General features: G+C 42.4%; 1 protein-coding gene and 1 long non-coding RNA gene across 6 annotated transcripts; both read right to left on the bottom strand.

The window, feature by feature from the left end:
• Positions 1-75,661: 75,661 nt before the first annotated feature.
• On the bottom strand, positions 75,662-123,133 carry LOC309537516. 2 transcript variants are annotated; one of them, XR_014221943.1, is made up of 4 exons: positions 123,013-123,133; positions 111,672-111,742; positions 101,724-101,830; positions 75,662-75,825 (listed from the first exon to the last, which is right to left on the bottom strand). It is a non-coding gene; the product is annotated as an uncharacterized lncRNA (long non-coding RNA). The 2 variants fall into 2 exon arrangements; XR_014221944.1 differs by lacking the exon at positions 75,662-75,825 and adding an exon at positions 99,452-99,633.
• Positions 123,134-124,089: 956 nt separating this feature from the next.
• Positions 124,090-229,979, bottom strand: ADAMTS18 (ADAM metallopeptidase with thrombospondin type 1 motif 18). Of its 4 annotated transcripts, none has more exons than XM_082232276.1 (23): positions 229,789-229,979; positions 229,609-229,693; positions 225,333-225,649; positions 191,129-191,405; positions 179,270-179,469; positions 175,481-175,564; positions 174,798-174,957; positions 173,703-173,808; positions 169,820-169,957; positions 168,597-168,750; positions 165,313-165,408; positions 163,886-164,034; positions 157,455-157,627; positions 155,608-155,738; positions 154,183-154,306; positions 153,006-153,250; positions 143,031-143,172; positions 141,222-141,348; positions 137,229-137,433; positions 134,462-134,653; positions 132,538-132,750; positions 130,474-130,621; positions 124,090-126,385 (listed from the first exon to the last, which is right to left on the bottom strand). In XM_082232276.1, exons 1-23 carry the CDS (start codon positions 229,888-229,890, stop codon positions 126,270-126,272), a joined length of 3,684 nt encoding a protein of 1,227 aa, XP_082088402.1. In that variant the 5' UTR covers positions 229,891-229,979; the 3' UTR covers positions 124,090-126,269. The 4 variants fall into 4 exon arrangements, with proteins under 4 accessions (XP_082088402.1, XP_082088403.1, XP_082088404.1 ...); XM_082232277.1 differs by having other exon boundaries at positions 153,006-153,223; XM_082232278.1 differs by having other exon boundaries at positions 153,006-153,220.
• Between the last annotated feature and the right edge of the window lie 58,379 nt (positions 229,980-288,358).

Genomic DNA, 288,358 nt, shown 5'->3' with positions numbered 1-288,358 from the left:
AATGAAAAGAATTATAATAAAAAAAGAAAAACATTGTAAACATTCTGAGTGAAATACCAATAAATACAAGGAGAAGTGCCATCAATTTGATTTTAATTAATTTTTATAATGAAATGTTTTTAGAATGTTGGATTATTTGGTTGTTGTTAGCCGCCCTGAGCCCAACTTCGGCTGGGGAGGGCAGGATATAAATAAAATTTGTTATTATTATTAGGTTTGTGACATTCAAGGAAAGTGCAAAGCAGGCCTGGTGAGGGATGTGACTTGGGGCCATGTGTGGCATGAGGAGAGTCTACCTGAGGGCCAGGTAGAGAGGCCTGGATGACATCATTTGGCCTGCAAGCCTGAGGTTCCATGTACCTGATGTATGGTATAAGGAATGTTGGCCTTAAAGAGATTCACTATCAGAAAGTTTGAGAAGTCTCCGACCGTGACATACTTCCACTTTTAATTGAGTGCCAGACACATATGCTGGAACTAATCAGCTACAAGTGAATGAGTTGGGACTTGAGACATTTCCCACATGGCAACTCTCCTTTAATGAACTTCCAGTTATATTGAATTGCACCTTTCTTTTCTTCCTGGTGCTACTTTATGTTCTCCCTGCCCTTCATTTTGTTTCTTTGTATTTCTTGGAATCACATTGCATTCAGCTTCCATAATATATTCTCTCCCTTTCCACTTCACTCCCCGTACAGCACATTGGGCTTCTTCGTATGATAGATGCTCTATGAAAATAAATTGCATTGGTTTGGGAGTTCTGAAATCTTCAGGGCACAATTCTTTTTCAATGACTCAGAAATCCGGCCTTGAAATTATGAATCATCATAGATACATTTTTTCCCAAGGCAATACGCATCCCTTTAATTACTTCCATAACACTTTATCTGAGCCATTCGAAAATATAAAGCTAAGATGTGCTCTCCTACTACCTCTCGCCTCTTTTCTCTTTGGTCTGGTGCAATTCTAGACTAGCTCTGCAAGGCTGATTCCGGATTCCATTAGTGGCTTTGATTCAGGGTAAATCATATCTTTTTAAGTCACAGAGCTTCACATCTCAGAACTGTACAACATGTTGTAAAATTCTTTGCAAACTTTATTCTGTGGAATATATATTTTCCACTTTAGTCCCCCTGTGCATTAACTTCTTGTTGCAAGCACATTGCAAGAGAGGTGGCTGCAGCAAATGAATTTAAAATGATTTTTTTATTTATTTAACATATTCAGACAAGAAAGCATGGTGTGCGTAGCCCAGATGCTATTTTTGTTAACCTATAGATCACAGTATCACATGGACCAATAAAATGGGAGATGAGAAAGTTGCTCATTCTTTTTCTGCAGGAACCCTACCCCCCAAAAGAAGGAAAAACCTTACCCTTTACTTCATGGGTGGCCAATAGAATCTGGTCAGTGGGACAAATAATTATCTCCTCCATCTTCTGTAGACCAAGTTTGACAGTGGAATGGAGCTGCTAACCTGTTAATCATCTATGTCATGATGATGTCAGGACTGGTAATCCTTGCTGTAAGTGCTTCAGAGTTGTAAAGCTTTATCTACATCATGTTTGGTATAGTATCTGGTTGGGAGGTTTTTAACAGCTGTATAGCCTGCAAGTCTATTATCACTGAACATGCTCATTAAATGTCACTATTTGAACAATTAATTTTTAATTTGCTGTAGGCTATTTTGATAAATGTTAATTAAATATCTACAATTTTTTTACAAAGAATATACTAATATGAAAAAGGCATTTCTTGATTCTTCTGATTTCTGAGCTAATTACATGACTATTTGATCTAACTTCCAAATACCCAATAGGTTCTTCCTGAACAATCATTTTTATTTTTATTTAACAGTATCTTAGGTTGGTAGATTGGAAATAAAGTATGTCACTGGAAGAAATTAAAAAATGGTAGAAATATTTCAATGGTGATTAAAGAGATGACTGATTGAGTTGATTAATTCCAGTACCGTTTGAGCAATTCAAGACACAGGGGTGTGAATTCTGTTTTTCAAGCACCTATAGTACATATCCATTGCAAGTACTCAATTGCAGCAGCATGTATTCCAGATGGGGAGAACTCCCAATGAGAATCTCAAAATGGGGCTAAAAAGATCCCTGAACCATTTCCCCCATACTCAAGTTATTCATAACCTAATTCTAGGCCAGTTCGGATCCTGTTGAGCCTCCGGGCTGTTTTCTAGAAAAGTCATTTCCCTCCAAAAAGTTCCTGTACCTCCAATAGTTCAATGCAAGGCAGAAATTCAGGGCCACTGGCAGACATGTTTTTGCTGCCTGTAGGATAAGGTGGCATTCTACTCCATTCCACATATATAAACCAACTGGAGTGGTGGCTGAATCTACTTCGGCAAGATGACAGTTTCCTATGCCTCTTCTGAAGCACTAAACTAGTTCAGCGGATGGAGGGAAAACAAGCGACAGCAGGGGGAAATGACTGGAGGAGAAACCTGAGGGCTTCCTCCATTGCACCCCAAGCATTAGTCAGTAGAGCATGAGACTCTTAATCTCAGGATTGTGGGTTCAAGCCCCATGTGGAGCAAATGATTCCTGCATTGCAGGGTGCTGGACTAGAGGACCCTTGTGGTTCCTTCCATCTATACAATTATATGATTCTATCTGCCACCTGCACTGTGGGTTAAACCACAGAGCCTAGGACTTGTTGATCAGAAGGTTGGCAGTTCAAATCCCCGTGATGGGGTGAGCTCCCGTTGCTCGGTCCCTGCTCCTGCCAACCTAGCAGTTCAAAAGCATGTCAAAGTGCAAGTAGATAAATAGGTACCACTCTGACGGGAAAGTAAATGGTGTTTCCATGCGCTGCTCTGGTTCTCCAGAAGTGGCTTAGTCCTGCTGGCCACGTGACCCGGAAGCTGTACGCCGGCTCCCTCGGCCAATAAAGCAAGATGAGCGCTGCAACCCCAGAGTCGGCCACGACTGGACCTAATGGTCAGGGGTCCCTTTACCTTTTTATCTGCCACCTGAGGCAGTTGCTTCACTTTGCCTAATGGCAGGGCCAACCATGTCTGCTTTGGAGTTCACTCTTGCAGGAGGTAGTGCTGACCATGAACTTCAATGGCTTTTAAAGAGGATTGACAAATTCATGGAGGATAAGGCTATCTGCCTCCACTGCCAGAGGCAGTTCCTGGAAAATGTTTGACAAGAGAGTGCTGTTGCCCTCCAACTCTGCTTTCTAGCCTTCCCACAGGGATCTGTTCGGCGGTTGCCGAACAACTCCAGGCACGCCTGGAAGAAGCGGACCATTTGGATCCCTTCCAGTCGGGATTCAGGCCTCATCATGGGACTGAAACTGCCTTGGTCGCACTGGTTGATGATCTCCGGCGGGCTAGGGACAAAGGTGAGAGCTGTTTCCTAGTTCTGCTGGATCTCTCAGCGGCGTTCGATACCATCGACCATAGCATCCTTCTGGACCGTCTTGGGGGGCTGGGAGCTGGGGGCACTGTTATACAGTGGTTCCGCTCCTTCCTCCTGGGCCGTGTTCAGAAAGTGGTGGTGGGGGATGAGTGTTCAGACCCCTGGGCTCTCACTTGTGGGGTGCCTCAGGGTTCTGTCCTCTCCCCCATGCTTTTCAACATCTACATGCGGCCGCTGGGAGAGATCATCAGGAGGTTTGGGCTGGGTGTTCATCAGTATGCAGATGATACCCAGCTCTACCTCTCTTTTAAATCAGAACCAGTGAAGGCGGTGAAGGTCCTGTGTGAGTGTCTGAAGGCGGTTGGAGGATGGATGGCGGCTAACAGATTGAGGTTGAATCCTGACAAGACAGAAGTACTGTTTTTGGGGGACAGGAGGCGGGCAGGTGTGGAGGATTCCCTGGTCCTGAATGGGGTAACTGTGCCCCTGAAGGACCAGGTGCGCAGCCTGGGAGTCATTTTGGACTCACAGCTGTCCATGGAGGCACAGGTCAAATCTGTGTCCAGGGCAGCTGTTTACCAGCTCCATCTGGTACGTAGGCTGAGACCCTATCTGCCTGCGGACTGTCTCGCCAGAGTGGTGCATGCTCTGGTTATCTCCCGCTTGGACTACTGCAATGCACTCTACGTGGGGCTACCCTTGAAGGTGACTCGGAAACTACAACTAATCCAGAATGTGGCAGCTAGACTGGTGACTGGGAGCGGCCGCCGAGACCATATAACACCGGTCTTGAAAGACCTGCATTGGCTCCCAGTACGTTTCCGAGCACAATTCAAAGTGTTGGTGCTGACCTTTAAAGCCCTAAACGGCCTCGGTCCAGTATACCTGAAGGAGCGTCTCCACCCCCATCATTCTGCCCGGACGCTGAGGTCCAGCGCCGAGGGCCTTCTGGCGGTTCCCTCATTGCGAGAAGCAAAGCTACAGGGAACCAGGCAGAGGGCCTTTTCGGTAGTGGCGCCCGCCCTGTGGAACACCCTTCCAGCAGATGTCAAGGCGATAAACAACTACCTGACATTCAGGAGACATCTTAAGGCAGCCCTGTTCAGGGAAGTTTTTAACGTGTGATATTTTATTGTATTTTTGGTTTTTATGGAAGCCGCCCAGAGTGGCTGGGGAGGCCCAGCCAGATGGGCGGGGTATAAATAATAAATTATTATTATTATTATTATTATTACTGTGAGTACAGGAAGCTGGACTAGATGGGCCACTGGCCTGATCCTGCAGGATTTTCTTCTGTTTTTAACAATGGCATTGGAAACCATCTTTCTCCCCACTATAGCCCCAAAGGCTTCTCCAGCCCCACCTCCCCTGGTGCACGCTCATCAATATCCTACAAGTCTGTGACACCATGTCTTCACACCTTTGCCCTTGACCTCACTTCCTTCTGTAATTGTTCCAGATGTGTCTTCCTCTTTCCACCATCGCTGGTGCATGAACAAAGTGGAGGCGGGGCATCGAGATAGTGGAGGGACAGGGGACATGGAGGTATGTGAGGGACAGCTTCATTTAATACCTGTTTTAAATTTTAATACAAGTTGGGAAATCCTTCTTTGGGGTGCAATTCTTCTTTCTTGTGGGAACAAACATAATAAATTCACCAAGATTTGTCTTTTCCAACCCAGGCAGTAGCATTTGGGTAAATGGGGTAGCTGCTTACCTTTCCATCACCACGTGGTGTCCCAGGAGGTGAAGGGATGGGGTTGTGGCAAGTTCAGCGTGGTGCGAATGCACTGGTAGGAGCTTGACATCCCATTTGCACCACATCAACCTTGCTATTGTCTCACCCTCTTGGTATGCCACAGTGTTGACAGTCATGGGAGGTCATGCAAGCAATACCACCATTCCAACTGCTACTGAAACCTGGAAACAAAAATGTTGGCAGAATCACTACATGTAAGTACATATACTTCCTTGGCAATCTATCCAGAAGACATTTGCATTTCAAGGAGTTAGTGAAGAGAAACAGATAAGGTTTCCTCATCTCAGGTTCACTTCAGAATGCTTGTGTGAATCAAAACATTAACACTTTGCTCCAGCTACCAGCTCCTTCTGTTCATTTGTATTCAATTCACCTCCACATATTGCCAACATGCACATTGTACATGCACATTGATAAACGAAACAAAAGAACAATGACAATGGAAAACAACAGCCATTCTTAATACTGATCTGCACATGACTACAACACAATTCTTTTTGTGTGGTGTTTCACTGTTGTGCCCATAGCTCCTGCACATCAGTAAAATAGTACACATACCACATTGGATTGTACCCAATGCTGCCTCTTTCATTCACAGAAAAATAATTGATGTATTATCAAGTGTGGGGAAATTCTGGCCATCCAGCTATTGCCAATCTACAACTCCTATCATCTCTGGCCTTTAGTTATGCTTGCTGATGGGAGTTCTAGTTCAACAACACTAAGAGGGCCAAAGGTACCCCACACTGCTAACAGAAGAGGAGGGGAGTCATTTTGCAGCCCCATATGCCACCTTCCACACCATTCTGCAAGGTCTTCTAACATTCTGAAGCAAAGACTTTGGCATGCAGGGAGAGGGAGGAATTGTCCCAGAAAATTGTCTCCCTCCCTCTGCTGTGAAAGTGGAGGCATCTGCTAGATCAAAATCTATTGCACAGCCGGCTTCAACCCTCTTGTTACTGTTGCACATATGGTCACACTGAGGTTGCTTTGTTCCAGAGTCATATCAATGAATAGTGGCAATACAGAGGAAATAAACAAATGAACTGAAAGCTAGCCACACAATGTGTGCAATACTTTGTGCCAAATTGGGAAATATAAAAGAGATTAATAGAGGATTCCTAATGTCTTGGTTCTGCTTTGGAAACATGACCAGGTTATTCAAAACTCCATGATCTACAGAGAAATTAAGATAAGGAAAATTTGGGGAGCATCCTGAAGTATGAACTGATTTGAAACTGTTCATTGCTGTAGATAGGCCCCAGATATGGATTCTGATGAACAGAGCTTTTGGTAGGTGACTACAGTTGATCCCCACTGCCTTATAAGAGGCATCCTTTGGCATATGGAAGGGGAACAGTCACCTCATATAAAGGTTCCTTGTGTTTCAAATGATTATATCTTTCAAGGATAATAGGGAGAATATAAAAGAAAACAATAAAAAAGCAGGGATGGAATGTGAAAAGATAAAGATAAATCCAACCAAACCATGCAAGATAGCTGTTATCAGTGGCTGTGAACTCAAAGAGAGTGCCTGTTAATGACTGGAGATAACATTTTAATACAAAGAAGGAAATCGAATTTTGAGAATACAGCAAGATAGTTGGGAGTGCTCTTATTTTGAGAATACAGAGAGAGACAAAAGGGGGAAATGACAAGTCCTTTGATGTGTTTCACACATTGCTGAGATTTACAACCAAATCAGCAGTATAGCATTCCTAGTTTTAAAAATGTAAATAGCAGCCATGGGAGGGGTGAGGGTACCATGACAAGAAGGTGGAGAGGGTCATTTTACACCCTTTCCACTCTCCATAGCGTTCATAAAATCCTTCCACCTGAAGCTGCTATTGGTATAGGGAAAGAAACTTCCACTGAAACAAATTGCGTCATCACTCCCAATGTAAACAGCATTATGAGAAGGTTGCAGTGGGTCTATTTACCAGAACTGAGCCGATTTCTGGGAATCTGGGTTTTGGCCAAGGCAGACCAGATTGACCCTGGTTGGGGTACCTAGAGCAATCCAAAGCTCTTATGGAGTGAGAAATTGAGCAAGAAGGTTGCAGACGTCTGCTTCACCAGTGTGTTCCATGCAGGGAATGTACTAGGGAAACAGACTTCACCAGGAGTGACTCCTCCACTGACCATCTGGAAAGCTCCACAAAGGGAAGACACTTGCAAAACAGCACCCTGCAGGACTGACTCCCCCACTCAGTAGCTGGTCAGTGGAGGATTCAATTCTACTATAGGCTGAATGGATTTGCTTCTCCTGCTTCTCCTTCCCAGTCCCAACCATATGTTCAATTAGATTTTTTTAAAAAAAAACACAACACCCTGTTTTAACATTAGCCATCTCCTCATATTGTTTCAAGGCCAGATCTTGGTCTGATGTTCCCTGGATCAACTGGGGAGTAGGGCTGTGCAGAGCCCTATGGCTCTGTGAATCCCTCTGAGTCTCCCATGGCTGCTATGTGAGGATAGGTGAGAAATGTGATTTGGATTCCTTTTAAAGACAAAGGTACCTAATTCACACTTTCCAAAACAATCTGCAAACTGAACCATAGCCGTCCTTCAAAGCTCACACTTCTCAAAATTTTGCTGTGCAGTTCTCCAACCAAGTTCTCCAACCAAGATGCATACAATTGGCTAAATTATGCAAAAAATAATAATTAGTAAAAGTATATTAGAAAAATAACATACAAAATGTTAGGGGAATCTGGTTCCCTACAGCAATGTGAATGGTTGCTTAGGCATTGGTAGCACTAATTGACCCCGCATGGGGATAGCTCTGACATTCGCACCCCCCGCGAAGTCAGCAAGGGAAAGTCACATGGGGAGAGAGATGGGACTGGAAACCATGCCTCACTTCTCCCCAGAATGCTCCCAGGGGCTCTTGCGTGGCCCTAGCCCCTTGCCAGGGGGTTTTGGACAAAAGCATGGTGAGCCCCTGGGTTCCTTTAATGGAAAACCCTTGAAGCAGCAGCAGCATTTTGGAGGGGCAGACACAGCCAAATCCATACCCCTCCACCAACCAATTCCCAAACCAATGCCTAACCGCAACCTTACAAGTTGTGACGATTTGCTACGCAGTAGGCAAAAACCAAATGGCACCAGCCAATCAGCCAAATTGACAAAATTCCTACCGGGCCCCTGCCCCAAAGCAGACGACCCAATGACAGGCATAGCAAGGTCAAGCAAACAGCCTAACATTAGGGAAGGGAGGGAGGGTGATCCGAAGCACGCAGCGAAAAGAGGAAGTTCGTCGCTGCGTGCAATGTATTTAACAAATAGGTCTGTCAATCAATAAATGGCAACATATAAATTTCCCCAGTAATAGCCCGCCCCTGCTTAAAAGAATGGCCAAACTTTTTGCCTAGCAACAGTGAGGTGTCTCGTCATCCCCCACTGCAACACGTGCTCTCCATGAGAACACGCTTTATAGTTTTACTTCCCCAAAGTTTCCCTACAAGGCAACAATGACTCCTCACTCCCTGCCTCAGTTTACCGTCTGAACCACATCTTCTTCCTGTCTCAGTTTTCCTCCCCCAGAGTTTCACCCTCTGACCACAGATCTCCCTTCTCCATGCCTCGGTTTTCTTCCTCAATACTTCCCTGTGTGTTCTTTGTTTTTTACCTCCCCAAACCTCCTTCTCTCCCATACCCACAGAAAGGCAACAATAAATCTCCTTTTCCTCTTTCTCAGCCTGTTCCCCTTTCTCTCACACAGAAAAAAACTTCCTATGGTGTAAAGAGAGAAAGATCTGCTCCTCATGGCAGATCATGGTGGTGCCTCCCCATCCCATGTTCCCCCTCCTGAGGTCTTCCTTCAGGCCATGTGCTGGATTTCTGCAAGGGCCAGATTCCAAATATCTGCTTGGTCTATGTTCTTCTTATGCTGTCTAGTGGCTCAGAGTACCACGGCAGTGTGTTGACAGACCAGTGCAAATATTACAGAAAGAGATAGGGGGGGATGTGTATATTAGAAACTGCACTAAAATACTGATGAATTTCCATGAGGAATAACAATAATAATAAAAGCAGCAGCAAACTGATGTGGAGATATGGGGATCAGAACATAAGACTGAAAAAATGAGAACCAGTTCACTGGAACCTTTAGCTTTTAATTATGATATCTTTTCCTGCCCAAGCTTGGTGTAGTGTGGTGTAGTGGTTAAGAGCGGTAGTCACGTAATCTGGGAAACCGGGTTCGTGTCTCCGCTCCTCCACATGCAGCTGCTGGGTGACCTTGGGCCAGTCACACTTCTGTGAAGTCTCTCAGCCCCACTCACCTCACAGAGTGTTTTTTGTGGGGGAGGAAGGGAAAGGAGAATGTTAGCCGCTTTGAGACTCCTGAAGGGGAGTGAAAGGCGGGATATCAAATCCAAACTCTTCTTCTTCTTCTTCTTCTTGGTATGTAATGGCTATGGGGAAATGATGGCATGGACCACATGCTACAAGACCACAGAGTTGAACGGGGCTTCTTCCAATGTACACATGCGTCACAGAATCGTAGAGTTGGAAGGGACCAATAGGATCATCTAGTCCAACTTCCTGCAATGCAGGAATCTTATTGCCAATGTAGTGCTCAAACCCACGATCCTGAAATTGAAGGTCTAATGCTCTATCAGATTGCAGCCTTTGTATTCTTCTTGTGCTTCCATAAAACGGCATTCAACAAATAGTAAACAATTATCAATTTGAGCAGGCAAGTGTTTAAAAGTATTTGCTTTATAGATCACAGCTATAATACTCCTTGAAATTTTTTATTGAAGAGTTCCAGAGAGAAAGGAAAGATGCTATTAGCTGTTTTAAATGGTGTGTATAATATGTTGGTGCAATATTATATGCTGATTTAATAAGGCACTGTTTCGTCATTTGGCTTCTAGCATGCAGAACACTAGATTATGTTTTCCATTTGTTTGTGATCAACAGCACTGTTCCTAACCTAATCACAAAAATCTAGCCGGCTACAATTACTGTTTAATTTGCCACAAACCCCAGAGTTGTTTTATTTGCATAAGTAAAACAGTTCTCTGAAGCATAATAAATTTTTCAGATAGATGAAAGAGTCGACAGAAAGAGAAATGAAGGCAAATGCTGCTTGTGCACTGTTAGATGAAGAGCTCAATGGAACCAGCCAAGTGTTAAATGATGGCACAAATATTTGCATCCATTATCGTTTGGGATAAAACTTAACAGCACATCACGAGGAATGAAGGAGCTGGGAATCATCGGAGGCATGATGGCTGAAATGGCTTGTTGGGAAATTGATATACTGAGCAATGAACAATTCCCTGCCCTACTTTTGTTCACTTAAGTTTTTAAAGCTCCCTCACATATCTTAAGGCCTAAGAAATATGAAGGTTGCTCAAGCTGTTAGAAGGGTGATTGTGGCCTGCTCAAACTCTACCACTTGTAGCTCTGGAGGGGTAGGAGAGATATTATTGAAGGTGAGTGTCATGTTTTAGTCACCCATTCAAAGATGAGTCTGACTGAAAAGGAGCGCTTAGGCCTAAATACTTTATTTGAGTGACTTCCATCCCAGTGTGGATGGTCATTGCCATTAGCATCCATCTGTCTTGGGAGACAATGGAGGATTGCGCTTTGGGGGGTGACGTCAAACTATACAGTCACCTGCTGTGGCTGTACAGACCAATGTGGGAGAGACATGTTTTGTTGCAGCTGGGGCAGATGAAGATGTCTGCTTGTGCTGATGCAGATGCACCATGGCATTTCTTCTTTCTGAACTCTTCCCAGTGGTCATTCCTCCTCTGGTCACTGCTATGGACATACAACCTGACTGTCTTTCTCCAGGCACTGTGGTCCTCTGCAAGGGATTCCCACATGGCAGGGTTGATATTGAAAGCCTTCATGTCACATTTGCAGACATCTTTGTAACACAGAGTTGGCCTGCCAACAGGCCAGGTGACTGAAGTCAGCTCTCCATAGAGCACATTCTTGGGGATCCTGCCAACTTACATTCTGTGGACATGGCCAAATCAGCATATAACTTGATGAAACAGAACATGCTGAGAAATGTGGGTTTGGGATAGCCCATCTTTATTTGAAACTCTGTCCTTCCATGTGATACCCAAACATTCCTGATACAGTACATGTGGAAGGCATTGATGCATCGCTCCTGATGGTTGTAAGTTGCCCATGACTCATTTCCATAAAGCAGCATGGTAGACCTTCATTTTGGTATTGGTCATTAGAATCACATTCTCCTATACCCTTTTGGAGAAGCAAGCCATTGCCATAGCTGCCTTGCCAATATACTTGTTCAGCTTAGCATTGATGGAGAGTTTGCTGGTGGAACCCAGGTAGACAAAATTATTTGCTACCTCCAGTGTGTGGTCCCCAATTATGATATGTGGAAAGCTGGTGACGTCCTGACCCAGGACACCAGTCTTCGTCGGGCTGATGGGTTTGGGCAAAGCAGCTGATGAGTCTCTATAGAGCTTCCTCAGAGTGCACTGTCAACCCACTACACTTTGTCTTGGCATGGAGGTTGTGTCCTTCTATGATAACATGTCCAATTTGACAACTTATCCTCAGACTCCTTCCCTATAAAGAGCCGTGTAAAAGAAGCCTGTGTTCTCGCCCCAACTCCATGTAGCATATTCTTCGCCTTGTTACTCTCATATGCCTTCAGCTGGACTGAAGATGTTGTGTAATCCTTCCTCCCAAGGTGACGGGGTGCGAGCTAGCTAAGCCTGGCAGGGCAGCTTACTCTATGGTCTTATAGAGTCATGCATGCATAATTAGAGTCAAGCATGTTGGTTATATAGGGTTGATTTCTCTCACAGCTTTTATGTCTGTTTTTAATATTTCTAAGTCACATTGATAAATTTTGGAGGGGGGGAATAACTAACAACAATAGCAGTTCCCAACATCATGGCCAATAAGATGATGGGAACTGCTATCCCAAACATATGTAGTGCATCAGTTTAAGAAAGATTGCTTTAGGATACCACCACAAGGAGCTTATCTGTTGTTTTAACTGATACGCAGTGCAATCCTGTGAATCAACAGAAATAAGTGAAATTGTTTTTGACATGGCTTGCTCCCTTGTGTTTAGGATCACAGCTAGTTTTCTTTCAGGGTCCATGGCTGTTCTTTCAGTCATAGGGCTATCAAGCACCCAGTGTCTATTGTGTGGCTTTATGTCCAGTCCATGCAAAGAAGCCCTGGAGAACAGGAAGCAGAGCTCATGAGATTCCTATTCCAACTTAGTTATATGATGTCTGAAGCCAACTTCACTCAACACTAATTCTGAACAGGCCAGTTTAACTCTGGCTTTGCAGTTAGGAAGGATTTGGACCAAGATCACTATCTAACTCTAAATCTCTGTTACAATAAATGGTCTCACACAAAAGATAAATGGGAGTGCTGTCCTTTTTTGTTCAGACCATGGCATTGACTTCCTTATGTATTTACAGCTTTCCCCTGCAATAGTAGAATCTGGTGTTCCTGAGTGATAACAGCAGGCTTAACTCCAGGACCATCTCATATTCTCTTTGCAAAAGGATGAGGCCTTCCCAGTCTCCGCAGCTGCCCATCTATAGACTAAAACGGATGGTTTCTTTCTTTTCTTTTTCTGTGCAATGCTAAGGAGCTAATCAAGATCCCCACATGCCTTAGAAATTGTGGCAGTTATACCTACCAGATGTTTGTTTCTTCTGTGAATCCCCTGGTCGGCAAAGATGATTGTTGTTCCGGGAAAGCAAGGTCAAAGCAAGCTAGCTTTACATTTCATTCTGAAAGCGATGAGATTTGTGGTCATTCTAATCCCTTCTGGGAGTGAAGCTCTGCAGTGTTCCTTTTCAATGTGCTAAACAGTTGGCAAGAAGAAAAGTAATACGTTTGGATGAATAAAAAGCATCACAGAGAGAAAAAGCAAGGAAACCCCCGTAGTAGCTACTGATACAGCCTCTTCTCCTACAGGATTGAGATTATACAGTCTGCTGCCCTGCCCCGACACTTCTTCAACACAAACCTTAGGGGGAAGTGTGATTTTCAGGCCCATTAAACACTACACAGTAAATATTCTCTGTGCATTACAGGTGCAAAATGAAACACCTGAGTTAAATTACTTTTTTTGCTGGTCTGCTGGGAAAAGTCCTACTTTGGTAACCCCAAAATATCTCATTTCTAGCACACATATGCTGCTGAAAAATACACTTAAAAAGAAAGACTCGGATGTGCTTGTCAGACCCACTGAAGGTCTTGTTTTCACTTTATTTTTGGAAACTGTGCTGGGTCTTTTGTCCTGCCTAGAGACACAATGTCTCTTTAACCCTGATGTAGCATTAATGGCTTTTAGGGCCCATTGGGCATTAGACCTCAAGAGGTTGGGTTTTCAGGTCCTCAGAGGGAGCTGGCTGCCAGATCAATGGACCAGAGATAGGCAACGTGATCCAGATTCAAGTACCACTAAGCAGCATTTCAAGATATGGGAAGAAAGAACTGTGCATATAGGCATATACATACATGACAACTCAAGGCCAGATGTTGCTGAACTACTACTCAATACAGCCTCAGCCAGCATGGTCAGTGGTCTGGGATGATGGGAGTTGTAGTCCAACAACATGGAGAACACACCACATTGACTACACCTGCTTCAGAGCATTTGTGTATACATTAAAAGGAAATTTTAAGGGTATCCCCCACCACACACATTTTTTGCCCTCCCCCCAAAAGGCAAACAATAGACAAGGATTTCCCAGAGACAAGTTTGAATAAACAAAGGCTATTCCTGAGGTTAATGAACATTATGAGCAAATGCTTAGTGTTTCTAGGCTCACAATACAGTGGTACCTCTGGATGCGAACAGGATCCATTCTGGAGCCCCGTTCACATCCTGAAGCGAATGTAACCTGTGTCTGTGTGTCTGTGTGTGCACAGGTTGCGATTCGCCGCTTCCGCACATGTGCGTGATGTCATTTTGAGCATCTGCACATGCGCGAGCAGCAAACCCAGAAGTAACACATTCTGTTACTTCCGGGTCGCTGCGGAGCGTAACCTGAAAACGCTAAGCCCGAAGCTACTTCAACCTGAGGTATGACTGTACAGAGATTTATAGTAGTACCTCTGGTTATGTACTTAATTTGTTCTGGAGGTCTGTTCTTAACCTGAAACCGTTCTTAACCTGAGGACCACTTTAGCCAATGGGGCCTCCTGCTGCCGCCATGCTGCCACTACGTGATTTCTGTTTTCATCCTGAGGTAAAGTTCTTAACCCAAGGTACTGCTTCCTAGTTAGCAGAGTCTGTAACCCGAGGTGTTTGTAACCCAAGGTACACTGTATATCATTACAGCACTTTGGGATCTTTAAAAACAGTAGTCTGGGGCAGCTTCAAGTGCACACAAGACAATGCAAACAGATGGCTCTCTACACATTCATCACATTTCATTGCCAAGTACTGCTGTGCTGATAATGGCACGGTCATTGTGCACCTTGTGTGACTGAAGATGCTGAAGAGACATATCCAAGTCTCAAAAAACCTTTCCCCTGGGTGTGCCTGTGCCTGAGGGCCAACCAGCAAGATTTGAGAGCCCCTTCCATACTAATGCCACCCCATCATTATGAGCTCAAATCTATTTGAAGCCGGGTCTTCGATTCAGCTCTCCCTGCAAATGAAAAGGCATTAATAAATGTGAGGAATGAACTCGAGGGGGAAAACCTCAGTCAGTTTAAGCATCCAAGACTAAGGAAGCCAACCACTCATTTACTGGAAAGTAAAAAGATAAGGGTGGAGATGTACAAATCAGATGTAACATCTGACAGCAAAGCCAGAGTTAGCAGCAGACTGTTAATGGCAAAGATATTTCTGTCCTTTAAGGAGGTGTCAGGGGTTCAGAAGCAGAGACGCAGAGAAGGGTGGAAACAGAGAGCGAGGGGGAGGAAGCCGAAGGGAGAATGAGTGATGATGACGACCCGAGATCTCCAAGCCTAAGCAGTGAGTCAGAGGACTCCCAAAAGGGAGCCCCAGTGAGCAGAGCAAGGGGGGGATCCGGGGGGACACCCCAGGAGGAAGGGAACAGAGGAGATTCAGAGAGCAGCAGCTGGAAGTCGGGACCCACGCTCAAGACTGAGAGCAGCAGGGAGGAAGGCAGCCAGGCATCGGGTTCCGGAGGCCGTCAGCAGGAGGGAGGGCACGAGTCAGGGGTGGTCACGCCCTCCTCAGAGAGCGAGGCAACGGTCAAGAGGAAAGTAGAGAGTTGGGCGCGCGCGCCAAGTTCAAATGCAGCGGAAGCTGGAGCAGTAAGCAGCCCGGAGAGTGAGCCAGGTCCCAAAGCCCGCCGAAAGGAAGCGGAAGGATCAGGGGGGTCAGCGTCAGAGGAGAGTAGAAGGGAGGAGTCCCAGGGGGGCAGAAGGACCCAGAGACGTAGGGAGAGGCGAAGGAGGTGGAGCAAGGCTAGGGTATTAAGCTGGTGTGCAAGAGGCGGGGACTCAGATGGGTCTTCGCCGACCTAGGGCAGAAGGTGTAGAGCTGCACGCTGCAGTTCGGAAATGAAACCTGTAACTCAATAAAGACTCTTTTAAAGTGGACGCTGTGTGGCGTGGTCCTATGTGAGCTGGGACCTGGTAGCAGCTCTGACAGTAAGACCCATCTCCTCAAAGCTTCAGAAACCTGAAACCTCGCAGCGGGAGCAGAAGCCGCTAGGGGAGGAAGAGGGGTGTCTGTAAGCAAGCTCACAAAGGTTAGCAAGATGACGGAAGAACAGAGGATCTCCGCGCTGCAAGAGGCAGTGACCCAGTTGTCCTCAGAGGTATTGGCTTCCAAGAAACGGGAGGAGGAGACTACAGCCGCCTACAGAGACCTACACGCCAGGTTTGAAATGCTTGTTAAGCAAGGGCAACCGGGACCCAGACCGGAGGGCGTGGGATTGGCACGGAGAGCAGGAGGGCTTGTGGCTCACTTCGATGGGACTTTGCAACAGTACCCTAATTTTAGAGCAGACGTAATGTGCGCACTGCAACTGCTGGCAAAAGACTTTAGAGATGAGGAAGAGAAGGTGGGGTTCATATTGTCCCATTTGCATGGGGATGCCAAAGCCTGGCTGCGCAATTTGTGGAGGGATAAAGATCCGGCGCTTCAGAATGCAGATGCCTTTATCAAAGCGATGGATGCGTGTTTTTTGTCTACTATTGATGTGGATCTTGCCAGACGGGAGATTCATGGACTAAAACAAGGGAGGGCGAGCGTCCGGCAGTATCACGCCCGATTTTTTGCGCTGGTCAGTGCTTTAGAATGGGATCGGGATTCGCCCCCTGTCCGAGACCTCTTCTGGGAGGGTCTAAGTTCTGCGGTTAAGGATGAAATTGCAAGGGGGGAGAGGCCCCGAAGCACGCAGGAGGTGGTCCAAAGGGCGCTGACTGTGGGGGTGAGGCTGGAAGAACGTCCATGGTGCAGAGATGAAGGACGTGGAGGGCGCGAAGCAGCGAGAAGTTTCTCTTTCGTTCCGAGGGAAGCAGCGCGTGCGCAATCCACACCTCCGCCAGGAGGGGGAGGGGAACCGATGGAGGTTGGAGGTGCAAGGGCTCAGTCAGCAGCCAGAGCCCTAGCACCGGCAGCAGTGAAAGCGAAGCCTCCTAGAGGGAACAGGAAGTGTTACATCTGCGAGGATCCAGGCCATTTGGCGAAGGAGTGTCCCCGGAGGCTCCACAAGCACACTGCAGCCTCAGCAATGGTGACTGCAGCAACGCAGCAAGGAGAACCACAGCAGGGAAACGACGATGTCTGGCTGGAGACGGAGGCACTGGGGCCCAGCCAGACGCATCTGTGAAGCAGCCCCCAGCGATATTGCAACCCACGGATCCCCTCCCACCCAAACCAGTGGTGCAGCTCACAGCGTCTCTCCAGCTACCCAACGGCGTCACTATCGAAGTGCCGCTTTCTGTGGATTCTGGAAGCAACGCAGACTTTATAGCGCAGAGCTTTGTGGAGCAGCACGCTATACAGCTATTGCCTGCCACTCTGCCCCTGCAAGTCGTCACAGTGGATGGCAGAGAGTTGCTAGGGGGGCAGGTGGTGAAGCAGACGCCACCAATGGTGATGCGCCTTGGCAACCACAGGGAAGTCATCAGTTTTAATGTCACCCAACTGTCGGACACGCCCATTGTGTTGGGTATGAGTTGGCTGGACAGGCACAGTCCGACACTGGCTTGGTACCAGAGACAACTGATCTTCGGCTCCTCTTATTGCGCAGAACACTGCATCCTGCCCCGACGGGAGGGAGAGGAGGAGGAATCACAACTGCAGTTGGGAACGTTGCAAGCGGTCCCCCACAAATACGCGAACTTTTTGGAGGTCTTCTGCGAGAAGGAGGCGGACAAGCTACCCCCTCACCGGCCATATGACTGCAAGATTGACCTCCTACCGGGGGCGACGCTGCCGAAGGGGCGGCTATACTCCATGTCTGAAGATGAAATGCAGGAACTCAAACAGTTCATCAAGCATAACCTGGAGCGTGGCTTCATCAGAGAGTCCAAGGCAGTGGGGGGCAGTCCCGTTTTCTTCGTGAAAAAGAAAGACACGCCCCAAAAAAGACTCGTTGTGGACTACCGCCTTTTGAACCAGATGACCAAACCGTCTGATTACCCCATGCCCAGGATTGACGACCTCCTCGCGACGGTGCGCAAGGGACGCGTGTTCACCAAGTTGGACCTACGAGGGGCGTACAATCTCATCCGCATGCGGGAGGGCGATGAGTGGAAGACGGCCATGTTCACACCGCTGGGCACCTACGAGTACAGGGTTATGCCCTTTGGATTACAAAATGGCTCTCACTGTTTTCAAGCTTTTATGCATCACGTGTTGGAGGGACTCCTCTACAAGACATGCGTCTGCTTCCTGGATGACATCCTGATTTTCTCGGACTCGCAGCAAGCTCACGACCGAGACGTGAGGGAGGTGCTCAGCAGGTTGCAACAACATAGACTGTACGCCAAGCTGGAGAAGTGCCAGTTCGACACGAAGGAGGTGGATTTCCTGGGATACAAGTTGTCGGACAAGGGGATAGCCATGGACAGCACCAAGGTTCGTGCGGTATTGGATTGGAAGAGCCCGCGCAACCGGAAGGAGGTCCAGCGGTTTGTCGGCTTCGCCAACTTCTATCGCAAGTTTATCAAGGGGTTCGCGATGCAGACGGCAGCAATTACGGACACGCTCAGCTCCAAAAAAAAAGAAATTCATCTGGACGGAGCAGGCGGAGCAGTCCTTTCAAGCGCTCAAGCGTCTCTTCGCATCGGAGAAGCAACTGCTGCATATCGACCCCAGTAAACCGTTGAGGGTAGAGACAGACGCGTCAGACAGAGCCGTGGGAGCTGTTCTGCTGCAGCGAGACCCGCAGGGGGTGTGGCGGCCGGGAGCGTTCTACTCCAGAAAGCTCAGCAAGTCGGAGCAGAACTACACCATCTGGGACAGGGAGTTGCTAGCCATTCATGCAGCTTTCAAGGCGTGGAGGCACTTCCTAATCGGCGCCAAGCACACGGTGCAGGTCTGCACGGACCACAAGAATCTGGAGCACTGGCGCACGGCTCAGTTCCTGAACCAGAGGCAGATACGTTGGGCGGAGTTCTTTGCTGACTTCAATTTCCGAATAGAGTACGTCCCAGGCGACACCAACATCATGGCGGATGCACTGTCCCGAAAACCGCAATACCTAGAAGAGGTGACGCCAGCGGCGGCCATGCACATCTTCGCACCGACGGCGTGGGCGTGTGCCTCAGCTACAGTAGACCTGGATGCGGTGCGACGTGCATTGCGGGACGACTCATTCGCACAAGACAAGATGGCGGAACTGCTCAGAGGCACGGCTACCACGGACGAGTTCCAGGTGCGGGACGGCTTGCTCCTACGCAAAGGGGCTGTCTATGTGCCAGGAGACGACCTTCGCGCCAAGGTACTGCAACAGTTGCACGACGCACCCACGGCCGGTCACTTTGGCACAGAGAAAACGATGGAATTAGTCGCGAGAGACTTCTGGTGGCCCAGGCTGAGAGGGGAGGTCGCGGACTACGTCGCGAGGTGCGACACCTGCCAGAGGGCCAAGCCGGTACACAGACCACCGGCGGGACTGTTAGAACCGCTGCAAACGCCGTTTGAACCGTGGGAGAGGGTGGCCCTGGACTTTGTGACGGATTTACCCAGCTCGAGAGGCAAGACAGCTGTGCTAGTGGTGGTGGACTTGTTCACCAAGATGGCACATTTCATTCCGTGTGCGAAGGTGGCCACGGCGGAACAAACCGCCAAACTGTTCATAGATCACGTGTTCAAAGTGCATGGCCTGCCACGGTCTATCCTGTCCGACCGCGGACGCCAGTTCATCTCGTCTTTCTGGCAGAAGCTGATGGGTTTTCTAAATGTCAAGGTCAATCTGGCATCAGCAAGACACCCGCAGACCAACGGGCAAGCAGAGAGGGTCAATGCCATCATGCAGCAGTACCTGAGATGCTATGCCAATCAACAGCCTGCGACGTGGGTGGATTACCTGCCGCTAGCCGAGTTCGCTTACAACAACACGAAGCACGTGTCCACAGGAGTGACGCCGTTCTTTGCCAACAATGGGAGGCATCCCAGAACCTTCCCGGGACTGGAGAGAGTGGGGGAAGGAGAACCACAGACGGCGGACGCGTTCGCGTCAGAGCTGCAGGCGGTCCACGATCAACTCAGACGGCAGCTGGAGCTAGCTAAGCACGCCTACAAGGTGCAAGCTGACAAGCACAGGCGGGTTGGCGAAGTGATCCAAGTGGGAGACTGGGTCTGGTTGGCAGCCCACGCAGTGCCGACCAGGTCACTTGCCAAGAAGAAGTTGGGGCACAAGCAGATCGGTCCGTACCAAGTCGAAGCGCAGATCAACCCGGTAGCCTTCCGACTGGCGCTGCCGGAGGGTTCCAGAATGCATCCGGTGTTCCACAGGTCGGTGCTCACTCCCTACAAGGCACCTCACAGGTTCCAGGAGCCAGGGACGGCGCCAAGTCCGCTCCGGGAACGGACGGAGACGCGGGGGGTGAAGCACCAGGACCACATCAACGAGGTCACGGAGATTTTGGACTCCAGATGGGGGGAGGAGGGAGTCGAATACCTCTTAGCCAGAGAGGGCACCCGGGCCAGCGCCAATAGCTGGGTACCAGACTACGCTTTGGAGGAACCCCTGCTCAAGGACGAGTTTCATGCCCTCTTCCCACACAAACCCATGCCAGCGAGCTTCTTCGACGACTGGTTGTTCACACCCACACTTTCTTCCAGCACGTTCCATGGATTCGACTCAGAAGGGGAACCCGCACGGAGCACCCGTTCCCCAGAAGGTTCACCGGCAGGTTCGGCATCAGGCAACTCGTATTGGTGGGACGATCGACCAGAGGAGCAATGGCGCAGGAAGTGGCTGGAGATGCCAGGTCGAGCAACCGACGCAGAGACTGACATGGACGTGTTCGGGGAGGACCTCGGGTTCGAGCACGGCGGTACAGAGATGGAAGAGCAACAAGTCAACGTCGACGACCGCGAGGGGGAAGACTCGGAGGTTTTCAGTTGGCGGCCACCCACGGGGAGCGACCTGTATCCAGCATTCCCTCCCATGATGATGGAGCACCCAGCACCCACACCTGACAGCGGGGAGGGGGGAAGGGGGGGCTTCGAGGGGGGGATGGATGTCAGGGGTTCAGAAGCAGAGACGCAGAGAAGGGTGGAAACAGAGAGCGAGGGGGAGGAAGCCGAAGGGAGAATGAGTGATGATGACGACCCGAGATCTCCAAGCCTAAGCAGTGAGTCAGAGGACTCCCAAAAGGGAGCCCCAGTGAGCAGAGCAAGGGGGGGATCCGGGGGGACACCCCAGGAGGAAGGGAACAGAGGAGATTCAGAGAGCAGCAGCTGGAAGTCGGGACCCACGCTCAAGACTGAGAGCAGCAGGGAGGAAGGCAGCCAGGCATCGGGTTCCGGAGGCTGTCAGCAGGAGGGAGGGCACGAGTCAGGGGTGGTCACGCCCTCCTCAGAGAGCGAGGCAACGGTCAAGAGGAAAGTAGAGAGTTGGGCGCGCGCGCCAAGTTCAAATGCAGCGGAAGCTGGAGCAGTAAGCAGCCCGGAGAGTGAGCCAGGTCCCAAAGCCCGCCGAAAGGAAGCGGAAGGATCAGGGGGGTCAGCGTCAGAGGAGAGTAGAAGGGAGGAGTCCCAGGGGGGCAGAAGGACCCAGAGACGTAGGGAGAGGCGAAGGAGGTGGAGCAAGGCTAGGGTATTAAGCTGGTGTGCAAGAGGCGGGGACTCAGATGGGTCTTCGCCGACCTAGGGCAGAAGGTGTAGAGCTGCACGCTGCAGTTCGGAAATGAAACCTGTAACTCAATAAAGACTCTTTTAAAGTGGACGCTGTGTGGCGTGGTCCTATGTGAGCTGGGACCTGGTAGCAGCTCTGACAGGAGGCTTCTCAGGAAAGTGTCACTTGAAGCATGGGCCTCACATTTACTTAGGAGTGTATCCCTTTCACTTCAGCAGGACTTACTTGTGATCAAGCATGCCTAAGATTGTAGCCTTACCTTTTAATGTAAAATGACTAGATTAGATTTTACATGTAGAATGTCAATGACAATCACTTGTATTTCCTTCTTTCTTCAGTTTTTATAAAGAAAATGATCGTGAATTATGAATTGCTGCTGATTAAAGAATCTCATTTGCTTAATTGTGTGAGTTGTACTTATTTAATCATCTTTTGGCAATGGACAACCACCAGAAATATATAAAGAAATATAATTTACTGCCCATTATTGGCAGTGGTGAAATGAGTGGTGATTGGGACATATACAAGTGTTTGAATTTTATACAAGTCTCCTTAGATTAGCTATTTCAACTTTATGTTCTCTCTGGAGCACACTTTTTTTTGCACATTTTTACTCTTGTGTTTCTTGACTCTCCTCCACCCCATTTCCCCCCTAAAAAATAGAAGCAAAACACAACCCTACTAGTGCATCCTTGCTTATGAATTGCTCTGTCAGAGAGCCACCTTGCCTGCTTGTAATTCCAATACTGATGTAAAGTACAAAACAGATTGAAATCCTGTGTTGTGCATCACAAAGAAGGCTGGCCAAACTCCTCTGTTTTTTTCTGAAACCCACAAAGAGGCATTGTAAGATTAATGATTAGGCACAATACAAATAGGACTCCTTATAACAGAGACTGAATATATGGATATTTTGGGAGTACAGTGGAGATGCAGAGCAATGGGTCACCCAGCTGGCTCCATCAACACCTTCTTTCAGTGCATGCATTATGAAACTAGGTATTCATCAACAGAACCCATACAAGTAACGCTGACATAACCCTTCACACACATTAAGTAGAATAATAGAAGCATAACCACCTGACCCCACCACACCCACCACACGCCACTCCCCTTCTTCCCCCCTCTTTTTCTGCTTCTTCCTAATTGTTTAAACCAACTCATAAACCAAGAACTCATACCTTGATCACTAATAATGAAACATATGTTGTAGATATTTTTCACATTTATTATGCTATTTTTGTGATATACATATGACATGAGAAAACTTGGTATACTTATTTGTATAACATTATTCTTGTTTATAAAACCCAATTAACCCACCCCCAAAGAAAACCACCCCAGTAATCTTTATTGCACTAAAAAGGGGGTATTTTAAGACCCTGGTGTATTACACACCAAACAACCTGAGAAAGACAAGCACAGAATACCTTTGCAGATGCTTTATTCACACTTTTTCAACCATATATGTTGTTTTATTTGACTTCAAACATGCATATTCCTACTCTAATAACCCAACACCTTTACAAGTATTTGGTTTAATATTCAAGTCAGCTAGCAGGTAAAGTCTTGCTTAGCGCCAAAGTTGTCATCTCTGTCTTCTTCTGTTCATAGATGTGCAGTGCTCCTCTTCCTTATTTCTTTTTTCTTTTCTTACTGTTGGTGAATACATAGTTGGCTAACACATGCAAGGAATCATTTGAACCCCTTATGCTCATTGCAGCATCAATAAACTTCTAATGGCTTCTACTATATCATAGAATCATAGAATCATAGAATCATAGAGTTGGAAGAGACCACAAGGGCCATCGAGTCCAACCCCCTGCCAAGCAGGAAACACCATCAGAGCACTCCTGACATATGGTTGTCAAGCCTCTGCTTAAAGACCTCCAAAGTAGGAGACTCCACCACACTCCTTGGCAGCAAATTCCACTGTCGAACAGCTCTCACTGTCAGGAAGTTCTTCCTAATGTTTAGGTGGAATCTTCTTTCTTGTAGTTTGGATCCATTGCTCCGTGTCCGCTTCTCCGGAGCAGCAGAAAACAACCTTTCTCCCTCCTCCATGTGACATCCTTTTATATATTTGAACATGGCTATCATATCACCCCTTAACCTCCTCTTCTCCAGGCTAAACATGCCCAGCTCCCTTAGCCGTTCCTCATAAGGCATCGTTTCCAGGCCTTTGACCATTTTGGTTGCCCTCCTCTGGACACGTTCCAGTTTGTCAGTGTCCTTCTTGAATTGTGGTGCCCAGAACTGGACACAGTACTCCAGGTGTGGTCTGACCAGAGCAGAATACAGTGGCACTATTACTTCCCTTGATCTAGATGCTATACTCCTATTGATGCAGCCCAGAATTGCATTGGCTTTTTTAGCTGCCGCGTCACACTGTTGGCTCATGTCAAGTTTGTGGTCAACCAAGACTCCTAGATCCTTTTCACATGTACTGCTCTCAAGCCAGGTGTCACCCATCTTGTATTTGTGCCTCTCATTTTTTTTGCCCAAGTGCAATACTTTACATTTCTCCCTGTTAAAATTCATCTTGTTTATTTTTGCCCAGTTCTCTAATATGGCAAAAGGAAGTCAACTACCCTGCGCAAGCAAGCTCCCTCTCAGGTGTTCTGTCAGGGAACTGCCATCGGATCAGAGGCGAGAGGGGGAAAGGCAGATGGATTACAGAGAGCCTCCAAAAATCGTGGGAAGCAGCACTTCCTCAGCGGAGGAAAGAAGCCACGCCTCTAGTGGGGAAGAGGTGCAGGGCTTGGAGGATGTAAGGCAGTGCCAGGACATCTTGCCTGAGCAAAGCAGGGAGGAGGGAGGGAGGTCCCCCTTTACCCAAGTCTTCCTTGCGCAGTAGGTTTTCGCACAGAGATGGGAGGCGTAGGCTGGGGGTCAAGAAACTACTCTGCTGGGGAAATTTTAAGGACCACCCACTCTCAGATTCTGCTAGTGAGTGAGCAAGACATGGAACAGAGGCGTTCTGCATTGTAAAGGTTTTAGCACCAATAATAAAGCTTTTGAAAAGACCAGTGAGGCATCTTGCCTGATCGCTCTCGAGCAACCACCCGATAGCCATAACATGTTCCATTGCTGGACTGGGGGGAGGGGGAAGTGTGCCAAGGAGGATTCTGGATAGGTGCAAAGATAGGGGTCTAAACTTCTCCTGACTCAGTCTGGAATTCATCCTATCTTATCCCCCCACCCACCCACAATATAAGTAAAAAGTGTGAATGATAATAAAATCCAGGTTCCCTAAATTACTTCTGGAGCACAGCAGAAGTGAGAAGGAGCTTCATACATCTCTAGGTCTTAGGTTAAAAAAAGAAAGAAAGAAATGTTTGTTCTTTTGTAACCTTTAATAGCTGACTCCTGTTTTACCTTTTATGCCGTTTTATTGAATGGTTGTTGTAAACAATTTACATATTTTAAAATGAAACACTGGTATACAAATATCACATGTTCCTGCTGCTGCATTTGCACTACGCTGACCTCTCTGCTGCCTCACTACTCTCCCTCTCCCTCCTGGTAAGCAACAATGCCCCTCCAGCTGTAAAAGTATCACAATGCCTCTGTCCCGCCCAGCAAACCACTTCTAGCAGCCTCATCACCACTGTGGAACTGCCAGTCCAATCAACTTGAGCATGTGGAATGAGACTTGGGCTTTGCGAAATGCACTAAGAATGAGAGACAGATCACATACGATCCTTCATTTTTCCAAATATCCAAGCATTAGATTGTGATCTAAACCCCACTTACCTGGAATTATGGCTACATATTCACCACATATTTGAAGCCCATAAAAGCATTCTCCCCCATAAAAAGAAGAAAAATCACAAAAGAATCATGGAAACTGTAGGAATAAAGTACAGCTCCTGGGAATATTTTTCCCCTGGTGGGTGTTTTAAATTTATGGTGTGTAAGCAGCTTAAGACCATGAATTACGCATGTTAAATTACACACTTTGAGAACAATAAAATTTATATAAAATTCACAAAGACTGACACATTGATTCCATTCTTTATAAACAAAGCAGGAGCAAACTTCTTCTTTTTAATTATTACACCTGATTTAAAATAGGTCAGGTCACCAAGTATGTGTCAGATGTCAGAGTCATATGTCAGAGTCAGAGTGGCACACTTCCCCCTCCCCCCAGTCTAGCAATGGAACATGTTATGGCTATCGGGTGGTTGCTCGAGAGCGATCAGGCAAGATGCCTCACTGGTGTTTTCAAAAGCTTTATTATTGGTGCTAAAACCTGTTAGCATCCCTTCCTCCATCCCTTTAAGGAATCTTACTGTGAATTGAGACTTATTGAGTTGTCATTGTTTGGGGCACAGAAAATGGAGGGATGTGTGTGTGTGTTGCGGGGTTATTGTCATTGTCACGTTTCCTAGAAAACAAATTAAAGCAGAAAACCATTTAAATTATTTCTTTTCCCATCAGCAGCTGAATTTATATACCTCAGAAACTAATATAACTCTTTGATGGGAATTGCTTATTTTCTGTTGACAGCTTTTTAGTGAAAAAGATAGAAATCAGATTGAATTTGAACAGTGAGAAATGGAGAGCAGCTTCTACCAGCAGGAAGCTCAAAGCTTCTAATTTTGCCTCAGCGAGCAAAAGATAGAGCAACATGACCAGCCTCAAATATCTATCCATAAAAAGGGAAGAAACACCAGAGGAGGTGTTGTTGTTTTTAAGAAAGCAAAGCAAAGATGCCTCTGATCCTCAACTTTCATAGGATTCTCCCATCCCAAGTCAATAACATTTTATTGTTTCATGCCTTTACATAAAAAAAACTAAAAATAAAAAAGGGAAGTGAAATATAATCTAAATCTCAGCAGCAAGTGAAAATATTGTCAAAGAAATTGTTCGCTCATTGACTTCATTTGTACTGTACCTTTCTCAGGGCTATACATAGGATTTCAAGGCATTCTCCCCTCCAAAAGTAGACCAAACCAACACCTGCCTAGTTTTTTCAATAAGGTTGCTGCATTATGTACATTCTTCAAACCCCCTCCTCTGGCAATCTGCACAAAATTTTGCTTGATGGTTGCCATTAATTTGATTTTAATTTGTTTTAATTAATTTTATAATGAATGTTTTAGAATGTTGAATTATTTTGATTGTTGTTAGCCGCCTTGAGCCCAGCTTCGGCTGGGGAGGGTGGGATATAAATAAAATTTATTATTATTATTATTATTATTATTATTATTATTATTATTATTATTTAGTTCTTTTGCAACTGCAGACCTTTGGGCATTCCTGGGCCCCAAAACTATCACTTTCCATATCACCTATGGACAATGGACCATATCACCTATGGATGCAATGGACAGGTGGGTTGTCCCACCCATCACTCAAAGCTGGACCGTGGGAATCTAAAAGTGTTCCCTACCTCTGGATTAAAATATGTGCAAAGTTACCTATGAGCAAGCTGCATTGAAAATTATTCTACTTTTGCACGGGTAATCATCTTTTTAATTGTGCTTTTGTTGAGTTACAGTTTATTAAAGCTTGTAATGAGGAATATTTGAATATATGCCATTATCTACCTAGCCTCATACGAGCTCAATCTTCAAACCAACACCTCAACTTGAAATGTATTTTTCATCTAGTCATTTTATGCAGCCTTGTATTTTGTCCAGATAATATACGATCCTCCAGTTTAGGGTCTGGGGTAATATTTTTACTACCCTTACCGCTCCATCATATTATCCTAATGCTTTCTCCTATAAAGCATAATCATAAACCATATTACAATAATTCCTCGCTGGCCCATCACTTTTCCCCACTGTGTTTCCCGTTATTACTTCTCTGGCTTTTTCTCTCATTGCCTTTAGACTTTATCATCTTCCATCTTTATCATATTGTTTTACTTCTTTTCATTGCGTCGTTCTTCCTGTTGAATCATTCTATCACCTTGGTTTTCACACTCTAGACTGCCATGGTTGCTTCGCAACACATCTCCAATGAAAGAAGCATCTCTCTAATCCAATCTAACCTTCACTTTATAATCATATATCTTTTCCTCTCTTGATACATTGTTAATATTGTCTTGGTCTTGGTCATGAAAATACAGTTTCTGTTCTCATAAAATCTTTGTTAGCTGAGAAAATAGAAATAAAATAAAATATCAGAACGAAAATAGAGCTGCAAAGTACATTGTAGGCCAGGATGTGGTTTGCTGCTTAGCCTCACTAGAGGTCTACTATTAAGAAAGCTTCCTTTGTCTTCAGCTATTTTGTCTGACTTCTAGCTAAGCTGCTTTCGTTTTTCATGGGGTAGGGTGAATATGTCCCTCTAAAGATCAAATCAATGAGCAAAATTCAAAGACCATTCTATGGGGGTGCTAGGTATTTTCACTAGTACATTCATTTCTATGTGCACTGTCCCTTAATGTGTACCTTTGTGTATGCCTTTCTTTGGCTGGAGAATGGCATCATAAGATTTGGAGAAATGCAAATTCTGAAAGAGAGCTGCATTTCAGTTCACCTTTGTGTTGAACTGTCTTTCTTCCTCATTCCTAGATCATGGAAATAATATATTGTTTTTGCAGCTGATAACACATGGAAGCTCTATCCCAACCGTCAGATGAATGCATGGAGGACAACAGATATGAGTCTTATTAACCCACCCAGATAGATACATTCACATAATATTTGTGTCAGAGACTGACTGGAGGCAGAGGAATGGTGGGTTGAATAAGCTGTGACACCCCCAAAGGAAGAAGGCTCAGAGCCTGGGGCTTGTGGTGGGATGATAATGAGTGGTCAGAGGGAGAAGAGGATGAGGTGTCAGAAGCTGAAGCTTAGTGAATTGGGCTTAGTGAGACGTTAGAGTCTGTGGCAAAGAGAAGTCCAGAAACAGAAGCAGAAGCATGAGAGTAGGATGAGGGAGGTCAAGAGGCAAAGGTGAGACAGACTGCTGAGGAAGCACTAGTGTCTTCCTCTCCTTATGTGAAAAGCTCCCCTCTCCCCTGATCTCCCAGGACCAGAAGAGCATGAAGCTAGAGGAGCACAAGTGCAGTCTCAGATTGCTTGGGGAAAACCTGGAAGAGGAGGGAATGAAGGAACCTTCCATCTCCACAACTACCACAAGACCTACCAAAGAAGAGTTGCTGTGCTCACTAGGCCTGGCACTACAGTGTGGATCCTGTTTTTCTAATAAAGAGTTATTCACCTATTCAGTGTTATTTACTGCTGACTCACACCTGACAATTTGCTAGGGCTACAATCAGTGCATTTGTTTGTGATGCTGCTGCCATCACTCTCTTTTTTCTGCCCATGGCCTTTTTGTGCTGGTACCCATAGCACCTCACTTTTTCTAGCAAAAGAAAAAGAAAAAAAGCACTAGCTATAGTTAGATGATTGGTCTGTAGATACCTCACACCAATAGACACTCTCCAAGATTTGAGACAGTGGCTTTTCCAAGACTTGCTGGATGAAATCCCTTAATTGGGGATCCTTGTGCATGGAAGAGAAAAACAGTGAGATGTTTAGGAGAAAGGAAGGAAACTAGCTCTTCTTGTAGCCATCCATGAAACAACAAATGTGAATTTTGCCTTTGTATCATGGGCTACCTTCTTCACACTCATGCATCCCTCTCTATCTTCCAACCAGGCAAGCAAGAAGCATTTAAAGACACATTCCATCCAGGCCAAAACACTCAAGAAGGATGTGAATCAGGACTGGGGTGGGTGGGTGGCCTGGGAACAGCGCCTGGAGGGAGGTATTTAAACCCTGGACCTGAGACTCCCCATCTCTGCTTCACACAGGCAGGGAAGCAAAGGGAAGAGGTAACATAATATAAATAGCTTTGGCAGCTGACAGTTCATTGAGCATGCTTCCCCATTACTAAATGTGATTGCTGGGGAAAGCAGTGCCTGTTGAATTGCATCCTAACTTGTAGATGTTAAAAAGCACAGTGCCTTTGCCAGGAAAACACACACATAAAACGGAGGAGCCCACCCTACAAATGAAACCCATTTGTCTAGCAGCTGGAAATAGAGCATACCAGCTGCCTCATATGTCTTACTTAGGTATCATCCAATAATTTGTATTTCTTTATGCCTTGAATTAATATCACATTGACTGCAGTGGAAGAGAAAGCACAGAAAGGCTGAATAATGAAACAAAGGCAGTTGATTCAGGTGATAACTTTTTTCAAATGCAGCCAGGCTGGCTTCAACTAGAAGTCTAACGTCTCCCCCATTCTGCAATCACCACCACCCTTCCCCCACCCTGCAACAAACAGTCACATTTCCCAGGTTCTCCCACCTCTACTTTTAATTAAAATGCTGACAATCAGGGATAAGGGGAACAAAATACAAAGGTAATTATGTACTGAAAAACATATTTCACCAGAGCCTAAGCTATTACCAGTTTCTCAGCTATCTGATCATCTGACAGCCTTACGGGGTAAGTGATGTGAATTTCAAATCCCTTGCCATTCCCTGAGGAAGCTCTGTCTCATGCAGTTTGTTACCTAGCGAGATGCTGGGATGCAAAAGCAAATGCAGAGGAAAGAAGTGAAAGAATTAGGAGAGCACAGATATACTGGCCTTAGTTTGGGGGTCTGTTTGGTTTGTGTTTTTTTTTTTAAAAAAAGACTGGGAGCTAGTTCACATTCATCAGGTTTATAGAACTAGACAGAACCTCGTTGGCTATCATTCTTCTACAATGAATGCTGCAGTACCTCAATAAGACTGCAACAAAGTGTTGCAGAATGGTAGGCTCCAGTTCAGGATTCCGAGTAGCCATGGCCTTTTCCAGGACTTCATTCCATTCCATAGTGTGTAGGAATGGACAAACCTGACAGTTTTGATTTCCTAATTTTAACCATGTTAAAATCAACTCTTCATGCTTCTGCAGCATTTTTATGTAATCATTTTAGCATGTTATTTTCACTAAGGTATGAATCAGAAGAGGTCAAATATTGAAGGATAATTATGTTTCAGTTCACATATTGGTTTCAGAACTTCAAATTAGGTAGTTTCTCATTAAAATGCAAACAAAATAAATTTTCTTTGCCATCCCAAATTCCAAATTCCACTCCTAGGGTTGCCATAGTAAGCACTTGCACACTACAAAATCTATCTGAACCATTTTTTTTTTTAATAAAAATTTTATTGATTTTACAAAAGTTTTTATAACAAACAAACATAAAGAAAACAAACAAACAAACAAATATAATTTCATAATATCCTTTCATAAACTTCTTTCCTCGGACTTCCCCATACCTCCCCTTTCTGCATCCTCATGTCCAAATTTTATAGCAACTTATAAATGTTTTTTCCCATCCTAATTCAACATAGTCCTTTCTTAATCTAATCTTGTATTACTGCAACCCTTTCTCTCTATAAAATCTCGACATTCTAAACTTCATCAAGTTTATAATAGTCCTTAAGATAAATCTTAAATTTCTTCCAGTCTTCTTCCGCAGTCTCCTTTCCCTGGTCACGAATTCTGCTCGTCATTTCCGCCAATGTCATATAGTCAATCACTTTCATCTGCCATTCTTCCAAGGTGGGTAGATCTTGTGTCTTCCAATACTTTGCGATCAATATTCTTGCTGCTGTTGTTGCATACATAAAGAAGGTTCTATCCTTTTTTGGCACCAATTGGCCGACAATGCCCAAGAGAAAGGCCTCTGGTTTCTTAAGGAAGGTATATTTAAATACCCTTTTCATTTCATTATATATCATCTCCCAGAAAACCTTAATCTTCGGGCATGTCCACCAAAGATGATAAAAAGTACCTTCAGTTTCCTTACATTTCCAACATTTGTTATCAGGCAAATGGTAAATTTTTGCTAGCTTAACTGGGGTCATGTACCACCTAAGAGTATTTAAAAAGCTAGCTTAACTGGGGTCATGTACCAGGCAAAGAGTATTTAAAAAGCAAATTTATCGGGAGGCTTCTATATGTATATTGCAACACTTTCCCAATAGATAGAGTCCCAGCCTTCCCTGATATATTGTGTCCACAGAGTCCCAAAACTTTGTAACAAATAAGCAATGAGACTTCCACTTTGTTACTTTCACAGGAGTCTAAAGTCAGTTCAGTGTTCCTTTGTTTTAATAGCAGTTTGTGCCAGGTTGAAGGCTGCAGAGAGTTCCTTTTCCTTTAAGTTGGTCATGCAGCTTATAAAATCACTTATTCCTCCCCTCTGCCCTGCAAGCTAGAGGGGATAGTCAAAGTCCAAATGTCGGATTCAAGCAGTTAAAGACAATATCCCATACGGATGCAGCTTAGTAACTTTCGTTGCTTTAATTGTCATGCAGTCGGGGGAAGGCAGACTTCCTTAATTTTCGCCTTTCCCGTTTTCAGCCTAATTTCAAGTAGTTTTGACACGAATAGAGGTTCAATCTTACTCACGGGTCTTTTTTGTCCAAATTATTCAGGAAGGGAATCGGCGCTCTCCACTAATGGCGACGCGGCTTCACCCTGCGGGCTGGGTAGCGATTCTCAGCACCGCGCTCCCCGTTGTCGTTCCGGAGCCTTTAAAAAGGCTCTTTCTGCGGTAAAGGGGGGCGCTTCAGGTGCCCACCGAATCTCCTTGTTCACAGGCTCCGTTCCTGTGATTTTAGGGGTCCCCCGCTTGCCGTAGCGGGTCAGACCCGAACTCGCAGAGCCGTCCTCTCTCCGGAGCTCGGAGAGGGAGCAGCCATTAGCGCTGGCGCCGAACCGGAAGTGTACATGCCGTAAATTTGATACCGGTGTTCCACAACCTTTCCCAGTCAGCAGACATAATATTATGACCAATATCCTGTGCCCACTTAATCATAACTGATTTAACTGTTTCGTCTTGTGTATTCCATTTCAACAGCAAGTTATACATTCTTGACAAATTCTTAATATTGGGTTCTAACAATTCTATCTCAAGTTTTGATTTTTCCACCTGGAAGCCAATTTTCCTGTCTTGTTTAAAAACCTCCATTATTTGATAATAGTGGAGCCAATCTTGTACTTTGGGTTTTAGTTTTTCATGGCTCTTTAATTTCAGTTTCTCTCCATCCTGTTCTAGAATCTCACAATACTTTGGCCATCCGACCTCCATATTGACTTTCTTGTGGGCCTTAGCCTCTAAGGGTGACAACCATCTAGGGGTTTTGTTTTCCAACAGATCTTTATATCTCATCCAAACATTAAACAACGCTTTCCTTACAATGTGATTTTTAAAGGCACTATGCACTTTGATTTTGTCATACCATAGATATGCATGCCAGCCAAATGCATTATTGAAACCTTCTAAATCCAAGATATCTGTATTCTCGAGGAGCATCCACTCTTTCAGCCAGCAGAATGCTGCTGCCTCATAGTACAATTTTAAGTCCGGCAGGGCAAATCCCCCTCTTTCTTTTGCATCTGTTAATATTTTATATTTTATTCTGGGCTTTTTGCCCTGCCAGACAAATTTCGCAATGTCTTTCTGCCACCTCTTGAAACAGTCCATCTTGTCAATAATCTGCAAAGTTTGAAATAAAAATAACATTCTAGGCAATACATTCATCTTAATCACTGCAATTCGGCCTAACATTGACAATCTCAAATTTGACCATATTTCTAGATCTTTTTTAATTTCTAACCAACATTTTTCATAATTGTCCTTATACAAATTCAAGTTTTTAGATGTTAAATTAACCCCTAGATATTTCACCTTCTTAACCACCATCAGACCTGTCTCTTCTTGAAACTTATTCTTCTCTATATCTGTTAGGTTTTTCCCTAAGACTTTAGTTTTTTGTTTATTCAATTTAAATCCAGCTACCTGTCCAAATTGTTGGATTATTTCCAACACTCTTTTTGTACTAGTGTTTGGCTCTTGCAAGGTCAATACAAGGTCATCTGCAAACGCTCTTAACTTATAATAATCTATCTGAACCATTTTATCCCCTCACAATGAATTCATTCTTCCCAAGCATAATGAGTTGGCAATAACTGAAGTGGGGAGGGAGGTGAGTGCCAGCAAACAAACAGAAAAATTGAGAAGTGATGACACTCAGAAATGAAGATGGAAGTGACTTGCTTCCTATTTCTTTCACTGGCTTCTTTGTAACACCCCCAAAGGATGCACTGGTCAAATGTATGTGCTCCAAGTGCTCTGAAAGCATTTCCATCCCAGAAAATGTGGCTTATATCTGTTGAAAGAAAGCAACACTGCTTGCAGTAAACAACCTGAACCAGTGGGGGAGAGACAGGCAGAAAGGAAACCTGTTCTTCCTCCTGACTGCTTTCTTCCCTTTTCATAACTCCTTCTTGGTAATGGAGATCACTTGCTTTCAGACTTCCTTCCTGCTGCTTCTCCAAGTTTAGTCAGTATCAGAAAGAGATAGCATGTGCTAGTGTTAATTTGCATTGCAATATATAGTTACTGACTCACAGTTGTGTGCCTAAAAGAGTTGACTTGAGCTCAGGTTGCCACTTGGGTGGAGCTTAGTAGGCTCCCTGCAGCCTTTTGTTTCGTTCCTCCCATTATTATTTTTCTTTTTTGTGCCTTCCTGGAACAAGTAAAGAAGGAGCCCCGTGCTAGCTCCCAACTCAGCAAATACTGCAAATGAACTGAATTGCTCCAAAAGGGAAATTTTGCAGGCCGTATCTTTGTTAACCCAAAGATTGCACATACATTTTTGTAAGGAAACCAAACACTTTTCTTTTTAAGTCTTTTTCTTCTTTGTTTTACTGCCAACGGGGGACTTGTTTGCTAACTCCTGGAAACTCTGTGGGTGAAACATTCACTGATTTGCAAAACAAAGTGTCTGAGATTTGTTCTAGCCTAAGTAGCCATCTAAAGGTAGATGAGGGCAGATGCAAATCTTACCAAGTTTTAATGTGCTTGGAGCAATCACCAAAGTGCTAACTCTGCTATGAGAGAGTAAGAATCTCTGTACTAAACCTCTCTCCAACAATTCTGTGGCTCCGGCTTGGCCACATGTAAAACCTATACTTAGAATGGCTTTGTTTGGCATAAGTAATAAACCTTAAGTTTTATTTATCCTTTCAACCAGCAGCCTCACCATACTTTTTCTTTCTGCACACCACTGTGATAGATTAACCAAACTGCAACAGTAACCAACTAAATTCTTCCCAGAGTAGACCCATTAAAATTAATAACAATTCATAATGTCCATTATTTTTAATGGGTTTATTCTGCATATAATTAACACTGAATATAATCCTATGTGCTCTATTTTACTCTCTTGCATTTGACTATTAGACCTTGTGGACTTGAGGAACAAGAATAATAACAGCTTTAGTTTGTATCTCCTTCCAGTACTCTACCACCATGACGAATGTTTGTTTGTGTTCAGCCTATATTACTAGTTGCTTACCAAATACCTGGTCTTATTATTATCATCTTATGCAAAGATTGCCATCTTATCCCTAGCCTTTATGCTGCACATGAAAGTGCATTAGTCCTTCTCCAATAGGGCTTTGAGGTTCCATTTTCACTATATAGTCATTTCTCCCTTCCAGCCGATCTCTCTTATGTTTTGATCCACAAAAGATACATGCAATTGAAATAGAAACAAAGGATATCTTCATACAGTTATATTTCTATGATGGAATATGGAACTGCATCATCAAGAGGTCTTCAAACATCAAAGCAACCCCCGGTTTTCTCTTCCCCATCCTACAGATGTATTTACCATTCTTCAAGCAATCGAGATTGATGGCAATACTTTAAGCTTCATTGTTTAAAGGGGAGGGAATTGTAAATCAAGTTATTTATCACAAACCTTTTTGGAGATGGAAGCTTTATAACTACATTTTGATGATTTTTAAAAAGAAATTCTGCCCCCTGTATATATGAGGGCTTGGCTGAGTTTCTTTCAGGAATCAAAATGAAACTTCTGATCCTGTGCATATATGTTCACTAATGGCCTTGAATCTTAGATCAACTTTGTAACCCCCTAAGGCGTAATGATGATGAAGGGGAAAAGCAAGTTGGTTTTGTCACATTTTTATCAAATATCAAGCTATATTAAAGGAAGCATTTTTCCTCAATACAGGTGTGCATCAGAAGAGTGACTGACAACTTGATGTCTCTGCTTTGATAAGGCTTCTCCCTTGCCATTTTTGAGATGTATTTTCATAAATGAGCAGCAGTTTCTTGTGAGCTGAGTGTAGATCAGAAAAGCTGTGTTTGAAAGCTCTGCTTACAAGTTCCTAATTCACAAAGGACAACACAAAGTAAAAACAACTTTTCTTAATGTACCTTCTGGGAACTCAGGTAGGTGATGCTTTCATTAATGCCTGCAGGAGGAAGATAATCATGAAGTCTGCATATGTTTACATGCCACCACTCAGGAGCTTTCACTGGTCAGACTCTAATGTCCTAACTACAAAGACAAGCATGTTGGGAACTGTGGGAGTGGGAGCTGAGAGGTAGCAGGTGAGGAAAGGATTAAATGTCCCTTCTACCCACTGCTTCTTTGCTGCAAAAATATATTCTAAAGCAACGTTTTCATCAGAAAATCAGTCATTAGTGACATAGGCATATATGTGTAACATGCAATGTTGCCTTCCATTTGTGTCTTAAAATCATGGATCTGGAGCCATAAAACAATACATTTTATTTTAATTTGTTTGTATAGGTGGTTTACAATTTCAGGGTACTAGAAAGATGAGGATTTGTGACTTTATGAGCACCTGAGGTTCAGATACCTATGTGTTTGCTTCTATACCCCTATTCAACATGAACTTTTGTAAATAAACAGAATATTACAATGACACAAAACCATTTCCAGCATCTCTAGACTGGGCTGGAAAGGACTCCTAACAACAATGAGAGCATATCAGTACAGGTTCTGCAACCTCCCCACTGCCACGCCCCTCTCTGTCCTAGTAAGCAGCAGTGACCCACCTGCTAGAAAGTTAGCATTGTAGCTTCACCTCACTCGCTGAACCACTTCTGGTTATAAGGCTACCAATCTATTTTTAGTACAGTGGTACCTTGAGTTACAAAAGACCTCAGGTTACAAACGCTTCAGGTTGCAAACTCTGCTAACCTGGAAGAGTTACCTTTAGTTGAGAACTTTGCCCCAGGATGAGAATGGAAATCGTGTGCTATGGCAGCAAGAGGCCCCATTAGTGAAAGTACGCCTCTAGTTAAGAACAGTTTCAGGTTAAGAACAGACCTCCGGAATGAATTAAGTTCGTAACTAGAGGTACCGCTGTATTTAGAATGTAGAGGCTTCTTTCTTTCCTGCAATATTATGTTCCAATGTATATTCAAAGTAGCAGATTAAACTGAAACTAAAATGTATCACTTGTTTGAGAACAGCAGCTCCTCAAATTCATAAACATTTGAAAGATCTGATGTGGATTTACATATTTTGTTTGGGCTGTTTCACAAATTATTCAGGGACCAACTTTGAGTAGCTACCAAGGAAACACTCAAGAAATTGCACACAATTAAGGCTCCTTAAGAAATGTGCCTGTTTGATACACACATATGGAAACATCTTTGACACGTTCGTACTTTGATGTTTATGTGCATGTAGTCTACTAAGGAATTCTCCTTTAAGAATTTTGGTAGAAGGATATTCCTGAAGATGTTCTGTAAAAGAGTTGAAGCAGGGAGCTGCCACCATTATGGGCAGTTTGCCTACTGTAAGAAAGGGGGATTACAGAGAGGGGTTAGCCAGGCATCTTCCTAACTGCACTCAGGTTGAGTAAAGCTCTGAACCCTTAAGAACAGGATAGTAGGGAGGTTTCCTTTAAAAATGTAAAATTAGTTACAAAGTTCCCTCATTCATTGTCTGTTTATGTTCCTTTATGTTATAAAGTCCTGTTAATTTCACTTCTATGAGTTATTGACACACGCAACGTTTTTGAGGAGAGCAGAGGCAAATTAACAAAGACAATTTTCCCTCTGTGGCCAGCAACCAAGACCAAACTTCAGGAAGATCAAACCCATTTCTGCACTACATGTTTAGAGCAGTAGGATACCCCTTTAAACAGTCATGGCTTCCCTCAAAGAATTCTAGGAACGGTAGTTGGTTTAGTGTGTTTATCATTGCTAGGAGACCCCTCTTTCCTTCACACAGCTACAGTTCTCAGAGTTCCGTGGGAATAGGGCTTGATTTTTAAACCACTCTGAAAATTGTAGTTATGTGAGGGGAATAAGGCTTTCTTAACTACTCTCATCACAGGCTGTATAAAGTGGTATGATAAAGCTTTAAACATATAATGCAGATGGGACCCAGCTAATGTAGATAGTGACCAAATGGAGAGGTTCTATGGTGACCAGACTTTGGGAGGATTGTGTACTGTTTCATCATATTCTGTTAATTATGTAAAATCAATTTATATTTATGTACATATCAATAGGATAGAATAAAGTCATGTTGTTTGAAGTTTGAGAGTTTTATGTTATTTACCTCTGCATAAGTCCTTTGCTGTGAGTCCCCCCAGAGACCCCGAGTCAAGGACTTTGACATGCAAAAACATAGTAGTAAAATCTTATAAGAGAGTTACAGATATATTTAAGTCCTAGTTGTAATGTGTGAACTGGTTCTTTTAGGAGTGCAAAATTCATGCAAAGGCAGACTTGTTTTGAGAGATCTAGAAAGTATATGTATTGATATACTCCTTTCTAGGTGGACCTCACAAAGTGGTTTACATAAGATAATTGCAGCAATAAGATTTGCTTTTTGAAAGTAACAATAAAAAGGGGGGGATTTGTCTTCTTTGCTTTCCTCAGGGCATGATGGCTATGCAAAAGCCCCTGTGAGGACAGATGGAGGAGAGAGACGCCACCATTGGGATATTCAAGAGATATATTCAGTATAAAGAACAGCATGCCATTGATCCTTTTGGTTCAATGCCTTTCCACACCAGATCATTCAGTTTGGATATATTTGAATGACGTAAATCATGTGTTGGTTCCTTTGCTCCATTAAGCTTCTAATCTGAGGCGGAGAATTGTTAGCTATATATTGCCTCATTTGCCCTTAGCCCTCTCTCATTACCTCTGAATAACTTTTCACTCTGCTGCAGGTTGTTTTCATGAAAATTGCCACTCAACAGAGAGAGTCAGAGCGAAGCCTTACTGAGAAAGGTGGAAAATTCACAATCATGTGTGATTCACATTACACCAAAGTATGTCTGAGATGCAAAAAGCCTTCCCTCAATTCACTGCTCTATTTGCCGGGGGTGAATTTGGGGAGAAGGGCATTTTGCCAGTTTGCAGTGGTGGGAAATAAAAACATTGACTTGATTGTAGGGTGGAGGGAAGAAAGTGTTGCCATCCATAAGTTTTGTAAGTTATGGACTGGTTTAGGAACTTTAGGCTGAGTACTGACAAATCAGAACTTCAAAGTGTAATGTCACTTGACATCATAGTGATGGCAGGTGAATGACAAATGAGCAGCTCCATCTACCTGTCAATTTGGCCTGAGATAAGGCCTGTTGTCCAGAAAAAGTTCCTCCAACCCTGGCAGAGAACATCTTTGGGGCAAGGAAATGATGACTGCCAGCCAGTTGGCTGAATAAGTATTATATAACCTCCCCCATCTGACAGAAAGAAAAGAAAGATGAAAGAAACCACCACTTAGCATGTTACATTAAAAAGGTTCAGAAAGATGTATAAAAATCAATTCAATGATTTTTACCAACCCCATCTCTTTCAAGCAGTCAGATTTGTCACTTGATTCAATGAAGCAACTCAGTTCATAGAACCAGCTTGCAGCCCCATACTAAACAGACCAGAATAAACTCAGTGGCTGTGCTGATGGTAATGGCTCAAATGATGGGACTGTTTGCTAATAAAATTATCCTGTTTTCACCAGATCTCTCTACTCTGAATGACTTTTTTATAAAAAAATGTAATTGATTCTTGGGTACTGTCAGATGAGTAATCCTGACACCATGAAATGTGTAAAATCTACTTTTTCCACGTTTGTTGCTTAGATCGATTGCATTGCTGAAATAATGTATGTGAACATTTTAAGCAACATTATTATTGACTTTTATTGTACTGTGTTTCAAGTTTGGTACTCATGTTGGGATTTTATGGTGCCCCTAACAATTCTATCCCTTTTTATATGTGTGAAAGATGCAGCCATTCTTTACAAACATCAGTGGTTCTTAACACCAGCATTTTGTAAAGGCATCACATTGAATAGGGCTAGCAAAATGTAGTAGGTTGCTTATTGATTACATCTTTGCCTTGTCTTTCCCCTACAAAACTAAGAGCAGCATTCCTAAAGCTATGAAAGGTGAATTCAAAATGTCTCTATTTCTGTAAGTGTGTACCCAATTTGGCAGGATGATCTCCTGCTGAAATGGATCAAATAGAACTGCCAATGAACTTGAAATCAGAAATGAGCAGTTGCAGTGAACCTAAGAAAAGCCTGCTGTATCAGGCCAGTGGTCCATCTAGTCCAGCGTCCTGTTCTCACAGTGACCAACCAGACATTTGGGGGAAACCCTAACAGCAGGATTTGAGCACAAGAGCACTTTCCCCTCCTGAAGTTTCCAGCAACTGTTATTCAGAAGCATTGATGTTGAGTTTTGATAAGACAAGTCTAAATTAAGGAGAAGGGAGAGGCTGAAGCAGGCGTGAGGAACCCAAGGCCCTCCAAATGTTGCTGGATTTCAACTTGCATCCTTCACCACTGGCTATGCTGGTTGATGGAGTTGGACTCCCACAATATCCGGAAAGCTTAGGTTTCCCACTCATGGGGCAGTGTAACCAAGGTTGATTATGAACAAGTTCAACTAAAAAAGGACAAAACACTTCTATTCTAGGTCTCACCAATAGCCTATACATTCCAGCATCCTGTTTCCTAGGACTTCCCCCACAGCTGTCAGGGGCATAAGGCAAGAAGGAGCGGTGGGCAGTGGGTGGGAAAAACCCAGAAAAAGACTGAGACCTCCTGTCATTGTCTTCCCAGGCAAATGCAGGAGCCTGATGCTGCTTGATTCTCATTCCTGTCTTATGTGCAATCCCTGCAGGATAGATGCCTCTGTGCAATAACTGTTGCAAGAAATGAGATTTTGATTAAGCAATAGGAAGAACTTTCTGATAGTAAGAACTATTTGACAAACGGACTCCCTTGGGAGATCGTGGAATCCCATTGGTTGGAGGTTTTTAAGCAGAGGTTGGATGGCCACCTGTCATGGATGCTTTAGTTGAGACTCCTGCATTCCAATGTCTTGGACTAGATGACCCTCAGGGTTCCTTCTAATTCTACAATTATATGAAGCATCAGTCCTGTGGGGTGCAGGGCACTCATCCACAGGGTGCAGATAAGCCACTTTTGAAGGAGTACCTCAGTCGGGTGCCATTGATTTTTTTAAAAAACCTACCTCAAGTTGTACCAACTCAGACTAATTCAGGACCAGATCTGGGCCCAGTAGTCCCTATGATGGCCCAGGGCAGGTTGATTTGCGCATGTACGCACACACACACACACACACACACACACGCAGGGCCAGGGTGTGGATCAGACAGCACTGTGCACAGCTCTAATAAACTGACCTATTCTTTTCCCTGAATTGAATAGCGTCTAAGCTAGTGGCCACATATTGTGGCAGCAAATTCCATCCATTAAATACATGCTGTGTATCATGAAACTTTATTACAGTGGTACCTCTAGTTACTAACTTAATTTGTTCCAGAGGTCCGTTCTTAACCTGAAACTGTTCTTACACTGTGGTACGACTTTAGCTAATGGAGCCAGCCGCTGCCGCCATGCCGCCACCATGCAATTTCTGTTCTCATCCTGAGGTAAAGTTCTTAACCTGAGGTACTACTTCCGGGTTAGAGGAGTCTGTAACCCAAAGTGTTTGTAACCTGAGGTGTTTGTAACCCGAGGTATCACTGTATATCTGTTTTTGTCCTTGAGCATTCATTTCGTTTGAGTTGGAACAGACTAGGAGATTAAACCAGAGATTTCATGCAGGACATGAGGCCTGAAGAGAAAGATGTGGCTCTCACGTAGCAGATGGAAAGAAATGCACAACAATTAATGGACATTCACCAGAAGCAAAGAGGAAGAAATTATGAATTCACAACTCAGCAACAAATTATAACGCAAAAGATTCCTGGTGGGAGCTTTTTAATGTGAAGCCTCTATCCCCCCAGTGCAATGACCTTGTTCCATCTCTCCTCTTTTCCTTTTCTGATGCTCAGGGCTATATGCCCAAAGGCAGTCTCCAGCCTTTCATTAGGAGATTGTCAAACACAATTTCATTGCCCGAATGGAATGCTTTCGGCATGGCCTGTGTCTGTCATGTTAGGCTTTTAAGGGGGGGGGACATTTCCACTTTGTGCACTGTAGATTTGAGTGGTCCACTGTGCCAAGTCTAAACAATTCTGTTTATTCTCGGTAATGGCTGTCTTTAATGTGATTGTCCTGGGGTGATACAGCAAGTAGTTTTTCTTCTGTCAGAGATACAGAAGAAGTTACGAAGGGTGCACTAACATGTTCCCTCCCCTGCTTTGATCAGAAAGAGTACCGTTGCTTATTTCAGCCTCTGGAATGTTTCAGATGCCAGGTTACATTACTGTTCTCATTATAGTGGTATTCTGCCTTTGGTCTGTCCAATTGTCCTCTCTTCTTACCTGATATAACCTTTCTAGCAAAGGTGAAGAAACCATTTTTCAGATCGAGGGCCACATTTCCATTGGGGCAACGTTCAAGGGGCTACATACCACTGATGGGTGGGGCCAGAGGCAAAATTAGCTGCAGAAATTAATGTGAATTTTACCTTTGCACATGCGGCTGATTTCTACACACACACACACACACACACACACACACACACTGTGCAGGGATGTGCATGTAATGTCACATGCCTGTATTGTGGTGGCAGGCACCCACAATCCTGAGGGCAGGATGGTGCCCCTGCTTCACAAGATGACTAGTCCCTCTGCCCTCCATTTCTACCCTTAACAAAAAAGCAATGGTTGCCCATTACAATCATGAGGGTTTCTGCCGTCTCCTGCCCTCATTGCATTCCTCCCCTTCTTGTGTATCTTAAAAAAGAACCTCATGACTCTCAGTATTGTTTCTCCCTACTGGTTATATTATTCACATGGGTTATCACAACCAATAATGGGCTATGCACTGAGCAGGCCAATCCAAGTCACAATACTAAGTCACTAAAACTGAGGGAGAATGACGGAAATATCTATGGATTGCTGCACATTTTTGCAGAGAGTGAGAAATCTTTAATTCTCTCTCTCTCTTATTGCACCTCTGAAAATGTTTCCAAAACCTGATTAGCTTCAGCCTAACCCTAGCTGGAATATCTTCCTCCACTTTCCCTTCCTTCATTGTGCTAGACCACATTTCAAACCACATTGAGCAAACCACATTTCAAAATTCCTCATCAATCATCTGATGATACTAACCCACATATGGCACATGACAGGGCAGGTAGAGAGCACTTACACTATAATTTATTAATGCAAGGCATTCTTTAATAGAGGTCAGAATATAGCTGTTTTATTAGTTGCTTTGATAGTATTTCTTGAAATTAACCTACACTGTAGTTTCTAAATTTTTTTTACTCATTGAACCATCCCTGTGATTGGAAGTAATGTGCAAATATTGCATTTTTGCTGCTTACAATCTACTGCAATCTATCCTTTTCTTTTGTTTATGCTTTCTTTCTTTCTTTTCTTTTCTTTAAAAAAATTGTGTGTACGTTTAATTTAGTACTTGCGCAACAATTGGTGCTATAGAGAGAGACACATATATAACAATAAATAGGATAAAATATTTAATATTTAATAATTAAATATTAATAATTTGGTTTTTTAAGTGCACTGAGCATTTTTTTTTTTTAGTATTTGGAGAATAATGTTAGCTATTAGTTGCATCAACATTGCAATTTGTATAGTGAACAATCTTTAATAAAAATGAGTGCTGTACATTCTCTTATCTGCGTATCATTTTGTAAATAACATTTACATCTCTGGTCAATTTTGCATGTGTTAATTGGCAAGTCTATTCCATTCCATTTAGCCCTTAATTTACTTTCCTTAAACCCACATGAGACTTTATCTATTTCTCTCTCTCAAAATGCCAATTTCCAAATGCACTTTCACTGTGCATTTTGACATGGTTTTAAAAGCCAGATTTTGGAACGTTTGGGCAGTGCAATTGGTCACATCCACACTTCCCCCAAAGAATTCTGGGAAGTGTAGTTTGTTGTTGGATGCTAACCTGACAGCTACAATTCCCTGTGCCCTTAACATATTACAGTGCCCATGATTTCCATGACTGTTAAAGTAGTGTAACAGTGTTTAAAATTTATTATGCAGAGGTGACTTAAGTTCCAATCCAAATATTAGTGCAAAAGGAGAGGATCAACCAGTTCTTATTGGAAATCAGAAATCCATCAAACACCCCTAATTATAAGTAGTGTAAGGGCTAAAATGAGCGGTATTTTATCTTTTGAAATCATGGCTGCAGAACCAAATAATTGTTAACAAATAGATGATGTTGACGGTGATGATTATAAAACTCTTGCATTTCTCAGCTATGTAAGGGTATAGGCTTCCATTAATGGCAAAGCATATGGTTGAGGAAAATGGAAGAAAAATGAAACTTCTTTCAAACATTAAAATGAATAATGAGTTTAGACTTAATCCAAAAGCAATTTAACGTTAAACATTCATATGAAATTAAATGAGCCATTGAATTTGCTATATAAGCAAGCATTAATCTTATCAAGCTATGAAGACTGGAATGCTATACAGTGAGTGACCCATTAATTTCAAAGTCTAATACAAGGTCTGTTTAATGCCTGCAGTCCATTAAAAGGTCTGATTCCACAATATAACAGCTTTTTCATAAAAGTTTAACCCCCTATTCATTTGTTTTAATTACTCTAATTGCTTGATACTCTTTCCCAACACAGTGACAGATCTAAACCTGAGGTATGTTTTCTTCGTGGGAAATGATCTTTGAGTATGAACCTTTTGCAGTTTTAAGTTAAAACTTCTGGAAAGTTTTAAACAAGAATTAAGAATGGCCAAACTCTTGGAGGCGAATCTTACCGGCAGCACTGGGCGTAATGATCTGTTAAGCCAAGAATGGATAATTTGTTTCAAATGGCTGCAGTGAATTGCATACTTGGATAGGTATGATAATTTGCTTTTCATTGGCATAAATATGTTGGATGCCAAGCCACAAGGACAAGAAACATATCATATTTATGATGCTGAGGGGCTTCTTTTTCTTCTTCTTTTTTGGAACTTCTAACTCCAAATCTGTAAAAACATCGAAACAAACCAATTAAAAATCCCAACCACCAGCACATCCTAAGGTCCTGCTATTTTATACAACTGAATCCCAGGGCTGGGAGAAGTTGTGTGGTGTCTTGGATCACATCTGAGCCTCAGTTGCATGGTCTGGCGCTTCCATGTGGAGATTAGTGAAAATTAAAGCAATTATGGTGGCTTTTTTCCAAGTTGATCAATCATACAAAGAATAGCAGGTGTATGTTCACAAAGGTGAGCCTACCAAATTTGCACTTTCCAAAACAATATGAAAACCATAACACTGCCAGTCTTTGGAATTTTGCAATGCATTCTCTAACCAAGCAATATGTACAAGGGTATACTAGGATGTACTAGGGTACATTGCGCATAAAGATGCATATATTACTTTTAAATAAAAAATGTAAAAGATCATTATACAGTCGTACCTTGGATCTCAAATGCCTTGGCTTCCAAATGATCAAAACCCAGAAGTGAGTGTTACAGTTTTTGAATGTTCCTTTGGAAGCCAAACATCCGATGGGGCTTCTGCAGCTTCTGATTGGCTGCAAGAGGTTCCTGCAGCCAACCAGAAGCCGTGCTTTGGTTTCTAAACATTTGGGAAGTCGAACAGACTTCCAGAATGGATTCCATTCGACTTCCAAGGTATGACTGTAGTAGGATAATTTGCTTTGCAAAAATGTGCACACAAGGCCAGAAAAAACATACAAAATGTGTATATTAGGATAAACTTGCACTGAAATGCGGATGAATTTTAATGCTGATATTTTCTCTGTATTTAATAAAAATATAATAATGTCATTATGGCCACCCCTATCGGGGAGTGTCACACCACAGCCCCTGATTTGAATGAAGTCAGGGCAGGGTAGAGGAACAAAAGTGAACAACAGCAGTGGCCATGGCATGGGAGCTAAAGGAAGGAATACTGAGAGGTGGAAAGTGGTGTTTTAAATCAAAGGCATATGTTTGAATAATGCCTGGATGGAGGAAACTGAGAGGGACATGGTGATTTTAAACAATGGCAGGTATTTCATTGTTTGAAGGTACTATGGGGCTAACCTGTGGCACAGTTGTGGCGCTCCCCAAGAAGGGATGGGTCATGAAGGACTTTCTGCCCATGCTTAGGTGAGGACTGATGAAAAGTGGGTGATATTAAGCACCTCCTTAATGTGGTAGAGCAGACCTTGCCTGAGTGGTTAACAGCTAGGTTCCTGCACTGTCAAATTGCAGGTAATTTGTATAAATTTAAATGTGACCACATGTTTTACCCGAACATTTCTTGTGCCACACCTCTTTATTTCATGGCTGCAGTCAAGATCTTTTGTCACATTTTAGAGAGAAGGAAGCATGCATAGAAAAATAAATAGAAAAAGACTCTTCAAACTGTCCTTTTAACTAAATGCGTTGGGGAGGAAGTAGCAAATGTACTAGAATGTTAACCACACTGTAGCTGCCATTTTGGAAGGTCATGGACCTAAATGTCGGTTTCTAATCAGTAGTTCTTTTCTTCAAAAACCAATCAAGTGGGAAAGGTTGATATTTAAATATGTTTATCTGTAAAACAGGTGTTCCATTTGACATACTAATCCTAATTTTAACTCATTTTCACAAATTTAAGGTCAACATAAAATTGATGCTTTTGAAAATAAGAGGGAGAAACAGTGGTGTGATGTGTTTATTGAATGAAAGGGATAATAATTTTCCTTCCAAAGTTTTATTTAACTTTATACCTTAATTGGCAACACCTGAGAAAAAGGTTATCATGTTATGATTCCCTTATCCAGGAAAATATTCAGATGCAGGGGAATGTGGATGGGTAACTAAGATTGAAATGAAGTTCCATTTCCCCACAAATGTTTTCCCCTGCAATATACATTTTTTGATGTGACAGATTATTCAGCAAAACATGGATATCTGTCCTGCAGTCAATGAACTAAGCAGGGTTTTTAGGGAGTTTTTTTAAGGCAGGGAACCCAGTTATATCAGAAGTAACATTCCTACTTATGCTTTCAGCAGTAGGGTTAAGTAAATATACAATGGTGGCATATGGGAAGGGTGACTGGAGCAGCTATGAGGGTGGACCTAACAGGCTCATTCCTGCTACCACATTGCATGCCAACTTAAGCCCAATGCAGAATACCTGAAGAAGGCTGTTTGTGTCAACTTCAACATTTACTGAGTAAGGACATCTAGAACAGATATGCCCTAGAGCAGGGATTGAAAACCTGTGGTCCTTAAGATGTTATTGGACTATAGCTCCCATCATTGCTGACCTTTGCCTGGGGCTGATGGGAGCTCAACTCCAACAGCATGTGGAGGGCCACAAGTTCCTTATCTATGCCCTGGAACACCCATTTACTAAAGCCTCTATCATTTTGGATGTCTGTTTTCCTGTCATCCAGTTAGTCACATGGCCCACACTGGCAACACCCATAGAATCAGTGGCGTAGCGTGGGTTGTCAGCACCCGGGGCAAGGCAAGTAATTTGCGCCCCCTAACCCATGGATTTGCGCCCCCTAACCCGTGGATTTGCGCCCCCTAACCCTAACCCCCAGATGTTGCGCCCGGTGCGGCTGGCCCCCCCTGCACCCCCCACGCTACGCCACTGCATAGAATGGACTATACTTCAATGCTTCAGAACTATCTGAGAGGTGTGTTTATAACCCTGAGGTCTCTCAATACCCCTCAATACCCCTGTGAATGTTTAGATTCTGGATGATAGCGTTGCTCCCGTTTTAAACTTAATGTACAATAAAATAAGATATGCAGGTACTGACATTGTATTGTGTTCATGTGTTTCTTGACACTAATTCAGCATTGATGAAATAGTGGTGCTTGCTTCCGATACTAAAATTTTCAAATACAAATGATCAAGGAGCAAACAGCATCAACAAAAAACTCTCCCAGGTTCAGGGAAGAGACAACTTCTAAACTGTCTGCAATTCTCCACTACTTTCATTGTTATTTTAAACCTTGGCATTTCTGCCATTCTTCAAATCATCTGTGATATTTGCCAGATTAAGTTGTTCCATAATCACCGCAGGCTCAGAACATTCAGCATATGACAATTCGCTCTCAATATAATGGTGTTCACCTAGAGAAGAGTAATATCTCCCCGCACCCCACACACAGACACACTAACTTATTAGTATTCCAGACCCTTACAGAGAGTCTGTGACCTGTTTGTGTAACTGGTATAGCCAAGCATTCGGGTTATGTTAATTTCCTTTTGATCTGAAAGGATAAAATATAATGGAAGAGAAAATTAAACAAAGGCTATATACAAAAATATCCCTCTTTGCCACTTGAGGAAATGTTCCATGTGTCAATTTTATGAATACCATTGAACTGACTATTTTTACTGGCTCTGAATGATAGGCATAAGTGACTTTATGGAGTCTCTGCCTTAGCTGTGAGAAATTATGTTTGCACTCTGGGGTTGCTGTGCTGATGGAATATGCTCGTTTTCAAATGTGAAGAAAAAGATAAGTAATTCCAAAGTGAGACCAAGAAAAAAAATCTTCCGACTTCCAGTGTGGCACATGTTTGTTTTTCTTCTGTGCAGAGGATCTATCAGGTTAGAAATGGCATATTTGTAAGGGTGACTAGGAAAATGTGGATCAGCTCATATGTTAATGTGTATCTGCCTAATTCACACTTCTCAAAACAACACGTGAACCGAAATGACCTTCAGAATCAAAGCTGATTACAGGCAGTTCAAGTCACCAAGGCCACTTGAGTCTCTACTGGCAATAAGTACTACAGAATAAAAATACAATCTATTAGGACAGGGATAAGGTACTTATGGTTTATTCTGGGACTCCCATCAGACCTAGCCAATTATTAGGGAATATTGGAGTTGTAGTCCAGCAACCCCCTTCATGGATCACTGCCTTGCCGTGGCGAAGGGGCTTGAAGAACTCAGAGAAGCTATGAACTACGCCGAGCAGGGCACACAAGATGAACAGGTCATAGTGGAGAGTTTTGACCAAACGTGATCCACCTGGAGTAGGAATCGGCAAGCCACTCCAGTATCCCTGCCAAGAAAACTCCATGGACAAAGACAACAGGCATATAAAAGTTATGACACTGGAAGATGAGCCCCTCAGGTCGGAAGGTGTCCAACATGCTACTAGGGAAGAGCGGAGGACAAGTACAAGTAGATCCAGAGCTGATGAAGTGGCTGGGCCAAAGCCGAAAGGACGCTCAGTTGTGGATATGCATGGAAGCGAAAGGAAAGTCCAATGCTGTAAAGAAAAATATTGCATAGGAACCTGGAATGTAAGAACCATGAACCTGGGTAAGTTGGATGTGGTCAAAAATGAGATGGCAAGAATAAATATTGACATCCTGGGCATCAGTGAGCTAAAATGGACGGGAATGGGCGAATTCAGTTCGGATGACTACCATATCTACTACTGTGGGCAAGAAACCCGTAAGAGAAATGGAGTGGCCCTCATAGTCAACAAAAGAGTGGCGAAAGCTGTACTGGGATGCAGTCTCAAAAATGATAGAATGATCTCGATACGAATCCAAGGCAGACCTTTTAACATCACAGTAATCCAAGTTTATGCACCAACTACTGGTGCTGAAGAAACTGAAATTGACCAGTTCTATGAAGACTTACAAAACCTTATCGAAGTGACACCAAAGAAGGATGTTCTGCTCATTATAGGGGATTGGAATGCTAAAGTAGGGAATCAAGAGATAAAAGGAACAACTGGCAAGTTTGGCCTTGGAGATCAAAACGAAGCAGGGCAAAGGCTAATAGAGTTCTGTCAAGAGAACAAGCTGGTCATCACAAACACGCTTTTCCAACAACACAAGAGACGACTCTACACATGGACATCCCCAGATGGGCAACATCGAAATCAGATTGATTATATTCTCTGCAGCCAAAGATGGAGAAGCTCTATACAGTCAGCAAAAACAAGACCTGGAGCTGACTGTGGCTCAGATCATCAGCTCCTTATAGCAAAATTCAAGCTTAGACTGAAGAAAGTAGGAAAAACCACTGGACAGGTAAGATACAATCTAAACCAAATCCCTTATGAATACACAGTGGAAGTGAGGAACAGGTTTAAGGATTTAGATTTGCTGGACAGAGTGCCTGAAGAACTATGGATGGAGGCTCGCAACATTATACAGGAGGCAGCAACTAAAACCATCCCAATGAAAAAGAAATGCAAGAAAGCAAAGTGGCTGTCCAACGAGGCCTTACAAATAGCGGAGGAGAGAAGGCAAGCAAAATGCGAGGGAGATAGTGAAAGATACAGGAAATTGAATGCAGATTTCCAAAGAACAGCAAGGAGAGACAAGAAGGCCTTCTTAAACGAGCAATGCAAAGAAATAGAGGAAAGCAACAGAATGGGAAGAACCAGAGATCTGTTCAAGAAAATCGGAAATATGAAAGGAACATTTCGTACAAAGATTACCATAATAAAGGACAAAAGTGGTAAAGATCTAACTGAAGCAGAAGACATCAAGAAGAGGTGGCAAGAATACACAGAGGAATTATACCAGAAAGATATGGATGTCTCGTACACCCCAGGTAGTGTGGTTGCTGACCTTGAGCCAGACATCCTGGAGAGTGAAGTCAAATGGGCCTTAGAAAGCACTGCAAATAACAAGGCCAGTGGAAGTGATGGTATTCCAGCTGAACTGTTTAAAATTTTAAAAGATGATGCTGTTAAGGTGCTACACTCAATATGCCAGCAAGTTTGGAAAACTCAGCAGTGGCCAGAGGATTGGAGAAGATCAGTCTACATTCCAATCCCAAAGAAAGGCAGTGCCAAAGAATGCTCCAACTACCGCACAATTTCACTCATTTCACATGCTAGCAAGGTTATGCTTAAAATTCTACAAGGAAGGCTCAAGCAGTATGTGGACCGAGAACTCCCAGAAGTGCAAGCTGGATTTAGAAGAGGCAGAGGAACCAGAGACCAAATTGCAAACATGCGCTGGATTATGGAGAAAGCCAGAGAGTTCCAGAAAGACATCTACTTCTGCTTCATTGACTATGCAAAAGCCTTTGACTGTGTTGACCACAGCAAACTATGGCAAGTTCTTAAAGAAATGGGAGTGCCTGATCACCTCATCTGTCTCCTGCGAAATCTCTATGTGGGACAAGAAGCTACAGTTAGAACTGGATATGGAACAACTGATTGGTTCCAAATTGGGAAAGGAGTACGGCAAGGCTGTATATTTATATAAGGCTTATTTAACTTATATGCAGAATTCATCATGCGAAAGGCTGGGCTGGATGAATCCCAAGCCGGAATTAAGATTGCCGGAAGAAATATCAACAACCTCAGATATGCAGATGACACAACCTTGATGGCAGAAAGTGAAGAGGAATTAAAGAACCTTTTAATGAGGGTGAAAGAGGAGAGCGCAAAATATGGTCTGAAGCTCAACATCAAAAAAACGAAGATCATGGCCACTGGGCCCATCAACTCCTGGCAAATAGATGGGGAAGAAATGGAGGCAGTGAGAGATTTTACTTTCTTGGGCTCCATGATCAGTGCAGATGGTGACAGCAGTCACGAAATTAAAAGATGCCTGCTCCTTGGGAGAAAGGCGATGGCAAACCTAGACAACATCTTAAAAAGCAGAGACATCACCTTGCCAACAAAGGTCCGTATAGTAAAAGCCATGGTTTTCCCAGTAGTGATGTATGGAAGTGAGAGCTGGACCATAAAGAAGGCTGATCGCCGAAGAATTGATGCTTTTGAATTATGGTGCTGGAGGAGACTCTTGAGAGTCCCATGGACTGCAAGAAGATCAAACCTCTCCATTCTGAAGGAAATCAGCCCTGAGTGCTCACTGGAAGGACAGATCGTGAAGCTGAGGCTCCAATACTTTGGCCACCTCATGAGAAGAGAGGACTCCCTGGAAAAGACCCTGATGTTGGGAAAGATGGAGGGCACAAAGAGAAGGGGACGACAGAGAATGAGATGGTTGGATGGTGTTCTTGAAGCTACTAGCATGAGTTTGATCAAACTGCGGGAGGCAGTGGAGGACAGAAGTGCCTGGTGTGCTCTGGTCCATGGGGTCACGAAGAGTCGGACACGACTAAACGACTAAACAACAACAAAGTCCAGCAACATCTGGAGGGCCACAGGTTCCCCACCCGTTTGGTGAGGAATGCCACCCCTCCCAGAATAGGTTGAACACCACTCTCCCGAGAGGATGAACCACCCGCTCACAGTACTTTCATTTGTCTGGACTGAATCTCAGTTTATTCACCACCACCCCAACCAGTCACTTACTGTACCCAACCACTGATTTGGGACACCCACAGATTCACCTGTCTGTTTCCTTTTTTGTTTCTCTTGTAGCACCATCTGTTAAGCTAGTAACTAGGGAAGGCAAATCATTCACTTTTTGGTATGTGTCACTTTTGCATTTGTTCACCCCTTAATCTTTTCTATTCTGCTTTCCTATTCTCACACACACACACACACACACACACACACACACACAGTGGTACCTTGGGTTAAGAACTTAATTCATTCTGGAGGTCTGTTCTTAACCTGAAACTGTTCTTAACCTGAAGCACCACTTTAGCTAATGGTGCCTCCCGCTGCCGCTGCTGCACGATTTCTGTTCTCATCCTGAAGCAAAGTTCTTAACCTGAGGTACTATTTCTGGATTAGCGGAGTCTGTAACCTGAAGCGTATGTAACCTGAAGTGTATGTAACCCAAGGTACCACTGTATATATATACCATGCAAACATCTTCATCTCCTAAACACAGGATCATAGAATTGTAAGGTTGGGAGGGACCCCTGCAATGAAGGAATCATAGCCAACTTGTATTTAAATCGATATTTAAAAACTTATTTTCTCTCTTATGTATTTCTAAACATCTTTTCTCTCAAGCTATATATTTTTAAAATGCATTTGGATCCTTTTGGGAGGGTGGAACCATGCCCCAGTATTTGGCAAATGTGAAAGTCAGCAGATAACTAAATTGTAATAGTCAAGGACGTGCACATCAGGTCAGTGTATTCCAAATATCAATTATGTGTTTTGTGAAGAAGGACTTGCCTTTCCTTGTCCTAAATCTATAAGTTAGTTTCATATGATAACCACAAGAGAAAAACTTTTCTCTATCTACTTTTTGCACACTGTACATAATTTTATAGGCTTCTATCAGGCCTCCTGTAATGTAATAGCCTCTTTTCTCATTTTTTCTAAAGCAGCTCCCCCAAAATTATAACCTTTGCTCATAAAGAAGGTCCTCAAAGCCCCTGAATGCATTTTTGTTGCCCATTTTGGCATGTTATTCAGCTCAGCAATATCCTTCTGTTGAGTTATGAACAGAACTGTACTCAGTATTTCAGGAAAGGAAGACGGCAACCCTCTTGTTGAAAAATGGAGCATTTTCTTTATGTACTGGTGCAACAAAGTACAAGAATATGCAGATCCAATATGACTGTGAAATTCATAATCAAATTAATGTGTCTATGTTATCCAAAAGTGTATAAGAAGATATTTCACTTTTAAAAATTTAAATTATTGGTTTTGTATTATTATTATTATGCTATAGTAAATGTAGTAGTAATATCAGCAGTAATAATAATAATAGCAATAATGATGGTGAACCCAGTATTTCAGATGTAGTCGCACCAAACAATAATTTCATTAGGACTAGATAAACTTTATACTGCAGTAATAAAGTTTTAGTTGTACGGAACATAGGAGCATAGGAAATGGCCTTATACTGAATCAAATCACTGACATTCCAGCTCAATATTGTCTATATTAATTGGCAGTGGCTCCCCATAGTTCAAAGCTTGGATAACTTTAGAAGAGGGTTAGACCAATTCATATGGCTATCAATGGCTACTTGCCGTGATGGCTGTGTTCTGCCTCCACTATCAGAGGAAGTATGTTTCTGAATGCTAGTTACTGGGAATCACAAGTAGGGAGAGTGCTGTTGTGCTCAGGTCCTGCATGCCAGCATCTGGTTGGCCACTGAAAGAATTGGATGCTAGAGTAGATGGGCCATTGACCTGACCCAGAAGGCTTCCTATCTCATTATGAGGCAGTAAATGCCTGTAGGGTGGGCAGCAGATAGTTGACCTCCCAAGCAATGCCACTTACTGGAAGGGCCAGGGGACAGGCAGCAGATATATCAACACCGTGGGGATGTACCAACACTGACATTGCTCTATTTTCCTCTATGAATTTATATTAGGGAGACTGGGGTTGAAATCTGTAGTCAGTCATGATGCTTCCTGACTGGTCTTTAGCAAGTTTCTCTCTTTGTTTCACCAGATCCATAGAGCTGTTGTGAGGATAAAATGCTTTAACACTGTTCTGAGGTGCTTTGTGAAAGAGTAGAGAAGAAAAATCAATACAGATGTGTTTGACGGATCTTTAAAAATAAATGCACAGATCAGTTCAGTACTTAGAACAGAACAGTGATGGAAGGAAGACCCACTGCACAGAGCCATAGGCTCCCCTCCCAGGTAAGTGTGTATAGAATTGTAGGCTTAATCAGCTAAAAACCAGTAATTTTCCAACATCCAAGCCGTATTTGTATCATCTTCAATTGTCTCGCTTTGACTTTTTTTGGCTTCTGCATTCTTCAGAATTTACAACCTTTGACAAACAACTTTCCTTTTAAAATCAATAGTCCTTATCTTGAAATCTCAGACACACTTTGGATAATTACTGGATGTTGGGTGGAGGGAGGCATGAAACCTCTGCTGGCTTTGAGGGGAGGGGGAGCACTTTGTGTTCGGAAGCAACATAAGGCCATCAACGAAAATACAAATTATGACTGTCAGCTACATTTTTCAGGTTATAATGACATTTGGGCACCATATAGTGCAACGAAGGCTTAGCTTTTCAACATGCTTAAAGCCATAAAAAACAAGATTATTGTTGTTTTGTGCCATTATATTGCATGCAAAGCTTGAATTAGTGCTCCTTTAGTGGTAATAAAAACAAATTGTAAATCCAATTGGTTTTGGTAATATGAATTTTGCCAGTAAAGCACTTTTTATTCCATTAAAGCATGTACTAAAACAAACAAAAAGAGGCTGCTCTTTTAGAATGACAATATGGGGCTGGACAGATTTTTCTTCCATGTGCTCTTACACCCATATTCCAAGAAGACACCTTGAAAAGATTCCTCAAGGATAGCTTCACCCAGATGCTCTTGTATTTTGGGAGGGTGCTTTCCACACCTCAGTGATCGCAAAGGCATTTTAAACCTACACTCTGAAGGTGCAGCAGTACACTCAACTAATTATTTCAGCGGGTCCTTTGCCATCATTTGCAGAGCCCATTTAGTATGGAAGGAACTATTCATGATGTATCCACACCTACTGAGAGAGAATTTCACTGTTCAATGTACTGCTGTACAAGATGTTAAGTGCATAAATACTCGGATGTGTATTGGATTGAGAAAATTCTCAAATGCTAAGGCTAAGAAGTGTGCCCTGAATGGATTTTGGGGCTTTGTGGAAGTGAAGCTGGATCTCCATAGTGCAGCACAAATCAAAACAGGAAGCCCTGAAGGTCCCAGGCTGTAACGGCATCTTCCAACCTGCCCAGCATGACAGCAAAGCAATAATCAAATGCATGGCAGAACCGCCCAACCCCATGCACCCAGAACCTTTCATATTTTCCCATCTCACACCCATTGAGTTCAGAAGATTAATGATGAATGTGTACTACTCCACTACATCCTCAGAATAACCCGCTGAGTGAATTAGCTTGAGACAAAGTGAATGGCCCATGGTCACCTGCTGAACAAGGAATTGAATTCTCCAGCCAAAGTCCAACAAAGCCTGTAGCCCTCTAGATTCTGTTGGACTCCATTTCCCATCTGCTCTGATCCAGCATGGCTTGTTGGGATGATGGGAGTTGTAGTCCAGCAATATCTAGAGGACGAAAACTTAAAAACCCCTGGTACTGTAAATTAATTGTGGAGAGCCAGTGTGGTGTAGTGGTTAAGAGCGGTAGTCACGTAATCTGGGGAACTGGGTTCGCGTCTCCGCTCCTCCACATGCAGTTGCTGGGTGACCTTGGGCCAGTCACACTATTGTGAAGTCTCTCAGCCCCACTCACCTCACAGAGTGTTTGTTGTGGGGGAGGAAGGGAAAGGAGAATGTTAGCCGCTTTGAGACTCCTGAAGGGGAGTGAAAGGCGGGATATCAAATCCAAACTCTTCTTCTTCTTCTTCTTCATCTGCATAAAGTTTGCATGATATATTGTACTTCTGAATAGACAATGTTATCTGTGATTGTTATACAATTGGCTTTGGCTCTGTATACCTGAAGGAGTGTCTCCACCCCCATCATTCAGCCCAGATACTGAGATTCAGCTCAGAAGACCTTCTTGCAGTTCCCTCACTGCGAGAAATGAGGTTACATAGAACCAGGCAGAGGACATTCTCAGTAGTCATGCCTGCCCTGTGGAACTCCCTCCCATCAGATGTCAAGGAAATAAACAACTATATGACTTTTAGAAGACATCTGAAGACATTGCTGTATAGGAAAGTTTTTAATGTTTGATGTTTGATTATGCTTTATATTTGTTGGAAGCTGCTCAGAGTGGCTGGGGTAAACCTGTCAGATGGGCATCATATAATTTATTATTATTATTATTGATACCTTTTCAGTATAAAGGAGGGAACATAAGTTTAAAGACACAGTATTAAGTCCATGTGGTTTTTCCTCTCTTGGATTCATAGCAAGAGAAATACTCCCAGTACAGATCTACTAGCTCAGGACTTCCGGAATATCATCTGGTGAAGTTGATACAAAGCTTACTGATTACTCTATTGTCATTGATATGGAAAAGGACAGCACAACCACTTGAGCAGTAATTCTAGCACATTGCATTCAAATTAGAACTGCAGACTTTAATTCATTAGTCACTCTGATTAATCAATTACAGTTTTAATTGCTGCTTAAAATTGAATCAAGAAAAGATGCTGGGCCATTGGATTCTGGAAGAATCTGCCACTATGCAGGCTACACAGATATGCTCACTCATGCCTTTGTACACTAAAAAAAAATCCCTATGGGAATTGTGGTTTGGGGCAGTTGCTTTGTCGCAGGCCCTAGTCCCTAAACATTTCACCCTGAAATGTTGTTCTGCTCAGCTGCCTTTGCCTCGTGGGGCTGCAAATCTATGTTTACACATTACCAAGGGGCTAAAATACTGATGGGCAAGTTTCTATAGATAAACAGCTAGCAGAGGAAGGGTTAAGCATTTCATTCTCTCACATCATCCCCTCCAGAGGGTACTTTGCAAGGGAAAAAGTGCCACTGGGACATCATAACCCAGAGCTGCAATATAACATACAATAAAACATGCACCAATGCCATGATAGTGCCCTGTTAAATCTGTTTTTAACTATGTTCATATGATTTTATTGTTTTATTTTTTTTTACTTTGGTTGTAAATTACTTCAGAACGTGTTTAGTGGGAAGCAATGTATACATTTAATAAACCAAGCCAACCAACCATTTGGCTCTTAGTCTCAGCTGGCAGTGATGCAGAATGCAACAGGAACAAGAGGATTAAAGGAAGAGAGAAGGAATTTATATTAATGTCAGTGTATGGATGACAAATGGACACTGCATAAAATATTTTCAACAACAAATAAAAGACAATCTCTCAGTTCTTCCATTCAATAGGAAATTCCAGGAGTATCCACTCATTGTTAAACCCTGCATAAATAATACTGGCTGGCTATAACTCTAAAAACATTACAGATAGCTGACATGATCAAACTTTTGTTGCTTTATATCTTAATAAATCTATATTGAAATCACTCCTATCCATCTTAGTTAAGCAACAGAGTGCAGGTAGAAATTGGGTGGCAAAAAAAATCAACAACAACAATGAACATACTACAGTTTATTAATGTAAACAATAATGAAATCAGTCTTCAGTTCATGCTTTTGGCAGTGTGGTCACTTGTCCATTTTTATGTTCAGACAATTTATCAGGAGTAATAAAGGATGTACTTGCATATAAACAGAATATGCTACTCATACACTGGCTAACTGAAAAGAGGTCTAACTTTGTTGTATCAAAGTTTCTTTTTACTTTTGTGTTTCTTTTATTCTAATAGGCAACAATATCTTTTTGACTCACAAAAGTACATATAAGGGAAAACAACATTTAAAAATACATTATATTAGGAAAATTTCTCTTCAAAAATGCATGAATTAGACAAAATTGCAAATGAAAATATGTATATAAGCAATTATTCTCACTAAAACGCTAATGAATTTCAAGGAGAAATTTGTGTTGTTGTTGTTTTTTAATGCAAGCTAATGTGGAAATGTGGAGAACTAAACTGAACATTGGAAGAATCAGAAACTGAGAGAAACCAAAATCGACAGCTTCACCTATCCCTACCATAGAGGCATTCTGGGAAGTACAGATGGGAGCAGCCGCAACTTCATCCATTGCTTCTCCTTGCAGGGCTGATCTGTGAACTGTTGTCTGCTACCACTAAGTCCCTAGTCATATATACTGCCTAGTCCTCCAATCTCTGGCAAGCTTTTGGAAGCCCCATCATGGTGATAATTGAGTGGAGGACACCTTGCCTCAGCCCCCCCCCAAAAAAAACCCTTCCTACAAACAACCTATCAGCATGGAGGGCCACATGGACATTTTAATATAGCAACACTTACCTGTAGGCCAAGATTCTATTCCAGGCACCTTCTTCCCATAGTTTGCTGCCTGATCCTGTCCACATGAGAGATGCTTCACCTCTCTTTCATTTTTCAACCTCTATCTCTAGTATGTATCTCTACATTGTGTGAGATTCCTCCACCACATTCTCAGTCCCTCCTCTCACAACTCCCCATACTTCCCAACTCTCTTATATTCCAAGGCTTGCTACAACATACAGGATTTCTTCCCTTTAGACATTTGTTATTTCCACCCACACCCCCAACTATATCCACCTTCAGCTTTCAGCATTGCATGAATGACTCTTCCCACTCAGAAGACAGAATGTTTATAACATTCCATGACATCATAGCAACGGCAGATGCCTCCTATAGCCTATTCATTTCAGTAGCTGTCACTCACAACAGTCATTGTCATCAGTGATATCATCATGCAACCAAATTCCAGAAAGAAAAGTCAAAGGGGAGAAATTGTGTCAAATTAAGTGTAATCAGGAAAAACAATGCACCACACAGGATACAAAACTGATGCAAAATCACAGAATGTGAGCATTTTATGGGAGATTTTCAGTCCTTCTAAATCACTAGCTTGAGCCCAGTAGCAAAAGCAGAAATTGAAGCACATTTTACTTTAGGCTTGTCTTGTTTCCTTTTCATTGAAAAAAGTTGTGTAATACATTTCTAACTACAGTTTCCAAAGCACCGTGGCAACAATGTGACATGCGTACCTCCATGTAATAACATCATCTTTTTCTTCCTTGCTCTGTAGTAGCTTTATTCTCTTGTTTTGTGGTGGCCAAACTTGAAATCAGAAGATGAAAGTTTCTTTGTTGATGTCCAATAATGCAATAATTTTACTCAGGTCACTATCTCTGACTACAGCAGCTGTTATCCCAAAGTTATTATTTTAAGGGCATTACATCCGCAACCCTGGAAAAAAGCTGAGACATTTGAGGTGGCAATAGCAATTTTCTAGGTAACTAGCACCTTGTGATCGAAAGAGGCTGCACAAGATGACAAAGGGAATGGGGAGAAAAAATCACACTGAGCTGTAGACTTTGAGAGATTAGCAACTTTTTAAAGGCCTGACGGTCCCTGGAGATTGATCTATCTTTCCAGGAAACCTTGGTGACTCATTTTCAACAGAAGAAAGCACATAGAAAGGCCAGACAAAGGCCAAGTCACGTTCATTTCAGACCAAGGAGTGAAACCCTTTCAGAACCTTTCTGGCTGAGTGAATAGATTGGTTGGTTTGAAGGCTTCCCGTAGGCACCTGCTTGGCTACTGTAAGAGCACAATACTGGAGCAGATGGGCTATTGGCCTTCCCAGCAAGCTCTTCTTAAGCCTAGGGAACTTTTGCTCCTTATTAATCATTTTACTACCTTTGATACTAAAAAAAGAACACTAAGCAAAGCAAGATGAATAAGCATTTGGTAACAGCCCCCCACCTGTCTGATAGCAAAAATAAGAATCCTGTTTCTGGCAAATGTCAAATTCACTTGCAATCTAGTTCAGCCTTTTGCAAGCAGGTGCCCACCAGGTGTCGTTGGAGTACAACTCCCATTATCCATAACCACTGCCATGCTGGCTGGAGCTAATAGGAGACATAGTCCAAAATATGGGGAGGGCACCAGGCTAGGGAAAGTTGGTCTAGGTTAGTCATCATCACACCATCCCCCTCACCCAGCTCTACTGGTTGCCAATTTGTTTCTCAGATCACAGCAAGGTGCTGCTTTTGATACTGAGTTCTAAGGATATATGTGTAAGACTGCAGTGTTAGTCCCATTGAGCAACCTCCTATGAGACTGGAGGTAATACAGCCATCAGGACTAGTAACCACTGATAGACTTATCCTCTATGTATTTGTCTAATCACCTTTTAAAGCTCTACAAGTTGGTGGACCAGCATCTTATGGTAGCAAATGTCATGGCAAAGTGTTACTTGCTTTGGTCTACTTGGAATATCCCAACATTCAGCTTTATTATTATTATTATTATTATTATTATTATTATTATTATTATTTATTATCCCACCTTTATCTTCCAAGGATCTCAAGGTGGTGTACATGGTTCTTCTCCCCATTTCATCCTCACAACAACCCTGTGAGTTAGCTTAGGCTAAGAGATGGTGCCTGGCCCAAGCCCAGTGAGCTTCATGGCTGTTCCCAGGTCCTAATCCAACACTCTAAACCATTACACTGCACTGTGATGACCCTTGGTTCTAGTATGATGAGTATCATATCACTTTAAAAATCATTTGACCTCCATAGCACCTGTGTGCTGGAAGCACACAGTTAGCCCTTTAAAATTTTGCACAGCTTTTGTATGCTGAACAATAGCATCTGTATATAGTACAAGTGCTCTTAAGAGACACCTCCGTGAGTTCAATGCATGTGTGGAGGAGAAGTGGGGCTGCATATTCTTGGCCCAGTCCAAATGTAAATACCCTGGATAGTTCTGCCCCAGACCTACAGGCATTTGGTGGAAGAGCTGAGAGATGAACTACACATAGATAGTGGTGTGAGTGTGCACTTCTTCACATGATCAAAAGCTCTGTGCAATCTGTTGGACCTTAGGTCTGATTTAGCAGTATTCTTGTATTCTTGGAAAAGGCTGTTTGTTTTCCTTTTAGAGAAACACACTGAAAAAACAGAGAATGCCCAGTACATATGGCAAACATAATATTGCTATATCCTAGCAATACTGTGTTTGGCCAAAGAAGTTTTTGAACTATTTTTAAGGAAATTCACCAAAAGCTACACATGGGTTGCTGTACGTATAGATTTTCCTGGATATTTAAGTGATTTCTGCCCAAACACTGTTTCTGACAGCCGAATCCCAGCAACGTCCCGGAAATTCCAGATGTATGGCAACCCTACTATTTACTGTTTGATGGTGCATTTTTGCACATCCCTGTCTTCCCAATATAAAGATAATGAGCTGCGGGCAGGTGGTCAACTGCACTCCCAATCAAGTAAATAAACAGAAATACTTAACTGACTGACCAGTTGCATGGCAGATAACTTGGTTCTGCTCCCCCCAACGTAAAGCCTGCCCCCCTCAATAAATCCTGGCTATGCCCATGCTTTCATGTCCATGTTTGTCTCCAGGTTATCTTGTCATCTTGTGTAATCAAGGCAATACAACGCCCAGTTCCAAAAAGGGATATTTTTTTTAATTGGACATTTTATATTCATTAGCCTATACAATTGTGGTACTATTTTGACACCAACTCCTGGATGTGGTTGTCTAATGGGACATAGTAGAATGGCAATAAAGACAAATCCATGTATAAATCAAGCCGGAGGGGGAAAAGAACCAAAACATTAATTTTCCATTTCTAATTAAAAATGACATTGAAACCTCAGGATGTGGAACATACAGAAAGGAGTGCATTTCTGCAAAGAGTAAAGCAGAATTACACGAAGGGGAAAATATGCAAAGCTTTCCTTAAAAGGGAGGAGGGAGTAACTGTTTCTGCTTTTGTTATGCCAGTAGAGGGAATCTTAAATGATTTTAATAGAAGACTGAGGGGTGTAGCAGCATCTTTCAGCAACAACTGAGTAAGATGTGAGACAACTCAAGCTGTTCAGAACAACTGGGGATTTATTGGAAGTCACCCATGACTCAATTGTTTTTACCTTTGGAGATAGTAAGACAGATGGCATGAATATATTTAAGCACAGGGACAGCACTGATGTGACACTCCAGTTACTTTACTCAAACTAACAGCTTCTTCCCAAAAAGGACTAGATTAAATTAGTTTGACAATAGACCATGTGTCAGTGTGAGGGAAACATAGGAATTTCCCATTAGGAAATTTTGCCAAATGGGCATGTCCAGTGAGATACTTTTTTGGTCTGAAGCTGTCGTTTTTATCAATTTTGTACTAGCAAAATCCTTGATATTTGCAGATGTCAATGTAGATTTTAATTATTTTCCTGCAGTTTGGCGATTAATTCAGGACAACAATAGTAGGTTTTGTGAGCCCTTCCAGCCACCCGAAACCTACATTGAATCTGGGAGGACAGACACCCAACACAGTGGTTTGAGAACCTCACTGCCTTTAGGAGACAGGACTAACATTGGTTAAGAAAGTGAAATATTTAGGGGTTAACATGACTGCCAAAAATGTGAATTTATTTAAGGATAATTACGAAAAATGTTGGATTGAAGTGAAAAAGTACTTAGAAATATGGACAAATTTGAAGTTATCATTGTTAGGCCGAATTGCTGTGATAAAAATGAATGAGTTGCCAAGGATGTTGTTTTTGTTTCAAACATTGCAAATTTTGGATAAGATGGATTGTTTCAAGAAGTGGCAGAAAGATATTTCTAGATTTGTTTGGCAGGGCAAGAAGCCCCGAATAAAATTTAAGATAGTAACTGATGCCAAAGAAAGAGGTGGATTTGCCCTGCCAGACCTTAAACTTTATTATGAATCAGCTGCTTTTTGCTGGCTGAGAGAATGGCTGCTTCTTGAAAACACTGACGTGTTGAATTTAGAAGGCTTCAACAATGCATTTGGCTGGCATGCATATTTGTGGTACGATAAGGTAAAAGCACATAAAGCGTTTAAAAATCATATTGTTAGAAAAACATTGTTTAATGTTTGGATAAGATATAAGGATTTGTTAGAAAAGAAAACCCCAAGATGGTTGTCACCAATGGAAGCGAAGGCACAGAAAAAACTCAATATGGAGGCCAAATGGCCGAAATATTGGGAAATCCTGGAACAAGATGGAGACAGAATAAAATTGCAGAGCTTTGAAAAATTGAAAAACAAAGTGTGAGATTGGCTCCATTATTACCAAATAATGGAGGCATACAATTTGGACAAAAAAGTTGGTTTCCAGGTGGAAAAATCAAAATTGGAAACAGAATTGTTAGATCCAAAAATTAAGAATTTGTCAAGAATGTACAACTTGCTGTTGAAATGGAACACTCAGGATGAAATGGTGAAATCAGCTATGATTAAATGGGCACAAGATGTTGGACATAACATAATGATGGCTGACGGGGAATAGTTATGGACCACAGGTATGAAATTCACGGCATGTAATGCCCTAAGAGAAAATTTAATGAAAATGATTTATAGGTGGTACATGACACCAGTCAAGCTTGCAAAAATTTACCATTTGCCCGACAATAAATGTTGAAAATGTAATGAGACTGAAGGTACATTCTTTCACCTTTGGTGGACATGCCCAAGGATTAAGACATTCTGGGAGATGATTTATAACGAAATGAAAAAGATATTCAAATATACCTTCCTGAAGAAACCAGAGGCCTTTCTCCTGGGCATGGTCGGCCAAATGTTGCCAAAGAAGGATAGAACTTTTTTTATGAATGCAACAACAGCAGCAAGAATACTTATCGCGAAGTATTGGAAGACACAAGATTTACCCACCCAGGAAGAATGGCAGATGAAGTTGATGGACTATATGGAACTGGCGGAAATGACTGGCAGAATCCGAGACCAGGGAGAAGAGTCGGTGGAAGAAGACTGGAAAAAGTTTAAAGACTATTTACAGAAATACTGTAAAATTAATGAATGTTAGAAAAATGTTGGAATGAAGTTATATGGCTTTAGTAGAAATGTTATAAGGAATTAAGTATAAATAGATTAATAGTGTATTAAAGGGAAAAATAAGGTTAGAATGTGTTAAGATAATTATAGGATAGAAAACAGAGGAAGATGGAAAGGAATTGCTGAAACAATTAACAGAAGTGGAATACAAAAGGGAGGTGTGAGGAGGTCGTTGAAATAAGTGAATGAAAGATAAGATATTGAAATTGTTTGATGTGTTTTAAACGGTTTTTGTTTTGTTTTGTTAGTTTAATGAGTTAGTGTTATGTAGTGTTTTTGTATTGTATTGTTCTTTTTTGTAGTGTTTAAATTGTTGGAAAAGTAATAAATATTATTTTTTTTAAAAAAAGAGAACCTCACTGCCCTTGCTGCATTTGAACACATTTCTTTTAAATGTCAATCTCATGCGGGTACCTATCTGGACATTTGGCTCACACCACACACAGAGAGATGGATATACTGATGGTGATTGTATTCTCAACATGAGTTAATTTCCCCCTCACTTTTTCACTTATTTTTTCACTTTTTTCCATTCACCCCCCCCCCCCTCATTCTGAGACATATGCACATCCTTACTTGGCAGTTTTCCAGAGGCATCTAGTTCAACAGGATGTACAAATTCTTGTAGATGCTAGATGAGAACCCACATCAGATGGACACACAAGACCAAAACTATGTAGAGAAATGGAAGTACAGTATATGTTGGCCAAATCCTGAGTATTACCAAGTGTCCCTGTCTGAATGGCTGAAGACAACTAGGGTTTAAGAATGGGGATGAACACCTAAGTACATCTCAATGCTTATCCAATTGAAAGAGAAACAAAAAAATTGCAAAAACCAATGTGCATCCAAAATGAACTCAAAACCAAAGAAAATGTGTTGTTTTGAAAATAAAATAAATTTTTGCAGCATCTTCAGGCATGTGCTGTTTGGTTTGCGGCATCCCACTGAAAGCATGGAATAACAGCTATGCTTGAGCTTCCTCTTTTCTAACTTGCCCTCAGACCTTCAAAGTTCTAGTATTCAACAGAGTTCTCCTAAGCCTTACTGACAAGATGTTAGGGAGTTTTGGAGAACCTATAGTTTTTAGGGACTGAATAGTGCTAATCCAGATCCACCCAACCTGTCCTTCTGATTTAAATATACCATTTAGACCTGAGCTGCTTTCAAGTGATCTCACAAATATGTTCTCCTGACTTGGTACAGCTGTCTCTATCAATGTGGTCTGCTCCAGGTACTCTGGACCATTACATCCATCAGATCAGTCCCAGACAGTGATGGCTGGGGCTGATGGGTTATAGTCCAAAACATCTGCAGCATTCCACATTGGTAGGACTGTGGTACAGTCACCCATTGGACTAGATAAGCACCTAAAAAGTATGACTCCATACTGAATCATCTTTAAAGCAAACAATTTCTTCTTAGTTTATACACATAATGACATAGCAGTCTTCAAGGGATCCATTCTGCTATGCCCTTCTGAAAGGGTCTTAATGATCTGGCATTCCACATAAACCCATCAGCAGTTCTCTTGTCACTTTTCTTCTTGTGGATAAAGTTTTTAGCAATCCCAGGGTCATCTTTATGTAGCCTAATGGGTGAATAAGCATCTGCAAACGAGTTTGATATGTGTCATTTTCAGCCCGACTGAAATCAATCTTGGTGAAATCCCCTTGGCCAGTTTGAGTGAAATTATTCTCTAAATCCAACTGCTGCTTTTCCCTAACAGGCTTAAAGGAAAGTAAGATTTTTAAAAAAATCTTCAAATTAAGCAGGGTGGTGAGAGAGATGTGGTGAAAAGAGGCAGTGATTGCCCTGGAATTGATAATAGCAATAGTCTGATGGTGTCAGGTGTTATTGTAAGCTGACAGGTCTCTCAAAGTATTCAAGTTAAAGCTTTGAAGATTTCAGAAGGAGGGGGGAGTAACTGATTGTGTGTGTGTGAAAACTTACCAGATGGAATCCAGAGGAAGTCTCTTGGTGCACATCAGCATGTTAATGTAATTACAGATATATAGGCATTTGCAGAGAAAGTGTCAGATGTATTCGAAATCACAGGGAAGAAGAGAGAAGAGGAAAAGACATTAACATTTCACTCCACACTTTGACATCACAAAACAACAAGGATGGGACAAGAGCGACATGGCTCCATGCACGAAGAAAAACATGCTGACATAATTTGTTCACAGCGAGTCCGGTGTTAAGACAGACACCACTGAATAAACACATGGGGGTGGCACAAAGAGAGAATATGCAAACATCCTTCTAGAACAGGCTTCCTCAACCTCAGCCCTCCAGATGTTTTGAGACTACAATTCCCATCATCCCTGACCACTGGTCCTGCTAGCTAGGGATCATGGGAGTTGTAGGCTAAAAACATCTGGAGGGCCAAGGTTGAGGAAGCCTGTTCTAGAACTTGCCTGGAAGGAAACATTTGACATTTGACATGGAACAAATATAGAAAAAATACTGCCCAAATTCCACATGTCTACCACTTACTACAAAGCTAGATCTTGCATTTATTTACAATGCCCTGAACAATATAGGTCCAGGGTACCTCAGGGATTTCCCAGGCTCCTACAAATTTTCAGTGAAGGGGCTGGACCCCCAAACAGTTCTACTTGGCAGCATGCGCATGCCATGGGGCATGCATGTGTCTTGTCAGCACACCCCACAATGTACGCAAGTGACATCAGAATGCTGCGGGTACCGTCTGTCACAGGAGCAAGGCAGTGCGCCTGGCCTGAACCCTTATGTCCCAGCTCAATCACTGAGATTATCCCCAGGAACAAATCTGGTCAATCCCTTATTTGGTGAGACTCACATGACAACAAGAAACTGAGCCTTTAGTGTCATCAGCCCAGTCCAGTGGAATATTCTGCCAAGAGAGATTTGTTAAAGGATTGTTGAGAGTAATTGCACTGTATGTGAAGGACTAAGCAAGACAGCAAGAGGAATGCATAGAATTTAATTTGCCCAGGCACTCCAGTCACAGTAGGTCTTCACAATGGTTGCAGGCATTCCTGGCTGGGACATTTTTTAACCAACCAGCCACCCTGGCGACAGGAGTAGATGAGATGCTGTGCCATGCTGAAGTTTGAAGACACTGGCAAAGGGCTTGGCTAACTGCGTGTGAGCCTACATTTAAAGATGGGAAAGCTCTTGGAAGCACCTGACAATGTCAGGACCTTGTTGGGAAACAAAAGGGGGTGGAGCCTCCAGTTCTTACATAAACTCTCAGGCAGAACTGAATTGTTGCTGAAGCAACATCTACCTTCACATTCCAGAGCATAGCATTTACTGAATTGTTAATGGACAACTCTGAGGCAAAAAGACCCAGAGGACCTTGGAAATGGTATCCCCCCCCCCCCCCCGAAGAACTACATCCAAGAATTTCAAAGACAGATTAGATTGGAAAATAAGCTAAGCTTTTTCTGACTTTGAGTAACATAACTTATTTCTGAGCCAATCTGATTTGGGCTATGGGAAGCTTGCCTGTCAGTACCCAAAAGCCATAGTAAGCCCTTCAGCTTGCTGAGAAGTACATCAGAGCTCAGGCCAGCAGGTCTTTCTGCTTGCAAACACAAGTATTTAGGCAATCAGTCCCTGCTGCCAGAGACCTTGATTTGAGACAGCTGACTTCTTACAGAGTTGAAAGCATGGATTGGTCTGCCTGCAAAGGAACTTGTGCTATGAAGTAGAGCTTAACCTTTTCCTGGTTTTTCACAGCTTGTCATCTATAGTATTGATTTTTATTTATGAATATCAACAAGAAATCTTCAGTATGTATTAAGAGGACAAATGGCACTCAAAACTGTTGGAGAAGTAGTGCTAAAAACTTCAGTCATAAAGCACAAACCTGATCTGTGTGAAATAATATGCTAGGCTTTTGCAAAAAAAATAGCTTTTGCAGGGAAATAAGAAAGCATCAAAGATGACTCACAGACTAGTCCCATGACAACTGCTGTGCTGAGCCAAGGAAGGGCTACAGCTCAATGGCAGACCATCTTTTTTTCAGGCAAATGGTTACAGTTTCAATCCCCAGCATCTTCACATAGAGCTGGGAATGTCCCTGTTTCAAACCCTGGAGAGTCTCTGCTGGTCAATGTAGACAATATGGAACTAGGTGGACTAAGTCTGACACAGTATAAGACAGCTTCCTATATTTCTAAGGATGTGGCATTCAGTGCATGACGGACCACCTTCCCATGCCAGTATTGGGACCCAGCATTTGCACCGGTAGAGCTACAGTCCTTTGTTCTGCTTGACCTTGCTTGCTCCACAGCAAAGTCCTGCCATGCATAATCCCTTGTACCACTCTGTTGGGAACAGTGAGATGGGCAGGGCAAAAGTCCCTTCATGACAGTGTAGAAATGCAAATATGCTGTTTTCGTCTATCAGAAAATTGGGAAGTCATAGAGCAGGCACGTCCAACAGTTAGATCGTGATCTACCGGTAGATCACTGGATGTCTGTGGTAGATCACTGGCTCCCCCAAAGAAACTCAACAACTTTGGCTCCCCTAAAAAGAAGCTCATCGTTTTTGCCCTGCACCCCCCAAAAACAGGGCTTTCTTTCTCCCTAAAAATAGTTCAACAACTATGACCTGAACCCCAGAAAACGGGGTAGATCACTGCCAGTTTTTAACTCTGTGAGTAGATTGCAGTCTCTTGGGAGTTGGCCACCCCGTCATAGAGGGATGCACCAAACAAATATAAGACTAATGGACAGGGCTGGGTCACCCACAAGGCAAGGTGAGACAACTGCCTTGGGTGCCAGCATCCACAGGGGAACCAGATCCCAATGTAGATCTTTATTCCCCCTTGTTCCTGATGTAAAGGAATGCTTGGTAACCTCAAGCCTGGGAACCAAATGTGCCCTGCCAAGTATCTCTCTATGACCAAGCTGCAGACCCTCCTCAGCCATTCTTCTCTAGCCAGCTGACCTTGTTTTGCACTCTACTGGAGAGCTTTCATCTGACTGAAACATGTTTTTGAACACAGATAATGCCTCTTGCAGTATGTGTGAAAGCCTGACTCCCTCCCTCGGCAATCTTCGCGGAGCTCTGGCACAATGGTTGCCAGTGGCCTGAATTAAATAATTTTATAATGAATGATTTTAGAGTGTTGTTTATGCTATACTTTTATACTGTTTTATTGTTGTTAGCCGCCCTGAGCCCGGCTTCGGCTGGGGAGGGCGGGATATAAATAAAATTTATTATTATATTATTATTAGCCTACTGTGAAAATTAAATTTGCTTCATTGCTTGACTCACTTTTGCCTCATGTCTCCACCTATCCCTGGCATGTGCCAGGGAATGCAGTCCTGGGCTGAAAAAGGTTCCCCCTTACCTACCCTAAAGATATCACAGCTTTCAATTTTCCAACTAGACCTCTCTTGCCTGTGCCAGCAAACCAGTTTAGGAGGAGAAGATAAGACAGACAGAATTAAAAATTTGTTGATCACAAAATGAAATCAGTGCCCCAGTAGGGGTAGGAGATGGTAATAGCAATATAAAATTTCACTTAAAAAGGGAAAGGAACCCCTGACCATTAGGTCCAGTCGTGACCGACTCTGGGGTTGCGGCGCTCATCTCGCTTTACTGGCAGAGGGAGCTGGCATACAGCTTCCAGATCATGTGGCCAGCATGACTAATCCGCTTCTGGCGAACCAGAGCAGATCACGGAAACGCCGTTTACCTTCCCGCCGGAGCGGTATCTATTTATCTACTTGCACTTTGACATGCTTTCGAACTGCTAGGTTGGCAGAAGCTGGGACCGAGCATTGGGAGCTCACCCCGTTGTGGGGATTCGAACCGTCAACCTTCTGATTGGCAAGTCCTAGACTCTGTGGTTTAACCCACAGCGCCACCCGTTTCCCAAAATTTCACTTATGGAAGGGCAAAGTTTCATAAATGAAAGGAGTAATACAGCAAGATTCATTCAATAAGTTTATTGTGCTAACCAATGGCCATATAGCAAATTGAGATTATTTCTTTTGGGATGTGGACAGACTGATGGGTAGATATTTCAGAACACTGTCTTCTCATTTTTATTTTTACACCAAAGCTAGACTATGGAAACGTTGAGGCTACATATTATTTTCTTTATTATTCAGCATCCTGGTCTTTCATTGTTTTCTATCCAACCAGCTGTTACTTGCACGTTTCAGAAAGAGTGACATATTGTCGATAGCAGCAATGTAAAGTTTTCCTATCTGCAGACCACTTAGTAATCAGTATTGACAAATGAAGCCCACGGGCTCTCACTGTGATTTCACCAAGTGCTGGGAAAGATCGGTCTTTTTTTTGTTTAAAAAAAGGAGTTGCAACTGAGTTTTGCCTAAAACAGAATTTCACAGTGAAAGCAGAGGATCCTCCATACAAGAAAAAGAAGAGGAATTTGGAAGAATAAGAGAAAAAAAAAAGATTTTTATATAGCATTTAGCAATCTGTATTTATAGTGGGTCTGAATTAGAAACGGGTAAAATCCTGCCCATTTTTTTTACAGTACTGTGTAGTGGTAATTGGTTAAGCCCCCCCCTAAACTAGGATACAAACATCAGAACACAAAAAAGGAATGTCTACAGGGAGAGTCACTGTGAGGCAACCACCTAAGATGGCAGGTGCTGAAGGGTATCCTTTGATGTTTGTTTGTTTGTTTGTTTGTTTGCTGCATTTATATTGCATTTATATCTCCTCTTCATTTAATCCCCACAACCACCCTATGAGATAGGTTAGGCTGAGAGGCAATGACTGGCTCAAGATCACCCAGTGAATTCCTGGCCAAGTGGGGATTTGAACCCTGGTCTCCAGGCCCTCTTCCAAAACTGACCACTACACCACACTGGCTCTGCTCCTTCAGTCTAAAAGTGGTCATTGATGCATTAGTGACACCTCACTCCAGATCCTCTGATGACCTCCCAATGGTTCCATATTCTAGTTTCTGGAAATAGACCTGCAGGTAGGAACGGAAGCATCATATCACCATGCCTTCCAACTCCCATCCCTTACAGCCATATCATGGCTGAGGTTATAAAAATCAACAAGAATCAACAAAGTCAAAGTCCCCCTATCTGTCTCCTAATAGAAGCCATCATTTAGGAGCTGACTTGTGGGCAGGACTCTATTTTTTGCTGTTGCACATAGCTATGGAATGTGGTAATGTTTCACTGCCTATAAATATTGCAGTCTGGTAAAGATAGCACACTATTTTGCCATAAACCAAAGACTACGTGTCTATGGAATGTTATTTCTGGATCTCAAGGCTTTTGAACCTAAATATCAGCTCAGCCTGCTACATACTATTCCACTTCCAGCTTATTAATCTTCAGGAGACCTCCATACTGCATCCACATTTTCTGGTTACTCTTAGGTTGAAATAAAGGAAGGGAAGGAGGAAGGGAAAGAGGAAGGGAAAGAAGGAAGGAATTCAATTATCTTTTAATTTGATTTTGTAATGTAATGGGATGTAGCAATTATAATCTGCAGGATGTACACCCCTAAACAGAAGAGGATGTGACCATTACTTAATTATTCCATTTGGCGAAGTCAGTCCTTGCTTTAATTCACACATGAATAGCATCAATTTGCATGTAAATAGAAACTCTACATGCTTCCATGGAGCTAAAAAGCTGTGTTTCAAGGTGGAATTAGGCAGTGGGCATGTCACAATTTGATAGCTCAACCTTGTAGAGAGACATCTTGGCTAAAACCACTTTAAGTACTCACTTCTTTGCTTTCTCATAGGACTGCATATTGGCCTAGCTCAAAAGTTGCCTCCATATTAGGCTGCTTTTTAAAAAAAAGAAGTCACTCAATAGGGATGGGCAAATTTGTTAGTTTCGGGTTCTCTCAGGGCTTAGCCACACTGACCTTTTGCCCCACTCTCTCCAGGCCACACCTTAGCTGTTGTTGTTTCTCCTTGAGTTTTCCCTGAGAAAATGCACCCTTTAAAGCTGAATCAGAGCAAACATCAATTCAGGTTTTTTGCAGATTGATGTTTGCTCTGATTGAGCTTTAAAGAGTGGTTTTTTGTAGGGAAAGCTCTGGAGGGGGAAAAGGGGGCTCTCAGACATGGAGACCTGCACCTGGAAAGAGCAAAGGAAAGTGTGGATAAGGCCTCCATTCCCCCCCTCTTTTTCTTACTCTACTCTGGTCTTCCAATGCTCACATGAGTACAATATCTAGGAAAGCAACTGGCTACATAAAACTAATATAGGAAATAGAACATATGTGCATTAGCAAGACCTAACAGGCTTTGAAGAATGACTAATATTGCTGCATTTTAATCCTGCTGTTCTTTACTGATGCTGCTGGTTTCATTTCAACATTATTGATGACTATTCTATTTATGTGACTTTATTTGATTTTATGATTTATGATTTTGTCTGCAAAGCATGGAGTTGCGCTTTTTGTTCTTTGGATGTTGCATCAAGATAAGAGATGGCCTTCTCTCTAGATCCTTGTAAAGCTTATTAGCTAAAGTGATCACTTTAATGGGCACTGATGGTCAACTGATATTCCCAGAACAATATGTGCACACTATGCCAATCTGTCAGTGCAAGAGCTGGTTTAAACAGTTTTTAAAGTCTGGAGCGTGGCCAGTAGAAGCAAAAGCTTCAGCTAGTAACCCAGCTGTGACCCTATCTGGATAGGGACAGCCTGACTTCTGATAACCCCTAGGTTAGACTACTGCAACACCTTATACCTGGGGCTGCTTTTGAATACAGATGGGAAACCTCAGCTGGTGCAGAATTCAGCAGCCAGGTTGTTCACTAGGGAAAGATGGTTAGAGCATATAATGCCAGTTCTGACTCAACGGCACTGGCAGCCCAATTCAAAGTGCTGGTTTTGATCTGTAAAGGTCTTGAACACCTCAGGACCACAGTACCTCAAGGACCGGCTCTTCCAATGTTTATGTTCTTATACTCTTGTCAATGACATAGAAGATCCTGAATTGCTTAGGATCTACCATAGTTACCTAAAGGAGAACCTCTCCACATAGCCTTGCCCAAGAACTGAGATTGGCCTTTAGGGCCCTTCATAGAATCCTTTCTGTGAGTTCAATGCATCATGCAAGGAACATACGGAAGGCCTTCTCCATGGTGGTGTCGTGGAGGTGTACTTGTCTATTGCTGTCATCCATTTTTGACCATGGTGGCTGCTCTGATGTTTAATGAAGTTGATGGTTTCTTGCTTAGCAGGGCCCGAACTAACACCAGGAAATCATGTTGGGTATAACGTGTGTTTGAACCAGATCATTGTTGCTTTCCAACATGATCTGGAGCAAAAGGAACTATAAAAGTTAAGAGTTACAGGTAAATGATCCAGGGCAAGGTTTGAACCAATACATCCCTGTTTCCCCTTCATCAATAGAAATTAAAAAACAGAAGGAGAAAACAATGGCAGGCAATGTGATCCTGTGTTGGCTGCACAGGATTAAGCAGGCCATTTCAAGATATTTTCCTTGAAGAGTATTTCATTGGCCTCAAAAGACAGATTTAAAAAGAGCACCTTATTGTTCCCTGTTTTTATCTCCTGTTCTTTTTCAAAGCCACAAATTTCCATCTGCTGCATTTAGAACTTAAACTGTCCCCAAAATCAAGTAAATTAAAAGTGTTTCTCCTAGATTTGTCACAGTGCCTATAAAATTCTGACTTTATAGGCTTCCTGGACTTTTGTGCTCATTTGTTTTCAGTTCAGCTGTAAGCCACCAAGCACTTCATCTGCTACCACAATTGCAAACATTAAAACAAATTGAACACAAAATTATGCAGGACTGTGTTAATGAAGGACTCTTGCTCTACAACACTGATTTCTGGGCACCAAGACTAAAAGTGGACTACTTTCAAGCAAGAGTCACCCGCGGGTGTTCAGTTGAGTCCCCTCATGCCCCAAGAACAAAGGAAGCTGCCTTATATAGAATCAGAGCATTGGTCTATCTAGCTCAAAATTTCCTACACTGACAAATAGCAGGACTTCAAGGATTCAGCTCTCCTTGGAGATGCTAGGAATTGAACCTGGGACCTTTTGCAGGCAGATGTTCTACCACTGAGCTACAGTCTTCGCCCAAGAAGAAAACAATTACACGGAAGAAAGACATACCATTCCCTATGATCTCATAGCCCTTTTCACATTTTCTTCCAATTTTATTGTACTTTTACTTTTTTGAGCCTCCCTGAGATCTATGGGTTTAGGTGATATGAAAATTTAATAGCTACAACAACATGTGGAAAGAGCAGAATTGCACCTTGGTTCAGACAATCATCATGCCTATGTGCACAGAGCCTATTATGTACTTGATGTACCTTAATGTATATGCTCAGACTTTGTGCGTACAGTGGCAATAAAATGATGGAGCCATGAAAAAGGACAGTGGTGTGGTATAGCTCACCACTTCCATACATTAAGTCTACAGGTGTAGATGAAGTCTATGTGTAGCTACTAACCATGCTGGCTGAGTGAAAGAACTTCCATGTTCAGAGGGAGCATTGCATTGAGTGCCAAGTGATGTGGAAAGGAGGAAAAAGAAAGTAAAGGCAATTCCCATGATATCTTCCTAGTGTGTGACAAACAGCATGCTGGATCAAATGAACCCATGGTCTGCTTCAACAAGATTATCTAATGCAACCTTTCTCAACCTGTGGGTTCCCAGATATTGTTGGACTACAACTCCCATTACCCTTAGCTACCAAGGCCAGAGCTCAAGGATGATGGGAGCTGTAGTCCACCAACATCTGGGGACCCACAGGTTGACAACTGCTGAAAATTGTAATAGTCCTGGGAAACCTCTTTTTTGAAGGGGGGAGTATTGTACTAGCTTCTGGAATGTGGGGGTGGAGAAATCTTGGCACCCTCATCAGTCTACAGTTCATTGGCTTTTGGAGGGGAGGTGGGCTATGGCAATGAGCTAAGAGAGAGAGAGTATGATTGTGCAGTGCAAACTTAGACTCATTCTCTTTAATCACCTCCTCTTTTCTACTTTTGCTTTAAGAAACCTCACACACATGTAGGGAAGCAGGAGAAATTAGATTCAGTTTGTGTTTAAAGTCAAACATACTTTTTTCACATGTTCTGAAGCAACAAATAACCAAAACACAGCCATCCTTTGAAATCCTTTGAAGGAGGATTACCAACCAGCTCCCATAGTGGCCCCTTACTGTCAACACAGGGGCATCTAAAGGACCATCTTGCCCCGAGGGAAGTGGAGAAGCAGCAGCAGCTTTTTCTACACAAAAAATTTGTCTTTCCCATTCTATTGTCACTTTAAAAATAATAATAGTAAAAGACCCAGTGCTTATTCTTGTAATTATCTTATGAAAATCACTTTGGGAAGTCTGCTTGAAAAGTGGTATATATTTTCTGTAACACTTTCCCCTTAATTCTGAGATGTCATCCTCCAGCCAAGTAATGTGTACAAAAATGTATTTACTAGAGGAAATTGTGCATACGTTAGTGAAAACATACAAAAATGCGCCATAGCAAGAGAAATAGCTTTGCAAAAATATGTACATAGTAAAATTGTATACAAATGTGTGTGTATTAGGAGAAATTTGCACTAAGATGTCAATTAATTTTCATTTTTAAAATTGCAATTAAAAAAAATGTCATGTAAAAAAAATCAGAGAACTGAATTTCAGTTTGAAAAATGAGAAACCAAAATTCACAGATTCACTCATTCCTACATAATTTAGTACCATAGACACAACGCATCTTAGATCCATTTTTGGGTTCTATTGAAAACCAGGGGTCTAGAACACACCTACCATCTCCTGTGAGCTGAGTGTTGTACAGAGCATATTGGTACGGATGTCCAAGCTGCTGAGTTGTTCAGCCAAGAAAAACAAGGTCACATTCATCACAGCATTTTGCCTTGCCCATTGTTAATTTTGTTACAGCTACACTGAACAAAAGGAAAGCAACATAGCAGGATCATTGTGATGGAAAAACTAATGCTAAAGAACTGGTTGACAATTTGAAGCTAAAGCAATGGATTCTTATAATGTACTCCAATGAAAGCCAGAAAATGGTTCCAGTTTAATTAGAGTTTGCTCTTGGTCTTTTTTTTCCATGTGGCAACAAAAATAAAAAATTGGCTGCTCACAAGAAAAAGAAAAAATTGTATCAGTTGGTAGTTGTTGTTGTTTTTTTTTTGGGGGGGGGGTTGGTTGGTTGTTCTAGTTTGAGAAATCAGTAACATTGCCGCAACTATTTTATTTATTTATTTCAACTGTGTTGGAATCAACACACCATGATTAACTTATCCAATATTAGTTATATTCATAGCAGACTCATTGGAATAAGAAATGGGTCTACTCATTATATACCGTATTTTTTGCTCTATAACACGCATCTGACCATAACACGCACATAGTTTTTAGAGGAGGAAAACGAGGAAAAAATATTCTAAATGAAACAGTGGATGTATGATTTTTATGGTTCATTCTGTGGCCACAGACATGTGATCTGACAGTGAGTTTGGGGTAGCCCAATGCAAAAATCCTGAGGATCCATGTGGATCCGTGCTTTGTAACCACGTTTTAAGTGGGGAGGGAAGGAAAAGAACTCAAGGGACAAGGAGCTTTTCTGCGGGGAGGAGGGAGGGAAAGAGCACTGTTGCTTTAAAGGTATACTTAAGGTATTTGCCCTATGCCTGGGTTTTTTTTTCCATTTAACAGTTTGCAGCCTTTTCCTTCCGCTCCTTGTTTTGAGGCAGAATAGATTTGAGCAAGTGAGGAGGACTTGGATTACAGGGGATTCGCCATTAGCTGTGTAAAAGCGCTCCTCCTTGCAGCCTGAATGATAAGCAGCCACCAGCAGCAATAGAATGGAGCACAAAAAAGCGGTAGGGGCGCTAGGACCCAGACATTGCTCAAATCTATCCTGCCTGAAAACAAGCTGCTCCATCCCAGCCGATCAGCTGAGACGCGGGGGATTTGCGAAGTTTTCCACTCTCCCTCATGCCCTCCCCAGCCTTTTTTTTTACTTCCTGGTTTTCACTGCGCTGGCTCAGAGCTCAAGGTTGGTTTTATTTTGCTGCTGGTTGCTTAAATTTTATCTTTCCTGCCGTCTCTCTGCAGCCTCATTGCTCTGTTTAGAGAGCGCGCAGACCTTTGCTAGCGTCTCTCCCTCCCGTGTAAGCGGCTGCTGCCGGCTTTGCTGCTATGGCTCTCCTTCCCTCCCTCCTTCCTGGCTCCAGGTCGCTTTAAAGAAAGCAAAGTGAGAGCCTCGTAGAGCGTGTAAGTGGCTCCCGCTTTGCCTGACTGACGGCAGCCATGGCTCTGATCCGTGCATTCGCTCCTTAACACGCACAGGCATTTTCCCTTACTTTCTCGGAGCAAAAAAGTGTGTGTTTTGGAGCGAAATTTACGGTATATAATATCTAAACATACGACCAAATAAAGCTGGGCTATTTTGGGCTGGGGATGTTCCACTTCAGTAAAGATGTATAAAACCCATTGGACTTGGGGATAAAAGAAATTGATTCTGCTCCCTTCATCATTTTTGCAAATACAGCCAGTGAGGGAGAGAAAATTATGTATATGAGCAATGCATTGGCTTTGTGGAGACTCATATAACTTCAGACAATGAGATTCTCCTGCCTGCCTGCCAGCACCCAAAAACACACAAGCAGTATATAGCAAAGGAAAGCTCTCACAGAAGATTAGACTTCTACATTTAAACGAGGTTGATCTTGTGATTTAGTCAAGTATACAAGAGGGGATCATGATCTTCCATCAGCCACTTTCTCCAACTTTATACTGTTCGCACATATAGATTATTCATACGAGCCTCAATTTCTATACATGAGCCCTGCAAAACAAGTTCTGGGCCAGCTCCTTTATCTCCAGGTTCAAATACAAGATCCTTCTGTATATACATAGAGAGTTGTATGGACTAAAGCAGGGACACCCTAAAACATTTCTGTTATCAGCAGGTTGTGGAACTCTTGGAGACAGAGCTTAACTCACTGTAATTATGCCGATACCCTTTTTTTTGCTGAAATGCAGAAAGCTGACATATTTGAGAGCAGCCTGTGGGAAGCGAGGAGGGGAGGGATACACCAGACCTGCAAAGCTAGTTCTGTTTCATTCTGCTGTCATCCTGACATTTCCTTGTAAAAATGGGGGTGGGGGAGGCAACCCTTATTGACTCGTCTGTTGGCAAAGAGGTTAGTGGGCATCAACATTTCTTGCAAATTTTGGTGCAGTTATTCCAAACCTCTCTAGCAGCTAAGCTTAGCAGCCTGGATTTGTTTCCTTAAAAGAAAAGAAAAGGGGGGAAAACCCACCACACTATTGGAGAACTTGACTCTTTTCATAAAGCAATGTGTTGTGCCTTCGTAGCAAGTGCTGTTAAAGAGGATTATAGATATCCAGACTGTGGCTGTTACTTTAGTTTCTTTAAAACACATGCACTAACATGAAAAGACCATCAATCACCCTGCAAGGTATAAATCCTAATTCCTACCCTTCCTAACAGGTTTTAAAGGTCATGGATGTATAGAAATGTGTAGCTTAATTTTAAATGCATTCATTACTCTTGCAGGGGAGTTTTACAATTTATCCTTCCTCTGTTTTGCCCCCATTTTAAAACAGCTATTTAAAATGTGAAGCAAGCATCACCAAAGATTATAAAGTGTAGGACATAATAAAGGAGGCAGCACAGTATGCTGCCTATTTTTTGAAGTGGAGTGAGAGTTCAGGGAGGGAATCACACTTGGGGTCTGCTTTTCAATCACCCTCATTTGTAATGTTTGCATATTTACAGTAGCTCAGCTCCTTCAGCCATGTTTTCAGCAATCAGAGTCCACACTGGGGACAGAGAACAGCCGCAAATGAGCGCTTGATCTATAAATGGCCATTTTTACATATAAGGAGGGGGAGCATGAACTGAGATGGAGGCAGGATGGCAGCTGGAGGAATTATGTATCTTGTGTTCATCTGATACAAGAAATAGATAAAACATTTGTGTTTGGGAGAATGGAGAGAGATAGGAAAATAGAATAAAAGCATGCTTATGTCATCAGACTTGCATTTTATTGGAGCGGGGGCACACTACAACTATAAAAGTTGATTGTGGCAGGTCACAGACCATCTTCTTACCAGACCTTGCTAGGCCACAGACCACCACAGGGTTAAACCTGCTAAAGTCCTTTAAAATCAATGTGTGTTATTAAATGTGTTTAACAATTGGATTGTGGCCCTAGGTCACACCCACACGAAACACTTTATGCGTATTTATTACACTTTAAAAGTCATGACTTCCTCCAAAGTATCCTGGGACTGTAGCTTGCCCATCGCATGTCCATAATTCCCAGCACCCTTAAACTACAGTCCGTAAGATTATTTGAGAGTATCCACAATTGGTTGGATCCAGATAAAGCCAGTGGAACTTGGTTCCTATTGAACTTAAGGGAGCTTCAAGGAAAAATAATTATTAACTAGTCCCATTGATTCCAATGGATCTGGACCAAACCCTATATTTAGGGGCTAGATTTGTGTAACATGCTCAGCTATGTGTATATTTATGGCATCTAAGGGTGTTTGTATAGGCAGAAACTTCCAGCCAATCTTGTTGAGTAATTTGGCACACACCAATGCAAGAGACCCTTTCTCTCAGGAAATCTCCATTCTTACCACAGGAAGGCAAGCAATGGAAAAGATTCTGTTGTAGACTCTCTGGCCACCGTGGTCAGGAGGGGTAAAGAAGCAAGCTAGGAATCTCCAAGTCTGTGTGGTGGTACAGTTTTGGGCTTTGCTGTTTCATAAACAGTTATGATGAGCCACCTCAAGGAAGGGTAGAAGGAGATGGAACAGTATAGCTTCACCTTCAGTGCAGGCAGGGCAGAGGCAAAAAAGCACATTTTACTTTTGTACAGTAAGCTACACACACACCTCTCTATCTGCCATCCAGGCAAGTAAGGGGCATTATCAGAGTTCAAGGATACATCCCAGCCAGGCAAAAACATGCAAGCAGAACCAGTGAAGGGGGCACTTAGGGATTGTCCTGAAATGTCAGAGTGAGAAGCCTGGGGGAGCACAACTGGGCCCAGACCAGATGTTTCTCACTTTTCTATTAAGAGGTTCCAAATAGGTCAAGTTTCAACCATTAAAAACTCCCCTACAATCAGTTGATAACACCTCTCCGCAACCACAACCCTTGTTCTTTCTATTTGTCTTGCTATTTCTTGTTTGCAAAATATTAAGTGTCAAACTGTTGAGTGAGACTGGTCTTCTTAATGTGTCTAGTGAGCGAAAAACAGCCTTGACAAAAACTTATTAGCCCAGCCAGCTATAAATAAGAAAATAAATACAATAAGGAACAAGGTGGCTGATAATACCTTGTAAATGAAGTCATCAAGGAAAGCATGGAATGCAAATGTCTGTGTCATTAATTGTATATGAAACAGAATGCCAAAAACATGAATTAAGCAATGAGAGAGAGAGAGAGAGAGAGAGAGAGAGAGAGAGAGAGAGAAATACATATATTTGCTAGCTAATATGAACTAAGTGGAAAAGCAGCATAAAATGGCAAGAAGTGATTTACTTACTCCAAGACCTGAAGATGTACGTGTTACTGTTTAGGTAATCTCGGGATTATTTGGTTAAAATAAAATGTTGCTCAGACGAAAAAGAGTATTCACGAAGTCTAACTGCTATTTGCTTTGCATGACGATCTTATGCAGAAGAGAAAAATAAGCTCAGATATATTCTGAGAGGGAGCAATATTTGGAGTTAATTGGCCCATTAAGCGATTAATTTAATAGGTGGGTGTTAGTCACTAACATTAGGTTATCCTAGGCAAATTGTCAAAAAGGTAAACTGAAATGAGAATCCAAAATGAATACTGAAATGACAGCAAACATTAGGAAGAGAGAAATGGCATTCAAATAGTAACAGTGTATACAGGATTGGAGAGACCTCTAGTGTCCCTAAAAACCTGAAACACAAAAGCAGCTCATTATTGTGCTAACAGGATATATAGATGGCTAGTTTTCATCTTATCAAAAGGGGGAAACTGCAAGTTTAATATTATGGCTTGCAAAATACCAAACATGTATCATACATTACAATCTCCTACATGTATACAGATCCACGTGTGTCAGCCAATCTGTACAATATAGCCACAGTTATATCCAAAAGCGGTCACAATGTATTGAATTTCATTAGCTCTTAGTTCTTGCAGTCTCCCAAACCACAAGCTGCCAAGTCCTTTTAGTCCATTCCAAAAAGAAGCTCCCCTTCTTCATGGATATGAATAATCAATATCCATATATATATATATATATATGCAGGTTTTGGTGTCTTCGGGTGTCTTCCCGTGTAAGAGTCGGGGTGTCTGTGCACAGACACCCCGACTCTTACACGGGAAGACACCCGAAGACACCAAAACCTGCATTCCTGTACCCGTGAAAATCTACGAAAGCATATATATATATATATATATATATATATATATATATGCAGGTTTTGGTGTCTTCGGGTGTCTTCCCGTGTAAGAGTCGGGGTGTCTGTGCGACGTTTCGACGAGGTCTCACTCGTCATCTTCAGGCTGGTGCTTTCGGCTTCTTGTTACTGGAACAGTAACAAGAAGCCGAAAGCACCAGCCTGAAGATGACGAGTGAGACCTCGTCGAAACGTCGCACAGACACCCCGACTCTTACACGGGAAGACACCCGAAGACACCAAAACCTGCATTCCTGTACCCGTGAAAATCTACGAAAGCAAATATATATATATATATATATATATATATATATATATATATATATATGCTAATATTAATCATGCAATCTAAAGGTATGAGAGGAAACCCTTTTCAGCTCTCTGGGGGCAAGGCCAGAGACAAAACTGGGTTGGGGCAATGAATGTCCACTTAACCTTCATAAAGTAGGGTAGTTTCTACACACACGCCCTCTATGCTCCTCTAGGCAACCAAGAAGCACAGTGGTACAAGTGCATTAGGCTGCTCCAGAGACAAGAGTCAGGGAACAATATGACCAAATATGTGTGAATTAGAACAGGCCACAATTTAGTAAAGTTAGTGGGGTTGGCATGGCATTTAGGCATGGATCTGTTCTGCTTCAATTGTCTGGTGTGATGATGGGATTTTACTTGATGTTTTGGTTTGTATATATACTGTAAGTTATTTTGGTTACCTCTTTACAGAAAATGACCAATACATTTAATAAATCATCATCACCTACCACTGCCTGTTCACCTATCACCTCTGAGCCAGTGAGAGGGAGCCATGGCTCAGTGGTAGAGCTTCTGTTTTGCATGCAGACGTTATCCAGCTGAATCTCTGGCATCTCCAGGTAGCTCTAGATAATTATTCCCTGCCCCAAACCACAGAGGGAAGTTGTTGTCGGTTCAAACAATACTAAGCTAGATGAACCAGTGGTGTGACTCAGAATAAATCACACCATTTCCTTGAAGGAGGAGCCTCCCCTCACCCCAAAGAGAAGGAAGCAGGAAGCAGAGAGAGCACTGAAGAGGAAGTGGGCCTGCTGAAAGAGAAGCCCACTGTTGGTTTTGTGCTCATGGGCCTCCAAAACCTGAAGTTTGAACATTTCAGAAATGTTCCCCACCTCCTTCAGGGTGTGACTAGATAATATAACAGACATGGCACTACTGCCAATAATGGCTGTCTCACATCTGGTTGTCCCTTTGATACCCTTTGATATTCTCAATGTGACACATTGATATCATCCCGTTCTGAGATTAGACAGCCACGACACCAACACATTGGCTCCTGACGATGGGGATGGGGTTTTCACATGACGTGATGGCATCACAAAATGCACTGAGTTTCACTTGAAATTTTAGGTAAGAGAGAGCTGCGGTTCTCAGCTAGTTCCTCAATCTATCAGAAAACCCCTGATTAACCAACAATTAGATCTGCTGTCTACTGCATTGTTACAGTAAGCTTCTGCAACATAAAATTTTATTAGAATGCCTCCCAGGTAGTTTATGTCTATGCCACATCTGTCATAGATGCTTATGCATATGAGTCACAATCAGAGCCTGCCCACCCATGAGGCAAGGTGAAGCAACTGCCTCAGAGCTTTGGAACATTCGATGGGGCAGTAGATCCGGGCCCATAAGGAGCAAATTACTTCCCATTTACATTCTCAGCCACCACCTTCTCCTCCATGCTGCTGCTGTTTGCTGTCGCGTCTGGAAGCAATGACTCCCCCCCCCATCAGCCTCCTTTTGGATCTCCTTTTTCTCCCCGTTTTCTCATTGGTGGTGGTGGCACTGGTAAGGGGCCAGGGGAGGAGTGGGGGGGGGCTGGATCCTGCTTCTGAGGGCTCATATGTCTCCTCTCCATGACTGATACACACAATCATGCTCACATCCCATCTTTCTCTCTTCTATAGATCATTATCTACAGTACTGATACAAGGTTCAGTATCAGTAAGGATTTCGGCTTAGAACCTTCCCTGCATCCTGGTGTTAGACAGGAGGAACTGCTAAATACAGCTGTCCCATTGTCAGGGAGTGGCAGGACACTGATGAGTGTGCACCGGCGGAAGAGGGGCTGCAGTGTGACTTGGGAGAGATGAGCAGTGGTCCGTGGGGAATCTGTAACAGCCAGGAGGCAAGAATAGGAGGCAGGGGGATCTTCAGAGCTGGAAGGAAGGAAGAGAAGGCAGAGGCAGGTGAGGGAAGTGAAGGAAGGTCCAGGTACTTCCCCACCCTCTCTTGCATCACTTTCTCCTGGAACCAGGAAAAAATGGAAGCTGCTAAAGCAGGAGCAGCATTATGTGAAGAAGGATTTGCTTTGGTCTGATCCAAATCAATTACTGATTTTCATGAACAGGACAGCCCTTGGCAGGTGACCCTCAACAAGGGATATAATATTAAGAAAGGATATAGTATAAGTCTGGGGAACCTTTGGCTCTCCAAAGGTTGCTAAACTACCTGGCCTTCCCATCATACCTGGCCTTTGCCCATACTTTTTAGGGCTGGAGTAAAGTTTCCCATGCTTCTTCTAGGAATACTGGAGACAAGTTGCTACTCCCCATCACAAGTCAAGCATTTGCAAATGTCTTCTCTGTTTATTTTATAGAAAATATTATCTTCTTCTCTGACAGCTTATCCATAACCCAGAGGGAAATGATATCTATGTTGCTGTCAGCATTGTTCAATTCAGGAGAAAGAGATCTGGCAGAGGAATCCTATACTACAGTGTAGTTGAGTTCCAGGACTTTGTCAACATATTTCAGGTAACTGGATTCAGCTGAAATACAGTCAAACTTAATCCACAAGATGTCTGGCCAGTTTTCTCTCTAGCGTATGTTTTCTGATCTTTACGTCTATTGCAGTTAGTTCTTTGACCAAGGAGGGGTTGGTTCATTTTATTTATTTTTGCAAACGTTACAGTGAACATTTTCCTTTATATTCTCCCGTAGGCACTCTGGTGAGTTAAGAATGCCACCTATAGTTCATCATTGAAATAGCTCCAAGAGGAGAAAGAAAGAAAGAAAGAAAGAAAGAAAGAAAGAAAGAAAGAAAGAAAGAAAGAAAGAAAGAAAGAAAAGGGGGGCACACCTTCCATGAATACCAACCAGGAATGTTGAATGACATGGATCTTTGAGATTTCTGATACATATGACAAAGTTTTTTTCAGTTAAGATGGGGATGGAAACTTAGCAATCAACTGGCTTCTGTATTTCCTGAACATAGCAACATAATTCTTTGTTCAAAACTGTATCAAAATAAGTCTGAAATGTGTGAAAGAAAGGTGCTTTAAAATACATTTAAAATAATATGTAGATGCTAATTTTCCTATAATTTTAAAAATTGCTAATTAATCTGGAAATCAGGTGAGATAGATTTATGAATGAACACATTCAAACAGGATGAGCAGTTACAATAGACAGATTCATCCATACCATCAAGTCATTACATTTCCATCAAGTTGCATTCCAATCCATTGTAACAATTTTCAGAACAATTTCTGTGTGTCTGTTTCAGCAAAAACAACAAAGCATCTTGTGCTGCCTTAAATTTTAATAGATTTTATTACAGTGTCAGCTTTTGTCAACTAGCAGTCAGTTCATCAGATGAATGAAGAGTTATTCTGAGTCACAGCTGCATTTCTTAGGGCTGGGCGGGCAGTAAGGTCAAAGGGAAATGAAATGTGGCCGTCCAGGCCTCTCTATGTACCCCTTGGGATTCTCCCATGGCCGTAGCTTTCACAGGTCCTGATCAACACCCTCTCTAGTACTTTTGCATGGTTGGAATGTGTCCTTGAACTGTAATGATGCCTCTTGCTGGTCATGCTGGAGAAATATATGCACAGAGAACCATATGACTTTTCTGTATTTGGAATGTAGACTACTGTGCAATAATGAGTCACATCCATTACCCCACCACCACTGGAATCTGATTCCTAGTGCCTTGCAGACCATTTTCTACAACTTCCATGAGACATATGCACCTGGTGATTTGCCCTGCCCTAATTCTTTCCTGTTCAACCCCTCAAACCAGCAACAATATTGTAGGGGTGTGTGTGAAGGGACCTTGTTCCCTAGGAGTTGGCTCCTATGGGTCAGATAGAGAGGCCTGGATGGTCTCATTTGGTCCCCGGGTCTGCAGTACTCCATCCCTATACTAATTAGAGAGAAGATGTGCATGGGAACCTCCTACGGGAAACTTGCCCAAGAATTCCTACACACACAATTAAACAAAAAACTAAAAACTGGAGCTATGCCTGGAGGTGGTGATGCAGTGCCGCAACATTTAATAAACCAGCTCTAAGTGAGTTAGAAGAAGCCTTGAAAGACAGGTATGCATGCCAAGTTTGCTTTCAAATTCTTGACAAACTCCTGCTTAATAAATAGCAATTTGCCGTGTCGGAACGCTGAACTCTCTGCTTTGGCTCACTCATAACAAAGACGCATATTCAGAGTCGTGCTGTTTCATGACCCTCCTGAGTTTCTGTTTGAGAACTCCTTGGAAACAGCTGCCACTTCCTCACAAAGCACGTGAGGCGTAACCCAACCAATTTATTGAATTATTCATTAGACTGAGAGAATAAATAAAAAAGGTGGGTATAAGAGGGTGGGTGGGGGAGAGAGAAGAGTGTGGCTGTTATATTGGGGAGAGAGGAAGTTGTCAGAAAGTGCTTTTTATTTATAGGTTTATTACAGCTTGCATTTGTCTCTGTGAGAAGCATACAATTTTATCTATTGGCCACCATAACTCAGGATAGAAAGAAGAGCTGTAAATACTAGAAATTTGGGTTTTTCTGGGACTATGGTCTCCTATTTTTAACTTGCATTTTAACATGGAGGTAAAACATTCCTTTGACAATGTACAGATATTAAATAAAGATCAGGGGGATACAGCAAGCAGAAATTATTCAAGTACTAGAGGAAAAAAATTGCTCCAGGCTACTCTTTCACACATTGTTGCTCAAGTCAGGATTATGATATGACAGTTCTAACTCTGCTGCTGACATTCGAATAGACTATTACATTATTTACTTTTTGTAAAATAACATTCTATTACAGCTCCCTCAAGGCCCACTGCTGTTCTTAGTTTAAGGGGGAAAGATTCTCTTTGCCCATGATTCTGAGCTTCCAATTTGCTAATGCAGCTCTGGTGGAGACCACTAATCGGGTCCTCCCTTAAAGAGGGCACATATTGTGGTGAGACCTGGACAACCGACACCCTGTGTTGTGGGTGGGAACATCTGGTAAGCCACAACACCCGATTGGTAGGTCCCTCAAAGCTGGGTACAATCTGGTCAATGGGACGCAGACCTTATTGAGATGCCTGTTAAAAGGAATCTTAGCCCTGCCCTCCCTTCAAAAGGGGTAATTAGAGGTCCATCTCAGTCGCTGCATTCAGTACAAGCTCCAGCAGTTCCTCAGCAAACCTTGGATTGTCTGGGGTCTATCATGCATTGGGTGGGATGGCTGGCCCATTTGCACACCCTCCCTACCCAGATTTGCACCTTTCTCCTTTGGGCATGGTGCCTAAAAAGGCCCCAGGTGAATTTTGATTAATTCACAATTTATCTTAGCCGCTGAATTAATCAGTAAATGACGCTATCCCTCCTGAGTTGTGTTCTGTTAAATATGCCACCTTTGACCAAGCAATTAAGTTAATCAGGAGTTTTGGGAAGGGTGCACTTTTGCCAAAGTGCAATGTAGAGCTGCCTTTTCTTTACTTCCTGTTCATCCATTCGATTTTAAGCTGCTGGGGTTCCAGTTGGATGGAGCTTATTATGTGGATAAGGCAATGCCTATGGGCTGCTGTATATCCTGTGCAGCTTTCGAGGCCTTCAGTACATTTTTGGACTGGGCTTTGCGTACCAAGACAGGTTTTAGGGGTGTGACCCATTACCTCGATGATTTTTTATTAAGTTCTGCAGCAGATTCGGAGAAATGCCTACTGCTTTTGCAGGCTTTTAATGACCTAACTCAGGAGTTAGGGGTTCCTTTAAAAGGTAAAGGTAAAGGTACCCCTGCCCGAACGGGCCAGTCTTGACAGACTCTGGGGTTTGTGCGCCCATCTCACATCTATAGGCTGGGGGCCAGCGCTGTCCGGAGACACTTCCGGGTCACGTGGCCAGCGTGACAAAGCTGCATCTGGCGAGCCAGCGCAGCACACGGAACGCCATTTACCTTCCCGCTGGTAAGCGGTCCCTATTTATCTACTTGCACCCGGGGGTGCTTTCGAACTGCTAGGTTGGCAGGCGCTGGGACCGAGCAGCGGGAGCGCACCCCGCCGCGGGGATTCGAACCGCCGACCTTTCGATCGGCAAGCCCTAGGCGCTGAGGCTTTTACCCACAGCGCCACCCGCGTCCCTTTAGCGTTCCTTTAGCGGCTGATAAAACAGAAGGCCCAGTCACGAGGTTGTCTTACCTCAGGATTCAGTTGGATACGGTGGCATTAACTTCTGCTCTGCCTGAAGTAAAGTTGATGGCTTTGTGTGACATCATTATGGAATTCTTGCCACGGGTGAAAGTTACCTTGAGGCAGATTCAGTCCCTGTTGGGCCATTTGAACTTCACATGCAGGGTGGTGGCACCTGGTCACCCCTTTTGTGCACGCTTAGCAAGACTCTCAGCTGTCCTGCACTCACCCCATCACCAGGTCCAATTGCCCAGCAAGGTCAGGGCAGACCTGCAGATGTGGCTTGAATTCCTTAGGGAGTTCAATGGCATATCCTTGTGGCAGGATACCTTGAACCTGCAATTCGATTTCCAGGTCCATTCAGACACCACTGGTTCCTTGGGCTTTGGGCTCTATTTCCGTGGCCTGAGTGCTGGCAGGGTACAGCCATTACCCGTGAATTAACCTTTCTTGAGTTTTTCCCCATCGTAGTGACAGTGCACATCTGGACCATGCAGTTCAAGGACCAGCGGGTCTGCTTCTGGTCCAATAACCAGGCCGTGGTGAGCGTTTTGGCAAGACAGTCATCCCGCTCCAACACAGTCTCTGCCCTCTTGCGCACATGGTCAGGTTACATAATAGCTCATAGCATTTCCATACATTTAAATGCTAGCTGTATCTATGCCTTGAATAGAATAGGCAACCTGAATTCACGGTTAGGCTTTAAACAGCATGCTGAATAGTTTTAATGTACTATAACCTGCAGATAACTTTCATGTAATTTGGTTTGTAAATGCTAACAACTGGAATCCCCTTTTTTATTTATTGCAAAGGCTAGCATATTCATCATCTTGCCTAATTAAAATTTAGCAATTAACGAGCAGGGGCAAAATGGCACAATGAGGTCAGAAGCAACCTAAGCAAACTTATCATAAATGCAGAGCATTTTAGAGTTTCTAAAAAGTTCATTCTTTGCTTAATTAACAGATCTAATTACAGTCCTGACATAACAGAATGCAAAGCGTTCTCTTTCAAAGACAAGAAGTCAAAGGTTTAATAGAGCAGATAACCTTCTTTTTCAGAATGCTGTGACAGAGCTGAGCACAACGGGAGGGAGCTATTTTACCAAGCAGTCAACAGGGTTGATGCAATGGCTTTGACAGAAATTAAAGCTAAGCAATACACAGGAATCCCAATGCAACAAAGGAATTGAAAGCGAATAAAAACTCTCATGTATCTTGGGATCTGAACTAACACCAAGTCAAGGCATTTGATAATCTCCTTTCTTAGCACGATGCCAGTTCTTATTCTGTGACCTCCACTGGCTACTTGTGAAAAACAGTTTCATGTTTCAGAGATAGCAAGTTTTGTAATTATCACCTTATTGATCTAAAATGCAAAAGGCACACACACACACACACATTCCCACTCCCTCTTCCTGTATTAAACAAGGATGTGTAAGGTAAAAGCAAAACAAAACCCGTGTATTGATGCTTGTTGACCACAAGGTTTCAGAAACTCATTCCAAAAGAGATTATAGTGTATTCAGCTTTGTCCAGATTTAACTGTGTGGTCTGGGAAAGAGAACAGAACACTGATTGGAAACTTATAGAGTCTCAGCCTTGCTGAGCTGACTTTGTACAGACAAACAAACAAAAGCTTTGAAACTCCATATGGACAAAGTTCCTAAGCATGAGGACAATGAAAGCCAGTTGGCTGTTGGCTTAGGCTTCAAGCTTAACCCCACTTACGTGGGAGTAAGATCTGATAGAACTTACTTCTAAGTAGACATGGTTAGGATTGTGCTAATAGGCACAAATCCTATGAGTAATCTCACTAATCAGAATGAGACATCTGAGGAAATTAGCAATCCCTATGGTAGAGAATCCTTAAATTACCCCGGACTGAATCATGAAAGGCTTCAAAGGCCCATACTGCTACTTTGAACTGTGTGTAGTACGACCAAGAACCAAAACTTTGTCCTAGGAGTAAACACCATAACTAGCAGTCACAAGTCTTAATGTGTTAACAGCACTCTATAGAAGTAGGTATCAAGACAGGTGTTTCAACCCTTGACGTGTGGGTTTCACTGACAATTATCAGGTTTAACAGGCACACAGTGTTTCTCTGAGCAGCAATGAAAACAAATTCACAGCAAACTGAAGGCTGTGATGAATGTGATTCGAAGTAAGCCCTCTACAAGCATTATGTCTACACATTTAATTAAAGCATGAACAGGTCCACACCCAATAGCTTTGCCTACTAGCATGTGCCTGTACACCATGAACATCTGTAGGATGGAAGTCTTCATGCATATATGAAAAGGCTTCATATATGCTGCACACTGAATATGTACATGGCAGGAAATGTGGCTAGGAAGCACAGCACCACACATACATTGACTGAATATTTGAGCATAATGACCACTCCCCACATCAAGTGGGGGGAGCCTTTTGCATGGTTGCGTGCAGCCCCCTGGATCCCAGTGCGGCTCCTGGTAGTTTGGGCTGGCTTCATCTTCCCCAGGCTGGATACCTGGAGGTCTCTGCCTAACTCAGTCAATCACCCAATCCCGCCTGGGGAGGCATTCCCAGGTAAGGGGAGGGACCACCCTGCCCACACAACAGAAGGTGAATCTTACCTGCGAAGCGTCAGTCGGCTCCAGAGCTTCTCCCACCCTGCCCTCCCTCAGGTAAGTCTTCTTTTGCAGGTTAATTTCTTTTCCACAGGTACGCAGGCACTGCTACATCAGGGTCGCTGTTGAAGGGCCAGAAAGGAATTTTCCTGCATTGGCAGGTTTTGCCTTTCCCTTAGCAAAATGAAACAACTTTGGTGGTTTCAGGCCTTGGGCATCTTCCTAAAGTGGGGTGTTGAAGCGGTGACCCATGCCCCCCTTGTGGTGGTGATCTCAGGGTTCCCTGTTAAAGGGGTCTTGAGGGGAGGCATTGGCCATATGCCGAGAGGTAATCATTGCTCTCCCCTCCAACGGTGGCGAAACGGGGGGAAGGCTCTCTGCTTAAACATATGTTCTCCAGAGCAGCCCAATCCCCACACATTCTGGATAACCCTGATGTCTCCCAGATCCCCGGCTGGGGACTGGGAAGGATAAATACCCAATGCCTGAGCCAAGGTTCCCCTACATCTGAAATTTAATAAAGTTGTGGCCAATTTTAATCCCATAGCACATTGTCTTGAGTCATTATTTTGCTCAGGGGTCGCCTGGAGTTGGGGGGACTCCGCCTGTCCACGCAATTTATGAAGATCTAGCAATCTCAACCCAGTTAATCTCATCTACCTTCCACCCTCTTCCAGTTGTCAACTGACAAAGAGTGGTATTCAGCTGAGTTTCCCTCACAGTAAAGGTAAAGGTACCCCTGACCATTAGGTCCAGTCGCGGACGACTCTGGGGTTGCGGCGCTCATCTCACTCCACAGGCCGAGGGAGCTGGCATTTGTCCGCAGACAGCTTCCAGGTCATGTGGCCAGCATGACTAAGCCACTTCTGGCGAACCAGAGCAGTGCACAGAAACGCTGTTTACCTTCCCACCGGAGCGGTACCTATTTATCTACTTGCACTTGACGTGCTTTCGAACTGCTAGGTGGGCAGGAGCTGGGACCGAACAACGGGAGCTCACCCCATCGCGGGGATTCAAACCGCTGACCTTCTGATCTGCAAGCCCTAGGTTCTGTGGTTTAGACCACAGCACCACCTAAGTCCCTTTCACAGTAGACCCATTGAAATTAATTGACTTAATTTAGGCTTGCTCATTCATTTCAATGGGTCTACTCTTAATCAAACTTGTATGGTGGGTGGAATTCACCCCATCCCCACCCTATCTATTACTTGATGTGTCCTTCAGTTTTTTTTTTTATCATGACATTCCATACGTCAAGCGATTGCCTCCATCACCCTTCCAAACAGAAGCCCCATACACAGTTCCTTCAATGACTACTTGGCTTATTTCCCCCCCTAATAAATGGAATTCTAAGCCACATATTTTTGCTGTTGACACTTCCAAAGGCAATTTTTATAAACGGGTTTCTAAAATAACAAAAGTAACAACTAAAAAAACCCACACTTCTTAATGTCTGAATGCCCCATGAAGATGTTAATCACAGGCAATATAAACTCAAGCCAAAAAGAGCCATTTGGTTTCCTGAATTTATTGGAAAGCAGAAAGCAGCAGGATCAACTCTCTCTTTTTGCTTTATTTTCTGGCATTGAAGAGCTTTCAACCTTCAGACAGTATCATTTATTAATAGTAATCCGAGCAAGCAAAGTTGTTAGCAATAATGTATAGCCCAAAAACGCTATATGAAAGGGCAATAAATCGGACTCGGGTAGAAAAGAAAAACCCAAACAAAACAAAATATCCCCACATTCCATGATCAATCAGCTTTCACACTTTAAATTTATGCACTGAGTTCAGGCCATAAAGCAAAGGTAAAATATTTGGCCTCTTCAGTAAGAATTCCCCCCCCCTCAAAGATGCAAGGAGGGGGTTTCGTATAAAAATACCTTTGAACATTCTATGTAATCTCTCTTTAGTTTCATTTTCCCTTTGTTTTCCCCTACCCCCTCATCTTTGATTGTAGAGAAACAATAATAATAGGATGCCATCTCAAAAAATAGCCTTGATTTTGTCCTTTTTTAAAGGACTCATTCTCCTTGTATGAGCAAAAGGAGAAAAAAAGAAAAAAAACCTCCAAGACATGAAAGGTACAAAGTATAGTATGAAACAAAAGGGACTTTTAAGGTCACTTTGGGGGGACTTTTTCAGTCACATCCACACAAATGCATTTAAAGATGTCTTATACCACATGATCAGTCATGGTGCCCCCCCCCCAAGAATCCTGGGAACTGTAGTTTATGAAGAGTGCTGGGAATTATAGCTCTGTGATGGGTGTCCTAACTCTAATGACCATTAACAAGCTGTATGTAAGTGCTGTCCTGGAAAAGGACGCACAGAATCCAAAGGCCTCTCGTTTCCTGAGACTGATGGAATGGACTAAGATAAAGGTAAAGGTACCCCTGCCCGTACAGGCCAGTCGTGTCCGACTCTAGGGTTGTGCGCCCATCTCACTTAAGAGGCTGGGGGCCAGCGCTGTCCGAAGACACTTCCGGGTCACGTGGCCAGCGTGACGAAGCTGCTCTGGCGAGCCGGCACGAGCGCAGCACACAGAAACGCCATTTACCTTCCCGCTAGAAAGCGGTACCTATTTATCTACTTGCACTTAGGGGTGCTTTCGAACTGCTAGGTGGGCAGGAGCTGGGACCGAACAATGGGAGCTCACCCCGCCGCAGGGATTCGAACCGCCGACCATGCGATTGGCAAGCCCTAGGCACTGAGGTTTTACCCACAGCGCCACCCGCGTCCCTATGATGGAATGGACTACAGAGGTTTAAAAATATATATTCATGTCTGGAGAATGTGGCTAGAGAGGAGTTCTTTCAGTCTCAAGAACAACAGTCACCCACTAAAATCCACTGGAAAAAGATTCAGGATAAGGGACTTCATTGCACAATACATACTTGATTTATGGAACTCTTTGCCAAAAGGTGTCGCAATGGGCATGGGTTTAGTATGCATCCACAGGGGATTGGGGAATGCGGGTGACGCTGTGGGTTAAACCACAGAGCCTAGGACCTGCTGCTCAGAAGGTCAGCGGTTCGAATCCCCGTGATGGGGTGAGCTCCCGTTGCTCGGTCCCTGCTCCTGCCAACCTAGCAGTTCGAAAGCACGTCAAAGTGCAAGTAGATTAATAGGTACTGCTCTGGTGGGAAGGTAAACAGCGTTTCCGTGTGCTGCTCTGGTTTGCCAGAAGCGGCTTAGTCATGCTGGCCACGTGACCCAGAAGCTGTACACCCGCTCCCTCGGCCAGTAAAGTGAGATGAGCGCCGCAACCCCAGAGTCGGCCACGACTGGACCTAATTGTCAGGGGTCCCTTTACCTTTACAGGGGATTGGACCAATTCCCAGAGGCTAGTTCCTTCAATGGCTATTAGCCATGAGGTCTAAATGGAACCTAAGTGTTCAGTATCAGTGGATGTCAGTTGCAGAGAAGAAACAGTGAAGGATGGTGATTTCATATCCTGCTGCTGTTGCCAGAAGAATGTAGTTACCACATGTGGGGAAACAATGTTGAATTAGATGGAACTGTGGGCTGATCTAGCAGGACTTACCTCCCCCCCTAAATTGAAACACACACAGACCCCACTTTACAGTGGTACCTCGGTTTAAGAACAGCCCTGTTTATGAACGATTCGGTTTACAAACTCTGCAAAACCGGAAGTAGTGTCCTGGTTTGCGAACTTTACCTCAGAACGGGAGCCGAACAATGGAAGAGTACTGGAGGCGGGGGACCTCATTAGGGAAAGAGGGCCTCGGTTTAAGAACGGTTTTGGTTTAAGAACGGACTTCTGGAACGGATTAAGTTCGTAAACCGAGGTACCACTGTATTTTATTTTGCCCCTCTGGAAAATAAAACAAGCAAGTTATTCTTTGTTACTCTGTAACTCTTGCTTATAAGCTGAAACTATGTTGTATGAGTCTCACAAAAAGCTTAGTAGATCTTATCCCTTATTGTCCTCTACTGTGCTCTGAGAATGTGTGAGATGGATGGTCTGTAATAAGCTATTCAACAAAAGAGGGCAGTGAAGTAACTGCCATTGCAATTGGCTGATGTCAAGTGGATTAAAGAGACCTAATCCATATCATCAACTGTTTGCCAGATCCCTTTTATTGTAGGGCATGTGCAGTTTGGTTTGAAATGAGAGCTGGCAGGAGTTCAGAGAAGCGCAAGAGACTTATCACAAAGCATATGCAGAACTGAGCCCCAGGCTTCTAACCTGGAGAGACCTTCTTAGGCCAAACTCATATCAGAGGTTTATAAAAATTTATGACAACAGAAAGGACCTTTCCTCCCCCCCCCCCATACTCCTAGAACTTGGAGTATTCATTTGAGGCTGCAACACTAATCACACCTTCTTGGCACAAGCACCACTTATATAACCGCAAGTCAAGAGGCAGTAGAATCAGGAAAGCTTTTTAAAAAATCACCTTCAAAGCATAACCAACTTATGGAATTTGCTGTCTGAAATGGTGATGTCTGCAAGCTTTGATGAGTTTAAAAAATTAAAAGTTTCAGAGAGAGTAGCTAACAACAAGGCACCTAGCAACTAATTCTATTGAGCCTTCATCTCGCCATATATGGGAGGAATAGATATACCTCAGCTCTGAATATGAGATTACTGGGAACAAATATGTGTGGTGGATTGGGATTATCAACAATCAAATAAAAATACTTGATCTTCAGCTGGGCAAATCTGATAGCTCATCATGTCAGATCTGTTTGTCTTGCAAATGGGAGGACTGACATGTAAGCAAGAGACTCAAACTAAGCACAATAAGCTATTGATCCCTATCTTTAATATTAGCACTGATTTTCTCCCAAAATGTCCATCTCAGCAATAAAGGACAATAGGAAGATGGCTGGGTCACAAATGTCTTCATCTGTGGTTTTAGTGTTCAAGTTCATAACTACACAGAGAGTCTCCAAGGAAATTTGATATTGAACGTGAAATCAACTTTGTCTTGGACATTTTATTACACTTCTCTCTCTTTTTCAAACTTTTTTTTAAAATAGGGAAATCATGTGCCAACAGTGGCAGCCCAAGACATCTGGTTGTGGTAAGGGGAGTCCAAATAGGCTGCTAGGTGCAGCACTTGTTCCTCCTGTTGCTGCAGTTTTAAAAAGTCTTGTTTGAGACTCCAGCTCCTCTCGCCTTCATCTACCTGCCTCACATTACATCAGTGGTGGGGAATCTTTTTCAGCTAAAGGGCCTCATTTCCTTCTGGGTACCTTTCTAGGAGCTACATGACAGTAATGGATGGAGCCAGAGGCAACAGTGAGCAGAGCAATGACTGTAAATTTTACTTGTGTATAGTAGGCTATACACACTCACACACCTCTATCCAGGCAAACCAGATTCATTATTACACTCCAAGTAGGTAAAAGCACCCAAGGAGGATTTGATATTAAAATAATATTTATTAAGATTTTAAGAATTACAAACAAGGTAAAAAAGAAAAAGAAAAAGTAAATAATACAAATCAAAACATTACAGTACGTATAAAAAGAAAGAAAAGAAAAAAAGGACCAAAAAGAAAACACAATACATCCGAACAAAAACAAAAGCAAAAACAATTAAAAAACACCTCCAATATTTCCATATCTTTATCTTTCATTAACTTGTTTCATCGACCTCCTCACACCTCCCTCCTTTGTATTCTAGTTATTAATTATTTCAGCAAATCCTTTCCATCTTTCACTATTTTCTGTCATTTAATTGTCTTAATTTATTTTAACCTTATCTTACCATTAAAACCCTAAAACTTATATATACTTAACTCCTTATAACATTTCTACTAAAGCCGTATAATTTCATTCCAACAATTTTTCTAACACTCATTAATTTAACAACATTTCTCTAAATAAATTTTTAAAACTTTTTTTCCAATCTTCTTCCACCATCTCTTCTCCCTGGACTCGGATTCTGTCAGTCCTTTCTATCAATTCCATATGGTCCATCAACCTGGTAATCTTCTATCCGAGGCTCTTAACTCTTTTCCATGTCCCTTCTGCAGGTCTTCTTCATATCTATACATGTGCTTCACTTTGTCTTCTGCTGATCTTGTTCTTAGTTTCCTTCCTTTGGCAGTGAGGAGTAGATCTCGGGGAGACTCCAACCTAACAATGTCATTATTCCTTCTCAACAGGTCAGCCCATTCTGTTGGGATACTGCCAGGGAGATAAAGTCCATCATGGCCCCAAGCCGTGTGCTGGATGATCCATCGATCTCCCGTAGCGATTAGCGACATGAGTTTCCTGAAAATACCTTGGCACATTCCAGGGCTCGTGCACACTCTTATCAGCAGATAAGAGCACAGCCAGAAGTTGCACTCAGGTGAGCATTATCTACAGACTTTATTCAGCGTTGATCAGAACAAAGAAAGACATGACTGTTCTGCATCAGTGTCTCCGACAGAGAGAGAAACGAAAGCAACAGCAAACTTAAACATCCTGTGAACAGGAAATACGCAGGCTGTGACACAAACACCCTGCTCCCTTTTAAGGTGGAACAGAAATATCCCAACACATTCTCCATAGTCAGAACTAAAGTCCAAACAATATTTCAGAGCGTGTTTCAAAGTCCCTCCAAAGCTAAAGGCCCCCACAACTCCAATCTCCCCCTGACCCAAATCCAGGTCCCAAACGTGCATAAGGGGATCTATCCAACTTTCCTTCTCCAATCCAAGGAGGACTCCATCCCTCCAAATCTGGCTTTCTCTGGATTTAATCATAAAGGGCAATAGCTTATGTTCATCAAATTGCCTCTGTAAGGCCGAGGCTCTATCCACTTGAATTACTTGAGGTTCAACAACAACTTTCTCCTTCTTCTTCTCCACAGCTTGCAATGTCAAAACAGGTTCCTGAATCAAATCTTGGGTTATTTCTGTATAGGTATTCACTTTTAGTCCCAACTCAGTCATTTTTTGTCCCATATTGTCAATTTTAGTAATCATCACATCCGTCTTCTTATGAAGCTGTTCCAATAAAGCACTTGTCTTGCAAAATGCAATCACTAGGGCTTCTTCTGTCAACATTCTTGTCCAAGGTCAATCTCTGTTTCTCACGGTCTTAATCTCTACAGCTGGAAATTTCCCAGCTCCACTCCTGCAACAGTTTCAAAAACTCCCTCTAGAGGAAACAATTTCTATATGTAGTCATCCTTTTAAACACAGATCCAGCAAAAGGTTAGATCAATTTTCAGTTACATTTGCTCCTTTTCAAGTGCAAAAGGAAACAATGGAAACAATATATTTCTCTTATTTAGCTATCTGTCAACATACGTTATTCACAGTCAATGAACTTTCCCAAAAAGTCGATCTTACTGACAGCCCGTTCCCAGGTTCAAGACGGTGGTAATTTATCTTCCTTCACTCTCTCACTTGCAGGCTTAGACAGTCTAACATTTCCCCCCTCTTCTCCTGCTTCCAAGGGGGGTTTAGTAGTTTTAACCGATGGAGATTTAATCCTTTACAGAAGACTTTCCAGACTTCAGTTTGCAACGTCTTTGCTTCAATCTATTTACAAAAGGGGAAGGCAGACTTCCTGTTTGAAACCTTCCCGTTTTGATGCCAAATTGCGATGTTTAAAGATCCAATTTTCCGTTCTACTCACGGGTAGTTGTTTAAAATCCAATTGTCCACAGGAAACAGTCAGCGCTCTCCGGCAACAGCAATGCGGCTTCACTCCGTGAAAGAAGCAGTCGATTCAAAGCACCACGCCACTCACCCCACGTCACTCCGGAACCCCGAAACCGGGTTTCCCCACGAGTAGGGGAGGCGCAAAAGTTGCAAGCCAAATCCCATGTCCACAGGCTTCTCCCGCCTGTGGTTTTTAATGAGTTTCCGCCTCGCCGTGGCGGTGCAGACCCTGATTTCCACGGAGCGGATTCCTCCCGATCAGAGGAAATCCGCCATTGCCGGTGGCACTAACCCGGAAGTCTGCACTCAAGGAGGATTTGAAGGAGTCCACTTGGGTGTGGTTTAACAGTCAGTCCCTCCTCCTAGAAAACTCTGGGAAATGTAGCTCTGTGAGATGAATAGGGGTTTCCTAAGAGCTCTTAGCAGCCTTAACAAACTACAGTTCCTACATTTCTTTGAGGGAATCTGTGATTGTTTAAAGTGGCCCGATACTGCTTTAATTATATAGTACAGATGGGGCTATCTAAAAGTTACAAAGCAATATTGTCATATACTCAAAATTCAGAACACAAGAAAAATTCAGAACACAGGCATTTGGCAGATCAGTAATTTGCACCATTCAACAGTGCCAAGTTATGGCAGGAAGACTTCAAGACAGCATCATGCTTCAACTTCACCATAGGTACTGCACTGGGGTGATCCTTATAAAACAAAGTAGCACATTGTACAACAACTTACAGCCCATGTTGTATTGTTGTTGCCAATGTGCTTATGCATGTTACTTCATGCAAGCATAATTATACAGTGGTACCTTGGTTATCAAACTTAACCTGTTCCAGAAGTCTGTTCCAAAACCAAGGCTCACTTTCTCATGGAAAGTAATGCAAAACGGATTACAGTGGTACCTCGCAAGACGAAAAACATACAAGACGAAAGAGTTTTCTGTTTTTTGAGTCGTTCCGCAAGACGAATTTCCCTATGGGCTTGCTTCGCAAGACGAAACGTCTTGCAAGTTCTTGCGAGTTTGTTTCCTTTTTCTTAAAGCCGCTAAGCCATTAATAGCTTCTAAGCTGCTAAGCCATTAATAGCCGCTAAGCTGCTAAGCCGCTAATAGCCGCTAAGCCGCTAATAGCTGTGCTTCGCAAGACAAAAAAACCGCAAGACGAAGAGACTCGCGGAACGGATTAATTTCGTCTTGCGAGGCACCACTGTAATCCATTCCAGACTTTTAAAACAACGCCCAAAACAGCAATTTAACATGAATTTTACTGTCTAATGAGACCATTGATCCATAAAATGAAAGCAATAAATAATGTACTGTACTATGAAATAAATAAAACAGTATTGTAGATGATAAAAATAATTTTTTTAAAAAAATTCCTACCTGCACTGATGATAGTCATTGTTTGGATGGGGGGCTTTTATCCATTTCCACAGTCATATAATCAATCAATCAATAGCTGAACTGGGATCCACACAGTCACAAAAACAAATTAACTGAAAAAGCCTCAAAACAAAAAGGCTAAATAAATAGCAAAAACAAAAGCACCCAATATAAGCTCCAAATATCACCTCAGAACACTGCAATTAGAAACGGAAGGCTTGAATTCCAATGGGGGAGGGGTGCAAATTAGCAGTGCAACAGGAAACACAGGAGGACTCAAAACAGAGCAAGTTCGGCTTCCTACTGAAAGTTCAAAACCAGGAACACCTACTTCTGGTTTTGCAGCATTCAGGTTCCAAGTTGTTTGTGAACTAAACTGTTCAAAAACCGAGGTACCACTGTACATTATGTTATTTCCAATGAGTCAGAAATCTCAGCGTCAATGATTTTAATGCACCTTTGGTATTAAGAGTCTTTCTTTGCTTTCTGAGGATGTCACAGACTACCAATGTGCTCTACACTTTGCAAAAATAAAATCCGATTCACTTCCCACTTCCCTAATGTGTGAGAAAAGGTTTATTGTTGCTGTTAACACAGGCTGTTAAAGAAGGACTAGTGGTATGAAAAGGCAGCACATTATCACATGGTTTATAAGCAGCAGCTTCTTATGGCTATATGAGGTATGTTTGGGGATTTGCCAGATCACAGCATTTGCTACTGTTGTTGTAAATCATCACATGAAGCTTCTACTAAGTCAGGATCAAGTAAGGACAAGAATTAAGTCAGAAGAAAATGATTTCAGGGAGTTGTTGGAAAAGGAGGGGGGGTCAACAGTGGTTTTCCAAAATATGTCAGCTTTACTAAACTGAAGTACTAGGATTTTGTTATTGCTATTTAAAACAGGATCCACTTCCTCAGCTACAAGCAACATTGTGTTAAAATGGCAACATAATGCAGTTTGACCCTATGGAAGAGTAAAGTAAACAACAGCACAGGTCAGTGGAGGGACTGGGGGACAAGTTGGATTGTGTGGAGGTGTCCTTCCACTCAGATCTGCCAGTTGCCCAATGTGTGGGCAGCACACTGCTGTGTTTCCCGCCAGTGGTAGCCAATGAAAAACCCCAAAATGGGCATTCTGAGGTTGGGGTGGAGTCTGAACCATCCTGGAATCCCTGAGATGCTGAGTGGTGCCACTGACATCATACGATGACATTGGGTTCAATTCAGCCCTTATTGCCTCCATACCCACCTCCACTATGACTGTGATTAGCAGCTGGGCTGCTGATGCTGCAATGGCTCCAACATTCTGCACAGCTCTACTGATAGGGTTTGGAGAGTTGGATTGCACCCTAAATCTTGGTTCTGTAAGATTTTTTCCCCATTTGGTAGAATGGTTGGGAGACTAGAAAATACTGGGCATGAAATATTTCATATAGATATAAATAATGAGCTATTCCTGTGCCTTTTAAATTATGTCAAAAATAATATAGTGCTCTCAAAAATACAAGTCCAAGTGTTATAGATCCTTACTCTAGATAGAATTGTCTTTGTTAAAATATGGAAGATAACCCGCACGCCAAATATCAATATATTTGGCATTAGCAAGGAAACTATGAGAACAGCTAGATATTGTTAAATTGACAATAACATTAAAGGGACATTAGGCATTTGAAGAAACTTCAAAAATATGGCCTCAGTAGTTCAATACGGATTAAAAAAACACCTGGGAATAAATGAGATAGTGATCAATTATATACTGCCAGGGCTTTTTTCAGCCGGAACTCACTGGAACTCAGTTCCAGCTCCTCTCGGGTGGGAGGCATTCATGGTGAGTTCTGGCACCTCTTCTTCTAGAATAATAGCACTGTATACTGCTGTAATTAAAAATGGGAGAAAAATGAAACCAAATGGGACCCATGTCTATGGATTGCTTTCTTTTTTCTTTTTTGTTATTTAAGGCATGTCCTTAAATAGGGACTGATGGGGTTTACATTGTCCTGTAGCAGCTTTTTGCTTTTTCCTTTAAAAATGTTTTGAATTGATGTCACACCAAGGGCATTCAGAGAAAATAGAAGAGTGGTCACCACAAGGCAGCCACTGATAAGATTTCCACTGTTCCTACCATCATAAGCTATGACAGAAACAAAAGTTAAAAGAACCTGCAAGAGGGAGAGAGAGGAAAAAAAATAAGTAAAACAAATGTGAATGGAGGAAAAGAATTATGGAATGAATATGGTTTTGATACAGTAATAGAAGAGAATTAGCCCTCCATGTGTCTGTGTCTCACCCTCAGGATTCTCTTTTTTTAAAGGTCCTTCTGCTCTCTATTCATCTTCATATGATTTGTTGAGCTGTTGTTGTTCCTGGCTCCCTACCGGCACAGACTTAAAGGAGCTGATGAACAAGAGGAGGGAAATAATTGCAAAAATGTCGATAAAATAAAAGACATGGCTGCTTTTGAAAACAGATCCAAAAGTTCTGACATTTAAGCTGGAAGAAAAGCAACCACTATACTTCATCCTGCCTCCTCCATCCGAGGACTTGAGCTCCTTGTGCAAAAAGTACCATGATGAGATAAAATGCAGGGCAAGATTTTTTTTTTCTCTGCCTAGCCAGCCAGCCATTCATTTTATTGCTCCGATCCATCTGTCTTTTTAGTGGCTTCATGATTGTATCGGGTGTCGCTGGAAGTGCTGCTGCTAAATGTCAAAAGGATCTACATAGCACTGTGCTTGTCTTACATTATTCTGCTCTGACATTTTTAAAAGGGGAGTGTTTTGATTTGGAAGAGTATTTCAGGCAGCAGTTCTAAATACACTTACCAGAGATTAAGCCCCACACAGGACTTACTTCCAAGTAAACAAGCACTTAACTCCCTATGTCTAAAATACACACATTCACAGAAGATACAAATTTCAGGTCTACAGTAGGATGGTTAAAATATTCAGATATTTCTCTTTTCCTCTTCATTTGTCCTTCTAGGTAGATTTAGAATGTTTAAAAAGCAAATAAGAGCTAATACCCCAATGTCCTGGGAATTGTATTGTGGAATATAAATGGTACTGCTAAATCACCTGCATTATCATAATCTGTGAAATGTTTTTGTTCCAAACTGTCATCTTCTGAAATTCAGGCACCAAGGGTCAGCTGCTGATACTCCTGATAATACTCCCTTTTCATACTTATCATGTAATGGCAGATTCTTCTCCTTGCTTATGGGACATGGAGGTAGGTGAAAATAGTGTCTGCTGTGCAAAAATGGTAGTGAATATTCAGAGAAAATTCTGCAAAGGGGCCTTCTTGGGAGCAGGGGTTGCTTGTGGAAAGAAAGATCTCAGAACTATCTCAGAGTAAAACATCTTCTGAGAAATTCCAGTTCGTGTCTAGACTAGACCCAGGCCTGCAAGCCTTCAGCACAGTTTCTCCATCATCATATACCTTGCTGAATAAGGAGCTTTGGCTTCTAATTAGGCCAGTGGTCCTCCAAGCTTCTCAGTGGCAACTAACCCTGATGGCCGGAGGCAGTATGCTGCTGAATACCAGTTGCTGGGAATCACTTAAAGAAAGGGTAGGTGCTATTGTGCTCTTGTGCTGCTTGTGGGCATCCCAGGGGCATCTGGTTGGCCCCTTTAAGAACATAATACCGGACTGGATGGACCACAGGCCTGATCCTATGGGTCTCTTCTAATGTTCCTTATCTGGCTCTTGGGATTCTCCCAAGAATCCATTCCCCAACACCCATTCCCCAACCATAACCCTCCCTGGCCCTTCCTTGCACCCTCCTTGAGGGTTTCTGCCTAGCTGAAATGTGTTCTTGAACTCTGATAATGCCCCTTGCTTGTCTGGATGGAGATGAGAGAGGGATGTAGAGTTTGAAGGTACCCTCCCCCAAGGGTCACCTAATCCAACCCCCTGGAGCACAAGAATCTCAGCTAAAGCATCCATGACAGATGGCCATCCAACCTCTGCTTAAATACCTCCAAGAAATGAGAGTGCACCACCTCCCATGGAAGTCTGTCCCACTTTGGAACAGCTCTTACTGTCGAAAAGTTCCTCCTGGTGTTAAGTCGGAATCTCCTTTCTTGTAACTTGAAGCTATTGGTTCATCTCTTACCCTCCAGAGCAGGAGAAAACAAGCTTGCTCCATCTTCGATGTGACAACCCTTCAGATATTTGTGTGAGTGGGTGTGTAGAGACTAGCCTACTGTTCAAAGGCAAGTATCTCCATGTATTGCTCCACCCACTTTCCCCTCTATTCCCACCCACCATGGACATGTGACACTCAGAAGGTATTGAAGAAGGAAATGTGACCCTTGGGATAAAAGAGGATTCACTACGCTAACATAAGCAAAAGAGAGAGTATGTGTGTCCCTAACACTTCAATCAAGGGAACAGAATCCACAATGCAGGTAAACTTATGTAGTGAGCCACTGACTGGGTTATTGTTATGCAGGGTGTTGTTCGCCTAACCTAGTGCTTTGCCTGGAAACTGAGCATTAAGGACAGGGCTGATTAAGTTACAAGTTGGCACTGAAGCATTGTAACAGATGGACACAGGTAGCCAGCAGGGGAGGATCAGGAATATGTATGAATGCCGCATCAGGTTTTGAGGGCATGTTTCCCATATGGGAACAGCCAGAGCAGCTGTCTGGATCTTACAGACCCTAAGAGGAAATGCCACCTCTAATCCAGATCCGCTTCACATTCACTTGTCTCAAAAATATATAAAATAGCATCTGCCACAGCTTAAGACAGGTTATTTGCCCCCAGTGAGCCAAGGAGAGTGAATGGAATAAATAAAGAGAATAGACATTCCGGTGGAGTTGAGCAGTTGGGGTTTTGATGGATTGCATGTGAAAAGGGAAGCTGAGGAAGTCAAACAGCACTCTACAGCTTTTTGGCAAGCCAACAGCAAATATTTATTAAAAATGAAGGCGCAGGGCAGTGATAATCTTTTTTTTTACAGCCTGATTGTGACAAGACGTCTCTCTTTTCCTCTGCAAGAGCCGATTATTAATGCCTCAAACACTTTTGGCTAAACTTGGACGTGTGTGCTAAGCCGTGATAGCACATCTGAATTCTCCCTTTTCAGTTGACCCCAAATCAACCTTAGGTATATGACAAGGTCAGGGCCAGGGCCAGGATGGGGCCTTCTCTGTCCAGGCAAGTCAGAGAGGAGAAATCTATCAATGGCTACTAGCCATGATGGCAATGTTATGCCTCCACAGTCAATTGATAGATAGATTGTTTGATTATTCTATACCACTTAATATATTAAAAATATCTCTAAGGAGTTTACAGAAAACTGAAGCAAGAATAGACAATTTAAACAAATACACAGCCACATATAAAAATGTTACATATGTACAAAATTACTAATATATATAAATCAATACAAATCCATTTTCTTTCTCGTGCACCCTCCCTCACAGCTTCTGGGTTCTCACCCAGAGTACAAATAAACTCTCAGCTCACCCACAGAAGCCTCACAATGAGAAGAGTTCCTGGAAACAGCAGACATCACCCTAGTCTCTCATGCTATACTTTTTATGGGCAGGCCAAAGAAGGATTCTCACTTGAGAGATAGCCAAAATGGCCCCCCCACTTCACTCCTGCCATCCTCAAATGGGGTAGTGAAATGGGAAGGCCACATTTCAGATCAGCACTAATGCAGCTCCTGGGAAATCAGGCTGCCTGTAACTATCTCTTAACGAAAATTTTATCAGCTATTAACATTTAAGGACACAGCATTGCACATTCCCCGCCTGGTCCTTCAAGCCCAGCAGGTTGCCTCTGTAATAGGGCACTCTCCTTCCAAAATAAAGGCCACTCTACAAGATCAATGGAGAGAGTTGTTTCACATGAAGGATATAAAATATGAAAGCCAAATGAGCAAAGACTCCTTTTATGTTCTAGAAGAGCTGTGGGGTGATTTTGCCATTATAAATTTTCAAAAGGTGCATGATTTAACTCTCCTAAATTAATAAGATGGTCATGGTTCTCTGTTTTACCACCAAGCTGTGTGTATGAATTAAGCCTGCCCAGTTAGGATAATTCCTTCAATCTATTTCCTGTTCCCCATTTTCAGGGCTACTTTTCAATAACAAGAGAACACCCTTGCTATAACATTTAGTTAGCAAACAAGTTTATCTTGGTATTCTTGCATTCTTCTTTTGCAAAGATTCCCCAGCTGTGTGTCTCAGGCCTGGTCAACTTTGGCATACACAGCAAGGCTGTTGTTTAAAGTTCACAATCCAGTTCTACCCCAGACAGGATCTGTAACAATTCCCCAGATTACCCGACTTGAACCTCCTGTTTTAAATCTTTTAACTGCTGTTATAACTATTTTAATTATTGCACATTTCAATACTGCTTGTTTATTTTAAAGAGTTGATGAATTTGTTTTAGTGTGTATATTAATTAGGTGTGCTTTGGTAATTGGTTTCAGACTTGGACTGGATCTAGACACATCAAAGAAGCATTTCAGTTAAATGCCATGTAAACTCATATAGAGAAATCCAGTTGGGAAAGACGGGAGTCCACAGTGCCTTCTGGTGGCCAAGTTTAACAGTTGCACAAGAAAAGAATCCAATGCAACAACTTGTTGCAGAGCACCTACTGTAATTCTTGTTGTGCAACAGCTGGTGCTTGTTGTGTAACAGTCGGTCATTGCTGCAAAACCGGTGGCACAATGATCTATATTCTTATGTTTTCCCTTGTGCAGCGACATTTAATCACCACAACAAGTCTACCGCTAAGTGACTATAACAGTTCTACACTGGCTGCAACCCCTATCAAACAATTTATCATATACAAACATGCCTGAAACAATTTCATATATAAAAACAATTTTATCTCCGGAGGGCATGCCTAATGATACAATTGTCCCAGAAAGAATATAGGGTAGTTACATCACACAGCCACTTCTGGCAATTCGTCCTGTGTCAGCTCTCACTCACCAATGCTGTACATGTCCAGTGGTGGTTGGTGTCTATTGAGGCTAGTAGGGTGGAAGGCAGAGAGCCCAACCAGAGGTGTTGGTGAGTAAGAAAAAGCAGGCAGATAGAGATTGGCTGAGAGCAGACTCAGGTTGGTATGACCCTGCTCCACTTGCCCTTATGGACAAGCCTCAAATGCATGTGCCACCCATCAACTATGCCACCAGGCTACGGGTGGCGCTGTGATCTAAACCACTGAGCCTCTTGGGTTTGTTGATCAGAAGATTGATGGTTTGAATCCCTGTGACGGAGTGAGCTCCCATTGCTCTGTCCCAGCTCCTGCCAACCTAGCAGTTCGAAAGCACGCCAGTGGAAATAAATAAATAGGTACTACTGTGGCGGGAAGGTAAACAGTATTTCCGTGCACTCTGGTTTCCTTCATGGTGTTCTGTTGTGCCAGAAGCGGTTTAGTCATGCTGGCCACATGACCCGGAAAGCTGTCTGTGGACAAACCCTGGCTCCCTCGGCCTGAAAGCAAAATGAGTGCTACAACCCCATAGTCACCTTTGACTGGACTTAACTGTCCAGGGGTCCTGCACCTTTTTTACCTTACCTATGCATATGGCACGAATGAGAAGGAGACTTATAAGTGCACTGCATTATATTTGTACAGCTTCTCCACAAAGGGAAGAATCCTATTTGGCCCAGGATCTTCTCCCATGTAGAGGAGGATTCTATGGTGGATAAGAGTATCAGTGGCCACTAACTCTGATAGATGTGGTTTGCCTCCATAGTCAGAGGCAATATACTTCTGAATACAAGTTGCTAGAAACTGCAGGAGAGGAAAGTGCTGTTGTGCTCAAATGCTGCTTTTGAGCAGGATGGTGGCTATACAGTGGTACCTCGGGTATGCCTTCCTCTTAGCAGGTTTCTCCCTTGCATCCTGAGTTTGAGTGTCTTCAAAGCCCATGACACCTTTGGTAAAGGCTGTTCTCCAATTGGTGTGCTCAAAGACAAGTGTTTCCCAATTGTTAGTGTTTATACTACATTTTTTTAGATTTGCCTCGAGACAGTCTATAACCTCTTTTGTTGACCACCAGCATTACGCTTTCCATTTTTAAGTTCGGAATAGAGTAGTTGCTTTGGAAGACAATAATCAGGCACCCACACAACATAACCAATCCAATGATGTTGATGTTAAAGAATCATTTCTGGTGATCTTTGCTTCTTCCAGTACACTGGTATTAGTTCACCTGGCTTCCCAAGTGATGTGTAAGATTTTTCGGAGACACCATTAATGGAATCTTTCAAGGAGTTGGAGATGGCGTTTGTAAGTGGTCCATGTTTCACAAGCATACAGTAAGGTTGGTAGTACAATAGCTTTGTAAACAAGCATTTTGGTTTCCCTGCAAATGTCCCGGTCCTCAAACACTCTGCACTTCAATTGGGCGAAAGCTGCACTTGTAAAGCTCAGGCGATGCTGGATTTCGGCATCAGTGTTGGCCATTGTGGAAAGATAACTGCCTAGGTAGGAGAAGTGATAGACATTTTCCAGCATTACACCATTGAGTTGGATGTGTGGCACTGCGGAGGGATTATTTTGTACTTGTTGGTGCAGCACTTCAGTTTTCTGGATGTCAAGTGATAGGCCAAGTTTTTTGTAAGCTTCTGCAAAGATATTTAGGATGGTTTGGAGGTCAACCTCTGAGCATGCACACACTACATCGTCATCAGTATACTGAAGCTCTATGATGGAAGTTACAGTAACCTTACTCTTTGCTTTCAGCCTGCTCAGATTGAAGAACTTTTCATCTGTTCGATATATGATTTCTACTCCGGTGGGAAGTTTCCCTTCAACAAAGTGCAGGATCATGGCAATGAAAATAATGAATAGAGTTGGGGCAATAACACAACCCTGTTTAACACCTGATCCCACTGTGAAGGGTTCACTTTGAGAGCCATTGTTATCTGCAATTGTTGCTGTCATATTATCATGGAGGAGCCAAATGATGTTCACAAATTTATCTGGGCAGTCAATTTTCAGAAGGACAGTCCACAGGGCATTACGATTTACAGTGTTGAAAGCCTTAAGTCAATAAACACAAAATACAGGGGTTGGTTTTGCTCTCTGCATTTTTCTTGAAGCTGTCAAGGGGTGAAAATCATGTCCACTGTCCCCCTAAAAGGCCGGAAACCATTTTGGGATTCAGGAAGGGTCACCACAGATATTGTTAAGAGAAGGTTGCTAAGATCCTTGCAAGAATTTTGCTGCCCGCAGCTAATAGAGAGACGCCTCAATAGTTTCTGCAATCAGTTCTGTTACCTTTTTTTTAAAGAGATTGATAATTTTGGCACCCCTAAAGTCTGCTGAGATCTCTTCTCTCTCCCGGATTTTTTCGATGACCTTGTGAAGTTGTTGTGTAAGTTCAATTCCACCCACTTTGAAGACTTTGGCAGGTATCTCATCAGGTCCGCTGGCTTTGTTGTTTTTCATTTGGTTAATAGCTGTACACAACTCTCCCAGATTTGGAGATACTGCAAGCTCATCTCTAACTTGTTTTCACAGAATTTGTGAGAGGACCTCAACAGCTACGGGGGAAATTCTGAAAGCAGATGGTCCTTAAGAGTCATTTGAAAGCAATCCCACTTAAAGGGATCTTGAAGGGCTTGAGTGTTCATTTTGCTCCTTGGTTTCCTTCCTTGAAGCCTGCGTTGAGGTATAATCTTGAAAGCCATCATGGTGTGATGGCCTGGGAATCCGATTCAGAGGCTGAACCGGAGGAATCCCAGCCTGCACAGGAGTCCCCGCCTCCAGGGCCGGCTGAACTGGGGCAGGGCCTTGATTCTGAAGCGCCTGCACCTGTGCCGGATCCTCAGGAGCAGGCACCAGGTGAATCCACTCTGGCTCCGGAGGTGGTTGAGGACACAGTGCCTGCAGGTGCACCTCTCCCAGCCCTGTCAGGGGAAGGTGAGTCTCCCCCTGGGTCCAGTAACCCTCCAGCCTCTCCTGAGCTGCAGAGGCTCAGGGCAGAGAGGCAGAGGGAACTGGTTTCTCCCAGGAGGAGTGCTCGCCTTAAGGCCAGGAGAGGCGGGTCTCCTGGGGGCCGGGGCCACCCCTGGCCTCAGAGAAGATAAAGGCCAGTCAGCCCGGTCCCAGGTTGCGGGAGCAACGTCATTGAAGAGCTGTTTCGGCCAGCACCCAGTCCTGTTCCTCCAGAGTTCCTGTCCTTGCCCAGCTCCTCGCTTTGGACCCCGCTTCGCCCGTGGAGGACTGTCTGCCAACCCTCGACTCAGGTCCTGGACCTTGCCCCACGGTAACCTCCCCCCGGGACCAGCACATGTGGAGTGTATTGGTTGGTGATCTGTCCAGCAGCCGTCGGCACTCATCATAGCTCTGGTAAGGAGCACATCATGGCGATCTTTAGCATGGACAATCACATAGTCTAAGAGATGCCAGTGGTTTGACCGAGGATGCCTCCATAAAGTTTTAAATTTATTTTTCTGTCAAAAGACTGTGTTGGTAATAACAAGGTTGTGCGCTGCACATATTGTCAAAAGTAAGATTCCGTTCTGGTTGCTGTTGCCAATTCCTTCTTTCCCAATAGTCCCAGGCCACAGATCGAAATCTAGCCCAACTCTTGCATTAAAATCACCCAGGAGGATAATTTTATCTTCCTTAGGCATCTCTGATAGGATGGCATCCAGCTGAGAGTAAATTTTTTTCTTTAATGTCTTCATTGGCATCGAGTGTTGGTGCATAAGCACTTATAATAGTAGCCTGTTGGGTTTTGGTGAGTTTTATTCAAAAGGTTGAGAGTCGCTCATTAATGCTGGTAGGGACTTCTGACAGGAGCTTCACAAGATCATTTTTGATAGCGAAGCCTACCCCATGTATTTGATGTTCTTGTTCAGATAGACCTTTCCAAAAGAATGTGTAGCCTCCTTTTTCTTCCTTCAGTTGTCCCTCACCTGCTCTTCGAGTCTCTTGAAGCACTGCAATATCGATGTTAAAATGTTGCAGCTCTCTTGCAATGATGGCAGTTCTGCGTTCAGGATGCTTGTTATCTGTATTATCCAACAAAGTCCATGTTCCAAAGTTCAATTGTCTTTTACGATCGCTAGGTGGTGACCCCACTGGGTGTGGTAATCCAGTCAAGGAGAAAGGGAGGCAGACTATGTTTAGGGCACCTTTTCTAGCCCCTCTCCCTTTTCAGGGTGAGCAGAGTGGATCCTAAAAAGGGCTGCTCAGTGAGTGAGGCTGACAGGAGTGATACCCTGTTAGCATATTAAACTTCCTCTCAGAGATTTGTGCTGGCTGCTTATTTGGTACCCAGGGCCAAAATCAAGATCTTACTGTTGGTATATAGTCTATGGATCACCTTCCCCCATATGTGTCCACTTGATCACTCCAGTCTCTGGAACTGGCACTTTTACAAGTTCCACATAATGTTTGTTCTTCACTTGCATGGAATCAATCCTCCATTGTGGCAACACTTACTGTTTGAAATTCCTTGCCCATTGATTAGGCATGTATGTTCACTGCCCTGCTTTTGGTGCCTGCTTAAAACTTTTTTGGGATAGGTAAGCCTACCCTGGCAAGCCATTTTAACATGTGATTTTACTTTATTATGCACATTTGTGTTAAAACTGCTGGGTTTATTTATATTTGGATGAAGTTTAGGTCAACTTCTTTTTAACATTTGATGTTATTTGTATGATTTATATAAGCCACTTTTAGGTGACTAAACATCATATAAATCCTGTTAAATAAATAACTAGGAGAACTTGTAATTAAAAGCTAGTGTCTGGTTTTGCCCTTTTCCTTCTCCCTCTCAATCCATTTTCCTTTAGGCTCATATAGATTGGGTTGTAAGACTCAATACAGGAACTGCCTTGTTTTTACTGATCTGTGAATGGTTCTTGAAGCTAATAACATGAGTTTGACCAAACTGCAGGAGGCTGTGGAAGACAGGAGTGTGTGGCGTGCTCTGGTCCATGGGGTCACGAAGAGTCGGACACGACTAAACAACTAAACAACAACAACAACAAAACCACTGCAGGAACCTTTTGAGGGTTAAGAGTTTGATTAACCAACAAGGAAAGAAATGCTTTAAATAAATAAATAAAAGAAGCATCATGTTTTTTCGGCATTGCTAAATCCTCAGTGCAGTTTATATTCCAACACATATTACTCCTTAAAGATGCTTGCTATTTTTATGCAACATGGCCACTTGGTGGCGGAGTAGGAACACTTATGTTTTTTCTGCTTGGCGTAGAATAAGCACTCAAAAACTAACATTTATTTTGTTCTTCAGTCATGCACTAGAGGACAGCAGAACCATGGAATGGGAGCACCATCAGTTCATACCTGTAGCAATACAAATAAATAACAACTGTAAGATTGAATGCATTTGGGAATGCAAGTGGCATGTTTTCATCTGTAAATGTAAGCAGAGTTTAAAATTAGTTAGCTCCTAGGAATTTGCTCCTAGAAATTGTCTTCAAAAACCTTCACCGTGGACCATCTTGGCTGTGAGTTCTTGCAAGCTTTTTGCCACCTGGCCTGGGAGGGTGGGGCCCTGACTGACTCCAGCTACAAAAGCTGAGGCTTCTGAACAGACTCTTGGGTTGGGGGAGTTGCTTAGGAGTTTGTTTGTTTGTATCTTTTGTTTAAATCTTTCTATCATTTATGTGGAAATGTGGTTCAGTTTGGTTTATGATGTTTTATTTATTGTTTATGACTACTTTTGTGCCCCTAAGCCCTTATTGGCCAAAGGAAAACCTATCCTTCTGTATCCAGGCTTTTTTGAATAAAAATGGTTTTTGATCTAATGACTCCCCCATCAGAATGAATGACTGTGTGATGCAACAACCACATGTGCCTGGATGCAGTGGGATCTGGTGAGACAAGCTATTACGGTCTGTTTTCAAACCCCGAAAAGTGTCTTTACACCGTTAGGTAAAGGTAAAGGTACCCCTGCCCGAACGGGCCAGTCTTGACAGACTCTGGGGTTTGTGCGCCCATCTCACATCTATTGGCCGGGGGCCAGCGCTGTCCGGAGACACTTCCGGGTCACGTGGTCAGCGTGACAAAGCTGCATCTGGCGAGCCAGCGCAGCACACGGAACGCCGCTTACCTTCCCGCTGGTAAGCGGTACCTATTTATCTACTTGCACCTGAGGGTGCTTTCGAACTGCTAGGTTGGCAGGCGCTGGGACCGAGCAGCGGGAGCGCACCCCGCCGCGGGGATTCGAACCGCCGACCTTTCGATCGGCAAGCCCTAGGCGCTGAGGCTTTAACCCACAGCGCCACCCGCGCCCTTAGCCTTTCTTAAATATACCTTATTTGTAAATGATTCTTATTCTGTCATTCATAACCTATGGTATGGTATTTATCCTTTGTGTGGCTTCTTGGAGTAAGCATTGGCTCTGAATCTGGTACCTAGCTACTTGGTCATATGCTACTGACTAACTTGTGGGTTTAGTGCTCAAAAGACCATGAGTGGACTGTTTGGTTCATGTTTTTGAATTCCAAGGACATCCAGAAATAACCTAGGTTTCTCTTGGTCCAGGATTCGTGGGGCTACAGATTCTATCAGGAAGGGTTGGTTTTCCCTAGATTATTTTGGGGTTAGAGGTTCTTAGCTTCTTTACATGTTGGCAGCTATGGGATGTCAAACCTGAACACAGTTGCTGTCTAGAGGGCAAACACCCCTCAGGTCACAGACACCATGACACCATGCAATTACACATTTAATATATTTCAAAAACTGCTTTAAATTTAGGATTTACTGCTTTAAATTTAGAAATCACTAGAAAATAACAATTAAAACACCCAGAAAATCATAATTAAGGATGTCAGAGTATTCAAAACAAAAATAGAAATGGGAGCAGAAATTGCCAGTGGGCAAATTTGTTTCCTGCCTTTAAGCCAGAGGCTGGGGAGAGAACTTTCAATTTTGAATGTCACAAAAATGTGGTCCAGTGCTTATGAAAACCACTGTTCTTGGCTTGAAAGTCTCTTGGAAGATCAAGGAAAATTAGGTTATTCTGTTGACAAAGTCTCCCATGATATTCTTGTGAAGAAGCTGGTAAAATGTGGGCTGGACGAGATAACAGTTAGGTGGATTTGTAGCTGGTTGACTGACCGAACCCCAAGAATGCTCACTAATGGTTCCTTGTCATCCTGGAAAAAAGTGACAGATGGGGTGCTTCAGGGTGTGGGCCAAGGCCTGTTCTTAAACATCTTTATAAATTTCCTGGATGAAGGAACTGAGGGGATTCTCATTCAATTTGCAGAAGATACCAAACTGGGGTGGGGTGGGGGTAGCTAATGTAGCTAATGTTGTAAAACTCAGAATCGTGATTCAATATGACCTTCACATATTGGAGAACTGGGCCCAAACTAACAAAATGAACTTCAATAGGAACAAATGTAAGGTTCCACACATTGGCAAGAATAACAAGCTGCACAAATATAAGATGTGGGACACCTAGGTTGCTAGTAGTACATGTGAAAATGATATAGGGGTCTTAGAAGATCACAAGCTTAACATGAGTCAACGATGAGATGTAGCCGCAAAAAAACCCACAAATGCTATTATAGACTACATCAACAGAATATAGTGTCCAGATTAAGGGAAGTAAGAGTGCCACTCTATTCTGCCTTGGTTGGACTACACCTGGAATACTGTGTGCCACAATTTAAGAAGGATATTGACAAGCTGGAACATGTGCAGAGGAAGGTAACCAAGATTATCAAGGGTCTGGAAACCAAGCCTTATGAGAGATGGTTGAGGGAGCCGTCTTCCAATATTTAAAAGGCTGTCACAAGCCTATGACAGGAGATTCCGACTAAACATCAGGAAGATCTGTCTGGCAGTAAGAGCTGTTCAACAGCTCTTGGAATGGACTCCTTCAGGAGATTGTGGACTATCATTCCTTGGAGAGTCTGCCATGGATGCTTTAGTCAATGGGATCTCATATTTCCATGGTGCCCTGTGTGATGCCAACATTTGGTGCCCCCCCATCTCTTGCCTTTCATTCTACATCATACTTGTACAGAGCCGTCTTTAGCATATGCACCTCCGGGGTGCAAAGATCCGCCCAGCGCCCCCAAATGTAGTTTAGCCCCCAAATTAACTTTTATTATGCCTTATGTCACTATTATATTTTGTTAAATAGTGCTCACACCTGCACGGCTCCAAAAGGAGTTTGTGTGTGTGTGTGTTTTGTTTAAAACCAGCTTTTCTAAAGTAGACAAAGAACACACTGGGAATCGGTGTAAAGACTCCACTCATGCGCTTACAGTCGTAGGGAGGTGACTGAAAGATGAGACAGGTGGGCATTGTGCGCATGCGTGGGAGAGCCATCACGGGCAGCCTTTCATTGTGGGAGCAACCTTATTTCTATAGGAGCTGGGAGGGCCCTTGCAAGTGCGCATATACGAGTTCTTCTTGGGAAGTTTCCGGAGCCTGTCCCTTCTTGGGAAGGTCCCGTCGCTAGATAGGTGCATTCTCTTTCTGTCTGTCTCTCCCTTTTTCCTGTCACCCCCCCCCTCCTCCTGGCTTTGGTGAGCGAGACTTTCCAGAGAGCTCTCCCTGCAGCAGCATTAGCAGGCAGGCGGCGCAAGATCAGTCGTGTCAAAGGTGCCACTGACCCCGCTGCCACATAGCAGCTCAATACAATACACTTAGGCGGCTTCAGCAGTGGGCACCTGACGCCCCCCCAGAATTTGGTGCCCAGGTGCCCTGCACCCCTTGCACCCCAGGTAAAGACGGCCCTGTACTTGCAGCACCCCAAGGCTCCATGCCCAATGCAACTAGTCACACTTGCCTAAATCTGCCTCTCTTGCCTAAATCTGCAACTTCTGCATTACAGGGGGTTGGACTAGATAACCCTCGGGGGACCCAAGGGGAATTTGTTTCCCCCCAAATAATCATAACATGCATTCTCAGTTTCCCTTCTCCCTTACTTCTTCATTACAGATGACTTCTAAGTTTTAAAAAGGTAAAGGACCCCTGGACAGTTAAGTCCAGTCAAAGGCAACTATGGGGTGCGACACTCATCTCACTTCGGGCCAAGGGAGCTGGCGTTTGTCCACAGACAGCTAAGTTGTAAACAGAGAGGAACTTCTTTTATGTAGACTGTGGTTCAAAAGCCAGTGGCAGAATCGTTCCCGAGCCCAACATTTTCATCAGTGGAGTTTTTCTGTCAGAATGAATTATTGCAGGATTGCTTGGTGATCAATGCTATTTAAAGAAGAACATTCTGATGAGGGGATAAAGGTAAAGGTAAAGGTACCCCTGCCCGAACGGGCCAGTCTTGACAGACTCTGGGGTTTGTGCGCCCATCTCACATCTATTGGCCGGGGGCCAGCGCTGTCCGGAGACACTTCCGGGTCACGTGGCCAGCGTGACAACGCTGCTCTGGCGAGCCAGAGCCGCACACGGAACGCCGTTTACCTTCCCGCTGGTAAGCGGTACCTATTTATCTACTTGCACCCGGGGGTGCTTTCGAACTGCTAGGTTGGCAGGCGCTGGGACCGAGCAGCGGGAGCGCACCCCGCCGCGGGGATTCGAACCGCCGACCTTTCGATCAGCAAGCCCTAGGCGCTGAGGCTTTAACCCACAGCGCCACCCGCGTCCCGATGAGGGGATAAACTGGGGGCTAAATGAGGAATTAAAAGACTGTGACAAAGTTCCTTCCCTTATCATTTTGATGTACAAAGAAATGCAAAATTTATCAATGGTTAAAGCTTGTTTAAAGCACTGAGTAACAACTGAAATAGCTATGATCAGCTAGGTTTGTATGTATGTTATCATGAAAAGCATTAATTTCAGAGAAGGGAGTTTTTTTTAAAAGATTTTTTTGTCAGGAAAAAAACTGGCCTGGTTCCAATCAACAATTGGTTCAGAAAATGTCATGACAAAAATCAAGAAGAGACATGTATAAAAGCCAGCCCCCAAGAATAACAAACTTCCTTAGCTGTTCTCTCACTTCAGCTCAGGGAAAGAGAACTTATGCCATATCAAAATCAGGGGAAGCTGCCTTAAGCAGACAGTTTTGGGAGGAAAGCACATTATATTATCAGCCATAGACAGAGCATGAAATCTACTGTTCTGCAGATAATCCCCCCCCCCTTTTCACTGTTCTCTCTCCTTTGATAATTTTCAAATGTATTTTATTTCCTTATTAAAGTAGAGACAACATTTTGGAGAAATTCTCATGGGCAAGTTTGAGAGTTTCTGGAGTGCTTATCTTGCTTTTGTTGTGGCCAAAGGGTATTTGTGAGTAGAGATGGAGGGAAACTTCAATTCAATTCACATCTAAAGGCAAACCTACCTAATTCACAAGTTATGAAACTGTATGCTAACCAAAACGGGGCCATTCCTCAAAATGTGCACTGTTCCAAATTTAGGAATGCAGTAATGTGTTCAAAAATACATACATTGGGTTAAGTGTGCATAAAAAAGCACATATTGCTATGGAAGATAGGACTTGAACCAATGGTTTCAAGTGGCAAAAGAGAAGATTCTGACAAGACATACGGGAAAACTTTCTGACAATAAGAGCTGCTCCACAGTGGAACAGTCTCCCTCAGGAGGTTGTGGACTCTTCTTCCTTGGAAGTTTTTAAGCAGAGGTTGGATGGCCATCTGTCATGGATGCTTTAGCTGAGATGCCTGCATTGCAGGGGGTTGGACTAGATGACCATTGGGTCCCTTCCAACTCTAAGATTCTATGATTCTTTGGTGAAAATAGCATTTTAAAAAGCACGATTATTAGGGGAAGCTGCTTTACAAAAATGTTTTTAAAATGAAAATTGCATAGAAGCATGCGTACATTATGAGAAATTTGCACTAAAAGGCTGGTGAATTTTTCATGGAGACATTTAAAAAAAAGATAAGTCTAATTCTGGAAGATTGTTTGCAGGAAACTATATCTCATTAATGCATTTCACTGTTTTTTAAAATGTTTATATGCAAAGCAAACAACATAGGTTTCAATTAAAAACATGCAAGAAAACAGAAAGTTATCAATTAGTTCTAGCTTTCTCCTTTTAGCTGCCCTGAACTGAGTGAAATCATTATTCCATCTTACAAAGCATTTTCAGCACTGACCAGCAATGGCTCTCTAGGGTTTCAGATGGAGACATTCACAACCCTTCTTGTGACTAACCACTTGCCCATATCCAAGCTTTTTTTAAAAAATAATAATTGTTGGCTAGCTAGTATTGGGGGAGCCCGGCAGTCTGGTTAGTTTGCTGCCACCCCCTTTGTGGATGGCAGGAACTGAAGCCCTTTGAGCTTTTTCAGTCCTGCAGTTCCAGGGTTCAGAGTTGGAGACAGAGCTCAGTGTGATGTTAACATCTCTCAAGAAGAAAAAGTGATCTACTTGAGGAAGTAGATCCTTGGAAACTTTAAAAATAACTTGCCACATTGATAGATATGTAATTTTGGTGTGTGTCTGTGTGTGTTTTAAAAGTACTTTAGGAATGGAGAGAAGAAGCCAACTCCAACAAAGTGGTGAGAGGAACTCTTTGAGCACAACTATATTTAAGAAATCTGAGACTCTGGGCGTGGTTTTGTGTGTAGCAGTGGCACTTCCACTAAACACTGGTGGGTTTCAATAATGATACCAGTGATGCTTGGGCAAAAGCAACATGACAATTTGTTTTTAAAAATACCAGTCACTGTCCGCTCCACACGTGTGCAGTGTCAGCTGCTAAGAACACAGCTTGCTGGTTCGTATCTTGAGATGAGATGCTCCTTGGAGCTGCAGTTGTGCTCTTAGAATGATTGCTTTGAATGCTAAATGCACAAATAATCATGGAGAGGGCAGTCTGGGGAACTCTGCATATTAGGGTTAATTCACGTGATGTGATTCCATGCATGATCACATCAAGGGTCTTTATCCAGTGTTTGCACATTGATAAGATACCACACACAAGCATGTTCAGAATTGGAGGCAGTATGTCTCTGCATACCAGTTGCTGGGAACCCCAAGTGGGGAGAAAATTGTTGCACTCAGATCTTGTTTACTGGCTTTCTATAGGTTGGTTGACCACTGTGAGAACAGGATGCTCAGCTTGATGGGGTTGTTTGTGATAACAGCCAAACTAAACTTTATTGCCCTGGCAGATCTTCATAACCATTTCAGGACCACTCAATCCACAACAACTCCACAACAGCTTTGTGGAGGCCATGATGCCCATAGGATTGTCCCAACATATCATTGGCCCAACTCATATAGCAAAGCACACTCTAGAATTGGTCTTCTCTATCTAGACATGGGACGTGGGTGGTGCTGTGGGTTAAACCACAGAGCCTAGGACTTGCCGATCAGAAGGTCGGCGGTTCAAATCCCTGTGATGGGGTGAGCTCCCATTGCTCAGTCCCTGTTCCTGTCATCCTAGCAGTTTGAAAGCATGACAAAGTGCAAGTAGACAAATAGGTACCGCTCCGGCAGGAAGGTAAACGGCGTTTCCGTGCACTGCTCTGGTTCACCAGAAGCAGCTTAGTCATGCTGGCCACATGACCTGGAAGCTGTACGCCGGCTCCCTTGGCCAATAAAGCGAGATGAGCGCTGCAACCCCAGAGTCGGCCACGACTGGACCTAATGGTCAGGGGTCTCCTTTACCTTTACCTTATCTAGACATGATAGTTTTCTGAAAGCACAGGATTTTACAACCTGTCCTTTGCCATGGTCAGGTCACTTCTTGTTGAGCTTTGGAGTCACAGTGATCAATACCTTCTGCTAGGGTAGAAGAGCACTTAGGATCATCTGGCCCTAGAGGTTACTGAATGGCCTAGTGGGGAAGCATCTGCCTTAAATGGAGAGATCCTTGGTTCACTCCCTAGCATTTCCAGGTAAGGCTGCACGTTTCCTATCTCAGACTTTGAACAGTAACTGCTAGTCAGTGTACATAAAGCTGAACTAGATAGGCCAATGATCTGATTCAATATAAGACAGCTTCCTGCATTTCTTAAATGCCCCTTAAAGATGATGAGAGTTGGCAGTGTGATCATGCCTGAACAAAACTGATAAGAATTTAGTAACTGATGCTAAATTTATAGGGTGATTTATGAATTCTCTGAATCCAGGGAATGTATCCCCTCCTCACAACTTATGACCAGCAGGCACCTTCCAGCCCATGATGCTATTTCCTAGAGTCCTCTGACCCATTTATAATCAGATTCCTTTCCCAAAATATTACTCTGTTTCCCAGCTGGCAGTGATATTCATGAAATATTCCTATTGACTTATCAGTGTGAATCCCTGAAGCATTACATTTTGGATGACCAACCTCACAAGAGGTGGCAAGTAATCACAGCACACAGCCACAGATAATGGAACAAACTGTCTAATAACCCAGCGGTCTTGCCTTAAAGGCCACTTGCCAGCCAGATAATTTTACCATGCGATACAAGCATCAGTCTATGTTCCTTTCATGGAGAGTCATCAGTTCACCAGATGTGCCCTTTTCATCGTCTTCGAGCCAAACCACTCACCTCCTTTGTGGGGCTTCATTTCATTTCATTGTGGTTGTCTCATTTCTTTTATGGGATGTGGTTCTCCCTGACTATGACTTGTTTTTCTTTGGGCTTATGAGGAACTCCAGTTTCCATGTAAGAAACGTAATATACATTTCCCTCCTTGAAACATCCTTTTAATGAAAATGTTAGCCTTCAAAAGGACATGTTGTAAGCAAGAAGCAGTATGCATGCAGGGAAAAATTTGATGGAAATTAATGTGACAAGGCTTCACTCATGTCAAGGGATGGAGTACCTGGTCTGTGACTCCTATGTCCACCCCCACCCCCTCTTTTTTAAAAAAAATGCATCTCAAAATCCTACAGGCTCGTAGATCAGGTGCCACAGTACTAGTCACCTCACCTGAAGAAGGATATTGTAGAGCTGGAAAAGGTCCAGCAAAGGGCAACAAAATGATTAACTGGATAGAGCAACTCCTTTATGAAGAACTCCTTTATATAGGAAAGGTAAGGAGGGGACACGATAGAGGTGTACAAAATTATTCATGGTGTGGACTGAGAAGGTATTTTTCCGTCTCTCAAACAAAATACTAGAACTCAGGAACAGCCGATGAAGCTGTATGCTGGAAGATTCAGGACACATTTCCTTAAAAAGTACTTCTTCATGCAGCACGTAGTTGTGGACCCCCCCCCCCCCGGAAGTTGAAGTGGCCACCAATTTGGCTAGCTTTAAAAGGAGATGAGACAAATTCATAGAGGGTATTAGAGGTTTCTAGTCATGATAGTCATGTTTGACCTTTGCTGACGGAGGCAGTATCCCTCTGAATCCCAGTTGTTAGGGACTGTAAATGGGGAGAGTGCTGTTGCGCTCAGGTTCTGCTTGTGAACTTCCCATAAGCATCTGGTTGACCACTGTGAGAACAGAGTGGGTCTTTGGCCTCATCCAGCAGGGCTCTTCTTACTATCTTATTACAGCCATTTGGCAATAATTAAGATGAGGAAAAAACTATCCAATTTCTTCCTACTCCATCCATATCTATCTGTCCATAACAACACACCCTCAGAGACAATATGCTTCTGAATACCAGTTGCTGGGAATCACAAGTGAGAAGGCGGCTATTGAATTCATGTCCTGCTTGAGGTTTTCCCACTGGCATCTGGCTGGCCACTGTGAGAAGAGAATGGTGGACTAGATGGGCCTTCATATGTTCTTATCCACGCAATTAGTATTACCTTTACTTTGGCTGTAATGGTAACCAAATCTGAAGTTTTTTTGTGATTACTGTTTTACAATCAACTTAGACTGCACAATATGATATGGGAAAGCTAAACAGTTCATTTCTACTATTTTAGCCTAATTGCACATAGTGGGATGGAACATTGGGAGAAAAAAAACCCTTTGAAAAGTTAGATAAGCAACCCTGATTAGTGAAATTGTTTGAATTTGTTTAGCTCACATTGCCATTTTTCTTTAGTCCAAATTATAACCTTTCAATTGAATGCAATAGAACAAAGTCCTCTGCGTATATACCAACGTGGTGGGAGGCTAAACAAGGAAGGGAAAATAAGGGCAGGACTTTCCAGAACTGTGGCTTCCTGAGAATGTTCTTGGGTCAAGAAACAAAATGTTCAACCAGAAGCAAAGCTTGGGAAGGGTTTCTGTGGCTGGAGAGAAGCAGTGGTGCCGCTAGGTAATTTTAGACTCTGGACTTCATGGTCTTAGGGTGGGGAGCTCTTTAGATGGTAATGTGCATTACTTCACCTACTTTAAAATATGGTGAGTCAGCTCTGCTGTGCCTAGGGAAACCTTCTGCTCAGTCTGCTGAGTGGAGCACTAGAAATTTACCCTACAGTCCTGCCCTGTCAGTACCACTGGTGAGAAGACAGGAACAGGCCGCTCCTGTAATGATGCAAAACTACAAAATATGGGCTGGAATACTTAAACAGTGTTGATATGCAAAGCACAGTTGGAGAACCTCAAGCACAGGGGTCAAATGTGGCCCCCAAGTTCTCTCTATCTGGCCCTTGAAACACTCTGCTTGGTGGCATGCCCTTCTAAGCCACACCCCTCATCAGCCCTGCTTTGCGCCTTCCTCAGCTGTTTTTTGCCTGGCTGGTCTGTGTCCTTGAACTCTGATAATGTCTTTTTTATTTTTTGGATGGAGACTAAAGAAGGGTATGTGAGTATAAATGAGTCTGCTGTACAAAGATAAACATTTTTTTTTTGCTCTGCTGACCTTTTCCTCATACCTCATCCACCACCAGCAGGTGGCCCCCAGAAGGTTGGCCAGAAGGAAATGTGGCTCTTAGGCTGAAAATGTTCTCCACTTGTAAAAAGTAAGGCTACTATGTGTCCAGCTTTATTAGGACAGCCCTATGTTTGAAGGGCGGTCTATTCCAAGACCAGTTTAAATATAAAGAACCACCAGAAGGGAGAACAGGGTCCTTGTAGTTGCTAGTCCACAGTCAACACCTGGTCAGGGACACAGGTCATCTGGTCGCAGCCTTCCCTGCTATGGTGAGACTGTGTTTCTACTTAGATTATAGTAATTATTCTACATTTGCCTCTAGACATATAAATTAGCAGATGCCAATTATATGCAAATCCTCTATTTTCAGGGATGGGTTTTCTCTTGTCTTGTGATGCATTAAAGAGATAGCCAACAATGTACAAAGAGAAGTCTTTGGTCTTCGACAGCTCCAATAGACCCAACAAATTGCAAACTTCAAAGCTTTGACTCATGTCCCAAATAAGAGCGTTTCTCTAATATATCAACTATTATTATACCTCCTAGTCCTGAAATTTGGGTTATGTGGCGCTTGTATGACAGGGGTTGAAGGTATGGGGGCAGCAATGCTTCATGAACCCTGGATTCTCAATGGAGAGTACTACAAATCCATTATCAACAGCAAATGAGGGAAAATGTAATCAATTATGTATTTTCTGAGGCCTGAAAGCACCAGCAGTAAATACCAATCATATTCACTGGATTAATGTCCACTCTGGACATGGGATGAATAAATGAACATTGTAAATTTCTTCCCCCATTTGTGTATTCATTGGAATACTCTGACATTCCCACTCATACACTGTCCCTTCTCATTGTCGCCTAGCCTCCCTCCTTCTCATCTGGCTATTTAATACCTTTTGTTGTCCGACATCCAGAATAAATTTCCAGTTCCTTCAATGGGTGTCCCAAACCTGAAACTAGAACAGCATGGATGAACTGAGAGCCTGACATCTGAGATTGTGGGCTGTTTTATTGTAGCATTAAGGAATCTGAAAAAGCTTGGCTTGAGTTGCTTCTAAGAATTTGGAGCTTTTCAAGATTCTAAATGCAATCCCCATTCTAATCTCCATTTCACCTACAGCCCTTGCAGTGCAAAAGAATGTGGATCCACACGGTATTATGTTGGAAATAATCTGCTTTTCGTTATCCAGAAACAGTGCATCTATAATACCAATACACAATTATCCTGCATGACCAGGCTAGAACAGAGGCTGGGGAGCAGGTAGGACAATTGGCATGCACCTATCTTTTTGAAAGGGCCTACTCCAAGTCCCCCTGGTAGAGGCAAAGACAGATCTTTGGTAAAGATGATTGAAATAGAGCCTACATTTCCCTTCTGGCCTAGGCCTGTTACCAGCTTTGCATGCCTGGGTTCATGACCTCTTTAAAGAATTATATATTTTCCAGAGAGTCCCAGGTTTACAGAAGCCATCCCAATTTCTGATTTGATCCCAGAATGTCCCACTTTTCCTGAAGATTTCCCTATTTTCATCAGAGAGATGTTGGAGGGTATGGAGTTAAGCAACCCCCAAGCCAAGGAGATAAGTAACTACACAACCTTTAGAAGACATCAGAAGGCAGCTCTGTATAGGGAAGTTTTTTTAGTGCTTAATGTTTTATTATGTTTTTTATATATGTTGGAAGCTACCCAGATGCAACCTAGTCAGATGGGTGGGGTATAATAATGTTGTTGTTGAATAGGACATCCCTATTTTCATCAGAGATATGTTGGAGGGTATGAGGCAGCTATCAGGCCTAAAATGAAGCTTTCTATATATCAACATAGCCTTTAAATGTTGGTGCATATTGCTACAGTAAACCAGGATATCAAAATTATATGCCAGGCATGAGAATGTTCAAGGCAGCAGTTGTAAAAGCATGCAGAAACAGAAATGTCATTCACATTGCTCTGAATGTACATCAAGCTTCCATGTTTTATTCAAAACGTGTATGTGTACCAAACATAATGAAACAGTTAGAGTATTTTTCTTATAAAACTTATAAAATAATTAAATAGTACACTTTATACTTTGCGCTTCTTCTTTTTTACACCATAATCCATACTTCTATGTAACACTATTTTGCTGTTGCTGCCACTTACTTGGGAAGCAAGTGAGAAAATAAAAAGAGGGGGGAGCTATGCATTAATAAATTAATATTTTTACATCAAATAATAAAAAATGACACATTTTTAGAACAAAAGTTTGCCGGGGGAGGAAAATGTCCCCTAGAAAGTATAAGTTTACAACGTTCAATATTCAAGACATGGAGAATTTAGAAGCCAAGATATGGTTCCAATAATCATTTCTTAAGCATATCACAGAGAAGACATGTATTTTGTTTTGTTTCATTTAAGCATTTGCAAAAGCAACTCCTATTTTTAACTGACCACTGTCTGCATTGGTGCTGATGGGGCTACTTTTAGTTTGGATCAGTGAAGCTGAACTACATTCATCAAATGAAACTGTGGAATTGGGTAGAAACAGAGGGAAATGTCATTTTTAGCCATTCCTCAGAAAAATTCATTAGGTTACAATCTTTCTTTAGTTGTCTCAGTTTTGGTAAAGAGAGAGAGGTGATAGCTTGGTCCTCCAAATGTTTGCAGTTTGGGCATCCAAGATATTGTGTGCCCTGGTTCCATTGGATTCTGAGCGTACAAATATCAGCACCACTGCAAAAAATAAATAGTGTTGGTGTTTGATTATTCTGGGCTAGCTACCCAGAACAAATAACACAGATCATAGGCTTGGGTCCCACATGAACAAAGGCACATGTTCATGCAGAAGGCATCAATAGCTTTCCCCTGTTTACAAACTGTGCATTGGCTCCAGGAGGCCAGAAAACCCTCCAGAGTGGCATTTTACATGAGGGAATAATGGTGGGGTGGCAAAGAGAAAATAAATGACTCAATTTGCAAAAAGCATTGTATTGTACTGACACATCAATCAGTGAATTGAATCATGCAATTTGTTCTTATCTATTGACTTTACAATCTAAAAACAACCATATTAATTTAGAACCCTGTTTGAATTCACCAAGATTAATTTTGGAACTTCAGAGTTTCCAGAAACTGGTTTATGAATTTCATGCAGACCACTTATACTTTTCTGGCAACAGCTGAGTTTTCTTTCTAGGTGTAGCGCCTGGAAACTCAAGTTTTGCAGGTGAAAGACCTAGTTTCTGCAAGTTCTCCAAAAGTTGTGAGTGTTCAAAACTGAACTCTAAATTAGCATATTCTGGATGCCGATGGGATTCTGGGATTCTGGTGATCATTTGTTTCAGCACTGATGATAATGATGCCTATCAGCAAATGTGCAGCTTTCATGAGTTACTTGAAGAATAAAATGCTAGTCTGCTCATACTACATAGCAATGCCCTAAATGAAGATGCTCTAAAGAAAAGTCCTGTTTTGTTCTCTTGGATGGGCATCTCAAGGAGTGCCTGCCTCTCAAGTGGTTAGTAAACCATGACTGAGTTACTAATCAAAGTGAAATGGGGAACAAAATAAAACTAAAATTCTACCATGATATAAGCCTTGCTTTCCCAGCAGCAAGTGAAATAGAAAAGCACCTTTTATCTTGATAGTGCAGTAATTGTGCTTACTGTGAATAACATAATGCCTATGTTATATACAGCAACACATTATCTCAGCAGCCACCAACGTAATTTCTCTGGAGTTGTTTTCTGCTTGTTTTGAAGGGCTATGCTAACTAACATTGAAATAGCCAGCATATCTCTTCGTATTACAATGATATTGCCTCATTGCAGGTTCTGTGTGCATACCACTGAGCAGAATATGAGCACCATACTAACTGTGCTACTCCACTTTGGAGATCTGATATGACCATTAACAGAGTAGGGTTAATGACAAATAGAAAGAAGGCTAAAAGTTGCCTCCATCTGCTAGCATTCAAAAATACCCTGTTTGGAAAAAGTCCAGTCCTTGTGTACTAATCCTTGGTTAAAAGCTGTACCATAGAACATCTTGTTCTACAGTACCCAAGTCTCTCCCATTGGTCATTTGTGGTTCTCGAAGACCTTCTAGAAAAGTTTGCCATCATCTTGCAAGGGAGGCTCTTGCCATTGAAGTGTTGGACTGACTCCATTCACATCAGTTCTTCCGTGTGCACGATTTGCAGCATTGCTTGCCGTAAAATTTGTGATTGCAGACACCATGCTGGGGGACCAGATGGCACCAAGTGAAGAAGTCCACACAAGAAGGATCATCTGCAATGGTGAAATTCCAGACAAGAATATTTAGTATTTTGCAGTATGTCTCAGGAACACTGAAGCTCAGGGACACTTCATGCACCTGGACTGGTTGATGACATGGACATCTAATCGCTCCCATGAGTGCTCTGTTCATGTGATCTGCATTAACACTGAAGACTCGGGATTGCAGAAAAGCTTCAGTCAGCATACAAGACTCATGGCATGCCTGGATCGTGGATACTTACCTGTAAATTTCTGCTAGCTTTCTTTTCAGAAGGAATACAACTCATGCAAATATGAAATGAATGCTCCTATTAGCTGGTTCGTTTCATACATGTAAGCTGCCTCCAAGGACATGCATTTTCTGTCTGAGAATGTCAAGAGCTGTGGGGAAGGGGATGGGTTTCTTACCAAAAAAAAAACAAAAAAAAAAAACCAAACACAAACCACCAAAATGCAGATACCTGAAAACACCTATAAGGAGAATCTCTTGTTCAGCACATCTCATGCCCAAGAAAGTCAGCCAAAGAAATCTCTTTCACATGTATGCAAATTAAGTTTTGGTAATAGTATTGAGTTTGATCCAGAATGAGACTGTTGCACTTAGTTCCCATGGGACTTAAGTCATGACTGACTTTACAGATTCAGTTCAATGGGCCCTAACCCCTAAGGTTAAAAAGGAATGTGGCTCTCAGTGTGAAAAATAGTCCCCACTCCAGCCACAGAACATCTGCTTAGAGACATGCTTCTTAATGTGCTGGACACATTGTGCTATGCTTGTTACATGAAGTTCTCCTGTACACCAATCTATTCAATGGCTTTCTCCTCTCTCAAAATGGAATATGCAGCCACAGCATACTATCTGTTAGAGTAGTCCATATGTCATGGAGCACACTGGGAGGGAAGCAAACTGACAAATATCTATGAGGTGCAGGAGGATTTCAGATTATATATTTATTTTTACTCCATTCTTGAACCAAAAGTCCCCTAGAGCAACTTACAGATAAAAAGAAAAACAAGCCAATGCCTGCCCCTCAGGCTCCCAGCTAAAGGACATGACACAAAAGGAAATGAGGAGGAGGAAAATATGCAAACTGAGACATCAGTAAGTGCATTGCAGAGTGCCTGGTTGAAAGAGAGAGTGGAGAAAGAGAAGGAGAAAAGAGTCCTTCCATGCACTGGAAGTACGGCCCAAATTCTCCAAAAAAGAAACACCACCCCCATTTTTTTAGACTATCATTTTGAAAAAGCAAAGATCAGTTGGTTTAAAATATTGCATAGCTGAAGCATTCTGTAGTTTGGCTGCAACTGATTAATGCTTTACCTAAAAGTGAATAGCAATGAATCATGTTGCTACTCTAGAAATACATTCCTTAACAATTTAAATTGCAGCATTAAAGCAACATAAGTGAAACTTGGGAAAGATTTACTGCTGAGTTCAGCTATTATTGGAACATGGGAAAGCCTTCCAGTTTGCCCTCAAAACTAGTAGTTCATAGTACAGGAAATTGACATGGCTTTTAATCCGCATCCTTTTTATTTCAGATGAAAGGCTTAAAACTGATGGCACAGAAGAGACTCTTTTCATTTGTATAAAATCACTCACATCTTGACATAATACACAGGTTGTCAGCTATTGGCCCAAAGATCTCCTGTGACATGAATAGGTCAGTGGCAGAAAGAGGCTTGACTATTACAGATTTCCCTTGTCATGGCTTTGGTCTCAGGATAATCCATAAATTATTGGTCAAAGTCATGGTTCCAGTAAGGACCACATGAGCCTGCCCTATAAGGCTAGGTGTTGGAGACAAAAACAAACAATTGTCTTGCCCACAGGGATGTAAGAATACATCCTTTTCAGTTTTCCCCTGCATTCATTGCACACAACACCACATCCATTCCACTGAAGTTCTTCTTCCAAAACCTACGTTATTCATCTCACCATCTGATGTGGCAAAATTACTTAATTTATGTAATTTTTATAATTAATCATATTGGTGTTACATTATTCCACCCCATTCATTTCATTACAAAGTAAACACATTGCAAATGATTGGGAGGGGGGAGAGGTAACCAGTTATGTATCATTTGCAGTCTAAAAGCAACAGCGAAGTCAAATACTGTTTGTATTCACTGGACTGATTTCCATTCCAGACATGGAACAAATAAGTGAAAATAGGTAGTTTCCTATTTCTATGTCTGTTGGAATTATCCAACATCTCTACTTATCCAAAACTGTTTTCATTAAGGGCTCATCCAGACTTCCTTTTGTACCATGTTTCTAGGCATAGATCCGTAGTTTAAAACTCCATGTCTGAGCCCCTTTGTCCCCCCCCCCAAATCCCTGCTGGCACTTTCCTCAAGAGAACCCATTATTTACCACTGAATCAGCACAAACAGCAATCCACCGAAAATCTGCATTGCCATTTGTTCTGATTCAGCAGTAAAGAACAGGTTTTCCTGCTATCTACCAGCCCTCTTACTCATGTAAGTCTGCCTTCTTACATACATCAGACCCAAGAGGTGCCACTGGCTGTCAGCTTCCGCCTCTTTCATTTCTGTGTTACCATTAAGTAGGAAGAGGGATTGGAGCAAAACAAGAATTAGTTAGCTCTACCTGTTTCTGGCTCCACCTACTGTTGGCCTCTCTGGCTTTCAGCCCCACCAGCCACCACTGAGCTTTGAGTTACAGTACCCTGCTGAGTGATGGAAATGAGGAGAGGGGGAAATGAACAGAGGAGCAGACCTAGCTTGTCTAGGGAAGCATGTTAACTCTCCCTGAAAGGCTCATTTCTTTCTCATGATCTCTCCCCAATGACTCACAGGGCTGGAACTATGTGGTGGGTAATTGAGAGTGATTGGCTTCAATACAGTTCCAGCACAGCTGGCTGTGTTCGCTGGTGGAGACAGAGACTTACAGCACGGTGAAGAAATAATTGATCTCCAGAGCCTGAAGACCTAGTTACAATAAAGTCAGAAGGACTTCTACAGCTGCAGGGAGGGGGAAGGGAAGAGACTGGAGTGAAATGAGTAACAGACACTGGACAAGAAATCCAGTTAGGGGAAGAGAAATGGAAAAAATACCGTCTCAGGACAGAAAGTGGATATTATTATTGGTATTAATTGGGCAAAAATAAAGGTGGATGAAACTAGACCCAGGAACTTCTTGGAATGATCCATTCCTGGAAGTTCAAGGAGGGGAGGAGATCTACACACACACCAAAAAACCTCTGGAACTCAGCAAAAATAAGTTGTTATGTTTGTGGGTTTTTATATAAAAATGGTAGGAAAAAATAAGGAAGCAGTAAATTCAGGCGAGGACTTATTCGTTCATCCCTTTTGACTATCCAAGATTCAGTTGATTCTAATGATTTAGGTCTACCTCACAGGTGAAAACGACTCACTATATGACTTGTGGAGGGACTCCAACTCTGTAACAGGACACAGGCTTTTTGTGCAGATGGTCGCAGGTTCAATCCTTTGCATCTCCATTTAAAATAACAAGGTAGCAGGTCTTGGGAGAGACCTCTGTCTGCATCCTTGGAGAGCTGCTGTGAGTGGCAGTTGGTCCCATTGGGAGTGGCGGGGTGGAAGGCAGAGAGACCAACAGCATGTAGAGCCAGAGTCAATGACAGAGATAGCCAAATAATTCTAGGTTTGCCCCCACCCTCCTAGCTACTTAATGGCAATACAGAGACTAGGAAGGGGAAAGATGACAGCCAGTGCCATCTCCTGGGCTGGATGTAAGTAAGCAGGCAGATGCCAGGGCAGGGTGGCTGATGTCAGGTGGAGCAGTATCCCATCCCTTGGTCGTTGCTGCTCAGAGTAGATGACACTGGGTTAGGTGGACAGTCTTATCAGGAATAAGGAAACTTCCCATGAGGCCTGCATGGAATAGACCACCATAGACAGGTGATGCCTAGTTCTGCAGGTCTTCCATATGTTTTACCCATATTTTGCCAACTACTCAGGCAGAATTGTCTTGTCAAACAATTCAACCATTCAGTTCTCACTGGCCTTTATGTATCAGCTCTCAGAAAGGGGCAAAGCTTGGGAGATCTAGTCTGCTACACATTTACTTTAAACAGTGGAACAGTCTTTACCTTTCTTCTCAGGGGCAAGGCAGAAATTAGTATTGCAGGCTCTTGACATTGCGGGCTTCTGTTGAGGCAGGCAGCCCACAGCTGGTTGACCCTGACGAAGGCACTGGACAGTCCGTGTCTGCACTCCTCCACCGCATGTCACTGTGCACTGTAAGTGACAGAAAGGATAAGAGATTTTACTTCCATGAGGGCCCCCAGAGCTCCAAGCATTGAATTCCTTTCCATTTACACTTCTTCCACATGAATCTTTTTGATGGTGTTTCCTGCTTGGCAGGGGGTTGGACTCGATGGCCCTTGTGGTCTCTTCCAACTCTATGATTCTATGATCTTTCTATACAAAGCCATCAAAGGAGTATATGCATTTGACGCTTGATCCCTGAAAGGTTGAGGGAAAAACCCAAGGGTGGTAGCAAGGAGTAGGGTCATTTCAGTGTTACAACCTGCATTGTAGAACTTTCTCCCTGGATAGGTCTACACATCTGAGTCTGTATTTCTAGTCAGGCTGTGCACCGGATCCACCTAAATCCCAGATCTCAAAATAAACCAGGCCAACTGGGGTTGACCAGGGGTTTGACTGGGTTGGGCTGAGGCTGCTTCAGATCATACTGGGTCAACCCCCCCCCCAGCAACCTAAGGCTGTCAAAGGTGGGGAAGAATCTGGCAGTGAGGAAAATGGGAGAAGAAGGACATATGTAGGCAGTCTGCAAGCTTCTCCTTCCCCAACTCCTGACTGCTTGTTTAACCAGGGTTTAAAACATTAATTAAATGCTGTGCAAGACCCCTTGCCACTTGGCTTTGAATAATCCCTCAGGATGGCTAAGAGGAATTTGCCTGCTATCCTTCTCAAGGGGATGGACCCGGTGTGGTTGAAATACCCTGATTTTATTTTCAAGAAACCCCACTATCCATGAAGATCATGTCCCCGTGACACTTTCATCTGATTATGAAACTTAAGGTTCAAAAGCTGCATGTATATGCTATCAAATAAATGCTTGTCTTAGGGATATGGCACTGACAAAGTAAGCAAGTTCCAAAATACAGAAGCTTGTTTGAGAGACTGTGGAAACAAACACAGACTGATCCAGTAATCAATCACACTATTTAAGGAATTCCAGACAATCTCTGTAGATCCCCAAGGACATTGTGCATAAAGATTTGTAATGGTTCAACCACAGTGCAGCCCTCTGAAGATTGGTATGGAAAAGACGGTGGAATGCAACATAGCTGCAGCAGCAGAAACATTGTTATATAAAGCACTTATCGGTTTCCAGACAAATGAATCACTTATACCAAAATGGTGCTGTTGATTCTCCTCTTCTTCCTTAAGTGATGTACAAATCACAGTGACACTGTCAATGGACAGGAAAACAAAGAAGAAGAACAGATCTAGGTGCCAAATGCAGCCTCTAGACCAGGGGTCAGCAACCTTTTTCAGCCGTGGGCCAGTCTACTGTCCCTCAGACCATGTGGTGGGCTGGAATATATTTTGGAGGGGAAATATGAACAAATTCCTTTGCCCCACAAATAACCCAGAGATGCATTTTAAATAAAAGGACACTTTCTACTCATGTAAAAACACGCTGATTCCCTGACCGCCCGCAGACCGGATCTGGAAGGCGATTGGGCTGCATCCGTCCCCTGGCCTTAGGTTGCCTACCCCTGCTCTAGACCTTTATCTGTGGCCCTTGGGACTCTCCTGAGGCACATTCCACACCAGCCCTGCTTTGCTTTAGTGTTTTTGCCTGACAGGAATGTGCTATTCTACTCTGAGAATGCTTCCTTGCTTGCCTGGATGGAGGATAGAAAGAGATGTGCAAGACTGAAGAAACTAGTCTACTGTGCAAAGGCAAAATATGCAATTTTTTTGTTTGCCTAATTTGCCTCTGCCACACCCACCATTGTCATTTGGCACCCAGAAGGTTGCCCAGAGGGAGATGTGGCCCTCAGGCTTAAAAAGTTTCCTTTCCCTAAACTAGAGAAAGGGAAGCACTTGGTGATAACAAACATTATGAAACATGGTAGAAATGACTGGTATAGATCTCCATATGAAACCTCTTCTCTCACCTGTTGCCAAGGTGAAGAATACCACCCTGGCACCCTGTGGTATAAATGGTGCAGAGGACATGCTCCTCTGTTGCAGCCTTCCTCCAGTTCGATGTTTGGCTTCATAAGGTTTCGGCAACGGCGCTGTGGGAAAGTGATCAGTTTGCCACTGATACTTTTCTCGCTGCACTGCATTTCTCGCCGCTTCACACCTGGGCCACAGGTGGCAGAGCACTATGGGTAGGAAAGGGAGAATATATCACTTTCAGGTCCTCTCCTTTTCTCATTTTTCCAGACTAATTTTCTCCACATCAATTTGCATTTTAGAAAATAAAAACGACCTCATAAAACTCATCAGTGTTTTATTATGAAATTCTTCTAATATACACTTTGCTGTAGGCACTTTTGCCTAATATTTTGCAAGCAATTTCCCCTAATAGAATGCATTTTTATATGTTATTTTTCAGTAATATATGCATTTATAAGAACACTTTACACTAGTATATGCATTTTTATATACAGGCATGCCTCACTTTATTGCACTTTGCAGATATTGCATTTTTTACAAATTGAAGGACTGGAGGAGCAACAACTGCTGCTGCTGCTGCTGGGTTGCTGGTGAGGCTGCAGGACCCTATCCCCCACATGCTCCTGCTGCTCCTTATGAGAATGTGGGTGCAGCAACAAGCAGCCCAACCATTTCCAGGGGAAGGAAGTTCCCCACCCTGCTTCCCCTCTTCTGGCCATCGCACTGGAACTGGCTAGGGCTAAAGCCCACCCACTTCTGTAGCCAGAGAGGCCTGGGGGAAGGCTAAGCATGTTTTCTCAGGGTAGCCATCAAGCTACTTATTTTAAGAAACTGTCACAGCCACCCCAACCTTCAGCAACCACCACCTGATCCATCAGCAGCCATCAACGCTGAGGCATGACCTTCCGTGAGCAAAAAGATTACATCTAGCTGAAGGCTCAGGTGATGGTTAGGATTTTTTAGCCATAAAGTATGTGTTAATCAAGGTATGTACATTTTTTAAAACAACAACAACATAATGGTATTTCACACAGCATAATCTAAACATAATTTTAATGCCCACTGGGAAACAAACAATTTCTGTGTGTGTGACTCACTTTATTGCAGTACTTACTTTATTGTTGTGGTCGGAAACTGAACCTACAATATCTCTGAGATAAGCATGTGCATTCCTTGGATGCATAAATGCACTGCAAAATGTGGAGAAGTGTGAATTTTGAAGGATGTCTTGTTTAGGTCTGCATGTTGTTTTGGAAAATGTGGACTTGGAAACTTTGCCTTTAAATACAAACTGAATCAAATGCCCCACCACCACCACTATTCCTAACAGGGGACAACAAAGTACACACAGAATATTTATTTAAAAGATACTGGTTGGATAATGGAGTTTAATTTGGAGAGTTAAGCTAGGGGCCATCAAAATAGTGCCTATTGGCACAATGGCAACCTTCAGGTCTTCCTCTGATGCCCACAAAGCCACTAAGCCACCTATTCTCTTGGCCATGAGGTGGTGAGTGTGGCTAGCTTTTTCTCCCTTGAAATATACAAAGAGAGCTGAAGGAAAACGTTGGAAGAGTGACTCTTTCCCACTTCCTCTTTTAGCATTTTGTGCATTTTGAATGTCAGAAGGTGGCCCTTGGGCTGAAAAAAATTAATGGTTATACATCCCTGCTATAGGTCCACATGCCCCACAGTGGGTGGGCCTGCATCAACTATCTCCCCTCACAGGTCCAAGCAAGGAGACAAACTTCTCTTCATAAAGTCCAGCGACAAAGGGGCATTATTAACTTTTGCATTATTAACAACAGATATTGTCTGACCAACGAAGCCTGACAGTCCTTTGAATATAACATCATTTGATTTTCAAATATCACCCTCTGGCTATCTAAGTCCTGTAGAGCATGTTGGTTGTCGTACCTCACTCCAAGCAGAAATCACCCATTGTAGACGGTCATTTTTGGGGCACCGTTCCAACACACACGTCTGCTGCATTTCTGGCTTTGTTTGACTGCTGCACATATTCTCTGGCAGGATTTTCAGTGTGGAAGTCCCTACACTTTTGCAGACGACATCACGTTTTGCAAGTCCTCTTCCACAAGTTTTGGAACACTTTATGGGAATTTGAGAAAGTTGGATGTTAAAGACTTTAAATAGACACTACTATGCCCCATGGGGTCACGAAGAGTCGGACACGACTAAACAACTAAACAACAACAAATGCCAAAGTAGGACAACAAACAAAATGGTTCTCAATCCCATCCTGGAATTCACGGCAGTATTCATGTGGTTCCAGGCTAGTGGCGGCCCATCCCACAGTATGTTGGCTGCATAGAGTGCCTTTAGACAATGCTCACGTAATTCATTTAATTGTCACCTTCTGGGGCATGTCAGCAGCCAACATGTTTGGGTAATGGCTAGGGCCCCAGTGCCATGTGACATCTCACCACTGACACATGCCCTTGACTCTCTTCTTAAAACAAACAAATAAAAACACCACCAAACTCTCTTACCAGTCATGGTTTGGATTGGTTGTTACCTGCCCGCCCCCCGAAATGTCTCAGAAGTTGGTCATTGTCTTCTGTTTGGGGGAAAAGTGGTTGCCGAATAGAATCACCAGCACCACTGTGGCAAGCCCCCAAGAGGTCCTAACATACTCTTAGGAGACTCATATTTGGATGACACTGTGCCAAGGATCACTGGCCTCACCCTTCAGGAAACTAAACCCAATCCAAAGTAGGAAAGGAAAGGAAAGGAAAGGAAACAGCTGTTGCTAGCCATTTCTCAATGGGTGAAACTGCAACACACCATTCTAGATTGCTCTCTCTAATTAGGCAGGAGTAAAACTAATTAGTGTAAATTGCATAAATTTTGACTAAATGTTATGAGATAAAATAATGATAAAAGCTGTTTGGCTCTCCTTCACTGGAGATGTTTAATCAAAGGCTGGACAGCCATGTGCCAGGGAAGAATGTAATTGAATCCTGCATTGAGTAAGGTGGGGATACATTAGATGGCCTCCACAATTATACTACTACTAGTAGTATTACCACTACAACCCAGTACTACTATTAGGTAGGCAACATGATCAGGAAAAAATAAATGCATCCCTTTTCCATAATGTTTGTTGAACAAAGAAAAGTCTTTTTTTCTCGCGATCTCACAGCTACAGTGTAATCCCTAGATTAGAATGCTTTTGCACCAGCACATTCACTTAAATAAAAAATTGTGATACGTCTCCCTTGGCAACATTACAAGTATATGTGTTCCACTTCAGAATAAAAGCTCTCAGACACCCCACATCTTTCTGAAGCAGGGGTGTGTGCATATATTGGAATTTGCCTGAGGCCCTAGGCTACCAACTCTACTTCTAAGTGCAGGGCTTTTTAAACAACAACAAAAAACTGTACCAGGATTTTCAGCTGCTTGGAATGACACCTTAGCAAAAAGAAGAAGACACCAGTCATCCTGGATTTATCAATAATCATGTTACACTAGACGCCTGATTAGTGGGGGGTGGGGGGTTAATGTATGCAAACTGATGAGATAAGAAATATCTTCCCTAAATGCCTCTTCGCTCTACTCCAACTGAACATCTTAAGCCAGAGGTGGGCAACTTGAGGATCAGGAGCTGAATGGAAACCTCCATCCTCAGTATTCTCACAAGACCACATGTCTCAATGGTCTTGCTTTGCACCCTGAGTGTTGTCCCCCCCCCCCCGGTTGGAATATGTCATTGAACTCTGACAATGCCTCCTGCTTGTCTGGCTGGAGCATAGAGAGGCTGTGACAGAGTGTGTAGAAAGAAGCCTACAGTATAAAAGCATATTTGCACTTGTTGCTCCTCTCCCTTTTGCCTCTGGCCCCACCCACCACTGGCATGTGCACTGACCTCATCCACATCACCAGTGGCAAACTCTGAATGCTCACATTTCAGGGGTGCCCTGTGCGATGCTAAAATTCGGCACCCTACCACCTCTCATGCTCTGTTCTACATCATTGTTGTGGAGCCACTTACGGAGCGGCACCCAGTGCAGCCAAACCAGTTGGGCTATCCTAAAACCACCTCTGACAACATGAAAGCAGGTCACATATGTAGGAGTACTTCTTCATAGCTTCTCTAGACATACTTACATGCTTGCTGGTCCAAGAATTAAGATCACTTTTTAGAGACCTTGCTTTTGGTGCTGTCTTGGGAGATTTGGTGAGAAAGCAAACAAGCCCACCAGAAGGTCAAAGAACAGAGCCCTTTTGCAAGCAGCACCCTGCTGTTCTTTGAAGATCCAGGTTTCGGATATTTAAAAAGCACCATGCTGTTTGCAAAAGGGATTTTGAACATCCCAGCACTGTCCCAACAATCAGGATACTGAAATGCACAGACTTCACCCATCTGTCAAATTTGGCCTGGCAGGAGTCAAGAAATAAAGGTCTGGCCTCCAGCCGTAAAAGGTTCCCCACTAACTAATGTTAGTTCTTCCCTTATGGTGAACGAATACCAATTACTATGGGACAGCAGCGGGGAGGGCTACTGCCTTCATTGCTCTTCTGGTGAGCTTCATGGAAGCATCTTCCTGGCCACTGTTAGAAACAGGATGCTATAGAAGAATGAGATCCAGCAGGGCTCTTCTTATGTTCTTACCTATAATAAATACAGTGCAAAATAATGCTAGCCTTTTCTTTTCATTACCTGAGACCATGGGCCAGGACTCCATTCCGGAGGACAGTCTTGATGGTTACATGCCTGGATTTGTGCTGGTGTGGTTACTGGGCAGAGAGCATGGGCCACAATGTCCTCCTTCTGAAAAGCCTTTTTCTGGACACACTGGATTGGACGACTTTGTTGCCCTCCACCACAAGACTGGCTGCAAACACTCCATTCACCTGCTGACCAACTTCAAGAAAGAATGCATGTGTTGACTAGATAGCCAAGAATCAGATAATGAGCTCAAAACAAAGGAGACATTTCTATATGAGCTATGATTATAGCTACTAGGAGGTTCACATGTTATATTAAATGAGTGTACAATCTGTCTACTTGTGTACACAAACAGTTGAGCTGGATATTCATACAATTATTCACTTGTAATGTTCAATGAATGTAAAATCTGCACACCTGTGAACACAAGAGTGGAGCTGTACTCAAGTACACTTGTACTCAAATCAACAAGTGTACACTCTTCCACATAAACACATGTGTAGAGACAGATTGTACCTTTCTTCAGTGAACACACCTACTAAAATGTTCCATCAAGGAACCAGAAAGTAGCAGCAATCCCCTATACATTCATTGTTTGGTGTGGGATGCTACAGCCTCAAAGGATGTTGATATACAACATTATGAGAAAAACTATAATGGCAGGAAAGATAGAAATACATATATTTAGTCTGATCCTCAGTTGGAGTATTATAAGTAGTCATATTTCTCCCCCAGTAGGAGGATTATCAAAAACATGTTGGGCAGTTAACATTTCTGATTAAACTTGAGGTAATTCCCAATAGATTGGGGTTGATCTCTCTCTCTCTCTCTCTCTCTCTCTCTCTCTCTCTCTCTCCATATATTACTGCTTTTCACACACCTCCTGCCACACACACTTTCTCCTCCTTCCTCTTTTGCTTTGAATTTTGCTCCATTTGTATAATTCCTTATTCACAGGCTATATCTACTCTAATTTGAACAAATCTGAAAGTAACATTGGCCATTGTTCATTCTCCTAGCAACGGCAGGTCCTCCCCAGACCAAACAGCAAAATCTTAAATTTGGTTCAGTAGCCAACTGGTAGCCGTTGCAATTCATTTGGAAATGATATTATATGCTCATGGTAGGCGGCTGCACTTAGCAGCCTGACTACTACATCCTGCATTAGCTGCAGCTTTCGAACCACCCTTGTGTGGAGCACTTTGCATTAACTGAATCTTGAGGTTACCAATGCATGAGTCACTGTGGCTAGTCTATTGCTGACCTGTGTTTGAGTATCATCCAGTGAACATGAGTCTCCCTGGGTCTAAATCCAGCATAACAGCCACTATACCACAAAGGCTCTCAACAATCTCAACTCATCTTTCAAATAAAGGAAGAAAGAAATATCTTGCTAAATTAAACCATCCTGTAATTAGAGTATGGAAGATTTAGAAGATTTAGAAGCTACTAACTAGCAGATGAATTTCCTCACAATGGGAGGAAAGCTCCCATTGGCAGCCGTGGGAGCTTTGTTTTCTTTGCGACTAGCAGGTACATGGTCTGAGACATTGAAACTGGTAGCGTGGAAGGCAGAGTGATCAAGAATTGGTGGAGCCAGAGCTAAAGGCAAACTCAACATTTAGGATCCACACACCCATCTTCAAAGTGCACACAGAGTTTCCCGTCAGAGTTGAGGCATGCAATGATGATAGCTACTTGTGTGGCTTTTTCTGGTGATTAAAATAAATGCTACGTTTTAGAAGTTGCCAGCCACAATTAAAAGGCAAATACAAACAAACTGGAGAAAGCTGAAGGAAACGTAATGGAAGACTTTTCTGTCTGCAAGAAGTAGAGCCCATGGGTACAGAAATAACACTTGGCAGAAGATTAGTCACATGCAAAACAGATTGTTTGGTGAGGGGAGGTTACTTCAAATTAGTTTTCAGACAATGTTGGGGCTCAGGGCTAGGCAATGAAATTGCAGTAGCTGTCACACGATATGTTACTCCAATTAAACTTTATCTCTGCCTTCTTGTGGTTCTGCTATAATTTCCTTTCCGATGTTATGCAGTATATTTGTGTGGTGATATATCATCATCATTATCATCACAGAGGGAAACACCCACACACTTCTTCATAAGATTTTACTCCGTGGGTGAAAAATTATGGTTTATGTAAAACTTATTAAATTGTGCACTGGACAAATTGAATTGCACAGCAAATAGGTGCATATTTGCATACCCAGATGCAGCACTCCTGCCCCCCCCCCCGGGGGGGCAGGCCTTCATAGAAGGAAAAGACACGATAATGTCAACTTTATTCAATTCAGGTGTAGGTAAACCTTGGCATAGGCACTGGGTGTGTATCCCTCTCAGCTCCCAGCTGGGGGTCTGAGACATGTCAGGGTCAGTTAGGGGAAGGTGGAACCAACAGAAAACACTTGTTTACGCAGCTGGTCCCACCCCAAATTGCTGAGGGGAGCTGTATGGCACTTCTGCCATGTGTTTTGGACAGAGACTCCCCTCATGACCCCTCTAATGGGCTACCCTGTTATCGCTGCCTCAAGAAGCGAGTGAGTCATCACTTCACCTCAACTTCAGATGTTAGACTAAAGGATTCCACCCAAAGCCTAAACTGCCAAAGTTGTGACAATTGCTATGGGGAAAGCAAAACATGCAGAGCAGAGAAAATTCCTTCCCAGCTCTGAAAACACAACCATCATACAACCATAGCAATGCCCATATTTCTAATAGCACAGAAGAAGAAGTGCCTAGAAACCAATGAGTTTTTATTGACATTTTAATGTTTTAATGGATGCTGTTATGGATACCAACACAGTATATATTCATTTGCTCCTCTGAATTGTACAGATTTGGTTAACAGATGAGCTTCCCCATCTGTGGTTCCCTTTCTTTCTTATATCCCTTTCACTAAGAAGGTAAGTCTATAAATGGCTTAAATATTGGGAAGATATAATCTTTACTAACAGAAGCAGTATCTCTCTAAATACCAGATGCTGAGAAAAAATAAAGAAAGAAGATGCTTATCACATTCATGCACAAATATGAGCTACCACGGGCATCTGGCTGGCTGCTGTTGGAAACAGGATGAAGAATTGGTAGAACTTTTTTTATTAACACAAATTTTTATGTGATTCATATTTGAGAACAGACAGCATACCTGCCTTTCATCTTCCTTGTTCTTTAACCTTGGGTCTCCAGATGTTATTGGACTACAACTCCCATCATCCATCTATATTGGCTAAGCTGACTGGGGATAATGGGAGTTATAGTCCAACAACACCTGGAGATCCAAGGCTAAAGAGCACTGCTCTAGGCTAAACACACCTACTTCCATTCACATTGCCTTTTGGCTCCATTATTCTGGCTGTTCTTCCCCACTTATTGTCCCACAATTGTAGTTGTCCCCCTAGCAACTCTTAGAGGATCATATACTCAATCCCATACTCAAACTATACTCATCCCCAAGGCACTGGGATGTTCATAGCAGTGTTCACATGTTACATTCAATGAGTACGTACAGTCTACGTACCTGTGTGCACAAATATTTGAGATGTACACTCAACACAGTTATTTACATGTAACAGTCACCAAGTGCATAGTATGTGTACCAATTAACAAACATAAACACTCCCACACAATGTACATGTGTAGAGACACCTTGTATCTGTGTTCAGTGTAACATGTGAACAAGCCTATTTCTCCTGCTATTTGCACTCATAGGCTTTGTCCAGGTTAGGCGTGGAAGCAGAATTGAGCTGGAATGGGTCTGCTTTGATCCTGTTGCACTAATTTGAGGAAGGGTTCAAATTATTGCCCCATCCCTAGTCCCAATTCAAACTCTTCCAAGTTTTATAGAGGAGGGTTTGGAATCATCTCTCTAGGAAGCAAAATACGTTTATTCCACAGATTTGTGAATTTAGACTCAAACACAAAGACCCATAAAAGAAATAGGAAGGGATGATAAATTCATAATACATACTAGGCTGGGCAAGGATTTGCATTGCATATCTTTGTCTCCGTCAAGGGCTTTGTGCTTGGGCCACAGAAAGAGGCATTGACACGGACACGATGATCTTGTAAACATACAGCTTTCGCTATCAAGTGCCCTATGGAGAAAACCAAGAGAAATAAAAAAAGATGTACGAGAGAAAGAAGTTATTGTAGAAATGAAAAAGTAACTGAACATAGCACTGTAGTTCATCAGGCAATTTGCCTCTCAGCCTTTCCCCACCCCCATCACTGGCATGTGGCCCCCAGAAGGTTCTCTATGAGGGAATGTGACCCTCAGATGAAAATGCCACCACCTTGAGCTCTAATATATAAATGGGCATGACTAGCTTAGGTCTTAATTTCAAAAGATCTACTCTGAGTAGTACTAATGTTGGATACAAGCCTTAGTGTTATTAATGTTACAAAGCATTCTTACTGCTTTTAAAACATGAGTCAGAGGAATTCTCACAATGTGTGTTGATATTTTTCAGTATAATTTTAAATGTTGCATAGTTACAATTAATTTGAAGGTTTTGAAGGAATCGAACCATTGAATAAGGTTTTTGAGGTTTTGTTAAAAAAGAAGGGGAGCCTGTATTGGATTATTTAATGCATTGAAGTTGGGGGTGGGGGGAAATGGCTAAGCAATAATGTACTGTAGCTTTCTTGAAGATGGCAGGAAAAAGAAGGGGAACAGGGTCACAGGGAGGAGACACTATCTCAAGCAAGTTTATCTTTGGAAACAATTAAGGCATGAATTCAGATCTTTTTGAAGAAAAGATATGATCAGAAATGTAAGAGGACGGATAAGAAACGTGAGATGGCAAGAAAGAAGGAAATTCAGACACAAAAGGAAAGAATGGGGTTTTAAAATCTAGATAGCACAAGGCCTGAAATAATGGAGAATATAAAAGGAAAATATTGGGAAAATTGATCCATGAAATGGCAGACAAAATATGGAAAAGTCATGGAAAACAAAGACAATGCAGAAAATTGGGGGTAGATAATAGAGAATAAGTAACAGAAACCTTTGCAATACTGCTTAGAGCACTGCTGTATTAACAATGGCTATCGTATACCATTGCTTTTATGTGCCAGGCAAAAATATTTGTTTTTAACCAAGCTTTTGGTTTTTAACTATCTATGGCCGTTTTGCATGATTGGGATGTTTTAATGTAGTTTTTGTTTGTTAGTTTGTTAAGTTGGTATGACAAAAATGTGACTGATAAATGAAAGAAGAAGAAGAAGTAGTTAAGAATTGATGAAATGTGACCTAATAATACAGTGGAATTGCACTAATACAAACTTATCTCCCCTCTGTCCAGGGTTTTTTTCTCACCCTCAGAGCTGATGGAGGTCATGGAGGCACAGATATGGGGGAGAGAAGGAGGAAAGCCCCACTGAGCTAGAAGGATTTGTTATACTGACACTTGTAAGCACAATTATTTAATTGAATCCAGCCCCTTATGCTCTCTTTATTTCAAATTGCAAGATATTTTGTGTTTAGTAGGTATGGAAAGTCTAATATATATGTAAATATAAATAAAAGCAACAAATTAATAACACAAAGACCTATAAACAACAACAGACTAAAGAAAGGGAAATCAGAAGCAATAATGTATTGTGCACATTCAATCAACTGAAATTCAGTTTATCAACCAGGATTCCTGAAATCAGAAGCCCCTACTCAAATGTATTATTCAATATTAAAAAATAATAATAATGCTGGAAACTATATTTCATGAATTTTTGGCATATTCATTGAATTCAGACTTTTGGAGTAAGTTACCGTACTCACCCCCGCCACACGTAGCTGAGCAATCTGACTGCACTGTTACCCATGAGTAGCTATGTCTCTTTGTGAATATCTTGTTCTCATTTATAATCTTAGAGAAGGTATATTGCCAAGCAATGCCAGGATTGTTGCCTTGTAAAAGGATCTAGACAGCATGGAGAGAGAAATACGTTATGAAGAATGAAGGGAAAAGAAAGGTTAAGGCTGCAGTCTCAGGCAAGCTTACCTGGGTGAAAGCCCAGCTGAATACCACAAGATTTACCAGGAAGCAGATGCCTTTAAGACTGTGCCTAAAATATGCAGTTAAAGATATAATAGAATCACCCTGATCTGCTGTGGTTCTGGGCACTGATGTGTATCTGAAGATCCTTACCTGCAAAGGGTACCCAGGTAAGTCCCATATATTAATCATTTTCATAGGAGATTCCTTTCACACTAAAGAGAAAAGTACACACACCCCAGGGCTTCTTCCATTTGCTAGAGTGGGAATGAGCACCAACTTTCAGTTGGAGAAGGAACAGCCCAGTTTACCACCTCAGTGACAACTCGACCTTTATGTAACCCTCATCACAAGGATTTAGCACGAATAAAAGGAGATAATGCAATGTATTGCTCTGGACTCCTGGGAGGAAGGGTGGAAGACATGCATAAGAAAGAAAGAAACTCAGGTCCCCTAGCTCATAAGTCCTCAATACTGTACAGTCAAAATGAGTGTGTGTGTGTGTGTGTGTGTGTGTGTGTGTGTGTGTAGAAAAGTCTGTCTTTTCCATCATGGGCCATTTAATTTTACACTGTTGCTGATTCTGAACAGGCCAATGGCCAATTACTAAAAACCATCTGCTTCAGTTCAGATAACTACAAACTCAAGGAAGGTTTGCTGTTGGAGGTAAATTCTATTGTACCCTGCAGAAGCAGTTTCTGAGACTTTGGCTGCATTAATTGAAAAGATGGAATAAATAAAACAAGGTTCATAAAGGCTTACAAGGAATTCTATTTTTCATTCAAACTAGGAATGTGCAGATCCCTATGCCAGCATGGCATAATGGTTAGAGTGTTTGACTAGGACCTGGGAGAGCAGTGTTCAAATTCCCACTTAGCCAGGAAGCTCACTGGGTGACCTTGGGCCAGTCACCATCTCTTAGCCTAACCTACCTCACTTACCCAGGAGTAAATCCCACTGAACTCAATAGGGGGTTTACTTCTGACTACTATAGGACTGCAATGTCTCTACAAGTATGCAGGGTGGCCCAGATTCAATCTCCAGCATCTTCAGGTATGGCAGGAAAGGATTCCTGTCTGAAACCCTGGTGAGCTGCTGCTAGACAATGTAGCCCAAGGATAGCCGATGTGGTGTCCTCCATACACTGAACTCCCAATTCTCATCAGCCCCAGACGGAATTTCCAATGGAGAGAGACATTGGCAGTTTAAGAGACAATACTGATCTATGTGGACCAATAGTCTGATTCAGTATAAGTCAGTGCCCTATGTTAGGAACATAGAAAGATGCATTATATGCCAAGTTAGACCATTGGTCCATCTACAGTGTCCACCTATTGTCTACATTGACTGACAATGGGTCTCCAGTATTTCAGGCAGGGTTCTCAACCATCCTTACCTGGAGATGCTGGGGATTGAATTGAACCTGAGGCCTTCTGCATGCAAAGCACATGCCCCACCACTGAGCTACAGCCCTTCCCTGTGTATTCCCTATGTGTTATTATATATCTGTGGAGGCTCCACATGCATTTTGGAATCTTGGGTAACTTCTCCATTTTAACAAAGCCTGAAGGGTATTGCGGTGGCTTGCCAATATCAAACCAGTCCTGCTTGGATTAAATCTATGAATGGATACGGAATCTAAATTGGAGCAGGTGTGGAGAAAGGCTTATGAAAAATCAGCAGTAAAAGTTACATTTAAAAAAATCCCAAGAACATACAATTAACGTTTTTCAAGGCAGAGAAGTGAATATTAGTTCTTCAGAAAATGTACACCTAGGGGAATAGGTAAAGGAGAGAAGCAATGAGCTATGATAGTGAAAAACAGTAAAATAAATTTGCATATTCAGTCCATTAACAACAAACATGTAGCTCACTATTATTTACTGTTATTATAGAAAAGTGTGCCTGTTGTGAGGAGGGAGAGGAGACAGAGAAAAGGATGATATATTTTCCAGTCCCATTAGCCAGATTCTATTTCAGTCCACAAATTCTGGTAGAGATCCAAACCGGAAATATATGGCTTAGTCCAGATATATATATATATCCAGCAAAACTAATAGCTTGGCTCTCTGCTTTATTGCAAGACCCAGGGTTGAGGAAACACCTAATATCAGGCAAATGTAAAATAATGTATGAGATTTTATGGAGACCAGGGGTGTAATCAGCCTCCCTTTTGCACCACCCAGACAGACAGCAAGCACATGCGCATTGTGCACATGTGCAAGAGAGAGAGAAGAAATTGTAAAAAGTTGCAATGATACACAGATACTACCATCATGGAATTCGAAGGGACCTTAGACCTAATGCAATCCCCTGATCTGCAATGCAGGATGCAATTACAGCATCCCTGACAGATGGCTGTCCAGATCCTGCTTAAATATCTCCAGTAAAGGAGAGCTCACCACCTCCTGAGGCAGACAGTTGTTCAACAGTTCTTATTATTAGAAAGTTTCTCCTAATGTTTAGCTGAGATATGCTACTGGTTCTAGTCCTGCTCTTTAAAACAAGCAGAACATGCCTACTCCATTATCTGTGTGAGAGTCCTTCTGATATTTGAATATCATTATCACGCCCCTCCTTATTCTTCTCTTCTCCAGGCTAAATGTACCCAATTATTTCAACCATTTCTCAATGGACTTAGTTACAGACCACTAACCATCCCAGTCACCCTCTTCTGGACACCACTCCATTTTGTCAATGTCTTCCTGAGTCCATTACCAACTGTGCATCCTTCCTTCATCCTCTTAGAATCATAGAATCATAGAGTTGGAAGAGACCACAAGGGCCATCGAGTCCAACCCCCTGCCAAGCAGGAAACACCATCAGAGCACTCCTGACATATGATTGTCAAGCCTCTGCTTAAAGACCTCCAAAAAAGGAGACTCCACCACACTCCTTGGCAGCAAATTCCACTGTCAAACAGCTCTTACTGTCAGCAAGTTCTTCCTAATGTTTAGGTGGAATCTTCTTTCTTGTAGTTTGGATCCATTGCTCCGTGTCCGCTTCTCTGGAGCAGCAGAAAACAACCTTTCTCCCTCCTCTATGTGACATCCTTTTATATATTTGAACATGGCTATCATATCACCCCTTAACCTCCTCTTCTCCAGGCTAAACATGCCCAGCTCCCTTAGTCGTTCCTCATAAGGCATCGTTTCCAGGCCTTTGACCATTTTGGTTGCCCTCCTCTGGACACGTTCCAGTTTGTCAGTGTCCTTCTTGAATTGTGGTGCCCAGAACTGGACACAGTACTCCAGGTGAGGTCTGACCAGAGCAGAATACAGTGGCACTATTACTTCCCTTGATCTAGATGCTATACTCCTATTGATGCAGCCCAGAATTGCATTGGCTTTTTTAGCTGCCGCATCACACTGTTGGCTCATGTCAAGTTTGTGATGATCTTACCTTTGGATCATCTTTCCTTAGCTTTCCTACCCATCCACTATCTCTTCCCAGTCCTCAGCCATCCCATCCAAGCTGACAACTTTCATTTCCCTCACAGAACTAGAGAGCAAACTGTTTGCTCCTCTGAGTAACTAAACATTTCCTGCCACCAAACTACCTCAGCTAATCAGCAAGAAAGAATTCGCTGCCACTAGTGGAATACAATTACACTCCTCTTAAAAGTAAGGCATATATCTAGTGTGAATGTGATATAAACCAAATAGCAAATCCTGCATAAACTTAAACTGAGTGTGGGAACCTTGAGGTATGCAAGAAAAGTGTACATTTTGGAGAGGAGCCCCACCTACACACACCGCACACAAGCACATGGCCATAACAATGGCTACAGAAATAGGTGGCAATTAAAGTATATTACATGTCCCCTACTGCTCTCTGCAATATCTCTGGTAATGTGCAAGTGCTACACTTGATCAGGGCTGACTTCAACTTATGGCATGCTCTTAAGCCACAGTCTTACAGCCATGATTGTTGGGGCTGTTGGGTGTGAGAGCCTGACAACATCTGGAGGGCCACAGGATCCCCATTTCTGTTATAGACAGTGGATCAAGCACTGCATAGCTGCAGAGTAAACAGTCTAATCTTACAATACCATATAATATTTATTTAAGGATACTATTTATTTTCCATTATCAAGGCAGAGCTATTCTCAGCTTGTCATTTTTCAAAGTGACAAGAACTTGTAGAATATAAAACATTATCTCTTCCTAGAATAGTGTCAAGCATTCACTTAGAAAGCTTTTCCATGGGAATCCAATATCTGAAGTCAGTGAGCAGCAGCATATTATTAAAACTACAAATTTGGAAAGACCTCCAGTGCTTCAGTCTACTTAACTGGACACATTCCAGAGACTTCCCTGCCAATTGGCGTTTGCTCCCAAATTTACAGCTGGCAAACAACCTCCTTAAACATTTCCAGGTCTTCCACAGAACTGTTTAATGTCTACCTTTAACACACCAACCACCTGACTTCAGACACAACACTCAGCAGCTTTGACCGCAGGGCGCAGAGTTATAAAATTTACAACTTTGTATGTTGAAAAAAACACAAGCTCAATGGCTAATATCTGCCAGAACTATTCGGAAGAGCAAAACTTTTGCTTAGGGCATAAAAAATTTGAAACAATGGACAAATTGAACTCTCTTGCACAAACAGCCCTTTTCCTTTCCTGTTAATTTTTATTTCAAAGTTAAAACAATATATATTCTTAACCAGCTGTGCATCTATTTCTCTGTCTTGGTTTTCCTTCCTTTCCTTGGCTATTACTGATGTGTAAATGACTATGTACATTTGTGGATCATTGAAGCAATTCCTTGTAAATGTACATCAACACTTCCTTTAGGTCATCAAACTTCCTAGGGAGATTTTAGGCTGTAAACATGCATCTGGCAATTAGTACTAACTTGCAATTAATTACCTTGAATTACATTCAATGGATGTCTTAAAGATTTGCTCAGCCAGCAAATATAGAATGGCACGTAAAAGGTAAACGTAAAGGACCCCTGGATGGTTAAGTCTAGTCAAAGGCGACTATGGGGTTGTGGCACTCATCTCACTTTCAGGCCAAGGGAGCTGGTGTTTGTCCACAGACAGCATTCTGGGTCATGTGGTCAGCATAATTAAACTGCTTCTGGTGCAACAAACACTGTGACGGAAACCAGAGCACATGGAAATGCCATTTACCTTCCCACCACAGCGGTACTTATTTATCTACTAGCACTGGCGTGCTTTGGAACTGCTAGGTTGGCAGGAGCTGGGAAAGAAATGGGAGCTCACCCCATTGCAGGGATTCAAACTGCCAACCTTTTGATTGGGAAGCCTAAGAGGCCACAGCACCATGCGCATCATGTACCAACTGTTTGGGTCTGCATAAAGTAACACTGTGGTTATAGATTCATAAAGCAGAATCATAAAGTTGGGAGGGATCTCAAAAGTCATGGAAGAGGCTGGGAAGAAAACTAGAATTAGTTGCTTCTGCCTACCATTGACTCTGGCTCCATCTACTGCTGGCCATCTTGCCTTTTGCTTTAACCAGTACCAGTGAGCACCAGCCACTAATATTTAATACAGGAAGTCTAATGCTCCTGATAGGTGGCTATCCAGCCTCTACTTAACATCCTCTAATGAAGTAGAGTAAATTACCTCCTGAGCCAATCTGCTCCACTGTCAAACAGTTCATACAAGCAGAATGTTCATCATTATGTTTAACCTCTTTCAACCATTTCTCATAGGATTTTGTTTCTAGAGAACTCACTATCTTGGTCACCCTCTTCTGGACACTGATCCAGAAGCTACACTCTGGAGCAACAGAAAGTGTGTGTGTGTGTGTGTGTGTGTGTGTGTGTGTGTGTGTGTTGGCTCCTTCCTAGAACAAACTCCAGAAGGAGAATAAGGCTGTCAATGGCTACTAGCCCTGATGGGCTGCACTAGTGGAAGTTCATTATGCAACCAGAGTGCTACAAATGGATCTTGTCCACAGGAGAAAATGCAGACTTCTTGCAGAGGGACTTTTCAGAATGACTGTGGAACCCACTCAAAGAAACTTTAGGGTGGGTAACTCCGACTTGTGTGTACTTAGAAAAATCTTGAAATCGAAGACAGGGAGGTTTTATGTGCCTTGCTATTTCTAGAGGCATTTAGAAAGCAAATCTTAAAAGTGACATGAAAAATGGAGAGTTCACACAAGCCCACTGAGGGCATTGACAGGAAAAGGTAGCCTTTGAAAGGTCCTCCTATGATCTCATTTCTTCTTCAGCTGGCTTATATTTGTCATGGTATATATTTCTCGCTCCCTCTTCTTTTGTAAACATCATGTGCAAAAGGCATCCATTTAAAGGATAGAGCCCATCTAATCTTTTTCACTTAAGCAGAACCCTTTTATCCCTTACATTGAATTTACATCTGTATCTCATAAGCCAGGCTTTGCTTTGTCCAACACACACTCTCTTTAGGGGAAATCAGAGCTAAATTATCATCTAGTAGCTAATAATAAAAGCAAGGCTTTCAAACTCCAAGCTGGCTTTCACCCAGTGACTGCTAGCCTAAATTATCAGCAAAGTCCTTCCACCTGGCTTCCTTTTTTCATTTTCCCATCACCAAAGAGGGGAAGAAATGATTTATCGATTTTAATTACCGGTAGACATCTTTTCCTGCATTGATAGTATGTTCCCTTTTGCCTTGTTTCTTTTCTCTCTCCACCCTGACTGAATGATTGCCACTTTGGTTAATGTCCCATCCCTCTCTTACATGTTGCAGTGGAGATAAACTTATCCAGTTCTATGACAGTTTGGTAATTCTCTCATTCAGTATGAGACAGTTTTGTTGAAGGTTGTCATATTCCCATTTATATTGTGACAGGTCATAATCTTCTTCTTTTTTAACCGAAACCTTCTTAAAGTTTTTACACATGGCTGACCATTTCAAAAGATGGAAGCAGGTGGTTTTGTTATCAGATTGATGCTATTACTGATTGTTGCTCGAGTGCCTGGAGAAACTGATATAGGTCAAGCTATCAGACTTGAAATCTGAGGTTGAAACTATGCATTAAGCTTGGGACTCTTTGCTCAGAATTTGATTTTATTTATAATCCAAATCAGCCTGGAGCAAGCTTCCTCTGAGTAGAAGCAAAGCAAATTGGGAGAGGCTGCTTAACTCTTTCCCCTCCTGGTATTGTTTAGCTCAAAAATAGGGATGGGCCTATCAGTCTATTTCTGTTCCATATCAACTTTACAAATGTTCAGTCCCAAGTCTGTTCCATCCCATTTTCTGGAGACTTTTTAAAAATAAACACACACACACACATTTAAATTACACATATTTTTATACACACTCTTCTCTACAATAGGCACTTTGTGCACATTTTGCATGAATTTCACGCTTAAAATACGTAACTTTGTATGCTTTCCTATGCATTCTGCCTAAAATATCCATTTGAGTACACATTTCATCCATAAAATATACATTTTCATATTCATTTTCAAACAAAATTGGTATCACAAAGGTTGGAGATGTCTGCAATCCAATTGTTATCTGCATTCTAATCTGCATATAAATCCAGAAACTGTAAATTAGGTTAGTTCACTTTAATGCGAACTGAAGAAAATTATCCAACTCAAAATCGCCCGCCCCAAACTGCTTTTTGCTCCCACAAGGGGAAAGATACTTGGTCTTTACATCTTTACATAATCACTCTCAGTCTGCCTTTCTCCTACTTCAGAGCAATCTTCTCCCTGTTCCTTTGGGTTTACAAAACAAAACATATAGATGGAAGATTCACAGAATGCTGCTTGGCAAGTAGTTTAGGCCTAAGGTGGGATGGGGAAGAATTTGATTCAGCTCACATTTAAAGGTGAACCAACCTAATTTGCACTTTCTGAAACAATATGTGAAACAAAACAGCAATCTTTTAAAATTTGCAATTTTCTGAATTTTGCAATGCAGCTCTCTAGCCAAGTAATATGTACAAAAATGCATTTAGTTAAGTAAAGTGTGCATACAAATGCACACACCTGTAAAGGAGGGCATACACAAATACAGTATATTAGGGGGGTTTCTGCAAAAATGTGTATATTAGGCAAAATTGCATAATAAATTAAATACTAAGAGAAAATCACAGTAAAATGCTGATGAATTTCATAAGGCCAATGCCCCCACCCCCACCCCTGGCACACTGACAGATAAATGTGGGGAACTGAATATAAGACTGGAGAAAATGAGAAGCAGAGAAACTGAAAGTGACAGATTTGCTCATCTCTAGATACATAATTCACACACATAGAATTAGAAAATTGGAAAACAGAAATTGAACCCAAAAATGAATCCATGCTCAGACCTAAGATTGATCATGGCTTCATTGTCTTTTTCTAAAGTCTTGAGTTTTAAGGCTAAGCTACAGTAAAAGCAATGATGAACCAGGAATGGGGTCTTCTTTGCCCAAAGCCATTCCACCTCCCATCTAAGTCTTTAAACAAGTTTTATAAATTGAAACCAGATGACCTTAAATTACCTATGCTGGAATTTTAACAAAATGTTTTAGTGTTAAACGTTTAACTGGATTACACATTTTTTTTAAAAAATATATGCATGTCTCCACTTAAGGCAACTCATCTACATTACCAAAACCATGTGCTAAAAGCTGGCATTGATTTACAATACCAGGTGATCATTGTCCTATCATACGTCTACCATTTTGGTCTAGTTTCCACCCTCCAGTCAGAATCTGCCTATTTTTGCAGGATTAAGTTTGGAATCCACTAGTGAGATGCTATGTTTTCGTTGTATCTGTTTTTATAGGCTTCTGTAAATTCACAATCAGCAATCTATACATAATGCATTCTTTTGACATCAAGAAGCATTGCAAAATGACTCCCCATGTCCTGCCTACTTTAAACATCCATATACTTATTTTGCAAGTAGTAACAAGAGGAGGAAGAGGAGGAGGAGGAGGAGGAGGAAGCTGTAGTAGTAGCTGTAATCACCATCACCACTGAATACAGTTGAACTTACTTCCAAGTTAAGATGCACAGGTTTGTGCCTTTAGTTTTGAAAGTACTAATTATAGTTCAGTAATCTTTCAAACGGACGTGGGTGGCGCTGTGGGTAAAACCTCAGCGCCTAGGGCTTGCCGATCGCATGGTCGGCGCTTCGAATCCCTGCGGCGGGGTGAGCTCCCATCTTTCAGTCCCAGCTCCTGCCCACCTAGCAGTTCGAAAGCACCCCTAAGTGCAAGTAGATAAATAGGTACCGCTTTATAGCGGGAAGGTAAACAGCGTTTCCATGTGCTGCGCTGGTGCTGGCTCGCCAGAGCAGCTTCGTCACGCTGGCCACGTGACTCAGAAGTGTCTCCGGACAGCGCTGGCCCCAGGCCTCTTAAGTGAGATGGGCGCACAACCCTAGAGTCGGACACTACTGGCCCGTACGGGCAGGGGTACCTTTACCTTTAATCTTTCAAACAGCTATCAGAACATCTTCAACATCAATATGAACTGCAGAAGTGAATGGTGGCCTTCAGGCTGACACATGATGTCCCCCCCCCACTGGAGCATCTGAAGTTACCCAAGTCTTTAGGCAATGGAGGAATGAGGGCAAACACCCCTCACCCAGACCGGCAGGAACAATAGTCTCTAGAACACCCATACCTCTGTAAACCATGCTTTTAAACCTTCCAGCATGACTATGCTAACAATCCTAAACAGGAAAATGGCTTCCTGTTCTTTTGTGTGATTTATCCTGTTGGGCAGATGCTGCACCAAGCTCAATTTGTCTGCATCAAGAAAAGAATAAGGAGAAGAAAGCTTACCTCAAATATGAGTGTCTCATTAGTTGGCCCAGTTGCAGAGAGCCTCTCTGGATGGCTAAACGAGCGCTGATACTCGAACATGGTCCCAGCAAAATAGAATTTCCCAGGCCAATCAATTGTCCAGTCTTTTGTTAGGTAATATTTTTTGCTCAAGTTGCGCACTGCAAGGTAGCTGCTAGACATCTGCACTTCCTGTATTTCAATGCTGCGGGCTCCTGCTGGAATCGTAACAATGGGGTAATAATCTAAAAGTTGGAGAAAATGTAGGATTTCATTCCAGTTGTAATGTAGGATTTCATTCCAGTCGTAAAAGCATTTCCTTTTAATCAAACCAGAATATCACAGGCTTTTTTCTGTTGTAAAAGGTAAGACTATTATCCACAGATCATGGACCTTATCAGTTCTGCTCTAGGCAGGTAATAATTTCTGGTAATACAGAACCCTACTTACAATTTTCTGGCTACAATATGGCCATAGACAGGCAAGGCTTTGGGAATACAAGCAAGAACCAGAGCAAAATTTCCTTTGGGCAGGTTCTTGTAGTGCTGGCTGAAGGTGTTTGTGTTTGTCCACATGGATGCCCAGCACACATCTCACAGGGGGCATTAATTGAGAAGGTTGCCACCACGCTAATAAAATTGGTGTTTATTATGCTATTAGTATATTGCAGTTGTCATGGCCTTTAGCTAACACAATAAACTTGTTTAGTTGAATCAAAAAATGAGCAGTGATATCCTTTGGACATCACAGGCCATTGAGATGTAGGCCTCAATCCACCTAGCAAGAGTGGAAGAGAAAACTTTATGACCCAGTTTTGAGGGAAGAAAGGGGGGGAGGGGGTCAATCATCCAAAATGACTAAGGTCCAACCATGTAAATTTTCAGTGCTCTATGTATTTGTAGAATTGCCATTGCCTCTCTTGGGGCTGGGCAAAAGGTTGGTAGGGTGATCTACTTTTGTCGGTGGAAGGGTGAGTTTACCTGTGGAACCAAGAAAGGGTCCATTTTTAGGACAACTCTATCTCTGTGGAAGGTACAGATTTGCTGCTACATACACTTCTAACTTTTATCTCACCTTTTATCTCATCTCAGTTTTCCACATCGGGAATCCTGAACTATGAGAAATCACAGTGCAAAGGAAGATATACCACAAAGTCCTAGCTCAATGGGTTTCTTACCATTAGTTCTATGTTGGGTCAAATAATGGCCAGAGAAGAACTTGCATGTTGAATTATCTCCTTTGCAAACTCCACATGCATCCAAAACAGCTTTAGATCCAAGCTGACGATCACAGCCAACTTGCTGCAACAAAGAAAACATGAGTACATTAAAAGGGTACTGTCAGGGAACTGACATCGGCGCCAGAGGCGGAGGGAAGGCTCTCAAGTGATGCTGGAGAGGGACCCAGCAGGGAGAGAGGCAGCTCAGCTGGGGAAGGAAATCAGCGCAACACCAGGGATAAGGGGGGGCAGATGGAGGAATCGGCGAGAGGGCTCCAGGACTCTTCACCAGACACCAGCGGGGAGAGCACGGGTCCTCCGCTACCCACGCCCACCCTGCGCAGAAGACTTCCACGCAGGGAAGTCTTTTGATTTTTATCTATTGATTTGTTTTATCTTGTGGGCTTATAGCCGAATAAAGTATTATCTATCTATCTATCTTCCACGCAGGGAGAGTAGGAGGAGACTTGGCATCAAACAACTTTTATGCTGGAAAAGCTTTAAGAAACGCCCACTGACGGATTCTGCTAGCGACTGAGACAGCCACGAAGTGAAGAGCTGTCCAGACAGGAAAGGTTTAACAAGCCAACTTAGCCAGGAGTGGCGGTAACTTACGCACGAGCAACCCATATTCATTACAGGTACGTTAGGCTGTTAGGCTATTCCCCCCCTCCCCAAGCTTGCAAAGTTCATTTTTAAAAGGAACAAGTTCTAGTTCTAATGCAACATGTCCAAAAAGGAATTAATTCTAGTTTACATTTGTTGCTTAACAGAATGAACAAGTTCAATTCACATTCAGTTCAGTTCACAGTTCAATTCAAGTTCATCCAAATTGTTCTCAGTCGTTTTTTCCCAGCATTCAGAAGGTTACAAGCTGCTGTGCTGAAGTAAAAAATATACTTAAGGCTAAGGGGGGAGGGAAAACACATCATGAAATTATTTCAGTTATTTTCCCCAACATTATGATCTTTCAGCTTAAAGGTCAAATGAGTCTGAAGAAGAAAAAGAAAAATACATGTAAGAGAATGAACTACAAGATAAGAGGAACAGGGGTCTATAAACAAATTTCAGCACCTTTAAGCTACAGCTCCCAAAATTCTTTGGAGAAAACCATGAGTGTTTAAAGTGGTATCATAGCATGTTAAATTTATATGCAGAAAAGGCGTCAGTTCGATTGGTTCATACAGTCCTGTATGCCACTTGGCTGAAACTAAGTGAGTTTTCAGACAAAGATGATTTTCCATTGCCTGCTACCAACATACTCTTTTTTAAAACTGGGGGTGCCAGGGATTGAAGGTGGGACCTTGTGCATGCAAAACATTTGCTCTACCACTGAGCTGTAAAAAAGCAAAGTGGCAAAGAGAACTTTTAGCTTAACCTTACTTCACAAATCCCATCAATGCACACATTGTCTTTGTACAGGGAGCAAGGGGTTCCATCTTTTACTCGGTTGGACATTGCAAAGAAAAAGTCAAAGTCTTCTGCAGTGCAGTATAATTTGCAGCGATCTTCCTCTGAAAAGACATTAAAAGGGCAAATTATGGAGTAGAATTATTAAACAGCGTTGCCATTCCATCCTGGAGATGGATGACAGCACAAGGAATAAAATGGACAGAGGTAGCCAGAACATTTGTGTAATTAATAATACTGTTTCTGAATGGTCAGTAAATTGGAATATACCTGACCACCTGGCCACACCAAGACACATCCCTCCACCAATTCAAAATCAGGGACAGGCAGCGGCGTAGCGTGAGTTGTCAGCACCCGGGGCAACGCAAGTAATTTGCGCCCCCTAACCCGGGGCAAGGCACGTAATTTGCGCCCCCCTTCCCCCTAACCTGCGAGTTGCCGCTGGCGCTGCTGCCCAAATGACGCCGCTTGCCCGGAGGAGGAGGGGGGCAGAGAGGCGAGGAAAATGCAACGGCCCAGCAGCTGCAGCAGCACCGGCGGAGGCGGGGCTGTGAGGAGGGGCTGCCTGGCGCGTCCTCCGCAGTGAGCGCTGAGAGCCGCTGCCTGCCGGGCGCCTTCAGCCGGGCGCCTCGAGACATGCAGCTCTGCTACACCCTGTGCCCGAGGCTCTTCGGCGACTCCGGAGGCAGCGAGCGCGCCCCCCAGATGTTGCGCCCGGTGCGGCCTGCCCCCCTTGCACCCCCCACGCTACGCCACTGGGGACAGGCAGAAGTCTCTCAGCCTCACTTACCTCACAGAGTGTTTGTTGAGGGGGAGGAAGGAAAAGGAGATTGTGAGCTGCTTTGAGACTCCTTAGGGTAGTGATAAAGCAGGATATCAAATCCAAACTCTTCTTCTTCTTGCCATGTTATCCTCACAACAAACCTGAGGGTTATGTTAGGCTGAGAGAGAATGACTGGTTCGAGGTCACATAGTAAACTTCATGGCTGAGTAGTGATTTTAACCCTGATCACCCAGGTCTTAGTCCACTTAATATCCCTCAAAGTTCATGGGCACTTTCCAGCCAGGAAAAACACCTAAGGATGCAAAGCTGGGCTAGTGAGGTATGTGGCCAAAGGAGAGGCTGTGTAACTAGGGAGGAGGTGTGGCCTGGGAAGAGTCCTGGGAGACAGATAGAGGCCTGAAGCTCACTGCCTCTGCTGTTGGGCAACACAATATAATGGGTGGGGTATAAATAAATTTATTATTATTATTATTATTATTATTATTATTATTATTATTATTATTATCCCCCATATTCCTGCTGGGAAAACTGAGGGTGAAATGGAGTGGTTCCCTAGGACCACCTGGTGGGTTCATGGCAGAGGTGAGATTCAAACTAGGGGCTTCCTGATTTGCAGCTTTGGTTTGTATCTAACTAAATGCTACTTAGTGTTGTCTCATGGAAATTAATGAACTTAAGCTATTGTTGTCCACTTACTTCAAGGGGTCTGTTTGGATTATGACTAGCATTAGCTGCTACTCTCTGTCTCTTAGCCCCTACATTACAGTCATTCTCCTCCAGCTACATCTCTCTTTATGGACTGTCAGATCAAGTAAAGCTTTAGATGCCTGATCTTTCATAAGCAACATTTCTCTGTGTTGTGTCAACAGCTTATATACTGCTGCCGCTGTTGTTATTAAGGATTTTATTGTCAATTTTCTGTAATTTGTGGGAGAGTGTCTTGAGGGTCTGTTATGATGGCAAGGCACGGTGTTAGAATTTAGAATAAATAATGCAAGATATATCAGAAACTGGTTGCATGCTGTTCCTGGCTTACCTTCCACTTTCATGTAGGGCTTCCACTTATAGTACCATCCACGGAAAGGTTTGCTGTTATATTCAGCACACTGTTGGGCACGGAAGTCAGGGCTACTAGACATGCATGGTTGAACATTGCAAAGTTGATAAATGCGACTTGAGCCCTGACAGAATTTGCCACCGTACTGAGGCCTATGGAGAAAGAAAAACATTTTTGCAAGACCAAACACAGAGCAGATGATCAACTTTTACATGCATATCATTACAGTGGTACCTTGGTTTGCATAAGTCTTGGTTTGCATATGTTTTGGATTACAAATAAGTCAAACCCAGAAGTGCATGTCCCAGTTTGCAACCTTTTTCTGGATTACAACCCATTTTTTTGGATTACGAACAATATTTTTTTTGGAGGCCCCATTGGCGAAAGCGCGCTTTGGGTTACAACCTGTTCTGGTTTATAAATGGACCTCCAGAACGGATTATGGTTGTAAACCAAGGTACCACTGTATATCTACTTCAACATCAAAATAAAAATTCTAATCCAAGAAGCTTTGTTTCAGATCCTGTGTTTTGCTTCATTAATCAAAACAATGAGGCTAGAACATGCCATCCGGTAAGAACCAATATATGTTCAACAAAATGATTTGTTACCTGATAGGTCATTGCATCCTAAATAAAATCAGGAAACACTCTCTTGTTTTGGATCAACTTATCTTCCAGGTCCAGGATGTAAGAACGTAAGAGAAGTCTGCTGGATCAGACCAATGGCCCATCTAGTCCAGGATCCTGTTCTCAAAGTGGCCAAAAGCATTCTCATCCCACTTATGGCTCCCAGCAACTGGTATTCAGAAGCAATCAACTGGTATTCAGAAGCAATCCTACCTCCAATTGTGGAGGCAGAGCATAGCCACCATGCCTAGTAGCCATGAATAGCCTATTAGTCATCAATAGCCCTCTCCTCCATGAATTTGTCTAATCCTCTTTTAAAGCCATCAAGGTTGCTGGCCATCACTGCCTCCTATGGGTTCCATAGTTTAACTATGCACTCAATGAAAAGGTACTTCCTTTTATCCCTTCAATGGATGTCAGCATGTGAACATAGTAAGTTTCCTAATCCAGTCAATCACTGAACATTTATTTATTATTTTACACTTAAATAGCTTTGGGAAGAGGAGCAATGGTAGAGGGGTATGAACTCCCTCCTATTTCTTTTATCTATGGATTCAACCAGAATTTGTTTGCTGGTAGGGCAGAGTCACTATGCTAGCCTCCTGGCTTGTTGGACACCTTAGCTTACTGGGGGAGCCAGGGACAAGTGTGTGGGGAGACCAGCATATGTAGCATGTAGCTGTGTCTCGAGTGCATCTCAAACACATTACAGCTGTAGGGAGGGGTGATTTATGCTTTCTCTCTTCAGCTGTAACACCCATACTTCTGAATATTACTGCAACACTGCAATTACTGCAACATGACTACAAGGCATAGCTGCAACACACACACATGACTACAAGGCATAGCTGGAAAACCAAGACATTTTAAAATAATATAAAATGACAGGTTATTATGCAGCTGTAATTGGCCAGAAATAATTTGGCTCCACTGGTCAGTGAACTTCTACACATCATGCAACTTTTCCTCAACTGACCTAAAGAAGGTTCTCCCACAGGTCTGATTACACAATGCATTCATTGAGCAAGCAAGATGAATTTTGTTCCAGTTTTGTTTTTGTTTTTTGTCTTCAAATGTCATCAACCACCCAAGCATGTATTCTAAATACACACATGTCATGTAGTCAGCCCTGGGCTAATCTTGGTTGACCTGATACAGGACCCCTTACATTATATTAAATTGCCCTGGTACATGACAGGGAGAAATGTTTCCAAATTAACCCACCATATTTACTCAACAGTGGTGCTCAAATCCCTGTATAGATAGTTACCACTGAATGTTAAGTCAGTTACATACAACAGAACAGAGGCCCTATTTTGACGTATTAGAAATACATATCTCTTAATATCCTATTCAGTTGAATCCATCATTGGGGAAATTGTTAACATATGTAGGACAGAAATCCAGGTGTGTGAGATATATATATATATATATATATATATATATATATATATATATATATATATCCTCTGCTCAGACTCAGCATTATAATTCTTGTATTGTTACAAAACAAGCTGGAACATGTTTCCATGGTTTGTGTGCCTTGAAAGCTAGAATTCTAATTCAGAATATCCTCTTGCAACCACTGGCAATTGATTAACATTGGATCTAATTTTTTATTAAATGTGAAGTTCTTGGTTCTGGCCTAAATTCTTGCAACCCCCTCCCCCGATCCCACCCCCCAAACAGCCTCTTTATGAATCTGAGACTGTGCAATAGTAAGCATCTTCGTCTAGCAAATTGATCATGGTATATACTGCATATTCATGGTCCAGTGCCCACTTGATCAGATTCAAATAGGTCCTAGTAATCTTTATGCTGCAATAAATCTATTAAAACTTTATGGTGCAATAAATCTGCAAACCTTTAAGATGCCACCAGACTGTCTTACTTTTACTACAACTTGCTCACATGCTGAAGTCAGAAACATTTATTTTTTGGAGTTTGTAATTATCAGTGTGGCATAATGGTTAGAGTCAAGGGTGCTAACTTGAATAAAATATGGTGGAGGGGGCAGGTAAACCCCACCTCACATAACCGAACACAAGATACAGCACATGCCTATCAACTTTTGGTGGCCCCCTCAAATATTTTATTGGGTGGGTGGGTGTGAAGGGATCTCGGCCCTTAGGAGTTGGCTCCTATGGTTACACTATTGGACTAGTAACCAGGGACCCCTACTAAGCCATGCAGCTGATTGGGTGAACTTGGACCAGTCATGGTTGACATGTCTAACTATATCACAGTGTTGTTGTGAAGACAAAATGGGGAGAGGGGGGAACCATGTGTGCCACTTTGATCTTCTCGTTGGAAAGGCGGGATATAAATGTTAGAAATAATGTAAGTTGAATTAATAAACAAGATAGGAGCTTAGGCTGCAGTCCTATGTACATTTAGCTGGGAGCAAGCACAACTGAATTAAATGGGACTAAATTCTGTGTAGATTTTGTTAAATTCTGTGTATTTGTTAAAGTCCCAATTGAAGCCATCCTATACTTAGGATGGCTTCAAATAGGACTTTAACAACTAAAGAGGGGCATAGATCTGTCAGTGCCTCTTAGCTCCAAGAGGTGAATGGAGCTTCCTCCAGGTTCACAATCAGTAAATCTTTGAATACCAGTTGATGGCGTGAGGAGGGAGAGAGACATTGGGGGGAGCCTATTGCTTCCCTGTGTTGCATTGCTTGAGAACTTGCTAGAAGCTTTTGGCTGGATTCTGTGTGAAACAAGATGCTAGACTAGATGGGCCTTCAGTTTCACCCGCTAGGCCCCTGCTTACATTCTTATGGTCTATTAAAGTCACACCTCTTCAAAGTAAGCATGGTCATGCCTGGGCTATTAAAGCTCTATATTTTCTGTATAGAGTCAAAGGTTTATGAAATTCCATGCTTGCACCATCCCTCCAGTATTAGACTAATTACTGTTTTTAGTTGTACACTCCAATTTCATTTGCAGCCCTCCTGATCACTCATCAAGCTACAGCATGCAGCAAATAAAAAGTACATATGTTGAAGCTATTTTGTTGCTTTGGTAGATTTTTTTTTTTAAAAAAGTACAAGCACATCTAAAATTGCATTCTAATATTTTTGTGAACAATACACTATTATGCAGCAGGTAAGACTCAATCCTACATATATGAGTTACTATGAACGTTTGTCTCCTGGGCTCTCTTCATATTCTTTACAGCCAAGCTATTAAATTATGTAATCTATTTCTTTCTCAGAGAAAACTATCTCGATTGTAAAATGTTGTGATGTATGGGAAACAGATCCACGAATTTACACTACAGCAGCTTGTACAAACATAATGATTTTAGCAAATCTGCATAGTTCTGTTGTACTGTGGATGACCTCCAAAGGTGTTTGGTGCTGTAAGGTCGTAGCTAATGCCATGAGATGTTCAGAATACCAGGGCCAATTTTCTTACAAGCTCAACACATTCCATTTATATTGTACATTCTAATGATAAAATTGCTGATTATGCCAGGGGAAAAAAGCTAGAATCATAACTTTAAACACAAAAGGTTATGAGAAATGGTAGGCTCAGACAACAGCCCCACAATAGGAGCCATGTGGTCACCATGTGGTAGGAATCAATGGAACTAGGATTGTCTGTATATGCAATGAACTCCATAACATGTACTAATTGGACAAAACAGAAAAATGAGATTTATTTATTTATTTGGACCTTTTCATACCACCCTTCATCCGAGGATCATAGAGCAGTTTACAATATAGAAACACAAAAAGACATAACATAGTAACAAACAAAAACAATACCCCCTTCCTCTGCTTACAGTTTAAAAGCCCATAGATTCTTTAATTAGCCAAAGGCCTGAGAGAATAGGAATATTTTTGCCTGGCACCTAAACATAAGTAACAGAGGTGAGCCATCCACGAATGCTAATGAATCATTATGGCACAAAAAAGATTAAAAGGTTCCTACCAAGTATATGACAATATTAATTTTCTGCCACCACCAAAACTCAATGGAGTAATGATTCTATCTCTCAATGGCATTTTACTTCAGAAGCTTGATGCATTTCGTATGTACTCATTTTATGATTAGGAGGTTGAGATCCAACCATTCAATATAATACTGAAGTTTCATGTCCTCAACAAATATTTCCACCATGAATTTGGCTTTTCACAATAATTCCATGGGAGGGGTCCACTGGTCATATAACATATATATGTCTGATCTACATGTGGAGGGAGGAAACCAGATTGAATCCAGTGTCCCTGTCCCCCAGACACCATGTTTTGATTGTCTCTGTATGCTCAGAGATCCCGCAAAATGTTTGATCAGTGATCTTGCAGAATGCAGTGTTCTGAACATTTGGCATGTGCTAACGCAGGCTTCCTCAACCTCAGCCCTCCAGATGTTTTTGGCCTGCAACTCCCATGATCCCTAGCTAGCAGGACTAGTGGTCAAGGATGATGGGAACTGTAGTCTCAAAACATCCGGAGGGCCGAGGTTGAGGAAGCCTGTGCTAAGGTATGTTCACACATTGCATTTAATGACTGTGTAATCTGTGTACTTGTGTACACAAATAGTTGAGCTATATACTCGTACTGCTATTCACATGTAACATTCAATGAGTGCATTATGTTCATGTGTAGCTGTACAAATCAATGTGAGTACACTCTTTCACAGCTTGTACCTACAGCTTGTACCTGTGTAAGTGTAATGCCTGAACAAGCTTACAATATACAGAGATCAACAGTGGGACAGCAGGGGTGATCTTCCTTCTCTCTTGGCCCCACTTGCACATTGTAGGGGGTATGTTGTGAGAACTGCCCTACAATCCTAGAGCTAAAGCTAAGCAGATCTTAGCTTTATATAATCCTCTATATTGCCTGGCTGCAAGCCTAATTTGAACAGAAAGCTGAATATGTGTAACATGCAAACAAATAACTAACTAGCCAAAATTAGAGTTGTCTGGACATGCCATAATCCTGATAGGGTTTAAGATCTACTTCTTTCAGCTTTAGGTGAATTATCACTAGAAAGAGGGATCAACCAACATCAGACACTGGAGCAGGTGCTCATACCAGAACCCTCATAATCCATAAATGAAATGTAATCTACTGCAATCCTCTCCATACATAGCTGACGCAGCATGAGAAACAGCATTCAGCTCTGAATGAAATATGTCACACTCAATTTAGTTGAGACTCCACAGTTAAGAGATTCCTTCTTCAGAATTATCTTATGAGGCTGTGTCATTTAAAAAAAATGAATCACTTGACATTATTCTTTTGCTAAGGAATTGATGTGAAGGAATCTGTGGTCCTCCAGATGTCAGGTGTTATAAATGTGCACCACCCCCTTCACCCCCAATTTCCCATGTTTACTGGAAAGGTCTGATGGGGGATTCTATGTTTTCAACTTAATACCTTTGGGGAAGGTCATAGCTCAGTGGTAAATCTAATAATGTCTCCAGGTAGGGAAGGACCTCTCTCTGAAACTGTGGAGAGCCACTGCCAGTCAGTATGGGAATACTGAACTAGAGAGACAAACAGTCTGGGCTTCATATAAATCAATTTCAGGTGTTCTGGACCCTCCCATGATTGGTGAGACCCTACTCTTCCTTACCCTATGCTCTTTAAACATTTGAACATTCAAAACATTCAAATTTGGTTGAATCCATCCCATAAACATTATAAAGGGGTGTGTGGGTGTGGGTGTGTAAACTTAACACAAATATTTACTTTGCCACCTATCTTGATAGGATACAAATAATGATTAAAAATAATACCTTTTCATATCAATGTCTTACTTTGGATTATTGCAGTGTCTCTCTTGGTACGTGACTCCACCCCCACAGGTCCGAGAGCAACTGGACCACTCAGACCACATAGACCACTGGCCATTAACAGGCTTGGGACCATGGTCTCCATATTGTACACATTGACCTCTTCGACACCACTGTAGGAGATAATGTAGAAAACCAATGCTTTGTCAGTATCTACCAGGATGGCTGGGTAAGGCTGAAAAAAGAACCAGTTATAATCAGTTATGAACCACTAGAGTGGAAAGGAAGCTAACGCAAAGAGTAGGTGGCAAGAAAATGGGGAAACTGGAATTAGTGGCAGAGATCTGAGTGAATGCACCTCCTATCCCTTCCCAACCATTGTCCCTGTCCTACCTTTAAGGTCAAAACAGTCCCAGGTGAGCTATAACCAATGGAGGTTGGTTCCTTTGGGACAGGGGCCGGCAACATGTTGCCCATGGGCCAGATGCGGCCCACGAAGACCATTTTACCAGCCCACGAGCCACCCCTGAATCGAGCCGCCCACGTGGCGCCGGGACTCACCGGGCTGCACCGGAAATTGCGTCTGAACATGTCCAGATGCCGAAACTTGCGCAGGTGCAATTTTCGGGGTTTGGGCATGCACAGAAGCAATTTTCAGCGCCGCAGGCATGCACAGATGTGATTTCCGGTGTCATGCTGTGCCAGTCCGGCCCAGGGACCATCTCCGTGGGAGTGATCCAGCCCATGGCTGGTAAACCTTGCCAACCCCTGCTTTGGGAGAATGCCTGTGATCCTCAGATAAACTGGCCTGTTATCCTCAGATGAAGGGCAATATAGAAATTTAAAATAATTGCTCCATCAGCCTCAGTCTGTCCTCAGCCGGAACTCACCTGCTTCCTTTCTTACAACCAGTCCAGGAGGTGGTTCTGGCTGTCAACTTCCTCCTTCTTAATCTCAGTGTTGCCTGTTGTAGAACTCAGCAAGGGGGAGGATAGGAATGAAGCTAGAATTAGTTGACTCTGCCTCTCATTGGCTCTGGCTCCACCTACCATTTGGGCTCCCAGCTTTCTGCCCTGGCAATGGGTACCAGCCATCACTGGGTATAATAATACATTAGGGTGGGCACACACATACAATTCAATGTGCCTAGATGCAGAATGTGTGTGCCATTCCTAGATCTCATCTGGGATGTTTATAACACTGTTGAGGACAATACACAGCGGATTTTATGTGCATATGCCTTTTCAGAACATAGGAAGCTGCCTCGTGCTAAATTGGTTGGTCAGCCTCAGTACTGTCTATATTGACTGGCATCGGATCTCCAGGGTTTCAGAGAAGGATCTCCTCTGGCTCTGCTTGGAAATTCTTGGGTGGGACCTTCTGGATGCAAAGCAGGTTCTCTACCACTGAGCTTTGGCCCTTCCCCCACTTTTGCAGCCTTAGTAACTTACCATGCCTATCCCACAGGGTGTTCCTTCTGCGGCTGGCATAAACTTTGTCTCACATCGATGGCCTACTTTATGGCACCACAGTGATTTACATATATCCTGAAATTTATAAGAAGAAGAAGACACTCCCATTAATCCCAGTCTTTCCTGACTGGAAAAATCCAACTTGTCTATTCTGATGTGAATAAGAGGCCTGAAATTTATATAGGTGCTTGTGTACTGTCATTATTACAGTTTCATTTCATTTTTCTCCATTCAGTGTTAACAACAGATAACCAAGAAACCCAATAAAATCAACAAAATCAAATCTTTGAGAAATCTAGAATATTCACACATACAAGCAGATGACTCTTACCCCCCCCACCAACACATCATCATTTGTGTCCATTTTCTTTGAACTGTCTGCTTTGCAATGCATTGTAATTGTCACAGGTTATTTCTGTAGTCTTAGATCTGTGATAACTCATTTAGTCAACTTCAAGTCTTCCCATGCTGCTGCTGTCACTAGGGATATATGAACCAACGCGTATTGCACACTAACTTACTTTCCCAACTTTTCCTCCTCTACAATAATGCCATCAAGGTATGATTTGGGGGCAGAAGACCTTGAGGAAAGAGCACCCACTCTGCTACTGGGGTATAAGAATGTGACCAAGGAGCCCTTCATTTGGAAAGCTCTAGTCTGGAAAGCTCCAGTTGTGCTCTCCTGCTTAGGTCTTGTTTTTGTGCTTCCTATACACATCTTGTTGACCACTATGAGAACAGAATGCTGGACTGGATAGGCCATTGGTCTGATCCAACAGGCTATTCTTATGCTCTCCTGAAAAGCTTTCCCCAACTTGCGCACCAGTCTGATCCAAATGCATGCTTGACTCATATTATTATTGTTCTTTCATCAACATTACTATCCAACTGGTTTCCTAAACAAATCCCCTCATGGCTATTTTGGATTCCATACCTTGTCCTTTGCCCACCCTGCCTCTTAACAATTCAAGCTGCAGCAAAGGCTTCTGCTTCTCCCTCCTTGAAATTAACAAGATCCACCCCTTCCTCCCCATTATAGCTGCCAAAACTCTGTCCCCTACGTCTTGTTGTGGCTTGCCTCAAATACTGCATGCTCCTCTTCTCTAGCTCTCTTTTATCACTCCATTTCCTCCACTCTGTCTAAAAGCATGAAACTGTATGCCTCTCCCCACCCCCTGGCATCCTGTGTTCTCTTCCTCTCCTTTCATAGATGCATTTACTCTTTCATATCAGTCTTTGACTTTGCCTAGTATGCTCTTATTGCCTTCCTTTTCCCACCTCCTCCTGGTCACCTCTCAGTGCCTGTGTCAGCTGTTAGATTTGATTTGATTCTATTCATTTAGGAATCAATTGAGACCAAAGTTTTAAATCTCTAGCAACCAGTGTTAGCATAGGAAAACCACCAATATCATGTTACTGCCAATAATTAACTTGTGAATTGTCATGATGCTATCTTATATACGTATAAACTTTGCTTACAGGTGTCACAAGCTGTATTTGATGACTGCCATGGCCTCTTGGCTCTAGAATCTGCCTCAACAAGAATTACACCAGATGTTGCTTGTTTCAAGCACGTTTTTCCAAACAGTAACTTGAAATAGTGGAATGGGTTTTAAGATCAGAATCCAGAGGTATATTTTTGAAATTCTTTCAAGGTAAAACTAAATGTGGATTTACAGCAAATTAAACTGGAACTAAAGAGATGTTGGAATCCTGGTGCAATAAGAGGCTGCAACTGTTCCACTCTGCTCATAACTAATTTTTAACTCTTTCCCCCCCTAAACCCAAGCATATGAATGTTGTTGTTGTTGTTTAGTCGCTTAGTCGTGTCCGGCTCTTTGTGACCCCATGGACCAGAGCACGCCAGGCACTCCTCTCTTCCACTGCCTCCCGCAGTTTGGTCAAACTCATGCTCATGTATAATATTAATGCATAATATGTATAAGATTAATCAATTTAATGAAGTTGTGCTTAATTAAAGGCTTTTGCATCTTATTGATTGCTTTATCAATTAGATGAGAACTCAAACCAAAGCATGGGAGTAGCATAATGGCTAAAAAACTGAGTTGTGAATCAGGAATTTCCTGATTCAAATTCCATCTCTGCCATGAAATCACTAGGTAGCCTTGATACAAAGCCCCTCTCTCACACACCCCCAGTCCCCAATCTCTGATATACGGTTCTTGCAAGAATTAGAACGTAAGAGCTTTGCTGGATCAGGCCAATGGCCCATCTAGTCCAGCATCCTGTTCTCACAGCAGCTGACCATGCATATGGGAAGCCCAAAAGCAGGAGCTGAGCTCGACCAAGCTCTGCCAGAAACTGATACAGTGGTACCTCAGGTTACAAATGCTTCAGGTTACAAACACTTTGAGTTACAAACTCTGCTAACCCAGACGTAATACCTCGGGTTGAGAACTTTGCCCCAGGATGAGAACAGAAAATGTGCACCAGTGGTGTTGCGGCAGTGGGATGCTCCATTAGCTAAAGTGGTGCCTCAGGTTGAGAACGGTTCCAAGGTACCACTGTATTCAGAAGCATAGTGCCTACAACAATGGAGCTTGAACATAACCATTGTGGCTAGGAGCCCCAATAGCCTTATCTCCCACAAATTTGTCTAATCCTCTTTTAAAACCATCCTAGTAGGTGACTACCTCTTGCAGGAGTGAATACCATAGTTTATGCACTGCATGGAAAAGTAGTTTCTTTTGTCATCTAGCTATTTCATGGGAAGAGCTTCCTAGACTTGAAAGTGCTTTACAAATGTAATTATTATCACTTCTAGTAGCAATAGTAGCATTACTACTACAGGTAATGCCATTTTAGACCTGGATTACGCTATGCAGTTTGCAAGCATATCTGTAACATCCCTTTTTGTGCTACAACTATGCACTGCTTAAAAAACTGATTGGCCTAGTTCCATCTTAGGCAAGAAATCACACTAAAATATTCTTAAAAGCACAGTGAAGCTTGGGCATCCCCTGCTCCTCTATCCCACCCCCACCCCCCGTTCATTGCAATTAGATTCTGCATCCTGTAAGCACAATCTCGCCCTGCAGCTATGCTGGACCACCTTGACTTCCATCCAAGCCAACACCTTCAAAGCAGGCAATGGCTTTGCCAAATTATTTAAGATTTAGAAACAGTGCAGACCCTGGAGCTCATTGGAACCCCTCCACTCATTCATAATCTTCCCATTTATAATTCATTGCTATTCCTCAGTGCAAGTTCTAACGTCTGTCTGGAAGATGCGAATCTCGTACCTTTACAAAACTCAGATTGCAGAGTTTTGCTTTTGCTCCAAATTGCCATTTGCACTGGGTGTCAGCATCATAGATCTGTCCTGGGAGTTTATCGGGGTATTTGTATTGTCCAGCTTGTTTGGGTTCATCTATCAGGCAAGCTGCTTGAGCAGTACTGAAGGAAAGGAAGGAAAGCATCTGTTAAGAATACATTTACTTAGGGTTGTTTTTTTTATCACATGTGGTGGTCTAAGCGGTTTACAAGAATAAAAAAACGAAACATTAAAATATGGAGATCCATCATTAAAATTCACAAAATGACAGTCCCACTAAAACATTAAAATAGAAATATTTGTAATTTATAAAATACAATAAAGCAATCCAATTAAAAACAACACAATAATTGAAATGGGAGACTTAGATAAGGAGCTCAAGGGACTTAATTATTTCTAGCTCAAATCACATCCACATGTTTTCACCCATAATTCTATTCTGGTCTGTTTCTGTATTAGTCTGGTTTTATTATATTTTATTTAAGTCTCTAAGAATATGCATTTAAATATTACTTTATTTTTCCATATAATTTTGATTGAAGTTTTAAAATTATAAGAAAAGGGGGGGATACAGAAATTAAAAGAAGAAGAGAGAGAGAGGATACTGTGTAGGGAGGGCAGTATATTGCATCATGAGTACAGCAATATATTGTTGAGTTTTAACAAATACTTTCACATATGGGGGGGCAGTATATATCATAATGTACTCCAACAGACTTGCAAGTCCCACTTACTTTTAAACATTTCATTATTCCTGTCTAAATAAGTGTCTGTGTTAATTTAATTTAATTTAATTTAATAATTTAATGCCTTTTGCTTGCTTGGCTGAACAGCTAACTGTACAAAACTGGCCCCACCTACCACTGGCATGTAGCCAGGATTTTTGTTAGGCTGCAGGCTTTTCTTAGGGGGGCAGGCTTTTGCTGGGGGAACAGAACCTCAGATTTGTATTGATTTTTATTGTTTTATTGATTGGGGGACAGCTGCTCCCTGCCCCCCCCCCCCGGGCTATGCCCATGTCAGTAAGGAATAGGACCAACTGGGACATTCAGCTAGTATGTGTGACCCCAGTATCCTGCTCAATGTGATGTTAATCACTTGATTCACTATGCTCCAGTAGGGTTTTACTTTTCAAGGCTATCTTCCTCAGTATCAGAAATCAAAAAGATGCCCTTCCAAGCTGAAGCCTACCTGAGAAATTTGTTGAGATACTGCCGGCTGCATACTGACCACGAAAACACTCCATTGTTTCCCGTGAGGGTGGGAGACATAATGTTACCTTCGGCTTTTCTGCAAGGATTCCCTTCTCCATCATGAATCATGCCAAAACTAGAAAGTTCCAAGATAAAACAAAAACAAAAGCAGAGGCCTTCACAATGTGTAAGGACAAATGATATGGCAATGGTGTGGCAATGCAAATTATTAGACTACTTCATGAGTGCTCCACATGGGTAAGCACTTGGAAATGACAACTGATACAGAATGCAATTGGTTTGGTTGGTTGGTTGGCTGATAAGTTGGAATGTGTGCAGAGGAGGACGACCAAAATGATAAAGGGCCAGTAAACCTTTGATTGTAGATGTGTCAATCATCATTTCACAAAGGGCCAAACTAGGTATGAAACCAAAAGTAGAACAGGTTGGTTCCAAAGGGTCAATGGAAGCAGGAGTCTTCATCTGATGGAATGACTCTATCTGATGGAAAGTCTCCTTCTATGAGGGGAGAAGACTCCATATGTCAGAGAAAGGGAGCCTTTAGATCCAATCCCATATCTTTAAACACACAACCAGCCCATATATGCAAAACAGGGAAATGGGATCTGATTTAAAAAGCAAGAGTGGTGTTTGAATCAAGCACCGGTTGTATCTTTTTATGTGACTTTATGTTCAAGTTGTGGAAGTTTAACTGTCAGGTCTAGTTTCCTCCAGATTTCCAGCTTTAAAGCCTCTGGCTTTTGTAATTAAACTTGAGCTAAGCTGTGGCATCCTTCATTTTGTAGGGAAGGAAGTTCCATCAAACTTTAAATGATTTATTTGACAAAAAATCCGATAATTGTTTGAAACGTTCCCTCCCATCTATAATTACTATCTGACTGCTAATAGGATCATTAGGCAACACTTCTAAGGATCATCTGCCTCTAGGCATCTGAAGGCCATTGCTGCCAATTTCCTACATTATACAGCTGAAAAGGCACACGCTTGGACAAATGACAATGGAAGAAATTTCTAGCAGTTATTGCCAAATGAAAGAATTGCAGTCTTTCCAAGATACTTTTTTTGGAAGGCATTTCATAAATCCTTCCTGTCCGGATATCAGCATTCATATGCCAAGCTGAAAAAGGAAGGTTATAATAGGAAGAAGAAGAAGAAGAAGAAGAAGAAGAAGAAGAAGAAGAAGAAGAAGAAGAAGAAGAAGAAACAACTCCTAAAGGGAATGACAAATGATCTGTATTACTTAATGATAAATAGAAGAAGAAAGTAAGACGCAAAAATGTGTGCTTATTACCCAGCTTTATCTACTTATTTTCTCTGGGCACAATCAATCAGTTGTAGGAAGTGTCCTCTTGCACTGCTCCTATTTAATTTCTATAGGGCTTCTACAAGAGAGCATCACACCAGCATTCTCTTAAGGAGTTAATTCCAATACAGCAGAAACCGGGAACCTCAGGAGAAATTATAGCATGCCCTCTTTGTCTGGCTCCTAGGACTCTCCCCCAGGCCCCTCCCCTGCCTCTCTCTTTCTCTCTTCCCAGGTCATACCCCTCACCAACCCTGTTCTGTACTCTCCTTGAGTGCTTTTGCTTGGTAGGAATATGTCCTTAAACTGTTTGCATGGTGGATGGGCATAGAAGCCTCTGACTTTTGCATGTCTGGTATGTGCAAAGGAAGAGATTAAGTTCACTGGTAGTGCATCTGCCTTGCATGCAGAAAATCCCCAACATCTCCAGACAGGTCTGGGAGGGGCCCCTGTCTGAAACTGTGGAGCGCCACTGCCAGCCAAGGTTGACAATACTTGGCTAAAGAGACCAATGGTGTGACTCAGTATAAGCTTCTGTGTTCCTATCTGTTGCTCTACTTGCTTTTGCTTCTGGCTCCACCCACATTTCCCTCTATGCCCCCACAAAGTCAATGGGCAAAGTTGAAGCCCTTTTCCAACAGGGGAACCTGATCCTAGGAAGAAGGATATTGGTATGAACCACTAACAGTGTGCATCCTTCTCAATCCCACCAACGCAATTAGGTACATCTATAAGGTAAAGGTAAAGGTATCCCTGCCTGTACGGGCCAGTCTTGACAGACTCTAGGGTTGTGCGCTCATCTCACTCTAGAGGCCGGGAGCCAGCGCTGTCTGCAGACACCTCCGGGTCACGTGGCCAGCGTGACGAAGCTGCTCTGGTGAACCGGCACCAGAGCAGCACACGGAAACGCCATTTACCTTCCCGCTATAAAGTGGTACCTATTTATCTACTTGCACTTAAGGGTGCTTTCGAACTGCTAGGTGGGCAGGAGCTGGGACCGAAAGACGGGAGCTCACCCCGCCGCGGGGATTCGAACCGCCAACCATGCGATCGACAAGTCCTAGGCGCTGAGGTTTTACCCACAGCGCCACCTGCATCCCTTGTACATCTCTACATAGCCTGAAAGATATAGTTCTGAATTCCATCAGATATTTGTTCCTGTTTCCCCCCAGTGAAATCCCTGACAAAGTTACCACTAGGTTTAGGATGAGCCTTTAATTCCTCATTTCCTTTCAGATGGACCTGCAAAAGGACCACTCATATAGCCATGAGGTCACAGTCAATGCTCTACAGTATATTTACACAATGAGAACTGAATAGCTCCAAGCAGTCATGCAGAATCAGAGATCCATGTAGCAAGTGAATGGGATGACAGCAGCATGCCCATTGACAAAAGGGGACAAGCTGAATGGAACTGTCAAGCCAACAATGAGGAGCTTCTGTGCAGGATGTGTTTTCATACAGATTCCTGAACAAAAGAAATTCTGGATTTAATTCTGCCTCCGTGCTCAAAGCCACGGTTAGCCTGCAACTGATACCTTGGGAACGCAATGTCATAGCAAACATTCATATATATTTAAGTGCAAACATTCATATATATTTAAGTGCAACATCAATCCCTCATCTCAAAAGTTCAGGTAGCAAATAGTTGATTTTAAAAATCAAATGTAAAATAGTTGATTAAAATGCAAATGTAACTAAATCATCCAAAACCTCAGATCCCCAACCCTCCAGTGGGTTTAGGCTAGGGATGGGGGAGAAATTTAATTCACTTCACTTTAAAGGTGAATCTCTCGAAGCTGAACTTTCTGAAACAGTGTGAGAACTGAAACATAGATATCCTTTGAAATTCACAATTCTCTAAATTTTGTGATACAGTTCTCTAAATGTCAAATAATTTACAAAAATGCATATCTTAGGCAAAAATATGCATTAAAACTAATGAAAATAACATACAAAAATGCCTTATATTTGGAGATGTTTGCAAAAATGTGTGCATCAGTCAAAATTACATACAAAACTATTTATTAAAATTAATTTACACTGAAATGCTGAAGAATTTTTAGCATTTTTTAAAAAAATGCTAATTGCTCCCACCTCTACCTTTGGAGTTGCCAGTTTAAATTCAGGCCCATGATGGAAAAGATCTTCCTCTACAGGGGTCAGCTGATCAGCACAGATTGTAAATCCCACTAAGGATCAGCTGCACTATGAAATCTCCCCTAAATCTCTTTTGAAGTTTTCCCCAACACTCTAGAGCAGGTTTGGGGAGGGCATGGGATGTGCATAGTTGGAGTAGAGGGGGGAAAGTCCCATTGTGGAAGCAGAAATCCTTTCACTGATGGTACTTAGCACTGCATTAGATAACAGCTGTAATGATGGAACACTGCTGGATCAGCAAGGTCATAATCTTCTATCAAACGTAATAATAAAATATCAGCCAAAGCAGTGTGTGTGTGTGTGTGTGTGTGTGTGTGTGTGTGTGTGTCTTTAGTAATAATAATAACAGTCTCTTAGTAGCTTGTAGGGAGGGAAAGACTCACGAGGAATAGCTTACTTGTGTCCAGATTCATGGGCAATAGTAAATGCCAAACCAAGCCCCGTGTCCTCATTGATTGTACAACTGCGGTATTTACTGCACATTCCACTGATTGGAGCAAAACCTGCCAGGGAAAGGATGGTTGAATGGCATTATATCTTTATTCTGCTGCATAACATCACAGAGATTCAGAACATAGTTTGTGTTAGGAAGATTTTGGGCTCATTTAAGCTTTGTCATGTAGAAGAATGCACAAGGCAAACTCACATGCACATGGCAATGCTGGGCCCGATCCAAGAAAAATGCATTCTGTCTGCAGCAGTTAGCCTACAAAACTAACACAGGCTCCTTTTCTCTGCTGACTCAACAACAGTCCTGTCAGTTAGGAAAGCTATTCTGGAAAAGGGCGCCAGCTCTTTCCTGAAGGTCAGCCAGAAAGAATGAGAGTGCCCTTGGCCAGAGATATTTTCAAAAATCTGAAGCAACCTGACTGCATTGAATATTCCCCAGGCACAGTGCCCATCCTCCAGAAGACCCTTTCCTTCATTTCAATGCCACTGAGTCCAAAATGCTGCAGATCAGATAACCCTGTAGAAAACTGTGAAAGACTGACACATAAACTTGCTACTTTCAAATTGACTCATTTCTGCTGGGCTGCCTTTGGGACTGGATTAGTAATGAAGGTAAGTATGTTGTTGAGGGGAGGGCATTAAAATTGGGAAACTCATATGTGGTTTTTGGACAGCCTGGGCACTGTGCCTCCTTTGATTCCTTATAACATGACCAAAGCAAAGATCATATTCCAAGCTATTCCTCTCAAGTTTCTTTCATTGTTTTCAGTTTATTTTAAAAGCTTCTTGTTGTAATGATTCCTTAACTCTCTGGAACTCTCAATGCTTTTAAAACAGGCACAACTTTGCAGCTGGATTGCATCTACCACAATGTGAGATATGCTCATTTCTCAGCCGTGATACCCTATAATATATCCTAGCAAATGGTTTCCTGCCTAGGAAGCCACCCCTCCCAGAGCATCCATCATGTCCATCAGCCCCATAGCTGGAAACATGTGGATGACACAATGTTGGGGGAGGCTGCCATAGAATATGCCCATACCTAAAGTGTCGCATGGTTCATTCTTCCAGGAGCATATATCAAATCCAGTAAGCAAGATGGCATGGTCATGACGCTTCCCATTCTTTCCAACCAGAGCTGATTGCCACTGGCAAAAGCTGTTTAATGACTGGTCTGCATGGTGGTTGATCATCAGTCCACCCTACAGACAAGAAAAAAAATCTACTACCAGCAACTGAAAAAGGAAGAATTCTTCAAAGGCAATGAAAGTCTTATGAGGAAAGATCTACAGGGCCAGATCAAGGGAGAAAGGGGGTGTATGACCTGGGTGGCAGGCTAGGTGGGCAGCAAAATTCCCAGTTGGCCAGGAATGGGGGAAGAGACTTTTCCAAAGGGATTGGCTCCAAGGCCATTGAGCTGTGTCTCCTTCTCCTCTAAATCTGGAAACAGAGGGTGGGTGATTGCTGTTGTCAGCAAATGTGAGGCAGGAGTGGTGGGGCTAAGTTGAGGGTGCATGCCAGAGAGAGATGCAATGAGATGGCAACAAGCCTGCCTTGTCACGGTGCCTGCTTTCCGGGCACACTGTAGCCTCAATCATTGGTAGTACAAAAATGACACATGTTCATATGTATGATTTACAACATCATGAGAATTCCCCTATGGAATTCTGTCTGTGGAATTGAGTTTGTATACAACCTCTCTGAGTCTGATGAAACATCACTTACGGGTTCCTGTTCCAGAAGAAGAAGGCTCACAACTACAATATTGATGTCACTTCCAATTGTGCCATCCTTAAAAAGACTTGATACCTATGTGAAGGTTAGCACAAACAAAAAAGAAAGGAAAATAACAAGTAGTAAGCAAAAGGAAAATAAGTTTTTAATCCATCCCTTCACAAGTACTATATTAAATGCAGACAGCACGAAGATGTGCTGGATGACATATTAATTTACAAAGACATGATCCTTCAGGAAATATTTCTATGCAATTCACAACATGAAATTAATTGGATCATCAGTCTTAAACATTTTTGCAGACAAACATTAATGGCAGTGACAGCCCAATGTCTTCAATACAATAGCCTGATGATTCAGTGCCAGAATTTGAACTGAGTTTCTTCCAGGTTCACAGCTCAGTTGCTTACCAATGGTCACATCTGAACATTGAGTGAGCCACAGCAAGCCCCAAGGTCATGTGCCCCCATCATTCCCCTTCCTCTGGCATAGCCACATAAGGAGGCAAAAGGAAGCTTTCACTTCTGTTTTCTGTTAACCACACTTTAGTGTTGCATTCAACCCCTAAACAGTGACCACAGCTAACTATGGTTTGGCAAAACAAGCCAGCTTCATAACCCATCATTTGAAGTGAAAATTAACATTAAGCATATTGTGTCAATTTAATGACATCACAAGGTGCAGTTAAACACCCCTGGGTAGTTACTTATGAGAGAAGCTGTTCTATTCCATACCCAGGTGTCAGGGCTTTAAAGGTCAACACCAGAACCTTGAATTAAGTCTGGAAATGAATTAGAAGCAAGTGCAGGTGAAAAAGTACTGTTGTGACCCTGGTTAGAACTTCATAGGGCAAGAATTGTGCCTGGAAACAAGCTATGAGCTAGTACAAAAAGCAACTGTGGTATTCCTTCACATCCTTCCCCTCTGCCCTTAGCTTCAGATCCAACCATCTGTACCCTGTCCCTCATTAATGAAGGGTGACTGGACTGATTTCCAAAGAAGGAGGCATTCAGACTTCTGAGCAATGCTCTTGCTAGCATAAGCAAGGGGAGAGGTCAGAAGGGGAAGGAAGGAGCAAGTTCATAACCTTATTTCCTTCCTCACACCGGAGCAAGGCTTAATCACTCAAACAAGGCCTTGGGTTTGAGTCCATTGTGCTCTTTAATTTAAAATGACACAGCTTCTTGCAAGTACAAAAGCCATGCGTGGACCAGGCCAAGCACTGCTGTGAAAAAGGAAATGATTTAAGAAAGAAAAGCACATCTCCATACATATATTTCATTCTATCTTTGCTACACAAGACCATCAGGCCGCTTTGAACCAAAGCTCTGCCAAGGATTCTCTCATTTCCATCTGTGCTCTGGAGGTCATATAGTCAGCACAGCCAAACCAAAAAAATACTGGCAGGGTGGTGAGGGAATACTCCATTTGCTGAAAGTTTACCTTGTTTCAACGCCCTCTCTCTTGCTGCCACCCTCCATTATTGCCCCTCCCCCACAACTGTATCTATGCACTTGTGCACATTTATGTTGGGTTTTTTTTTTAAAAAAAGATAACATTTGTGCACATGTTTCCAACACAAAAGTAGTCATCCAAACTGGTTTACAATTAAAATTAGAATAATTGGGTTGTATTCAACATAGCACTAAGATGAGCATTCTGTCAGTGCAAGGAATTCTCCTTGCACCACAGAATGTTCTCTCCCTCTCTCCAACACCACACAGCCCCTAAACTGCCAACTCAAAACTCAAACTCTCAACTTGGGTGTTATGATTGTAAATTTTATTCCAAAAAATAGGACAGGATCCCAACAAAGGTTGAACTGAAGGTTACAGATTCCTAAGGCATGGTAGGGCTCTACAATACACAGCAAGGCAAAAACGAAGAAATTGTTCCAACACTTGACACACACCCTGAGCTCCCCTTTTTAAGAGCAGGGGGACACAGTTATTTGTGTTGTCATTTCCCCCAGACCTGGGACTGGACAAGCAAGCAGTCACACCTCTAAGTAGACAATGTTCACAAGGTCTCTTCAAGCCAGGCAGTTACCTCCACAGAGACAACTGGGGCACCTCACCATCAAATCTATCCTTAGGTGCATCCCTTGAGATGGATGGTCCCTTCCCACTAATGGGAGGCACCAAGGCCCTCTCAAACAGCAGTGATATTGTGTTCAGGGCATCTGATTACTTTGGTTCAGCTCCAAAGGCCTTCTAGCGGTTCCCTCATTGTGAAAAGTGAGGTTACAGGGAACCAGGCAGAGAGCTTTCTCGGTAGTGGCAACTGCCCTGAGAAACGCCCTCCCATCAGATGTCAAGAGAATAAACAACTAAACAACTAAAATTCCTCAGCCCAGTATAACTGGAGCATCTCCTCCCCCATCCTTCAGCCTGGACAGAGGTCCTCCTCCGAGGGTCTTCTGCTGGTTCCCTCACTGCGATAAGCAACGTTACAGGCAGAGAGCCTTCTCAGTAGTGGCAACTGCCCTGTGGAATGCGCTCCAATCAGATGTGAAGGAAATAAACAACAATCTGACTTTTAGAAGATATCTGAAGACAACCCTGTATCAGGAAATTTTTAATGTCTAATGTTTTACTGTTTTTTATGTGCTGTAAGTCGCCCAGAGTGTCTGTGGAAACCCAGCCAGAAAGGTGGGGTATTATTTATTATTATTATTATTAAGGTGGGTTGCTCTTCTGACTACCTCCTTGGCCCTTTCTCCCAGTCCAGATCCCCACTTTGGCCCTCCCTGAGGTCAGACTCTTCTCTAGGTTCTTCATTACTTGAGTACTATACAGTACTATAAGTACTCGGGTTAAGTACTTAATTTGTTCTGGAGGGCCGTTCTTAACCTGAAACTGTTCTTAACCTGAAGCACCACTTTAGCTAATGGGGCCTCCTGCTGCCGCCGCGCAGCCGGAACATGATTTCTGTTCTCATCCTGAAGCAAAGTTCTTAACCCGAGGTACTATTTCTGGGTTAGCGGAGTCTGTATGTAACCTGAAGCGTATGTAACCTGAAGTGTATGTAACCCGAGGTACTACTGTACTCCAATCCTCCAGCACCTTCCCCCAGGCTGGGCACCTCCAAATCACCAATCTCTACCTTGTCATCTGACTACTCCTGTGTTCATAGGCTTCATGACATGAAGTAAATCTGGGGGTGGTGCAGGGTGCACAGAGGGTGAAAAATCCCACTGCTCTTGCTGAAATCTTGCATTAACAGGACAGGGTATTGGAACAGTGCCTACAGCAGGCAGCAGCATCTACTGTTCTTCCTTATCATCATCACCACCACCACTGTTGGGGCCAGAGTGAACAAGCAATATGCAACAGTGAAGGGAATGAGCAGGTCATGGAGACTCTTGGTACCAAGGTGTGGGTGCTCAATAGACACACAAACATGCCAGCCCCTAACACTGGCCCCAGTATGTAAGGAGCCTGAGTAGATGCTTGTAGCATTGCCAGCTAGTGACAATTTTCTAGGAAGCTCATCTCAAAATGTACATTGTGGTAAGTGGTTCCAGCTTACCAGACTTTGAGAAGGTGTTGCAAGGGTTCCAGGGTGCTGTCAGAACCCTCCCAGCTCCCTTCCCAGTAAACAAGAAAAATTCACTGAGTGAGCAGATGGGGGGAGGGGATAAAGAAATGGAGAGCAGTAGATTTCCCTGTCTCTCCATTTATTAATTTTACTTCCCCACCTGCCTAACCAATGTGAGTGCAAGCTGAGGGCTTCTTGTACTGTATAAAAGGATTCATCAGCTGCACCATCCTTTCTTACCATGTTCATGACAGTCAAGATGTACGTAGTCACATTCTCCTTGCTGTGCTTCTCCAGCATTTTCCTGTCTGCCACAACTAGAGTTTCAACATTCAAACTTCCACTCTTCTGATTTTTAATGGGGGATCTTTTCAGCCTTGCCAAGCTCCGATATTCATCAGACAGGATGAATGTGTCCTCTGTGGGTGGTTTAGGTGTGTCTAAAAGGAAACAGAGCAGAGATTTGGAAATTGCTCAGAACTGACTTTTCTTTCTTTATGACCAGTTTAGCTCAGTCCTAAAGTGTTGAGGGACTAGAACCCTGAATGAATCTAGGATATTGTGATAGATGCCAAATGCTGATTAAAATGGGTTGTTAGCTGGGGAGTCCTTTTCAATACATTATTAAGTCCTGATGTGTCCGTCTTTGTTAATTTTCTTTTTAAAGACACTTAATACAACATGTCACAGAGAGGGGGGAAAATCTATCTCGAAAAGAATGAGTTTCACATGCTGATATGGGAAACATTTCTAATTTCTACCTAATTATTTGTTATCTCCCTATGGGGCACGTGCGCGCACACACACATTCTCCTGTATATCTAGGGACCAATTCAAAAAGCTATACTGTGTGTGTGGCCCACTGATGATTCCACACACCCCAGGCTGCATTGTACACCAATCTTCAGAGCAGCAGCAGCCCCAAGAGCACATGCACAAAGCAAACTGTGCTAGCATTGTTGCAACAGCAACCAATATTATGGTTACTGCTTTGGAATAAAGTTGCAGGAAACCTGTTGACCATAAGCATGATGCCTTCTGGACCAAATGAAAACCGATGTGTATAGTTCAGGGGTCTGCAACCTTTAAGACAAAAAGAGCCACTTGGACCCGTTTCCGAAGGAAAAAACAACTGGGAGCCGCAAAACCATTGTGACATTTAAAACAAATATATCTCTGGAGCCTTGATCTGACAGCGGGCGGGAAGGTGACGTCGGGATGGTGCGTGACTAACACACGCACTGCCCCCATGCGACGTCACAGCCATTACAGCGCCCGCCACAGTGGGGAGTGTCGGGGCGCACAATGTGCCTCCTCCCCTCGCTAGTATCCGCCCTGGAGCCGCGGCAAAGGTGTAAAAGAGCCACATGCGGCTCCGGAGCTGCGGGTTGCAGACCCCTGGTATAGTTCATGCTAATTTATCCTAACAGACAAAGTTTCAACCCCTCCATCAAATAAAGGATTCTAAATGAGGGTTGAAACCATGCATTTTTAAGAGAGTTGAAGGTGGGATGACCAATGAGCCATTCTTTCTATAATGAATTTTATGTGCTTGTGGATGAACTGAATAGCTTAGCTGGTAAAGCATGAGACTCTTAATCTCACGGTTGTCGGTTCAAGTTTCCTGCATCACAGGGGGTTGGACTAGATGACCCTGTGATCCCTTCCAACTCTGCGATTCTATGATTCTGTGTCTTTATCATACAGTACTTGCACTTCTAGGCATATGAGATTTTGAAGGGCTGCAGAAGCCTACACTCAGGTCTCTTTACTCATGACATCTCAAGGATACATCTGAGGATGGGTGATTCAGTCAATTTTAGTTTCTCCTACTTTCTCATTTTCTTCCAATCTTAAATTCAGTCCTGCACATTTTCGCATCTGTTTCTGATCTATTTGTTTATTTTTAAAATCCTCATGAAAATGTGTCAGCATTGCAGTACAAATTTCTCCTAATATAAACACTTGTGTGCAATTTTGCCTAATATACACCTTTTTACAAAACAGTTTCCCCTCATATTATGCGTTTTGCATGTTGTTGTTATTAACACAGACATTTTATGCACACTTTACCCTAGTATATGCATTTTTGTACACACTGCTTGGCTGGCCTACTTTATTGCAAAATTTGGAGAAGTGTGAATTTTGACAAGTGACTATGTAGTTCACATACTGTTTTGGAAACTACAAATTAGGTACAACTTTCAATGTGAAATGAAATGAATTTCTCCTCTATCCCTTGGTAGACATTATTTATTTTAACAGCACACCTAAAAATGTTAAGTATGAATGCCTGTACATGTCTGCTTCGACAGCTACTGTGCAAATGGAATCCTGGAATACTAGGAATCTTGATTGGCTGCAGCTCCCTTGCCTCTGCATAATTTGTGAAATGACTCAGAGCCAACCATGGGATTTGTATCTACAGCATGGGAAACATTGAATTGTAACCAATGCTAGTTCAACTCAAACTTGATCCATTGAAATTAATGAACATGACTAAGGCTCATTAATTTCGGTGGGTCAAGTCTGAGTAGAACTTAGCTGGATGCAACCCAAAGCCTTTTACTCAACACCTTAAACTTTTCATAGCTTCCTCTCACCAGACAAAGTATTTCTGTGCCCAAGGTTTTATTATAGGGACAGGTAGATAACTATTGTTACAGCTAAGTTAAGAAATGTGTGTCTTATCATACTACCTTATTTTATAAATCCAGACATCCCATCATTTAGCTGCTTTTTCTATTTCAACAACATTATTATTTCCCTTCTGTATAGCTTTTCTCTGTTGCTTGAGTCATCTGATACAATCCGTTCAGAAGTCAAATGGTTCCTGATCTCTGCTTGTAGCTCCCTGAACTGTGTGGGGAGATCTGGGTGACTAGGACCATGCCTTAAGGCTGATGGCCACTCTTAATGAACTTTGGTTTTGCTTCCTTCAAACCCTGGAATTTGATGTATCTATAAGCTCTTTGCCATCTCTCTTACTGTGTCTGTGTAGAGCCTTGCTGAATAGAACCAGTCTTGATTAGAGTAGAAACTTCCATGTACTACAGTGATACAAAGGAGCAATTATGGTAATGTACATACAGCTTATACAAATGGGCTTCAGCTACTCTTCCCATCTGTTTTGCCTGGCAGCACCACCTTTTGACAGCTCTGGACAGTTCCAAGTGAGCTGACCCAACCTGAAGCAATCAAGGGTTATATCAATCCAATTTGACCAAAGCCCAGATCGACCCAAATTGGCCCAATTTGATTTTGGCATTCTGCATCAGCTGAATCCAGTGCACAACCCTACAAAATATGCTTTTCTTTTTCTTTTTAAAAGATATTTATTAAGATTTTCAAAATATTACAAAATGAAAAAGAAAAAAAAGAAAAAAATACAAAATAAATAAAAATGGTTAAAATCAACTCCATCTTTCCATTACTTATTTTTCATTAGCTTATTTCCCGGACCTCCTCGCGCCTCCCTTTTTTGTATTCCAATTCAGTTTGTTGGTTCAGCAAATCCCTACTCTCTTTGTTTATCCTAGTCTTTAATTTTAAAATATTATGACATTAAGTTTTTACCTAAATAATCCATTTTTCATATTCCCTTATAATATTACAGCTGAAAACCGCTTAATTTCTATCCAACATCATTCTAACATTCATCAGTTTTACAATATTTCTGTAGATAGTCTTTAAATTTCTTCCAATCTTCTTCCACCGACTCCCTGGTCTCGGATTCTGCCAGTCATTTCCGCCAGTTCCATATAGTCCACCACCTTCATCTGCCATTCTTCCAGAGTGGGTAGCTCTTGTGTCTTCCAGAACTTTGCAATAAGTATTCTTACTGCTGTTGTGGCATACATAAAAAAAGTTCTGTCCTTCTTTGGCACCAATTGGCCAACTATGCCCAGGAGAAAGGCCTCTGGTTTCTTCAAGAAGGTATATTTAAATACCTTTTTCATTTCATTATATATCATCTCCCAGAAAGCCTTAATCCTTGGGCACATCCACCAAAGGTGAAAGAATGTACCTTCAGTTTCTTTACATTTCCAACATTTATTATCGGGCAAGTGATAGACTTTTGCAAGCTTGACTGGGGTCATGTACCACCTGTATACCATTTTCATAATATTCTCTCTTAAGGCATTGCATGCCATAAACTTCATACCTGTGGTCCATAACTGTTCCCAGTCAGCCATCATTATGTTATGTCTAACATCCTGTGCCCATTTAATCATAGCAGATTTCACCGTTTCATCCTGAGTATTCCATTTCAACAGCAAGTTATTCATTCTTGACAAATTCTTAGTTTTAGGTTCTAACAGTTCTGTTTCCAATTTTGATTCCCCCCCCCCCGAAAGCCAATTTTCTTGTCCAAATTGTATGCCTCCATTATCTGATAATAATGAAGCCAGTCTCGCACTTTGTTTTTTAGTTTCTCAAAACTCTGCAATTTCAGTCTATCTCCTTGTTCCAAAATTTCCCAATATTTCGGCCATTTGACCTCCATATTGAGCTTTTTCTGAGCTTTCACTTCCATCAGTGACAGCCACCTTGGGGTTTTATTTTCCAATAAGTCCTTGTATCTTATCCAAACATTAAACAGTGCTTTCCTGACAATATGATTTTAAATGCTTTATGTGCTTTGACCTTATCATACCACAGATATGCATGCCATCCAAATACATTGTTAAAACCTTCTAAATCCAAAATGTCTGTATTTTCAAGAAGTAGCCATTCTTTCAACCAGCAAAAAGCTGCTGATTCATAGTAAAGTTTAAAGTCTGGCAGGGCAAATCCACCCCTTTCCTTTGCATCAGTTAATATCTTAAATTTTATTCTGGGCTTCTTGCCCTGCCAGACAAATCTAGAAATATATCTCTGCCACTTCTTGAAACAGTCCATCTTGTCCACAATTTGCAATGTTTGAAACAAAAACAACATTCCAGGCAATATATTCATTTTTATCGCAGCAATATGGCCTAGCAGTTAAAGCTTCAAATTTGACCAAATTTCTAAGTCTTTTTTCACTTCCGTCCAACATTTTTCATAATTGTCTTTAAATAAGTTCCCATTTTTGGCTGTCATATTAATCCCCAGGTATTTCACTTTCTTAACCACTGTCAAGCCTGTCTCATTCTGAAACCTCTCTCTCTCAATCGGTGTTAAATTTTTCTCTAAAACCTTGGTTTTTAACTTATTCAGTTTAAATCCTGCCACCTGACCAAATTCTTGAATTAATTCTAAAACCCTTTTTGTACTAGATTCTGGCTCCTGTAGCGTCAATACTAAGTCATCTGCGAATGCTCTTAATTTGTACTGTTTAGCTCCGACCTGTATACCTTTAACCCGCTGGTCCCTTCTAATCACGTTCAGCAAAACCTCCAGGACCGATATAGAAAGCAATGGGGAAATTGGGCAACCTTGTCTTGTCCCTTTTTCTATCTTAAATTCTTCCGTCACTACATTATTTACAATTAGTTTAGCCTTTTGTTCCGAATAAATTGCACTTATACCATTTTCAAAACCTTGGCCTACCCCATCCCCTGTAGATTCTTCTTCATAAAACTCCAAGAGATATTATCAAAAGCTTTCTCCGCGTCCACAAATATCAAAACTGCTTTAGTATTTATGTTCACTTCTAGTTTTTCCAGAATATCAATTATATTCCTCAAATTGTCAGACAAGTGTCTTCCCGGGAGAAAGCCCGCTTGGTCTTTATGAATCTCTTCCATCAACACTTTTTTCAATCTCTTGGCCAAAATGTCTGCAAAAATTTTGTAATCCACATTAAGTAATGATATGGGGCGGTAGTTCTTAAGCTGAGTCTTTTCCGGCTCTGTTTTCAGTATAAGTGTAATGTACGCCTCTTTCCAGGACTCTGGTGCCCTTTTCCCTTCCAATATTTCATTGCAGACTTCCTTTAAAGGCTGTATTAACCACTCTTTCAAGGATCTATAATATCTAGAAGTCAGCCCATCCGGTCCTGGAGATTTGCCCAATTGCATGTTTTGGATGGCACCTTCTACTTCAGTTCAGTTATTTTATAATTCAACATTAATTTACTTTCTTGAGAGATTTTTTGTAATCCGTTTGTCTTCAGAAATGTCCATTTCTTTCTGTGGCCCTTGTGTGTATAGTTGTTTAAAGTACCTCTGGGTAATCTCAGTTGGGTTGTGTATGTTCTTTCCTTCCACTTCTAAATTTGTGATAGTATTTAATTTTTGTCTTTTTTTCATTTGCCAGGCCAGCAATTTCCCACATTTATTAGCTGATTCAAATGTTTTTTGTCTCATTTGTTTAATTTTCCATTCTATTTCCTGATTCATCATTTCCATATATTGTACTTGGTATAACTTTATTTCTCTCAAAATCTCCTGCAACTTTGGTTTTACTCTCAATTTCTTCTCACTTTCTTTTATTTTCCCCAAAATTTTATCTTTCTTCTCATTTTGGCTTCTCTTCTTTATTGCATTCTGTTGTATCAGGAACCCTCTCATGACAGCTTTGCTTGCGTCCCAGATTACTCTTTTTTCCACATTGGTGCTCATATTTATCTCAAAATAATCTCTCAAGATTTTTGGGCCTTCTTAAGCACTTCTTCATCTCTAAATAAGGTGTCATTCATCCTCCATCTAAAGGAGCCAGTTGGTGTTAGTTTCATTTCCATCTTAACAGCATTATGGTCGGAGCAGGTTTTTGGGCAGATTTCCTCTTTTCTTGTCTTTGGTGCCATTCCTCTAGTTGCCCATATTTGGTCAATTCTAGTCCATGTCATCTTGGCTTCAGAAAAGAAAGTTCCCTCTCTTCCCAAGGGATTCTTTGCTCTCCAAATATCAACTAAGTCCAAGTTGTCTGTCATCTCGAAAAATGTTTTCGGTAGTCTACCATCCTTAGTGACTACCTGTCTTTGTGCCTTATCCATATTTGTAGATACTACTCCATTCATGTCCCCCATCAAGATCAGATTATAGTCCAAATAGTCCATTAAGGTCTCATGCAACTTTTTAAAGAATTCAGATTTCCCCTCATTCGGTGCATAAATTCCTACTATCAAAAATTTCTCTCCTTGAACTTGAATTTCAATTGCCACAAATCTTCCTTGATCGTCTTTAAAAATAAATTTTGGTGATAGTCTCTCCTTTGCATAAATCACAACTCCTCTTTTTTTAACTTTATCAGATGAAATAAACTCCTGTCCCAATCTCTTGTTAATCAATACTTTCCTGTGTAGCCTTATCACGTGTGTTTCCTGTAAGCAAATCAAGTCCAATTGTTCCTTTTTTAGTAAATGAAAAACACTTTTTCTCTTCCGAGGAGAATTGAGACCATTACAATTCCAACTTAACAGTTGCAGAGCCATGATGGGGTTACTTCGCTTTACCTCCAACTGCGCCAAGTGTTTGTTCTTGTTCTGTCGGTGGTGTCACTTTCTCTGGACCATGCAATCCAAAAGATAAGTTTGCTATATCTAGTATTCCTTTTTCCAGTGCTTTTGGCTCTTCTCCGGATTCCGCTTCTTTCCGTAGATCTTCTCCGTGGTCCTTCAAAAACCTATCTTTGTCATTGACTGATCTTATTTTTATCTTTCTTCCTTTATATTTAAAGGACAGGCCTTGAGGGAATTCCTACCTAAAGATGATTCTATTACTTCTCAACAGGGCAACCAGATCTCCGTAGTTAAGCCTTAAGTCCAAAAGATGTTTTGGGATGTCCTTAAATATCTCCACACTTGAGTCGTAAATTTCTAAAGTCTTTTGGTAATGCAGATTCAAGATTTTGTCTCTCTCCTCTTTTGTTCGAAGGGTAATCAAGCAGTCTCTCACCTTGTTCTTCCTTCCTCCTCTTCCAAGTCTAAATGCACTCACTATCTTAAATTCTTCCTTCCCCAAATCCTGTTGCCAAAAATCTGCAAACTCCTGCGTAAGAAATTCAGTCAAGTTATCTTTCTCAAGTTCTGGTACAGCCCTGATTCTTAAATTTCTTTGTTTCTCCTTCAATTCAATCATAGACAGTGTCAAACCGTGGTCCTCGAGTCAGTGGTATCTTCTCTTGAGTGGCAGTTGCTATATCTTTTGCTTCTTCGGCTATCTTTCAGGTCAAAGCAGATTCCTGTAACAATTTTTCAATAGACTCTGTGTTGGTATTCACCTTCTGTCCCAAATTATTAATGCTTGTAGTGTTTTGGTCAATTTTAACTGATGCTTCATCTACTTGTTTATTTGTTTCAGCAACTTGTTTAGTTAAATTTTCCAAAGATTCATTAATTTTCCCTAGTGCCTGAGCCAAAACGTCTTTGGACGACATTACTTTTAATTTAACTTGTGGAGGTGCAGCCCCTGGTAATCCAGATGGTCCAGAAGGGCCAGATGTTGAAGCTCTTCGCTGTGACGCAGTATCTCTCCAATAGGGTCTGCCAGACCTAGTAGTTTTTTCCTGAGTCAATTCTAACTTTCCTCTTCCATCTGCCATAACACTCTCATGGGAGTCCAAGGTCGATCCCACGGCTAGAATTTGTTTTGAAATGGAAAATTCCCCTAGCTCAGTTGTTATTGTAGCAATGTCAAACCTCCTCTAGGGGGACACAGTAGCAGCCAAAGCTTGCAACTTTAAGAAAAGAAAATAGTCTTTATAAGTCCCCCAATTCACAGGGAAAAACAGTTTCAGTTGCACTTAATCAGTTACTTTAATCAGTTACTTTAAAGCCAGGAGAAGTCCAGAAACACTGTATCTCTCTTGCAGAGTTAGCTGTCAAAATCCTCTGCTTACCGATAGTGCTTTTCACAGAGCGGCATTCCTTGTCTCAGGGCAGTCCGTTCCCAGGCTCTAAGCGGTGGATTTTAGCTTCCTTTCCCTCTTTTTTTGCAGATAAATACAGTTCAAACCTTTTCCCCCTCCTCTCCTGCAATCCGGAGGGGAGATCGCTTTCCTGATGTTAAGATTTAAGTCTTTTTTCAAACGTCTTTCAGAGTTTCCGCTTACAGTCTCTTTGCTTTGATCAGTTTACAAGAAAGGAAGGCGGACTTCCCGTTTATACCTTCCTGCTTCGGTGCCGAATTAAGTTATTTTTCCCTTTAAATCCAATTTAATCCTACTCACGGGTAGTTACCACTCACCCCGTCTCACTCCGGAGCCCTTAAACGGGTGCCTTCGCTGTTTGGGGGGCGCAAAAGGTGCCCGCCGAGTCCCCACATTCACAGGCTTCACCCGCCTGTGATTTTTGAAGGGTCCCCGCTTCGCTGCAGTGGTCAGACCCGATCCCGCGGAGCTGGTCCCTCAGAAGCTCAGAGGGAATCTGCCATTACCGATGGCGCCAACCCGGAAGTCCCAAAATATGCTTTTCATTCACTTGATCATGCATATGGTATTCTACTGCAAAAAAACTGTGGCAAGAGAACGTTTGGGCCATTTGAGCATTATCAAGCCATTCTGTGCTAGACAAAGAAGTGGGTTGCAAGACTGGTCAAATCAGGTACTGTAGAGATCAGCAGTATTACCAGATGAAGCTTCTGCTTGACTATACTTATCTATTCAAACTGCAAGTAGGAATCACATGTTTCAGTGCTCACAAATATGTAAAATACCTGCATAGAGAAAATGGACACATTGGGGGGGAAAGCTCTACCATAAGGTATGTTATGGTTTATTTATATCCCACTTTTTGGTCCAAAGGCCTCCAGTGCAGTGAACAACATATTAATACAAAAGAAAAGTACAATAAAGAGTACAGCCAATCAATCATGTCACTTTTCAGTTGGAGACCAGGCTAACACAGAGAGAGACAGTCACAGAGAGGGGGTAAGAGAGGCTGCTTCAGCCTTTCACCTAGGAACAAACACATCCACAAGCAATAGTCCATGCCAGAGGTCCCTCACTCTTGCCATATTTCAAGGGAGAAACTTACTCTCCTTCGGAATTTTCCCTTTGGAACTCATCCACCAGTGGCAACCCACTACCAACTGCAGCCTCCAAATAAATAGGCTTCCCCCTTGGAAACCAGCCACAACTGTGTCAAAATTCTTTCCAAATGCAGCTAGCTGGCCAAATCTTTTGACTGTGCCAACAAGCTACTATTCTGCAGCTGCAGAAGGAAAGGGTTGGAGAGGCAAAGATGACATTCACCATATTTGACTACCCCGCTAGCTACTATTTTGGAAGTTGACTTGGGGAAGCAAGGTTTAGCTAAGTTAAGCAGTCAGGGGGTGATCTGTAGATTTAATGATGACTCCCCTATCTTGTCATACTCCCCCCCCACCTCATCTTGTCATACTTTATTTGAGAACTGGGCTCTAGCCAGAAGCAGGTTGCTGGGTGGCGTGAAGCAATTACATTATCTTTGTGGCATGTGGGTCACTACTGTTTACTGCAGGGAAAGGGGCCAGGCAATGAGGAGGTTAGTGCAGTACAAATGCACCAGACCAATCCAGTGCACCTGCCTGTGCATAATCACCAACCTCATTCTCCTTTTTTTTCCTCCTTCGCTCACTAAGTGACTGAAAAGGAACAAATGGGGGCGCTTTTCTCTCCTCACCCCCCCCCAAAACGGATCCATTTGTTCCCTTCCTCTTTCTAGGTGGTGAGAGTGGCAGAGATAATCACATGATCCAAAGACAGAGTACTCTGAAAAATGAACATAACAGGCATGACTATCTAGAAAGATAGGAAAGATAAAGGACTGATATTGATGCAGTACTGCTGTTTAGGCACTCCAGTCCTGGGATCCATAGCCTGGTCCTCAGGCTGCCACTGCCTCCCCTAATCCTGCACAGAGGCTTTGGGGGGTGGGGGTGGGGCTCAGGGAGCAACAGCAGCAAGAACATTGGGAAAGATCAGTTGTGTGAGTAAATTTCCGTCCCCTTGCCTTTTGAAGTCAAGCCACAAAGCACATGACTTCATTTGTTTAGCTGGGAATATGAGATTATATGCTCTTCACATAATATATATGTTTAGTGCATGCAGACAGTAGTTTCTCAGGCCACCTTGTCCTGAGATTAGTCTTGTCTTTGCTGCTACTATTAAGAAGAAAAGGGTTATTAAAAAATGGGGGAAGAATTTTACTAAAGCGTGACTTGCTAAACACGATCCACTTGGCATGCCTTGCTCTGTAATTATGTATCTTGGGATAAGTGGCTTGAAAAGAATGCTGACTAATGCTGATTCTATACAAGCTTCATGTTGAGTGCAATTATTAAAGAAAGTTAAAAGGGGCAAATGTTACACATATGCCGTAAATGCTGCACTGTGCTAAAGTTTTCTTTTTCCCATTATTATTTTTTAAAGCTGATCTATTACAAGTATGGGTTTAACTAAACAGTCTTTTTAAAAACTACAACAAAGTCATCTTTCCAATTGAAGCAAATGAAAAGCACACAAATAAATAACTAGGACTCTAATGGGGAACACTAACATCCAGAAAAAACAAGGAATCTTAGATGAAGCTGCAGCAATCAATTCCCACTGTAACTCAGGTTTGCTTTCCTAATAAGATTGCCAAATACATCCAGGTTTGGTGTTCATAATGGGGATAAGCACGCAAACAAGCTATCCAAAGCAGTCCTAATCATGGATTAAGGAGAAATGAATTTGTGGTTGCCTCTTGCCCCTTGAACTCCAGATGCTTAAGGCCAACATGCCCAGAGCCTCTGTTTATCCAGAGTTATGGATTTGGGAAGCTATGTTTGCAGGCCAGTCTTTGCCAGCCTAGTGCCTTCCAGATGTTTTGGATGGTAATTCCCATCAGACCAGCCACAATTCCACTCCAATTCTACATGCAATTTAACAATCAATTCCTCTTCCCCAGGAACTCTAGAAATTGTAGTTCTGGGAAATGGTGGTCTCCTAACAACACTCAGCACCCTTAACACACTTCAGATTACAGTACACAGGATTCTTGGGGGGGGACTGTTTACAATGGTGCGATAAGGCTTTAAATGTATAGTGCAGATTGGGGGAGGCACTGCTCCCTCTCTTTTATTTGGACATTTTAAAAAATAATAATGCAGCAATCACCAAAGCAATGCCTGCAGACCACCGCAAAAACAAACACCTAATAATCTAAGAACTACTACATCAAGAAAAGAGATAGAAAGTTTCCTTACATACATTTCTTGCGACGTCCACAAAAATGCTGCTTTTGAAACCTTCCGTGGTGGTAACCGTGACCTTGGACGTGAGACTTGTGGGCAGTGTGATTTCTGTCATGGCCAGGGGGGAAGTGATGGGGATTGGAATCTACTTTGTGCACCTTCTCTTCAGCGGTCCGTTTGTACAATACATGAGGGTGGTGTCCAGCAGGTGGCGTATAGTGGTGTTCCTGTGCTAGGTGTTGAGGTAATGGAGATATAAGGAAGTCATTCTCCCGTGTCCTTATCAAACCTGACTAAAGAGATAAATATAAAGAAAAGATAAGGTTATACTTAGGTTCACTAGGCAAAGAGTTTCTCAAATGCAGCCACAAGGAATCTTGAGAGCAGGTCACCAACCTGCTCCGTGGCCTTGTATGAGATTTGATCACACTATGGTCACATTCACACCACACATTGAAAGCACTATGATAGAGTCTTAAACAATCATGGCTTCCCCCCAAAGGATTCTGGGAACCATGGTTTGTTAAGTGTGCTGAGATCCGTATCCCCCTCACAGAGCTACCATTTCCAGAGTTCCCTGTGATGATGGGTTGATTATTAAACCACTCTAAGAATTGTAGCTCTGGGCAGGAAATAGGGGGTTTCCTAACAACCCTCAACACCCTTAAAAACCACAGCTCACAGAATTCTTTGGGAGAAAGTGTTACTGTTTTCACAATTAAAAACACACAAACTGATGTGGAAATATGGAGGATCAAATTTAAGATTGCAAATTTGAGAAACTGAGAGAAACCAAAATTGATAGATTCGGCCATGTCTCTTAAGGAACTGCAGGCAGCTAGGCATGTGAACATTTACAAATCTCTTTGTAAATATCTGCTAGTCCTATTGACGTCTCACTTCTTAGTTATTAAAGTATTTAAAATATCGACAGAACTGTGCACAAGTCAGAAAGCTGGCAAAGCTTTGTGAATCACAGAGTTGTGCACTCTCCTTCACACACACCCGAATTAGGAATGAAAATGCAAAAAAGCAACCCATTCCCTTATTATTGTTCTTAATATATCCAGCTCTAGTTTAAAGGGCCAACATGGACTTTATTGAGGTCTGTGCTGCTGCAAACCTTGTTAACCACTTGTCAGCTTCTGTAGTATATGTGTAACAGATTCATCAAAACCAGATGTGCAAATAAGTTTGGTTACTCAAAGACTGTGTACTCAGAAGCAAGGTACAATGTTGTAATGGTATTCTAATGGTATTTTGTGAGCTGCCCTGACCATTTCACATTTAAAAGCAGTATATATATTTTTTTCACAAATAAATACCATGAGGTCCAATGCTGTGGTAGAAATACAATAGCATGCAGATATGTGTCCTCTTTTGACCTTTTTGGTAACGTAGTAACACTTTTTTGACTATACATATGTGGCCACCCTAAATTCCTCCTGGGTTACTGGGTATATGATGACATCCTAAGAACTCCTTCAGATGGCCTGTTCATTGAGCATTCATCCTGATTTACTTGATGTGGGGATTAAACTATGTCTGAACTTTATTGCACATTTGTCCTGATTTGTTTGCAGGGAGATTATACAACAATGAGCACACACTCTAATTTGCTTGTGGAGTGTTTATAGTTTTCCCATTAATCAGTGATTATCCCACATTTTGCAATGTATTACTCTGTGACTTTCCTAACTGCAAAAATGCAGGTTGTTGTTTTTTTAAGTGGATTTGTTGCACTGGTGTGACTGAGCTCTTTAATCCACTTTCATTGCATAAACCTCAATTTCCAGTATGCACTTGAATCCCTTTCACAAAGTACTGACAGTCTAGAGGTGACCTAAAATGTTTCCGCACAAATAGGATACCCTGGGTCATTATCTTTCTTACTACACAGATTGCATCTCATGTTGTTAGTTGAAAATTGGGATATCTTCACATTAGCAGCTTAAAACACAGCAAGGTCATCCCCCATTCCCAATCTGCATTTCAAGCCTCATTTGCACAGTGTTCACATCTGAGAAGGGGCAGAGATGTCTTCCTCCAATGTACATTATTGGTTTCCCCACTCCCATGGAACTCCTTTCCATGAAGCTGTTATCTGTGTGTGCACAATGATCTCTGCATGTGCAATGGCTTCTTCAAATGTCCCTACTACTGCCTACTCTGCATCCAGTTTTCTAGTCAGATGGAAACTGGTTTGAGGGGAAAAATGCATCAAACATTTGTCAAGAAACTACAGGACTGATATGGATTGTGGCTAATGTGTGACTGTGGCTTCAACATCTAGCAGTGGGAGCACACTGAATGCAGAGTAAGTTTTAATATGAGCATATTCTTAGTTTGGAAAAGATTCACAGCACCACAGATCAGAGAGAAAGAACGTGGTCCCAGGCATCTTCAGCTAAAGGAAATCAAGCAACGGGAGTTTTTGTTGTTGCTGTTTTAACTTGCCTAAAGTCCCAGAGAGCTGCTGCCAGTTTAAAAAACAAAAGCAAAATACTGGCCTAGGTGAACCAGTGCTGTCTAAACTTGGTGGAAGGCAGCTTTATATGTTTATATGAAAATCATGCACTTGTAGTTGGCCAACAGTTTCACAGCTGGCCTGCAGGTTTCCATAAAGTATCCCACTGACTACTATGTAAATCAGGATGCTGGACTGGATAGACCTTCACTGTCACCCAGAAGGTTTTTTTAAAAAAATTACTTCACTGAGCCATGATATGATTGCTGCAATCAGCAGCTGGTATCCTTGAGCAACTGCAAGGGCTCCAATGGCCCAGTAGTTTCTACTGCTGATGCCTCCCCCACCCTTTCCATGTATCTATTTATTTATTGGTCTGCCACACCAAGAAGTACCAGAGTACCTACCTGCCTGCAGACTGTCTCACCAGAGTGGTGCATGCTCTGGTTGGAGTACTGCAATGTGCTCTACGTGGGGCTACCTTTGAAGGTTACCCAGAAACTACAACTAATCCAGAATGTGGCAGCTAGACTGGTGACTGGGAGCGGCCGCCGAGACCACATAACACTGGTCCTAAAGGATCTTCATTGGCTCCCAGTGCATTTCTGAGCTGACATTTAAAGCCCTAAATGGCCTTGGCCCAGTATACCTGAAGGAGCATCTCCTCGCCCATCATTCAGCCTGGACGCTGAAGTCCTCCTTCAAGGGTCTTCTGCTGGTTCCCTCACTGCAAGAAGCAAAGTTACAGGGAACCAGGCAGAGGGCCTTCTTGATAGTGGCACCCTCCCTGTGGAACCCCCTCCCTTTAGCTGCCAAGGAAATAAACAACTATCTGACTTTTAGAAGTCATCTGACGGCAACCCTGTATTAGGCAGTTTTAAACGTTGATGTTTTAGTATGTTCTGATATATGCTGTGAGCTGCCCAGAGTGGCTGGGGAAACCAGCCAGATGGGCAGGTATATAAATAATAATAGTTATTATTATCTTGTCTCTTAGTGGAAGCAGAACATAGCCATCATGGCAAGTAGCCACTGATATTCCTACCTTCCATGAATTTGTCTAATTCCCTTTTAAAGCCATACAACGTGGTGGCCATCACTACCTCTTCAGGGAGAAAATCTTATCATTTCATGAATGTGCTGTGTAAAGAAGTACTTTCTTTCAGTCTGATTCTACCAACATTCAGCTTCATTGGATGGCCTTAAGTTCTACCATTATGAAAGTTCTAGCCTCCTGACCTTGTGTCATTCTGGGGCATACTTGTAAATGTAAAGGGCTGCTTGATGCTCCCTGGATCACTGTCATAGCAGCCCCTATGAAAAGCCAATGACAGAGCAGGAGGCCCAGCAGAGGACACTTTGCTCAAGGGCCTCCTCAAACCCCATGCAGCTGTGGCTGAAGTTTATTACACTATGAAAATAAGAAAAGAGACTTCACCAGGAGCTATTTGTTCCTTCCTCTTTTCAAAAGAAATTAACTAAGCCTGCCCAGCCTCATCTAACATCTTCTTTGGAGTAAAACCTTTGCTGTCAATGAAAATACAAAAGAAGTTCATCTTTGGCAAGAGCTTAATTCATTTGCTTGCTTTGCTCAATGTGCTGGTAATCTTCAAACTGGCAAGCCACACTAGGGCATGGAGAAGCAGATCCCTACAGGGGACAGAACTGATATTTTAATCCTTAAGATTTATGTCATCATTTATTAAGAAATGACACCATTCATACAAAGTTCTGGGCAAAAGGGGGGGGAAGGGAACCTCATAGTCTTCTGGTATTCTGCACCAGAAACAGGGCATCTGCTAACTGATTTTACAGAGAGAGAGAAAGAGAGAGACAGAAAAACATAGTAAATCTGTTCTTTATTTTGCTATTCTAAAGGTTTCCAACATCTGAAATTATTTCTGGAGGATTCATTTCATAAATGATTTGAACCATATGATTTGAATTGTCTGTGTTTCCCTTTCAAGAACCTGCTTGTGATGTGCACTGCATTGCAGACATCACATTGGTGGGCTGAGAATTCCAATGATGTGTAAGGAACTTATTAGGACTGTCCGCTGATTAAAGAATGCTCAGATGATTGATCACCATCCCTTATTATAAATCTGCATATTACAGAAGGCTGGAAATGGGTGCCTTTTTGAGATACTGAAAAGAATGTAAGAATAATTTAATGAACAATTTTAGCAACATGTTGTTATTCATATTTTGGTTTTTTTAATTTCCTATTACTGTAACATGTCAAAACTACATCAAAAAACAAACAGGAATGTATCCCTAATTGGAGCCTTGCCAATTTAACTATTCCTCCCTGATTAAATTTGTTCCCCATTGATTAATCAAAGCTTTAGTTGATTAATCAGTTGATTAAGCCAATTAAACCCCGCAGTCCAGTTCAAAGTTGTGAGGGGTAAACTTCCCTTTGCACAACATTGTGGGAGAAAATGGGTAAGGTTTATGACTTGAAAAAGTCATGTTGGCTTGTAAGTTCACTGCATCTTTTCACATTGCCATATTTTAAAATATTTCATTAGCTGTGAACTGAAGCTGTGACTGAGGCCTATGACTTTAACGGAAAACAGTGAAACACTCAAATTGTTCGTATTGTTTGGTTGGTTGTCCCCTTCGCAGAGGACAGTTCTCTGTTTGAAGTGCTGTCAGAAGTCTTTCTTCTGTTTGTAGGGCTGCCCAGTCCATTTATAGACAAAGAACCCTAAGGACAGAGATCAGGAGCCTTAAATTTGGCCATCAACAGCAGACTGAGCAGGTATTCAGATCCTCTGGTCAAAGTCTTCCCCATTAGAGTGAGATGTGTTGTATTTCTGTCTATACATAAATCTGTTCTAGCCCTGTCTTCCTTACCTTATTCTAGTATAATATAGCAATCTAGCCACAATTCCATAACTAGTAGTGGATGGTGTGATGGGTCATTACTGCTTACCAGGAGGGGAAGGAGAGGGCACTGTGGCACAATCAAACCACTCACAGGAGCCAACGCCGAGGGGCCGAGGTCCCTTTGTCCCCCCATAAAATATTTGAGGGGGTCTGCCCCCCCACAGAGTTAATGGGCATTGCCATTCAAATGGTGTGTGTGTGCCACATCATGTGATTGATTATGCAGAGTGGGGCTTACCTGCCTCCACCCAATATTTTATTCATGTTGGCAGCCTTGAAACCAGTACAGTCAATCAAGTACTTCCTGTGGTCTATCAGCACTGCACCACCCTCCCCGCACCTTGCCTGTCTCCTCCTCAACAATCAGCAGCAATTCACTTGCCTGGATGTTGGCTAAGTGCCTCCACCACATATTCTATTGTAATATATCTGCTCACTGGACAGCTGGACCAATTCATATAACAAACCAGGTAATAATGGCGAGGCTCAACAACATCACTAGTTCCAATCTCTCATTAGAAGCCATTATCTTCTTATGTATGGCAATGATGTACCAAAAAAAGGCCCAATTGAGACTAAACGTAAGTAGAAAATATATCTGAATCATCAAAATAAATCTGCATAATGCCTAAATGTTTAAATAAACTGGAAAAAATTATTTCGAGAGAGAGAATGTGTGTGTGTGTTTTGTGACATGGTATCTTTAGTATTTTTAAAATAATTTAAAAAAAGGTTTAGGAAGTATGCACAGAACAGCAGGCCGCCACTTCAACAACTTGAAAACGTGACCTAGTCTTTGCCCCATGCCAACTGCAAAAAAACATAGATTGCTGATATACTATCAAGCCATGAGATCTGTGCACCCAGAAGGCCAGAGATAGGTTCAGCCATAGGTTTCATAACACAGTCTAGTGTGATTGTTATTGCTGAAGTGCCAGTGCTGGTGACAGCAGGGAACAGGTTGGCAGCTGATCACACTGTGTTACACTATCCTTGATTTACGTAGTACAACTTGCATTTCCCCTCTTCTTTCTTTTAGATTTTATGCTGGAAAACTTCAAATGTAATTGAACAATAGCTGTATCGCTATTATGTCATGGTGGTTTGCATTGCATCTGGTTAGAGAGAATAAAAATCTGGTGGTGGCCGTGGTTTTGAGCCCAGCCTCCAGACAGAAAACATTAAGCTTTTTAATGATGCATCTGCTAGAAGTGGTTCACACTCTAATATAGATATAGATATCACTTCATTACTCATTACTCAATGACTCACAGCTGAACGTGCAAAGTGACGCAGTTGAAAAGGATTGAATCTGACATAATCTGAGCTGATATGGAAGTTTCACCTGTAGCATTTTATATCTCTTGGCGCACTCAAACATGCCAAAGTATCACTTCCACAGACAACACTTGATCACTGCAGCATTGGATGTTGAATGCATGTCATGACCCATACCACTGCAGAGGGGTAACTGCTCACCCCTGGGTGCCCCCACCCCTTGCTGCTGCTGCTCATTGTTTATTGGCTCTTCTCTTCAGCATTCATCACACTCTCTGGTTTGCTGTGTGGACAGAGCAAAGAAGGCGGCAGCAAGTAAATGGTCAGCCATGACCACAGGAAGGAGAATGTTCTGTGCAGAGGCAAGGCAAGGCAGATGACAGCTGGGTGTAGGGTGACCTTATACAACATCTAGCAGATACTAAAGCAGAAAAATTTAGTTCATGCGAACTCAGCCTAATACTACTCAATTATTCTGGACTGCATACCTGATGTTAGTCATATTGAGCAAATGAATGTTACGTTGATGTAATCAAACTATCAGATAATGAGATGTCTGAACTGGAGAACATTTATTGGGATTTGTTCCACTAAAGGAGGCTACAAGTGCCTTTATGATGGAAACTCTTGAACAAATGGGTTTATGAATTGAGTATCTGTGTGGTCAAGGTTATGATAACGTGAAAGGCAAAGAAAATTAAGTATAAAAGAGAATACTGGACATAAACACACGTCTTTTCTTTCTTTTCTTTTCTTTTTTCCCCTGAAATGCACACCCTTTGAATTTAGTAGTCAATAATGCCACTAAGTGTTGCCTGGAAGCAACTAGTTTCTTCAGTTTTGTTCAACAGATCTATAATTATTTATCTGCATCGACTTGGCATTAGCAAATTCTAACTAGCCATGTATCAGACTTAGGTATAACTGTTAACCCACTGGGCAAAACAAGATGGAGAGTTGGATCGATGCTTTGAAACCACTGAGATACATATGATGCTTTAATAGAGATCTTTGATGATACATGCCTAAAAAGTTTATCTGGAAATACCTCCCAAATTGAAGCTGAAGCCCTTGCTGATACAATTTGCAAATTCAAATTTGTGGTACGTATCTCTTTTTACATGGTGCAACATCCTTTTTTGAAGTTAATTTTGCAAGCAAGCTACTACAAAATAGGGAAGCTGATTTAAATTCAGCTACAAACCAATTGCAAGTGACCAAGAATTACCTTGTGGGCTGCAGGTGTGATGGGACTTTCAACAAATTTTGATAGATGCTACTGAGACTGCAAAGTAGCTAGAAAAACCATCAAACTTCAGGATAGAACAAGTTAGAAAAAGGAGAAAGAAATGGCAGTTTGAGTATGAGGCCCAAGAAGAGGCACCACAAGATCCAAAGCAGAAATTCAAAGTGGGTTTCTACCTTGCCAATGATGATTCTCATTCTCTTAAAATAAAAAATAAAAATAAAAAAAATGTCCACTAGCACCTTATAGACCAACTAAGTTTGTTCTGGTATAAGCTTTCGTGTGCATGCACACTTCTTCAGATACACATTGTAATTCCCACTGCCCTAACAGCCTCCTGAACTCCACTTGACATTGTTCAAGGGGAGTTCCATGCTCTCCAGAGTGCCTTTTCAGGGCATTTCAGGAGAGAGGAGGGGAAATGTTTCATTAACTTCCTTTGGTTACAGCAACACATTTTATTACACAAGTCACAGAACTAGTAAAAATCCATTAAGTTAATTTAGGATCCAAATGATTGATAGATAGTCAGATGAAGTAACAAGTGTTGAACAACTTGTGTTGTAGGATGAGGAGTGGACTTGGGCTAAAAATAAGACTAAAAGATGAGCAGAAACAAATCAAAAATCCTGACAAACTTTAAATGATGAATGCTTCCAAGCTGCCTGGCTTCAGTTTTGCTATGAAAGGGGTGTGTAGATGCATTCAGCATAATGACATAGCTTTCTTGAAGACTCTATATTTTTAAGCTGCAAATGTTAAACTGGCTTAAACTACATAGCATTTTAGTTCCCCCACAAATTAAAGGATCTTCAGTGATCTTGAACCTTCAAACAACCATTTTGTTCTTTGACTAGAAGACCGCTCAGTTCAAGTTAGTGCCACAAGAATGAACGCTATTTCTGAATGCTCAGCAATGGTTAAAAACAAGGTAGGAAAACTAGTCTCCCTTCTAATTATTCAGATATGAACAGAGAAAGAGAGAGACGAAGTTCCACTGAATGGTGCCTTTGTGCTTTGGCAGTTGAGTGGATCTTTTAAAAACATCTCCGAAACATCCGTTTCCAACGTTGTGTAGCAATGATGCAGTATTTAAATCCATTTCCTGGGCTGGGTTTTTAAGAAATCATGCATTGTTCCATACTTTAAAGTACAGAATTTAAGTACAAAGTGAAATACTCTACATTCAATCTTAGAATGTTTCCCTCTGTACTTAAATTATTTGGCTTTCTCTGTAAAATGAAATGCTGAAATATAAAATAAAGTGATGCCTTGCTTCCTATTCCCCTGCTCCCTACATCAATGAATGTCTGATGGAATTACACTTTATATGTAATCCTGTGGTTTCTTCTTTCATAATCTTTAACATTTCCCCCACACACATACAGTCAACAGATTCAAAGAGTAGAATTCAAAGTGAAGGCAAAAAAGGACATGGCTATTCTTAACATCATGCTCGGGGGAGGGGCAGACTTTGGTCATTTGGCTCCATAAGAGGGGGCAAAATTTGGCATGCACACACACACCAGTTACCTGCTTAATATAGGTATTATTATCATTATTTTGCACCCCCTCAGCTCAGTGTCCTGTGTGGAGGAACAGCTCACACCACCCTTAATTTGGCACTACTGGAGAAGGGCCATTGCTCAGTGATAGAGCAACTGCTTTACATGCAGAAGGTCTCAAGTTCAGTCCGGGTATCTTCAAGCAGTGCTGGAATTGTCCCCTGTCTGAAACCCATGTAGGTAGTCATCACTGCTTCATGTTCACTCTACTTCAGCAAGGTTTGTTCTTTGATGTGCCTGATTATTTTATCTTTAACAAAACTTTCCGAGGACAGATGTTGAGCTAACTGGCCTGAAATGTCCAGCATCCCTTTCCTAAATCTGGTGTTATATTGGCTACTTTCCTGCCCTCAGATATACAAACTGTTCTTAGTGACAAGTTACACAGAAGAGCAGTAATTTAATCTTTCAGTTATTTGAGAAATGTCATGCAGATACTCCTAAGCCCTTGCTGGTATTCTCTCTGCACAATTGTTTTGTGGTTAGTTGACTTATTTCGTTGAGAGCTTGGGCTTTCTTTAGGTCAAGGAAAGGGCAGAATGCTTTATATGGGTCCCACCAAAAATGGGGTCTAGAATGCACCCCCTGCACAAAATGAGGATTGCCTGTAGAATGAGGGGATGAATGAGGTAGGAGCACTCAGCCCTGATCCTCAGTTCATGAAATATGGTTTAACCATAAAGCATGGTTTATGAAGCAGAGAGTAACTGTTGAAACGGGACCTGTTTGTGATAGTTTCATATCTCCTGCGTCGCCATAGTATGCTGTATGCTGTTCTGTAGTATTCTGTTGTGTAGACAGTTTGTGAAAAAATACACTGTTTATTCAAACAAAATCATTTTGAGTAATCATCATCAGAGGCCCTGGGAAACATAGCAAGACTAATTTCCTGTATGCTTTGCTGAGGGACACATAGGGAATAGTGTTGTTTTATTTTCCCAGTGTTCCCAGTAAGGTTTATTTGAAACTCATTGGGTTGAATAAATAGTGTGACTTTTGTACACCATAGGGGCTCCGCTATCTTTCATTTGCCTTCATCATACACCATATAGATCTGGAAACAGGTACCCTACAGATGTTACTGGACGCCAGCTCCCATCATCCCTGAGCATTGGTAATGTTGGGTGGGGTGATGAGAGTTGTCATCCAAAAACATCTGGAGGGCTTCAGGTTCCCAAACCCTGTTGTGCATCACACTACAGGGTCTTCTGGGAAGTGTACTCTCTTTAGCCAATGCTATGACCTGTGGGGAAACATTTGTACTTCCTGTCTAGTGTGCTTGCTCATGTTGCTCATGTGGGACCAGTGAAGACTCAAGGCAAAGTCAGTGGCCAGGAATGAGGTAAGGCTTCAAATTAAATCTGCATGTAGGAAAGTACAGACCTCACCAGGTATGAGAGCTTCCATTCATCAAGGAAAAAACACTCGATTCTCATCAGTCTCTCTTCATGAACTGCAGCAATTTGTTCCATATCTCATAGCATTTTCATTAGTCACTCAACTTTCAAGCAGTTTTTGGGGTGCCATGGGAGGATGCAGAATGTTTACCACAAGCACAAAGCCATCATCAGGCAGTGCAATTCAACATATGCAAAGCACTTCCTGCTCACGACTGTGAAGGCGATGGAAGCATCTTCCATCCCTTTATCTTTGGCAATCATTGCTTCCTTTTTTGTAATTCCCTGTATCCAAACTCCATCCTAAATCCGCATTTGCTGACTACAAGCCCTAAGATATGCCTTGTTAAATGCAGTGCAAAACCACACCCTAATGGATGCCAGATGGATTTTTATTTGCATATACCTTCAAAGTGTGTAAGCCTGCCTGTAGCAAGGGAGAGCAGAAATATAAACTGCCCTATTCCTAGACCCACCTCTTTGCAATGTGCATCAGCTTTAACCCCAATTTTAGAGCTGGGGTTAGGGACACTCCAAGGAAAGTAGCAAGCAGGTCTTTGCTTGCTAGCTACACATATACTTTGCATACTTTGGGGTGGGGAACTGTAGCCCAACAGCCCAAGCCAGCATGGCCAATGGCGCAATGTGATGGTAGCTGCATTTTAGCAACATCTAGAGTTCACAGGTTCCCTGCCTCTAGAGCATTATGTAAATGCTACAAAAATGATTAAATCCACCCTTAAATATCCCCTTTTGTCCCTTTTCCTTGGTCCTTCATAGAAAGATAGGCTGCCTTCCAGATGGTGTTGAAATCCCATCAATGCCAATCAGCATGGCCAAGGGTCAGGGATGATGGAAGCTGTATTGGGAAGGGCTGTGGCGCAGTGATAGAGCAGTGTGAAGCTCTGGAAAACCACTGCCAGTCAGTGTAAACAATATTGAGCTAGAAGGACCAATGGCAGCTTCCTATGTTCCTAGACCAGTATTATCTGGTGGGGCACAGATTCCTCACCCCTGCTCTATTACATTTCAAATCAAAAATATATGTTACCCTTTTAAAATAGCATTTCCAAACAGTTCTGGTCCACAGTGAGAAACAGGCCTCAGATAGGTTTGACAATTATGTCAAGGGGAACTGTTTAAGCAAAGCTGCTGTGAGCACAGGATAAAAATCTAGATATTTTATTAGTAATGACAGTTCCAAAATGCATTGCAAAGCAAACAGGAAGCCATGGGATTATGCTCTGAATTCCCTAATGCTTCACTTGTTTTGTTGTGAAAGGAAGACAGTGCAGTATTTCTCATATGTTTGAACTGTTTCTCATGCACCAACAAGAACCAATGATGAAATGTTGAAAATATAGGTGAGTGATACAGAAAGAGTTGTCATAAAGAGAACAGAAACAAATGCATCCCTGTAGAGAATGATGATAAAAAAGCAACAAATCATTTATTTTCTGCAAAATAAATGTAAGGTTTAGTTCAAATACCAGGAAGCCACTCTCTAAAACTTTAATCTTAAGTGAAACCAGGTGGGGAGAAATTGGGCTCAAACTGGTCAGTATTAGCTAGGGATGGGAGAATGTGGCAATTTCAGTTTCTTTCACATTCTCATTTTTTTTTTACCCTTCAGTTGTCCACACTTCCACATCAGTTTGCATTAAAAAAAAGTCCTCATTAAAATTCATCAACAATTTAGTGTGAATTTCTCTTAATATAAACATTTTTGTATGCAATTTTGCCTGAGATACACATTTTTGCAAAGTGATTTATTAGAATATAATTCATTTTGCATGCTTTCACAAATATGTGCAAATTAAAACACAAAAGACATTGAACATTAAAATAGTGCTAGCCAGATGTTCTCATGATGTTCTTGCCTCGCCACACATCCCATGGCTAGCACTTAATCTCTGCTGCTGAAATGAATGTACCTCCGGTTCCTGTGAGATCTTCTCCCCCTCCATGGAACTTCCTGCCCCACTTCTAGTGTTGAGATATCCTGATTAACAGCTCACAAAAGAAATCTATCAAAATGATCTGCCACAATCATTCTCCATTCATCCACTATCTGGTCTCCATTTGCTCACATGCCAATTGAGCCTAAAGCTGAACCACTCAGCATAGGAAATAGGGAAGCTTCTTCAGTCAAAGTCCCGCATTTATTTCACTGCAGTGCACTGAGAACAACAAGCCTGCGGTAGGTGAGGCCAGAGGCAAAACTAGGCAGAAGAACAAATGTAAATTTTAACTTTTTACAGTGGGCTAGCTTCTACACACATTCACACACCCCTTCCTATGCTATCGAACTCTAACTCTAACCCTCACCCTTCTCTACCCTCCATGCAGATAAGCAAGAGGCATTCTTAAAGTACAAAGACACATTGCAGACAGGCAAGACGCTTGGATGCGAAGCAGGACTGTGGATAGTTCTGAAGGCCTAGAAAGTCACGTTTGGGCCTAGGCCTCATCCTGACTAGACACCTTAAGTACTGAATGGGAATCACCACCACCTCAATCCACTCAAATCTCTTGCATAAAAGCCCACAGACCCAACACACCAAATAAGGTAAAACATCAGATACCACATCCTTCTGTGGAACAGACCTTTGTAGAGGGGCAAGTGAAGTGTTTTGAACAGATGCATTTATTGTCTAAAAGAAGCTTCAGGGAGAGATAGATACGTTTTAGCAAAAAAGCAATTCAGTTTTCCACCTGAACCAAATTGGACACCTGCTGAAGGCTGAGTGCCTAATTGTGATCTGAAATCTGTCAATTTTGTTTTGTTTCTCTTTCTTCCAGTCTTTAATTCAGTTCCTCTAAACACATTTTTGCATGCATTTTTCAGTAATAGAAATAATTTTTGTATGTTATACATTCAATGTATGCCACACTTTCCCCAAATTTATGCACCTGTTTGGTTAGAGGACAGCAACACAAAATTCAGAGAAGTGTGAATTTTGAAGGCTAGCTGTGTTTCAGTTCTCCTATTGATTTGAGAAGTGAGAATTAGGTAGTTTCTCATTTAAATGCAAACAAAATTGAATCTGTCCATGTTCTCTAGTCCAAACCAAAGCCAGTGCACACTTTTCCTCTGCCCTATTGCTGTTTAGATCTGCAGAGAAATGCATGAAGGTCTAAATCTGATCATGATTTTCCTACATGTATTCACATTGCTCCTCAGCCTGCTCCCCCTTATGTATTCTATTTACAATCCCAAAAGGTACCTTTTGTACTGAACACAATGGGAATGTTCATAGGATCACTGTGGTCATTTTTTCCCTGAATGATACTAGTTTACTTGGCTTGTCCTTGGGAATCAGCAGGGAAAGGACAGTAAATGTCATCCTTTTTTGTTTTCCAGAAATTGCCCATATACAATAAAGAAACATTCTTGGCCCATCTGAATCCCATTCTGATATTAAAGGGTGATAAAGTAGTAAATTTTATTCCTGTTTGGCTACAGTTCAGGCTGTGTTAAATCTGAATTCCAGAACAGCAAGTATTTCTGCTAAAGATCAACAGGTTTAAAGATCCCATCTCTTCGCTCTTTCCCTCAAGATGTTCTGCAACAATAAGAAACCTAGATAACAACTGTAACCTTAGATATATAGTAAACCAGATAAACATCCCCAAACTTCCAGATTTAATAGCAAACAGATCCCAGAGTGCAAAGCATGCCTGTTAAACTACAACTGAATCATCATTATGCTGTCTGTTAAAAATGACACATTCTTGAGCCAAAAACCCAGTGTCATAAAACTGGCTTTATAGCACTCAACTAAGCTGTAGTTGTGCATACAAACACAGGATTTGTGGAACAAATGTGACTAGAGATCTATGCAAGTGCACATAGTGACACAAGTTCACAAACCTCCCCAACACATTGAATATTATAAAGGACCTATGAAAAGAAGAGCCATTTCATAGTAGTTTGGTACACAGAAGATCCCATCTTCAATTTCTGGTATCTCCAGTTGCAAGGCTCAGGAAGTATGTAGCTGATGGGAAACACTTCCACCTGATATCCTGGGAAACCACTGCTGCTCAGAGTAGGCAAGACTAGGAAAGACAAACAAATAGTTTGCCCTGGAATTATACAGTGGGGAACTTTAGGTCTCCAAGCCTCTCTATTCAGCCCTCAATACTTTCCCCAGGCCACATCCATCACCAGTCTTGTTCCAAGCCCTTCTCAAGTGCTTTTGCCTGGCTGGATTGTGTTCACTAGCAATCTTTAATTTCTAGGAAGAGAGATCCCTGAAAACATCATCCTGTCCTCTGAAAACCCATTCCCCAATTCTGGGTGGGTGGGAATCTTCTACATTCACTCTGTGGTATCAGAGGAGGAGGAGGAGTTTGGATTTGATATCCCGCTTTATCAATACCCTAAGGATTCCTACCTGGAGTAGGAATCGGCAAGCCACTCCAGTATCCCTGCCAAGAAAACTCCATGGACAAAGACAACAGGCATATAAAAGTTATGACACTGGAAGATGAGCCCCTCAGGTCGGAAGGTGTCCAACATGCTACTGGGGAAGAGCGGAGGACAAGTACAAGTAGATCCAGAGCTGATGAAGCGGCTGGGCCAAAGCCGAAAGGACGCTCAGTTGTGGATATGCATGGAAGCGAAAGGAAAGTCCAATGCTGTAAAGAAAAATATTGCATAGGAACCTGGAATGTAAGAACCATGAACCTGGGTAAGTTGGATGTGGTCAAAAATGAGATGGCAAGAATAAATATTGACATCCTGGGCATCAGTGAGCTAAAATGGACGGGAATGGGCGAATTCAGTTCGGATGACTACCATATCTACTACTGTGGGCAAGAAACCCATAAGAGAAATGGAGTGGCCCTCATAGTCAACAAAAGAGTGGCGAAAGCTGTACTGGGATGCAGTCTCAAAAATGATAGAATGATCTCGATACGAATCCAAGGCAGACCTTTTAACATCACAGTAATCCAAGTTTATGCACCAACTACTGGTGCTGAAGAAACTGAAATTGACCAGTTCTATGAAGACTTACAAAACCTTATCGAAGTGACACCAAAGAAGGATGTTCTGCTCATTATAGGGGATTGGAATGCTAAAGTAGGGAATCAAGAGATAAAAGGAACAACTGGCAAGTTTGGCCTTGGAGATCAAAACGAAGCAGGGCAAAGGCTAATAGAGTTCTGTCAAGAGAACAAGCTGGTCATCACAAACACGCTTTTCCAACAACACAAGAGACGACTCTACACATGGACATCCCCAGATGGGCAACATCGAAATCAGATTGATTATATTCTCTGCAGCCAAAGATGGAGAAGCTCTATACAGTCAGCAAAAACAAGACCTGGAGCTGACTGTGGCTCAGATCATCAGCTCCTTATAACAAAATTCAAGCTTAAACTGAAGAAAGTAGGAAAAACCACTGGACAGGTAAGATACAATCTAAACCAAATCCCTTATGAATACACAGTGGAAGTGAGGAACAGGTTTAAGGATTTAGATTTGCTGGACAGAGTGCCTGAAGAACTATGGATGGAGGCTCGCAACATTATACAGGAGGCAGCAACTAAAACCATCCCAATGAAAAAGAAATGCAAGAAAGCAAAGTGGCTGTCCAACGAGGCCTTACAAATAGCGGAGGAGAGAAGGCAAGCAAAATGCGAGGGAGATAGTGAAAGATACAGGAAATTGAATGCAGATTTCCAAAGAACAGCAAGGAGAGACAAGAAGGCCTTCTTAAACGAGCAATGCAAAGAAATAGAGGAAAGCAACAGAATGGGAAGAACCAGAGATCTGTTCAAGAAAATCGGAAATATGAAAGGAACATTTCGTACAAAGATTACCATAATAAAGGACAAAAGGGGTAAAGATCTAACTGAAGCAGAAGACATCAAGAAGAGGTGGCAAGAATACACAGAGGAATTATACCAGAAAGATATGGATGTCTCGTACACCCCAGGTAGTGTGGTTGCTGACCTTGAGCCAGACATCCTGGAGAGTGAAGTCAAATGGGCCTTAGAAAGCACTGCAAATAACAAGGCCAGTGGAAGTGATGGTATTCCAGCTGAACTGTTTAAAATTTTAAAAGATGATGCTGTTAAGGTGCTACACTCAATATGCCAGCAAGTTTGGAAAACTCAGCAGTGGCCAGAGGACTGGAGAAGATCAGTCTACATTCCAATCCCAAAGAAAGGCAGTGCCAAAGAATGCTCCAACTACCGCACAATTTCACTCATTTCACATGCTAGCAAGGTTATGCTTAAAATTCTACAAGGAAGGCTCAAGCAGTATGTGGACCGAGAACTCCCAGAAGTGCAAGCTGGATTTAGAAGAGGCAGAGGAACCAGAGACCAAATTGCAAACATGCGCTGGATTATGGAGAAAGCCAGAGAGTTCCAGAAAGACATCTACTTCTGCTTCATTGACTATGCAAAAGCCTTTGACTGTGTTGACCACAGCAAACTATGGCAAGTTCTTAAAGAAATGGGAGTGCCTGACCACCTCATCTGTCTCCTGCGAAATCTCTATGTGGGACAAGAAGCTACAGTTAGAACTGGATATGGAACAACTGATTGGTTCCAAATTGGGAAAGGAGTACGGCAAGGCTGTATATTGTCTCCCTGCTTATTTAACTTATATGCAGAATTCATCATGCGAAAGGCTGGGCTGGATGAATCCCAAGCCGGAATTAAGATTGCCGGAAGAAATATCAACAACCTCAGATATGCAGATGACACAACCTTGATGGCAGAAAGTGAAGAGGAATTAAAGAACCTTTTAATGAGGGTGAAAGAGGAGAGCGCAAAATATGGTCTGAAGCTCAACATCAAAAAAACGAAGATCATGGCCACTGGGCCCATCACCTCCTGGCAAATAGATGGGGAAGAAATGGAGGCAGTGAGAGATTTTACTTTCTTGGGCTCCATGATCAGTGCAGATGGTGACAGCAGTCACGAAATTAAAAGACGCCTGCTCCTTGGGAGAAAGGCGATGGCAAACCTAGACAACATCTTAAAAAGCAGAGACATCACCTTGCCAACAAAGGTCCGTATAGTAAAAGCCATGGTTTTCCCAGTAGTGATGTATGGAAGTGAGAGCTGGACCATAAAGAAGGCTGATCGCCGAAGAATTGATGCTTTTGAATTATGGTGCTGGAGAAGACTCTTGAGAGTCCCATGGACTGCAAGAAGATCAAACCTCTCCATTCTGAAGGAAATCAGCCCTGAGTGCTCACTGGAAGGACAGATCGTGAAACTGAGGCTCCAATACTTTGGCCACCTCATGAGAAGAGAGGACTCCCTGGAAAAGACCCTGATGTTGGGAAAGATGGAGGGCACAAGGAGAAGGGGACGACAGAGAATGAGATGGTTGGATGGTGTTCTTGAAGCTACTAGCTTGAGTTTGATCAAACTGTGGGAGGCAGTGGAGGAAAGAAGTGCCTGGCGTGCTCTGGTCCATGGGGTCACGAAGAGTCGGACACGACTAAACGACTAAACAACAACAACAACAAGGAGTCTCAAAGCGGCTCACAATCTCCTTTCCCTTCTTCCCCCACAACAAACACTCTGTGAGGTGAGTGGGGCTGGGAGACTTCAGAGAAGTGTGCCTGGCCCAAGGTCACCCAGCAGCTGCAGATGGAGGAGCGGGGAATCGATCCCAGTTCACCAGATTACGAATCTACCGCTCTTAACCACTACACCACACTGGCTCTACACCACATCAGCACATTCTGTACGTGCTCTAAGACACTGCCAGCTATATGCCTCACGTTTTTGGTGCAGAAAGTAAATGTGGAGGCAGATCCTTAAAGAGCCTTAGTATCATTCCAGTGCAACCTGTTTGGGGATTACAACCCAAGATTATTATTTTTAAAAAATGTTCCATTTAGCACAGCAACATTATGCACTTCTCTACTCCATACAAAGCAGTTACATGCTATGCCTTTGCAGTTTGCTTGGAATGGCTGTATATGCCCTAAACCATGCGGGAGCATCTATTTTCTTATTTTCATACATGAAGATGATCAGTCACATGCTGCCCTACAGAAATTCCTAGATGAGAGGAATGGGTGACATGAGAGAAGCTACATGAAGCTATACTCCTTCCCTCCTTCCCCACTTTGTTTTCTTTTCAGATGTTTATAAACAAGTCTGGGGGTGGGGAGAGATTTCTGAACATTTTCTTACCATATGGCAGACATGCATTAGATTAATTTTTGTTTCAAGCTTGCGAGTACCATTTCTTGATGCAAACCTTTGCCAAGTGGAGGCTTTCCAACATTTACTACCTAGAACAGCATGTTCTCAAAAGATGGTCCTTGGGACCACCAGCAAATCAGTGACACGAGAAGAGGCTTAATGGTGGGTTTAATAATATTTTCTGCAATAACACAATGCTTTAGAAGTGAGGAACCTACGTGCTCCAGATGTTGCTGGAATACAAATCCCATCACCCCAACCATTGGCTATGTTGGCTGGGGCTGATGGGAGTCTAACAACATCTGGAAGGTCATAGGTTTCCTGTCCTTGCTAGAGAGTGTTCAAAGCACCCCACATTCATTATCTCAATCATCATTATAACAGTTCTGTACAGAAGATCTGTACTGTATATTATCCTCTTATTACAAGTGGGAGACTATGGGACAGTAGCTAGCTTTAGACTACTTAGCGACTTCTCATCTGAGTCAAGATTCTTTTTCTTTTGTTGGTGGGCTGCCTCTTCACACACATATCTCTATATCCACCCTGAGCAACCTATTCCGAGTACACAATATGAATGAATAAGCCTTTTGTTAACAGCAGCCAAATTTCACCTGGCTTCAGCGTGGAAATGCCCCCAGGGACAGCCTATGAAGGGGTGGCTTGACAAAGTGTGGTGTTTGCTTATAATTGACAGCGTATCTATACAAATTAGGACAACTTTCTACCCTAATTGCAAATAGAATATCTCCAGGGAAAATAATATCCATTTCTGGTATATGTTGACTCTTAAAAGAGGTGTGTAAAAAGGGAACAAAAAAAAATATCAATTAATCAGATAGATAGTTGCATAATATATTGTGTATTATATTATCAATGAATTTGTTCAAGGGGGACTTGGAAAAAAGAATATGGAACTGCAGGAGCAGTCTAAGACATTTTGCTGCCTGCAGCAAGGAAATAGTACCCATCCCTTTTGAGGAGGTGGGGGGAGAAGTTGATTTTATTTGCATTTTAATGAAAAACTACCTACTTTTCACTTCTCAAACCAATATTGAAACCAAACCACAATTATCCGTCCAAGTTCAGCTTCTCTGAATTTTGCACTGTAGTTCTCCAAAGAAGCAATGTGGACAAAAATGCATCTATTAAAGGAAAATGTGCATAGAAGTATGTGCATTGGTTAAAATAACATTAAAAATGTATTGCATATGGGGAAATTGCTTGCAAAAAAGATTTATTTTAATGACTGCTTGCAAAAAAGCATACGTTAGGAGAATTTTGTGCTAAAATGCTGAAACATTTTCATGAGGCTGTTTGAATTATTTTTTTTAAATGAAGATTTCTGCAAAAATGTGGAGGACCAACTTTAGGATTGGGAAAATGAGAAACCGAGAAACCAAAAGTGAAAGATTCATCTATCCCTACCCCACATTCTGTATACAGAAGCCAACTGGACTAGGCAATTGAATATTGTTTCAACATGGTGATGGGCAGGGAGCAGAACTAGTTTGCAGGTGGAGTCGGGTAGGTCACATGGTAAACCCGGCTCTGTACTACAATTGTGGGGAATGCCCAGAGATGGCTGGCTGGGGAAGTGGTTGCTACTGGGTACGGCAGAGCCACTATGCTAGCTGTGAGTCACTGTCACTGACTGGGAGGAAGCAGGAGAAAGGGGAAGCAGGTGGAGGTCAGCATGGTTCAAAACACACTGCTGGAGCTAATATGGCAGTCCTGCCAGTGTATTTGCCCCACACTGACCTCTTTGCTGGCTTGCCACTCCCCCTCTCCCTTCTGGTAAGCATAAATGCCCTCCAGGAGGCCAGTGCAGTAACTCTGCTCCACCCAGTGGTTTGGGTGTTTGGATCTTAACTTGTCCTGCACCCCAATTAGGCTTTGTTTTGATGCAGGACATGTGACCAGTGCTGCTTTAACATTAGCTTGTTCTTAACTCATGGGAAAATTCACAGCAGAGGTTCCCATTCAACAACCTTTGGGTGTGTGAATGATTAAAAATGACTGTGATCAGGTCCACATGCTCGAATTTATTGTCTCATGTGATAGTGATAAATCACCCATGCAAATCACATATCAAGTTCATGAAATGGGTGTTGAGCACAATAGAAAATAAAGTGTTGAACAAATGGAGGCAAAGTGTTGAAGATGCTCCTTTCTGGAGCACCATTGGAACAAGCATTCTCCCTTAGTGCCTTGCCTGAGAGTCCAGCAGTGAAGCGGCCTGGATCTCAGTCATTTATTTCTTTGTTCTTTTGCAGTTACTACTACGCTCTGGCAGCAGAGTCAATGCACTCTCGTCTCACAGGGAAGTAAATCTGGCAGCTGTAATCTCCAGATGGCAGACTTGGGAGTACATTATGTGCAACAGCTGGTTCTCTGGGTATGACTGTTGAACTTCCAGCCTACTTTCTCTGCTTAGTGGGAGCTCTCAGTCAGATGCAGCCAAAGAATTTCTTTCATCTTTCTAAGGCTGCAGTCCTAAAATGGGTGGTAGGAAGGAGAACCGAACCACACCAGTGAACACCCTACTAGCCTCATGTTGTTTGGGTGGAAGGGTATTCTCATGCTCCATTTTTTTCCATCTATGATGGTGGTGGTGGTGATGATGATGATGATGATAACCTCCTAACTGAAATAATGACACAAACTATTCCAGCTTTAGGGCTAACATAATTACTTCCCTGATTTGGGGGCATATCAGGGGACTGTGGAGGCATTGGATCCAACACTCCCCACCCCCCTGCTCTGGCTCTGGCATGCCTTCAGTGCACCCCCACCATGCTGCCTTCTCAGCCCTGCTGACATCATATGTGGAAGAGTTGTAACTTAGTGGCAGAGAATCTGCTTTGCAGGCAGAAAAAACTGGCCCAGTTCCTGGTTTCTCCAGGTACAACTGAGAGAGAACCCTGTCTGAAACCTTAGAAAACCTCTGCCAGTCAGTGTAAACAATACTGAGCTAGATGGAACAATGGTCTGACTCAGTATCAGAGGTCTGACATAGTAGAGTAAGGCCCGTGGAAGAAGGAAGCATTCTATATCAGACCTTCTTCAAGTTTGAATCTCTCTCTCTCTCTCTCTCTTGTCTGGTGCTTCTTATGGCCCTAGAATACCCTCCCAGGGACTGTAGGATTGCAAAACCAAGAATCTCCACACTGCTCTCATTTATACATGCACATTATGCACATTATACATGCATATTTATGCACATTAGTATATGCAGATCACCAGAAATATGGGAACAGCAATGGTCATCATAGGAAAACACCGCTTGCCATTATTATTATTATTATTATTATTATTATTATTATTACCCACCTTTCAGTGCAAAGGGCACACAAACAATTCATTGTACCACAATACAGCAATATCACAGAAAAGTAGCAATCCAGAGTAGCAGAAACTAGTTCTTAAATCAGCCATCTTCATAAACTAGATAAATAAGCACCACAAAATAAACTCGCATTACACCAGTGAGGGTGGTCTTGGGTAGATAGGAAATAACACCATGAAATAGCATTGTTCTGTCCTTCATTTTATACAGAGGTTGTTTGCAAGCATTCACTTTCTCCAAGCGACAATATGCTACCATATTTAGCCTTGCAAACTTTCCAAGAAAGAATTTGCAAGAACTCTGTGACGTATTTGAATAGCAGGTGAGTTTCATTAGCCCATTCATAATGATTGCTCCATGAACTAAAGAGAACACCCTCGCTGCAACTGACCCAGACCACTGCACAGTGAGCAGAGACTTGTCTCTCATTATTCAGGGTATTTGTGCAGACCAGCAGAATAACAATATTCAGAAATTCGGTGCTTGGGTGCACTTCACAGGATTTCTTCAGAATCAAATTGGATATTTATTCATGGATGACAGTCAGTAATCCCTTTATTGGCTCAAATTTCTCTTTCTTTCAGGAATATGTTGTTCTTGTTAATCTACTGTGATGCTTCTACATGCACTTGGCCCTTTGAGTTCAGCCTAAAAGGCTGTTACTCCAAGAACTGTAATCCCAAACTGAAGAATTTCTGAATGGCAGGCAAGGCGTGTGTATATTTATATGCATGAACTGCTGCTAATGTTAATAAGCTTCAGATATTTTAAGTCGTTGGCCTATATAAGAATTGCCTTGCTAGCAGTTGTGACCCATGAGGTGGGACAAAGCCAGAGAGCCACCCACTTGACACTGCTGATTACCTAGTTGGGTCTAGGGTGTGACAAGGCTGCAGTGAGGATAGGACTGCACTAGCATGGACCTGGTCTTAATTTCGCTTCATTATGATTAATACAAAGGAAGCTATTGAAATTAGAATCAGTGCCTGGAGGCAGTAATTGGTTGGATGTGGGCTAACAAATTGAGGCTTAATCCAGACAAGGCAGAGGTGCTCCTAGTCAGGAAGAAGGCAGACTCTTCAGATATTTTGAATTCTGGGGGTGTTCCAGGACTCAGATTTACACCACTTATGCAGAATTAAAGAACAGCTAGCCAGTGTTCTGAATCAAAATGATGTGGTCATTTTGTGGGGAACCTTTTTTTCAATCCAAGACCAGCATTCTCTTGTGGGCAACCTTCCGGGGTCACATGATGGGCAGGTTCAGACACAAGAGTATGCAAAGCAATGGACGTGGCTGTTAACTTTGTGCAGTAGGCTGCATTCCAACCATACAAAAACCAGAGATTTCCATACACACCACATCTCTCCAGCCTTCTGTTGAGCAAGCAAGAGGCACTATCACAATTCATGCATTGAAGCCCAGCAGAAGCACTCAGGGAGGTTATGGCCTGGGGGTCAAACAGCAGATTTCCTTGGCCTGAAGTTACCCTATTTTTTTATCTAGGTGGTATGCACTGCTGATGCTTTCTAGAGCGATTTGGAATGGTGTGTCTTCACAGATTTGAGAAGCCCCATGCAACTTGATGAAAACAACATCTAAGCCTCCATTCATATGTTATCCAGCACCATGTACAGAAGGGACAGTGGACCCATACAGCTGACCCTGCCTTCAACATCCTACAACTTTTTGGTGCTCCAACATCTGTGCATCTTATATGGGCATATGAACAGGGAAAGCCTATGCATGCAGAGTTTTATGTGCATGGGATTCCACATGATCTGGAACCTTGTTCAATCAAGGTTTCAGATTTCTCTATGCAGATAGCCACACACAACTCTTTGTCAGGGATGGGAGACAGGAAGGCATGCAATATTGGGGCGGGGCTAGCAGCCTGGCCATACAGGATCTTCTGCATGGCCCAAGCCATTTTGCCACTTGAGGAAGAGAAGGTGGCACCATCCTCCATCCGACATACAGAAAATGATTGGACTACAATCTTTTTTTCAACACAGGGACAGCTTTCTCTGAAGAGTAGCAAACTAACATTGCGGGGACAGCAGAGGCGATGCAGCCCACACAACTGTGTCCCACAACACTTCACCACCACTCCTCAGCATCTGCTACCTAAGGCAGTTGCCTAACTCTGTCTAATAATAGGGCTGGCCCTAAGCCTGCTTGAAAGGGATAATGCATGAAGCAAGCTCAAGTCAGCTTGGATGCATGAAAGTAGGGTTGCCATTTTTCAAACAGTGACAATCCGGACAGAAAAGTTGTTGAGCTTTCCGTTGATGTTTGGCAACCCTATAAGAGTAATCCCAGGTGAACTACCATAAGTTAAGATTACATGTCACATCAAATGCTACTCCTACAAAGAGTCCTTGTTTAGCAGCAAAGACATGTGACACTGTTTGTATTGCAGCCAGAACTGAACTATCCATCTAGGATCAGGCAATGATTTGCAGAATGTCTTCTTTTACCTGCATATATCTAGCATATATTTTTAACCACCTGCAAAATGTAACCATGCTTGTTCTAGACACATACAATGATATATTGGAAAGACTTATCTCAAACAGATCTAATTCATCTCCTTGACATCTCAGGGCTGCTTCCCCCTAGTCTGCCCTTGGAGTAAGTGAGACATTTCCCCCCTTATATTCACACTTCAGAGTTGTGATTTATTTTCAACAGTACAAAATGTATTGTGCTATATTCAACTATGTTTGAAATCACAACATAGTCTCACCACTTTGGCAGATATAGATCACAAATACCCCCTTGCAATGCATATTCATTTTTTAAAAAATGTCAAAAGGTTGTAGAAACTTGTTCCACAGTCTGAGGTAGAAACCTATATCTTCATCACATTTATCATTACTAGGATATTAGTTCTTTTGTTCTTCTTTTAAAAGAGAAGCAATGTGGTATAGAGCCTTGGTGTTCATCTGTTGGGTTGAAAGCCACACATCATACTCTGAACAGGGCCAGTTCTATCATTAGGAAGAGTGAGGTGACCATCTCAAGTGGATGCTGAAGGACAATGACGGAGGACAGAGCTGTGTGAGTTGTGTGGCTTGCCCTGTGCCTCCTAAAAAACAAAGCAACCGAGACCCTGATCCACCATGCTGTCACAATGAAGATTTTTAGGACTTTGACTGATAAGCAGGACAACCCACCTGTCAATGATTTCAAGTGAATGACAGTTGGGTTGTGCCATCCACTTGCCAATGTCTTAGTCTAGCTTGCCATACTAAGAGGGTCATTGCCCTTGATCTGGAGTGTATTTGTTCACTGTCTGTAATCTTTTCAAGTTCTAAATGAATTACTACTTTGTAACATCTTACAAAGCTTAACATAGACACTCTCTAAATCTCAAGCTCTAATATGCACATCTTTTTACAATGAATAATCTCTGCCTACAAATAACCTGCCACATCAACCCTTCCCCAGGAAATCCTCTCAGCACAACAGGTGCTATGCTTCGGAACTTGCCTTCCTAACTCAAATTTGTTCCCAGCCTTCTCATCTGACACAGTTTCCAACTACTGGCAGGTTTTCTAAATTTTGACTGTTTTTATATATATTTCTACCTACAAGAAACATTTTCAATTACAATATTAACTTTAAACATTTCCTGTGGTTTGGACTAGACTAATTTAAAGCATATGGGATTGATAATAACATCCTACATCCTAAGCCTCTTTGAAGGAGAAAAAAATTCAATGCAGAATTAGGAATGTGGCACAGAACTTAAGTTTATTTTCCCCTATAAGTACATTCCCATGCATATGTGTTTTTTCCTCAAATTAAGTATAAAAATTTGCAAAGAGAGATGGGGGTGGAGGGGACTGTTATGGTTCTAATGCTAGGGTTATGGTGATCTATTTATTGCATGAACATTCAGTTGGTTTGCCACTGGTAATTTAGCAGAAAGTGCATCTGTGGTCCCTCTAAGGACCAAACTAGACATGAGATCAGTGCTCAGATACTATCTCATCACCAGTGGTGAAGTAAAATTCAGCTTGCCGGTCCAGCCAGCTTCTGTCCATGGAATGCAGATGGGACTCCATCTTGTCCTTCCCACCAGGCAGCAACATGTCTTGGGCCACCCCTGCTCCAAGATTCTACCCTGGAGGTACCAGTAGCCCTGTACAGATGTTCCACAAATATATGGAGGGGGGTATGGATTGCATATGGATTTCCCACTCCGGATGTCCATGCATTAAAAAAAAAAAACTTTTTTGAAGGTCAGAACAGATCTTTTATATGTATGTATAAATTACATGTGCATAGGGTCCAGAGCTGGACAGAGTTGGCTCAGTCTAGATTCCTCACTCTTCATGATTTTCATATGTAAAGTATGCACCAGGAGAGTTTGCCTTAGAAAGGCTTTTACACCTGAAATGCATCAGGCTTTTTATTGTAAGAACTATCTCACTGATGCTAAGTAGGACTAGATCTAGCCATATGTCTAGCAAGACAATGCCAAGGCTGTCTAGTGCTTGGGCAAACCGGTCGCAAAGATTGGTAATGTAACTTCTAGGGCACTGTTCTTCAACACTGGGTGCCCAAACGTTATTACATCCATCCAGAGCCAGCTTAATAAAGTAATTAATAATAATAATTATACCCCACCCATCTGGCTGGGTTTCCCAGCCACTCTGGGCAGCTTCCAGTGCATATAAAAACATAATAAAACATCAAATGTTTAAAACTTCCCAATACACAGCTGCCTTCAGATGTCTTCTAAAAATTGTATAGTTCTTTATCTCCTTGACATCTGATGGGAGAGCGTTTCACAGAGAAGGTGCCACTGCCAAGAAGGCCCTCAGCCCCTCCCCAGAAGGTGTCCCTGCTAATACAGGTGTTACATAATACTGGTTCTGATTTGTAAGAATTCAGTTTGTGTGGCAGCACCTGCACTTTGGTACTCCGTGCCTACTGATATCAAGCAGGCATGCATTTCTTTTTGGCACTTGCTTAAAAAACTCTTGTTTAGACAAGCCTGCCCAGATTCTTAGAAAGTTGAGGTAATTTTAATCAGTTTTAATATTTTAATGTTTTAAAGTACTGTTGTCATTTTTTCTTGATTTACTTGTTTTATATTTCTGTAAACTACTTTTGAGGGTTTGCTTTGGTTTGGTTTTTTACAATGAAGCGGTATGAAAATGTTATGAAATAAATAAATTCCCATCATCCTTTACCATTGGCCATGCTTGCTAGGGCTGATGGGAGTTGTAGTTTGGAAATATCTGGAGGGCCATAGGTTCTCCACATCTGGCCTAATGGTAGTACAGGATATTTCTGGGAAGGTTTTACAGCTAAGCTGCATTGACCTTCAACAACTCACATTAACTGTTTTTCAGTACCTGTTAAATCCCTCCCCCAAAAAATATGGAGAAGGAAGCCAAGAAGTACCTGCTTGATATTATTTCTCAACACTCCTATCATCAGCAAACCCATATATCAAGATTTTTCAAGAACTGACAAGTTTCTGTATTTGAAGACAGCAATTTAAAAAAAAAAAAGATTTCATTGTCAGCAACTGCAATTTGGCATCCCCTGTTATCAGTTTTAAACTGGAATGAAATTCCCATTTGACATGTTCCCTGTCAACATGACTGCCACCTTTGTAAAACTGATTTTTTTAACCATATATATAATTTTATATACACTGCATTCTAGTCTATTCCCTACTGTTTGAAACCAAAACTAATTTAGCTTTCATCAGTCCATAGCCAGTCAATTCAATGTCAGAGCGTATCAGTGCACAGTGCCTGCTGTGCACTTTAAATTCATAGCAGACCTGCCAAAAAAGAATTTGGCAAGAAAACAGCAAAGTCCCTTTCCCCACCGATAGGATCAGAAAGGCAGACAGCAACATAATCAGTGGCTTTCTTATCCAAGGAATCTACACTCAGACCATGTCTACATGCAGGGCCGGCCCTACCATTAGACAGAGTGAGATAGGCAGCAGACGCCAGGGGCTGTGGAGCAGACAGAGCTGCGTGCGCCACCCAATCTGCCCTGCAACCCTAACCTATGCTGCTTCCCTCAGATACTGTGGTTGATGCTACGCTATCATCAATGCTGAAGGAATATTCAAGCACAAGTCCATTTCGTTTCTATATGTGGATTTGGAGAGGTGGCATCATCTTGTCCTTTACCTCAGACAGCAAAATGCCTTCGGCCATTCCAGTCTATATGAAGTGTGTGTGTGTGTGAATGAATCCTGATTGACAGTTGGAAGAGGAATGAAAATAAGGGGGTTGGGGATGGAGTAAAGTAGCTGGAATCCCAAACATCAGCACACTATGCTGCAGCATTCTGTTGCAGGCCTCACTTGTATATGCTAATGTTTGAATTGTATTATTGTTATTGACATGTTGATTATTTATTTGAAGTTATTTATTACTGTTATGCCTAGCATCTCCAGGCAGGGCTGGGGAAGACTTGTATCTGGAATCCTGTAAATCTGCTCCCAGTCAGTATAGACCAGGATTGGAAAACTGAACTGGATAGTGGGCCAGATCCTCACCTTTCCGATCCCTCATGGGCCAGGTTTGACATCACAAAGATGTCAGGTGATTGCTGAGATTTCAAAGTACTATAAAGGCCTTGCAAAGAGCCCTGCATGGTGCTTTGAAGTGCAGCTGATTTGCAAGCAGCAGGCTTGAAAAATAGTACACCAGCCAGTGACTTCAAGTCTGCCTTCTGCAGGGATTGGTTTCACAAGTGAATCCCACATGCAGAACTCATCCACGCAGCTGATCCAGGTGCATCTCTATCTGCCCCACACTTGGCATCACTGGCATGTGGGACAAGTGGCCATGAGTTATGGGAAACAGTCATGGGTCAAACTGGGAGCGATGCTGGGCCAAATTTGGCCTGAGGGCCAAAGGTTGTCCACCCCTGGTGCAGACAACACTGAGTTAGATGGACCAATTGTCTGACTCAGGATAAGTCCACTTCCTCTGCTCTTCTTTGAGTGGAGGACATAGCTCATTGTTAGATCAACTGTTTCAGGTTCCATCTCCTATAATACCAGAAAGTGTCTCACTTGGAATCCTGGAGAGCTTCTGCCCACCAGTGTAGACAAGACAAAGCTAGAACGACCAAAGGTCCAACTTCTTATACCCCCCTTTTTTTTTAAAGAACGGAGCATGATGGATATGTCAATCAATGACACATGGAGTTCAGTGTCAGCCTCACTGCAGAGTTGTAGTAAAGCACCAGGTCCTCGGTCCTCCCCCACCCAGCTAGCTTATAGAGGGACTTTTCTTCTCTCTTCATAATTTTCTATCCAGGCAAAAGCACGAAGTAGACATCTGAACTGCTGAATTAGAGAATGCTCCCCAGCATGCTGCTCCTCGCACTACACACAGAGAGACCAAAAAACAAGTGAGATCAAAGAATCCCTGCAGTCTATTGAAATACAATTGCTTCCAAATCACATTGTGGTGTTCCAGGCTTAAAAGAATGGGTCACTGCCATTTTATTGTGGAGAAGCTACTGCTAATGAAAGGAACAATGGAAAGATTAGTGCTACCAACCATGTAGAAGCAACACTACTTTCGGTTTAATTGCAGTGAACAAAGCAAATAGGAAAGAAGGCTAGCCAAGTGACAAAACATAGTAAGGGAAGGGGGGTGGAGACACAAATGGTGGTTGTCCACAAGAGACTCTCAATCACAGCACAGGATTCCAAGCATATGGTTACACCCCTGCAGCCAGAATGGTGTCCTCCACAGCATGTTGAACTACAACCCCCAACATCCCTGATAATCAGCTTTGCTGTCTGGGGGCTGATGGAGTACAATGTCTGGAGGGTCCCACCCTTGATCAAGAGCTTTGCTTCTTATTCCAGGAGATAGGTGAGAGCTGGAGAACCTGTAGTTCTCCAGATGTTTTTAGGCTCACAACTGCCTTCAGCCCCAGACAACATGCTCAATGGTCAAGGATAATGGAAGTCAGGAGTCCAGCAACATATGAAGGGTGGCAGGTTTCCCATTATTAAGACAGGTAGAACCTACCATAATTGCCAGAAGCAGAGGAGTGGGACTCAGTAGGTAACAGGAGTGGAACATCAGCGCCAAAAAGCCTGTTTGTCCTCTAAGCAAGGGTTGGTGCAGAGGACAAAAGCATCACATTAGCTACTCCTTGTTTACAGAATCTTGATCATTGTTATTGCATTGTTATTGCAAACTGATAGAAAAGTGGTTATTGACTTATGTTCTCCGTGCAACAGGTAACACTGAGTAAATGAAGGCATCTCATTCAGACCTGAATATGTAAGAACGGGGAACAGCTGACATTAGGATCAGGACCACCAGGTGTGGTCCAACTCCTCATTCACTCACAGGGGCAACTTACAGCATCAAACCAGTGGTCCATCTAATCAAAGCATTGTCCATTCCAGCCTGGTTGGACAACAATTCCAGTCATCCCTGACCAGTGACCATGATGGCTGAGGGTGATCACAGTTGTAGTCCAAAACATCTAGAGGGCATCAGGTTGGGGAGGCTCTGAATGCAGCTCTCAAAAATATTCATATAGGTCTTTCCAACCCTGAGACCTGAGGTCATTTTAAGAGATGAAACAGGGAACAAAACCTAAGATTTTCTGTGCACAAAGTATGTGGTCCGCCACTAAGCTATAACCTTCTCCCCAATCCTTTCTGACAAATCACTCTGAAGAATATCTTGCATCTCCATCTCACGCTTAGTAGTAGAGTATTGGGCAACTTCATTTATTCACCTAAGAAAAAAGTGCTAGATTTTCCCCAATCCATTTTCATCAGTAAGAGCCAGGCACATTACTTTAATGTAACTGTCAGTATCTCATTCTTGTCTGCACTTCTGAGCTATATTTCAAAAGCTATTTAAAAAGCTTAATCATTGCAGTCTTTTCTGAAACCACAAAACATTCAAATCCACTCTGCTGCCAACATTGCACTCCAGGGATTCAATGCTTACTGAGAATAACCCTGGATGAAATCACACCAGGGCCACAGCTAATTTTAGTTGCATGTAAGTAATATAATAACATGCATAAAGGTAAAGGGACCCCTGACTGTTAGGTCCAGTTGTAGATGACTCTGGGGTTGCGGCGCTCATCTCGCTTTACTGGCCAAGGGAGTCGGCGTACAGCTTCTGGGTCATGTGGCCAGCATGACTAAGCCGCTTCTGGTGAACCAGAGCAGCACACAGAAACGCCGTTTACCTTCCCGCCAGCACTTCGAGGTGCTTTCAAACTGCTAGGTTGGCAGGAGCAGGGACCGAGCAACTGGAGCTCACCCCTTCGCGGGGATTCAAACCGCTGACCTTCCGATCGGCAAGCCCTAGGCTCAGTGGTTTAACCCACAGCACCACCCGCGTCCCATAACACCCATAGTTGTGTGTAATTAACATAGCATCTCATTCTGATATTGTTACCTTAAAAGACAGTGAATAGTAATCAAAGGTGGCCAGCTGAAAAAGGAAACAGGCATCTCATGCTTTGAAGAATTGAGTTGGAAAGGGAATTTCACCAAGTGCAACTTTACATATGCAGGACCCCTAGTCTCTTTTTCACTCAGCTACCCTACATGACCCTATTGCTAAGTAATTAATTAGGATTTGAGGTTTAGAACATTCTTTTAGCATATGTACCAATTTACTTCAAAACAAAAATGGGGACTCTTCCATATGACCTGTTTATTGAGCATTCATCTTGGTTTGCTTGCACAAAGCTTACACAGAGGTTAGACTATGCCTGGTCTTTACTGATTATTCATTCTGATTTGAATGCTGGAAAGTTCCGCAACATGCAGTCATCTCATTTTCATTCACTATAATATGTTTGCATGATGCTTATATGTCTTCCCACTAATCCTCCCACACTTTGTAGTGCATTTCTCCATCACGTTCCTAAATACAAAAAGTCTGTTGTGTATTTTGAAGTGGATCTGGTGTGCTGGAGCAAAAAACACTTCAAAACATTTCAGTTGCACAAACCTAAATTTCCAATGTGTTCTTGAATCCCTCCCACAAAATATGACAATCTGGATACAACCTTAACAGTATAATCATAAGAACTGGCTCTAAATGTTTGTTTGTTTGTTGCTATGAGTTGGGTCCAATGTTAGCTCTACTCAGAGTAGACTCATTGACATTAATGGACATGACTAACTTAGGTCCATTAATGTCAACTGGCCTATTCTGTGTAAAGTTAATTGCATACAACCCAATGATTCTGACATTTTTGTAAGCAATTTCCACTCATATAATGCATTTTTGTATGTTATTTTCATGAATATATGCATGTTTACACACATTTTAGCCTTGTATATGATTTTTTGGGTACACAGCATCTGGGAACCCCACCAGAAAGATGCTCCATGCTGCTCTTTCAGATGCTCTGCTGAAATCAATGGGATCTAAGTTAGCTGTGACTAAATCTTTGCATTGATATCAATATCATAGGATCCAACCCTATGTCTTTCTCAAAGACATATCAGAAAAACAAAACATGTGGTACAGTTAAGAACACCCCTGAGCAGTTAAAGGGATGTAAAATTGCATGCACAGATGCCTTAATGTTCACACACACACACACACACACGTGCAAGGGACAAGGATGTACCCAATATTATCAAGTCCACTGAGAGAGAGCTTCAATGACCCTGAATTCTGACACTAGCAGCCCACACTAATAACATTTTTAAAAGACTTTCCCCTCAAAAATGCAAATACCAAGGCAATGATCTAGAAAGGTACTGCCACAACCTCTGAATCCCTAGAGTTCTCTGTAGCTCTGCAACTTCTGCCCAGCCTTGCCTCCTGCTCTGCCTTCCTCCAGACTGGTCCTGCCTTTCCTCACCTCTCACTTTGCCACCTTCTTTGTCGGATCCTGCACTGCGCTGGAATCTTACAGATACCAGCAGAAAGGGGCAGCTGGGGAGTGTATTGGATGATAGAAGGCGGAAGGCTGGAGACACTGTTAGTTGGTGAACATCAACTATGAAGTTTAAAAAACAGACTTCTGGGGTGAGAAGTTTCTGCAGTTTACTAAAGTGCAGTCCCCAGTCAGTAGCATCCATTGTCCATCTCCATTCCCAGCCTCCGTGATTTCATCACACACTCCCCCCAAAATTATTCACATCCATAAAGACTAGAAACACAGTCTAGGAGTCTAATAGACAATTGGTTGGCACCAACTGCAGCAATTAAAAACTTGGACCCTTTTTTGATAGCCTATGTTCTTAGTAAGAGTGTTAGTCATGATGGCCATCAAATGAGTAGCCTCCAGTGAAAACAATCTCTATGCTTCCCTGCCCTTCACTGTGGTTCATGTGAGGAAATGAGAGCTAACAGCAGAAGAAGTATGAGCAAAGACTATACATACATACACAGGAAGGATCTCAAACCTTTCCAACCAGTTACACATATATACACTGTGAATATTTTGGGCAGAAAAGAAATTCTCAAGGATTAACATCTGCACATAATTGCCCTTAGAAGTACTTTCAGAAGGCTTGTCTTTTCAGGAACCAATCTTAAGATAACCACTAGTTTAGCACAGAAAGATATCATCTGTAATTATAGCTCTCTTGTTGAATATGATTACATTGGCAATACAGGTAATGGGGGTGGGGAGTTGGGAGAAGGATTGTATGTCAAACTTAATGTTGCAGGGTCATAATAGCTGTGTCAAAATGAGTCCACCCCACCTGCATTCTCTTTAACAGGTTTAGGATTCCACTGTTCCCTAACGGAGTTCTTGGTACAAGCCAAGGCAATAAAGGAAAGGGACTGGAGGCTAGGTTACATTTAAGGGGACAGCATACACTTACCAAGCCTACGCATGTAGATATGGCTACTGAAGAAGAACTATAGTTCCTTATAAATCCCTGATAAAAACACTGTTCAACTTCATGTTCCTGAGAATGCACGATGCCATCTTCCCCAAGCACCTGGACAGTGAAACCATTGCCAAAAAAGGCCGAAAGCTGGAGGTCCAAGAGAAGTTCCTGTCCAAATGCTGAAAATTTATAGTGCAAGGAACTCTTAGAGCTCACGGTTGATCGTTTCCTTCTAGCACTGCGCAAAACATCATGCGTGATGTACGATCCACTGGAGTCCACTTCAACAGGGGTGACAAAGATGTAATCTGGAAAGGGAAAGGGTTTATTAGCCATCAGCCTTCATGAGTCAAGGGCATGCCTGTTCATTTATTAGTTGGCTAGTTTGCTTTCTTGCCTAAAAAATTAACCTCTGTAAGACATTTTTATGCAGCAAAGCAGGTTTTCAGTAGGGCACATTCGTTATCACCATTTGCAAAGTGGCACAGGGAGTCTGCAGTCTGTGTTGATACAGCCATGCATGCATAAATACTTCTAAAGCAATGTCAGCTGGCCCCACATGAATGACAAGGATTATAAAACTGGACTAGTTTCCTCTCTGCCCTCTGATCATTCCCGCCAGGAGAGACGGCTTGGCGTAGCTGTGAAGTTTCCCACAGTCACTTTGGAGAAGACATTTGTCATCACCAAGGTGTCGTTTTTTTTCTCCCTCGTCCCTTCAATTAATTGATGACAAATGGGAAGGTGGCTTCCCCACCCCCGCACAATCTCTCTGTCTCTCAAAAGCAGAGCAAAGAATACTGCAGTCCCAGGAGGAATTGCACACAATTTGTTCAACTGGATTAAAGGATTTAATTATTAGTGTCTCAAAGGATTCAGCGTTCTCCTCCACTAAACTCACCAATGGCAGCTTGGCTAGTCTGGTTTTTAAGGTTGTAGCTGACCTCCTGTTGAGAAAGATCACCTCAAACCTGCAAATTTTGCCTGTTTCTGCTAATTCAGCTGCAGTGTGATTTCTTGTTCATGATCAAATAAGCAAAGAAGTACAATGAAAAGATTGTGAGGCAATATACCTAGAACAAAATTCCTAAACCTGGTCTGCACTGCTGATCACTGGCATCCTAACTCCACCTGATTATGATCCTATGTGCATTTATAGGTGACAGGATGAACATGAAAGGATTACATATTCATGTAATACTGGCTCCAGGTTTTGAAATTGAGACAAGGCGCTACAGAGGGGTAGGTCCTCTCTCTATAGCACACACCCCCCACTCCAAGACATTGTGGCTCACACACTTGCCTGCCCATTTTGGCAGGTGGAAAGTCTGAATTCATGCCATGGCTTGCATGCCTGGGGACAGCAGACGAGCATAGGCAGTGATAGCAAAGAAAATCAGGAGATGGCTTGGTACAGCAATGGGGTGCCTCTGGGTCCAAGAAACCATGCCCACCTGCCCTGAACCTGACATTCTATATGACAGCAGGTGTGCATCAGGTAAAGATGTGACTTCCTGCAAAAAGCAGAATTTGCAGGCATTGCAATCAGCTGATCAGCAGCACCTGAAAAGCATCAGATGATTGGCAGGTAAGTGAACTCGCTCACCTGTCAAAACAGTCAATGGGAGTTAGAGGAGGCCCAGCAGGGTGTATGACCTCTGCAGGTCTCTCTAGCTGGGTCTCAGAACTCTACCCAAGCTACTATCCCTCTCCTCAGGCCACCCCCCTCACTCCCACCCCCACTTTGCTCCTGCCTTTACATTTTTGCTTGGATGGAATGTATCCCTGAATTCTGATCATGGCTCTTGCTTGCTTGGAGTAAACTAGCCTGCTGTCCAAAGGTAAATCTTACATTAATTGCTTTGCTCAGTTTTGCCTCTGGTCCTGCTCACCACTGGAATAGAACCCTCAGAAGTTTGGCCAGAAGGAATGAAAAAGGTTTCTGTAGAGGCTTGATTTTAGTTCTAAATGAACTGAGAACATTTCCTGGAATATGCCCCCAACTCCCCAGTGGTTGCACATTGTGGGGGAATAGCTGTCATAATAAGTATGCTTCCGTAGGAAATTCTGCCCTTCCAATTAAAGCATTTCTTTAAAAATCCCAGATTACCTAGGAGTTCTAGATCTTCAGCAACATCTGTTTCCACATGCCATCATCATAATGGACTATATCCAAAGCTAGGCCTGTTAAAATTAGTGAAGATTAATTAATGTCAATGGGTCTACTTTGAATAAAACTGAGTTGGATACAATCCAACTTTTCTTTTTACCTTAATGATAATCTGAACAAGGAAAGCAACTGGCGGAGCACCTTTCTCTGCCAAATTTGTACAGCAGGACAAATGCTAGAGATAGAGTTAAAGCGGTGCAGAATTGCTAACTAGCCCATCCTGCATTACAGGGGGTTAGACTAGATGACTCTTGGGGTCTCTTCCATCTCTACAGCTCTATGCCTCCATTAAATGTAAGCAGCAATAGGTTGCCTTTGTGTTAGACAGTGGAAATGATATATCACAAGCCTTTCACTTTCCAGTGGTGTTAATCAGTGGCAGAAGTTCAGGATGCTAAACAGGCTGGTAGCCAAAAATGCAAGCAGCTGCGAGAGGGAGGAATTCCCCAGCGAACAGACACAAGGCACACCAGGATTTGCCTTTCCCAGTCCTGTGCGCACTGTACTTGTTAACACTCCCAGCTATCAAGAGCATCACGCTTCGATCTTCCTGAGCTACAGAACATTCACAGCTGGACATCCTGCTGAATCTATTTGCATATAGATATCCATACAGAACATGAGTAGGGTTTTTTGTATTCTTCTGCAATATGAGCTGGAGTGCTAAAGCATGCCATGCAATTGTTTGTAACATTAACTTATCTTTTTTAAAAAATGGGAGCTTCGTTTTCAGTCCATGATTGCCTGCAATCACCTGTTCTCTTTGAAATCTAGGAATCATTGCCTGCCTGTTCACACACGTTTTAATACACTGCTACATTACATTAGCATTTCATTCTCTTTCTTTCATTTTGGGCAGAAGGCTGGAAGTGCTTTGAAAGTGTAAAAATTCTTTCTACTGAGATGTTTCAAAGAGAGAGAGAGAGAGACTTGATCTATTTCTTACAAATCCTTAAGCACATATTCTTTATTGTCTTCCTTTCTTTTCACACTTCTGACTGGTTTCTTTCCACATTGCTGAAAGAGCTGTGCAAAGAGACTGATATTCACCAGTTTTTGTTCACCAGTCAGCAGGAATGATCTCCACCTCTATTTCATTTACACAGAAGCAAGCCCTTCTGGCTCCAGTGACATTAATTTCCAAGTAGCCCAGTCTTTGATCCTCCATATTGAAACTAATGGAACTTCTATTACAGCTAAATTGGGTCTGAGCTATCAGGGTACATATTCTGTAATCCCTCTACCAATTTCTCCAGACTATTCGTATAGTCTATTGATTCTATAGCCATTTTAACATTCTGTTGGACTGGATGACCCTTTCAGTCACTTCCAACTCTACAGTTCTATGATTCTATTATTTAAACATCAATGGCAATAGCCATTAACAAAGCCGTTCTCCCCAAAATTGTTCAACTCTTACCAAACCACTAACACAACTGGCCATCACAATGTTTAGCCTCTTATTCATTTCTGTCTCAGCAAAGAAATAGTTGGTTGCAATTATTGCATTGCTCACTTGTCACAACCCTCAAACGGTCCCCTTTTACAGATGAGCCACACTGAGGCAATACACACACACACCAGTGCAATCCTATACACATCTCTAGTCAGAATTAAATCCCACTGATTTGCGTATGGTTTACTCTCAGGAAAGTATGTATAGCATCACACCCTCAATTGAACTCCATAACCAAATCAGGATTTGAACACACCTGGTCTCTTAAGTCCAACTTCCAGCACTCAATCCACCACAATGATCGAGTCATCGCTACTTTTGATGGAATCAAAGCATTGGTCCATCTAGCTCAAGAGCATTCACACTGGCAGGCAGCAGCTCTGCAAGACTTCAGAAGGGCCCATTCCTAACACTACCGGGAGATGCCAGGGATTGAGCCTGGGACCTTCTGCCTGCCAAACAGGTGCTCTGCCCCTGAACTCTGGTCCTTCCCTGCTGAACTATGGTTTGCACAGTGGCCTCCGGTGAAACTACTCCCAACCAAACAATATTAACAGCTTCCCGCCTCCTGCTCCCATGGGCTCCCGCACAGGCGAGAAAGAGGCTCATTCATTCGCATTGCAAGCGAAAAGGGTACGAACCGTGGTTGAATCCGCCGATGCCGCCGCTGTCACCGGTTAACGCGGCCGCCAAGGACACGCAACAGAGGCAGCACAGCTGCAGACTCTGCAAAAAGAGAGAGAAAAAAGAGGGGTATCTCAGGGATACGTGTGGGGAAACCTCGATCGGATCTCGCCCCGCTGTCTCCCACCGCCACTTACCTTTGCAATGCTGCCGAGCCAGAGGATGGTGAGCGAGTGCATCGGGGTGGCGTCGCCGATCGCCACGGGCAAAGTCCACAGGAAAAGCAGGAGGCAATCCATGGATTCTTCCTCTCGCCTCGGTACATCTGGGAAGGGGGCGGCCAGGAGTGCGGGGTGGGTGGGGGTGCGGTGGGTTTACCTGTCGCGGCCACCGCCGCTGCCGCCTCCAGCAGCAGCAGCAGCAGACACGTGCAGCGGGAGATCCCGTCTCCTCCGCCACATGTTCGGGGAGATGGTCATGGGGATTGGCATCCCCCGCCTGCACCGCCCACCGCGGGCGCAGGGCAGCCCATGCAGAAAGGAGCGCCGAGGGGAGCCCTGCTGCTGCTGCTGCTGCCGCCCGCCCGCCTGTCTTCCCCGCCTCCTCCGCGGCCAGCGCGCAGCTTTTGAAATCGGCTGCAGCTTCGCCACCAGGACGCGGCGGCCCCAAGGCGCAGCTGCCCCGGTTCGCTCGCTAACTCGCTGCGCGCCGCAGCCCCCGGGGAGCGCGAGAAACGGATCGGAGGGGGCGCAGCGATGGAGCGCACCAATCGGGGGTGGGGGAGAGACAGAGAGAGAGAGAGGAGGCTGCTTGGTGGCTCCGGGCGCTTTGGCAGCAACGCCTGCTCTCAACTACCGGGGATAGGGCGGGCGCGGGGAGGGAAGAGAAGAGAAGGATCGGCCCTTCGCAGGCTCCCCTTGCTCTGGGCTGCTCTTTCCTGGGTTCTGTTTCTTTGATCTTCTTCAGCCATTGGAATCTTACTGTTCTTCTTATTGTTGTTGCATTGTATTCAGCCGAGCTCTATGCACAGTAGGCCCATTGGTTACCAAGGCTAAGTTAGTTGTGTCTATTAACTTCGACGGCGGAACTAGCTTTGGATACAAAGTGATGCTACTGTGATCTAAGTGCTACTCAGAGCAAAGCGATTGGAATTAATAGATCTGTTAGGCATGCCCATTGATTTCAGAGGCGCTGCTCTAACTAGGACTAAGATTGGATATACGTAAAGTATTAGCTTTAATACACCAGAGGAATGATCATAACTTGTGTAATTGGTTGTAAATCACTTAGAATCCTAAAAACCCCTGTCTGAGACTTTGCTAGAGCTCAGTGTAGATCAGGTGGCTATGTCGTGGCCTTCTAGGTATTGTTGGCCAGGCTAGCTGGGACTGATATGAGGTGAAATCCAACAACATTTGGAGGCAGCAGGTCAAACATCCCTGGTGTAGACAGTGCTGAACAACGTGGACCAATGTCATGACGTTGTGGCAGGTTCCTGTGCTCCTAATCATGGTCATAATGATCATCATCGTTGGCGAAGGAGGAGAGGGAGTAAATCGCAGAGCAGCTCTAAGCAGGTTCACTCAGAAGCATGTTCCAAACGTGGCTCATTCCCAGGCAAGTGTAAACAGGACTATAGCCAGAGAGAGGGGTATTGGAGAGGGGGAAAGGTGGTCAGGGCATGAATGATGTTGCCTTTTTCTATGAGGATTTTTACACTGGCTTTCTTCATGGGCTATTGTTGATAGGTATGCCTGCCATACCTATGCTTGATTGGGGGGAAAAGTAATCTCAGAAATGGTAACAGAACAAAATAAAAGCTAACAAACACAGAACATTTCTAGAACATCAGCCAGCCTTGCCTGCAGTGCCAGTCTCTTTTTTGCTCAAATATTCCTTCTGTGCCCCCAGCCAAGCTTAAGAGGCTCTAGCTCCCTCTGCCTGCCCTCTGCTTCTAGGGTCTATGAGTTCAAGGTCGACTTCCAGACAACCTGTTTATTGAGCATCCATCCTGATTTGTTTGCAGGGGTTACACATCATGACAAGCAATTGTTATGCCACACTTTCCAGTGTGCACTTTCCATCACAGCAAATACAGTGGTACCTCAGGCTAAGTACTTAATTCGTTCCGGAGGTCCGTTCTTAACCTGAAGCACCACTTTAGCTAATGCTGCCGTGCCGCCAGAGCACAATTTCTGTTCTCATCCTGAAGCAAAGTTCTTAACCTGAAGCACTATTTCTGGGTTAGCGGAGTCTGTAACCTGAAGCGTATGTAACTCGAGGTACCACTGTAGTCTGATTTTTTTGTTGTCCACTTTTATTGTGCAACCTGAATTTGTTGGCATGAGCTTGACTCCCTCTCACAAAACAGCAACACTCAAGAAGGACCCTAATAATATTTTGGCATTTTAAAGATAAGCAGATTGACAACAAGTCTATGCATGTATACTCAGACATGTGTTCTGTTGGATGAAATTAGGAGGACTTGCTCCAAGATAAGTGTATAATAGGACTGCAGCTTCATTGTGGCAGAAACAGTGATTAACTAGAGCCTTTGTCATAAACATTAATTTAGCAGATTTTTTCCCCAATGCCACACTTCATTTATTTAGAACTCCAAACAGCTTATTTAATGAGCATGCATCTTGCTTTGCTTGCAGAAAGCCTATGAAGAGGTTAGATTATATCCAGTCTTTGTTGAGCATCCATTCTGATTTGTTTGTGTAGAGGTTATATAAAAAATGATCGTTCATCCTGATTTGCTTGTGGTAAGCTTATATGTGTTCCTGTTATTCATTCATTCATTTCATAGTATTCAATACATTTCCCCACCACTTTTCTAGCCACAAAATGCCCTTTTCTTTCTTTAGAGTGGATTTGTTGTACTAGGGTGGCAGTATACTTGATCTACTTAGGTTGCACAAACCTAAATGTGCTTGAATCCTTCCTGTGAAATAGTGACAATTCAGGAAGCACCCCTTATTATTACATTTGCATCCCACACTTGTTCAAAGGAGCACAGCAAAGCATAGAAGGCGCTTTCCCCACCCATTTAATCCTCACAACAATCCCCTGAAGTAGCAAGAGTCTGACCCAGTGGATTTGATAGATGAGTGGCAACTTGAACTTGAGTCCTAGTTCAACACTAGGCATGACTCTGGAATGGGAAACCATCAACCATTCAACCATGATTTACCGTATTTTTCGCCCTATAGGACACACCGTCCCATAAGGCGCACCTAGTTTTTTTGGGGGGAAATAAAGGGGGGAATTATTTTTCCCCTAGGCGCTGGGCTGGGGCGGGGGAAGCCCGAGCTTCCCCTGACCCCAGCCCCCAGAACAGGCAACTCTCTGCAAGCCGTGGGAGCCCAGCGCCGGGCTCCCGCGCTTTGTGGAGAGCTGTGTGAAGTCTTGGCGCGCTGAGCTCAGTGCGCCCAGGCTTCAGCATGCAGGCAACTCTCCACAAGCCGCGGGAGCCCAGCGCCGGGCTCCCGCGCCTTGCGGAGAGCTGCACGAAGCCTGGAGAGCGAGAGGGTTTGGTGCGCACCGACCCCTCTCGCTCTCCAGGCTTCAGCGAAAGCCTGCATTCGCCCCATAGGACGCACACACATTTCCCCTTCATTTTTGGAGGGGAAAAAGTGCGTCCTATAGGGCGAAAAATACAGTACCTTTATTCACAGCTGCCCCACACTGGATGACATCTTCATCTAGCTATCCGGTGTGACCCCAAGCTTATTTATTTGTCATGCAGAGGATTGGCAAATAATGGCCCAGGAGATGACATCATCATCCCTTCTGTGTATATGGTAGCACTTCATCCTGGCCTGTCAACTGTTCCCCATCACTGCTCAGTATGTGCCTGTTCCATGCAAAACTGAAATGAAAGAGTGACCGACCTTCACAACAGAGTGATAATTGGTGGCAGTGCTGTCTTCCTAGTTTTCCCATCCTAATTAAACATTTTTTTGTCTCACTGACTACAGATGTTAAAATCCATGAATGGGATGAAGTGGCTTCTAACTTGCGAAAACATATGTTGTAATAATTGGCTTAGTTTTAACAGTGTCATTTTTATTGGAAAAGATGAGCACTACTTCCCTCTCTGGAATTTGCCACCACTATCTGGACAAACATCATCCACTACATTCCCTACCAATCACAGATTTCTGCAAGAGATGGCATCAGAACCTGTCAACCACCTTAGGGAGAAAAGAATTCACTTTGCATTTTCATGCAAGCCAAATTAATTTGCACTTTCTGAACCAATAAACAATCTAAAATGTATTGAATGATGTAAAGTTTCAATAAAAAATTATGTATATCTGCACTTTTTGAATTTTGTGGTGCAATTCTCCAACCCAAAAAAAATCCAGTGTGAAAGGTGTTTGCAGAAATGCATATATTATTTATTTATCAATTATTAAATTAATGTCCTGCCCGTCCTCCCAAGGGATCCTAGGGCAGCAATGAGTGAAAATAATGTACAAACCTACATTATGTTAGGAGAAATTACTTGAATAAATTCATATATTAGGCCCAATTGCATGTGGAAATACATATATATCAAGAGAAATCAACACATAAATGTGGATATTTTGTGCAGATTTTAAAGAAAAAATGCAAATTGATGTGAAAATCTGGCAAACTGGACATAAGGTTGGAAAAATGAGAAAGTGAAGGAAAATAAAATTGACAGATTCACCCTTTCCCAATAGCAAGCCAAGGTGCATGTATAAGAATATAAGTATACTTCAGCATAGGGGGACTTTTGCCCAAGTTCACATATCTGGAGATACATCCAGGATGATGCTTAAATTCAGACAGTAGTTTGGGTCCAAAGTTGTTTTGCTCTCCCATGTCTATAAAACTGTGGCAGCCATCTAAAGATGTACTACATTCCAAGAAAGTGTTCATATAAGCAGAGAGTGCAACCATACATGCTGGCCCCACCCTTGCTATCACATCATCTGCTAGCACTGTGAATGGGGATATCCTGTGCATGTTTAGTAGGCCTCACCTCTGCAGGCTTGCCACCAACACGAGGACAGCATGAGAGCAGAGGATGTGAAAACAGGCATGGGGCCAGCACATGGATGCTCTGGGTGGAGCTACTCACTATGCTGAGTAGTGCAGAAGCTCAATAAGTAAGGGCCATAGCTCCATGATATTGCACCTCCTCTGCATGTTGAAGAGCCCATGCTCAATCTCTGACATCTTCAGGTAGGGTTGGGAGAGACCCCTGCCTGAAACCCTGGAGAGCCACTGCCAGTCAGTGTACACAGCGCTCAGCTAGATGGGCCTATGGTATTCTTCAGTATAATATAGATCCCAGTGTCCCTATGTCTTCTGAAGATTACTGTGCTCATTGTGTACACATAAGCACTGAATTTAGGGTTAGCACCAATGCATCCTTTCACAGGTGTCAGGGTTTGAGCACCCCGGCAGAACCCTCTTTAAAAAGAAAAGTCATACTAGCTCATACCAGCTTTAGATAACCACCATATCTCTTCAACCATGCCATGGAAGTTGAGTGGACACAGGTCTTGATATAGAAAAACATGGCTTCTACCATGAAATTCCAGTGCAACCAAAATAAGCCCCTCACCAATGAACCCATTGTGGTTGGGGTCCTCTGAACAGCACTTTGCAGTCACTTTGCACTGGTTAAACCAAAGGCTGAATTTTTGCTGAGGTGCCAAAGCTATGTTAGGGCTATGCCAAGTTTGGGGTTTGCATAGTTGAATGGTGCTCTATTTGAGGGGGAGGGTTTCCACAGAAAAACTAGCATCTCAAGGAAATAGCAAGAAAAGACTTCATCTGAAAAGGACCCTAACTGTATGCTACTTCTGCCTTCCCTACATGAATCCTTCTCAAAGGACAATAAATTTAAGTGGTCTTAGAGTGGGGAGGAAATGACCCAAGAGATTTGAAGTGAATTGGGCTGAATTAGACCCAAAGTCATTGCAGGGTTTGATTTGCTTCTTTTTGGGGTTAACATTTGGAAAATCCACCCAAATCTATTTTTTGTGGTGTAGCTTTTGCCACTTGTGTTTCAAGGGAGACACTTGAGATTAAACTCCCTTGTTTGAACTGTTCTGGTATAGAACACTTGAAAACATGTCAAGTGAGGGGAGCTCTTCCTCACAATAAGGGGCCAGGGCCCATTTTGGCAGCTCCAGTCTCACATAGCTGTGAACCAAAAAACACTTAGCTGAGAAGATGTCCAATTGCCTTTTACAAGCAAGGTGTTTATTTGCAATGTGATTATGCAGCCCAATAAGCACATTTCACTTCTCTGCATTGTTTCCTGTCCATAAACATTAAATAACTTCCTTAGCTTGGAATGGTTTCTTTCCCTTCCAACCTTCTGTAGCAGGGAAGGGGGACATCAGCCCTCCCAAATCATTTATTTAATTCTATTTATGGGCCTAGTTTTGTGGAATTCAATTCCAGTTGAAATCAGATAGACCCTGCTTGCTGAATGGTGCCTACTGAATACTTAAAAAAGAAAGAAAGAAAGAATTTCAGCAGGAATGTTAACTGAAATCTGATTTTATAACTCTAATGACTTTTATCTGCATTAGTATTGAGTTAGTTGTTCACCGCTTGGAGACCATTGTTATTAAATGGCATATCAATTGTTGGAAGGAGTAAATGAATAAATAAATGTTAATCACTTCCTTTGAAACCTCTCGAAGTGATCTAACAATAAAAACTGTTAAAACAATTTCACATATAGAAACAATTAGGACAATGTCATGTATAAAACCATTTCAAATCCAATACAGATGCAGACTTGGATATAAAAACCTCCACTGGCAAAATTGTTGTTGGTCTACTACTCCTATCATTCCTAACTGTCCACTGGGAGTGATGGGTATTGCTATTTACTGTGGGTGGCCTTGACAAAATTGGAGAAGGCACATTATAACTTTCTAAATACAATAAGCAGAACTAGGTACAGATAAATCTGTCAGTTTCAGTTTTGTATCTCTGTTTCTCATTTTCCAATAATAAAGTCAGTTCTCTACATTTTCACATAAAATTTCAATTTGTTTAAAAGAGGAAGGGACTCATAAAAAATTGGCAACTTTAAAATGAGAATTTCTCTTAATAAATTTATTTTTGTATGCAATTTTTACTAATACACACATTTTTACTGGTCATTTCCCCTAATATGATGCATTTTGCACTAATATATGCATTTTTGTATATATTGGTTGGATAACCACATTGCAAAATTGAGAGAAGGGTGGCTGTGTTTCTTTCCTGAGAAGCGTGAATTAGATCATTTCTCATTAAAGTGTGAACAAGATCCAGTTTCTCCCCAATCCCCACTCTTGATAAAATGTATCCATTTCCAAAATAAATGCCTGAGCAACCTCCCTAGTTAAAAAAAAAAAAAGCAGTCGCTGTGGCAATATCATCTGGTCGATGGAAACTTTTGCATGGGCAACTTTCCTCATATGGGTTTAAAAAGCTTGTCTTGTGCTTTCTAGGTCCAGGCGGTTTTGCCTTTGCCCCACTGCTTTCCCCTGAAAAACCCACTTTTCAGTGCTAAATCAGAGTAAACATCAGCCTGGAGAAAACATGACTGATATTTGCTCCGATTCAGTGGTAAATAGCAGGTTTTTGTGGGAGAAAGTGGTGGGGCAAGTGGAAGTAGGGAGGTGTATCCTGGAATTGGGCCTGGCTGGCTGCAACTTTGAACTGGAGTTCTGCACGTTTTGTTGCAGGCTCCACTTCTCTTGCTTAATGCCCATCCTCACTGAATTTGTCTAATCCCATATAAATTATGAACCATAACCATATCAGGGTAGGAAAGAATTCCTTAGATCAAGGACATGGAACCTGTGACCCTAAAGTTGTTGATGGACCCCAATTTCCATCTGCCCAATGGCTGCAAGGATGAAAATTGTAGTCCAATGTCTGTTGGTCATCTATTTTCACCTTGCATGGGCAAGTACTGTATTAAGTATTAAGATACTCCAGAAAAAGGTTGACCCCTTTAAACAAGTATTTTTTTCTCTCTTTCTCCTGAGAAACCAATGTCACAGCACTAAACAGTTGATAAAGAGTTCCTCTTACCTTCCAGTCTTTTCCCACATGCAGAATTCATATTAACATCAGCAGGACTGACAGGCATGCAGAACAAATAAGCTTATTTGCTTTGGCTTCTTTTGTTTGAGCAAATTCTTCACTGTGCAACACATTGGCAACCACTAAGTATATCTAAGCAAATAACTTGGGAGTGCTCAGTTATGTGACAACTCTGGCCTCATTTTCCAATGCCAATTCATGCGGGTGAAAGCGGTAGTTCTAGTCTCCTCATTTTTATCAATCAGAGATGCTCCCATCAATTCCTACCATGAAACTTCTGTGTTCTTTGCTTGCCATTTGGGATAGTGAATATGTTGAATATTAGAAGATAAGATACTAGAGATTAATGGGACATATAGAGTGGTATGCAATGCTAGACATACTCAGAGTAGACTCACTGAAGGTAATGAATCAAATTCTGTACTGGCTTAAGCTTCCTGATCATCTTCAAAGGTAGTCCCACATAGAATTCACTGCAATAGTCTGAGTTGGGAGGTCTCCAGGACATGTATAACTAAGTCTAAAAAATTCGGTCCAATAACAGCCATATTTGGTGAACCAGCCTAAGCTAAACATAAGCACCCCTAGCCACAGAAGCCACTTGGGACTCTAGTGACAGACTGAAAGTCAAGAGTTCTTCCAGACTGCAAAAATCTTCCTTCAAGGAAAATAAAACCATTCCAGTAACAGGTTGTCCACCTAAATCCTGGACACAGGGACTGGTCACCCACAGTACTTTTTTAAAATCTGGATTCAGCGTCACTTTACTGACCCCCATCCAGCCTATCATTGCTTCCAGGCACCACCCACACAGATTCTCTTGATTCAGATAGAATGGAAAGATAGAACTCTGTGCCATTAGCCTACTGAAGTCACCATGGTCCATATCCCTTTGTGTCAGCTTCCAATGGTTTCATATGGATGTTGAATAGCATAGGAGACAGAATGAACCATTATGCATCCCCACAGGTCAAAAGCCATGACGATGAGCAACAGTTCATGAAAAATCAGCTCTCACACAGCCAAGATAACATTTAAAGCATCCCACAATGAAGGCTGATTTTGCTTATGTCTAACTGAATTATTCCTGGACACAGTCTACCACACCATACTGATAACTACATTTCAGCTGACATGGAAACAGACTAGGTAACAACAAACATCTATGGCTTGAAATGGTATGGTTCCTCCATTAATTTATGTGCCTTGTGAGCCAGGAACACTCCTAAAATAAAATTCCAATCATCTCCCCAGTCTCTGTATTAAATTCTACATTCTGCAGAAGCCTCAAAACATCGTTTTAGGAGTAGAGTTATTTCCTCCAAAGAGCTCTAAAACTTACAATTTCTGTGACTGAGACCTACAAATCTTGGCAAGCTCTGAGCAATAAAAAGCAATCTCAGTGGAATTAGTTGTCAGCATATTCATATTATTATTGTTGTTGTTATTGTTATCCTGATAATTTCATTTTGCACAGCTTCATAATCTGGTTAAGATGGAACAAAGGCCTTGAACTCACATTCCATCTTGAACCCCAAACTCTCAGTGAAATCAAGAGAGATCAGTGTTTACATTTCCGCAAAGTGTTCAAACTGCTCCGGTCCCGAATAGATGCTTTGATTACAAATATTAAATAGCAATTTTCTGCTTTCATGAATTGCTCTGTACCGCACAGCATGGTCATCCTAATTTGATTAGTTCTACACATTTATTTATGTTTGCTAGGATATCCTCTCTCCTGGCACTGCAAATGAAGTTCTAGCTATCCTGCTGACATCCTTGTATTGTATTTTCCATGCTTTGCTGCCTGATCCGGATTCCAGGGAAGAATGAAGGTTGCACCTCCATACTGAGTGCTTAAGGGCTAACACACAGCACCTTCTCTGAGATTCTGTTCTTGTTCACTGATCGCTAATGGCTAATGCTTGGGATTTGAATAGAGATTAAATGACTAGCTTTTCCAATGTCACCACCAGCAATTTTTTAAAAAGAAAAAGACACACACACATGAACACACACACTAGAAAGGGGAATTCCAAGCCAGGAAAGCAAAAGAGACATCCTAGAAAGTGGGCAAATTCCTTTGGACAGCTTCCAAATATCACGAGTTTCTGTCTTAATGCACTGAACACTTGGATGGCTGCAAAATGAACAAGGGGAAAGCTGTGATTCAGGACATGGATCTCTTTCTCTCTCTCTTCACCCCCCTCCCCAAAGGAAAATTAAATAAAATATCCATCAGTAAGCAGAGTTAATGTAGAGCAGGAAAAGGGGTGTCATTGTGGGTGGCCCAAATTAGAATTTTCAAGTGTTCTGTTTTAGAAGAGTTTCCTGGAAGCTTGCCCAGCGTAATTAAAGAACAGGTAACTCTGAATTCACAGAACTCTAATAAAAACATTTTTTTTTTCACTTTACAGTGTCGTAAGCATGCCAAAATGTCCCCCTTTCTTTTGGAACAATGGGATGGAATGGCATAGATGAATTGCACCTTTTGACAGATGTAAGGGTGTCGTTTCCAAATCTATGCTATACAACTTTCAGCGTTCTGGGAGTAAAAACGAAACAAAACATAATTTCAAATATATTCTTAATATATAAAAAAAAATAGAATTAAACCTTTACACAGTAATCAGCAATAGCAGGATCAGAAATACATAAAGAAGCATTTTATTCAAACATCTGGACTGATCTGAAATAACTGAAGTAGCAAACTTAATGCAAATCAATACAAATCCTAATCCATTTAACTGGGAATAAACTGCATTGTATTCAATTGCACTGGGAAGACATGGTTCAGGTTGTTCTGTACATTAGGTATCATTGAAAGGAAGTCAAACACCTGTAGTTAGTGGCCCACAAATCTGTGTAAATATTTCATTATCTTTTAAATTCTATTTCTTTGTTTAAATTGCCCACAATGTGCTTGTTGGTGAGGCTAGGATTGTGCATTATTTCCTTGTGCCACTGAAAAAGATTGTTGGAGCGAAAATATGCCTGGTGTTTATATAATCTTTAATAAATTTGTTGTTATTTGTGAATTAAAATATTTGGCTCCCGGGAGGCTATCCCAGGGACCAAATGGTACACTGGATTTCCATTCCCAACAACACTGGAGATGGAGATCTGGTGTCGGGTCCCTCCTCCCTTCTGTTTCTCTCTTCTATTCTGCAGTCCCCCTTTCCCCATTTTCACCTTCACCCCCATGTCCATGCCCCCTCTCCCTCCTTTTCTGCAACCCCACAAGCCATTCCCATGGTAATCTCCCACATCTTTCTTCTCCCACACATTGCTAAGTACCATTTTCACCTTCTGTCCAACTAGGGAGAGACTCCCTCCTCCTCTTCGGACCCTTTCATGACCCTGCTTTCATCTTCAATCCCATTCCCATGCTTTCTGTTCCCTCCTTTTTGCAATCCCCTTTGCTCCCCAATTTTCACTTTCACTCCTTTTTTCTCCACCCTCCTCTTTACTTTTCTCAACTCTCCCTTGCACCTAGATCGCCCCATGCCCATGCCGCCACCTCTCTCCAATTCTGCAGCTCCCTTTGCGCACAACTCTGTTAATGTATCTTTAAGAAGAATAGACTATTAAGAGAAAGGCTGTCAGTTAGCTTGTTCTATTTGAGAATGTTAAGTTCATTTGATGGATCTTATACATATATGGGTGTTTGCTTGTTAATGAAGTATTTCATCTAAATTGTTGCATTGAGTTTGGAATAAGTAATGGATGGGAATAGTCTTATTATGAACTGGACTGGCATTCACTGACAGCCTCACCAAACCAGAGTGGATAAGCCATTGGTAACTTCTGGGTGACTGAAACAGGGTACCAGGAACAAGCATCTAGAATGATGATCAGACACTCCACTCCAACTATAAGTTCTTCTGCCCACCACCAATGAAATTGGGGCAGCATCTTTGCAACTCCCCTCACACTATGAGGTGGAAAATAGTAATATCACTACAGCTCTCCTCCCCCATATTTCATTCAATGGGAACCCACCAAATGAAACTTCCCTTCCCACAGGCTCTCACCTTAGGTAAGGGTCACATGCCTGTCTCCTATAGTGCCTGGTCTCCCCTTGTGTGTCCCTGAAGTGAGGAGCCAAAGAGGAGAATTTCTTCAGGGACCACCCCACTGAGGTTGACCCTGCTTCGCACAGCAGAGGCATTTATATTAAAGCAGGTTCTGGGCTACATCCCATCTTGTATCCAGAAGCAGTTTGCCTCAAGCTGCGGTTCAGGGGATAACCAATGGATGGCAATTGCTGCCTTTGTGCTCGACTTGCAGGCTACCCAGAGTTTCACTGATCACGGTGGGCCCCTGATCCCATCCAACTAGGATCTTCCTATGAGAACTCAGTGTGTGTTTAGTTCTTCAAATGTTTATTCAAACATTTAGCTCTTTATCATTATTTATATTTTAACTTTGGGTCACTAGAAGTCATAAAATAGTTCCGTGTGTGGAGAGGCAACATCTTTATTCAATAGTGTTTCTTTCCAAAATGCTTCAGACTTTTCTGAACTTTTGCTCTGTAGAATTATTTAACATTTCAGCTGCCCTTTCCAATTAAGAATTAAATTTGATCTACCCATTTCTCAGCCAGTACCAGCAGCAGCTTCCTCGTTTGTCTAACACAGGAGATACTGGAGATAGAAAGCAGATACTGCCAAGAACCAGGAGTGGGATTTAATGTGTGTCTTAACCATCAACCAACAGCAATTCTGCAGATATTTGTCTTTTAAGCATCAACCAAACCCAGCTTCATCCCAGCAGACAAAAAGTTATTTTTGAGCATTCCATTCCAGCTAAGCAGTCTGTCTCCTGATCTTCAGGGAGGGGGGGAATCACCCTTGAGATATATTTTAGTTATCACATTTGCATCATGCTCATTGTAAGAAGCTCATGGTGGCATTTATAGGGTTATTCCCATTGTATCCTGTGGACCACTAATCTAGGACTGGGAAACCTGTGGACCTCCAGATGCTGCCAGACTACAGCTCCCACCAGTCCCAACCAGTGGTCAAGGATAATGGTAGCTGCTCTGCAAAAACATCTGGAAGGACATCGTTCTCAGATCTGGTTTCAATAACACTCAACAGTAGGACTGTGCATCAGCTTCTGATGATTGAACCAGTTTGGGCCAACCCAGAATTCGGCTGAAGCATGTAGAGACAGCCCCAGCTTAGACTGGGTCCATCTGGAGTGATCTGGGGCTCTCAAAGTAGGGGGCATGGTCAGTTGGCAAGTAGAGGAGGGTCTTCTTCTCTCCCTTTCCCAACAACATATTTATTTAGGGTATAAAACCCTAAGAGGAATAAACACATGTAGGCTGCTTGTGTGCATCTCATTGTCCTCTAATAAAAAAAAACCCCTAATTGAAGACTGTGCAAGGCCCTTGATTCACTTTGGAGTCCAGATCTGGGCTGGCTTGGACCTGGATCATACCAAGTTAGATCAAGGCTGTTTCAAAATGCCAGATTGGCCCCCAAATCAGACACTATGTCTACCACGCTATGGTCTCTCGCATGCTAGTTATAGAATTAAAGAAGCACAGAATCGGGAAGGTAATCAAGCCCAACCCTGTGTTGATGCAGAAAATCCACTTCTACAACATCTCTGATAGTAGCCAGCTTATCTAGCCTCTCGCGGGAAACTTCTGATGAAGGAGAGTCCTCCACCTTCTGAGGCAGTCTCTTCCATTGCCAAACACGTCTTACTGTCAGGAAGTTCTTCCTAATATTTGGCCTGTGTCATTTTTCTTGTAATGTGAACCCAAGGGTTGTTTTCTTTCTTTTCTTAGAAACATCAACATACTATAGAGAGGGGGAGAGCTGACCCTTCACTGTACACTATTTTCCTGGTCAAAATCAGCACTTCTGAAACACTGCATCACTGGGAGCAAACAGCAGGTTCACAAGGTGATTTCAGTGAGGAAATAGGGCAGATGGAAGACCCAGCTTCCCCACTTGCTGCCACTCCATTCAGGATCCCTTAAGGCAACGATGGGGAACCATAGACCCTCCCAGTGTTGCTGAACTTGGCTCTGTGTTGGTGCCCACCTTGGTACCCACTGTCCCTGCTCCTGACCTCCACAAATCTATTTAGTATAATTAATAATTATGACAGTAATGAAAATATTATTAATAAAATAACAATTATGATGATCAATTTGTACACTGATTTTCAATAAAAATATCCCTAAGATGGTTTGCAAGCCACATACCACTCAGTGACAGGCAGCAGTTCTGCCAAGTTTCAGATAGGGGACACTCCCAACTCTAGAGACACCGGGAATTGAATCTGGGACTTACTTGCAAAGCTGGCCCTCCACCAGTAATCCCTTCCCCTGGAGATACTGAGGACTGAACTGAGCACAGATCAGAGTAGGAAGGTCAGAGACAGGGCCAATGAATGGCAAACCACTTTTTGTCTTCCCTTCCATAGAAGCTGTGCTCACCAGAACATTATGCCCTCCAATGGCATGCTTTGTTATGATGATTGTTGAGTATTTTGAACTTGGCATGAGTGCCTACCTTCTTTGGCCATGGTTTTCAAAATCTATGTCCCAGGCAAAGAAGAAAATTGGCTTGTTCCCCTTGCAAAATGTCATTGTTTGCAGATTTGTTTATTTTTCAAAACCCTGGACTATGTCCTGTTTACTGGTTTCTCAAAGCCATCACTCAAAGTTTCCCTTCCCTTTCATCATTGGCCACTTTATTCAGGGCTATTTATTCAGGGCTATTCTAAGTGGGTTCTGGACAAGCTGATGGGAATTGTAGTCCAAAGCATCTGCAGAGAACCAGGCTGAGGAAAGCTGAACTATCTGTTACAAGGAAGTTGGGAAGAAACACAGCAGAGCAGCATCTCTGTTTTTCTCACAGCAGCTAGTTCTGCCTCCAGTAATTTTATCCTTTCCTTAGGGGGGGGGGGAGATAGAAACAAAAAACAAATTGCTCAGTAATATACATTGACTGTAGATTAATCTTGCTTTCTATGCAAGAGCCAATTCTTGACAAATCTTGTTTCGCAACAGGCAGTATCTGTTTTTAGTTTGCAATTCCTAATTTCTCACACATCTTATTTATTTATTTATTTAAGCAAAATTCCTAATTTGCAAACAAAACTGACAACTGACTGTCTGGTATCAAATCCCAGAGAGAAATGCTCTGGCATGCCGAGGAGGTTTACGTTATTTTCTAAACCATTGTTTCCAGTGGTTGCTGTGACAGCACTTATTTAATTTCTTATTGTGTCTGCATTCAGTGGAATGCGTTTGGTTTTGCCTACCTCAGCAACTGTGCGATCTGAAATTTCACAAGGGTGGAATGAACAGGAAATGAAATTACACTGTTATTCTGATAATGGCTTGTTCCTATAGCACTGGAATCAACAGCAATTCTCCAGCTGTATTCAATGGCAGCAGAACCAAGTTTTTAAAAACAGTTTCAAAATAGATTTTTAATGTGATATACGATATTTTATGGAAGTGTGTGTATATACTTTGGCTGGGGAACTGGATCCAGCCGGTGGGCCAGATCCTTTTCTTCTCCCTCCTACCCCACCCTGCCCTGCTCCATGGGCCAAGTTTGACAGATGGGAGAAGCTGTCCACCTGTCAATCACCTGACATCACAGTGATGTCAGGTGACTCATTTTTGCCTATGCGGTGCTCAATCAAATCATGCAGGCAAAGCCATAGTCCACAAAATGCCAGTAATCAGATGGTTGTTGGGTGTTGCAAAGCCTTGTGCATAGTGGGACCTAACACTGCAACTCTGTTGTTGTTGTTGTTTAGTCGTTTAGTCATGTCTGACTCTTTGTGACCTCATGGACCAGAGCATGCCAGGCACTTCTGTCTTCCACTGCCTCCCGCAGTTTGGTCAAAATCATGCTGGTAGCTTCGAGAACACTGTCCAACCATTTCGTCCTCTGCTGCACCCTTCTCCTTGTGCCCTCCATCTTTCCCAACATCAGGGTCTTTTCCAGGGAGTCTTCTCTTCTCATGAGGTGGCCAAAGTATTGGAGTCTCAGCTTCAGGAGCTGTCCTTCCAGTGAGCACTCAGGGCTGATTTCCTTCAGAATGGAGAGGTTTGATCTTCTTGCAGTCCATGGGACTCTCAAGAGTCTCCTCCAGCACTATAATTCAAAAGCATCAATTCTTCGGTGATCAGCCTTCTTTACGGTCTAGCTCTCACTTCCATACATCACTACTGGGAAAACCATGGCTTTAACTATACGGACCTTTGTTAGCAAGGTGATGTCTCTGCTTTTTAAGATGCTGTCTAAGTTTGTCATTGCTTTTCTCCCAAGAAGCAGGCGTCTTTTAATTTCGTGGCTGCTGTCACCATCTGCAGTGATCATGGAGCCCAAGAAAGTAAAATCTCTCACTGCCTCCATTTCTTCCCCTTCTATTTGCCAGGAGGTGATGGGACCAGTGGCCATGATCTTCGTTTTTTTGATGTTGAGCTTCAAACCATATTTTGTGCTCTCCTCTTTCACCCTCATTACTGGAGAACCGGCAAGCCACTCCAGTATCCCTGCCAAGAAAACTCCATGGACAAAGACACTGCAACCCTATGCATGCCTATTTAGAAGCAAGACTTGACAATTTCAGTTGGTCTCACTCCCGGCTCAGTGGGTCGAGGAGTGCAACATAATTGAGGCCCCACCTGCACCAAACATTTAAACAGCCATGGTTTTCCCCCAAAGAATCCTGGGAATTGTAGCTGCTAAAGGTGCTGACACTTATTAGGAGATTCCTATCCTGCTCATGCAGCTATGGTTCTCAGAGAAGTTTGACAATCAATCCCTCTTCCCTGGGAAATCTGAGAATAGTAACTCTAGTGAGGGTAATATGAGGCTCCTAACAACTCTCAGCACCCTTAACAAATGACAGTTCCCATGATTCTTTAGGGAAAAGCAATTGCTCTTTAAATTACCTTGGGGAAAGCTATTGTTCTTCAAGCTGGCCGCAAAAAACCATACTGCAGCCTGTGATGAGGACCATAGCTGTCAACTTTTCCCTTTTTAAAAGGAAATTCCCTTATTCCGAATAGGATTCCTCGCAAGAAAAGGGAAAAGTTGACAGCTATGATGAAGACCCGAACTCAGACAGCTCTTTCCAAGCTACATTTAACAAAAAGAACAATAGTGTTCTACCTCTCAGCTGGCAAAACATCAGCAGTTGAAACTGGAAGTGATTCCTTGACCCACTCAAAGGTCTGCTGGATCACAAGCCCATCTTGAGTGATGACACTGGGCCCAAGCATCTTACAGTTCATTCTAAATAGTACCTTGGGTTAAGAACTTTGCTTCAGGATAAAAACAGAAATTGTGCGGTGGCAGCATGGCTGCAGCAGGAGGCCCCATTAGCTAAAGTGGTACCTCAGGTTAAGAACAGTTTCAGGTTAAGAACAGACCTCCAGAACAAATTAAGTTCTTAACCCGAGGTACCACTGTATTCAATGCTAATCCTAGCCATTGAAGTTAATGGACATGTCTTGTAGACACCCTGAAATCGCTGGACACAACTAACAAGTTTCCATGTGTCTACTCTGTGTAGGACTTGGCTGGAATCAACCTTATGCTTTTAATATGCACAGAACCAAAGAACTGAGATGAAAAGCTATTATTATAATTAATATTTTAACCGCAATTGGCCTAATATATGAGAGTGTATCATCATCTTGGACAGGAAATAACATTCAAATTAAATAAAGAAACCACACTCAATTAATGGTGCATTTACGGTAGACACCTTCCACCTTCCAACTGAAGATGTGAAAGCAAAATCAAAGGCTGAAAATCTCCACTCTCCCTACTCCAGTGAGGTTAATCACCTTCATCCATCACCACCTGCCAGTAATTGGGCATACAACAAGGCATCACTTTCCATTCCACCCTGTACTCATTCCTTGCAGTACCCTTTGTGACGTGTAAGCCCACTCCGCCCCATTACACCCTGTTACACCCCATTATGCCCGCCCCCATTACACCCTTTTTCAGGCCACTTCTGGGTTCCAATCATGTGTGCATTGAACTGAAATGCTCATTTTTCCACTCCACTCATTACAGCGCAAAGGAAATGCAATACAAATAGGAGAAAAACAATTACCTATAGTTTGGGGACTGAAAACAACGACAACAACGACAACAAGTAGTAACCAATTGCATTTGCTGGATTGGTTTTTGCTCTGGACATGGGACAAATAAGTGAACATCGGTAATTTCCACTCCATTTCAGTTTTCTCTGATGTTCCTACAAGTAATTCTGAGTGTATTTATTTATTTATCCTAAGTGCTCAGCATCATATATTATGAGCCACCAATACAGCAATCATGTGCAAACCATACCCTTCCTAGCTAGGCTCTCCACCGAAGTAACCAAAGAGCTTGAGAAGTATTTCTTTTCCAGATACATTCTTTTCTCCACGCAGCCTCATCACCGTGCAGAGATGATGTGATCTGAAAGCATATTATTTTGGACGCCAGCCAGTCATCTGGGAATCCTTTGCATGTACCTGAAATAGAACCAAAGTAAGGGCAGATCGAGGTGAGCAGCTTCTCGGTCCTACCTGAAAGCTCTGTAGGTGGCCGTAGGCTACTTGACTCAAAGCCAAATCAAGCACCTGGCTCAGAGTTGGATGCTTGCCAGTTTTATATCATATTCTGTTCCTTGAATTATGGTGTCTGGGGACCCCTTTCAGGGCTTATTGTTGTACATCTTTTTCAAACTAATTCCTCACTGAAAGATGTTTGAAATCCAAAGAGTTATTCCATCCACCCCCTCCTAGCTTCCTACCATATTCAGAGCTGCTGACACTTGTCCTGTTCGGTCAAAGAAAAATCTATTTGAAGATTTTGTATCACAGAGCTTAAATCTTTTTGAAATTAACTCTTTGATAGCCCTCCTATGAAGATATTTTTGCCATACTGTAGGTGCCATTAAGTATGTATGCAAACATACCTGGGAGTTAACCAGGCAGGGGAAGGGATGTGGCTCTGTAGTAAATTGCACACTTTGCCTGCCAAAGGTCCTGGGTTCAATTTCTAGCATATCCAGTTAAAGAAATTCAATGTCTGAAACCCTGGACAACCACGGACCGTCAGCATAGATAATTACTAAGCTATCTGTACCCATTGTCTGGCTTGATATAAGGCCACTTTCTGTGTCACTAAGCCCCAAGGCAACAGTAGGATTTACATCTGAGTAGACACATGTAGTCTTGAATAGACCATAACCACTGAAGATCATTTTCATTGTTCAAAAAGAAGAAGAAAACGGTCTCCTATTACAATATTACTACAAACCGCACACTTTTTACAGATGTACAGAAAGCAACTTTCAAAAAATTAACACATTACAATAAGATCAAAATGCTACCTAAAAACAAGCTAACACCAATGCAAATGGCAGTAAAAACAAGAGAGTCATGTTAAAAGCTCCTCTTCTGGATCAGTTTTTTCTATTTTTGTATTTGTTGCTGTTGATTTTTTTGCATGGAGGACAGAAAGGGTCTGTTTCAACTTTTGGGGGTGCAGTCTCCTTAGCTACCAGTTTTAGAGAGGGAGGCAGCATGAACACTGGCTGAGGAAGAGGAGTGTGGGGGGAGCACACCACCCCCAGCAGCGTGATCCCCAGGGTGCCATTGCGGCTGCCCCCCCACCCCCCCAGGACATGTGCCAGCCCCGCCTCTGGCTGCTCTCCTCCCCTCCCCCCCAGTGCCAGAGCATGAAGCTCCGCCACTGGGCATGAAATGGCTATGTTGGGGAAGGGGAGTCACAGAATGTGGCCTATGGGTCATCTCCTCCCAATTTCCTGGCAGTGTCATGAGCAGATGTGGGAACCAATCCCACATTGCGGGGCCAAATGTGGCTCCCCAGTCCTATCTAGTGCTGAGGACTCTCTCCTGGCCACACCTTCCTTTTAGGCCACACCCCTCACTGTTTCTGAGTGCTTTTGCCGGGCTAGAGCTTGTCCCTGATCTGAAATAATGTCTCTGCTTGCATATTTGAGGGATGCAGAGATGGGTGTGGATATATCTCTGGCTTTTTGAGGGTCTGCAATGTATCAATGTATGCAAAGACCAGACCATGTCATTACCGAGGAAGCAGGCTTAGTCGTTGTCTGAGGACTATCCCTGCCTCCAGGTCTGGTCCTGACCGGAAGGATACTGGAATCAACAAGGGAAACCCACATGACCTGAAAGTGTTGCTGTGCAAAGCCAGGTCAATGATGAATAAAACCACTGCCATCCACGACCTGATTGTGGATGGAGGATTTGACCTGGCATGTGTGACAGAGACCTGGTTGGATGAAGCAGATGGGCCTGTCCTTGCCACTGTATGTCCACCAGGTTTCTCTTACGCACAGCAACCCAGGCCTTGTGGGCGGGGAGGGGGGGTTGCAGTGATTTTTAGGAAGTAATTAGTTTGCACCAGGCGTCCTATTGGAAAGACCCAGTTCTCTGAGTGCATGTTCTGGAAGTTGGGCAATAGGGGCAGTACAGGATTCCTATTGGTGTACTGACCTCCCCGCTGCACCAAGGATTCCCTGCCCGAGCTGCTTCAGGTCGTGGCGGATGTTCTCCTGGAGACACCTAGCTTGGTTGTCCTAGGGGATTTTAACATCCATGCCGACACGACCTTACAAGGGGCCGCTCGGGACTTCGTGGAAAGCATGGCCTCCATGGGGCTGTCCCTGAATAAGTCTGGCCCAACTCATAGCCACAGGCATGCCTTAGACCTGGTGTTCACCTCTATGGATGTTGGTGATCTGACACTAAGTAAAAGCGAAACCAAAGAAGTGTCATGGTCAGATCACTTCCTGGTGCAACTGGACTTCTCCGCAACCCTTCCCCTCTGCAGGGAGGCGGGACCGATTCAGATGGTCCGCCCCCACCACTTAATGGATCCAAATGGTTTCCAGAGAGTGATAGGGGATGTTTTATCCCATGTTGATGGCCTTTCAGCTGGTTCCCTGGTGGCCCGCTGGAATGTGGAGTTAACCAGGGCTATTGACTGTTTGGCTCCAAAGCGCCCTCTCCAATTGCATGGAGCCCGGACAGCCCCGTGGTTTTCCACGGATCTGAGGGCAATGAAACAATCGTTGAGACGGCTAGAGCGCCGGTGGCGGATGACCCATTCTGAATCTGACCGGACACGGGTTAGAGCTCAATGTCGAGCCTACCAAGTGGCGATAGCGACGGCGAAGAAGACTTTCTTCACCGCCTCTATTGCATCTGCGGAAAACAGCAGCAGGAGACTCTTTCAGGTGGTTCGCAATTTAGCGGAACCACCTGCTCCATCAGGGCCCAGTAGGGGCAACATGATCTCCTGCAATGACTTTGCAAAGTTTTTTGCAGATAAAGTCGCTCAGATTCGAGAAGAGGTAGACTCCACCGTGGGAGCAGGGCCGGGGCGGGAGAGTGCTAGAGTCATGTCTAGTCACGTTGTGTGGGATCAATTCCAATCTGTTACCCCCGAGGATGTGGACAGGCTGCTTGGACGAGTGAAACCAATCACTTGTCTCCTTGATCCTTGCCCATCCTGGCTTATAAAAGCTAGCCGGGAAGGACTGGGTGATGGGCTTCGTGGGATGGTGAATGCTTCCCTCCATGAGGGAGCCTTCCCAGACCTGCTGAAAGAGGCGGTCATTAAACCGCTTCTTAAAAAACCATCTTTAGATGCGGCCACGATAGCCAACTATTGCCCAGTCTCAAATCTTCCATTCTTGGGCAAGGTGATTGAGCGAGTGGTTGCTGAACAACTCCAGGCACGCCTGGAAGAAGCGGACCATTTGGATCCCTTCCAGTCGGGATTCAGGCTTCATCATGGGACTGAAACTGCCTTGGTCGCACTGGTTGATGATCTCCGGCGGGCTAGGGACAAAGGTGAGAGCTGTTTCCTAGTTCTGCTGGATCTCTCAGCAGCGTTTGATACCATCGACCATAACATCCTTCTGGACCGTCTAGAGGGGCTGGGAGCTGGGGGCACTGTCAAACAGTGGTTCCGCTCCTTCCTCCTGGGCCGTGTTCAGAAAGTGGTGGGGGGGATGAGTGTTCAGACCCCTGGGCCCTCACTTGTGGGGTGCCTCGGGGTTCTGTCCTCTCCCCCATGCTTTTAAACATCTACATGAAGCCGCTGGGAGAGATCATCAGGGGATTTGGGTGGGTGTTCATCAGTATGCAGATGATACCCAGCTCTACCTCTCTTTCAAATCAGAACCAGTGAAGGCAGTGAAGGTCCTGTGTGAGTGCCTGGAGGCGGTTGGAGGTTGGATGGCGGCTAACAGATTGAGGTTGAATCCTGACAAGACAGAAGTACTGTTTTTGGGGGACAGGAGGCGGGCAGGTGTGGAGGATTCCCTGGTCCTGAATGGGGTAACTGTGCCCCTGAAGGACCAGGTGCGCAGCCTGGGAGTCATTTTGGACTCACAGCTGTCCATGGAGGCACAGGTCAAATCTGTATCCAGGGCAGCTGTTTACCAGCTCCATCTGGTATGCAGGCTGAGACCCTATCTGCCTGTGGACTGCCTCGCCAGAGTGGTGCATGCTCTGGTTATCTCCCGCTTGGATTACTGGAATGCGCTCTACATGGGGCTACCTTTGAAGATGACCCAGAAACTACAACTAATCCAGAATGCGGCAGCTAGACTGGTGACTGGGAACGGCCGCAGAGACCACATAACACCAGTCTTGAAAGACCTACATTGGCTCCCAGTATGTTTCCGTGCACAATTCAAAGTGTTGGTGCTGACCTTTAAAGCCCTAAACGGCCTTGGTCCAGTATATCTGAAGGAGCATCTCCACCCCCATCGTTCTACCCGGACACTGAGGTCCAGCACCGAGGGCCTTCTGGCAGTTCCCTCACTGCGAGAAGCCAAGTTACAGGGAACCAGGCAGAGGGCCTTCTCGGTAGTGGCGCCTTTCCTGTGGAACACCCTCCCACCAGATGTCAAAGAGAACAACAACTACCAGGCTTTTAGAAGACATCTGAAGGCAGCCCTGTTTCGGGAAGCTTTTAATGTTTGATGTATTATAGTATTTTAATATTCTTTTGGAAGCCTCCCAGAGTGGCTGGGGAAGCCCAGCCAGATGGGCGGGGTATAAATAAATTATTATTATTATTATTATTATTATTATTATTATTATTATCATCATCATCATCATCATTGTGTACAGTTGCATTTGCTGCTCCACCCAGTTTTGTCTCTGGCCCTGCCCATCACGGGTATGTGGTTCCACATACGATGAAATACAGCCCTTGGGCTGAAAAAGGTTCTACACCCCAGTCTAAAACTTGTCTTGAAACAATTGTTCATGCAAACTGAAGTTGCTGTGAACATCTGCAGCAATCACTGCATGACACTGCCTTCACTGCTGACTCCTCTACCTGTGAACATTAGTCTGAGGCCAACCCTCAGTGTCACGTGTTTTCCATGTGCAATGGAACTGTAGTTTCTCAGTCCACACACCTGATGATTTTCTCATAACCTCCCATCATATCCCCATCACCTCTCAGCAAAGATATTCATAGCAGCTCCAGCATCATATTACAAAGCCATTGGGAAGCTTATATTTCTCTGAGGCTTCTCACTGGGAGCATGAAGCCATATTCTCTGACTGGTGTGAACTGACACAGCGCCGCAGAAGTCAGCCTAGCTAGCTAGAATTTCAGTTCAGTTCAGGAGCCTAACAAGTTAGAGCAGCTGCAGCAACTGGGTATTTTGTAGTCCATAGCTAATTATAAGGGAGAGCTGAGCCCATATAGTGGAACTGCCTGCCTGGCCTCCAGATATCCAGTGGAATTATGGACAAAATTGGCTTTGTTCTTCATTAGCAAGTAAATTGTCTGTGCAAAAAAAGAGAGAGCATTTTATAAGGTAATTTGGGTTTTCTAATGAAGATTTATTCTTTGATAGAAACATATTAAAAATGCTGGCATCCATTTGTCACAGGAGACCATGTGCCTTTGGGCTGAGGTCAAGCAGTGCTGGATTAAACCCTGTGGAGGCCTCTAGGCAGTCAAAATCTCAGGGGGGGGGGTTGCATGCTCTATGGAATAACATTGAACTAAGAAAGCTTGGTTTTAATTTCCTTTAAGACCAAGTCAATGTTATTTTGATCCATTGTTGTAGGGCCCATGCCTATTTGGTAATCCAGCACTACGATCAAGCTGTTGGAAGGTTGTAGCACCTGCTATGACTGTAAAGACCGATGCAGAAGAGACATGTTTTGTTGCAGCTGGGACAGATGAAGGTGCTCAGTTGTGCTGCTGCTGTAGATGCACCATGGCTTTTCTTCTCTCTGCACTCCACCCAGTGGTCATTTCTCCTCTGGTTACTGCTATGGATAAACGACTTCACAGCCTGCTTCCAGGCACTGCTATCATCTGCAATTGATTCTCACATAGCAAGGTTGATGTTGCATTAAACAGCCAAGATCATTGCTCCTTCCTTCCTTCCTTCCTTCCTTCCTTCCTTCCTTCCTTCCTTCCTTGAATGTAGAACTATTTTTGATCACTGCCACTGTATTCCTCCACAACAACCTGGGCACTATGTTGCTCCAGGACACTGTGAGGGAGAAATGGCAGCAGACAGACACACATGGGCCTTTTCTTTCCTGGTAATACCCCATAATGGTGCAACCTCTGGAAGATCCTGGACAGGAGATGGAATAAGCACTTATAAATAGTAGCTACTTAGTTCAGCCTCCAGAGACCCCTAAGTGCTCCCCCTCAACCAAAGTGGTACAAAAGAATAATGACCAGTCCATATGGGAGTACCAAAGCACATACCCATTCTTATCCATCCATAACTCTGTGAGCATAGGGACATGTGAAGTAAATGTAACTAATAAGCAAATGATGCCAAGTGAAACCATCGGTCCATCTAATTCAGCACTGTCAACTTGGCATCAGCTCTTCAGGGTTTCCGACAGGGGACCTTCCCAGGCTGACCTGGAGACTCGGGGGGTGAACTTCATGTTTTCTGCATGAAAAACCAAGTGCTGCACCACTGAGCTCTCATCTGTTCCTTTTGTTTTGTGCATTGATTTAGGAACAGATGAAAATGAAAGCCTAAGACCCTAATTCCAGATGAAGGAAAAGTTAGAGTCACTTAAATTCCACCCCCCCCTTTAAAAATGATATTTCTCAAATAAAGCATACTATCCAAGACAGCACTTGTGGTAAACAGAATAAACAAGACCAAATAAATGGGATTATATATATATATATATATATCCAGCTTCAAGTGAGAAAGCCAAGAAAGAAGTGAGAGGAAGGAAAAGTAGCAACAGCCAGCCTGATGCACAGGAAAATCCTGTCCTATTCCAAACTAGAACAATCAATAATTGTCAAGGCCTTTTAGTTTGGAAAGAATTATTGCCGGCACTCCTCATATCACATTCATTTAATAATCTATCATAAATCTTAAAAAAATAAAAATGCTTGGTAGCACATTCCTCTAGGTTTTTTTTCTCGCACACTCTTCTCCCTGCCCTTTGGAATGGGCGATCTGTAATTAGTTGCTACAACTCCTGATGCTAAACTTGTAATTTAAAATTGAGAGAGTCTCAAACTGTCTGGACAAATGAGATATGTACTTACAAGTCTGGCAATTGTCCAAGGAAAAGAAGGTCTGTTATTATCTTTGGTTGCCTCTATTACCAGAATAATGAGGGAGCTTTGCAAATCAGCATGACAAATTAGGAAAGAAAAACAGATCTCCAAAGGCAGGAAGGTTTTAGCACTACTTTAAATTAAACCTTCCTGGTTAGATTTATTTTCCTAAACATACATTTGTTGCAATTAGCTACTGGGACCATGGGGGCTTAATGATTTTTTTCTTCTTCAAAAACGATACTTTAGAAGCTGTTAAGAGAGGGGAAAGTTACTGTGGTGATTATTTGGGTGTTTCTTTTCTCTGTCATTTCAGAATAAAAATGAGATGTGGCACTAAAAAAAAATTCAGGACAACTGGGATATAACTATAGAAGACGTGTCACCTCATTCCCCTGGTTTCTGACATGCTTAGTGGGAAATGAATTAAAAACAAACAGAAGTCTTATTCACACATTCAGTGACCATGTCAGTGGTTTTGCCCCTCTATCCCCATCACACAACCCTTCCACCAGGGATGGTGAATTTGTCATAACTGGCAGAGTGAGGCAGCTGTATCGGGCAGTGAGTGCTGGAGACAGGGAGTGGTGACAAGTTGTTGGAGGATGGAGCCTGCTGCCCACTGATGGGTGGGAGGACAGTGCCCCATCACCAGTTTTTAAGTGAGATTAAACCATTGGTCCAGTTGGCTTCTGTACACAGAATGGAAGGCATCATCTTGTTCTTTACCTCAGATATCAAAAGTGTCTTGGAGAATGGTGACTCTAAGATGCTAGTGGAAGTCAGAACGATCTTAAAAAACATTAAAAATAATTAAAAACAAAATTGCAGTCACAGGAATAGGGTAGGTCCTAAAATAATACACCTCACATATCAGCCAGGGTACAGAAGTGAATCTTCAGCATACAACAAAAACTGCATAGCGATTGTGCTAGAGACATCTCTGTAGGGAGGGTGACCCACAACTTAGGGGCTGCCACAGCAAATGCCTTCTCTTAGGCCATCACCACCCTGGATTAAGAACTGGTAACACCTGCAGCTGTTTTTAAAAGGGGATTATATGAGTTATCAGCGGGACAATGGCTAGTAATGTGTCTGCAGCATTTTGGACCAATTTAGATTTCTGAGACATCTTCAAAGGCAGCCCCACATACAGCAGCTTGCAATAAACTGGTTACTAGAGTATGGAGTACAGTGGCCAATTCCTTTCAGCCCAAAAGGGGCCATAGCTGGCAAACCAGCCAGACCTGGAAAAGGTACTCCTAGGCACGGAGACCACCTGTGCTTCCAATGACATTGTTGGGCAGTATTGGATCCAGGACCCAAGCTATGTACCTGCTCCTTCCAGAGGAGTGCAGCTCCATTCAGGACAAGTCATCTCCCCACTTCCTGGCCTTGAGAACTCAGGACTTATAACAACTTATGTCTTTTTAGGATTCTGCTTCATTTTATTGGCTCACTTTGAGCCCATTGCTGATGCCAAGCACTGGTGATGCTTTCTTTCTCTTCTAGCTTTGCAATTCTGAATTGCCTGGTCTGTTTCCAAAGTAGGACCAATGCAGAACCTCCATTGGTCCCTCTTGTTATTTCCAAAAAATTCCGCAAAGCGTTGCACATAAACAATTTGCTACAGCTAGCCTTACTTAAGTTTATTTGTGTCTTTCTTCCTGCTTTCCATTACTGATGCAGATGTGCAAAAGAAATAAAAGTTGCAAAAAAGAACTATATTTGATTTCTTTTCTTTAAAAAAACCCAAAACACATGAAAATATAATCTTTTGTGCTCAAGCAGAAGAATGTGGTGGTCTCAAAGAGTGTGTTTATTTTTCAAACAAAAGAGAGACAAGCCACCAGTCAGCTTTCTTCCTTCCAATGTCTTCAATGTGGTCTAATTAATCAAGTCAAAATGAATTAAAAAATGGTAACCTTTTGCCAAGCACATAAAAGAGATGTCTGCTGTTGACATTTAAATAAACAGCTCTTCTAAAGAAAGGTTCATTTTTGAAGGGGGGGGGAATTAACTTTCACAGATTCAAAGCTTTCTACAACTTTTTCCCACACATTGTTGTCTTACAAAGACTAAATATAAATGTACCCACACATCCATCATAATCACTGCCACCCAGGAACCAGGGACTTTGGAGGTTATTTTAACAATTGGGATAATCCAGGTCACGTTAAGTCCATTGATTTTGACAGATATGGTCAAGTACATATATTTGGGTGAATGTCAACATATATGCACAAATGTTGATAATCCCAGACAAATTTTGAGAATGTTTAAGAACTCAGGCTGAATTCTGACAGTCACCTTGATTGATGGTTTACATCAGGTCTGGTCCAAGACATCTTGCTGCCTGAGGCAAAGCAGGATGATTCTCCACTACCACCACATTCCATGCACAGAAGCAAATGAATCTTATTTCAACACTGGCAATGAGACAGAGTCCTCCAACTGCCTTGAGGGCAGTGGGCTAGGCTAAGCAGAGTGCACACAGCTCTGTCCCCACAACACAAGGAATCAGCTGTGGGAGCAGAGAATGTAGCCTCTCCCCAGTGTCCAGTATCCACCACCTGAGGTGTCTGCCTTACTCTGCCTAATGGCAGGGCCGGTCCTAGATAGCACTTCTGTATGTGTATTTGCTGCTACCAACTTCAGCTAGTAGACCAGCTTTGTCCTTGGCCGGAAGATGGGGAGCTAAACTCTGCTATCCATGCCCTGATGTCTTCAAGCTTAGACTTTGACTGAAGGGCAGCATTAAAAATAAATAAACAAACAAATATTCATGTAGCATCTGTACTGAAACAGCTGCAATGGCAACTGCTTCAAAATGATCATTTTAACACAGAAAGCCCTACTTGGTGGAATATTTCAGGGAACACTTCCTGCCATATTTATTTGTTCATTTATTGAAGCAGGTATCAGGAACTCCCCTACTCCTTGCAAGCCAAATTTGATGGGTGGGGCCACCCACCTGTCAGTCACCTGATGTGTCAATGACATTAGGCAATAGGGTGCTTTGAAGCCCCCTTGTGTCTCAAAGTGCCACCAATCTACTGATCAGCAGCACTTCAAAGAGCTGAGCTATTTGCAGCCAACCCCTGCAGAAAATGGGGGCTAAAACTAAGCACCCACCAGCTGGGAGGCAGTCAGTTCAAACTCTGTTTTTTGGCTGTGCTATTGAGTTCCCCATGGGTATGCAATTCTTGTACACATTACTTGCTCCAGCAGATTGAGTGGGTGTGACCAATAGCAGGTCTAATGGTCGAGAAGGTGATTACTGCAGGTCCTGTAGAGGGAAGTGAGGGGCAGAGGTGGATCCTAAACCTCTAAAGGTAAAGGGACCCCTGACCATTAGGTCCAGTCGTGACCAACTCTGGGGTTGCGGTGCTCATCTCGCTTTATTGGCCGAGGGAGCCGGCGTACAGCTGTGGCCAGCATGACTAAGCCACTTCTGGCGAACCAGAGCAGCACACGGAAATGCCGTTTACCTTCCCGCCGGAGCGGTACCTATTTAGCTACTTGCACTTTGACATGCTTTCAAACTGCTAGGTTGACAGGAGCAGGGACCAAGCAACGGGAGCCCACCCCGAGCGGGGATTCGAACCGTCGACCTTTTGATTGGCAAGTCCTAGGCTCTGTGGTTTAACCCACAGCACCACCTGCGTCCCTCCTAAACCTCTGCTACCTTGCAAAATATATTCAGAAAAAGGAAAGGCTAATGAGTAAACCCTACACAAATCTGGAGTGGAGTCTCTAAGATGGCTGGATGGTGCCTTCTGCACCTCCTTCTGGCAACTCCTGCAGCCAAGCTGTGCTAAACATATTGCTCTGCTCTCCCCTTTGGACCACCTCAGCAAGGCTGAGAGGAGGGTCTTGACATCTGGGCAATACAAGGACCTCCATACACATTGCCCAGGCTTTTGCCCCTGAGAGGTCACTTTGCTGCTGCTAACGCAGTGGTTTGACTTCACTCTTGGAGGCACTCTCAACAACAGCTTGGCTGGAGAAATGCATTGCAAAATTTGGTAAAGTGTGGATTTTGATAGCTGAGGGTATTTTTATTTGCATCTTGTTTCAGGAAGTGTGAATTTTTATAATGTTTTGATGGATGAAAAGGACCACCAAAAGGCTCTTGATGGTGGAGCAGCTCCCCTTAGGAGGAAAGTGTACAACTTTAGGGGCTTTCTGGTTCTAGAGCTTGGGGGAGGCAAATAAGGAGGAACATGACAGAGGTTTATAAAACTATGCATTGTGTGAATAAAGTGGATTAAAGACAAGGGCTTTTCCCCCGCCATCTCCCATAATACTAGAACCCAGGGCTATCCAATGAAGTTGAATGTTGGGAAATTCAGGACAGACAAAGGAAAGTATTACTTTATGAAAAACATTTATGGACTTCACTATCACAAGACATGGTGATGGCCATCAACTTGCCCAGAAAAGGATGTAGCCCTTTGGCTAGAAAGAGGTCCCCCACTCCTGCACTGGCTTTGCAACTTTCTTCAATGACCTCTCAATTGCTTTCCCCTGGCAGGCAAAGACTTGTTCAGACAGGCCATTGGGTTGTTGCGTTGAGTGTACTCTTCTGCATCTAGGTAATGGTGGATAGCTTTGAGTCAGCTGCTGTTTCTGCTTTTAGCTGCTTGTTGTATACATGGTGTTCAGCATCTTATGAGATTGTACCCTTTATTTTATTTTGTTTCTTCTATTTAACTCCTCATTAGTTTCCTTTTGGGTAGAGGATTTCAGAAAGGTGGGGCCAAACAATTAAATAATACATAAATGACATCATCTATTTAGTTTAAAACTAATACTAAATAAATGAGATGGTGCTGCATGTCTACTTTAACAAAACATCACCATAGATCAGCAGCCACCACATCTTTTAAAGTGACACGTGCTTTGGGCCTGAAAGAACATGATTGTGATGCTAATTGTCTTCATCAAGTATTGCCTTGGATTTCTTCAACAGTTGGAAGAGGTAGCAACAGTAATTATTTAATTCAAGAGCAGTGTTTTGACTCATTACAGACAACAGAAAAATTCCCTCCAATGAATGCTCCCGGAATTACTTCAAGTCAATATATAATTACCAGTGAGATCCCACATGGTGCACATATTGTTCCCACCAGGCAGGGGAAGAATGTAGTCCACATTCCACTACTCAAACCTTGGTTTGAAATGTTTGGCTATTTGGGTGGGCAGCAAAAGAAGAGACAAGGAAAATAAGAAGTCTTTCAACAAACAGGCTGATGGAATATAATGTGAGCAAAGGGTCTTTCCTGCTTTGCATTGCCCCTTCACCCTTGCTTAAAGGACAAGAAGGCATTTCAGCACTGTAGCTCTACTCCTGTTACTTTCCAAGTCCCATTCCTTTGCTTTAGTAGGCAACTGTGGTTGGTCTGCCCCTCTTAGCAGTGGAAAACCAGTAGCCTTCCATATTTTGCTGGACTCCCAAAACTCACTATCCCTCGCCATTAGCCTTGTGGACCAAGGACTGGTGTTAGGAGTCCAACCACATCTGCACAACAACCTATCTGCACACCTTGACCTATGGCAAAGCCCTTGGGCAAGAGTGGGGAATCTGTGTGCAAAAATATCTAGAGGTCCTCATGAAAATTTGTAAGCATTTTAGTGCAGATTTCTCCTGTGTGCTTAATATGCACACTTTGGCAAAGCAATTTTTCCTGACTAATTATATTTGCACAACATTTTCCCTAAGGGCTTATCCACACTTTCACTTGTTCTGCTGCTTTCACCTAGGGAAAAACACTCTTTAGTGCTCATTCGGAGCAAATGGCAATTCAGATATTCAGTAGATTGCCATTTGCTCCAATTTATCATTAAAGAGTGGTGTTTTCTCTAGGAAAGGAGTGGGGATCCATGCTTTCTAAGCATGAGACAAGGGGAAGTATGGAAGAGCCCTAAGACATGCATTTTTACGCATACGTTACCCTAATATATGCATTTTATATTCATTACTTGGCTAAAAAACTGCATTGCAAAATTTGAAGAAGCATGAAGTTAGAAAGGCAGCTGTGTTTCAGCTCATATATTGTTTCAGAAAGTATGACTTTGGTAGGTTTGCCTTCAAATACAAACTGAATCTGATTTCTCTCCCATCCCTGTTTCTTTGCCACCATTGCAACAAAGATGAAAGGAGACATAGTCTGCAGTTCTGAAGCTTTCAGTCACCCCCAGAAGTATTCTGATTACTATCAAGCTTACTATGTAAAGAATCGGTACCAAAGTAGTAGTAGTAGTAGTAGTAGTAGTAGTAGTAGTATACTTCTAGGCACCAGGCAAAAACGTTCCTTTTTAACCAGCCCTTTTGTTGACCTGACCAACATCCCATACCCTTTTAAAATGTGGCTCTTGGGGGGGTATGATTGGGTTATTGCTTTTATTTTAATTTTATATTCTGTGCTCTTTTTATGTGAAGCGCCCTGAGACCTCCAGGGATAGGGAAGTATATAAATTCAAGAAATAACAGTAATAATATTTTCACATGTATGTGGTCTTACTAAAGCAACAGTCCCAAAGAAGGAACCCAATCCAACCTATGAAGCCTTGTCTCACTTTTTACCTGTACTTTCTGAACTGTAGGCAAGTTGCTTTGCTCGATTATTACCCAATTCACAATAGCCTGCTAGCTAAGCCCCCACCCCTACCGAAACACTGGAATTTGCTTCTTAACTTATACCAGGTTTTCCTACCGGTTTTTGACTTGCATGGACCTGCATGCTGTTGTTTTGGTTCGTTCAGGAGAAGCAGGACAGAGTTTCAGAAGGGAAATGTAAGAAGTTCTCAAGAATCTTTGGTTTCAAAGCTAAATGTGTAGGGCAGGTCTCTTGAATTTTGGGGTGGCTTCTCTCAAAGCCCTCCTGTCGTGGGCACCCTCCAGTAGGCTGTTAGCTGCTGCTGCAGACATAAGAAGGCCATTTGTTTTTGCAGTATGATACAAATAAAGATTTTTATTAAAGAAAATAAAAGTGTAGGAACTGGGGGTCTTGTCCCCGGCACATCAGCAAACAGAAGAATCTGTTTAACTTGTACTGTGTTGAGGGAAAATTAGTACCACACATCTTGAAAAGCTTGTATCCTCTTGTTTCCGTTTCAGCCCCTGCCTGTTCCAGTTCCAGTTAGTACTTCTATTATTTTAGGTTGGAAGTAAGTATATGGAACCAGGCTGCAAAAACCTGGGGGGCGGGGGGTTACGTTATGACTACAATCCAAATAAAACTTCTCTTGAGAGCATAATGGTCCTCCAAAACTCCTCACTTATCAGAGGGTGAGAGAGTCTCTGCTTTTGATAAAAAAAATATTGCCTCCCTTGTCTTATGGATAGGACCAGTGGGCAGAATTGAGGTGGACCAAGATTCTGGCGGGTGATGGGAGCAAGTAAAGTCAAATCTAGTGGTTCATGGATGGATGGAAGACAGAGGACTGTTAGGTAAAGACTCAAGGGTTATTGAGGAGGCACGGACAGGCTCTACCTCTCCAAGTACTTTGCACACATTCTTTGGCTGCAATAAGTAAAATTCATCCAAGCAAATCTACTACCAGGTGACATTTCTATAATATCCTCAAAAGCCATTTTTAGACACTTGGTGAAAAGGTTTTGAAAATCCAACAGTGTTGTTTACTGAATCTACAACATACTGAATAATACTATCAAATAATTATTATACACTGCTGGAGTGAGGTTTCCCATCGAAAGAAGGTTGACTTTCTCCAATAATTGTGTCCTTAATTATTTTTTCTTCTCAATTTAAAGGGATCAAAACAGTAGGGCACCAGTGAATACAGAGGAAGAAAGATGGGACCTTATCCACAGCAATCATCCCCCCCCAAGATTCTTAACTATTGCATGAACCCAAATCAGTACCACAGAATCATAGAATTGTAGAGTTGGAAGGTACCCCAAGGGTCCAAACCCCCACAATGAAGGGATCACAGCTAAATCACAGCCACCATCACGTTGTTTAGGACTGGGCTGAATTTTTGAATACTGATTTTCACATTTTGCTGCAGATGGGAGACATGAAACTCACCAGTGGTCCCCTGACAATTCTACCCATGTTATGTTTAAATTCTTATTATGCCCCATAATGACATTACATCACAACCAGCAGTGGGCAGCATAGTAGGGTGGTGCTACTCTCCTGACTTCTAGTCAGTCACATCATTGCTGCTTGCCAGGAAGCAGAGGGGAGAAAGAGGCAGCAGGGATATTGGTTCAGTGCAAACACACCAGCAGGAGCTCTAGGTTGGCTCCATCACTGCATTTGTGCCGCACCAGCATTGTCACCACCTCTTCCCTCCTCCCTCTACCATCTGGTAAGCAGCACCAACTCAAAGTCACTGTAAAAATTTAAAGACACTGGCAGGAATGTGAAGATATTTGTAATGTGAAATTTTACTATATGTTACTTGTGATATATATAATGAATTGGAAAATGTAAAAGATGCAGTAAATTATGGGAAAAGGAAAGAACCCACGGAGGGAAGGCAGGAAGCCCAAAGGTTCAAAAGAACTTAAAAAATAGAGGTGAAAAATGATCATTGTAAAGATGTTAAAAATGTGGGAAATTAATAAAAAAAATTATTTTAAAAAAGCAAATTTGACTGATAGGAGAGGAAGGGCAAGGCTATGAATGGGGAAGGAACTAATCTTTCCAGCTATGATTGACACTGTAGTGCAGGGAAAGGCTCTCTAGATGTTGTTGGACCACAACTCCTATCTTCCCTAGCCATTGACCACGATGGCTGGGACTGATGGGAATTGGAATCCAACAACAACATCTGAAGGACAAAACATCCCCCATTCTTGGAGTAGGGATGCATCTAAGACCATGGCTAAATTTGTCAAGATACATTTCAGCCCCTAGGGTGATTTTAGAACGCCATCTGCTCCAAGAAGGTTTGTTTGCCTGAATCACTCTTCACTGTTTTTGACAAGGAGGGACAATTCCAAACAAGGTTGTGCAAGCTGACCACAATGATGAGGAAAATTGACAAGGGAGATTTATAAACTTCTGACGGAGATTTATAAGCTTCTGACCAAGTCCCACTTAACCACACTCTGTCTGACAATTATTCTGTCAGACAACAAAGGGATATTTTATAACCATGGTTCTGGAGGGTTTCTGTCTGAGAACAATGATAACCATAACTGCGGAACAGGCATTATTGTCTTTGCTAAGTAAGTGTTGGCATGAGCATGAAGGTTTCCTCCTTCAGACATCTGTTAATCAAATATTTACCTCTGCCCTTTGATGCGGAAAGATGACTAAGAAGTCTGCTTGAGCTCTAAGCAACCATTGCACTAAAAATAAAAAGGGGAAGCCTTCATTGGCCAAAAAAGAAAAATGATATTATATAATGCATTACAATTATGTCAAGAGTTCCCATTCTAAGACCTCAGTTTCCCCTGGATCTTTAATGTTATAAAACAGCTCTTCAGCCCAGTGTTTGGCTTTGTTTTTGAATGCCCTGAACATGGTGCTTATCTACACAGTCCAACAATATGTTTTATCAGTTAATTAATGCAAACTAGGCTTCATATTGAAATGACTTATGTGCTCATAAATGCTGATTCCAAGAGGAAACCCTGACAGCAGTGAGGCCTGGGGTTATATTGTATGTTATCTCGATTATAGTATATTTATTTTAATGAAAACATATGGTATGAGTCATTGTGTGTGCATATTATGTGCGTGTGAGAAAGAGTTGTGTCAGTCTGTGATCTATAGCAATTTCATGTGAATTAGCTGGCTAGCCAGCTGACCTATAGGAGCAACATGTGACCTAGCTGTAAGATCATCTACTGAGAAGCATTTTGTGGAGAGCAGTGGTAACGGGTGCCCATTGGTACTGGTGGGGCAGAAGGCAGAGAGCCCAATGGCAGCTAGAGTCAGGGCCAATAAAAGCAGATCCAACTAAATATAGTTTTGTTTTTATCCTTCTCCCTGCTGAGTTCTACAAGGGCAATGTTGAGATGAAGGAGGAAAAGCGTATCAGGCAAACAAATTTTGTTGGAGCTGATGAAGTTTTGGAATAACATTGGGGGCTAAAAAGTACCTGGACAAATTTAGTCATGGTCTTGGATGCGGCCCTACTCCAGGTTTGGTCCTTGAGATGTTGCTGCCCACTCCTAGTGTATTTGAGGAACTGTCTGGTCTGAATCTGCTTTAAAGAAAACCCTAAGAATGAAGAGAAAGGTCTGGAAATTGCCCATCAACCATTAGCAGCTAGTAAGAAGAAGGATCTCCTGGTCAGTCTTCCTTGCTTTGTAGGAAATTAACCATTACCTATATATTTGCACCTATAGCTATAGATATGAATTAGCAAATGTATTTCATGCAATTGTGTCTTCTTCTTTTGTGATGTTGTTCCTCATTTTTTTGCACCACTTAAGTGGGCACTTTAACCCCTACTGTCCTTGCTCCTGACCTCCTCATATTTACTAAAGGCTCTGAAAAGTCTAGATGTGCACATCTCTGTAGATATGGCTGGAGGAATTTACTTTTGCTGGATTTCCAAGTATGTCAACTTGGAATGTACCACTTAAATGTGTCTTATAGCCAGATCTTGGGGCAAATCCATGATATCAGAAAAAAGAAAACTACTTCCATTTCCTACACCCACACCAAGTATTCACTATCCATATTTTCTGACAGTCTGTACATACCTTGTTTTTATATTACAAGGGGGGAAATTGCAGGCAAAAGTTTTACCACTTCTTCATTAAAACTTTGGCAAGGCTTCCTTCACAGGCAAGATCTGGATGGCAGGACACTAGTAATCCCTGAATTAAAAGTCTGTTCACTCATCTACATCTAAACCTTTTTATGGCAATAGTGCAATAGCTCCTTGCTGGGGGGTGTTTAAAATCAAATTCTGATTTAAAAATTTTTTAAAAAAAAAACCTTGAAGAATGAAATTCACTCATATTCACTCTTGTTGATTTTTTTGAACAAGGTTGCAGTGAAACCAGGAAGAATAATTCTGTTTTCTTTATGTCTTAAGAGAACAAAATCAAAAGTGAGATTTATTGGGAGAAATAAAAAATAGGTAGCTCTTGCGAACAAAGCGGGAGTGCTGAAATTCCAAATCAGCCATAGCATTCAGGGAAGACCGTTGGGAGCCATAGATCTCTAATACAATTCTGTTGCTGCAGCTTCATTGCGTATTATCCTATTCTTTCTCTCCAGTGTCCATCCACCAATTAACACATAAAACAATGTTTAACATTAAGGGTGGTTTTTGAGGTTTTTTAAAAGCCAGATGGCTCTCAGAGTAACAAAAATGTAAAAAAAAAAGAACATTTACAGCACTGATTTAATGCTGTGAGCCAAATTCACAAAATGGCTTTTGAGCGGTACATACTCCAAGGAAGGTGAACATTCGGTTGCTAGGCAACTTTTCGAGAGCGATGTTTAACAGATTCCTGCATTCCAGGGGGGAAACCTGCAGCTTTTATCAAAACCTTCATAGTCAATAGATTAGGGGGTGAACGAATGTTATTTCTGAGAGCATCATAATGATTTCAACCTTATTAGTAGATGACAGAAACAAGCCAGCAGTAAATCACACTGAGCAATTTGGAGTTAACTCTTCATTAGCAAAAACAAGGTCTGCACAGGAGTGTCCGGCCTCATCTCCAGCAGCTCTTGCTCCCATGAAGCAATTGCTTAGCCTAAAGGTCCCCACCACTGCCTATGTCTCCTCCTCAGGGCTTTCTCCAAGCATGATTTTGTGCGCACTCTTCCCTATGATATATATTTCGGCACGGAAGAACTTCATTGCAGAAATTTGGAGAAAGCATGGACTTTTGGAGGAAAGCTGCATTTCAGTTCAGGAAGCGTGAGCATTAAAATGCAAACCATTTCCCCCCCTATCCTTCCCATGAAATGCTACTGCTTGTCAAAGGCAAAAGATTCCTATCATTTTTTGCTGTAGACGGTAACCCTCATGGGATATTGAGGGTCATGGGAATTCTAAGCCTGGTGGTAGAGCTGAATTCGGCTTTGACCATGGTGTCAAACAGTTGGCTGCAGGATTCCCTTAATAAAGCATGGCCCTTTTAAAAGGAATAGGCCCTTTATAAAGCTTTCCTTGCTGTGGACAGGTGACAGCTGTGTTGCAAAGACTCTTCTTGAGGTTGAGTGAGGGGACACATGGGAACCTCTATTTGACGTTTTTAAAACGTCCCCCCCCCCTTGCCCTTGCATAGGGGAGTATGAAGTGAACAGCTGCTCAGATAAGGCTGCTGCACTCAAAGCGCTCAACATCTTTCCCATAAGAGCAAATGCATTTTAGAACATTATGAGTGTGCTTCTCTGGGGGGAATGAAACTGCTCTCCTGCTGCCAAACCTCAGAAATATTACTGAAAAGACAGATGATTTGCAAATCACAAATGCTTTGGTTTGTGTGGTAGTTTCATTCCATTCTCTCTCTCCTCCACATCTTTCACTGCCTTATGAGTGAATGAATTCATTACAAGGACATAGACGGCAGTGGTTCTGTTAGCCGCAGGAGTGAACCACACTGCTGCTGCTTTTAAAAATGTTCACAATATTTTGCAAAGGTAATGCCTCTTACCTTCCCACCATATCCCCTTGAAAGCTTTGCCCTTGCTTCTTATTGCCTCATGACATCAGGCCTCTGAATTCCAGCCCAATTCATTTCTTCCATAGTTTATTCTTTGAAAAAGTGACCATGCTGGGCAAAGAACCAAGGAGAGAACTGCAACATCCTGACAGTTCTGTCAGCTTGGCTTAGACAAAATCTATGTTTTCATGGTTCCCCATTTAACCCTCCCATTTAAATGGTGTGGAAACTGAGACTCCTTCTCCAGCACATCTCCTCCATTATGAGGTTGTGTTGTTGTTGGAATCCACTGGATACAAGGAAGAGAAACACACACATGCACACATTTGTTTGTGGTCCAGAAATAACACTAGCACCACCCACTCTTGCTACTGGTTTCCTCAGAAGGAAAGACCCAAAACTGCATGCTGAACTCAAGGCTGCAGCATCTGTTTCCTCGCATTCATACCCTTGTCAAATATAGCTAATGAGAGTAAGCCACTTAAGCTATTATAGTACAGAATTGGAGTGCATGCCTCAAACCTTTTTAGTCATAAGCATGGTTTCATAATATGATCTCTCAGCCACCATACAAAGATGTTCTGATTGGAAAGGACTGCCAGTCAGTGGCAACATGGACAACTGACTGGTCTGACTCAGTGTAAAGCTTCAAATAGTGAATGAAGGGATGGCTATCTTTTGGCCCTGCAGATATTGCTGGACTAACAATATTATGCCTGACAATATTATGTTCTCATCTTATTAATTGGTCATGAAACTGGGACTGATGGGGGTCGAAGTCCAACATCTTGATTGCCACCAACAGGAATGTAAGAAGACACTGATCTCTGTTCTAACCTATTCATCACAATCAGCACTGTTTGCATTCCACTGCAGTTCAGCTTCTGCCAAATACTACATTATTCATCTCACTGTCCACTATTTAATGTATGTTATGTGACTATTTACATAGCATACATAAGCCACATTCATTTTAATGTAAAACAGGACTGTTTTGTCAAATGTGTACAGAACTTGTTCACATTCCTAGAGTCAGGTCAGAAAAACATGGTGCATGGATTGCAATCCAAACATTGACCAATGTATTTAGGAAAAGGATAAAAACACAAGAAGGCAGGGCATTGCTAATGATGATAATCCAGTTGGTATTGGAGTAAACTTTTCTTGTGTTCCCTTTTCAACCACACCACAAAACTGCAAGGTAAGTCAGGGTGTTCAGTTTCTTCATCACAAAATACTCTAAAATAATTCTGCTGAGCTCATCTCAGCAAGCCTCATTATCTGTCTGCATTTTAATCCTTTTTGCTTTTTGGAATACATCACAGTTAACCTTCTCCATCAAAAATATACACAAAAGAATATACTGAAATGTTGGAAATAAAGTTAAGATATATAATGAAGTATTGAGACTTCCCTTCACCCCAACATGAGTCCTCTACCTTTCTAAGTTAACTGCATATTAAATAGTATCTAGTTGATATTTATCCATAGCAAGCCTCGTTATCTGATGATGCTGGTGATAAGTGCCTAAAAAAAAAAGGTGTCAATACTCAACATGAAGTTGTTACAGTAAGTGCCACACTTTTAACATGGGGGGGGGGAGGTGCCAGTCCTGTGTATGTGTAAGTACCCCCAGTCAAAAAAGCACTGGTGGTGATGCTGATGACGACATTATCAATAATATTGGGTGGTGCCTTTTCACCATTCATGACTTGTGGGCAGATGGTTACTTAATAAGCAATTATCTGGCTCATTGATTTTTGAATAGAAACAACCAGGAAACATCTGCAGTATTGGAAGTTACATTAGATACCTATGTAAGAGACCATTTACACTATTGTTAGACTTGAGGTCAGCAATAATGTTAGATTCCACCACTATAATTTAGTGGGATGGTAAAGATGTAGCAGATTGCAAACATCCATGGACTAGGAAATATAAATGTTCCATTGAATAGCAGCTGGGACAAAAGCCTATGGCAAACTATACATCTCTACTTGGGTGACAGGTGCTGCAGGTGACAGCAAGGTGTTGAATAGCACATCTGTGTGTGCCACAGAGCTCGCTCTGCACCTCTCATGTCATCCGTGTTGAAGCAAGAGTCAACTGCCTGTCCAGTCTTTGTGTGAAATGAAGGTGCACTCTTTTGTCCATCTCAGGCAGCAAAATTTCTGAGGCCAATTCACTGCATATAGTGCATACTTAACATATAAAATTCACAATTGCAATAAATGGCAACAGCCAACAGATATCATTAAGAAAATATTAGACAATTTCATGAAATATATGATAGATAAAAAGGCTTGTGTTCAGAGTCAGTATACCACTGAAAACCATATGCTGGCATCATGCTGTCCTCTGTTGGAGGCAGAATACTAGACTAGATCAAACTTGGTATGATCCAGCAAGCCAGTTGCTACAAGTACCAAAACACTATTTGTACTGCAGGAGCAGAGTCCACTAAAAAAATAATCTGATCCTCTTAATTAGAGATGAGCAGTGTAGAAATACACTGAGTCAGCATATCTTGTAACTGCACTGTGCTTCACGCTTTAAATCAAAACTGATCTTTCCCCCCCCTCCCTTTCAGTCCCTGACAAAGAATTCGCTGCTGCCTTTTAAGTGGATTGGATTTCAATTCTTCCAAATAATCCTTTAGAGAGATGCCCTTTGGAAAAACAAGGAAAGTAGATTTCAGTTTGCAATGAAAAACCCATTATTTCAAAACGCTAATACAAAACACTTGTTAAAGCAAAGATGAGCCCATGGTGGAAATGTGATTTTCAAATTAACTAGAATAAGTGTATTGTGCAATGAAATAACCTCCCAACAGAGAGGATACATTTTTACAACATATTCCTGTCATTTCTTGTTTTCTAGAATGCAGAAGCATATGTTCCATCACTGCACGAATGCCCTTTTTCTGGCACGACCACTACGTCAAACAGCCCAAATGCTGATGTAGCAGATTGAAGCTACCTTGAACTAGAAGAAGAACATTCTCTCCCCACTTAGCCTATTTCAAAACATTTATCTTTTACTTACATCTTGCTAGCTTAAAAAATTCACATGCTTAGGTAATAGATTCATCATACCAAAGCAGTGGTTTTCATACTGTGTTCCACAGAATCTTGAGTGTAGGCCTGGGATAGGGAACCTGCGACTCTCTAGATGTTACAGATAGGTAGCCGTGTTGGTCTGCCATAGTCAAAATAAAAAAAAAATCCTTCCAGTAGCACCTTAAAGACCAACTAAGTTAGTTCTTGGTATGAGCTTTCGTGTGCATGCATGTGTATCTCTAGATGTTGTTCGATTCCAGCCCTCGTTAGCCCTATTCACAATGACAAATGGTCAGGGATGATGGGAATTGTAGTCCAACAATACCTAGAGGGACACAGGTTCCCCTATCCCTGGTGTAGACAATACTGAGCTAGAAAGTAGTATAAAGCAGCTTCCAATTTTCCTATCTATCTTGTAACAAAATGTTGACAGCCCTCCTAAGACAATCTAATGTTATAGTGATAGTAGAATGAGTATTTGACAATGGAAAGATAAACAAGAGTCCCATTATCAATGTCCTGATACCATCAGCAAAGCAGCCACTTAGCTCTTCTGCCCATTTGTGATTCTTTTCTGTCTGAATGTCCATTAGCCTTGCCATTCATAGCACTTGAAGACTCTGTCTGAACAATGCATGCTATTCCAAGTAACCATATTGTAATGGAGGTGGTAGTGATAGAGAGAAACTGCCTAGCAATCATGGCAGTTCAACATTGTCCTTTTAATGTCTCAAGTGATTCTTGAAGCTTTCAATGAAGGCTATTCCTGCCTCCTCCCTGAACTGCCTTTTGATGAGTCATCTGTTTATCTGGACCCTTCAGTTGCAGCTTATAGACCTCATGACCCTTGTCAGGAATGCACAGGGTCTGAGCTGTGAAACCAGGCAGAAGCATATGCATCAGAGCAAGTGAGAATGAAACAGATCCTGTTCACACAGACCCTGGCTTCAGTTAAACATGCACTAAATGTGATTTGATTCCTGGGAATTAAAGGGGGAAATCACCGGCAGTGAAGTCATGTGACAACTGCCCATTCATACTTCCATATTCATTACTTGATGACTGTGGCCTCAAAAGAGGTGCCTTACCATGTGAATGAGCCATCTCATGTAGAACAAGCCTGTCAAATGCATCACTGTGCTCACACATTCAACTGCAAGTCATCAAGTGCTCCCTGATATTTAGTTGGAACCCCCTTTCCTGTAATTTGAACACATTGGTTTGGATCCTTTGAAGCAACAATAAACAAACTTGTTCCATCATCTATTTGGTGGCTCTTAAAATCTTTGAAGATGGCCATTGTGTCACCTCCTAATTGCCGCTTTTCCAGGTGATGCCACAGACAGAATCTACAATCTTTTACGTGCAAAGCATGTATGTTTATCACTGAGTCATTGAGTTATGTTACCTCCCCTCCATGCCTTCCTGATAGGCTTTGTCATGGGCAAAGTTTTCAGCTCAGTTTATACTTACCATGCACCATCTAGCTGATGAGCAAAATAACACACATTCCCAAATACAATGCGAAATTAAGCCTATTCTTTATGGCTGTGGTGTTCATCAAATCATTACTTAAAACGATCGAAGTGAAGCATACTGGTCCACTAAAAAGTCCATTGCAATTCATTATGATTGTAACCCATCTTCGTCTCCCTATTGCTATTGCCGCTATCCATTTACTTCTCTGTCTTTCTGGATCCAATACCAGTAGGGATCAGCAGAGTGGGGCAAGGGCACATACTTGACCTCCTTGTCAACAGTGTCACTGTCATTTACCAGGAAGGAGAGGGAGTGGGAAAGCCAATCTTGCACTTCTGTCCTTTTCTAAATTTCCCATTATGTTTCAATATTCTTTGGAATGAACAACAACAACAGACACTATGTTCTTTCAAAATATGATTTTGGTTTAAAATATGACAATATATTTGTTGGTGAGATCTAGGCTATCAGTTTTAGCCAAAAGTTGCTGTTTTGTGTTTAAATTCTCCCCCCGTGCACTCTACATCCCGAAGACACATTTCAAAGATTTAATGTTCCTTCCTTCTCAGTGTGGTATTTTAAAGCTGAGTCTGTCTTACTAACACCACAAAGATGTAAACACTCTGGATAAAGAAATAAAAGAGTGCAAGACCATCAAGGATGGGATTTCTCCCACAAGGTCTATAAAGTGGCTTTGGGTGTTGCAATGTTTAAAGCATTCTTCTCTTTGGATTGTCAAACTTGTTCTAACAAGGACCTGAAACGCATGCTAAGTGTTTACTGTACACCATGTGCCCATAGAAAACCACACTGTATGCAGTGGACTTATATAAAACCCCAACATCAGATATTTCGCAACAGAAAATGTAGATGGCATCACTCCATGCTTATCATCAGTAATCATATCGCAAGAGGAGAAGATTGGGGTTGACTCCTTACCTTTTGTAATGACCTCTGTCATTTCCTAGCCCTGGTTCCAGACCCCCGAGCCCCTGGAGGGCAAACCAGACATTCCACAGATCTAGACTTTGAGGAGCAAGCAGGGTCTCTAGGAACTAGTGCTGAGGATCTCCTGGAGGAGGAGTCCTTTGGCGGGACACCTGCTGAAGTATCCTTGGCTGGGGTAGCTGTATTTGAAAATCTCCCAAACGTCACTTCTGCCTTTGAAATCCTGGGGCAATCCATCATGTATGGCAGCCCTGCCTTTGGCGATGTCAGAGGAGGAGTTGCCCCTCAGTCTTCAAGACTGCCAATGCCAAAAGGCCCAGGCTCAGGCCCATAGCTAAGGGGTGGTGAGGTGGGAAAATATGTCCCTCATAAAAAATGGTTTTAAATAGAGGGTGAATTGAATGGGAGGGGGTTGGAGGAGAGGCAGAAAGAAGAGCTAATTTGTTTGTGGCTAGGAGACACAATCTGGACGGTTCTGCTAGGGGCGCAAGATCACCTAGCTATGGCTCTGGGCTCAGGCCAAAGAGCAGAAACAGTTTGGATACAAACCACTGTTTTTTTAACTTCATGTACTGAAAATGTTAACAACCAGATCCTGGCAAAATTTTGCACAAATTAAGGCCCAAATGAGGGATGACCCAGCTTTATCCCTACCCTGGAAGGGCATCCAATTTACAAAGTATCTTTAAGATCATGGTTTGGAACATGTCATGTGTCTGATTTATTTTTAATGATGCTGTTCAGAGATTTATTTGACCTAGTAGCATCTGCTACATGTCTAATATAAAGCAAAAAAGGAACAACAACAACAAAAACCAAGCCACCCAAACACTTTAATTTAAAGATGATGGTTCATGGGCGTAATAGTAACTAATGACATATGTCTGACATATCCATTGTGCTGTGTGTGAGGGGGGGGAAGGGGGGAGGGAAAGGGGGGAGGGAGACCCAAGGATTGTATTTTATTTTTATTTAAACTGCCATTGTGGATTAAATTTTGTTCACTCAAACAGTCTTAAGATTTATATAGACATTTAGAGCTGTACTGAATATTCTTCAGTTCCATCTTGGAATAGAAAATAGCGATTCCTGTGGGAAATGATTTCTCCCTGCTTCTGGAAAACACTTAAGTGTGTGTGAATATTTGCTTTTCATTCAGTACCATTGCATCCCCTGACTTCTGCCACGTCCCCCTTCTAATATTAGTCAATCAGGGATCAAACACTGGATATTATCTCAATGCTATATACCATAGCTAGTCAGATTTGACTACATTGTTATAACATGGTAGACAAGTGAGGGCAACATAAGTGAAGAAGAAACTATTTTACAAGAGAACATTTTCAAAAAGTGAAGGGTTTTCTGCACCTTTAAAAAGTGTCCTTGAAAAAATAGAAACTTTTTTGTTCAGCTCTGTACCAGTAGTTAACTGCTCAGCTTCCCCACCTTCCAGATAGCTGAAAATCTGAGTCCATAGAAATGCTCTTAAATAATGAGCAGTCACTGGAATGCCCTATCCAGGCCCTTTCCAAATGTATGCTAAATAAATGTAGAAGGGGAGTCATTGGCCTTCTTGACATTCACGTGTAGGCAGCATGTCACATGAACACACAAAGGTCAAAGAAGTGGGCCCAGTGATGCATGAGGCATTAGTAACAGGGCCAGTAGCACAGCACCACTTTCTCCCTCTTCATGTGTTCAGCATGTATATGGAAAATATTTGAACCCAGCTCCAGTTTGAGCCCAAGCAGTAAGAGGTAAAGTGAAAATCCATTAGAGGGATAGCAAAGACCAGGTTTTAACTTAACAGTTTGAAAAGTTTAAGGTGATCCTTTGGGAGTCATTATTATTAGACCCTAACATACTTAGCCTCCTGATTAATCCACCCATTTTTCTTCTCTCAGACTTTTAGACTACAAATGATCAAAAGTTGTTCAGACCATACTGACCAGTCCCACTGTGTCTCATTGACAAGACTAATCCTGTCAAGTACACTTTAGCTGATTTACCAAGGCAATCCCTATGAAACCCCCAAGTTATATTTTCCCATCAATATCAGTGACATGATTACATCTTTTCTGGCACTTACCAGGTTATCATTCCTGAAATGTCTGCCATACTTTCCCACAACAAAGACAATTGACAAAGAAGTCCACCACCCCCCTCTACACACACATATGCACCCACACACTGTTCGATGAGTACGGATTCTCCTACATCTTTTAAAGTTAGCTTATCCACTAAAGCTGTAATTAGTTCTTAGAGTATTATGTTTCCCCCCCTCTGATCCCAGCTTAAAGCCAAATCTAGGCAATAGGACCAGCCACATGGAAAATCCTGTACCCATTAAACCAAACAGTAACAAAAATCCACACCCTAAAGGAAAATGAAGTTCAACAAGCTAAAATTATTAACCCATACACAAACACAGACTCACAAATCTTAATAGATTTTTTCTAGCTTCAGATCAATTTGCATGGCAAGCAACCTAATTTGCTGAACTCCATTTTTTATTTGGAAGCTTAAATTTATATATCTTGCCTTTCCACCAAATGGTACTCAAGGCAGCTAACAATAATAGTATCAATAAAATAAAATATAATGAAATGGCACCAGTTAAAACCAATTGCAACTGATTTGGGGCTGAACTATTTCCCCTAGTTTCCCCAAAATGTTGGCCCCCTGTGAAAACAATATGTGAATTTTCTGCTGCTTTCTCATGTGGTGTGGAGAGAATTTTCTTTGAAATGTTTGGGAGCTAAATGAAGGCCCTGTGAAGAAGGTGTGGTGGGGTTGTTCTGTGGCCTGAGGAACTTTCTGCAGCTTCCAAACAGCCACATTTCCAGGAACCCCTTGGGAGTGACTGTCACCAAGCTGTGGAGATAGCCTTGCAGTGCTTCTTGCCTCACCTCCTGTCAAACTTTGGGAGCAACGTATGACATCAAGTTGTGTTGCTCCCAAAGCACTTCAGGAAGTGAGCTTGGCAGGAAGTCGCAGTAAAAAAAAAAAAAACATGCACCATTGTGTGCAGCACAGGACTTTAAAAAATATCAAGCCAAGGGGGTAAGTTCCACCTGAATGCTTTGGCCACTTTGCAAGGGTAAGTGGCAACTCTGCTCAAATATTGCAAAGAAATGTCTTATCCACCTCATGTTTTTGTTTTACCCCTCACTTCCCAAACAATGTCTGAGAAGGAGCTGGCCATTCAGCTCAGGCCTAATTGCAATATATTTCCTACTCAGCCTGTGGAACAAAGGCCTAAATGCCTTTACCTGCTGGCAGAAGATCAAGAAAGGGTTTACTGGGTCGCTCTGTCAATGAGATCCAAAGCAGGGAAAGACTGTTCTGTCAATTTGAGTTTCTCATTTTCCCCAATCTTAATTTCAGTTCTCCATATTTCCATATCAATATGTCATTATTACTATTTTAAAATTGTTGTGAAATTTTTTCAGCAATGTAGTGCAAAATTCTAATGTACATATTTTTTGCAAATTTTCACCAATATAATGCATTTTTGTAAGTTAGTTGTCTTATAAATTTTAATGTACGCTTCACACTTCATTAATTTTTTGTACCATTTGACAAATTACTGCCATTCTGTGTCTGCTGGTTATGCTATTGTTGACATGTGAATGTTTAGTATATGTGTCATTAATTGATATGTTTTAATGTTTGATAGTTTGTTTTGTGTTTGTTTATGTAGTTTGTTTTATGATGACTTTAAAATGTTCATATACTCATATGTTCTTGCATATGTGGTAGGAGTGTGGGGAAGTTCAGAGTTTCTTGGGATGGTTTTTTTCAGAAATATTATCACCAACCAGCTATGGACTCCTGAACCACCATCAACATTATTGTCCTTAGAAAGTGATCTTAATGAAGTTGTGTTACATAAAACATTGGCTTTTTTGCTGTTGATTGCTGCAAGGTTAGTTATAGCTGTGCATTGCAAGCTCAAGTGCCTTTGCCTAAAGAGATGGTATAATTATATATTGTATGGGATATAGCCCTTTTGGAACATCTTAGTATCCCAGAGCCATTCAGGGTGTTATGGAAGTCAACACATTTGATAAAGATTGGTCAGTGTTTTGGGGAACATTAATGAAGGGGGCAGCTTTAGACATCCCCCTGTATCACATTCTTCTCTATGCCTGGGCTATTTGAATATAGGTTGATATATCTTAGGCTTTTTGGCATCTTTTAGACTTAAAATTTTAGCTGTATCATTGATATATTACATTGTATTGTTTGTTGTGCCAATTTTATGTTATGTAAAACATTGCTTTCTCCCCCTTTTTTCCTTCTTCTTTGATCTTTATTAATGGAAAAATCAATAACTTGTTTTGAAAATGTTATTTGTTGCATTGCCACATTATATTTTGAAATGATGTAGTATTTGATTTCTATTTGAGTGGTGTATTGATCTACACTTTCATTCTTCTGTGAGCTATTTTGAGCATATTTATAAGGAAAAGTGGTGTAAAGATTTATTATTTATTTATTGCTTTCCACACAGTATCTGAAGGCGATTTACAATATTAATAAAAGCAGCTAAAAAATGAAAAACAAAACAGAATATAGAAACGGGGGTGGGGAGCAATTTAGACATTAATGGCAGAGTCCTATTCACCCAACCGAAAAAGCTTGCCAGAAGAAAAATGTGCACTACTGTTTCCAGAAGTGGGCACTTATCATATCTTGACATACTGTTCCATAGATAGATGGTAGATAGATGGAAAGTAGATAGAACTAGACCCTGTTGGAAGTTAAGATGGATAGTGCTTTTCAAAAATCAGAAGTATGGCAAATTTGTTGGCTTCAGCAAGAATCTGAATTGCCAAATATTGGGGGGACCAAAAAAAACCCCACAAAAAACCAGCCAGCAACTACCATCTATGAAAAGGTGAGGACATGAAATTTGGCACAGGATACAAATGTACAAAATTAAATCTCATATTATATTAAAAAGAAAAATCTGGGAGAGAATGGCAGACATGCAAAAGTTGCATTCTTACATGAGTGCATAATATATTTATACAGAATTGCAGGTTTTTAATACTAAATTCCTTATGTTCTTTAAGCTATTATAACATGTTCATACATTACATGCAATGAGTGTAGAATCTGTGTACCTGTTTACACAAGCAGTTGAGCTGTATGTTCATACAGCTACTCACATGTAATGTCAAATGAGTGTATAGCCTTGTGAACACAAGAGTTGAGCTGTGGAAATAAACAAGGACACACATTTTGGCACAAACATTCGTAGCAACAAGTTGTACCTGTGTTCAGTGCAATGTGTGAGCAACTCTTGTCAGTGAATCATTTGTTAAAAGAAAATTAATTATTCAGGGTCTTTAACTGAAGGGAGCAATATACAATATAAAAGTTCACAAAGCAAACTGATCAGAATTCAGATAGATGCTCCCCATCCATCACTTGGGGTTGGAAAATAAAAGTGAAAATGAAATCCCACCATGTAACTCTTTCTTTATGTTTTTCTTCCAATTTGTCCCTTTTCTTCCTAAATCATCTGCCTTTGTAATTCCTGCCTTCCCTGCTGAATGCTGTGAATTTTTTTAGAAAAGTATTAAAAGGCAAGTTCTACAAATAATAAACACTGTTTAGACACTCCTCTAAAGAACAGCAGAAGCATCTGTGATCCATTGGCTTCCAAATTGCTACAATTCTGGACACAAGTTCAAAAAAAACATTTTTCTCCGTTACATCTTCAGTTGTATAACTTTGCAATTGTTTGATCTCCCTGTAATAAGGGATAGAATATTAAAATAAACAATAAGGGAAACAATACTAAAATGTGCCCTCTATTTCTTGTGATTTCCAGATGAACAACTGAAAGCTGAAAATCTAATTTCAGTACAATCATGGCATGGCTTCAAAGTTTTTTCCTGTGCATGATTTGTGGTTACATTTCACACATTTTTCAAAGGCAATATAACGAAGGACACTGGGGTGGGTTGGAGTTTTACTGTAGTTGTTGATGATGGCATATACAGGGGGGAAATCACAAGGTAAAATATCAAAGATTTCACACTCAGTGTCATAAACACATTATGCAGTGTTTCTGCTGCAGAATGGGAAGTTAATATTGAGAGGAGAGTCTACTGTAATGCACTATCGAAAGAAACTTGGCAGAGGTGTTATTAAGATGGCTGCTGGCATTATTCTAGTGGAGTAACCCAAAAAAGTGCCCTGGAATGCTCTCCCAATTCAAACCCACCAGGTTCCCTCTTTTTTGTTATTTCCTGTGGAACACCAGTGGAAATGAAGACAATTCAGTTTTAGTAAGCTTTTCTTGTGCGCATAACCTCAAGCTGCATTCCTTGTTCTTATCTTTCTCAGGGTTGGTTGCAACACATTTCATTGTTGCTTTTAGTTGTTCCTTAATTGCGTTTTATGGTTGTATCATACTGCACAACTGTCCCATTTAAAGTGGAACATCCCTGGCTTCTGATTCCAATCCTGGATATCCCATTTTGGCTCCTGTGCTCTGGGAAGGTTGCCCAGAAGCAAATGTTGCCCTTGGGCTTGCTGACAAGGGTCCCCAGTCCCTGCTCTGTGCCATCCATCCTTGGCACATTCTGTAGAAGCGCAAGAAGTGATAACAACAACAATAATTTGTTGTGATCCTGTGTAAAGCTTTAGTACTTTCCATGGTGAGCATGTTTGAATTCTGCCTGGATTAGAGAGAAAAAACCTCTGTGAAAATAACCTTCATTATAATTTATTTTCATTATAATTTATTTTCTGCAGCATAAATGATAAGTAGACTTTCTTAGACATCCTTTCCGTGAACTGCAATAGTGACTCTGCTTTCTGAAAGGAATCTTTTTTAAAAAAAATAAAAAAATGTTCAAAGGGGAAAGAAAAATTTAAACGTTTGCCAAGAGAGACCTAAAACCAAGAGAAGTCCCGGCTGGACCCCTTGTTTCCAATTTTCTGCCCTGATTAATTATAAAGGCTGCTAATTGCATGTTGATGTTAGTTTAGAAGCATTTGGTTTGTTTGTCTGGTCATGATGTCAGGATTTAAAAGGTTCTGCATAAAGGTCAAATTGAAGAGTACAACAGGGTGGGGTTTTTTTTAAAAAAATCCCCTGCTCTCCAGTTTATTTATTTGTTTATTTATTCTTCCTTTCTTTTGTATATACAAATAAAATTGTATATGTATGTATTATTGCATCCAATTGTATTGCAGCTTGATCATTCATACAAGTTTTCAGGCTTCTAAACAATTCTGATTTAAGAGGTCTTAAATATCACACAACCTACTTTTATTGGGGTTTAAACAGAGGAGCCATCAACTTCTAACGCACTTTTAATTGATTCCCTTAATTTCAGTGGGTTTTCTCTAAAATAGTTGGATGCAACCAAGGACCTCTTGGTGGCCTAGATGAAGACTGAAGAGCTGTAGGCAGGCGGAAACCACTACCATACAAAGGGTAGAATCACATCCATTGATTCACCCACTTTTCCTCTGGTCCCTCCTGTAGGGATGTGAGTCTCAGTCTGCCCCTCAGTATTAAATGGTGAAGGAGCTCTGCTATCTTTGTTGTGAAGGTAGCTATCAACCAGGGTTCAGCCTTAACCAGTCCTGGAACCTGAGATCTTATTGGCACCTTAAATTGGGTCCAATAGCAAACCAGCCACCTGCGTAGAGCTTTAAGGATTGGTGGCACATGACATCACTTTGTGGTGCCAATAAGTAACAGGCATTCTGCTAAAGCAGGGTTCCCAATCACAGGAGAGCTTTTAAGCATGTTCAGCCCCCTTGAGACCTTCATGCTGAATGTCAGAGCTGCTCTTGCACTCAGGTCCTTCTTGTAGGCTTCCCATAAGGCTTCTTCTTATGAGTCGGAGCACACAATGATGTTGGGACTAGGGCTTGTTCTCCTTCCCAACTGAAGCCCTCATGTGCTTGTTCAGATTCCTGAACAGGGCTAACATAAACACTACTTATGAATCATATGCTGCAACAGTGACAGCCTCTACTCGGCACTCATTTCAAATCTTCAAATTTGCAATTTAAAGAAGTTACGTTTCCTGTGCTTTAAAATGTGTTATTGCAGCATTCCCTAAAACAATATACATGGGGATTTACCATTTGTCCAGAGCCAGCCTACATATTTACAAATCAATTTCTCTCCCCCCCCCTACCATCACTCATTCTCTTTCTTTCTTTTTGCTCAAACTTGCTGATAGGGTTTTAGTGGGTTTAAGGGAAAATATGACCCTTAATGCAGATGCACACACAAGTGATAGCACTTGAGACAAGAGACTTCATTGTTCTAAAGGAAGCCATGTTAATTGAATAAAAGGATTTGGATTATATTTCATTCCTCACCAAGGAGTAGATAATGGAAACCTTGCAATCTCCAAATACACATCTAAGAAAGAAAGAAAGAAAGAAAGAGGAAGGGTTTAAGAGGCAATATTATCTAGGGGCCTTGGGGTTTTGGTGGACCACAAGCTTAACATGAGTCAACAGTGTGATGCATCAGCTGAAGCTATTCTAGGCTGCAACAACAGAAGTATCAAGGGAAGTAACAGTACCACTCTATTCTACCTTGGTCAGACCACACCTGAAATATTTTGCCCAGTTCTGGGCACCGTAATTTAAGAAGGATGTTGGCAATCTGTAACGTGTGCAGAGGAGGGCAACCAAGATGACCAAGGGCCTGGAAACAAAGCCTTACGCGAGGAGCGCTTGAAGGAGCTGTATACCTGAAGGAGCGTCTCCACCCCCATCATTCAGCCCAGACACTGAGGTCCAGCGCCGAGGGCCTTCTGGCGGTTCCCTCATTGCGAGAAGTGAGGTTACAGGGAAGCAGACAGAGGGCCTTCTCGGCGCCCGCCCTGTGGAACATCCTCCCATCAGATGTCAAGGAAATAAGCAGCTATCTTATCTTTAAAAGACATCTGAAGGCAGCCCTGTTTAGGGAAGTTTTTAATATTTAATGCTGTATTGTTTTTAACACTCGATTGGGAGCCGCCCAGAGTGGCTGGGGAAACTCAGCAAGATGGGTGGGGTATAAATAATAAAAATTATTATTATTATTATTATTATTATTATTATTATTATTATTATGTTTAGCCTGGAAAAGAGGAGACTGAGAGGAGATATGATACCCATCTTCAAATATCTTAAGGCATGTCACGTGGAAGAGGAAGCATGCTTGTTTTCTCCTGCTCTGGAGATTAGGACTTGAACCAATGGCTTCAAGTTACAAGAAATGAGATTCTGATTAAACATTCTGAAAAACATTCTGACAGTAAGAACTGTTCAGCCATGAAACTGACTGCCACAAGAGGTGGTGGACTCTCCTTCCTTGGAGGTTTTTAAACAGAGTTTGGATGGCCATCTGTCATGGATGTTTTAGCTGAGATTTTAACCGCACCCTATGGGATCTGTGCATATAGTATGGACATTGCAAGGCAGAAGCATTTGTATTGCCGAAAAATATCTGCACAGGACTCCGCTGAACTCCATTTAACATTATGTCGCTCAGTGTTGGAAAGATCCTGAATGAACTGACAGCATCAGCAATATGGGCCACTCATTCCTCACTCCCAATAACTTATGAATGTTTATGACGGTTTGTAATCATGCCATATTAATTTAACCAGCATTCATTCTGAAATCCTAAATTACACCAAAGATGTGACAATAAATTAACTTTAGTGCTTATGTGCTGTTAATGCTTTTCCATATGTTACCCCAATATACCATCCAGTGAACAGCATAAATAGTTTTGGTTTGTGTGATTGAATTCCTATTTCCGACTCAGTCTGTGGTGGAAAGTCTGTTTAATTGTTTAAGTGGAATGAAGAGAAGCCTTTTCTAGACTGCTCAGGCACATTATTTTCAAAGATAATATCAGTGGCTGGCATTTAGACAAGCTTTGGGATTGGATTGATATGCCTGCTGATTAACTGAGAGACACCAAAGTGACTCAGGAATCATTTGAGAATGCTTGCCTAGCCCTTTACACAAGACCAGACATGAAGCATCTTTTTTGCAGTATCACAATTCCTGCCACCCCATCACTGCACGCCACCAGGATAAAGGCACTTGCAGATAGGGATGGGGGGAGTTCACACTTTCCGAAACAATATGAAAATCAAAGCACAGGCATCCTTTGAAATTCACACTTCTCCAAATTTTGCAATGCACTTCTGAAGCCAAGTAATGTGTACAAAAATGGATATACAAAGTGTGCATAAAATGCAGATTTCAGTGAAACTGACAAATGAAATTGCATTACACTAGAGAAAATTGGTTGCAAAAAATGTGTACATCTATCAAACCTGCCTACAAAAAAATGTGTTTATTAAGAGAAATTCACATGTGGAGAACTGAATCTGAAATTGGAAAGATGAGAAACAGAGAAGTGAAACTGTCCGATCTGCCCATGCGTACTTGCAGAACCATTATTACAACTCCTTTGTTCTTAGTGGCCATTTTCAAGATCATCTTCTTTAAAATCTGAATGATGAAATACCGTACATCTCACATGCTGAGTGCGCATAGTACCCTCCCACATTCTACAAATGAAAATAGGGGCATTCTTGTTGCAACCTTGTTTTTATAACTAGGATCCCTGCCTGTCTCTTTCTCACCCTGCCACATACTGTTATTACACATTGCTGAAGGCTTTTTTCTGCCTCCTGACCGCTGTATTCATTTACTCAGCAATCGCCAGCTCTCAGGTAGCTAGAGAATAGAGAATATTGTTAGAGAATAGAATAGAATGCATTTAATGATTTGGCAGACCATATCAAAAGAGGACAAAATAAAACACTAAAAGAAAATATCTGTCTTTGCTATATTGAAAAAACAGAGAGCTTTGCCCTCTTGTGCTTTGTGCTTTACATAGAAGCCTTGCACCTAAGGATGGAGAGAATCAGTTAGCATCTAAAGGCAAACTTACCTAAACGAAAAATGAAGCGCAGCTATACTTACAAATTCATACTTCTCAAAAAATTTCAATGCAATTCTCCAGTCAAGTAATGGGTATAAAAATGCTTACACTAGGGTAAGGTGTGCATATCAATGATGTAGTATATCATTGAAATTTCCTTGCAAAATTATGTATGTTTCTCAAAACTGCATAGAAAACTTCATTTCTTAGGAGAATTTTACACTAAAATGCTGGTGAATTTTCATGAGGATTATTTTAACTAAAATTTGCAAATTAGTGCAAAAAAGTACAGAACGGAATTTAACTTGGGAAGAAATGCGAAACTGAGAGAGCTGAAACGGACAGATTCATTCATCCCTAGCTATCACTACTTCATGCAGTCTGCAAAAGGCTCCCCACCCCTGCGAAAATGCTAATAGCATTTACTGAGTGTGGGTATTTGTTTTTGGCCCCATCCATTAACAAGAACAAAGTGTCAGCAGGCTTGAGGAAAGATTCTTTAGAAATCATTCTTTAGAAATAAAATTCCCAAGGCAGGGGAAAACTAAAAGCAGCCCAATAAGGACTGAGTTACAACGAAATGAAGGGCATAAATCTGAGGGAAAAGAAATGGAATGGAACATCCTAGAAAAAAACAATCAGTTGCCTCACTGGCTGGAAACTTGAAGAATGGGACTCTACCATGCAACATTTTGTGGCCAGTTCTGAACATCTGAAACTAATATCAAATTTAATGTAGCTCAGAATGCTAGTGCAACTCAGAGTAGACCCACTGAAATTCATGGACTTGACTAACTTAGGTTACTAGCATTGGATGCAATCTGTATTTTACAGCAACAGCGTGGCCAGTCAGTTTTTGTCAAAATGGCTACCCTCTGGAGGCTGAAAATGGATGCTCATTTGCAAGATCTACATCCACTTTGTGTTGGTCTCCCTTGCTGTATTGAGGCAATGCATTTTAAAGGCCTATCTGTTGTCTCCAATTAAGGCTTTCCCATGTGACTTTCTTTTTTCTGCTGTCAAAAAACCCATCTGTTCCAAAGCCCATTTTAAGTGGATTGTCTCAGCCCGTTCAGACTCATCCTTTCCCCTCCTTTGTAATTCAGTGTGCCATGCGACAGATCAACGTACAGGATAACTCAAGTCAGAAATCATTTCTCCACATTTCAGCTCAACAAAACTCATTGGGTTAGAAGATATAAACATTACTGTTGTCGAGAAGGTTCACTTAGAAAGTTCAGCTCCTACCCTAGACGTCTACCTTACAGTTGTTGAAAATAATCAGAGAAGACAGACAGTGTTAATCACTTACTGATGCTTGTTCTCTTCTGTGGTTTTGGCAAGTGCAAAAAGACAAATTCCCATGGTTTAAGAAAGAAGAACATATATTTTAGAAGATAAAAAGCATTTTACTAACAGCTCCAATCCTTTATGTCCTCTCTTGACACAAATCCTATTCACTGGGTACAGAGTGTAGCTCAATGGTAGAGCACATGCAATGAATGCAAGATCACAGGTTATTGGCATCTCAAGACAGGCTAGGGGAAATTCCCTGTCTGAAACCCTGTAGAGCTGCTGTTGATCCTGTAGACCAGGGATGGGAAAACTGTAACCTTCCAGGACCCCAAATCCCATCAAGCCAAGGAAGATAGGAACTGAAGTCCAGTAGCATCTTAAGGACCTCAGGTTTCCCACCCTTGATGTAGATAGTATCAGTTAGGTGGACCAAGGCTCTGATTTAATGTAAGGCAATGTTCTGCTTTTGAACTTTGGAGCGTTTTTAATTGCTCACAACACTTTGGGTAATATAAAATGTCTGTCATACATAGAGTAAATGGATGACAGTAACCTGCTCATTAAATTCAATGAGTCTACTTTGAGTTTCCCTTGGTTGGATGTTTAGTTGGAAAATACATTGATAGCAGTTGCAGGACTTGTGTATTTTCAGATAAATACCCAAAATGTTGTTGCTCTGAAGCAAAATTCACCACTTTTCACTTTGCTTTTTATGCCCACATTCAACTATAGATCTGAGAAATGACATTATGGAGAATGAAGGATCTCCCCAACTGTTGGAATTTAAGCAATTGCTCTCAGTAGCTTTAAGCAAAATAGATTTTGAATTGATACTTTAAAAAAAGATAAACTCTGCAGTCAGAACATTGCCATCTTACCATTGGTTTCTGGACTGAGAATTTGAATAATAGTTTTAAAAGAAAACCCTGCTCATTAACGGGCCAGGAAGTTCAAAAGAATAAATCCAACAATGGAAATACTTCACGCTTTGTAGCGCTTTTCAGCCCAAGCTCAGAAAACCACTTTGCAGATCATTATCTGTGTTTTGCAAAATCCGGAAACAGAGATATACTGAGGTCAAGTTACTTGCCCAAGGTCACCCAGTAGGTGGCTATGGGTTGTCTCCATAGTCATCATAAAGTGTGCTGACCTTTCCTATATATAGTGGAGATTTGCAATAGGTTGCCAAAGGACTATCCAATGACTGAGATATAGTTCAGGATGGAGGTGCCTCTTGGTTTAATTCCATAGACTCTGTGTCATTTCTCCCATATGACTCAGAGATACAGCCAGGGGACACTCCCCACCCCCAAAGCATTTATTCTGCTGGGGTTGCCCAGAGGCACTTAATCTTTGCATCTGGTTCAGTTTGTGAGTGGTATTTGTTCTCTTGCAAGCTCACGGAATTGCTCTGAGACAATAGCAAAGGATAAATGAGAACTTATGTGAAGAACAATTAACTTTAGCGTCCCAGACAGCTTCCTGTGGGAGATTAATTGACAAACTTCAAGATCAATTGGCTCGATTACTTCTGCTGGAATGGCATATGAATTTATGTTATTAATTGTGAGGTTCTCATAACAAGCTAACATTGTGTTTGTGTGTGCCGTGATACTCAAAACAGTTTGATGTTGTTGTTGTTGTTTTAAAAATATGCTTTACTTCCATACTTTAAGAAGAAATCTTGTTCTAAATGATTTGGGGTGGTTTAAACATGTGAAGCTTGAAATGGTTTCTATTTAAATTAGTGTAGCAAACTCACTTAAGTCAATGGATTTTCAGGGCAAGCTATTTTAAATCCAGAATTAAAGAGGAAGGTGATTTTGGCACAGGTCAGAGGATCAGGGAAATCTCAGAGAAAGTCATACCATTGGTCCATGTAGCTCAGTATTGTCCACAGGAGAGGAGGCCAGGCCTGGGGAGAGGTTGGCAGATATTCATCACTCCTCGTCTACACTGAACGACAGCCATTCTCCAGGGTTATCAGGCAGAAGCATATCCCAGCCTCATCTAGAGAGTGAACCTGGGACTTTCAGCTCACAGGCTTACTACAGAGCTCTCCAGTCACTCCTGAGTCCTGACTCTGGATGGTGGTGAAACCATCAAATCTGTTTTTTCTGAAGCAAGATTAGAACTAAAACACAGCCATCCTTTAAAATTAAGACTTACCCAGCTTTTGTGATGCAGTTCTCTAACCAATGTTTACAAAAACACATATATTAGGGGAAAGCCTACATAAGATTGAATATATTGGTGAAAACAGCATGCGGCGCTGGTCCCACCCATTGGCAGACTGGACTTGAAGTGGCAGGCTTCACTCTGGTCCACCCCTTGGGTTTTTAATTCTGGGGCCTTGTCCACCTCCTCATCCAGATTTGGATGAAATGTTCGCACATGTATCATCTGTTGTATAATGATGCTTACTGGTGTAACATAGAAGGTCAAAACAAAGAAGGTAGGGCACTGAGTATTTTATTTTTTTCTGAAAAGGGGTGGTAGGCCATAAATTTGGGAACCTCTGTGTCAGGGAACTGACATCGGAGCTAGAGGCGGAGGGAAGGCTCTCAAATGATGCTGGAGAAGGGCCCAGCAGGGAGAGAGGCAGCTCCGCAGATGGAGAAGCAAATCAGCACAACACCAGGGATATAGAGGGGCTGATGGGGGAATCGGCGAGAGGGCTCCAGGACTCTTCACCGGACA

The sequence above is a fragment of the Podarcis vaucheri genome (genome assembly GCF_965113315.1).
Source record: "Podarcis vaucheri genome assembly, chromosome: 7".
Classification (NCBI taxonomy): domain Eukaryota; kingdom Metazoa; phylum Chordata; class Lepidosauria; order Squamata; family Lacertidae; genus Podarcis; species Podarcis vaucheri.
The sequence above is the reverse complement of the archived record's forward strand: the minus strand, read 5'-3'. Positions and strand labels throughout refer to the sequence as shown.

Coding starts and splice junctions, on each gene's coding strand:
- ADAMTS18 (XM_082232276.1), bottom strand. CDS start 229,890: ATGGATTGCCTCCTGCTTTTCCTGTGGACTTTGCCCGTGGCGATCGGC. Junction 164,035..165,312: donor CACCCTGTGGGATAGGCATG/GTAAGTTACTAA, acceptor TATCTCCTACAG/TGGTGTCGAAGAGGTCAATG. Junction 157,628..163,885: donor AGACACTGCAATAATCCAAA/GTAAGACATTGA, acceptor CTTTCTCCATAG/GCCTCAGTACGGTGGCAAAT.